A 254,651-nucleotide genomic window follows, 5' to 3' on the forward strand; every position below is an offset into this window, starting at 1 on the left:
GAGCGTGGGATCAACAGGAGAGAAATTGAGAAGAAAAATACAATTGCTGAAAAATGTAGAAAATTCGGGTTTTCGTTTTTTGGCTGTATTTTTTGATCCGTTGATAGCAGCCTATTGAGACTGCGCCCAATCGATTTCTCTCGCAAAATTACGTCGGACTAGTGCCAGAAAGAAATTATCTCAGAACTTTTCAAAAATCGCGAAAATTTTCGCCAAAAATACAAAGGGGTCAACCTTCCTTTTTTTTTGACCGAAGAATCTTCCGTCTAGGAATTGATTTGTATGACCCTTTCCTGACCAATTGGACCCCCAGGAACTCAGAGAACGCAGCAAAAAGAGCGTGGGACCAACAGGAGAGAAATGGCGAGCAAAAAAGCACCGGCTGAAAAATGTCGAAAACACAGGTTCTCGTTTTTTGGCTGTAACTTTTGATCCGTTGATCGCAGCCTATTGGGACTGTGCCCAATCGATTTCTCTCGCAAAATTACGTCGGACTAGTGCCAGAAAGAATTTATTCCAGCACTTTTTAATATCGCGAAAATTTTCGACAAAAATACAAAGGGGTCAACCTTTCTTTTTTTTTGACCGAAAAATCTTCCGTCTAAGAATTGATTTGTATGACCCTTTCCCGACCTATTGGACCCCCAGGAACTCAGAAAACACAGCGAAAAGAGCGTGGGACCAACAAGAGAGATGGCGAGCGAAAAAGCACCAGCTGAAAAATGTCGAAAACACAGGTTCTCGTTTTTTGGCTGTATTTTTTGATCCGTTGATCGCAGCCTATTGGAACTGCGCCCAATCGATTTCTCTCGCAAAATTACGTCGGACTAGTGCCAGAAAGAATTTATTCCAGCACTTTTTAATATCGCGAAAATTTTCGACAAAAATACAAAGGGGTTAACCTTCCTTTTTTTTTGACCGAAAAATCTTCCGTCTAAGAATTGATTTGTATGACCCTTTCCCGACCAATTGGACCCCCAGGAACTCAGAAAACGCAGCGAAAAGAGCGTGGGATCAACAGGAGAGAAATTGAGAAGAAAAATACACCTGCTGAAGAATGTCGAAAATTCAGGTTTTCGTTTTTTGGCTGTAACTTTTGTTGCGTTGATCGCAGCATATTGGGACTGCGCCCAATCGATTTCTCTCGCAAAATTACGTCGGACTAGTGCCAGAAAGAATTTATCTCAGAACTTTTCAAAAACCGCGAAAATTTTCGCCAAAAATACAAAGGGGTTAACCTTCCTTTTTATTTGACCAAAAAATCTTTCGTCTCAGAATTGATTTGTATGACCCTTTCCAGACCAATTAAACCCCCAGGAACTCAGAAAACGCAGCGAAAAGAGCGTGGGACCAACAGGAGAGAAATGGCGAGCGAAAAAGCACCAGCTGAATAATGTCGAAAACACAGGTTCTCGTTTTTTAGCTGTATTTTTTGATCCGTTGATCGCAGCCTATTGCGACTGCGCCCAATCGATTTCTCTCGCAAAATTACGTCGGACTAGTGCCAGAAAGAATTTATCTCAGAACTTTTCAAAAACCGCGAAAATTTTCGCCAAAAATACAAAGGGGTTAACCTTCCTTTTTATTTGACCAAAAAATCTTTCGTCTCAGAATTGATTTGTATGACCCTTTCCAGACCAATTAAACCCCCAGGAACTCAGAAAACGCAGCGAAAAGAGCGTGGGACCAACAGGAGAGAAATGGCGAGCGAAAAAGCACCAGCTGAATAATGTCGAAAACACAGGTTCTCGTTTTTTGGCTGTAACTTTTGATCCGTTGATCGAAGCCTATTGGGACCGCGCCCAATCAATTTCTCTCACAAAATTACGTCGGACTAGTGCCAGAAAGAATTTATTCCAGCACTTTTTAATATCGCGAAAATTTTCGACAAAAATACAAAGGGGTTAACCTTCCTTTTTTTTTGACCGAAAAATTTTCCGTCTAAGAATTGATTTGTATGACCCTTTCCCGACCAATTGGACCCCCAGGAACTCAGAAAACTCAGCGAAAAGAGCGTGGGACCAACAGGAGAGAAATGGCGAGCGAAAAAGCACCAGCTGAATAATGTCGAAAACACAGGTTCTCGTTTTTTGGCTGTAACTTTTGATCCGTTGATCGCAGCCTATTGGGACTGCGCCCAATCGATTTCTCTCGCAAATTTACGTCGGACTAGTGCCAGGAAGAATTTATCTCAGAACTTTTCAAAAACCGCGAAAATTTTCGCCAAAAATACAAAGGGGTTAACCTTCCTTTTTATTTGACCAAAAAATCTTTCGTCTCAGAATTGATTTGTATGACCCTTTCCAGACCAATTAAACCCCCAGGAACTCAGAAAACGCAGCGAAAAGAGCGTGGGACCAACAGGAGAGAAATGGCGAGCGAAAAAGCACCAGCTGAATAATGTCGAAAACACAGGTTCTCGTTTTTTGGCTGTAACTTTTGATCCGTTGATCGAAGCCTATTGGGACCGCGCCCAATCAATTTCTCTCACAAAATTACGTCGGACTAGTGCCAGAAAGAATTTATTCCAGCACTTTTTAATATCGCGAAAATTTTCGACAAAAATACAAAGGGGTTAACCTTCCTTTTTTTTTGACCGAAAAATTTTCCGTCTAAGAATTGATTTGTATGACCCTTTCCCGACCAATTGGACCCCCAGGAACTCAGAAAACTCAGCGAAAAGAGCGTGGGACCAACAGGAGAGAAATGGCGAGCGAAAAAGCACCAGCTGAATAATGTCGAAAACACAGGTTCTCGTTTTTTGGCTGTAACTTTTGATCCGTTGATCGCAGCCTATTGGGACTGCGCTCAATCGATTTCTCTCGCAAAATTACGTCGGAATAGTGCCAGAGAGAATTTATTACAGCACTTTTCAAAATCACTAAAATTTTCGCCAAAATTACAAAGGGGTTAGCCTTACTTTTTCTTCGATTTTGGAGCCGAAAGTTTTTGGTCCCAGATTCGATTCGAATGACCCTTACCTGACTCATTGGACCCTCAGGAACTCGGAAAACGCAGCGAAAAGAGCGTGGGATCAACAGGAGAGAAATTGAGAAGAAAAATACACCTGCTGAAGAATGTCGAAAATTCAGGTTTTCGTTTTTTGGCTGTAACTTTTGATGCGTTGATCGCAGCGTATTGGGACTGCGCCCAATCGATTCCTCTCGCAAAATTCCGTCGGAATAGTGCCTGAAAGAATTGATTCCAGCACTTTTCAAAATCGCAAAAATTTTCGCCAAAAATACAAAGGGGTTAACCTTCCTTTTTTTTTTACCAAAAAATTTTTCGTCTCAGAATTGATTCGTATGACGCTTTCCCGACTCTTTGGACCCCAAGGAACTCGGGAAACGCAGCGAAAAGAGCGTGGGATCAACAGGAGAGAAATTGAGAAGAAAAATACAATTGCTGAAAAATGTAGAAAATTCGGGTTTTCGTTTTTTGGCTGTATTTTTTGATCCGTTGATAGCAGCCTATTGAGACTGCGCCCAATCGATTTCTCTCGCAAAATTACGTCGGACTAGTGCCAGAAAGAAATTATCTCAGAACTTTTCAAAAATCGCGAAAATTTTCGCCAAAAATACAAAGGGGTCAACCTTCCTTTTTTTTTGACCGAAGAATCTTCCGTCTAGGAATTGATTTGTATGACCCTTTCCTGACCAATTGGACCCCCAGGAACTCAGAGAACGCAGCAAAAAGAGCGTGGGACCAACAGGAGAGAAATGGCGAGAAAAAAAGCACCGGCTGAAAAATGTCGAAAACACAGGTTCTCGTTTTTTGGCTGTAACTTTTGATCCGTTGATCGCAGCCTATTGGGACTGTGCCCAATCGATTTCTCTCGCAAAATTACGTCGGACTAGTGCCAGAAAGAATTTATTCCAGCACTTTTTAATATCGCGAAAATTTTCGACAAAAATACAAAGGGGTCAACCTTTCTTTTTTTTTGACCGAAAAATCTTCCGTCTAAGAATTGATTTGTATGACCCTTTCCCGACCTATTGGACCCCCAGGAACTCAGAAAACACAGCGAAAAGAGCGTGGGACCAACAAGAGAGATGGCGAGCGAAAAAGCACCAGCTGAAAAATGTCGAAAACACAGGTTCTCGTTTTTTGGCTGTATTTTTTGATCCGTTGATCGCAGCCTATTGGAACTGCGCCCAATCGATTTCTCTCGCAAAATTACGTCGGACTAGTGCCAGAAAGAATTTATTCCAGCACTTTTTAATATCGCGAAAATTTTCGACAAAAATACAAAGGGGTTAACCTTCCTTTTTTTTTGACCGAAAAATCTTCCGTCTAAGAATTGATTTGTATGACCCTTTCCCGACCAATTGGACCCCCAGGAACTCAGAAAACGCAGCGAAAAGAGCGTGGGATCAACAGGAGAGAAATTGAGAAGAAAAATACACCTGCTGAAGAATGTCGAAAATTCAGGTTTTCGTTTTTTGGCTGTAACTTTTGTTGCGTTGATCGCAGCATATTGGGACTGCGCCCAATCGATTTCTCTCGCAAAATTACGTCGGACTAGTGCCAGAAAGAATTTATCTCAGAACTTTTCGAAAACCGCGAAAATTTTCGCCAAAAATACAAAGGGGTTAACCTTCCTTTTTATTTGACCAAAAAATCTTTCGTCTCAGAATTGATTTGTATGACCCTTTCCAGACCAATTAAACCCCCAGGAACTCAGAAAACGCAGCGAAAAGAGCGTGGGACCAACAGGAGAGAAATGGCGAGCGAAAAAGCACCAGCTGAATAATGTCGAAAACACAGGTTCTCGTTTTTTAGCTGTATTTTTTGATCCGTTGATCGCAGCCTATTGCGACTGCGCCCAATCGATTTCTCTCGCAAAATTACGTCGGACTAGTGCCAGAAAGAATTTATCTCAGAACTTTTCAAAAACCGCGAAAATTTTCGCCAAAAATACAAAGGGGTTAACCTTCCTTTTTATTTGACCAAAAAATCTTTCGTCTCAGAATTGATTTGTATGACCCTTTCCAGACCAATTAAACCCCCAGGAACTCAGAAAACGCAGCGAAAAGAGCGTGGGACCAACAGGAGAGAAATGGCGAGCGAAAAAGCACCAGCTGAATAATGTCGAAAACACAGGTTCTCGTTTTTTGGCTGTAACTTTTGATCCGTTGATCGAAGCCTATTGGGACCGCGCCCAATCAATTTCTCTCACAAAATTACGTCGGACTAGTGCCAGAAAGAATTTATTCCAGCACTTTTTAATATCGCGAAAATTTTCGACAAAAATACAAAGGGGTTAACCTTCCTTTTTTTTTGACCGAAAAATTTTCCGTCTAAGAATTGATTTGTATGACCCTTTCCCGACCAATTGGACCCCCAGGAACTCAGAAAACTCAGCGAAAAGAGCGTGGGACCAACAGGAGAGAAATGGCGAGCGAAAAAGCACCAGCTGAATAATGTCGAAAACACAGGTTCTCGTTTTTTGGCTGTAACTTTTGATCCGTTGATCGCAGCCTATTGGGACTGCGCCCAATCGATTTCTCTCGCAAATTTACGTCGGACTAGTGCCAGGAAGAATTTATCTCAGAACTTTTCAAAAACCGCGAAAATTTTCGCCAAAAATACAAAGGGGTTAACCTTCCTTTTTATTTGACCAAAAAATCTTTCGTCTCAGAATTGATTTGTATGACCCTTTCCAGACCAATTAAACCCCCAGGAACTCAGAAAACGCAGCGAAAAGAGCGTGGGACCAACAGGAGAGAAATGGCGAGCGAAAAAGCACCAGCTGAATAATGTCGAAAACACAGGTTCTCGTTTTTTGGCTGTAACTTTTGATCCGTTGATCGAAGCCTATTGGGACCGCGCCCAATCAATTTCTCTCACAAAATTACGTCGGACTAGTGCCAGAAAGAATTTATTCCAGCACTTTTTAATATCGCGAAAATTTTCGACAAAAATACAAAGGGGTTAACCTTCCTTTTTTTTTGACCGAAAAATTTTCCGTCTAAGAATTGATTTGTATGACCCTTTCCCGACCAATTGGACCCCCAGGAACTCAGAAAACTCAGCGAAAAGAGCGTGGGACCAACAGGAGAGAAATGGCGAGCGAAAAAGCACCAGCTGAATAATGTCGAAAACACAGGTTCTCGTTTTTTGGCTGTAACTTTTGATCCGTTGATCGCAGCCTATTGGGACTGCGCTCAATCGATTTCTCTCGCAAAATTACGTCGGAATAGTGCCAGAGAGAATTTATTACAGCACTTTTCAAAATCACTAAAATTTTCGCCAAAATTACAAAGGGGTTAGCCTTACTTTTTCTTCGATTTTGGAGCCGAAAGTTTTTGGTCCCAGATTCGATTCGAATGACCCTTACCTGACTCATTGGACCCTCAGGAACTCGGAAAACGCAGCGAAAAGAGCGTGGGATCAACAGGAGAGAAATTGAGAAGAAAAATACACCTGCTGAAGAATGTCGAAAACACAGGTTCTCGTTTTTTAGCTGTATTTTTTGATCCGTTGATCGCAGCCTATTGCGACTGCGCCCAATCGATTTCTCTCGCAAAATTACGTCGGACTAGTGCCAGAAAGAATTTATCTCAGAACTTTTCAAAAACCGCGAAAATTTTCGCCAAAAATACAAAGGGGTTAACCTTCCTTTTTATTTGACCAAAAAATCTTTCGTCTCAGAATTGATTTGTATGACCCTTTCCCGACCAATTGGACCCCCAGGAACTCAGAAAACGCAGCGAAAAGAGCGTGGGACCAACAGGAGAGAAATTGAGAAGAAAAATACACCTGCTGAAGAATGTCGAAAATTCAGGTTTTCGTTTTTTGGCTGTAACTTTTGATGCGTTGATCGCAGCGTATTGGGACTGCGCCCAATCGATTCCTTTCGCAAAATTCCGTCGGAATAGTGCCAGAAAGAATTTATTCCAGCACTTTTTAATATCGCGAAAATTTTCGACAAAAATACAAAGGGGTTAACCTTCCTTTTTTTTTGACCGAAAAATCTTCCGTCTAAGAATTGATTTGTATGACCCTTTCCCGACCAATTGGACCCCCAGGAACTCAGAAAACGCAGCGAAAAGAGCGTGGGACCAACAGGAGAGAAATGGCGAGCGAAAAAGCACCAGCTGAATAATGTCGAAAACACAGGTTCTCGTTTTTTGGCTGTATTTTTTGATCCGTTGATCGCAGCCTATTGGGACTGCGCCCAATCGATTTCTCTCGCAAAATTACGTCGGACTAGTGCCAGAAAGAAATTATCTCAGAACTTTTCAAAAATCGCGAAAATTTTCGCCAAAAATACAAAGGGGTTAACCTTCCTTTTTTTTTGACCGAAAAATCTTCCGTCTAAGAATTGATTTGTATGACCCTTTCCCGACCAATTGGACCCCCAGGAACTCAGAAAACGCAGCGAAAAGAGCGTGGGATCAACAGGAGAGAAATTGAGAAGAAAAATACACCTGCTGAAGAATGTCGAAAATTCAGGTTTTCGTTTTTTGGCTGTAACTTTTGTTGCGTTGATCGCAGCATATTGGGACTGCGCCCAATCGATTTCTCTCGCAAAATTCCGTCAGAATGGTGCCAGAGAGAATTTATTACAGCACTTTTCAAAATCACTAAAATTTTCGCCAAAATTACAAAAGGGGTTAGCCTTACTTTTTCTTCGATAACGGAGCCAAAAGTTTTTGGTCCCAGATTCGATTCGAATGACCCTTACCTGACTAATTGGACCCTCAGGAACTCGGAAAACGCAGCGAAAAGAGCGTGGGATCAACAAGAGAGAAAGTGAGAAGAAAAATACACCTGCTGAAGAATGTCGAAAATTCAGGTTTTCGTTTTTTGGCTGTAACTTTTGATGCGTTGATTGCAGCGTATTGGGACTGCGCCCAATCGATTCCTCTCGCAAAATTCCGTCGGAATAGTGCCTGAAAGAATTGATTCCAGCACTTTTCAAAATCGCAAAAATTTTCGCCAAAAATACAAAGGGGTTAACCTTCCTTTTTTTTTTACCAAAAAATTTTTCGTCTCAGAATTGATTCGTATGACGCTTTCCCGACTCTTTGGACCCCAAGGAACTCGGGAAACGCAGCGAAAAGAGCGTGGGATCAACAGGAGAGAAATTGAGAAGAAAAATACAATTGCTGAAAAATGTAGAATCCGGGTTTTCGTTTTTTGGCTGTAACTTTTGATGCGTCGATCGCAGCGAATTGGGACTGCGCCCAATCGATTTCTCTCGCAAAATTCCGTCAGAATAGTGCCTGGAAGAATTGATTCCAGCACTTTTCTGAATCGCAAAAATTTTCGCCAAAAATACAAAGGGGTTAACCTTCCTTTTTTTTTTACCAAAAAATTTTTCGTCTCAGAATTGATTCGTATGACGCTTTTCCGACTCTTTGGACCCCAAGGAACTCGGGAAACGCAGCGAAAAGAGCGTGGGATCAACAGGAGAGAAATTGAGAAGAAAAATACAATTGCTGAAAAATGTAGAAAATTCAGGTTTTCGTTTTTTGGCTGTATTTTTTGATCCGTTGATCGCAGCCTATTGGGACTGCGCCCAATCGATTTCTCTCGCAAAATTACGTCGGACTAGTGCCAGAAAGAAATTATCTTAGAACTTTTCAAAAATCGCGAAAATTTTCGCCAAAAATACAAAGGGGTCAACCTTCCTTTTTTTTTGACCGAAAAATCTTTCGTCTAGGAATTGATTTGTATGACCCTTTCCTGACCAATTGGACCCCCAGGAACTCAGAAAACGCAGCGAAAAGAGCGTGGGACCAACAGGAGAGAAATGGCGAGCGAAAAAGCACCAGCTGAAAAATGTCGAAAACACAGGAGCTCGTTTTTTGGCTGTATTTTTTAATCCGTTGATCGCAGCCTATTGGAACTGCGCCCAATCGATTTCTCTCGCAAAATTACGTCGGACTAGTGCCACAAAGAATTTATTCCAGCACTTTTTAATATCGCGAAAATTTTCGACAAAAATACAAAGGGGTTAACCTTCCTTTTTTTTTGACCGAAAAATCTTCCGTCTAAGAATTGATTTGTATGACCCTTTCCCGACCAATTGGACCCCCAGGAACTCAGAAAACGCAGCGAAAAGAGCGTGGGATCAACAGGAGAGAAATTGAGAAGAAAAATACACCTGCTGAAGAATGTCGAAAATTCAGGTTTTCGTTTTTTGGCTGTAACTTTTGTTGCGTTGATCGCAGCATATTGGGACTGCGCCCAATCGATTTCTCTCGCAAAATTCCGTCGGAATAGTGCCAGAGAGAATTTATTACAGCACTTTTCAAAATCACTAAAATTTTCGCCAAAATTACAAAAGGGGTTAGCCTTACTTTTTCTTCGATAACGGAGCCGAAAGTTTTTGGTCCCAGATTCGATTCGAATGACCCTTACCTGACTAATTGGACCCTCAGGAACTCGGAAAACGCAGCGAAAAGAGCGTGGGATCAACAGGAGAGAAAGTGAGAAGAAAAATACACCTGCTGAAGAATGTCGAAAATTCAGGTTTTCGTTTTTTGGCTGTAACTTTTGATGCGTTGATCGCAGCGTATTGGGACTGCGCCCAATCGATTCCTCTCGCAAAATTCCGTCGGAATAGTGCCTGAAAGAATTGATTCCAGCACTTTTCAAAATCGCAAAAATTTTCGCCAAAAATACAAAGGGGTTAACCTTCCTTTTTTTTTTACCAAAAAATTTTTCGTCTCAGAATTGATTCGTATGACGCTTTCCCGACTCTTTGGACCCCAAGGAACTCGGGAAACGCAGCGAAAAGAGCGTGGGATCAACAGGAGAGAAATTGAGAAGAAAAATACAATTGCTGAAAAATGTAGAAAATTCGGGTTTTCGTTTTTTGGCTGTAACTTTTGATGCGTCGATCGCAGCGAATTGGGACTGCGCCCAATCGATTTCTCTCGCAAAATTCCGTCAGAATAGTGCCTGGAAGAATTGATTCCAGCACTTTTCTAAATCGCGGAAATTATCGCCAATAATACAAAGGGGTTAACCTTCCTTTTTTTTTTACCAAAAGATTTTTCGTCTTAGAATTGATTCGTATGACTCTTTCCCGACCAATTGGACCCTCGGCAACTCAGAAAACGCAGCGACAAGAGAGTGCGATCAACAGGAGAGAAATTGAGAAGAAAAATATACCTGCTGAAAAATGTCGAAAACACACGATCTCGTTTTTCGGCTGTAACTTTATATGCGTTGATCGCAGCGAATGGGGGTTTGCCCAATCGATTTCTAACGCAAAATTCCGTCGGAATAGTGCCAGAGAGAATTTATTACAGCACTTTTCAAAATCACTAAAATTTTCGCCAAAATTACAAAGGGGTTAGCCTTACTTTTTCTTCGATTTTGGAGCCGAAAGTTTTTGGTCCCAGATTCGATTCGAATGACCCTTACCTGACTAATTGGACCCTCAGGAACTCGGAAAACGCAGCGAAAAGAGCGTGGGATCAACAGGAGAGAAATTGAGAAGAAAAATACACCTGCTGAAAAATGTAGAAAATTCGGGTTTTCGTTTTTTGGCTGTAACTTTTGATGCGTTGATCGCAGCGTATTGGGACTGCGCCCAATCGATTTCTCACGCAAAATTACGTCGGAATAGTGCCTGAGAGAATTTATTCCAGCACTTTTAAACATCCCGAAAATTAAAGCCAAAAATACAAAGGGGTTAACCTTCCTTTTTTTTTTACTAAAAAAGTTTTCGTCTCAGAATTGATTCGTGTGACTCTGTCCCGACCAATTGGAACCCAAGGAACTCAGGAAACGCAGCGAAAAGAGAGTGGGATCAACAGGAGAGAAATTGAGAGGAAAAACACACTTGCTGAAAAATGTCGAAAATTCAGGTTTTCGTTTTTTGGCTGTAACTTTTGATGCGTTGATCGCAGTGTTACGTGGGGGTGAGGGTGTACTGAGCGGTGGTAATTAATGATTAATTGAATAATCAAGCTCCCACGTAACGACAATGAATAATCATTGAAACTAAGAGAAGACCTACCTTTCGATAAGCCGGTAATTTGTAGGATCGTGTCGCTATAGTCCTGTACAGGTCTGTGAGGTTTGTTTAAATTGTTGAGGCAATTTTATAATAAAGAAAGTGGGAAAAAGGTCGTTCTAAATAAATGGTTTAATATGATTTAACTGGTAAAAGATGAAATATATTCTGTTTCGATTTGGTTATTGAAATGTCTGGTAACAATCAATGGTGATAATGATGTATTAGCCGAAAGTAACAATTTATAAAGTGTTCAAGTTTATAAAAATCGTGTGTTGTACTATTCTAAAGGATATTATTATTTGGTACCAGGAACATCTACTCTGAACGATGGTTAACTAGCTGGTCGTGATTATTGTATTGTATCTCTCTTTTTAGATTATCTTGAATCAATTATATATATTATGGTTAAGTCTTATTCGTTAATTCTTGGAAACAATAAGTACGATTTAATTGGGGGTAGTGAAGCTAGCCACCAATTCTAGACTTGATTTTGAATGAAAATTACTGAAGTAGATTTTGATTATAAAGGTGAAACAAGAATTCGTTTAATTTCGAAGATTAACACTCGGATTGACTTAGCTTTAGGTGAATCGGTCGACGAGATTGAGAGCCGTCGGATCGTGTCGGTCTGCGTCGGTAGAATGCTGGACCAGGGGGCCTCACCTCAAATTTGGAAGAGTTGATCAATCGAACGGTGTTGAACGTCGGTCACTTAGTCTTTGTAGATTTAGAATTATATCTTGTTATCGAAAGTTATAGTTGAAGGTGTCAATTTTCTGATTTTAATATATGATGAATTGATTGCAACGATTTATTTATTAAAAACGATAGTGTAATTATTATTATTATTACTTAAGATCACCTGATTCGGTTGAATCAGGGCCGAACTCAGTTTAATTATGGAAAATGGAACTGCATAAAAAATTTCTATTCGCGAAATGATGAGATTTAGTAAAGAACAGAAAAGATGGAAACGTAGAAAATAGTGAGTCTTTTGCAGCTAACAGAATAACTGAATGCTCGAATTTGACGAATTAGCGCGAGACTTTAGGTCGGTCACAACTAAGATTTTCCAAACGCTACTCTTGCTCGGGAGGGCTAATCCGGGTTTACGTCCACGCACTTCGCGACTTGACAGACGAAAGACGCGGCTTCTTGGGCCCGAGGGTCCAAGGAGCTGCAGTTGTAATTAGTTACAACGGTAATTAGCCAATGAGGTGCGAGGGCGTCCTCCTGGCGCCCAAATCCACGTGGTCAGCGTTACTTCTCGCTCTTCGACGGTGTTCCGACGATTCTCAATCTCGTCGGTGACACATTGAAGATATGAACAAAATATATTTACATGCAATGTTCACACATTCATTCATACATCCTAATGAGTAATCTATTTTAATTTGGTGGTTCTAAAGGTAGTGGTTTATCCTAGTTATTGATTGTAGTTTTAACTTAAAAAGAGGGATAATTCCAGGCTGAGCGCTACTGATGCTAATTCAGCAGTCTCCTATCTGAGTTCTTGGTACCAGTTAAATAGAAGAAAGTTGAACCTTATACTAGGGATCATTGTTGGTCTCTACGTGACTTTTGCCAGGAGGGGTGAAACTCGCCGTTATTAGAATATGAGATTTTGATAAAATGATATCTGTGCAGTGAAGAAATTAAAGAAATGAAATGAAATGGAATTTTGAAAAAGGTACGCCAAGGCGGTACGTCGGGGCGTAACAGCAGCATATTGGGACTGCGCCCAATCGATTTCTCTCGCAAAATTCCGTCGGAATAGTGCCTGAAAGAATTGATTCCAGCACTTTTCAAAATCGCAAAAATTTTCGCCAAAAATACAAAGGGGTTAACCTTACTTTTTTTTTTACCAAAAAATTTTTCGTCTCAGAATTGATTTGTATGACTCTTTCCCGACCAATTGGACCCCAAGGAACTCAGAAAACGCAGCGACAAGAGAGTGGGATCAACAGGAGAGAAATTGAGAAGAAAAATATACTTGCTGAAAAATGTCGAAAATTCAGGTTTTCGTTTTTTGACTGTAACTTTTGATGCGTTGATCGCAGCATATTGGGACTGCGCCCAATCGATTTCTCTCGCAAAATTCCGTCTGAATAGTGCCTGAAAGAATTGATTCCAGCGCTTTTCAAAATCGCAAAAATTTTCGCCAAAAATACAAAGGGGTTAACCTTCCTTTTTTTTTTACCAAAAAATTTTTCGTCCCAGAATTGATTCGTATGACGCTTTTCCGACCATTTGGACCCCAAGAAACTCGGAAAACGCAGCGAAAAGAGCGTGGGATCAACAGGAGAGAAATTGAGAGGAAAAATACACTTGCTGAAAAATGTCGAAAATTCAGGTTTTCGTTTTTTGACTGTAACTTTTGATGCGTTGATCGCAGCGTATTGGGACTGCGCCCAATCGATTTCTCACGCAAAATTACGTCGGAATAGTGCCAGAGAGAATTTATTACAGCACTTTTCAAAATCACTAAAATTTTCGCCAAAATTACAAAGGGCCTTACTTTTTCTTCAATTTTGGAGCCGAAAGTTTTTGGTCCCAGATTCGATTCGAATGACCCTTACCTGACTAATTGGACCCTCAGGAACTCAGAAAACGCAGCGAAAAGAGCGTGGGATCAACAGGAGAGAAATTGAGAAGAAAAATACACCTGCTGAAGAATGTCGAAAATTCAGGTTTTCGTTTTTTGGCTGTAACTTTTGATGCGTTGATCGCAGCATATTGGGACTGCGCCCAATAGATTTCTCTCGCAAAATTCCGTCGGAATAGTGCCTGAAAGAATTGATTCCAGCACTTTTCAAAATCGCAAAAATTTTCGCCAAAAATACAAAGGGGTTAACCTTCCTTTTTTTTTACCAAAAAATTTTTTGTCTCAGAATTGATTCGTATGACGCTTTCCCGACCATTTGGACCCCATGGAACTCGGAAAACGCAGCGAAAAGAGCGTGGGATCAACAGGAGAGAAATTGAGAAGAAAAATATACCTGCTGCAAAATGTCGAAAATTCAGGTTTTCGTTTTTTGGCTGTAACTTTTGATGCGTTGATCACAGCGTATTAGGACTGCGCCTAATCGATTTCTCTCGCAAAATTACGTCGGAATAGTGCCTAAAAGAATTGATTTCAGCACTTTTCAAAATCGCGAAAATTTTCGCCAAAAATAGAAACGGGTTAAGCTTCCTTTTTTTTCACCCAAAAATTTTTCGTCTCAGAATTGATTCGTGTGACTCTTTCCCGACCAATTGGACCCCAAGGAACTCAGAAAACGCAGCGACAAGAGAGTGCGATCAACAGGAGAGAAATTGAGAAGAAAAATATACCTGCTGAAAAATGTCGAAAACACACGATCTCGTTTTTCGGCTGTAACTTCAGATGCGTTGATCGCAGCGTATTAGGACTGCGCCCAATGGATTTCGCTTCCAAGATGACGTTGGAATAGTGCATGAAAGATTTCGTGCCCACCCTACCCGACCCTACCCTGCCCTGCCCTACCCAACCCCGCCCTTTTTTTTTTTGATTTTAGGCTGAAGTTCTACTGCCGAGTTGGAGTACCCCAGCTCGGGGGCAAGAAAACCGCTTTCCGGCATACTATCTTGCACCCGATCCAGTAAGCGCGACGCGGCACCATAGCGCGCCCCCCCGAAGGAGGCACGCCCGGGCGACCGCACCTCGCTTCCCGGGGGTAGTCGGCTTGGGTCAGAAAGTAGGCTCAGTTAGGGCCGTCTACTTTTCTCAACCGGGCTTCGGACCGGCTATGGCAGTCGCCCCTGGTCGGGAGCCCCACCCCGTGGGGACGCGCGATAGCCCCCTCCCAAGGGATGTTTTTCGCTCAGGAGTTCGCTCTTGTATCATGCTATTGGCTCCAAGGCCCCCTCTATCTTCTACACTCTTTCATCATCTATGTGGTTGAGAGAAGAAAACCCTCTAGTTCAATCCCGAAATCTATCCCGAGTATCTATAATGGCCAATTTACCACTGTTCTTCAATAAATAAATAAGTAAATAAATATATGTAAAGAAAATCACGACACGCGTGTACTTCTGTCGTGCTTCTCTCAAGTTTTGAATCTGCCGCGTTACCGACGAAGGCCACCGACCGATGGCGCGGTAGAGCACGGGCTTGGGGAGACGACCAGTAAATTTTGAGAGAAAAAAATTCAAAAAGAAAATATTCAACAAGGTTGAACGAAGGAGATAGCGGTTATCACGAGACCTTTATATAGAATTAAAATATAGGAATTAGAAGCTTTAAATGTTGTTTCTCTTACTTTTACAGGTAAGAACTAAGATTATTAGTGAGTTTTGTACATAGTGTAAATACATAGTGTAAATAAATCTCTTACTTTTACAGAAACGCAATTGAGTTTTTGATTCTAACCTAAACTGGACGCGGAAAGACTTATTACATATATATATAAATAAATAAATAAATAAATAGATAGATGCGTGAGGTAATTAAAACGTGGTGTCCAATAGATAAGATAAGAAACGGTAGGTCAGTACGATAAAAGTATGTCAATAGACTAAAGTGTAAATATCCACATTCCATTATATAAGTGAGTGTGTAAAACTTAAAAATTAAAAATTTTTAAACTCAAAAGATGGTCTTTTTTGTCAGAAGCCCTTATTCCTATCGTCCTTATCTTTGGTTGAGATGATCTCATAGATTATTGCAGCAATCTCCTTCCACCTTATCTTGCTGGAGAGCGACTCCTCGACAATGTTGTCCGGGCTTGGTGGTTCCCCTGTCCTCGTCTGCCAGGATTGACTTCGTACTGTATCCCAATTTGGGCACCTAAAAATTGTGTGCTCGACGCTGTCTGTGGCCGCAGTACAGAGCCACATCCTGCCGCTGTTCGCTTCCGGAATCTGTACAGGTATTCGTTGAAGGTCCCGTGTCCGGTAAGCATCTGCGCCGGATGGTAATTTATCTCCCCATGCGTCCTGTCCAACCATTTGTTCGGGTCATTCATGAGTCTCCTAGTCTAATTACTCGTGTTGCGGTGGTCCCTTCACCTGTTGCACCACTCTTGTCTCGCCCAGGACGTCGCCTACCCTACCCCACCCTGCCCTACCCTACCCTACCATACCCTACCGTACGCTTCCCTACCCTACCACTGCTCTCACTCCTACTCCAAATCCTTCTATAACTCCTAACACTCCTACGTCTACTGCTATTCTTACTTCCATTTCTACTTCAACTCCTACTACAATTTCTAACATTTCTGCTACAACTCCTAACACTCCTACTCCTACTCCCGCTACTTCTGCCTACCACTTCCTACAACCTTTGACCACTTCGGTCCTTCTCGTCCACCTGGTCCTCCTCCTTGATTTTGTCCTCGTCCTCTTCATCCTCCTCTTTCGCCTCCTTCTTCTCCAGCCACCTTTCATCACCGCTAATCACCTCCGACCACCGGCGATCACCGCCAACCACCTTCAACGACCACCGGTAATCACCTGAGGTTATACGTTGAATAGTAATTATTATTTTAGGATAAGAACGCATAAAAAATATTGTGTAAGGATCTATATAATTAATTAATCAATCCATAATATAATAAATTCTATTAGCGCATTTACAGCCACTGAATTTGTGCTTGCGAGAAAAATGAATGGAAATAATTCATTGTTAATGTGACAAGCTTGATCAATTTGAGATAAAATATAATTACAATTGCCATTGAATATTATGAAAATGTAAAACTCACCAAGCACGAATTCTCGTCCTCCTCCTCCACCTTGTTCTCCTTGTCTTCCTCGTCCTCCTCCTCGTCCACCTTCAACCACCTCCAACCACCTCCAACAACCACCGATAACCACATCGGGTTATACCGTGAATAGTAATAAATATTTTCACTATAAGAACAGATCAAAAATATTGTGCAAGTGTCAATGTAATTTTTGTATCGACACATTCTACCGAGAAAATTATGATAAAATTACAAAATATTATGTATTACATTCGCAATGCATATCGCATTGATAGCACAAAACATGACGTTTTCAATAATCATACTTGTAAGCTTGAAAATTAGTCTGGAGGGTCAAAAGTCACCAGGTCAAGGACCTGGACAGCCAGAACTACGGAACGCTTGTTCTGGAAGTCGAGTTTCACCAGGTAGCGGACCTGGAGCATAGAAACTACAGTCGCTTGTCCTGGAAGTCGAGTTCCTCCAGGTAGTGGACCTGGAGCGCAGAAACTACGGAGTGCTTGTCCTGGAACTCGAGTTGCACCAGGAAGCCGGCCCGGAGCGCAGGATCCAGAAGGTAGAGAACCCGGTAAGCGAAATCTGCGGAGCGCGATTCTCATCCGTCCGCTCTACTGCGCAGTTGTTTCCAGACTGAGGAATTCGGCTAGCTGATTAGTATAGATCGATGACGTCAAGAGAAAAAAAATTTGGTGTGACGTCACTTTTTGATCATCTGAACATCCAAACATCCAAACTTTGGTTTCGAACTTTAATACTATGTATGAGTATGATGTATGATGTATGACGTATGATATATGATGATATGATATGATGTATAATGATTTCAGTTTTTACATTTCAGACAAGAAATACGTACGTTATCTTTCCTGCCGATTCTAGACTCAAGCGGCTAGGCCCTCTGATGGTCAGCCGTTGACTAAAGATATATTCTTCAGTTAACGGGTTAGCTAATAACGCTGCCGTTCTGCGACAGTTGGATGATAAAAATTTTTGCCCGTACCTTTCAAATGTATGTCTAAATACACTCGAAGTTTTAAGAAGCCATCTTTCCGTGGCAATAAACAAAAGAATCGTCGTCAATCACCTTTTTAGGTCATTAAATCAGGTCACTGCGTTAAATACTGTCTCATATACGGAGCATCCATTTCATCTCGATCAAAATTAGCGCATCCGTGATGTATTACAGTTACTCTGAATTTTTTTCCATACGATCACTTTTCGAAAAACAATTCTGCTTCTCCACCCAACGTAGATAGTTCACTTGCGACTAGTTAAAACAGCGTTTCGATTCTATGCCTACGAAAATTCAAGCTCGAGAGAGCAAATGAAAAGTCGTTGGAATAATTATGAATATTAATGTTATAGAATACGTGGAAGAGCAGGGGGACGAGGAGGACAAAGGAGGTCGGAGGTGGTTGGAGGTGTTCGGATATGGTAGGTGGTGGTTGACGGTGGTTGGAGGTGGACGCGGTTACGCGTCTTCTCACGATGATGATCGAACTGATTGATAGACATTTCTAAGTCGCAGTCAAAAAGTAGTCTCACATACTCGCTTTGTACCGACTCAATCTGAAGCTTCCATACCGACACTACTTTGGCTGCTACGAATGTCGGTGCGAGCTCGTTAGGTAGAGTCGATAGAGCGGAACCCTCCTACGTTCCCCGGCCCACTGGACCCACTTGCCCGCCGTCAACTAGTCACAAAAATTTACCCAGGGATATCCGGCTTTATATTCTTCAGTCAACGGTAGTTATCAATCCTTTCGAAATAATAAGGAGAAAAATAATCAGGAAACAGCAACAGTGAGTTTTAAATAATGGATGAGGTTTACGGATTCTACAACAAGACCAGTTCTGAGACGCTGGACTTGGCAAAATACTTCAAAGAATACAACGATCTAACTAATCTCAAAAGTTTGGCAGAACTAAGGTCAAATAGAAATGAAAAAGCTGGGATTCTCGAAATAATGCAGATGGATGTAAACGATGAAGACTTCGCAGTTTTATCCGAATATTGCAGGTAATCAAACGCAATTTGAATGGTTAGAATCCTTAAATGTAACATGCCCTAATCTTGTTCAAAATTTACTCCCAACACTAATCCACTGAAATTTTATAGAGTTCAGTGCACTAATCTAACCCAATGTAAGATCCAACTTGATTCTAACTTATCCCGATTCGAAAATTAACCCAATTCTAACCTAACGTGATACAACATCTTACCCCTAACTAACCTGAACTAATATTAAATTTAACTTCAGAGCAATTTAGTTTCCTTGATTAATCAAGAAATTATTGAATAGCTTGAATAAAATTGTAATGAAATTTTTCGATAGTAAACATCATTTAGTGACAACAGTATTGTTTACATTGTCTCTGCTGTTGTACTGTAAAAAAAATTATATATATTCAAGTTTCTGAGACGTGTGAAAACCTAATTGGATTATATTAAATTATCAAATAGTTCAAGTATTTACTACAAATTAAAATGCAATTCAACTAAATGAAACATGAATCCCGAGTCAAACTCATTTGTTTCTCAATTTTTTCACCTTTTAAAAAACTTCTCTACAACAAATTGAACATGACCTGAAACTCTTGGCAATTTAAATATCTGCAGAGAATCAATAAAAGCTTTTTGGCAAGTTTTAACTTTACAGGTATTGCACATAAAAATTATACTCTATCCGGTGAGAGATCATCATAGCCGTGTGCAGGTTTGGGCGTAATGGGAGATAGCGGAGCTCGCTACTTAGTATCGTACCTATAATTTCGTACGTTCATGTCCTGCACCAAAGATCTATGCTCTATAACAGTGATCTCATTGCACTTGAAATTTCACAAATCCGAACTCAGTCGCTACTTTGTAACGACTGGCCCTCGACGGTTTGAAATAAACCATTCGGTTTGAAATTAATCATTGGGTTCGAGTAGCAGGGTTACTCTTGTCGGCTGTAGTCGCGTTTGGCCAGCTGAGACCGGTTCGGTAACCTGGAGTGGGTATAATGAGCAGCGCATTGGGTGGGATCTGATCAAACTGGCTTTGAATTTGGCTTTGTAAGTGTGTTGATCTGTTACCGGACAGAGTATACAAGCCTTGCGTACAGACTGAAATTTTGCATTACAATTATCGAATTGATGTCTTAAGAACTCTAGAAGTTCTGACAAGTTGAATACATGAAAATAATCACCTCGATCAGCTTCAGAGCTATTGAACAGTTCTCTCACCTTCACACAATATTGTATTAAAAGCTTACTGTATGACCAATTTATTCCAAACACTCCTGAGAGTGTTTAAACGCTTGCTATAAGAAAATAAACTTTTCTATCAAGTCTTCCCGATAAACAGCATGATTTCTAAATTCTTAGAAATTGCATTTCGCACAACATTTTGTCAGTTTTAGATGAGAAGAGAATGTAAAATCGTAAGCTTTCGAATATGTGACCAAGATTTGAGCGTGAATTTTTTGCAGCATTGAAAATTTGACAATACCTGGTGAAAGTTTTGAGAAATACGATGACACAAGGTTGGGCAATCGCAAAGGGACGTATGAAGTGAAAGAGATACCGAAAGACGTTAATCTCGAAACACTGACGAAACTCAAAGAGAGAATAGGATTGCCTCAGCGACCATTTGTCCACAATTTAAAATATAGAAGCGAGATATGCATAGTGAGTCAATCGATATCCTTTTATCGAAAATTCAAAATTCTTTTACTATAACTTAGAAAATGTTAAGTTTCTTGTTTGCTTTAAAATGCTCTTCTTGTAATGCAATTATTTACAGGAACCAGAAAAAGTTGAGACGTTCAAATGCAACTCTTTAATGGAGCCGGGAAACGAGATGCTTGTCTTTGTGCGAATTTATGCACCTTTCGTGCATCAGCATCGACTGAGCAGTGTCTACGTGTCCAAAATATTCACCACTCACATTGTAGCTATCCTTGGATCGCAAACGTTGGCTGAACTCAGGGACATCATATCGTGCACATCGGATTTATCCATAGCTAAAGAAGTTAGTGCTAACCCAGATGCTGGGGCAAGACAGCCACAGGCTAAAGTGAGCAGTTATTGCTTAACTATGAATCAAAACTTGGGAGATAAGAAAAAACGATTTGAGAAAATTATTTTACAATTAGCATCTTCAAAATGCATAATCTGGTATTTTTGATCCAATTCTAATGTTCCTTGTTCTCATTTTATCAAACATAGAAATCTTCAATATAACATTCTCAAATCGATCGTTTTCTATCCATCGTACAATATTTTTGTACCTTTATTTCCAGGAAGTTTATAAATCCGGATTTTTCTACATCGAAAGCACATTTTACAACGATTTTCGTGACCCAAGTAACATGGACAACAGCGAAGTGATCAGAGAATGGGCGAAGAAACGGAATTTGGGACCGTTCAAAACTGCATCAATGGAAAGCGTCACCATCAATTCACTCTCTGTGAAATTTGGCTACCCTTGGGTCTACCAGCATCAAGGAACCTGTGAGCATTTGCTTGTGTTTTCTGACGCCAGGTGAATTGGAAATTGCAATTTTCATTAGCTCTATGAATTCACTTTGATGTGTGGAGAAAAAGAAGTATCATCTACTTTTTTCTATGTCATTCGATGAATAGCACATCAATTTATTTTTGAAGACAATACTTGTTGTTAACTTTATTACGAGATGATTGTAAATTGAGTATTTACCAAATTATTGCATTAGTAAGGTGAGATCTGTTTATGATGTAAGAATGAAAAAAAAATTACACATCAATGCTGCACTTCAAATCACTTCAATATTGTTAAAAATCTAGTAAATTCGTTCGATTTCACTTTACGATGGCTCGTTTTATTCAGAAGATTATTATTTTATACAAGTGACGAAAGTACTGTTTTTTTTTTTTTTTTTCATCTTGTAGGTATTGTTAAATATTGAATTATACGTTGATCAACAAATTGCAATATTTGAATCAACCGTTCAAAAAAAGAAAATCCAATCTGTTTCAGTGAATTTGAAGAAAACAATTTTCTGAATGAAAACAAGCCATCATGAAGTGAACTTGAACAAATTTACTACACTATTATCACTTTTAAAATATTGATTTTGGGCCTTCAGTTTTCCTCAATCACATTTAGTTACCCAAGTTCTGGTTTCTCCATTATTGCAAAGTTCTTTTCAAACAGCTTCGTTCTTTGAAACGTTCTCATCGAAAATCAATCTTTTCATTCCATTTTTCATATCCTTAGGCTGATCGGCCCATCGGACAATTTGACCATATCCAGCTACCCAAGGATCCACAGAATGCGAGCGAGTTCGACGAAGTATTGCATGGTCTGCGGAGTGTTCGCAGCATCCTGGATAACGACGCACAACGACAGGCTGCCGCACGATCCTTGTTACTTTTGCACAACTTGTTTTCACTCCTTCAATTACATCGACGGTAAAAAGATAGAAAATTTCTTGGCTTATCCTGTGCCTTTCGGCGACGTTGCTCAGGACTGAAGAGAAATCCTGCTACCATGTTCTCGAAGTATATAACTATTTGGGTAAGCTTGCATTCATTTATTTTTGCTCGAGGCAATCTTTGAGACAAAAAGCGAAGTTGAAGATCGTGAAATTTATATAACTAAGGATTTTTTGAAAAAAATCAGTATTTCGAAACTATCATTAATCTGGAATTTATGAAACAGTGATATAGTGAGTCGTTCTCACAGTTTGGTAACTTGACTCCGTCAAATTAATTAAAAAATCTTTTAACAATCATTTCCATTTGACGTTTAGTTACTAATTTCAGCCTTGTCAAAAATTGAGTTTTTAAATCAACACAATAACCCAAATCGCGTAAATTTGCTTTTATTTACGTCTAATACATCGTTTCAATAAATAAAAAAATCATCCGATTCTTAGCTTCTTCAAGTTATCTCTTGCGCTTTGCAAATTGGGATTTATTCCTAAGGCTTTTGTGTACATTCTTTCCGCTTTCTGGTGCTTGTTCCATCGGTGGTAAAGGACACCTGATTGAAAATTGAATCAGGCCTCATTATCTTTCTGTTTTTGGTAATTTTTCTGTTGTATTTATTTATTCCGCACAAATCACTCACCCAAATTTGTGTAGAAGTTTGGATTTGACGAATCCCGCGAAATTGCGTGATTAAATTGCTTCTCTGCTTCCTCGAACTTGCCCGCCTTACCAAGTATGTTACCGATATTGAAATATATCGAAGCCTCTTCTGGCAGATACTTCAACGCTTTATTACCAACTGATAACGCTTTATCTCCATATCCTGAGTAAGTAGAATATTGAAAGAAAATGTAATCTGTGACAAATATTTATACACAATATAATTCCGATTTTTTTTATCCATATCTCTTTTCTCTATACTTTTGTGTTCAATTCTTGCCTAAATCGTCCAGCAATAGAATCATGTTCGTCCATGCGCGTTTATGATTTGGTTTTTGTCTAGTCGCATTTTCCCAGGCCATCAAGGCCTTGTCATATTGTCTTTGTTCCAAATACTGAAAACAAACAATCATTTATCCAGATGATACATTGGATAACTTCATTGATTCGAGCGGTAATCAAATTAGTCTAATTTAAACAGAATTTTAAGTACAACTTCCGGCTAAATAAAATTTCTACTTATTAAAAAACTTTTCTCAAGAAAATAATTCTGACATTTCTTGAATAATATGAGTTTTTTTTTTTTTTTTTAGGGAAATTTTCGTAAGAATAATCGAAAACTGTTCAAATACTCCTGGGAAAAAAAAATTGATTATGAATAGAGAAAAAATCGTGTGTATAATAAAAGTGCGTAAATAATTTTCTTGAAATTTCGGTCACTCAAAGCTTTGAAAAAAAAAGGAAAAGATGTTTGAACAATTGCTAAAACATTCTTACCAAGACCCCAAGATTGTAATAGCAATCTGGGTATTTCGATCTGTGAGAAAGAGCAGTTAAATAACTTTTCTCCGATTCCTCAGGTTTCTTTAACGCTGCCAATACGATTCCGTAATTCATCCAAGCCGCCGCGAAATCTGATCTGAAATTTATAATCAGTCAAAGACGTTAATTCCGTCGAAAGATTTCACTTCTGTTCTTTTTTTTTTTTTTTTCCTACTGTATTTCTACGGCTCTCTTGAGTAGTTTTTCCGCTTCATAATATCTCTGTCGATCCTTGAGCAAATTACCCAAATTATTCATAGCTTGAGCATATTCAGGATGAAGTCTGAAAAACAAAAAATTGCGCCGTCGCGTAACCGGTTTAAGAGTATTTACGAGAATCGGAATAGTTTTTTCTCAAAACTTCAAATCGATTCAACGTTTTTCATAAAATGATCTTGATAATGTCAGAAAGTGTGCTCTGATCAGCTAGAGCTGAATAACTATCGTACAGACTTTTAATTTATTTATTTCTGTACAATACGGGCTTTGAGGTCGTGTTTTGCAAATTATTCAATTATCATTTATCGGTGCTAGCCTTAGAGCATATACTTTACCGGAAGTAGCTACCCATCCCGTCAACCTCGTGAAAACTGCAGCCAAAGTGATGAGACAGATATATATTCGAGCTGCTCCGTCTCTCTCACTCGATCAGGTGTAGAGCGAGACAGATTATAACCGACATATACCTCTCTCTCTCCTCCGCTACACTTTCTGGTCACGCGAAGCTACCTCCAGTAGCATGTGCTCTAAGGTCCTAGCTGACAACAGCGCACTTCCTAACATTAGAACGATTACATCACAAATAATTTCAATTCGAATCGATGTTTTACGAAAAACTGGAATCATTGTAAGTATTCTTAAATGGGTCAAGAACCCGAGTTTAAAACAGTTTGAAGATCTTTGCTTTAAAATTTTTGAATTGCTCCTGTCTTTCGAATAGAATACTTCATAACAAATCGAATCACACCTTAGAGCCTCATTGTACTCAATTTCAGCATGAGCCGAATCGCCCTTGTCCGCGGCATTCTTGGCGACATTGTAGTGAACCTTTGCATTTAACGGACAGACGTTCAGAGCTGATCGGAATAACGTTTTTTCAGTTTTCCACTCGGCGCTTCTGATCCAGGAACGTGCAAAGAAGACTGCCAGCAGAACGAAATACAGCGACAAAAGTGTTCTGCTACAGCCATTGCATTGCTCTATCAGACGCTGAAAACCGATCGCAAATAGCAGGCAGAAACCTGCCGAAGGTATGTACAGCGTCCTTTCCGCAAGAACGAAACCCACCTTGAAAAACAAGTTTGTCGCTGGGAGGAACGGGATCATCAGTAAAGCTAGTCCCATTATAGTGGGGCTGAAAAACAAGAAGAGGATTGATCCTGTGAACTCTGACGTTGGGAGATAAATTTGTTTGTAATTGTTTACGCATCGCGAAGGATAGATTATTAAAAATCAGTGTTAATTAGTTTTTGGAGACAAATTTGCAATCAGTTCCTTTGTCATTCGCAGGTTATTTTGTCCCGAAAACGAATGAACCTTCATAATTGAGATGTGACAAATTGTTTTTAAGATATTTTAAACTATATCAGAAAGTCAACGTCTTTGAATCGGATATTCCGTAATTGTAATATGATGGTTTGATTCTGAAAGTCAATTTGATTTTGACTGTGTTGTTGAATTACATTGTATATTGTTTTTAAAAATGGCATTTTTTCGTGTCAAAAATAGAGTCTAAGCCTGCGTGATTATTCAACTAATCACCAAACGAACTGGTTTAAAAATACAATAAATCGGTTTATCGGAGAATCTAATTAACCGCAAGGTCGATTATCCAATCAAATGAAAAAACTCAATTAAAAGAGTCGATTAATTGAAAAGACCAATTAAACGATTAATCGAATGCACGAGTATTTGAAACGATCAATTAATTGAAAGAACGATCAATCGAAAAGGCTGATTAATCAATTACTTGAAAAAGAGTATCTTCCCAACTTTGCGAGTTGAGAAGGGAGAAAAAATTGTATCTGGCAAAAATTGTTATTCAATAAAGTCGTGAATACATTGAGTGAGTGTAGAGGATAAAAACAAGTGTACCTTAACTGTCCGCTATGTTTTTCGGACGAAACATAGTAACAGAAAGATCCGAGAACGATCCACAAAGCTAAAACAGCAAGGATCCTCACGTCCAAACCATGAATTAGTGGAACGCAGCCCATCGCCCAGTCAAAAGAGAGCCATTCAGGACAGAGGAGTAACCATGCATTCAGGCTATATATATAATTGAAGTTAAGTACCTTTTGAAAAATTATCATAATGTTATTTTACGAGCATTTGCATCGTTATTATTGCAATAAAGTTGTGTGACGCAGATACTCACGCGCATTGGTAATGGTTCGACGAAAGAAGCAGGGTTATCAACTAGCTGAAAACGCGGCGGGGAAAATCCCATTATACTGAATCTTAGTAAGAGCAGGAAAAATCCGGCTATCGATAGCGTCTTAATGCGCCCGACCAGAGCCCCGTAATTTACTGCCAAAGACTCTTTTGTCTCGTCTGAACACATCTGTCTGAGACACCTCACCATATCGATTGGTAATAACTTATTGACGACGACTAGATCGTAAACACAGCATATGCCCTTAAATCAGAAAACGAAGTTGGAAATTAAACGTTCTAAACCGTATTGTTGACAAACAGAAGAAGCAGTCTTTTAGTCTTTAAAAACGAATTTCTTGTACTGTTCAGCAAGAAACTAAACCACATCTCTACTATATGATCTCAACCATCATCGGCATGAATATCACTATTAGACAGTTTTTAAACAGTTTTTTCTATGTTCCTAACTTTCGATTTAAACAAAATGACCAATTCATTCTTATTAAGGTATCGTAAAGAGTGCAATCACACTTACAATCGCAGTTATCCCAGTTTCTTTGCAAAGCATCGACATCATTATACATAACATACTGAGAGTCATGTTCATCCATTTGGTGAACGATCCTGCAACGAATATAGACTTGCGGTATAACAAAATTGATATCCACATGAACAGTGCGCAAAGCATGTCTGCTCTTCCGACGATACCTGCTACCTGAAAATATCTCAGCTGTGAGAAAAGCTTAGCGTAATTCAAAAAAGGAGCAAACCATACTTCATTTTTTAATCACATCTGCTGTGCTCTTATTTCAACTATTGCCATTAACTGAATATCATATTAATATCGAAGCTTGATCTCATTTAATTCTGGACTAATTTGAAATCGTGGATTAGGTAGAAAAACTTGATGAAATTTTGAGTGGATAGCTAGAAAAATCAGACATGTCAACTAAATGTGAATAGCACTTTTTGTTGCAATTTGTAGCACAATATTGTTTCGAAACATGGTGGAAAATATTGAGAAACGGCTTACCGCCTCTGCGTGAACAGGATGCACAGCAAACAACATCGCAGCATAGAAAGCTACATTTCCAGAACTCTCACCGAGCAATATGTTGTATAGGAATAAAGTGAGAACAGAAACCAGAATGTGGAGTATCACATTTACTGTATGAAAGTCTCTGGGATCTAAATATCCTCTGACGAGATAATGAAGCCTGAAAAATCAGAATTTAACAGTTTGATTTCAGCTCTTCTTGGTGTCTCGAATAGAAACATAATAGCGTACATTTTCGAATGTAAAAAAATAAGACAAAAATATAGACGTTTCATCAAATTGTGGGTAATATTAATTCAAACAAATTATTTGTTCTAATCCATCTACGCAATGATGTTTTTAAAAGTTTCTATGAAATTTCAATGTGTATTATTACTTCAAATAACACTTTTTTCAATAGGGATCATTGAATCTATCGTAACTGAAACACTCATCATGAATTTCTTCATCCTCAATTTGTTGATTTTACATTAATATTTCATTGCCGAAAAATCAGCAGACTTTCTTACATCTTGTAATTTTAATTAAAAAACAAAAAAACGCCGCGTAGAAAAGAGACAAAATTATGCAAGATTAAAATAATAAAAGCATGCCTAAATGTGAGTATCGTCAGAGGGCGATAGGATTTGTGACTCTGTTTGTGTGACAACTTTGTCCCCCAGAAATCATTCTCAAATATTTTGTACATCGGAGCATCCTTGACGTCTTCATTTGTCACTATGGCTTCAGAATCGTCGAATACAAATTCACCGTCGTACGAATTTGCAAAACACAGAGAAGCAGCGATCACCAGAATTATCGCAGTTGGAAGAGAAATGTCTAAAAGAATAAAGTACAATTTTGTAATGCATTTGTAATGAGTAATTGAATTATGGTTGGTGTTACTGTTATTTTTTGTTTGAAAAATTGATAATGTTACAAGTATAATACATTCAACATTATATGTAAGATCATTTTTGTATTATCTAGTAAGTTTATGGAATTACCTTGAAATCCTTTGAGATCCTTCTTCTGTTTTGTCATAATTCGAATCGTTTTTGTTCTTTCTTTTTTATCGACTATTTATTTCTCATTAAATTGCTACAGCTATTTTCATTTGCGTATTGATATTGAATCGGTGTGTTTAAATTTTTTTGCAATCAGCCAGTAGAACACGCTTACTGCTACAAGTGAGTAAATTATACTTCGTTTTATGTCGCATAGCGCTTGCCGATTATCTTTTAAGGACTGTTTTGAATCTCTTTATTATACCATATATTTGACTCAATTTTAACTATTTTTTCGCGCACACATCTCACAGGTGCCTCTTACGTTACTCGGTTCAAAGATGTAAAGGAGATTCTGCTCCTACTATCGACATCTGTTATCGTGGCTCTTGCGCAGCTTTAGCAGTTTCAACTGTAATAAGAGATACAAGGTTAGATACCACATGCCAAAGCGCAAGTGCACGGATGCCATGGAATAGGTCTTTGATTCTGCATACGGCTTACGGAATATTCGGTGACATCCTTTTTTTTTTTTTTTACTTTTATTGAAGATTCCAAGTCCCTTTCCAAAAACGTTGGTTCTTGAGATCTTTATTTAAGGGCATGAAATAGTTCTACTCTTATCCACCTGGTTATTTATACTATTGCGCAAAAATGCGTATGAAAAAAATTAAAAATGAGCAATTGATAAAGTTCATGGACCAAGACACTATTGCAAACTCTTAAGACAATGACCTCGCAACAACAGAACTCAAAACTCCGTCTTGACCGACCGAAGCTGTAATAATCATTGCAGTTCTTCAAATTATTTCTCAACTCATCTTACTTGTTTTAGATAGTTTTTAAAATGTAGAATAATTACGGAACGTCAAGATATTCCCACACATCGACACAACAAAACAATTCCTTCTGTCAAAATGCCTGCTTTTTAATTCTCCGAAGATTATTAATTAGCTTGCACATAATGCGCCCAACTTAATTTAGGCTTGAATACAACCGACAATTCAATTTTCAGATATGCTCATTCTTAAACATTTACGTAAATGGTGATGAAATTTGTGCTTTGTATTTTCTATTAGATGCTTAAAATTGCGAAAAACTGGGTTTTTCCTTCTGTTATTGTCACCAGGCTTAAAAATAAGCAAAATATATCAATTTTTATACAGACTATCAAAAGAATAGCCGCCTTGTTTCATCACAATTAAACACGAAAAAAATGTCATGTAGATTTCACGTCCGCTGTGTTGCATATATGGACAGCACTTTCTTGGGGTCAAATCTACATCAATTGTGGTAAATCTACCTAAGCATATTGTAACTATTACTATTGGTTTGTAACTCTTATTATCAGATTTGTAGATCTTGTCATGATCGCTGTAGATTTAACTTCAAAACAATGATGTACATATATTTACCACGCATGTAAAATGAGCATACCCTCAATTTCACCAATTACCTCATCTGCATTCGGCACTGTTTTCATCTCTTGAATGAAGAACATTTCAAACAATTATAGTATACGTAACTTTTGTCGGTCAAGAAGCAGTAGGACTGTAGAGACCAATGTTTTCATCTCAGAATATAGCTTTGGGCATTTAAAATGGCCACCACTGACCTTTGATATACCTGAACACAGTTAGCTTTCGCTAAGAGAGCTCTCGTTGAGGGAGCGGATATCGTCTACCATTTGTTTGCGGACATATATAGTGTAGTATTTTCGTTATTTACCTCTTACCATCAGATCTGATGATCTGAACCAAGCAGTATAGTGTTGCAGTGATGGACTGCGACGGTAATTCAACCAAACGAAAATTGAACAATTTTACACTGAAGCAGAAGATTGACATATTGAACAACATCAAATGTGGGAACAAATCGAGGTACGCCATTTGCCAAGAATATAATATCGGCGAAAGTACCTTGAGAAAATGGATACACGATGAAGACAAGTTGAGGGAATTTTGGAGCAAGAATAACACGTGTTCAAGCCATAAAAAAATACGCACCGAAGACAACCCGCATTTGGGAGAGGCATTATTCATTTGGTACAATGAAAATAGGATATTAGGAATTCCTATTACTGGGCCTGTTTTGAAAGGTGAACATTTTCTTCCACGTATTTGATCTATTATTTTTTTTTTTTATCTTCAGCACAATTGCGTGACACAAAATTCCCAAAAATCACAAAATAATATCGGTACAGCGACTTTTGTCTCCTCAAAACTAAGAAATCTGTTAGATTATTAAGTTTCTGTAAATCTCTTGATTTTTGTGCTTTTAGTATTTTTGTCTACATAAAAGTTTCAAAATTTCCAACTATCCATATAACCGAGAGTTTTACCGGATTTTTATTATTGTATTACTGTTATATTACTACATAATTATTATATTATTATATTATATTACATTCAGCAAAAGCCCGAATCGTGAACAGACTATTGGATGGTAAAAAGAAGTTTTCGGCGAGCAATGGATGGTTAAGTAAGTGGAAGAAAAGATACAACATTCGAGAGCTGTCGATAAGTGGAGAAAAGAAACCGTCAGACGCGAACTTAGTTGAACAATACATAACCGAACTATCGGAGATAATAAACAGAAAATCGTTATCAAGATGCCAGATATTCAACTGTGACGAGACCATTTTAAATTATAAAATGCTGCCGGATCGAATAATCGCGGAAAAAATTGAGGAACAGCAATGGTTGGAAAAAATCAACAATGAACATGTGACGGTTATGGCTTGCAGTAATTCCGACGGCAGTTTAAAGCTGCCGCTGGCGGTGATTGGAAGATCGGAAAAACCGAGCTCTCTCAAAAATATCCAGTCGAGTAATCTCCCGGTATTTTATGCAAGCCAGCAAAAAGCCAGGTTGAATCGTAAGATTTTCAACGAATGGTTCGAAAAAGAATTCGTCACACGCGTAGCCGGATTTTTAACGGAAAGAAACTTACCTATGACAGCGATACTGATCGTCGATAACGCGTCTTCCCATTTGGCCATCAAAGCATCCTTCGGCGATATAAAAACACATTTTCTGCCGGTAAGTGCGGCTGCTACTTCACTCCTGCAGCCGATGGAACAGGGAATTTTTCAGACCCTAAAAATCCACTTCAAGCATACACTGGTTACTTCCGTCCTCAATGCTCGGGAGGATGGAATAGATGTGATCAGATATTTGAGGTCAGTCAATTTACGCGAGGTCATTCACTGGGTCAATGACGCGTGGGAAGAAATCCGTCCAAGTAGCATCAGTAGGTGCTGGGAAAAACTCCTGCCGGTAATTCGGGAGAATCAAAATGTGCGGAACGCTTCATCCCAGACAATAACTTCATCCGAAATTCTCTGCGCTCTGCACCGAATTGATGAGTTCAAAAATTTGACTGAGAATCAAGTCGATGAATGGATTGCTTATGAAAATACGGAAGCTACATCGTCGACAATAATGACCGACGATGAAATCATTCAAATGGTTTTATGCCAGCGAAACGAGGATGAAACTAACGGTAATAAGCTCTTTTTAAAAACATTTTATGGAAAACTTTCAAAACTCAAAATACTTTAGATTTTTATATGTACTGTGCATTTTTTAGATGAGGAAATTAACTGTGAAGATGAAAACGAAGTCACGGGTACCGATGCAATCAACGCCATAAATCGAGTGATACACTACTTTAAGAAATCGAACTGTATGACCGGGCTAGAAATGTGCAATTTATACAGACTGAAGGGAAGAGCTCTGACAATAAAAATGAAGTCGTAGTTCCGCGATGTGTATAATTTATTCTTTGTTTAAGTTATGTTGTTGATCATCATAAAGCTTAATACAGATTTGATAATTCAAAACCGAAAAGAAAACAGTAACAATAATTCATCGATTACATTCATTTATAGTCATTCCATATTTTTCGTACATTTATGGTCATTGGAATTATTTAGAACTATAAAATTATTCAGAAACAATTTGGACCTTTTTTCAATTGGCATAGATGACAGTTGGTGAATAAAAATTAACGCAGTGATAAATTTTCTCAAATCCTGTTGTTCGATCAACGTCAAATCAAAGTTGAAATATTAAAAAAAATATCATTAAAACTGCGTTTCTTACCAATCGATGTTTCCCATACATCTTATAATCAAGTATAGATCTTCTGAAATATAAAAAAATGAGTTTGAAATTCATTTCGTTCGTCGTAACGATTTTACGATTTTTTCGTTTTCGTACAGACAAGCAATATGGCGTCGCACTGTATTATCAGCTGATCTCTTATGAATAAATTATATATTTATAAAATCTAGTGCAAGTAGTTATCCTTCCATTTTGTAACATGAAGTTGATACGTAGTACAAAATTAGACAGAAAGTAACTTGAAAATGACTACGAATGATGAGTATTATATTTCTACCGTCAGATAACGTCTACCGATATGTTAGACCCCTCTATCGCATCTTTGACGTAATTTTCGCCGGATTCTGCACCGAATCGCAATTTCCCTCGGCGACAGTAGGCCCAAGGCATTCTGGGCGCAGAAAAAGCGACGCCAAATTCTCCGTCACAATCCAAGGCGACGATTCCAACTGATTTTTTGAATCGCCTGGTGGCGGCTTCGACGGCATTCTTAACCGCCAGCATTGCCAACTGCCCGGATTTTGCCTGGAGCGACATTTGATCGACAAGATTGAAGCAGAGGCAGGACTGCATTATGGATTCTCCGTGTCCGGTAGCGACGCAGCCGCCAATCGACGAATCGGCGTAAAAACCGGCACCGGCTATCGCCGAGGAACCGACTCTTCCCGCCATCTTGCCACTTCCGCCACCGGAAGAAGATCCGGCGGTGCATCGTCCCTCGGCGTCAATAGCGACCACACCAACAGTGCAAGATTCCGGATTTCCGGTATCCCATCGATCTCTTGATTGCAGGTGGAAATTCACGAGGCTGCCGCGAAAAAGCTTCGGAACTTTTAATCCCGCCGCAAATTTTCGCGCCCCCTTGCCAACCAGTAACGAATGCTCGGTCAACTCCATCACGTACTTCGCAAGGGTTATCGGATGATCAACGTCCTTAATCGCACCGACGGAACCGACCTTAAATATTGTTTTTTGCAAATTTGCATGAATGATTACCGCATTGCAAGCAATTATTGTCATGGTGAGATGAATTTTGCAGTCCATGAAAACGAACGCGAAACGATCACCCTGCAGGTCGACACTAGATCGTAATAAAGATGGTTCATAAGCCGTCAATAACATTGATATTTCAGTTTTTCGAATTTATAGAATAAGAAATGAACATCTCAGATGTTCTACATTTTGAATGAAGAAAACGTAACTGTAAACAATATACTTGAAATAATTTTTCGGCGAAACAATCAATTGATGATTGACGCTTTTGTACGAAAAAATCTGTACAAAAAAAGTATATTTGAACAAGGCTAATTGATACTCATTTATTGTTTGAGTAAAAAAATTACGAGTTTATTACGATTCGAATATGCCGTACGACTAGGTAGGTGAAAATACTTACGATGTATTGGTATTTGCTGTCGCAGAAACATGAATTGAATACTGACTATGGGACATACTTTATTCAATATAATGCAGATCATTAGGATCCTATTTTGCCCTTAGGATACCAAAGAACTGAAATGTAGCTATATAGCCAGCACGTAATGACTGTAATGACAGGACCATCTTTTAACAGATGAGAAAATTGTTGCGTTTTTAGCTGCAATTATATCCGCCAATCGAAAGGTTCGCTTTCTAGCACTCGTTACTCGTGTAGTTGATTTTATTATTGTTGAAAATCAGTCACGATTCCGGTAAGAATGTGAAACGAGGTTTGCCTCAGCAGCTTGAACCTTTTAGAGTCTAGAAACTTTTTGTCCTACAATCAATTTCAAAGTGCTTTGCACAAATAATTGGATGCCCAGAAGCTCAAAGACGTCATCCAGAACAATGGAGGATTGACTCCTGAATGACGACGGTAATATTTTCCATTTTGCAACTGTACCAAATTGATTCTAACAATTTTACAGAAAGATTACATTTTTCTAGTGCTTGACATGATTCGCCACGTATTGCAAAAATAAATTCACAAGAGGAGTTGGCCATCTTTTTCCGCGATACTTGAAAGACAGTATGCATTTGTCTCCGAATCAATTTATAGGCGTTTCCTACAAGTTTGATCCTAAGAGAACAGGAAAAGATATCCAAAACATAATATATTAAAAATTGCGAAAGTACTAACGAATCTCACGTTCTTCGACAGATACTTTTGATTCATTTTTTACAGCGACTTGAGTCTACGCACCTATCATCAAAACTGAACAAACTCCGAACGACGACTATTGTGTTTCATCCCGTTAATCTCAAGGGAATGATTCAAATTTCTAGTAGTTTAACTTATTGAAGGGATAAAACTTCGAATTATTCTAACTAGCAACGAAACATTTGTAACAGCAATTAAGATGGTGTAGTTCATTCTTTCCTGAAATTTCGACGTTGATAATCATTCGAAATATTCACCACTTGGAAATTCAACAATTCAGATTTTCGATCTTTTGAGAATTGACAACTGAAACACACTACTAACTGGTTATATATGTAAAGTAAACTATTAGCTTTACAGACACTTATTATTGTATCTTTCTAAATTAGTCAACTTCATTTTCCCGCAGTATAATGAGTCAAATATGAGTCAATTAGGCGTTCATAATTGGAACGTTACCCCACAATTCATGATCACTTCATCGACGTCAAACCGCCGTCTTTTTTTCAAAATTGAACTTTCAATGAATGAATTACGCCACCGACAACATTCAGAGAGCTCACTCTGACTTACCTTCAGGGTTGTGCCGTTCATCATTCCCGCGTCAAGTTCGACCTCACCATCAGCGTTGAAAACTGATCCGTAGCCAGCATTGAAGTGTTGATCATCTTCCAGGATACTTATCGTCATTTCAACCGCCTCGACTGACGGTTTTCCGTTACAAATTGCGGCGTATCCCTGAACAACCGCGTTGTTTAGTGCGACTTGTTTACGGCTAGTCGATGATCCAGAATGCAGAAATTCTATTCCGCCATGCGCTATTATGACTGGATCCATTTTAACGCAACGCTTCAAAAACTAAGCATCAGCAGTCAGGGTAAATACTGCCGTTTTTCGGGTGTAATTTTTGTTAATCATAAATTTTAATCACCAACTGCCATATTGAGAATTTAATTATCGCGAAGACTTTGAGGTACGGTGTGAATTTAGGCGATTAGAATCACTTGTACAGTTTGACTCAATTTTTAGTCTTTTGGTTATAGAGTGAATCGATCGAATGAATTTTATTTTACTTCGAAAAATGAAATCGTTAAAATGCGCGCTAAATATAATATTAATAAGTACATACATCTGCTCTGACAGTCGTGTTATTTTCATCTTAATCACATTGTTTTTTCAGTGAGTTCGTTTACTGGAATTGCACTTGTGTCAACCCGATCAACGCATTCGAAGGTCGTGAAATGTGTATAAATTATACGGAATTCCCGATTTGAGCTAATCTTTGAGAAGTTCCTACGGATGTACTTTAACTTATTCTGAGATGAAATTCATCGTCCCCATAGTTTTTTCCTCAATGGTGTTTTGCCAACTCTACTCTGCCGTCCACTGTCAACATGAACCACATAATACAAGTGAGTGTCAAATTTTTACACCGAGAAAAATCATTTAGCTCTATATTTTGATACACTGAAACCAAATCAAATATGACCAAACATACAATTATGGATCCTGATGCTGCGGAAACCACCGCCAAACAGAATAACTGTAAGTGCGAGCAACTAATTTCGTCCGTAATTCTTTTGCCATTCTTTAATATCAACCCAATGCTCATTCCTCATACTTCGGTGCTTTTCAGTGCTTCGACGATATGGACTTTTACCAGTATGCACCTCACCAAGTAAAGAAGGCATCGTTTTTATCAAATGCGCCATCTTCATCCCGATTTAAAAGGCGTTCGACTTGCATCTGATACTATAAATATATTCAATTGTCAAATTAGTCACAGAAACAAGTGTAACTAGAGAAAATATTAAAGAAATCTTCTTAACACTCTCTAATTGTTTATAAATCAAATTCCGCAACAACCAATACTGACCAAATGATTTTAGGCGAATTGATAATTAGAATTTTTCGATGTGGCCACAAATGCAGGCTTAACAAAAAAAAAATTCGAAAAATGACTTTTGGTAAATAAATTCAGAGACGGGAATTGTTACAGAGAAGAAAAGAATCTAGGATGATAAGTGAAATACACTTTTTTGAACAATTTGTTCACAGGGTTTCCATACTGTCTAATATATATAATATATGTATAATAATATATTAATAATACGTTTCTCTATATAATGCTGAATACAGTATAGTACAAATTCTCAACTAATTCTCAATTTTCTCGACATTCATTCTATCATCAATTGCCGCAATTGAACATGCAATGCACACATAATTATCGTATGTAATATATCTCGTAAGTTTTTCAGGTGTCCCATACGTATATGAGACATGTTTAATGGAAAAAAAATTTTGTTTTAATTAAGCAAATGATCGGTCCCTGCATCGCTTCTCATCCGTTCCATCCCCGCAATCATCTATCCCGTTGCATTTCACACTTCTAGTGATGCATCTTCCGTTCCTATATAAATGCATTAAATATAAAAATCAGGTAATCGCGTATGAGTCTTACAGTAGTATAGTACGTCTCTGTTTCTCTTCAAGCCCCATACCAAAATATGATGGAAATATAATGTACAGTTTCAATATCTTTGATAGACTCTCGAGCTCAAAAGAAATTTATAATCACACATACCGACGAGGTTACGTAGATATATTTTATTTTCAAGCGTGCATAAAAATTTTCGTAGAGCATGTCAAATAGAATATATTAGCCAAATACGAGCTCTTAATATTGATATTTAGAACTACTCGTTTTATTTTTCGCATTTTTCATTTAAATAACACGTAAAAAATCGGAAAATTTTTGAATTTATTTGAATCATAAACGGCTTGACTTGTAAACTATTTAAATACAGATTCTTATAGGAAATTTCACGCTCTATAACAAAGTACTGAGAAAGAATTTTCCTAACTCTAACCGATTAAGAGATATTCGCCCATAAACATTGAGACGTCTTAAATCTTTTTTTGGCACACCGTAATGCTATTCAAGGTATCGTAAATATTATCACAGTGAAATAAAATATATACGCTGTCATTTTCAGTCATCTCGAAATCATAGCGACGACCACAAATACATGATATCCTCGGCTTGGAGAGCAAAAATGTTGTTTTTTAATTTTCAAGATTTTTTTTCATAATTTTTAGCTGGCAACACGTGCGGGAAATATGAATTATCAGTTTAATTACATGTAAAAATCGCGTTCAAATAACTATTTAACGTCATTTTGTGTATCAATTAAATTCTTACTCTTCGTCTAATTCATACGATGAAATCGTTGAAATATTCGTGTAATATCACATACCATTTAGGATGTTGCAGCAAATTAGTTAACTTGATCTAATAAATATTATCATATATATATCATTAGTCATGTACATGTTTATATATGTGTATGTATACAGGGTGTCTCATTTAAATTGACACACCAGAATATTTTGTGAGCAACGTATTTGATAGAAAAATGTTTGAAATACAAGTTTCATGATCCTAAGAGGGCAATACATTGTGCCATTATACTTTTTATTCGGTGGACGTTTACGAGGTCATTTGAAGGTTGACGGTACTTTTTTTAATGGGAAAGTGTATTTTCTTTTTTTTTTTTAAAGACTGATACTGCACAGAAAAAAAATGAAAAACTTTTATTTCAAACTGTTTTTCCTACGATATCAAATTTTGAAGATATTTCAAAATTAGCAAAGGTACTCAATGCAACAGTAAATTAAGAAAAAAAAGTTTCTCTCAAACGCGTTGCTCACAAGATATTCTGTTGCGTCAATTTAAATGGGACACCCTGTATATGACCAATGATACAAATAATAAGATAAACAAACCGAGTTAACTAATTTTCTATAACACCCCAAGTCGTATGTGATACGAACATTTCGATGATTCCACCGTATGAATTTGTCGTAGAATAAGAATTTATTAATACACAAAATAAAAGTAAATAGTAATTTGAAAGCGGTTCTTTCACACTGCGAAAAATTTCATTTGTTACAGTAACTAGAAAAATTCAGTAAAACAGGTATCGTTAAAAAAAACTGTTTGAATATTGTTGGAATTGCGAAAAACGAGATACGCGTAACCATTTTGCGCTATCGTCGATCTTTTTTTGGTAATTGCAAAGCAAAATCAGATTGTTCGGTTTACTCTACTTTTTTAGTTAAACAAGTCTTTAACGACGATTTATTGTTGCACAAGCATTAAATTTTCGCAACAGTTACAAGAAAATATAGCAACAGTGATCGTAATGAGAAAGAACAGTAACGGATACTAGACTTTCTATTAACAGCTAGAAAACTAATTTTCATTTTCTACCTAGAGGTATATTTTTCGATTGTGGTAAAAAATGTAAATAGTTAAGGACTAAGCGGCAACCGGAACTAAAACATTCTATCAGTGCGTGTAATAAAACTAAGAAATTCAGGTTTCCCGCATGCGCTGCCAGCGAAAAATTATTTTAAAAAATTACTCGTGAAACATCACTTTTTTCAAGCCGAAGCTGAAACAACAGCTTTTTCACGGCGAAGCTGAAATAACACTTTCTTCTTCCCAGCCGACGATATATTGGCTAAGTTCGTCCTCGAGCTATACTTGAATCTCAAACTACGAAACTTCGAGACTGACAGTTGAGACATCTGTTTGTGAATATGCACCGCGCCCGGCAATACTTGGCACCGATCGCGTGCAACAGTGACGCAATATTGCGCACACCCAATTTCTAAATAAATGTACGCGATTCACAATCAGGTCGAAAAGTTGTTGGGTAAAAAAAAAAACCTGACAACACAATGTCTCGAAAAGTGTAAGAGGGGCCAATCAAGTCTGATGGGTTTGATTTAAAAAAAAAAACCTCGTGTAGATGAAAAACTGTCAAAGCATTGTGTTTTGTCTGTAAACAACATTATTATCGACAATATCGGAAGAATAACATTAGATGTAATGTTTTCGACGTGTTTATAAATGAAACAAACAATGAATTGTCGAATAATGGGATTTCTCTGATGTTGAGAATTCATTTAAAGGTTTTTAAAGTTGAGATTTAGTGTTTTAGATTTTTATGTTCAATCGCAAGGACGTGTTTGAACATTAATTGAACTTTTTAACCCTTAGTTTTCCTCTTATGTTTTGATCTCAGCACATTTTCGAAATGGCCATGTACGTCCCTAAAATGGAGAAAGCATGATGTCGTATATTTACCCGCAAGTGAATTCGTGTTTGTTGCACCGTCCCTGGCATCCATGAGGCTCGTCGGATCCGTCGTCACAGTCAGCGAGTCCGTCACAGAACCGCATCTTCGATATACACTGACCGTTGTTGCAGGTGAATTCGCTCTCCAGTGGACAAGCTGAAATAACCGATCCGTTTTGCTTACTCACAGAGTTCACGACACAGATGAATAAGTTTGGAATTATCAGAAATACACAAAGCGTCTCGCATTCATTTGGAACGAAACGGAACAGTGTGACATTAAAAAAACGGCGAAATCATTTTTACAACAGTACCCCGATTTTTATACCGATAGCCCCACTTTTCATGCACGACGCACGTGTGATAAGAATTTTTTTAATCCCAATCTCGTAAAATCACGGTTGAGACAAAGCTTTTCTATTTCATTAAAAAATAATAATAATAACAACAACAATAATAATAATAATAATAATAATCTTTCATCGTCCAAACAATGAGAAACAAATCCGGACACAAAATCTAAAACGTCTGAAACGATTCAAAATTGTCTTATTTATCTCCCTCTGATGTTTGAACGATGTGACTCTTAAACCTTAATTTTTGTTTGTACCCTATTCCATTGAGTAATTGCATTTAAACGATCGTTCATGGTCAAGTTACTAATTAACTGAGACGGTCTAATAATTGAAGGGAATTATATAACTCCGCTTCTAAACATTGTCACGGAAACGAGCCTCTTATATGCGGCTGTGGTTCTCTGTGCTTTTTGAATGTACTCATTTCACCGATTTCATTAAATCACGATCGCGCACCGATGCCTCTTACCTACGGTACAGTTGATTTCGTCTGAAGTATCCCAGCAGTTAATGACACCGTCACATCTTTTCTCGAGCGGCAAACACGACGTTTCATTTCCGCACCGGAAGTGCGTCTCGAGGTCGCAGGCTGAAAATAGATCATTCAAATACATAAGGAGCTGACTTGAAATAGGCTCTCTTACGTTAGAAAATAAATTGGCATCAAGGCAGTTCGGTCGGTGCTATATGTATAAACGACACGTTCAAAATAGTGTCACTTCTTTTTCCCTCATTTTTCTAGCAATATCATATCGTTTCAAAATATACCGATTTTTCAATCATGACAGTGACAGTAAACGAAACGTTAGCTCAACGACGCATCAAAATAATTGACATCGCGAGTCTTCGAACATGGCGTCGTGAAGTTCGAGTGAGAAAGCTTCTTTTGCATTTCAGAACCGTACGACTGTTACAAAGTAAAAATTATGAGCTGATTTCTCCTCTATCAGTAATCGGAAAAGTTGAGAAAACTGATATTTTAGAGAACTTGAAGGTTAGACGGCAGCAAACGTAATGCAAAGTTGCGAGGTGGAGCTGTGGACGCCATATTCAATTCAGACTATAGGCCTGCTACTGCATTTTCAACAACAATACAATGGATTTTGACAAGATTTCCGGCCGTTGCACTTCTTTTTTATTCGAACAAACAGTTTCTTTCGCGCTTTGAACAGTATTATTTGGTTCGATTAACTATATCAATGGTTACTCTTCTCAGATAATTTCTGATATCTCGAAGCAACCTTAAATGATTTCTAACACTTTAAACATCTATTAACAACGAAATTGGCGCAATACCACAAGAATTGAATGGGAAGTTTTAATAATGACTTGACTGTGAAATGTTTTTGTGTGAAGTTTCCTTAGATTCTAACATCACATCTCAACCGTTGCGTAACGTTTCATGGAATGATAGTCGGAATACCTTGTTTCCGTAATGATTTTTTACCTAAATAAAACACTTTGAAGTTTCGAACTGGCACCGTAAAAATCCTAGGAACAAAGAGAACGAACAATATAATTCGACGACAAGAGGCGAAGCGAGCAGTTCTGTCAATTCAACTCGGGAACGTTCACGCGCCATGGACAAACACATCTATACACACAATTTAATGCGCATACCGGACCGAAGCCAAAGAAATCCGATAGTAAAGCGGAAAGCCAATAATAGAAAAATAACTCGGGCTCCTTGATCATGTGACTCAACACGTGTGCACGCGTTATTCTCGCTTTCTACAAATACTGAGCACACAGTGCGCTTTCCTTACACTGCACGGCACTGCGTTATATCTTCGTGTCGATGCATGCTTCATTTGTGCTTGTGAGTCGCACGGCTTCCCAGAACCCCGTATGAAAGGGTCGCAGTGTTCTCTTATAATCAAGCCTAGCTTCAACGAGCTGAAGAAAAATGTTCGCTAGACGATCACCCAAGATTCTGCGAAATATCCCAAATTCTTTTTCCACTCTATGGCCAACTGAATATTTATTTCACAATCCGCAGGTCCAATTTTTTGGCCACTGACTCTTCATCGAACCAATGAAACCTTGAATATTTGGTCCTATGGATACATGGGTATTGAACATTCAAGTAATTCGGTTCAGTCAGTCGTTAGATTCTCAGTTGATATGGATGTGTTATTTATATAAAATTTTATAATCATCCAATCATCATTTACCTACCTAATAGTGAATTTATGATGGTCAAAAAATTAATGGTACGTTTACGGGTATGATTTTGAACTAGTGAAGTAACTTTTTACTTTACTTTTCAGATGCGCATGACGGTAAATGAAATTGGGAAATAATTTGCCATCCCATTTGACAGCGTGAGATTTATTTTTGATGCTTACCGCATTTGTATTCGTCCGAATGATCGTAGCAATTCATGTGGCCGTCGCAGTGTTTTACTTCAGGTATGCACAAACCGTTGGAACAAGTCCATTCGCCCACCAGACAATGATGATGGAGGTTTGTACACCTGAGGACGAGTCAAACGATGCTCAGAAAAATGTTTTTTGCAAGTTTATAAATCAAAAAATTTGACAACGCGTTGTCGAGTAAATTTACACGTCTATATATCAATGGGATTTTGAAAGATTTTACCGAATTTCGAGAGGTTTTTTTTTTCGTGAATTCCGATGATTTCTTGTAATTTCAGATGATTCGAAAAATTTCGTCAAGTTTATGAAACTTCAGAGTACTTTCGAAGATTTTATCGGATTTCAAAAGATATCACTAACAATAAGATCCAGAAAATTTTACGTATCATTTTTAGCTTGTCTTTAAATAAAATTCTAAATATATTCTATTATAAATAATAGAATTTAGAGAATCTCTGAAAAATTTTACGCGAATCCGAAGTATTATACCCGATTCGCTTCATCGAATTCCGAAAAATCCAAAATCATTCTCTGGTATTTTGTAAAGAATTCACATAATTTGGAAATCCTTTAAAAGTGATTTACAAACACTTTGCACCATTTCAGAGTAATTTGAAACGATTTGGTTGGCTTGCACGGTATTTGAAACATGGTCAATCCCTCGTTACAGAGTTATAATTAATGCTTTGAACCGAAGACCGGGAATTAGGAACCAAATTAATTGGGGCCAAAGACACTCGTTTGTCGTTAAATAAATCTATAATTTCGGGACGATTTGTTATACTTTTATACTCTTTGTACAGGAATACAAAAAACTTCAGTTGAATAAAGTTTGTGTCAGCTGATAAGATTGTGTCAGTTTCATTAGTCCTAAAATAGAAGTGTACAACAAGCTTCTCGAGATTACGTGCCACCCTGTTTTACACGCTAATGAATATTAAACGCAGAGGTCTAAATTTGTCTCAAGTGGATCCAACTGCGAACGTAATTAACAACTCCAACATTAAATTTCTCTGAATTAAATAATTCAAGTGGCAAAAGTAGTCAAGTTTAGACTAAAGCAGATAGTAACAATTCAACTCGTTCGAATAAACTGGAAACTTTAAAACCGTGAAAAACAAAGACTCGTGTATCCCATAACCAGAGAAAAAAATAATTGGAAAATAAAAAGTGTTCTTAAACTCGCGATTTAAAAATCTTTGGTTTTTATATAATTCAGAAGTAAGATTTGTTCGGAAATTTGTTATCCGAAATACTCGTATTCATTTTTAACCCGTGTGTAATTCATGGAATTTTTTATTAATTTATTAATTATCAAAACTTCGTGACCTGCAGAGAAGCGTAATTAGGGACTTGAAAAATATCGGAAAAAATTACTATTTTTTTCGCGAATTCGGGCCGAACGTTTATTAAATTTTGGAAGATCGGTAATTAAGTTTCAGAAATCCAACCTGAAGGCATCGACGTCCAGCCGATGGCAGCGCTGCGTGTTTATGAGGCAGAGACCAGCGCATCCCGTGGGATCCCGGGGATCGGGACCAGTCCTGCAAAACGGAACCTCATCGCCGACGAGAGCGACGCAAACCTCGCCGACAAAACAGTCGTCGCAATATCTGGTCACGTTCGACGCTGGAAAAAAATGGTTGTCAGAAACTTTGCGAGAATCATTTGCCCAAAAGTTGATACTTTTTGTCAATTGCGTTACGACATAGTCGAACATTCGGTATTTATGAGATTATCATATTCTTGAGTTACAAAGATCTGTATAACAAAAAAAAAAAAAAATCGGAAAATTGAGCATACCAAAAATACACGTACACAAAACCTTGGATATTCATGTGTCGTTTAAAATCGTTTCAAAATCGTTAAAAATCAAGCAGATTACTTCAATTTCACTCTACGATGGCCCATTTTATTGGCAAGAATATTTCAAATTCACTGTAATACTTCCTATTTCGCCAAGTTGGCATCGTTGAAGTTTTAATTTCAACACGTTGCATCGGTATTGATTATGATTTACAAATAGCAATATTGACCGAGCGAATTCGTGTAAGTTCAACTTGCGTAAGTTGGAGTATAATTCTGCATATAAATACGTGCAAGTCATGTTTAATTCAGACCGCAGAGAGAGAGAGAGAAAAAAAAGAAACAATAATTTATAAGAAAAATGTGTAATAAAATCTTAGATAATACAAGAAATTGTATTATTATGAATTGCAAAAACGTAAACCAAAGTTATTCTCTAGCAAAAATGTGCTGTTTGTTGGAGTAAATGTTTTCAAAAATTTTTCATTTTTCTATGTGTACAGAGATCTTTGTAACTTACGAACATAACAATTCGAAGTATCCTCAATTTACGACTGTCTTCTGATAAAATTAACAAATAGCGTCGATTTTCGTCCAGCCAAATTTCTTAAAAACTCTAAGCTGTTCAGATTTACATTTAATTTTTGCTCTCGAACTCGGCTCGCTCAAAATTGATCGGAAGCTTGAACATTAGAACTTTTTCTCATTTAAATAGTAGGTAAACAGAGCCGCAAAACAGCGTGAAAATTTCTTTCTAGAAACTGTACAAGATTTATTGAAATCTCTCAGACATTATTGAGTGTATTGCAGTTCAAACTTTTCTGCGCCGAAGTGACATAGAATTTTTATCGAAACTTTCCGAAAACAATTAACGAACGTGCTTACATTTCTAAAAAATAATTAATATAAAAACACAAACATTCGTGACAAATTTTCGAAGACTTACCAGGTGAAGGCGATTGACTCGTCGTCGACGTTGTGCTTTCTTTGATTGTTTCCGATTCCGGCACGTTGATCGTGCTCGTTTCCGGATACCAGATAATACTCGGAGTTACCGTTGTCGTCTCCAAATGAACGCTGCTCGGGTTTGTCGTGTTGTTGAAATCGTCGAGACGAGTTCTCACCGTTGTGCACGTATCGCAAAATTCCGTGGTTCCGTTCGGTGCCGACGCCATCAAGTATTGCTGTATCACTTGCAGCTTCTGAGGTTCTAAAATGTTGTACAGAAATAAACGAACTGAAAACAGTGTTTTTTTTTTTTTTTGTTTTTTTGTTTTTTTTTTTTTTTTAGTCAAAAATCAAACAAAAACTATATTTATTCTCCCGTTGTATCTCATTGTTCGAATAATCCGAGTTCGGAAAAAGTTCAGAAACAAAGTTCGAGAAAATTATCCGTAAGAACAAGTTTTGCTAATTCTTCAGCTGCGAAGGTGAATCTGAATCCTCGAAGGAGGAAAAATTTTCCAATACTTTTGCGCTTGCTGCTAATTATTATTTAGATAGTAAACTGTATTGACATTATTTTTTTAATACTGTACAGTGTATGATTATGAGATTGAAGTTCGAAGCGTTGAAGCAACAAAATATGAACATAAATGATTCAGGGGAAAGATGGCGATAAGAAAAAAAGTGAACAACGATGAATACGAATTTGATGTTTCTTATCCAACAACTTAGTTAAATTACAGCTATTACACTGTTAGAAAAACAATGTGTAAACTTTTTTTTTCCAACCAAAAATTCGGCAGACTGTTATTTCTGATCCTCTAGTTGGGTCTTGCAAAGTCAGTATCACTTTGAACGAATCCGAGCAATTCATTTTTTAATTCAAATCTTCAAATTGAAGTAAAAAATTCAAGAGAAACTGTACAAATCCTAATTTACATTGTCTTTAATATAAAATTTTTTTTTACATTCTTGAGTGCGGTTTCATTTGTGAAGAAGGTTACTGTTTTTAAAATATGTCACGAGTTTTAGAATTGAATTTCTATAGTTTCTGAACTTTCATTTCGAAATCGCAGAAGTAACTGAGATTCAAATAATTCGAGATGACGAGAAAAAAAAACGCTACAGATTTTTTTTTTTTACATCGAATTATGAATAAAAAATATCTGATTCGATTCAATTACCGATATCCGTGTGTTTCCTAGTATCGATCTAACGAACTTTCAAAGATGATGAAAGAATGAAATTTGAATCTTATTCGCAAATTGAGATAACCCTCAGAAACATAAGCTCGTAAGTCTCATGCACAGAATATTGAGAGAAAAAAATCTGTACATTCTCACCGTTCTTTGGAGTCGAAAACGGCAATATTCCAACTACGGCTTAAACGAGAGTTGGAGAAAACCGATGAATTCGCAAGCGCATTTTCACAACGATGAATGAATGGTGATAATAAGAAGAACAAACACAGAAGCATTAAAACTGGAGCACGCATCTTCCCACGCATCGTATATGCGCGGGGGTTTTATCGTCCATGAATCTCATGTACTCGCTGAAGAGATTTGATTAAAGAGAAGAAACGTACGTACGAGAACGTGCTTGCGGTTAAGGCCGTGAAACGAGCTGTTGTTGCTGAATCAATTGACATTTGGCACCGGACTTAATGAAATGGTTATTCAGTCAATCAAGAGTTAATTAACAGCCGTATCAAAATCCGCCCGCCTATTTCATTTCACTCTTTTTACTTCTTTTCATTTCACTTATGCATACAACGTGCTTCTCGAGCGCAGCTTCTTTCTTTCCTTTCTTTTTTCACTGTAATTGACAAGCTCTGTTTAACGCTAATTGAAACAGACGCAAATTGCAAGTGACACGTCTCCTCGTCAACAATTATTTTTAATAAAATCTTCGCCTATATCAATCTCTAGGGGCCTTCGATGTTGATTAGGCTACGCTTTTCACTCTGCGTATATATTTAATGCTGCTATAATTATGGATCGTAGTTACGAGACTTGAGAAATGGAGGGGGAAAAAAAAAACTGTTTTAGCAAACAGTTTTCAAACTTTTTTTCAACGTACAGTTTTCGTTACTTGACACGTCACTTGAAAATTAATAATCTCAGCATTTTTTTACATTTCGGTATAATAGAAGTGTTGCAAAATTTCGTTTGTAATTCGATAGCACTTTGGAAAATCTAATCGTCAAATTAATTTATCATCGAATCAATTTTCACGTAACCAGATAAATTTTATATAAAAAAAAAAACGAGCTCCTGTTCGAGCCAATTTTTTTTTTTTTTTTCTCTCGAGCATTTGTTTCAAATAAGAAAGTAAAAATATCAGGACTAACGCAATTCTAAGAACGTCATATTTATTTTTCATGCCATAGGAGAAAAATTGAAAACTCGTGAAACAAAAACTTGTTATGGAGGTTTTTCATATGAAAAAGTAATGAGTTTTAGTTACATCAGTCAAACATTGAGTATTTGTTATATTTATTATGCATTCCTAAGGTACGATGATTTTCCTAAAAATGCGAGAACAATAGAAATAATGAAATTATGAACAGTGTCTTGAGATTGGAGAAGTATAGAATAGTTATTCGACTCTGCGATTAAGTGCACATTTTATTCAAAAAACTATTCCGCTCAATTCGAGACATTTTTTTTTTTTAATCATATTTATATCGCTATAAATACACATTCGATGTTCCAAAATTGTATTTACATCGATTCTGTTCAATAAAAAATAACATCGAACTTACTTTCATCGGACAGAAAACAATCTGTTCAACGATCCTTTATACTTTCTAGCAACTATTGCGACAATTTCACGTTCTTACGACGCCCTAAATTGATGTCGACAGCCCTTATTTAACTTCAAAAAAAAAAAAAAAAATAAAAATAAAAAAAATATAGTAAACCGAAAAAACCTTAAATCGACTTTAAAAAATTAAATTCTCTTACCAAAGGAAATCATTTCTTTCGCTGTATTTGACTCCGATATTTGATGCAATTATTGTTTGTTTGTTTTTGTTTCCTATTTTTCACGGAAAATGGGCCCAACAATGAATACTAACCGAAAAGAATGTAGAGAGCTGTGCAGCCGACTCCGAGAAGAAGTAAAATGACCGCAATCAGTACGACGATGGATTTGGTGAATCCTCCGCTGCGCAGCGGGCTCACAAAATGCAGCGTCCATCCTCTTCGGTGTTTGTCTAGTTTTGCCGGACGCGGAGGCGGCTCGCCTCTCACGCTTCGACGCAGGTTGACACGATTCTGGGAGGAAGGTGTCTGACTCCGACTGGGCAGGGAATATGCCCTCTGAAACACGAAACGACAGTGAATTATTATCGGAAGAGAAAAGGAAAGAAAATTAAACCGTGGAGAGATTCGTGTGATATTCGTACGGAAAACAAAGTGTTTCAAATTTTTTTTTCCGGCATTCTTTCACGCTGTCTTCGGTATCAGGACATTTGTTTATGCATTAACAGAAGCAAATATCAATCGGGACAAAAAAAAAACTGTCACGATCTTACGTGAGTAATTCGAATAATGTTGTAAACAACTGCGAAGAAATTCAATCGCACGCAATTTCGCGTAGTTCGTTACAGCGTTTCTGGAGTTGTTTGAAAAAAAAAAAGAACTATGCATATATAATTAATAATTGCATTGCTAATTTCATTGTTTTATAATACCGAAAACTTTGTAGTCGTACATGGAATTCTGTGTTGAATTTTATTATATACGAATCAATTGCCTCGTGATAAATTTTTTCCGTATTGTCTCCTCGGTTGACTGCAATCAAAACGTTGTACACGAAATAATTTGGTAAGTTTAAGTGACAAATTATTGTGCTTCGTCGAGAAACATGTTTTAATTTTACTCAAAATTCATTTCAGATTGATTTTATGATTTTTCAGTAAGATTTTTACACAAGGAAGCAAAACATGCAAGAATAATATGTGCATGAGGATATTTTAGAATTATTTCTATCCTGTTAGATTTATTTATTAGCATCTGCGGTTTTTATCATTTTCTTGCATGGTAAGAAGAGATTCATCGGTATAAAACTTCGATTCTAGGTTTTTGCAATACGATTCAGTATAAAAACTAAAAGCGATAAATTATAAACGTTCTTTATTCGATCTCGCAGGTATTCTAATTATTTTTTCAATACGAAGACGGTCTTTTTTTTCAACAAAATTCAACTCAATAAAGTTGAGCTCTATTTTTTTAACCCTGATTGTGTTGTTTTAATAAAATTCAACAGATTGCTGACAAACCTGTAAATCAGCCATGGGTGTGTCATTATCTGTAGAAAAAAATTGAGCAAAAGTAAAAAAAAAAAAAAAAGGAAAACAAAATAAAACACAAAAAAGAATCACAGCACTGGTTTTTTTCCTCTGAGGGTAAAATCAGCAAAATTATCCTAATTCACTCTGATTAACCTGCGCCCTCCATAAATGCTCGCAATAATTAATTCACGATACGTTTGCGTCATTCGGTGCACAATTGTTTGCATCCACCACTAATTATTATCACATCCAAACGTCGTTGAATTTGAAGAAAAAATATTTTAAAAAATTCACACCGAGCTGAACACTTGTTAACGTTCCGAAATTTGGAAAATTCATCGGAATTTAAAGACGTTGGAATCACCGCACCCAGCGCTCGGCGTCTCGCAGCTTAAAATAAAGTTTAGCTAGTCGGTGCGCGATGATAAGATAAGATATAAAATTGACGGTTATTTTCAGGGTTATCGCGTTTCATTCGCGAGTGAAACGATTGAGCTTCGCGGCTCGTCGAGATCTCGCAATCGAGCTTTGCGGAGAAAATAAGCCGGGCGGACTGTTTGAAAGGTGGTAAACGATTGCGGCGAGAGGATGTCAGCTGGCGGTTTCCGAAGCTTGCGGAGCTTCCTCACTTGGCTAGAACCCGGATCCAACCGGCGACTTGGCACCGAGACAGGAACAGCTACCGATGATCTTAGTGCGCTTCTGCAACTTTAATACCTCAGACTGTTGCCCCAACAGAGAGCTTTCCTCTGCACGTGTTTCTACGTGACATAATTCCAACATTAGATATTGTACGCCGTGTTCCGTCGGCCGACTAATAACATAACACCGTCGACGAGCCAAGAAATCTTGGACATGATCTCTTAACTTGCCCTCGTAAAGGGATTTTTTTTTTTTTTTTTTTTTTTTTAACACCGTTTTTGTCCGCACGACGAGATTAATTTCTACCTAGTTATGCAATTTAATGTAATACAGGGTATTCAACTATCTGCATTTTTCAGCATACACAAAATATATAGTTTGGGACACAAAATGAACGTCAGTTTTTTTTAGCTACGAACAAAAAAATTCTATTACGTTCAGTTACTATTTTTTTTTTTATAATTATTTCTTTCGAATATTCGAAAATTCCAGGTTGATATAATTATAAATTTATGTTAAGGACTTACTCGGTTGAAAAAATGTAGTATCGACGATAAATATCAGACCAAATAGTTGCAACTGGAAATCAAACGATGCTAAATTTTTTAATTTTTTTTTTTTGTTAACGCTACAATCGGATAGTAAAGAAAATCAATATTTTTTGGGAAAGAGAAAATTTCGAGCTTGCAACCTTGCAAATCAATCATTCATTCTCATCACTTTTGGATTAATTTTATCTGTATATACGATCCATTTTAATTTCTACGGTCATTCGAGAACGGATTGATCAATTCAGATGAATATCTTCTAGTCAAGATTGAGTGAATTTTTGGTAAAATTTTTCGAACCGTTCTAAATTCAGTGGTAAAAATTAATACTCATTTCTGTCTGTTGAAAAGTCAAAAGCGAATGGACAAATTTAGATGAAACTCCGTCCACCGGTTGAACTTTTTCTTCTTTTCTGTACTCGCGATTAGCTTTTGAGTGAAATTTACCGAGAAATTCCAAAGTCCTTTACAAAAATGGAAATCTTTGGTCAGGCCCGTCGTCTATTCCTGCTTTAACATTGAAAGATAAACTCCGGGATGAACGATTTGTAAAAAAAATCACTTGTGAAAAAAATGGCTACGTACACTTCACAAAAAGTAAACAACCAACTCGTAAGAAATTGCGATCAAGTTTTGCGTTCACAGTAAAATATTTTTGTGTCCGTCAAATACCCTCAACTTTATTGTTTCACATTTTTTTTTGCCTCGACATTTTTTTGGTCCAATATATCTACAGCATTGAGATGACTAGCGATCTTTTCTGCTCCGAAGATAAAACTTTCATTTCTGTTGCGTTATTCACCAGGTTTCACGTGTATCGAACCACGCGGTACAATATCGTTTATAAATAAAAAAGTAACTCGAAGCGATGAGAGTGTAAAATATTATATGTGGCATTACAACTGCATAAAGATTTTCAAAATATTTTGTAAAAAACAATATCTTTCAAATATCTCGAAAAATTATCCATCTCTTGCAATGTTTTGAGATATTTTAGAAGCAGGTCGTCAACATCACGTAAATACTTTTACCGATATCCATTCGATGTTTTAAAAATATTTTTAATACATTGGGACAAATTTTTTAAGCATTTCGTAAGATAATTTCGATGTAAAAATATTTGAAACATCTAATTAGCTGTGCCAATTGATGGGAAAAAAATTTTCGGAAAATAAACAGAAGCCAGAGGTGAAAAAATATAACCGATCAAGCCTTCGACCGCGGGGGATAAATTATGCACTGGACGACTTTGAGAGCTTTATACGGTGTCTATAGCGATGTTATTATTTTCGTTGGTTAGTCGCGTCAAACGTATGGATGCCAGGTGGCAGATGTTATAGCCGAGCATTCAGAATCGGCATCGGCGTCGTCGGCGTCTCCGCAAGTTAGTCTCACAATCTATTTTTGCGTCAAAACGTTGTGGTTTCAACTTCTCAAGACTGTTTAGACAAATTATGGCAGGAAGTTTGTGTGTCGGTGCATTTCTTCATCGTTCTTTGGTAAATTTATAACATCTTTCGCCGTGCGGTGAGAATTTCTCTATTTAAAAAGAAAAAAAAAAAAAAACAAGGAAAAAACTTTGAAATCCAGTAATTGTTCTACGCTGTGAAATTTTTGGCCAATTCATTCATCGTATTTTCTCATTTTTATTCTCTGGCGATAGTCAATTTTCAAACAATATTTCGAGAATTATTTTTATCACTTCGAATAATAATTTATTCGATCAAAAAATTGCTCAGAATACAATCAACTTCCGGAATTCATTTTGTTCACTAAATTTTTTCTAATATTTGTCATCTAATTTTGAATCGAATCGAGAGAAATCAATTTTTTGGCAAAAACATGTATATTTCTATAGCCCTTACAATTAGTGCGGATGATTAATTGATTGGAGAAAAAAAGCACTCGCTTGATACACCGAAAAATAAGTTGATATTCGAGTAAATGCCTCCGACTGTAGTTGAATATATAATCATTTTGGATTATTTATAAAATTTAATTTACGACAGTTTTGTATACACGTTATCTTTTATAGTATTATAAAAACTTGGGCGATGAGTGTTCCGAATAATTCACCCTCTCGGAAATTAATGCGGACGTTTGCGTGGCTTGAAGATTATGTACATAAATTCCGCTGAATATATACCATTCTCAAATATAATCTCAAGCGTTTTCTCATACGCATTAAAAATGACGAATGAGGTCGAAAAAGAGGTTTATAATACATGTCAAAATGAACGAACAACTAATCACGGCGCCCGTCTACATTCATACCTAAATATATACATATATGTATAATACATCAAATTGAAGATAAACAGGCATGCAGGTACAAGCGTGAAACGCATCATTCATAAACATGAAGGGGAAAACTATGTTTACGCGGTGAAAAACCAATTTTAGACACAAGAAACTGTCGCGTGTGGGGAAATCGAAAGAGAGCGCAAAGTAGAACGTTACGATACAATTTATTTGTAGTGATTATTGCTGAAACCCTACGAGGCGCAAGTTTCCCGGGATCACTAATTTGCCCAGGAATTGGAGCGTTGAGTAATATCGGTACACTTGCCAGCCAAACAATTATTTCAGTTCCAAACCGTTGCGTTTTTTCAGAAATTACATAAGAAGAAATTTAAGAAATCCCATCCTGGGGCTTTTTATTTCTCTGATGCACTGCTGATTGTGACAACTATGAAATTAAGTATCGAATTATCGGCGGAAAATATGCAGAGAATAATTATTAGAAGCGCAAAACTACGACTGGGAACTTTTGGAAAATAGATCGATATTAATTTCGAATAGCTTATACAAGTTCCTCACATTCGGATCAGAGTTTACTTCGATACCACAATAGTTTGAGTTTTCGAGTCCCAAACGTACAAAACTGAAATTGAAAATTTAGGTACTCAGTAATAATATTTGCCACAATAAAAAAGGAATGACGACTCTGTATTGAAATACTGAGTATAAAAACACAAAATGCTGACAGATTAAGGTGGAGCTTCAGGCGCAATCTCGAAAAAACGTTTTTGGTCGATATCTCGGAAACTATGCACTTTAGGGCAAAAGTCGTAGAGACCATTATTGTAGAGAGTAACATTTTGCATCTTTTGTTTCTTGGAAATTTTTTTGTAAAACTTGCCGTTTACGATTTATGGCTCGTTGAATGAACGAGTTTTTCTATCTCAGCGGTCTCAGCCGATAACTCATATCATTATCGGTTAATAAAGTGCTATTTTTACTGGCCTATTCGTAGTAAACGTATTTCGCGAAAATGATTTGGGAAGTTGACTTTCGTGTGTCCATTTGTTGGGTGCATTCCAAGAAGTTTCAAATGATAAAACTTAGGGGGGCTAACATCATCGTGATAACTATATGATAAACCCTATGATTCCCTAACACTTGTTGGGGAACTACTTTATACTCAACCCGCCCTATTACCTCAACACCTAAGGCTAGATGTGTTCTACATATTTTTCGTAGACTTGAATGTCACGTTTACTTACAGAATATAATGTTTTTCGGTTCCGATTAGAAAGGGACAGCGCGAACGCAGTCCCTACTACCAAAAATAATACGCCCGAGATACCCACATTAGGGGTATTCGCAAGGTTCAGCCCGACCGAAGTGCAATGGAAGAGCCTCGTCTTGGAGGAACCGCCTTGTTGATCACGGTATCCTCTGCGCCAGGTAAGTATGCTTAGGCTCGTGCGGCGCCTGGTTAAGAAGTAGAACCGCCGCATTATTGACGCGAGAAGCACTTCCGCTGAGCGCCGCGCACCGCCGGATCGCCGAACTAATTTTGAACGATTGGCCGAAGCCACCAAACGAAGCTGTTTGATTCTCGCGCGGCGTTTTCGGGTATGTATAACGGGTCTTGAGTGTCAGAGTTCGCCTATTCGATCCAGAATTCGCACGCTACGTAACTGTTATCGGGTAATTTCTAATTCTCTGTATTGTGCTTAAAATGTTAGGCTTGACTCCTGAATACATCTAAATAATCAATAGCAAAACCATATTTTTGGTTACGAATTTACTAACTAGGAATTTTAAAATTGAAGTGTTATAATTCCTTTACTACTTTTCGCAGTTTACCGTGAAGCCATATGCTCGAAAGAAAATTTAATCTTAAGAACTGTGCATTCAAACGCCATATTTAAATATATCAACTACAACTGCGCTATTCGAGTAGACATTAAAGTATTTAAAATAAGGGAAACACGAATTTACATGTCACATATTTTTAAGGATTTTCAAATACTGTAAAATTCATTAGTCATTTCGTGCAAAATTGATGCATAGAATTATCTTACTCACACAGCTCCTCGGGCTCCACATGTTTACTAGGCAAACAAGCGTTGACGGTGTGAGTTTAAAGTATAAAACATAAGTTACGATCTAGTTTTGAATTGAAGGAAATCTATGTGTCACTATAATAACCGACGTTCCTCTTGAACTTAGTATTTTAGCATTTAAAATTTTTAGAAAAGCTAATCAATCGGGCAATGAAAAGGAGGCGGAGAGGGCGAAAGTAGGGTGGTCCCTCCTTCCACGGCCATTTCCTAACTACCAAACGTCACTATATGCAAATTTTCACATCCGTAAAATGATAAAAAAAATAACGATGTAGTGAACAAACGAAAGAAAAAGGCTCCTCGAGCAAATGGAAGAATTCGGATATGGACATTAAAAGGTTTTGTGTGAGATTTCCCGTTCCGAGAGCAACATTCTAACCGTGTATATCTATATATATGTGTCGGTGGAAGTGAAGCTTGAACAAACGATAACACACCTCGCAGTCAGAGTTGACAATGGGAGAAAGTCTGTGCGGCGTATTCCGTACACGGGATGCGAACCTCAAAAACTTGTGTCTTTTTTTTTTTTATGTCTTTCTCTGAAAGCGAGGTGAATTTTTTTCAACAATACAGTCGAACAAATCAAGCAGCATTTTGATATCATCACTCATTTGCTCGTCGGACGTATTTTTCACTGTATTGCGAGAATAATATTCACTTGAAACGATCTGTTTTTTATCATGGGAAATTTGTGAGAATTAGAAAAAAAACGAGGGGATCCAGTCTGAATTGTGCAAGTTTCACAAGAAAGACGTGTTATTCGAATCTTTGAAACAGTGTTGAAAATCACGATGCATCTACAGTAGCGTTCAAAAGTATTTTTACACCATGAATTATTAAGTTATTACTTCGATCCACCATTTTTCTTATTTTGTTTTATCTTCACTATATTTTCTAGCGAACGAGAGTTAATTTTCGACAATTTCAATAACAAATATTATCGATCTTTGTATTTTGTATTTGTTTGTAATTAATTCAATTACTGTCTTTTTCAAATACTTTAGAGCGCTACTGTACACGAAATAATGAATATTAGTTAAACTTTTAATCGTGAAAACACAAAATCTTGATCATCTGCCGATAAAATTATGACAATAATTTGATCGAATTATTGTTTTACTTGAACGGTTAAAAATGTAGTGACTATAATTTTCATTGTATATATTTTTCATAATTTGTAAAGAGTTATCAAGTCATGTATTTTAAAATTAGACTCGAATGTATGTCAGAAACAAATTTCACATATTTCTAGGAGTAAAATTTTCCATGACTTTGTGTTATGTATTGCGTAGCAGGTAAAATACCCTGAAATTGGTCCCGTTGTTTCTTATTCGTAACTATCTGATAGGAATAGAAACCGTTTACCTTACAAAGAAACCGCAAAGTACCTTTGAAACTTCTTTTACACGATATATATTTTACTAGCAGCAGTTGAACTGGCTACTAATGAGGAATAAGGAACGACCCATTAGTATTTCATTTTCCCCTTGGTCATTGCGCTTTTTTGTCATCAGGAATTTTGCGAGTCGTTTCTACTTTCTCTAAATTGAGTCAGTTTCGTAAATTGTTCGTTTTAACTAAAATACATGCGGCATTCCGAGAAGTTAGAGGATCTAAAGCCAAGTCAAACATGTTTCGAAACAAGAAAACGGCAAATCAGAGATTTAAAAGCTGCAACTTTAGTTGATCAAGGTAAATCCAATTTAGAAAGTACCGCTGGTTTAATGAAAAAAATTTGAACGCTTAATTTTAAGTGTAAAAATCTTCTCATCAACAAAGTTAGAGAATTCATACTGTTCCGTTTTATTTTTTCACCTAAAAATCCCTGCAATAAAATGCGTTCAATGAGAGTGAAAAATAACTCATTTCATTCGTAAACGAAATTGTCTGCAAATCGCTTTACGGGACAAGATATTATCTTGAACTCGTCAGTTGGTAAAAATAATACACCTGTATGTGAAATCGTCATAATTCACAGGTAACAAAATTTTTATGACTTAATGAGAAACGCATTATCATTATCCACGAACAAAATGAGCTGTTTTTTATCAGAATGTGATAAGCTATGTGGTTTTTCCCGCGAAAAAATAGTAAAGTTGGTAAATAAGGTACAGTTGGAATTAGAATTTTTTTTTTTCTTAATTTACTGTTATCATCGAGACTTGCTCTGGTAAAATTTTTTAAATCTTTTTCCATAAAGATTTTGATACAAAAATGTTAACATCAAACTGGAGTACCCAATAATATCATAATCAATTCTTAATTATCGGTGAAATTCAATTGCCGTTCTAAATCACTATTTTCATTTTTCATGAATAATAAATAATACCACCTCATTATTTGGTGTTTCCATGATTTCACAGGCATACAAAAAATGTACTATTAGTTTTTTCCGCGCATGTACCCAGTTGTAGAATTCTCATTCGAAAGCTGAGAATTTTTTCGTAAATACCTCGGAAAATTTTTCGTTCGAATTTGTTCAAAACAGACAGGTTCTCAATCAAATACGAACCTATTGAATAATAATTTACTTGGAGTAAGCAAGAAGAAAATTTGATTTCATCAGTTTCAAATTTATTCCAACCTAATAAATTTTTGGTATCAAGCAACAAAAATTTTCTAATACATACAACATCGTATTCGAATGGATATTTTTTCTGGATAATGATTCCGCTGATTCAAGACAAAAAGAAAAAAAAACAAAAAAAGAAATATTCAACCAAAGTGAAATTAACGCTAAAGTACGAACCTGAAAATGCTCGTGTTCCTTAACGTCGGTAAAAAAAATCGGAGCCTCCTTAGCGGCCCACTGATCCTGGGAGTAAATTGAGTTGACTTTCATGGTGGCCCGATTTTTTTGCGGCGTGTTAATGAGCGCCTTGAAGTCGGTATGATCGTGTGAGCTTTCAACATGGCCGCCAAGTCTGTCTTGAATCTCGTTCTTGTCATAATTAAGGGATTTAATGGGGTTCAGGTGCCAAATCGCGGAATTGTTCGTCGGCGCGAAAACCGTCTGCGGACTTCCGGTCGCCGGTTGGAAGTTCGGGAGCCTTCCGACAGGCAGCGCTAAAATCGGCTCCGTACTCGCGGCGAGCTTCGACTCGGTCCCGCGGCTCTTGCAGCGCTTACAGTCCTTCTTCTTCCGCCTGTGTCGCGCGCGTCCGACTTCCGGTTCCTTCTCGCTTCCGGTCACGCGCACCGACCGGCTTACATCGCGATTCCGACCCTCCGGGAGCCGCTTCAAAGGCATCGTCAGGGTTCGCTGGAGCCTTGAGATCACGTCGCCCGGATTCGACACGCCGCCCTCCGATTTTTCCAAGGCTCCGGGTTTCCAAACGCTTCCCAGGCTCTCCGGGATCGCCGAGAAACCCGGATTGTCCTTGCAGAACGATCCGATTTCTTCTTCTTCTTCTTCCTCTTCTTCGCCTTCTTCTGCCTCTTCCTCTTCCAGGAACATCGGACCGGGAATTATATCCTCGTAGACGTGCGGCAAGTCCTGAACCTTGTCCCGTGTATTCCTCGGTGATGATTCTCCACGCGGAATTTTTCCATTATCATCTGTCACCCTCGACGAGAAATTATCGGTGTCATCTGTGATTACCATCGATTTTCCAAAGTCCTCTTCGAATCCGTGGTTCTCCATCTGAAAGCAAATTATTCGAGACTTTAGATCTTTAACTCGAGTCAAAGAATTCTTCGGGACTATTTAAGATATCAATTTACTTGGGTGGAAAATTGCAGATGAAACTTTTTTTTTTTTTTTTTGTATCATGCATGGTTCCGTTTTTTTCTTAAACGTATTTTCCCCTTCAAATCGGTGAACATTTTGTGGGAACCTAGATTGAATCGATCAATGAGGCTCGAGTCAGTAACGTTAACGTAACGAAACGTCGGAGAAAAAATCATTACTACGCAATTTTAGAATGACTTTGAAAGAGTTGGCTTTTTAACATAAGAGTATATTTTTTTTTTTATTGTGGATTAATAAATTTCAGATATTCCTAAAAGTGCAAAGTAACGATCATTCCATCGTTACAGTAACGTTACCAACTTCACCCTCGTATCATTCTCCTAAACATTTCGAAAATGAGAAATTACTGTTAGATTTCTTCCCATCCCCACCTCTTCTTTTTTCTTGTTGTTGTTGTTGTAAGGTTTTGTTTTTTCCTATACTGTTACAGAAAAGCTGTGTTAATTGTAACCCCGAAAATATTTAATAAAAATTAAGTAAGACCATTTAATGCTGTGTTCAACGCTATTTGGTGTCAAGACTATCTCTTTTTTTTTTTTTTTTTGTTCGAAACGGTGAAAATTTATCGAATGTATAACCTAAATATTTGAAAATCCAATGATTAATAAATATTGTCGATAAATTCTCATAGAATTTGATACTTATAACCTTCTAAATTACCACCGTCATTTTTGAACGTATTCTATGTCAATATATTCAGTGAAGATGTGCGATAAAAATCGTTCGAATTTTCAATAAATAAAGAGAGAATACGTGAAAATTCCATAGACTGTGTACAAGTCCATTGAATATACTATTCAAAACTACTTTGTTGATATCTGAATTTGGTTCAGAATTTATCATCCACAAAACTGAAAATAGCGAAGAAATGAAAAGTTCAGAGAAAATTGCACAAGGATGTACATGAAAAAGACGAATACAGAATAATTTGCGAGAAAAAAAATATCATTGCCGTTTCATATTATGGATCAATGCTCGGAAAATTAGTGTTTTTAAGAGAAAACAAATGAGCCCATAGCAAAAAAAAACTCAAAAATTTCGTAGTAATTGCTCCTGGGTTACATACTTATGCATGACTTTGAATTCGTACGCTTTTTCGAAAAATAAAACACACGTAAAAATTTCATAGAAAATTATTTGGACAGAGTTTATAACTCTTGACGGTTGCTTTCATCGATTTCATCGATAACAGATGTTAAAATGTAATGAAGTTACACTCATTGTACGAATACGCGACGATGCAGCGAAAAATTTGACTTCCGATTGGTCACAGTTCAGCTACACGAAATAAAAAAATTGAATAATAATAAATTAAAAGATAGGAGCGAAAAAAGGATAACGAGAAAAAGTGGAACTCGACTAAATCGGCGTTAAATGGATCGGTAGGCATGAATGAGTGAGAAACTTGGGAAACTTTACATTCAAAATGATTAAAAAAAAAAAAAATTTCTTCCACCATTTCAATTGTGCTTAAATTCGATATCCATTGCAGTTAAATCGCGTTCATACAAATATGTATATAATATGTTTCAAAGAGATTTCATTCGGTTTTGTTATAACAATCATTTCAGGTGTATCGATACAGAATGATTATATGGTTGATTTCATTTTCGCAAGTTTAATGTACGTTATAATTTATACATCTTACAATTATCAAATCAAACATAGAAAAAAAGAACTTTCTCTTTCGTTCACACAATTTTCGTACAATGGATTTCTCGCGATTTATTTGTGTACCCGTAAAAGGTGAAGAACATCTTCAATTTCAACACGAAGAGTAGAATTTTATTGCTGTGCTTTCACTTTATTTCGGTGTTTTCTTTCTTCCAAATCTACCAGGATAATGATTTAAAGAAAGGAGAAAAAAAACAATTACAAAACAATCAAGTTTTTATTGCATTTGTGCAGATCTGTAAAAAATTCTCAAGGTAATTCTGATGCAAATTAAAAAAAAAAGAAAAAAAAAGGAAGAATTTAATCAAATTTGCTATGTTTTCGAAAAAATTTGTCAGATTAGGTAAACTTTTTTATTTTCCCTGAGAAACATTGTGACTCACATTGGTATTTCACATTTCATAACTCTGCATGAAATAATTCATTCAAATGTATCTTGTAATATTTTGTAAATTTGTTGTAAAATGAAATAGATTTTTTTTTTCTGTATAAAATTCGCGTCAACTGCTGTAGTTTTTAAAATCAAACCGAAACATGTCAGGGCATCGATCGTCAAGATCAATTCGTTTGTGTGGGTAAAATTATACACATTGTGCAGTGATCATCGAGGCATGATGAAACCTGATCATCCAGCATTACATTACCAGCAGCGGCGGGAAGTTTCATTGAGCTTCTATATCTACCTGTCATTGTTCGATTTTCAAACCGATGATCAGTTGTGTGGATACACAATTTACCACTTGTCTCATTCAGTATTACCCGCTAAATTTATACGCCGTTTTCCACTTTATTCACTCGGTTGTCAGGTGAAAAAGAAAGTCAAAGATAAAATTTTAAAAACTGATTATCCTTTCTCCCTCTTTCTCTTTCTTCTTCGCAGCGTGTAAATTAAAGAGGGAAAAAACTCGGACGCAGCCAAGAAATTTATGCTCGGATTCGCCTATTTTTTTCATGCGAACTGTTACAATGCAGGGTTGCCTCGATGGCAGATGAGACTTGGAATTTTTTATCACCGAGATGCAAGTGACCGTGGGAAAATGATTCGGTGTTTAATCAACCGAAAAATCACCGTACAAGGTATGTTAAAAGATAATATTAGAAATGCCGTTACAGGAAAATGGGATGGGAAAAATTTGTAAACTTTTTATACATATTTCAATGCTAAGGGTATTTTCATTCGTCTCTTCAAGTCACTCGCAAAATTATCGAATAAATTTCAATTCACGTACATTTTTTATATGATTTTCAAATGCATAATTTGGTCTACCGTTCTTTTTCCGATCTCATAATCGAATGAAGCCAATTTATCGAACATATTATCTTGTATCGTCCATGGAATATCGATATTTATGAAAATTTGTATAATTTCGGAACTGTTGTTCAATCCAAATTTTTTTTTACTCAAACATTTTTCACAACACAGTCAAGTTTCTTTTTTTTTTCTTGCGGCAGTTTCCACAATTCAGATTTCCGTCTAGACTATCAAATTTCCAAAACTACTCCGTTGAAAAAATATCATCTCAACGACTTCGAAAACAATAAAGATTTCGTAAAAAAAAAAACAAGATGTGATCTTTCAACTGTTGTTACATATCCTGCAAAAATTACATCACCAGTAAATCAATCGTTTTTTTCGTGTTCCAGTTTTTGTTCTACCTCCGGAATATTCAGAAAACTTGACTTTTTCATGATTTTATGAATTCTATTCGCATTAATTAATGTTGAACGAAATGATATCATAAATTATAAAAATTAACTCCCATGCATTAGACAAATCGGTAAATTCACCAGCAATTGTCATTGTGATTTTGCAATCTTACGTGAAATTTCGACGGTTATTTACTCTGTAATTCATACAGCTTTTAGTGAAAAGTAAAATAATCAAATCAATTCTGGCAATATATTTTCAAAAACTGCTGAAATTTATACACTCTTTTCTCCCAAAATCCGTTGTTTCCCTCATATTCCAAACAAATTAAAAATTCTGTTCACACTTTCACCGAAAACCCTGATATTTTTTCGAAATGAATATCGATAACGAAAGATATAAACCTGATTTGCGAGTTTTGTTTTTATTTCAAGACTTATTAGGAGGTATATCGATCAACAAATATCACAAAATAATACATATTTGAACACGTTAAAAAAAAAAACAAAAAATAGTTTGGAAAAACAGGACTTCAAACGAATGAAAAGAAATTTTAAAAAAATCCAAAACTTAACTGAACCTCGATAATTGGCGCTCGAACGCAATTTCGACTATAAAAAAATCTTCTAATCAGTGGAAAATCCCCAGCTTCCAGACCCCTTCGAACTGCAGGGTCCCCAATTGGGTTACAGTTTATATATATATATATATATATATATATATATACAATATATACGTTGCTTATGTCCATAGTTATACATAAGTGTATGCCTAGTTAAAATCTTGGAACGAACCTTCAATCGAACGTCAACGCTCGGGTCACGTCCTGCTCCAGATGACATCGTCACGTTTCAAAACAAAACGAGAAACCACGGCACAAAACTTTTTTTTTATAGACGAAGCGAGTGGAAAAAAAACACTCTAGAATACCTCGAAACTCAACGAGTCGAGGGAACTGCAGGAGTTTAAAATCAACAGACCGTTACTGTATAGTTTAATTTTACTTCCAATTAATACCGGCACAGTATTCACACAAGCACAAATATTTTCAAACGCATGTTTTGGCTGTGACAGAATTATTTACCGTGAAATGAAAAAAAAAAAAAAAAAAAAAACACTAAACGCCGACACACGGACCGCAGTAAAGAGAAGCACAAGAATATATATATTGTTATAATCCGGTGACTGCACGATGACACTTTTCAAATTACGTAAAATAAAACAATCCGTACGACGAAGCAAAAGTTTCGTAAATACGAAATATCTAATAACACATTTCAAACTAACCACGGTGGGAAAGTAAACTTTTTACGCGGGAGTTTCGAACTCACTTTCAAATTCAAATTTGAATCGAGATTGTTTCCCGCCACTTTTCGTCCGTTATTCGTTTGTTCGAGGAAAAAGCTTCGCGTTCCGAGTTCAAACGGTCGAGGAAAATATCGAATTCGAATTTTCAAATTCTCAACAACCCTCGCCGCGTCGATTCGCCACCGAGGGGCGCTTCATTTCCGGAATGGCGAATCGTCGTCGCTCCGACTCATCTCATTCAACGCACGTTCGCAGGTTTCTGGTACAGCTCTGATTCCACCGCGCGTTTCAAACATCGACGTCCGCTCGGCGCTCCCGACGCCAACCGACTGTCACGTTCATGATTCCGAGACGTTTAACGGCGCCGCTCGCCCGTCACGCCTCTCACAATGAGTGTTGCCGGGCCTCAGGAGCTCGAGTTTTACTCAGCGCGACTCTCGGATCTTTATGTTGCGCCTTTACTCGCTTACTCGTGGTGTACACTGTACACGTACCCATAAAATCTGCATACACGATTGAACTTCCTTTGATTGGGAGGGGAGGAGGTATGTGCGTGTCGGTCACGTCGTGTGAGGGGAAATTTTAGGTGTAAGGCAATAATTGATTTATGTCTATATTTGTGTGTTGTAGAACCAACGCTGCTACTTTTTTCAATTAGGTGTATATTCACTCACCATAAATCGAAGCCGAAAATATCAGTTGAACGGAGACTGGAGTGGAAAATTTTTACAATGCAATTGGCTAGCTCTCTGTACCTCAATAGTGAGAATTTAATTACTTGCACCGTCAAACCTGATTAGTATTTTCGTAGTTCTTCTTTTTTTCGTATCCAAAGAGTTTTGATTTTCGTGTATTTGATTGCAAAAGAATAAAGAATAATAATAATAATTTTGCAATGGTAAATTATCAATTATTACGTAGTATTGATTGTTGATGTATTCAAATTTATACGTACTCAACATCGTTACCTTACAATTCGATACAAAATAGGCAATAACTACTTTTAGCTAATTCTTTCTTTGTAAATTCTGTATTTCGCGCTTCGGCGTACGCTAATAAGGTACTTGGTCGACAACGACCCCGACCGTCGAGGGACCGATAGCCACCGTTTTTAGCTCTCGACGACTTCGTACTATACTGGCTACCCGGGTGCACTTGTCTTGCTACCGGGGTAGCATCCACCCGAGCCTTCCGCATCGCCTCGACTGCCGGCGAACAGGGAGATAAAAATCCTCCCGACGGCCGACGGCACCGCTCCTCAAGGAGGAACCAGCCGCCCGCTTTATCGGACGCCGTAAGGATGGCATGAAGGGCAGACCGTAGCCTGCCGTCTTCCGACCCCAAACCACTACGTCCAGATTGATAAAGCCATCGTTCCGAGGATCGACGCAGCCTTCCTGTCGGCAAGAACTAATCACGCGAATCATGGTCCACGGTTTTGAGTTGCGTTAAGCCGCCGTATGACTGCATGATCTCCTTGAAGAAGTCCCCAATGATAGGCAACCTGGACAGTAAACTAAAGCAGCTATTAAATCGTACGAATTGGTGTCAATGACGAAATCACGAGCAGCACTTTACGCCACATCTAGCGGTAATCTTCAAAAACGCATGAGGTCAACCAACCAATCAAAGGGAAGAAGAATCACCTCACGGCAGCGAATCCGAATTTCCGAATCCTTCCGATATAAGCTCTCGATACTTCTCCTCTACCGCTACCGTTTCTATCGTACTACCGTCTTTCATCCCGCTACCGTTTCATTATTACTATCGTTTTGCTCTACTGTTAGATTCATTCCTGTAAATTTAGGTTCTTTCCGTCCTTCCTGTTTTCCCTTGTTCAATATAATAAGTTTTATTTAAATTAGACTCAGTATTGTGTGCTTGAGATCGTCTGTTAAGGTAAGGTTTTTGCCTTTGTATTGTATCGTTACGAAGCTGCTCATAATTTCTATTCTTTTCCTATGGTATTTATCGACTTTGTGTGATTCATGGTCAACGGCTTTGAGTTGCGTTAAGCCGCCGTGTGACTACATGATTTCAGTAATTAATAATTTCCGTGTCTGAGCGACCTCGTAACTGCCGAATAATTAATTCTCTTGTATTTATGAATTTCTATTAGTCTGCTTCTGTAGTCTCTATCGTATTTTGAGCCCTGTTGGCTTTACCTTTCGTCTCATAATTATTTGTAACAGTAGCGTGCCTTATATTTTATTTCTGTTATTGCTTGTTATATTTTTATTTATTTCCTGCCAATCGTATCGTATATCGAGTTCCTTGGAGTATAACCGAGCGTAGAATCAGCCTATAAATATTACCGCAACTTTTTCTATTGCTATTTGCAATTTTATATTATTTTTGCCTGTTATTCCTTTCTCTGTATCTTGTCAAGTTAAGTTCTGCGTATTATTCTTGATCATTTTGTACTGCGGTGTATTTGGTGTATTTCTTTATTTTGTGAACTCTCCGAAATTCTCACTCTCTCATAATTTTGTACTTTGTATTGTCTCGAAAGTTATGTTTAGGAATTCATCGTTTAATTCCTCCGATCCGTAATTATTGTAAATTATTGATTCCATCGATTGTGAATAACTCTACCGAAAATTATCTAATCGATCGTTTACGCTACCGATTGTGTAAATTGTTAATGAATGTCAATCTTTCGTACTGGTTATAATCTATGGTAAATTCGTCGTATTATCTACCGAGCTATCGTTACTTCGTTTTCTACCGATTGTAGTAAAGTTCTCACTCTCGTTTTTAATTGACAGAATAATAATTACCCTAGCGTCGTTTGCAACTTGGGTAATATCACGTCGCCCAGTTACGAGTAGTTTTAAGTAAATTCTTACATTTTATCGCTTCTCCCGACCTACGTTCATTTTTCTCTGTTAACTGCCGTCTCTCGTTTCAAAGCTACCGTTTAATTCTATTCTACCGAAATTATTGTGAACAACGATTGCTTATTTTATTAACTACCGCTATCGATACCATTTCATTTGCCTGTCTCAACCCTGTAACCTTATCGACAATACATGATCGATTGACCTGTTCATTTTTTCTGACTTGAGTTCATTCTTCATTTCATTATTTTCTTTAATTCTGTAATTATTGTTGTTGAATGCCGCCACTCTGCCAGTTCGTGTGAGTACCTGAGCCTAGCCAGCCGTACAACGGGTTCTCTATTTATTTTTCGTACGGTTTCGTGTTATCTTTGTTAATTCGTATTATTGTTTGAAAATCGACGCTAACGCGTCTGGCGCCCAACGTGATTGATTTTGTTATAGTTTAATGTTCTGAATAAGTGGAGAATCGCGCCAAAGTGTCAACGGTAAGTCCTCATCTGAGGGTAATAGAATTTAGCGTTACAACCTCCACAAAAACGTCGTCTAGGTTACTTGGTACGTAAAGCTTCCATTTCGTCAATTTCAATGTTCGTTTATTACTCCTTCTCTCTTGAATTCGGTAATTGTGATTTGGGGGACAGAATATTTACGTTTAATGCGGAAAAAGAACATTGAAAAAAGAAACTTTTCATACGCAAGAATTTAATTTACTCAAACATCTGACATGGTGCTCAAGTTTTGACAATTTGACGTTTCTTTCTATACAATTATTTCTTTTATAAAAATTTGAATAATTATCAAATCGTATCAGCAGACTAATGGGTTATACAGTATTATTGTTATTATATTCATCGCGAAAAGTAAGACAAAATCAGATCAAATCGCATGAATCAACATGTCGAACATGTCGATAGAAGCCTCTCGATATTTCGACAGGATGAAGTTTCAGTCTTTTACATGTACGTTTCTTTTTTGCTTCCCTTTGCATTTTATTTACATGTTTACTTGATTGTCTTTTCTTTAAATATTACGACGGTGCGAAAATTTGTAAAAATTCCCTTTCAGCAATAATAGCATCAATTTAAACTGCAGATTTCTTGTCCAGGGATAAAATTTAATTCGTTAGTTTGTCGCATGTGCAGCAAAAGTGTCGCGGATGAGTCGCGGCGAACAAGTTATCATGAGAAATTATTGTTTTTCTTCAAGATCTCAAGGCCTCCGACAATCCTCCGTATACACATATTTACAATACGTAGCTGTCAACGGTGGATTATAGTATAGTATGTGGATTGTTGTAATGATTTCTTGCTGCGATTCCAGATCATCGTTTGTGTCTCGTGACTTACAACTGCACAATTTATTACCGGTATTGAAAGAATGTTGCGGACCTCGATTTACAAAGAAAAACAAGTTTTCATTGAGCTCAATCAGCCTAATCAATGATCGTTTCGATTCGCGGCGGTATAGAATGTGATACTAATGAGTTTCCATTTCTGAGAAACCTGCCTTAGGTGTATGATCGTTAAAAACGCTACGAAGCTTTTCAGGCAGAAAGAAAATTTGTACCGATCTAATTGCCGGATTTTTTTAAGTAGAATTTTCATTCCTGTCAAGGGAATCTGCAACGGTAATCGGCTGAAAAGGTAGCAAGTAAATTTCGAAAAAAATGTCCACTTTTGTTCAATTTCACGAAAAATCTGACGTTACGCATCTTGTTTTATCTTAAAAAATACGAAAACGAAGATCTTTATTCGTTGCCAGTTTTTAACGATCACTTCCATATCACTTGTCATAAACTTTGAAACTGCAGCCATGTTGACTCGTCATGGGAGACGGACTCGAAAAATTTACCCGATACAATGCCTACGCCCGAATCCCCGTTGAGTTACAAAAAAGGCTTCTCCTCAGGTGTGTCAAATATAATTTTCATCACCGCTGCAGGAGATGAGACAACCGTCTATTCACGCTAATTATAAACCAGTCAATACATTGCTTATATTTGCTTGGAATGAATAATGAAAGTTGATTCAGAATTTCTCTGCGGAATGTGAAACATGTTTGTTCAGTAAGTATTTTATTTTTATCCTACTATTAAACGCTAATTTAAAGCGGTTAACATACGTACGGCTTCAAGAGCATTTTTATCAAGCCGATTCACAGTTTGAGAAACTTGATGTCATTGTAATATTAATCTTGTTAATTTGGTATAAGATTTTCGTTTAATTTTTTTGTTTCAACCTTGCATTTCTGTTCAATATAAATAATAATCGAACTTCGGGTAGAATAGAAGAAATGTAGTTTCGTTATTGTTTCTCTCCGAACGATTATAATCATTTTCAAGTATTTTCTTACTTATTTTATGAATTTAATTTGCGGCATCGATCCCCTTCACTAATTACGGTGCAAGTGTAATTGATCGCAAACGATCATTAAACGCGTTCAACATTTTACTCGGATTTTCGCAACAAACCTAATTATTTATATATTTATATTTATGTAACAGACTCGCGAGAGCAGAATTTTATACAGAGTAATCGCGATATTCAGGGGAAAAAAACCATATTTCGTAATTCGCTGTAAACTCAAGGATATTTGATCCCATGGGAACCTCACGCATTCCAGCGGGATGCGCCATGATGTGAAAGTGAAACAAGAAAGTATAAAAATGCTCAACGCGCAGAGAAAAAAATGCGGTTGGAAAGAAACCAAATTTGAACGAATAGATTCATTCGCCATGGGACACCGATTGCATGTTCGATCACAGAAAACGTCGGTTATTTCGATTGTGTTACCGCCGTTGACGCGGTTCACTGCGCCTTCGAAACAACCGCAGCCATTTAAGCTTAAGTGCGTTTTCTTGCGTGCACGTTTCTCTGTCTCCATTTTATTTTATATCGATTGAATTTTATCACCAGAAAAATCATTATCCGCAGATGGGTAGCTATAATTAAACGAATCAACGACCAGTCTTGAACTAACGGTGGATTTGAAACTAACCCATGATTAACACAGTAGAGAGAAAAAACCGCGCGAATGAAAAAAAAAAACCTTTTCATATCAAATATTTGATGTAAAAAAATATTCGTCGAATTCGCTGGATAAATGTTGATTTTTCAGGCCTGCATTCATCGAAAGTGCAACACCAAAGCATACCAATGATTCTTGCCATCTTTTTCCGTCGGATAAAATCGTCTTCGACGAATTTTTAGTACGAAAAACGATTCTGTTGACAAAATAAAATTGCAAGTGAGCCGCGCAACGGTTCTCACGCTGGTTTCGTTCCAGCGTTCCTAATTCAATTCCACCCTTCCAATGTTCTACTTTATTCAATTGTTTACTCAATTTTCAACAAATCTACGTTATTTGAACAATCAAAATCCACAAATCGTTTCTGTTCAAGAAATTTCCCCCAATAATTTCACATTGGTGAATTTTCATTGAGTAAAGCTTGTTCGTGAAACTAAAAACAAAAAGTCTAGCAATATAAATAAGCGAATGAAAAATCGATCTATCGGTCGATTTCAAACCTGCACGTATTACGAATACCGGGAATTATAAAGAGGCGAATTTCGCACGGTTATCTTCAGTTACCTACCGACGCGATGAAAGATCAGCGCGGTGACTGATTCGGCAGATGGAACGGCTCGTTCTTTCCTCCTCCTACTCCTCGGTTTTTGTTTTTTATCGTGTATCTTTTGTTACGCTCGGAGCACTGAAACGTATACGTATATATTGCAGAATGTAAAAACTATCCTCCGCTCTTACAGCCAATCATCGTTTCCCCGATTGTCATTCTTTCTTCATTCTCTCTTCGTATCCGTTTTTCTTGATACATTTCTTTCAATTTCTTAATTATTCCAATTTACATTTTCCGTTTTTTTCTTCGTTATAACGGAAATTAGGCGTCTCACTGTTCAGGTTAAAAACAAATTAAAAATTTAGAACACTCATAATTATAATATAATCAATCTATTTCAAAAACCAAATTAATATCCGCATATATAATCCATTCAAACTTTATGTAGCAAGAAAGGAAGAATTTTTCTTCATCTATTTTGTATCTCGTACAAGATGAATTAAAAAATTTCGAAGTTAGCAACTAGTCAAAGAAATATATTTTTAGCAAGATCGTGACAGCTGCAAAAAATAAGCAACACAAGTTTGACAATATTTCCCAGCTTTGAAAATGCCTATAGTCTTACAATAATAACGAAATTATATTAATTAATCAAGAAATAAATGAAAGAAATGAAAGAATCGCTGATCATTGTCACCTGATTAATATAATAAATCATTTTCTTCAAACCAAACTTGAGAGAATGGAAAAATTGTCTCTTGGCAATTGTCGAAAATATGTTACAAACTTCGGTTCGAAACGAGCTAATGAACAACGAATTGGCATGACGTGAAGTAAAACTTAAAACTCAAAAACACCAGCATCGAAAGAACAGTCTATTATCGTACGAGAAGTTTTTGTAAAACTTGGATTTTCCAAATAAATTATTCACCATACATTTTTAACTTAATTTCTACTTGAAAAACAATAAAAAATGCATCCTTTTTCCAGAGCGATTCATCGTATGTTTCACATCCGTAAATTGCATTTAGAAGATAGCCAGAGTGAAAAAATGAAATTCTATGTAACGTATTCTGATGAGCAATGGCCGGAAGTCCACGCGGCATACGTATACATATTCGCATACACATAGATACTTGTGAGAATTCAGTTCATTCATTTCGTTCACCATAAAAGTTCAATCGCCTTATTGTGAAAGGCCTCAGAACGTTGATCAACTCCCTAGGAATTGGTATGGCGCGCGTCTTAATCGAGACTCGTGATTGCGACAATTGCCGGGAGTTGACTCTGCGATTGAACTCAGCAGGAACGAAGTGACGTCACTGCGTGAACCGTATGCAAGAAGCAGGCGTGGCAAACGCGAACGGAATACGTCTGTACATAAAGAACTAGGAAATATACGCCTGCGGCAAATAAATAAATATGCGAACGAAAGCCTCAATTTTCACACTTGCTAAAATCGATTAAAATCATCAATACTTAGCTGAATGTGTTAATAAATCGTCTGTTCCATTTTTATAGGAATCAGTTTGTCAACTAGACCGTAATGTTTTTCATCGGACATTTTTTATGGTCATGTATAATTATGCATCTCAGATTTACCTTGGTAAAATAGTACATATAATTGCATACATTTCAACATGTTTATCCGACATCTTTTTACACATATGTCAATTGGAACTGGTGATGAAATCTGGTTTAAAGATACCGAAACATATATCAATAAATTTAACGAAACTGAAAATTCCTCAAATAAATAGCATTTGGATGTTAAATGGCGTGTCCGAAGTCTTTTTATACGTCTACTTCCGGTCACGAATCAGCCTGGAGTAAATAAGATATGTACGCGGAAGATAGTCCGTATTTGATTATACGGGGCTGGAAAGAGGCCGCGATACTCGGTGGAGTTAGTCAAGTGAACTGACATGAGCAACGAGTAATTAGCTCTTACTTTTTGAAGGGCTGCGTCGGTGTCTCCTTACGCGATGTCGAAGGTGTTTACCCATCGGAACGGTGAAAAGTCAATTTAACGACGAATTGAACGACGCGGGATGACCTCAAAAACGACCAAAATAAGGTTTCCAGAAATTCAAAACGGCTCGTTGATCAAGCAAGTTGAAAAGATGGGTTGAATCACGCAACGCTAACAGCGAAGTACTCGAAGATTCTATGAAAGGTAGAAAGAATTTAAATTAATTGACATAGTTTCAAATTACGCAATTCTTTTGTTCGCGATTACTTCGTTAGACTTCGAAAATTTCAAAAATCGACTCTGTGAGTCTAAAAAAAAATCAAATTTACTAGACAGATGTTGAAAAAAACAACGTCGAATATTACATTCAATTGCTTAAAGCAAATTGAAAGGGCTTCGAAAAACGTGAAGAAACTAATTTACTAGTTTCGAAAAAACTCCATGTTATTAAAGTCCAAACACGGTGAAGGATTCAAGACTACCTCTGGCGATTGGAAAAAACCACTTCAAGTAACTCGAAAAGAATCTGAAAGTTTGCAAGGAAATAGAAATAATCTCAATTCGTGATTCCAAAGACGTTCAGAAATTTTGAATACTCTCAAGCGACTTTGAAAAATCTCGAAAAGAGTTTCGAATCCTAAAAAAATTGTTATCAAATGCTCTAGTGTTCAATTCTGTTCAAAAATATCTGTTTTAAATTGCATAAAATTCCGAGTACAGATTTTCAACAAGAAACAATACAACTGTATTTTGGTAAAAGTGAAGGATAATTGCATGTCAGAATTTGTTTCAAAAAAAAAAAAAAAAAAATCACAAGGAATTTCAGCCGATTGTGAGTTTTACAAACAAACATTTTTACGGATTCCAAAAACTCTCTCTCTCTCTCTTCTCGCTAATTTTTGCTGTTCTACCATCGATGTACGAATCAATGTAGACAAGTGATTCGTGAAATACGGCAATAATCTCCATATCGGAAAGTGAATAGAACTTAAAATAAGAGAACGTTCGCGGTTGACCGCCGTCTTCTAAAATTGCGGTGAGTTAACAGCTGCTGTCTTTAGAGGCATTAGCGTCGCCGTTCGTGAGTTTGACAATGCCGGGATTTATTTCTCATGAGCTGCGTTTGTTGGCAGGATAGAAATTCACCTACCCGCCATACCTGAACGTACATTGCGGTATTTCTTGAAAATAAATTTGTGACCAGGCGTTTTAGAGTACCGATTTGCCCAATTGTACATTGACACTTCTTTGTCATCTGCAGAGCTAATTTTCTGGTTTGTGACGACGCCATCCGGTGGTAAAGATACTCAACACCAAATCGGGTGTACTTATAAACGCAATTTTCTATCGGATATTACACTTCAGATTTCACTAAAGTTTTCCGTGCCTTGATATTTATCAAATTGGACAGTTTAAGCGATCAGCTGTTACTATTTACGCCGCCATATTGTCGTAAGAATATCTGGAACGTACGGTTGGGTCAAAGTTGCTCAAAAACATGACGAAACAAAGAATCAAAAAAAGTAACTGTAGCTAGTCAAGTTAAATCTCGTTTGAAGAAGTTCATAATCTAATCCAGAAAAGATTTAAAAACACTGAATTCAATTATATAAACATCTTGCTATTAACATCGTTGGAGGAATCGTGCACTATTCTACTATTTTTTCATCAAAACGTTGATAGAGTTTGTCTGATTCTAATGAAAATTGGTAGCTTATTTTGTTAATAAACAATTCCTATACAAAACTCGACATAAGCAAATTTTTTTTTTTCGAACTGGTGAGTTGATAAATTGTTGGTTTCCGGTGCGAATATCATAGAATAACGTGATTTCCGTGACTTTTTCAATACAATCAAGTGTTCGCGTGTTATATTTTGTGTTTGAATATTTTTTGTCATGTTGCAAGGACTATTTTAGTCAGATAAAATTAGACGCTACATCCATGCTAGTTTTTAAACCATTTTACACCTGTCACATATTTGTTCCAACACTTTTCCAACCCGCCTGATGTATGTTTTTATTTGCCTCGGATCTGACAAATCGTACAAAAAACTAGTAATAACAATAAAAATGTAAAAGGCGAACTAAAAAAGTGGCCAAAATTACACATTCAATACACAATATCATTTGAATCGCAAAGAACCGCGCCTATATTCTGCAAGCGGACTGCCAGTGAATACAAAACAGGCAAAATAGGCATTCTAGCCTCTCCTTATATCCTCACTTCTCAGTATCAGCTGCGAGCCGTTTCGGCACCGTGTATTATAATCGGTGTTTATTCTCCGTAGGCACTCACGTACTCAAGAGGCGTACCTATGCGGTTTGACGCGTCATTCTTGTAGACGCTGCATGTACGGTATGACTCGATAAAAGACGTGCAACTAGTCGCGAGTGAGTCTTGCCTTCTGGAACGCGACTGAATCACTGCTGAATTGCAGCTCCTTACGCAAATCGACCCCTTCTATTATCCGCACAATATTCACGCCGAGGAAAATTTCATCCGGCCTTCTTTTATGTACGCGATCTCGTATTTTTTATTTTACATATTACGTCACAGCTCGTCTTAAACTTCCGCTGCGAAATGTCTTCGGTACTCTTCAATAATAATTCTTTTCTTTTCTTGTTCATAACTTTCTCGTAAGTACCGTGTCTTCGGCTCTAAATTCCATCTTTTTTTTTTTTTGTCCCCTTTTGAAGGAATCGCAGGATGTCGAGAGCTTTTTAAGGGTCGAACCGTCAAAATACGGGATATTATGGTGTTGAGTGCAACGTTTCGTCACCGAATCCGGGCTCTGGATGGAATCGGAAAGGAGAAAAATTGCCTCAATTTCCGAGCACTCAGCTGCTGTAGTCGTATTGGGAAAGCTGTATAACTAATTAGTATTTGTCAGAAAAGCGGATGTAAACTTAGAGTGGAAAAACGTAATACGAAGACCGAATAATAACAAGACCCGGGCAGAGAAATTGTCTCGATATTCACCGCGGTTATTCCTTCTTCGGTTATCAGTATTGACTGAATTCGCTATTGAATTTCTTTTATCCTTGGTTTTTATTGCAATATTTGATCCTTCTTCGTTTATGCATTTTAATCTTTCTGCCATTGCGTCGTGAAATATTTTTTAAAAATGAATGATATTCCAAGCAAATTCCCAATACAGGATTTTCATTTCTTTTTTTTTTTTTTCGCTTTCAACGTGTTGCTATAACGCTGCATATTATTAATAAATGTATTTTCAGAAGCCTGGTTCGCGTTCGCGATTGCTGGTTATCTTAACTTGTGTACATACATATAGTACGCATTCGTATCCTAAGTACATGCAGCTTGACTGGATCATCTTAACTCCAGCTACTACAAAAATACGCGCACATATTTACTTGTGCATAGATATATGTACTCGTATGAAGCACTTGTATACAGTAAATATGGGCGCATTCAACCGGGGAAAGAAATTTCTCCGAAATATAAAGAACAAACGACACAAAAAGCTCGTTGTCCGAACTACTATATTCCATGCACTGAGGATAAATTATTCTTGATATGAACACGGCGTGTGAACGCTCATAGAAAAAAATCTCGACGCTATATCACAGTTTACTTCGCATGAAAATTGTACGTCAGGAATCTAACTTTCTTCTCATTACTAATCGGGTATTATTTTTTTTCATTAGAAATGACTTTTCTAACCTCCGATGAATCTCTATAGTTCGCTGAATTGTACATGAGAAATTTTCCAAACATATATATATATATATATACTTTTTCGAATTTTTGCTGCAAACTTTAGAGGAATACTGGAAAACAGATCTAATGTTTGTACATTTTTCAAGGTTAACAAAACAAAGTTTTCACTAGTAGTAGTTTCAATAATGATCGGACTCAGATAGTTTTGTTTTCATTGGCATTTCGTATTGTCAATCTGATTCTATACAGTGTTCTATAAAGTGATTAGCTGTATATGAAGACGGCAAAAATCGTGATTATTAAAATTACTACGTTTATCGGATTCGACAAAATTATTCTTGTACAATATTTACAGTACACGCCGCTTATCGAATAATCGACGCAAATATACCAAGAGTATAATATAAAACTATTCCGATAAATTTTAGATTCGCAAGACTGTTTTTCAAAATACTTGTAAGCAACATAATATAATACGTTATAGTCGATATTCTTCAAGTCGGAAATATAATAGTCAACCTGAATTTTTCTGTAACGTAACTTTAACGAAGAGTAGAATAATAATGAAGAATTTCATAACCTCAAAACGATGCAAGGAAAAACAGCTGAAACCGAAGTCATTCCGTCAGCTGACTTTTAGTCGACCCTGGCATCGAAATTAACCGGATGTAAAAGTGGATGCGATGAATTAATTAATTATACCAACGAAGACAATGACGAGTGTCTGGGATCGGTATTTTTCATTCTTTTTTTTTCTCTAGCGGCAATCGGACGTCCGTGACTGACGCGATGAATCAATGCGGATGCAGCAGGGCGTGTAACCTATGCTATAATATACACACTTTAACTCGGATGACATGGTCGTCAAGTCCATTACGAATTCCTGAAATTGATTTGTCAATTCGTCCGCACTCAACGTCAACGATCAAAGTCTCCGTCACTGTTCAATTTCCAAGACGTTATAAATAGTTTCCGCAGTTCATTTATTGTATTGCAAAATCGGTTACCTGCTTTAAAAAAATATAATACCCCCTCATAGAAGAAGAACTTTTTTTTCTTGTGCAACCGATCATCAGTCGTTGTTCCAATTTCCCGATTATTGATAGGTTAGGATATTCAACTATACGGAAGAAAAGCCTTAATAATTTTTTAATTAGTAGTTCAAAGGACATCTAAGCAATACTCTTTTCCTCACTGTACGCGTTATTATCCTATGATAATCGCATTCAAATTTCCTTGCAATGGAAGCTTTTTTTTGTGAAAAGTTGGACATCGTAACAACAAAAAAGCAGTCCGAAGATTAATTTGGATCTTTGCAGCTTCCGAAAAATTTTTTCCTGAAAAATTCTCATTTTTCATACTTATTTACACCACAGAGAGTTACAATAAACTTTGAAACTGACATATTTTACTGACTGCGTTCGACTTGTTGGGTGAATAAGGTGCAAAATATGACTGTGCAATTAGTTTGGTAATTAAATGCACCAAATTTTCTTTGCATATTATATGGAACGTAAGATTCTGACAAGGAAAGTGAAACACAATTGCTTACTTATTGCAAAAATATAAATTTACTCGAGTTATGAACTGTTGCAGCGTTGTCTGAGAAGCAAATATTTACACAGCATATATTTGCGCGACAATCATACTTCTGTTATATACACTTCGAACATACATGATATGCAAATATACGTATAATGCTATTCTCTCTTGTTGTCAATGTTGCTGTGGGATGTAAAAAAAATTGCTATTCATTTAAATATAAATTCTACAATTCGTGGAACAATATATCTTATTGCATCTTTTTTTTTAATGAAATTACAATCATACTTAAAATATTTAAAAATTATCAACCTTCGACAATACGACCGACAAATCATAAGGATACAATCACGAAACAGCTGTTAAAACTACAATTCTCATAATCGTTCTCTTACAATTTTCATGAACACAATCGGAGCTATTTCAAAATGTTTACGCTATTAACTATATATATTTGAAATCACGCTACCAATTATCTATTCTATCAATTATACACGAAATTGTGATATTTGAAGGATTGAACATACAAAATCACCATTTTTTAAGACAAATTTTCAAAATGTTAATAGTGATTATTCTAGGCATTTATTTTCCGATAAAAAGGTTTCGCGAGCAGTGAATTTGTCAGTTCGAATATTGATGGCAGGATAAGTATATGTGTATGTAGCTATTTTCAAACTGAAGGAAAAAAGATTGGAGATGCCGGGGATTGAACCCGGGGCCTTTCACATGCAAAGCGAACGCTCTACCACTGAGCTACATCCCCGCACGTTATAACGATGCAAACCTGTTGGGCATCGAATTTGTCGTTCAAAGAATTTCGAAAACTACATGGAAGAAGAAAAAAACTAAAGATGCCGGGGATTGAACTCGAGGCCTTTCACATGCAAAGCGAACGCTCTACCACTGAGCTACATCCCCGCACGTGATAAAGATGCAAACGTGTTGGGCATCGATCTTATCGTTCAGAGAATTTCGAAAACTACATAGAGAAAGAAAAAAAACTGGAGATGCCGGGGATCGAACCCGGGGCCTTTCACATGCAAAGCGAACGCTCTACCACTGAGCTACATCCCCGCACGTGATAACGATGCAAACCTGTTGGGCATTGATTTTGTCGTTCTGCGAATTTCGAAAACTACATGGAAGAAGAAAAAAACTGGAGATGCCGGGGATCGAACCCGGGGCCTTTCACATGCAAAGCGAACGCTCTACCACTGAGCTACATCCCCGCACGTGATAACGATGCAAACGTGTTGGGCATCGATCTTATCGTTCAGAGAATTTCGAAAACTACATAGAGAGAGAAAAAAAACTGGAGATGCCGGGGATCGAACCCGGGACCTTTCACATGCAAAGCGAACGCTCTACCACTGAGCTACATCCCCGCACGTGATAACGATGCAAACCTGTTGGGCATCGATTTTGTCGTTCTGCGAATTTCGAAAACTACATGGAAGAAGAAAAAAACTGGAGATGCCGGGGATCGAACCCGGGGCCTTTCACATGCAAAGCGAACGCTCTACCACTGAGCTACATCCCCGCACGTGATAACGATGCAAACCTGTTGGGCTTCGAATTTGTCGTTCAAAGAATTTCGAAAACTACATTGAAGAAGAAAAAAACTGGAGATGCCGGGGATCGAACCCGGGGCCTTTCACATGCAAAGCGAACGCTCTACCACTGAGCTACATCCCCGCACGTGATAACGATGCAAACCTGTTGGGCTTCGAATTTGTCGTTCAAAGAATTTCGAAAACTACATTGAAGAAGAAAAAAACTGGAGATGCCGGGGATTGAACCCGGGGCCTTTCACATGCGAAGCAAACGCTCTACCACTGAGCTACATCCCCGCACGTGATAACGATGCAAACGTGTTGGGCATCGATCTTATCGTTCAGAGAATTTCGAAAACTACATAGAGAAAGAAAAAAAACTGGAGATGCCGGGGATCGAACCCGGGGCCTTTCACATGCAAAGCGAACGCTCTACCACTGAGCTACATCCCCGCACGTGATAACGATGCAAACCTGTTGGGCATCGATTTTGTCGTTCTGCGAATTTCGAAAACTACATGGAAGAAGAAAAAAACTGGAGATGCCGGGGATCGAACCCGGGGCCTTTCACATGCAAAGCGAACGCTCTACCACTGAGCTACATCCCCGCACGTGATAACGATGCAAACCTGTTGGGCTTCGAATTTGTCGTTCAAAGAATTTCGAAAACTACATTGAAGAAGAAAAAAACTGGAGATGCCGGGGATCGAACCCGGGGCCTTTCACATGCAAAGCGAACGCTCTACCACTGAGCTACATCCCCGCACGTGATAACGATGCAAACCTGTTGGGCTTCGAATTTGTCGTTCAAAGAATTTCGAAAACTACATTGAAGAAGAAAAAAACTGGAGATGCCGGGGATTGAACCCGGGGCCTTTCACATGCGAAGCAAACGCTCTACCACTGAGCTACATCCCCGCACGTGATAACGATGCAAACGTGTTGGGCATCGATCTTATCGTTCAGAGAATTTCGAAAACTACATAGAGAAAGAAAAAAAACTGGAGATGCCGGGGATCGAACCCGGGGCCTTTCACATGCAAAGCGAACGCTCTACCACTGAGCTACATCCCCGCACGTGATAACGATGCAAACCTGTTGGGCTTCGAATTTGTCGTTCAAAGAATTTCGAAAACTACATTGAAGAAGAAAAAAACTGGAGATGCCGGGGATCGAACCCGGGGCCTTTCACATGCAAAGCGAACGCTCTACCACTGAGCTACATCCCCGCACGTGATAACGATGCAAACCTGTTGGGCTTCGAATTTGTCGTTCAAAGAATTTCGAAAACTACATTGAAGAAGAAAAAAACTGGAGATGCCGGGGATTGAACCCGGGGCCTTTCACATGCGAAGCAAACGCTCTACCACTGAGCTACATCCCCGCACGTGATAACGATGCAAACGTGTTGGGCATCGATCTTATCGTTCAAAGAATTTCGAAAACTACATTGAAGAAGAAAAAAACTGGAGATGCCGGGGATCGAACCCGGGGCCTTTCACATGCAAAGCGAACGCTCTACCACTGAGCTACATCCCCGCACGTGATAACGATGTAAACCTGTTGGGCTTCGAATTTGTCGTTCAAAGAATTTCGAAAACTACATAGAGAAAGAAAAAAAACTGGAGATGCCGGGGATCGAACCCGGGGCCTTTCACATGCAAAGCGAACGCTCTACCACTGAGCTACATCCCCGCGCTTGATAACGGTGAAAAATGTTTCGAGTTCTCAATGAACCGATTTATGGATCCGTTTTAGCTTCGTAAAATCGACGCGACTGCATTCAGTTAGGGCTAAGGAGATACCAGGTTGGACAAAAATTGGTATTTTTGTTAGTTTTGTCAGGAGATAGTCGTACATTGTGTGTTCATCAAATTATTAAATAATAAATTATTACACACAAAGTGCAAATAATACTCATATTTTAAAGAACAGCCTGGATATTGATACTACTTGATTTCGAATGGCTTCAAGATGGTTAAAAATTTATTAGGTGATCTGTTCGTCTGATTTCACTCTACGATGCCCCATTTTGCTCAGCAGACTATTTTCTACAAAATCACTGCAACACATTTTTTCAGTCTCAAATTCAATATTTCCACTACGATTAGACATAATCAATATCAGTGTAATGTAAAGACTAAATATTTAACGATACAAATATGATTTTAAAAAAGTGGTTCAGCGCAGATTTTATGGGCTACAGTCTTTCGAATCAAACTAGACATCGTCAAGTAAAACAGACTAATCAAATAGAATTTTAACAATTTAACAAAGAGATTCGAAATGAAGCATCACTGCTGATATAAACATTTGATAAATACTCAATGTACAACTATCTCATAATAAAATAGTTACAAGTATTCATTTTTGTTGAACCATAACTTCCTTAAGAATAATTTGGTCACACAATCGAATGAAAAATTAACAAAATAACTTCATATTTAAAATACACGATCAGTATTGAAAGTATGAAACTATGAAGTTGATTGATTTGTAGTTCGTGAACAGAATCAATGTGGAATAAAACAAAAAAATCGTAAATCCGAACAAAGAATTCAAGATGTTATCAACTTAAAAACAACTTCTGAAATGGATTCTCTATAACTGCAAGTAATGCATTCTTCAACAGTAAAATCGGTGTTTAGTTCTTTTTTCTCTATTAAAAACTTTCAATTGTTGAAAGTGTACTTGAAGAATTGGAACTTGCGCATTCCATCTCATCCATTCATGTGCGATCAAGAGACGGTTGGATTAATTTACTAAGGCTCACGTGATGGATCGTTGAAAAAGGAAGGTTTTTCGTGACTTCAAAATGAATTTTCACGAGTTGGGTGGCAAAAAATGAGAATATTTTGATTCCTGACGGTTTACTGAATTTCAGAGAATCTTATAAAGTTGAAAAATTAGGTCAATGGCGTTGTACACTAATTCAATGTTTTTGGTGACTCAGATGAATGAATATTTACTTTCGAAAGCGCGTGTTTTAGGTATTTTTGAGGTCGAGGAATCCGATTATGATCATAAAAAATTATTTTTTCCGCACATTCATACAGTTTTGGGCCGTCGAAATTGACGAATTTTACAATCATTTTCTCAAATGGTGTCATAGAACAAACATCCGGCTAACCAGCTAACTATTTTGACCGGCTAATTGTTTTAGCCAGCTAACTTTCAGCTAATTAGCCCAGTTAACCTTCTTGATCAGCTAATTGTAAGCCGGATAAATCGTACAGCACTAGTTTTATAATTCTTATTGTGTGGTGTGCATTTAACTTTTTGCAATGCATATATTCTGGTTAAAGAATTGAACCACACCTCTCAACTTCTTAGCTCTTTCTAACGACAGTCTTTCTTCTTGCAGTTTCATTATTATTATTGAACTATGCAATACCAACTCACGAGCAAGAAAAATACTAAAGTATAATTAGGTTGACGTTACATTGCTACCAACATATCAACAATTCCAGTTTCAGTTTATCTAACCAGAACAAAATTCAAGCTTACAATACAATACATATGAAAAGTACTTGGTACTATTAAACTTGTAGATTCCACAGAGTCAAATATAGTTGACTGTGCATGGGGATGGCCATACCATAGAAACTAACAAACTAATACATGCAAAAGATACAAATAGTACAGTATATAAAGATTTTAGAACGATTTAACTAATATATGTAATAAAGTACTGTCGTATGGATCATTTTGTGTTATCCACTCTGCCAATTTTTTTTTTTTTTTTTTTGTGATTTTTTAAACTATCTTCTAAAGTTTACCGTTCGAGAAATAATTGATCGAAGACCTTAGTAGCAATTATTCTACAAATTTTTTGTGTTAAGGTTTCTTTAATTATCGGAAAAACTATTCGGCTTGTTGTTTTACTAGTAGACGTCATAAACTCATCATTTAAAACGTTATAATTATCAAAAAGTGCTTCTGAGATATAAAATTGTTTAATTTTTAAATGGTGTGTCACGGTTTCAGATTTTCTGCGTATAATTTTCATTAACCTAACTTGAAGTTTTTGAATATGACACAATGTGTTATCGTAAGCTGTTTTCCAAGCAATGATACCGTACGTTCCAATATTATGGAAAAAATCATAATGCACAGTCAGGAGTGTTTGTGCATTCATGAATTTAGATAATTTTGCAAACAAGAAAATTAGGTATTTGGTTATTTTCTCTTACCAATTGGTTAACGTGTTCATTCTACTTTAATCTGCTGTTTAATATTATGTCTACTGAATAATTACCGAATTCTGCTCTTTTTATTTGCTACCACTTATAATTATATTAAAATCTGTTTGGTACGCTATCTACATAGAAACCAAATGCAATAAAAACCATCGTAGAGATATTTAAAGACAACCGATTGGCGATTAGCCATTTGTTAACTATTTCTAAATAATCATTAATTTATTCCGGTGCTAAGAATCATCTACCATCGGCACTCATGACTATTGTATCATCGGCATACGAAGAAACTACTCAGTAAATTATTTATGTAAATAACAAATAGCAAGGGACCGAGAATATTACCTTGAGGAACTACCTTGTTGTCACAGAAATTGAGTTACTATACTGATTTTTAATTTTTACCGTTTACTTTCTATTCACTAAATAATTTTTAAATAATTTATGTGCCTTTCCTCCGATCCCATATCTGTACAATTTGTGTAACAAAACTTCGTGATTTACTATATCGAATACATTTTTCAGATCAATGAAAGTTTTAATTACTTTCTTGTTTTTATCAAGGTTATTTTACCCAAATATTAATTTGTTCGACATAACATCACGTTTGATTAAAAAGTCATACAGTTTTATATGAATCAATTTTTCAAAAACTTTGGCAACATTAGAAGTAAGTCAAGACCTCTTACTTTACAGGCGTACAGGATTAAGAAACGTAGCTATGCAGGTTTCTAATTCTCAAAGCAGAGACAATAGTACAATTGAAACGAAGAAGTAGAAAACAAACGGGTGGAGAGTAAAAAAATCGTGAGTATAGAAAAAAAGATAGCAGGAAAAATAAACAATAATGATAATACAAACCTTAGCGACCTCGAACTCTCTCATCACGTGACCTTGCGCTTCGAGTTGAACAATGTGTATGTACATGCAATAATGAACGAGTGAAAGACACAGTTTTGCGGTGGGGAAAGAACACGATCATGCTGCAACGGAAGTAGTCGAAATACCGATGTAAACGACCGTAACAGCTGTCAAGGCTTGTGAGGTAACACGCGTGTACTTTCTGCCGCAGGCTCATTTCGACCAATAAATAACTGCAATTTCGCATCGAGACGAAATAATTCATCCATCGCCATTGTGTAATTGTTTGGTCCTGACAGAATTATTGCAGAAATTGCGTGATTTAATTTTAACGAAAGTCCAAAGGATACAACTGAAGCGAATCCTGTGGAATTTTGAATTAAAAAATGGTATACCTGCTTTTTTGAAATCACTAGTTGCGTTTTCTTTTCTCTTTGTTCTATCCCCTTAAAACAAAATTCGATTCATAAACTCATAGTTGCTCATTTCATTTTCATAAACAAATTTTTAATAAGTACCGTTTAATTAAGGTGACTTCCGCAGAAAACAAGAACAGTTTATCCACCATCCAAGAATAGTGAAGGTTTCACTATTGACGACGAAATGAGCTACAATGTCAATTTTTTCGACTATTGGATGTATCCCATTCTATAAAAATTCTACAATATTAAAATCGAAATTATGGAATAAAAGTTTGTTTTCATTTTCAAACGATCTCATATTGATCAAATCAACCTTAAAAATTTATTGCACTATCGAACATAAGATTTTTATTCACATTTTACCGTCTTGACAAGCTTTTCCTCAGACCATTCGCCGGAAATTTGTTCTTATTGTCCACCGTAGGTACAAATTTTGTAAAATGATTCCCCACTGGAATTCAAAACATACTAAGAAATTTTTAATTTTTTTTTTTTATAGCTACTAGAGAATTCTAGGCAAATGAATGCTGTTACAATTTTTTTAGAATCAAAAGAAATTGTGGCACAAGTAACTATTTAGTAGTAATTATAGCTGTCGATACTATATTTTTTGGTTATTGCAACATTAGATCTGTTATTTTTTTTTTTTTTTTTTTTAGATTACTACATTTTCTCAGTTACATGAGGTCTCGGTATAAATTTATTGTTTCACGACGGTCAAATCATGGCAATAGTCGCAAGAAGATTTAACACAAGTGACTAAAATGAAAAAGCATGTCAATACGTACTAGATATCCCAGCCATAGATACAAAAATACTTTCCAGTTTGTACACGAAACTGTATTCTTCGATTACGGTAAAAAAAGAATATAACCAAGGACTGTGTAGTTGATCTTCTTGCGGCAGTGTCCTGATTTAAAGGCCTAGTAAAAGTGATTTTCGTAAAGTTTTTTTTTTTTTGACAGGGAGAAAAACAACGAAGCTTCTTAAAATTTTGAGTATATTTTAAGACACATGTGAAAAGTTCAAGACAAAAGTTTTACATATAATTTCACTATCGGTGAACTAAAAGCATTGATAAAAAAGTCATTTTATACCATTTTTATTGCACGAATAAAGAAATTTCTTTTGTAAAAATCGTCACCTTTTCAGTCAGTATCGAAAATTAATATGATTTCACGATTTGTAATGTTCTTTTTTTCAGGTCATCGATAGTGAAAATATAAGTCAATTAAAAAAAATTTAAGTATACTTACGTTTCAGATAAAAATGGCGCACTCCGTCTTTCCCGCCAATTCGAGACTCCAGCGGCGATACACCATACATATATAGTCAGTTAATAATCAGCAAAATACACTCAAAACATTAGGAAGCCAAAAAACTCCTTTTTTAGATTTCTAAATCAGGGCACTGCCTTAACTAGAAATTTTTCTCCGTGCAGTCGAATAGTCGGCGATATTTGTCTTCTACCAGAATTAGTCACCCCCAGCATCTGGATGCATGAAGGTAAAACGTAAATGTGTCCGTCTTACTGCACTTTAAGCGACTCCAGGCGCCGCCGCTGTCGTATTTTTGGCACTGAGCGTCTGGTCTTGAAGGGTTTTTTAAAGCTAGATAAGGAAACTTTACATGCCTCGGGATGCTGCACGCAAAGCTGAGCAAATGATCGCCGGAATTTTTTTTAAACTTACACAGCATTCATTCGTTTGGATGTCGCATCAGCAAAAAAAAAAAAAAAGACACACGGCAAAGGTTTACTTTACGATATTTATTTTTCCAAGCCAAATATGGCCATTAATATGGCTAAATAAATGTTTACTATTTATTTGTGTTTTTCATTTCGTTCAAATCACTCACGTTTTGGAGAATGGTCATTATTTCAGATTCAGGGAATTTAACTGTAAGTAAGAATACTCGAGGAAAATAATTTCTGTAAATAAATGTTATGATGATTTAATTGGTACATTAATTTAATACACCGTGTGGTGAATATTCAACTTGTTTCATCTAAATTCCTATTTCCCCACCAAGAATAATGAAATCTGAGCCTCCAAATATATCTAAATAATAACTCTGCCTTCATCTTCATAATGCCACGTTTGAAATTCCACTATTAATGAATTATAAAATCTTATGCAATGATAGAATAATTTTACAATCAAATATGTAATCATATGCATGATATTTTATACAGTGGTAGCAAACTTGTATCACTCAATTCTTCATTACATCTATTTGTACTGTTGTAATATTGTATTGAACTGCACGAGCATAAAGAAGCTATCTTTCAAGATTATTCGAAATCCTGAGATTCCTGAACGACAATTTTGACAATATCGTAAATGAAAAAGACGCATCTTCGATCAATATCTGAAATCCATGATAATCAATTATTTCCAATTTCTTTGCAATTCTCATTTCTTTGAGGTCACATTTCTTATTCTCACAGCTATTCTCACTATTAGAATTAAATTGTGTATCGCTAGTTTTTTCATCGTCAAAGCTGAAGCCAAATAATTTTTTCGGAAATAAATGAGGGTATGCAATAAAGTTACAGATTTCCGAAAAGCTTCGATAAATCGATAAACGTCACGCTTTAAAAAAAAAATCAGAGAATATATTTTTATAAAACGCGAGCATGTTTGATCCATTTTTCCATGTGTGTTTCCCGTGCACAAAGTACCCGTTTCTACGATGGACGAGTAAGTCTGCAAACACGCACGCGCAGAGTACTGAAAAGACCACTTTTAAGTCCTAGGAGTTAAAACTGGTAATGTCAGTACTCCGCGCATGCGCGTTGGCGAACAAATCTGACGTTACACGACCCTAACCTCAATTTCGTGCTTGGCGAAAAAACGCGTAACATATTCTAGTTACGTAAAGAATCGTGCGCAATATTCGTCTTCGACTACGATTCATATTGCAAACTTACGCTCGGCGCGAAAAGACCGAGTTTAACCTCCTTGTTACGCAATATACTATTTTTCAAACAAAATTCACGTTTAAAAATTACATCTTTGAATTTCGGAATCGAAACGACAGATCGAAACAGATTGAAAAACTGTTTTTTTTTTTTTTTAACACCATAACAATGTGTAACGCGTTGAATGAGAATTCGTCGATAGTTTTGAATAAAAAAAATTGAATTTTCGTGAGGCGGTTTCGGGTTTCGCTCTTTCACCGCCTCGTGAAACGGTTCGCAATGCTCGAGTGCGTTGGGCAGGTGCCCAACAGCCCAACGTCCGGTCCGTGCCACGTGTATGCCGGTACCTGGCGTTTGTTCCTCGTGGTTCTACACGTTTGGTGTTAGTATATAGGGCATTCCCCGCCAATTCCACGTCCCGCCTATCCGCGATCTGACCTTGCATATTATTCACACTCGTCTCGAAACTCGAATAAACGTACTGACAGTTTTTAAGATGATTATTTGAAATCAATTTAACTTGTTTACTTTTTTGTTTCGTTTTTTCTTAGTATCGCTGAAACGCATTCATGTTGAAATAATTTCACTCTTAAGAAAGGCCCAAAAGTTTTTTTTTTTTTCGTCCGGTTTACCTGTATGGTTTCGAAAATTTGCATACCGGATCAAAGAATACGGACGAGTTTTTTTTTTTTTTCTTCTATTTATCCAACCAATTTCGCGTAATTCTTTTTGTCACGGTATTATTAACGTATCGGTTAATTTAAATTAAAATATGCGTATTTATTAAAATTTGTCGGAGGGAAAAAAGGGGTTTGAGGTTTTCGTGAATCAAATTTTTCTTATTTCTCTGTTCACTTTTTTCGGCTATTTCTTTTAAAACGAATTTATCCATTTCCGACGATTTTGAATAACAAAAGTACAGTTGGAAGATTTCTCAGAATTTAAGAAAACGGAAACTGAAAGTTTGTATGTTTTTATTTTTTGGTAATCGTGAATCTTAAAAACAGGGTTGCGCAAAGAAAAGAAAAAAAAAAGAAAAGAAAAAGAAAAACGCTCAATCAAGTTGGTACACGGAATGCTTCGTACGTAATGTCAAAATGCTGTGTAAGTCTAGCCCCTGCAGTATATACATATATATACGTGTGTGTGTGTGTACAAATAGAAGGGAGCCTCGTTGAATATTATTTTATACGTGTGGGCGATATTTCTTCGATGTATAAATTATCACGCATACGTAATTTGTGTGGCAATTCTAGTCACAAGCGGATATAATATCTTCAAAAGAATGCAGCACACACGTAACGATCCACCGTTCTTGTATTGTATCGCGGCCGCGGGTAAAACGAAATGACTAACTCTTTTGGCATCCACGTCGCCGCTCACGTGTATCAGCTAAGCCCGGCCTCTCGGGCCTAAAGAGTAATCTTGTGCATAACAACGAAGAATGAACAGAAAAGTAATGGAAAAACATAAAACCATAACAATAATGACCATAACAATTAACGGGGTGCAGGGATTCTGACGACGAGTCATTCGTATTTATTTATTTACTTTATTTTTTTTTTCAACATTTTGGAACAAACCGAATTCTTTTTCGCGCTTATTCCGGGAATAGTAAAATTCGTGCAACTGTTGTAAATAAATGTGGAATAACAAAAAAGAACGAGATCTAACGATTTTCAAATTTTCAACGCACGTTGAGTAAAATTGAGTCAGGAATATTACCTACAATCAGAATATTTTTATTTGTCACGGTTGCTTGATAATTTTGGTAAAATGGACATGATCGTTGCAATAACAAACTAAATGTTATTATAGTTGCACCGGAATGTGGTTCAGTTGGTAAATAATTATTGTAATCGTAATATTCTACACTGTTTTCATGCAAAAGGTTCGGTTTCGTGCCGAATTCAAGGTTCGGATACGAAGTGAGATGATTTCGTTACGACGATTCTCAACAGCTTTGATTAAAAATGTGACTGTTAACTTCGTCTTAAGGATCGCGAAGACTTGGGAGTAAAAAGATTTCTGAAAATCAGTCAGCATAATTGTACTCTTTCAGATTAACTGAGAAATCCAAAGACCAACGTAACAGTTAACGAATTTCAGTTACGAGAAAAAATGTTCGTTTGAGGTTTCCCATCTTCTTTATATAATAACATCACAGCTCCAAATTCATGTCAGATGAAAGCCTAATAGTTGAAATCGTAATATTGTGACTACTTTAAAAGCATGAACATAAAATCTCGAATACAAATTACAAATTGTAATTTTAACTGCTGCTATATTTATTCCGGTCTTATAGCTACAGCCACGCGATGTTGAGAGTCCTTTACCTAGTTTTCATGTTGTTTTATCAATAATACTGTACAACATGATAGTGTGTTGCACCCTAGGAAATGCACGCCATTAATCATCGCACGATAATTTTACAAGCTACAGCAATGTCGTCGATGTACGAAATTCTGATTACATATTTTTTTCGTGTTTTTTTTTTTATCGATTCATTCACAAAGAAGAGCATCCAAGAATAATAGCGACGTATTGCACCTATTCAAAACGCAAAAAAGGAAACAGTTATAGAAAAACATCGTGAATGAAAAAATTAAACCAATGTTGGAAAAATTACTATGATTGTATTAAGTGAAAGGTCAAAAAATTTTGAATGCATAAATTATTCAACTGTCATCTGGAAAGCAATACTTACACTTGTGAGGGAAATTTTTAGTTCCCGTTACCGTTCAGTCCTTAACTGTTTTCATTTTTTACCACAATCGAAAAATATAGTTCTAGGTAAAAAATGAAAATTAGTTTTCTAGCTGTTACCGCAAAGTCTAGTATCCGTTACTATTCTTTCTCATTACGATGACTGTTGCTATATTTTCTTGTAATTGTTGCGAAAATTTAATGCTTGTGCAAGAATAAATTGACGTTGAAGCCTTGTTTAACTAAAAAAGTATAGTAAACCGAACAAACTGATTTTGCATTGCAATTACCAAAAAAAGATCGACGATAGAGCAAAATGGTTACGCGTACCTCGTTTTTCGTGATTCCAACAATAATCGAGCAGTTTTTTTTAACAATACCTGTTTTCCTGAATTTTGGGAGTTACTATAACAAATGAAATTCTTCTCTGTACAAAAAATCTCCATTTGGATCAACTGAATAACGGAATTTATTCTGACGCAATATGCAATCACATTATCGGTAGGATAATTCTCAACTAATGACAAACCTTCAATTTTTTACAGTTTTCCGGATTTTTACTAAAAGTTTTCAGTTAAAACGTGCGCTTGGTACAGTTTTGATCAAATATTATTGTGAGTCCATAATAATGAGCCGTAATAAGATAATTTTAACTATCAAACAATCGGTAACCGCTTACTCGACAAACTTGACATAACTTAAAACAATTATCAACTTACAGAGTGTTGCGTCGTTTAGCTATAACTCGCACTTTAGTTGCACGAGTAAGTTTCTTAAACGTGAAACCTTACAGTCATTGACAGGTTATATCACCTTTATTGAGTAGTGTTTTTTGTATTTTAACCAAAGCTTTCTGTCAAAATAAAAAGTCTGAGACTGGTAATTATTATCGACCAAACACTTATATTAGGTGCTTAATTAATGTAATTGGGAAATTCATAGTCCGCTAAACAGTCAATATCGATTTACTAATTGAGCGTGCAACTTCAGATTGCAGGTTTTTAAACACCGGTTTGGATCGTCGTCATACATTCCTTATTCCGTACTCATGGCAGAAATCGTAACTGATACTAGTAATAGTGGTCATAAAAAAACAAAAAAAAATAAATAAAACAACGAAACGAAGATGACGAATCGTTAAAGAAAAATTCGCACAACGATCGTTAATTATACGGTGATTAAAAATTCCAAACGCAACATTCACACAGTTAAAATATCATAATATAAATTACCTTGCGTTGCAGCTGCTTTCCATGGATCACCAGTGATCGTTTTATGTAATGAACTCGATTCGAGCGCGTATCATCGTCAATATTTGGATTCGCACTATCGTATCTCTACACCTGACACTTCAAATTTGCACAGTACTAGATTTCTTGACCTGATCCATTCGAGTCGCCGTCGCGTTCGCGTGATCGGTTTACGAGCTTGTGATCGGAGCGAAAAAATGTGAGTTTACTCAAATGTAAAAGCCCCGAAAAAATTCCCCACCATTTTTCATCGATCTTCGCGACGCAGTTGTTCTTCTTTTGGTTTTTTTTCACTATCTTGGACAAGTTACGAGTAAATAAAATAAACGAACAACCGGAGCGTAGGTTTATTGTAAGGGAACCTGGACCTGCTTGCCTCGTGTCACGCGCACTGCACACACCGGGTGGCTTCGGTCTTCACTTCCTTACGAGCCGTATTATACCGGCACCGTTGTCATGTAAACAACCCTTGGCGACCAATCGCGTGCTTTCACAACTAAACCTGATGTTAATACACGCCTACATCAGGCCAATTTATACGGGGCGGGAAAAAGCGTTTAATCCACGCAAGCTTGACTTACTATCTTCTGATAATCGTCATCCAGTGTTTGAACGCGAAGAAGATTAGCAAATCAGTTATTAGTTACTCCAAAATTATCTTTTCCTTCATCAAATTCCGCTTCGTTAACTTCGATCACAGTTTTTGAACCTTCATAAAATAATTCGTCCATTTTTTTTATTCGACAAACATTTTTTTTGAACACTCCTTGGTTTTCGAACACTTTTTGTTAGGGCATGTACGATCAGTTCATACATCAGGAGAAACAAATGATTGTGAATTATAAGTAGCGTATTACCGTAAGCCGGTAAGATACCAACAGTAGGTACGTACCGGCGAACGGTAAGCGAGTCATCGTCAACAGTCGGTAAGTGACGGCTCTTACCTATAAAATGAGCACGAGCGATAAACGTCGAGGTCTTATCCGACTCGCCAACGAGTCATTTGCGTCAAACAAAATTCATTTAAACTTAAAGTCAACTATCTTCACATCCAATCTGACATATAAATACTTTGAATTATATTAATTCGTATCTCCATCTCATTGTAGACAAATTCTCTTTCGCTGAATTCAATTAATACAAACAGCAAAGAGCTAACAATGGAAAATTGTTTTCTTTAACAACAACCAGCTGCATTATCTCGACTCAACTAAACGAGTGTTTCGTTTAAGAAAAAAAGTTTACTTCAATCCGCCCAATTTATTGACATCAATGTATCCATAACTCTATTGGACATATTTTTATTTTCCACGAGCTACAAATGTCTACAAATTATTAAAAAAATTTACGTTCTAGTACTCATTTGGTTACACTTGAATATACACTTGCAAATAAATCGAATAGAAAGCTGATCGTACGTGACACTCGGAAGTCAAATAAAGCTGTGTTAAAATTGTTAAATTATAATTTTATGTAACACTGCGATTCTACTTTAAACAATTATTTCGAAAAATTTTACAACCGTATATTTTAGTAATGAATTATCTACTCATATATTTACAAGTTGAACTGACGTTTTCGAGTACAACACATCGACTCCTCGATTCGCGCTCTTGAAGAATCTTTAAAAGCGATAATATATAAAAAAATTAAAAATGCGCGCTACTCACCAACCGTCCAAGCAATATAATCAAATCAATGAATTGAAAGGAGCCGGAGAAATTGAACCGGGAAGCTCAACGAAGCTCGAGCAGCTCAAGCGCGTGTGGAATGAAAGCTGTACCTTTAAGAATTTATTATAGTCAGTGCGGTCTGAGCCGTCCACGTGGACAGTCGGGTACAAAGAGAACATCGCGACTCGCTCTCTTCTCTAAACGCGCTGCAGCTTATCGCGCCAGAAAAAAGCTCGCGATAGGATTTAGCAAACAAAAAGTTCTTTGTCATAATTATTCTGCGAATTAATTTTTTTTTTTCTACACATACTTGCGGTTAATTATTCTCCTCGTGATTAAAAAAATAATTAAATTCTACGACTAACGATTTTTAAGAAGTTTTACAATTTTTAATAATCACATTATTCCAACGCAATCTTTCAGTAACGAATCTCAATCGGTTGATGCATAATAGTTTAATAGAATAACAAATTCAAACAAGTAATTCGATTGTTTTTTCGTTTCTTCCGTGCGCATTTTTTACTGTGATCTACATTTTGAAATTGTCAGCACCTGCGGTTGTTGAAGTGAAAATCAAATATAAAAATTGACGTGTAATAAATTGGAGATTATAAAAAAAAAAAATTCAACACGATTGAATAAAAAAATTTATAAAAAAAGAAACAGTGCTCGTGAAGTTTATTTTTAATCAAAGTTTCTGATCTACAAAAATATACACATGCAACACACATTTTACGTGACATAATATAAGTGAAAAAACAGTTTGGGCCAAGATTCTGTTCGTTATACACAGAATCGTTTTATAATTAGTGAGTATATATTATATACCATAATTTATACAGATAGTAATTTTATAACACATGGATGTGAAATACCAGAAAGAAAGAGCAAAACAAAATTTTTAAGTTATTATCGCTGCGAAAGTTATCTCGCGTTGTATAATACGAGCTGTTTCAGAATGTGTTGAAGTTAGTAATGAATTAGGGAGCCTGTCAACGTTCGAGACACGTTATATTAAATACGTTGATATTACTCGTTTTTTTTTGATGAGCCGCGGTCACGCGCTTATCATTAGCGGTTAAAGCTAGCGCGTAAAAAAAATTATTTTCAGCGGTAAATCCTAAAATGTACGCTGCGTAATTACGAAATTTTTGCAATAAAAATCAAAAACTTATCGTTCAACTGCAAAACACAAAAATGACATAATTTAATGGCATCGTTAAAACGATCAATTATACAATCTACCAATTGTTGATTCTGTAGCAATTGTCTAACGAGTAATAATGTCTCTGTCTAAGAAAATCTCTCGCTGTTGGTGATCTACACTACAAGCATGCGATCCTGGTGAATTTTCACGTAATTGCCATTGGAGTGCACCACGTGTTGCTAATTAAAATGTTATGCTATAATTGTTTCAATCGCCAATATTGCGAGGAGGAAAAAAAGTCGAGAATCGGAAAGAAACATAAATAATGACATACACATTGGCATAAGGAGGGTGAAGTTGGTAATGTTACTGGAAATCGATACTTTGCACGTTTAGGAATTTATGAAATTTAGTAAACCATGATAAATAAAACATACTCTCATTTTGAAAAGCTAACTCTTTCAAAGTCATTCTAAAATTGGGAAATAATGATTTTTTCCTTGATGTTTCGTTACGTTGACGTTACTAACCTCAGCCTCATTTGACACAATCGTTGACAATCCATATTACAATTCATAACCTGTCGTTGCATATCAATGGCTAACTATCATATTGACGGATCAATAATAAACTACCAAGTTTTTTTCTTTTTATTCAAATTTGAGCTTGAGTTTTAAGGTAAACGGTAACGAATTTCGTAGATATATTTGTAAAACATTGCGTAGTTTTTTTCAACTAAACTTTTTCCTGACCTACTTGGATTTTTACCGTATCCGCATTTTGAGGCTAGTAGTTTGATCCATTTTTCGTATGACGATACCTGAAGAACTAATGAAAGGTGAGGATTTTGGTCGCAGTCGATGCGATTATTTTCTCAGAGTAAAACTGATTTTCGTTACGGTAGACCGAAAACGGGATTTTACGCCTACGCAGGGCAAAAGATATTGTTCACATCACGAGCGTAACACTTTACACCCTTGGTATGAAAATAACGATTATAGATTTTGAGTAAAATCAAATAAACGATCTCTGAATTATTTTTCAAAATAAATGACTCTTTCTGTGCTTTCAAGCCTCTTGATAAACTAAAGTTACATATTTTTAACCTACGTTTTATTCATTTATTTTTTTTTTTTTTTTTATTATTGTTACGAATCTCATTTTTATGTTCCACATGTACCAAAATCCTGTTAAATGTACGGAATTTATCACCTTAATTACCTTCAGTTGTAAATAGTTACTTGTACGAAATTTTCTTATAATTCAAATAATATTTAAATCACTATAATTGCAAGGATGCCAATTTCACTAGAATTTCCTTGTAATTGCAGTGAGCGAAATTCTTTTTAGTCAAGATTTATAATTTGTTCACGACTCTGCGACTAATCGTAAAACGTCCAACCGCACGACCTGCAACCTGCATTCATCTTTTTGTGCCATCGTCCCAACTGTAAAACGTAGTGATATTTTTTACCCAGAATCCCAGTGTATTTATCCTCAATCCGTTATATCTACTTATGAGTCTCTTAATGAATTTTTATTAGCTGAAGAATCCACACCTCTTTGAAATTTTTCGCGGAATTCAAATCTCTGAAACTTCCGACACTCATCGGTGACCACAACTTCTGAAGGCGTTTCTAAAAGTAGAATAAAATTTTTATTTTTTGCGAATAAAAAGCGAATTATTCAACTGGTTTAGTGACAGGCGTTTTTTTTTTTTTGTGTAGTGTACAGACAAGTCCGAGTAATAAATGAAATTCGTAAAAATGTCGGCTTCTGTGGTTGGCAAAAAAAAAAAAGCATAGATACAATTTTCTGCGCGAAATGAGAACAAACATTTTTCGACGGCTTCGAAGTTCGTTGGAATATATTGTTTACCGACGATTCGTGTGAATTGAGAAAAATTTAAACAACACTACCCAAAATCGTTGAAACGATTTTAGTAAAGAAGATAGAAATATTTGTTCTAGTTTTGAAAATGGTAAAAATTATCGTCCAGCAATGAAGAATGGTCCGGACCTTGTACTGTAATAAGAAAAAATCATGACAAAGCAGAGATGATATTGTTAAAGGTGAGTTGAGAGAAATGTTTCACAGAATTTGATAGCGATTTTGACTTTGAATTAAAAAAACAGACAAAACGAAAAAATATATCTATTCTCCATGAACGCACCTCGTGTATGAAGTGTCAGTCATTGTTACGAAAATTTCACAAAACAACATATAGGAAGACTGGATATTACGTGACTTCCGGTAGAGCGCAGGCTAGTTAAACTAATTATCGAAATGGTGGGATCGAATGAAACCGAATCAAAACAGGCTACACTTGCATTAGACACAATGTAAACAGTATGAAATGAAACATAATGATAAGAATAAGGAAACTTGAATTTGTTATAATTTGGATTTAATTAGCGTCAAGTTATTCATTTATTTTTCTTAAAGTGAATTTCTTTTTATTACGGTAATGACCATTTTTTGGGAGGTCATTTTTCAGAATTGCTTTTGGTTCTATGCCAGCGAATATTATCACACGATTCAAGATTAAATGCGCGTTTTTCGATCACTCTAATCGTTTCTTTATGTAAATTTAACTGAACTTCATACCATTACAGTTGAAGCTGTGCTTGAATTAGTGAATATTAAACTGTCTAACGTGCTTAATTTACATGTACAATGTCTTGTTCACTTTTTATGCTAGTATTATCACGTTGACCGATAAAATCTGCGCGTTTTATTGCGTCTGATGTGCAGGAGAAAATTTTGATTCACATCCAAAACTGGTGCGATTCGGGTCACGCCGTTATTCAACCTAGCCCCTTGGTTATTGATGGAATCAGGAGATCAGCTTTTTGTTCCAGGTGAGACGTTTAAAGTGCAAGTTATAGCACAAAAATAAAAAGTGTACAATATTTTTATTCAAGTCCTCTGAAGGAAGAAGCAAAAAACAAAATTATTGTCACAGCAATATCGTTTTGATAACATTAAGAAAAAACAAATGAAATCTCGAGCGTAAAATATAATATTGTTTGTAATAATCAATAATCTTGAAACCACGTTTATTGTTTTTTTTTTTGTTTTTTTTTAGTGAAGTAAAGAGAATATATTTTTAATAAATTACACATTATTGAGAGGAAGTCATGGGATGTTAATTTTTTGGCATTCAAATGATTTTTGAATGTGACATTCACATGACTTGTACGAAGTACTGATTCAGAAAGAAAAGAAAATTCTTATAGAAAATCGTGGATTTTGAAAAATCTTAAAAAAATGATAACGAAATATTTTTTCAACTGGGAAAAAACGATTATGAAGAAAACAAAAAAAGATTAGGAGAAATTGCATTCCAATGATCGGAGCGAAATAAATGGCAAATTTGAAAAAAAAAACTCCCAAAAATACAACGTGCAGATTGTTTACATGGCGGGTAATCGAATGAATCACAACTTTTATTTTATCTACTGCTGGACCCGGACGATGAGTCAGCCACGTGCATCGCTCTTCAAATCTCACTTCCGTTCACATTGTGTGGAATATCCTGTACATGTGGTATTGCTAGCCGGTTTGAATTGACACGGAACTAGAATACGAGGTGGGTTTATTCGGAAAGTAGTAACGAAGGAAAATACATACCAGACGGGATTTTTCAGCCGACGCGTTTCGGGTAAAAAAATTTGCGAACTCAAAATTGTCGAATTTTACAAACGAATTCTTAATTTGCCAAAGTTTTGTACAATGGACTAATCTTGACGACTTATTACATCCAGTTTTGATGAGTTGAACGGGTAGTTTTGTCGTGATTTTTCCTGTCGGTTAGAAAATGGCGATTTTCACTTATCCCCGAAAAAGAAATGTCTTTGTCAGTTGTAAAATATTGCAAATAAATTTCTTCTGGCGTGATATCTCAATATTGTACCCTTCGTACTCTTCTTACGAAATAAAACATGTTTCTCCGAGTTGCAACATGTTGTTAAATTATTTTCTCATAACCAAAGTTCTTCTAAACTTCAACGTGTCGATAGAATAGTTTTCATAAAAATACATGTTCACCTTTTTTTTTTCATCCAACATGTTTGTTTCAAAGTGAAATATGATTCTCTCAAACGTAGCATGTCCGGAAAAAATGTCCGATAAGAATTCAGAGTTTTCCCTGTTTCATTTGAACACCATTTTCAAAGTTGATATTTTTTTTGTTTCGAATGCAGCACATGGCAACAAGATTTCTCTCAAAGCGAAAAATGTTCTACTGAATTGCGACATGCTGCAACTGTATGTCCAATTTCCTTTCATGTTACACATTTCTTTCATATTGTAACAAAAAATCTCATCGACTAAAACATGTTTCAACTATATTCCTTGTGAATTAATTCTCAACATCCTGTACTTGACTGTAAAAATAACCGATAAAAATAATTTTCGCGCTAGAACTTATTGCGTAAAAGAAAGTGGTAAAATTCTGCAAATAGATGGATCGACCTTCACGATCCGAGCACATCGTCGGGAATTATCGCAAGGTGTAAACTCGGCTCAGTAACCGTGAGCACAAGTTCACCTCGGCGTAACTCGCGGTGGTTAATTGAGTAACGAAATTGCGATAACAGCGAACCTTGGGAAGGATAATTTAATCCATGTCCGGCACGACATGGCATTGGGTATGAAATAGCGTCGCTGATGCCTCCACAGGTTCTGTTCCTGGTCAAGTCAATGCCTGGCTACCGTAGTAGAGTTAGAATGATGACGTCAAGGAGAGAGCCACCTTGGCGGTGTAAGTAGGTTGAGAATTATTCGTTACATATAAATCGACAGAATACACGTAGATCCTTAGTAAGTTGTACTCGAAGATGTCATACCGTGAGTAATCTTCGACTGAGCAGGCCGAGAATATAACCGAAGAGAGAAAAGATTCTCGTTGAGAAAGGGAAAAAAAACTTTGGTTATAAGGTAAGTGTACCAGTTATTGACACGCTTAGACCCAATTATTGTGCCTTATATTTTTCAAAATTATAAATTCACGGCAAATATTATGAATTTCTTGATGACCAGAACCAACTGCTAGATGATTAGACACTGTGAATTTATTTTTCGGTAATTTTAGAACTAAATATCGAATAGATACGAACGAAAGAGATCAGTAATTGGAACAGGGTCAAGAACTGGGACACTTACTTTTAGCGACGCATCATTAACTGGATGGGGTTTTGAAGTAGCCAAGAACACAAGGAGAATATCGACTTTCTGAAGTTGAAAGCGGTATTTTATGGGCGAAAATACTTCGCCGAAGATAAAACACTCGTGTGAAATATTACTCTGTAAAACAGGTATCGTTAAAAAAAACTGTTTGAATATTGTTGGAATTACGAAAAACGAGGTACGCGTAACCACTTTGCGGTATCGTCGATCCTTTTTTGGTAGTTGCAACGCAAAATCAGTTTCTTCGGTTTACTCTACTTCTTTAGTTAAATAAGGCTTCAACGTCAATTTATTGTTGCACGAGCGTTAAATTTTCGCAACAGTTACGAGAAAATCTAGTAACAGTGATCGTAATGAGAAAGAATAGTAACGGATACTAGACTTTCTGGTAACAGCTAGAAAACTAATTTTCATTTTCTATCTAGAACGATATTTTTCAATTATGGTAAAAAATGAAAATAGTTAAGAACTGAGCGGTAACCGGAACTAAAAATTTCTCTCATTGTCAGTGTACTGCTGCGGTATATTATGTTAACCGTATTATTGGTATTGAGTTCCCGAAATTATCGAGAGTAGGAAAAGAAATTTGGCAATGGTGCGAAGTCCGGGAACTGTGGATTTTCGCATCGTAAAATAGTTCTAGCGATAATAAGAAATCTGACGAAGAATCAAGAGTTGGACAGAATGAAACCGATTAGGAGTTAGCCAAATGGGCATATGAGGCCGTAGATTTGTCCTTTGGGATTTTCGACACTGATTTGTTTGCAGCAAACGTAAATGCAAAATCTAGCAAATTTATCTCCCGGCAGAATTCGATCGCTCGAAACTGATCTTCTACGACACGAACGTGACGTTTCTCGCAGATAACGCTCACCGGTCCCGTTCCATCGTAACTTCGAGATGAGAAATCTCTTTTTCGATTTCCCGGTTTTGAGAAGTTCCGATTAGAACGTGACGTTCATCCGTGAATAACATTCCTGAAAAGTCACTTAATCATGCTTGACACGGTCTCCAACGATCCCGACGCTAATGGCCGTTGATGGTACGCGATCGTTTCTACTCATCTTCCAGACGACGTAATTAGTCCAGAAACGTATCCGCCATGATTCTCTGCGTGACGAACCCATTATGCATTTTGCAAATGTCGAAGAACTCTGAAAGAATATTTTTCACGACAACTTATTTATCACGAAAAACACAACTGTCACGGATGGCACAGAAGAACGTTATAACGTTTTTGGGCATCGACCTTGTCCCTAGGGATGAAGGCGCATTTGGTTTAAAATTTTTGAAAATCTGCGGCGGATTGAGCAACTGGCTTTACTACTCGTTGATGTAGAGAACAGGATGACTCGGCGTGGTTTATCATTCGTGTAATATTATTTCTTCGTTTGATTTCTGTAATGTGATTATAAAATTTGAGAACGAAAAAAGATGAAGGAATAAAAATGCTTGAGAAATTGTATTTTAACTTTTTGAATACTTCTAATCATCAGACTTTTGCGAAAATTTTAAAATATCGTAGAAAAGTCAGAAGGAAAAAATATAGAAAAATACGTAACTCCATTTACGAATATAGCTGTGCAAAGAAATCAAAGCGTCATATTCACCACGGATATCGTACCGTAATTAATTTAGCTGCTGATGTATGTGTGCAATTCAAGTTGCGCGACCGTTTACGGTTAATTGTTATAATAATACTATTGAGCAACAATATATAAATATGTCGAGGATGACGAAATAATGAAGTTGCCGTCCGTCGCTGTCTTCTATTCTTCCAAAGGGATATATATATAAGAATATATATATATATATATATATATATATATATATATATATATATATATATATATTGTAACGTGGCGTTACAGAGTCGCCCGTCACAAGGGCACACAACCGTTATTTATCTTTAGGAAACGCGTCCTCAGCGGGGTACTCCAACCGAACTCGATACAAAATAGGCAATAACTACTTTTAGCTAATTCTTTCTTTGTAAATTCTGTATTTCGCGCTTCGGCGTACGCTAATAAGGTACTTGGTCGACAACGACCCCGACCGTCGAGGGACCGATAGCCACCGTTTTTAGCTCTCGACGACTTCGTACTATACTGGCTACCCGGGTGCACTTGTCTTGCTACCGGGGTAGCATCCACCCGAGCCTTCCGCATCGCCTCGACTGCCGGCGAACAGGGAGATAAAAATCCTCCCGACGGCCGACGGCACCGCTCCTCAAGGAGGAACCAGCCGCCCGCTTTATCGGACGCCGTAAGGATGGCATGAAGGGCAGACCGTAGCCTGCCGTCTTCCGACCCCAAACCACTACGTCCAGATTGATAAAGCCATCGTTCCGAGGATCGACGCAGCCTTCCTGTCGGCAAGAACTAATCACGCGAATCATGGTCCACGGTTTTGAGTTGCGTTAAGCCGCCGTATGACTGCATGATCTCCTTGAAGAAGTCCCCAATAATAGGCAACCTGGACAGTAAACTGAAGCAGCTATTAAATCGTACGAGTTGGTGTCAATGACGAAATCACGAGCAGCACTTTACGCCACATCTAGCGGTAATCTTCAAAAACGCATGAGGTCAACCAACCAATCAAAGGGAAGAAGAATCACCTCACGGCAGCGACGAGATCGGCGAGCCGAACTCCGACCTCCGTCTGTTCTACGCTTGACCCGCCGACCGACAGCTGTCTCAATCCGTATTCTCTCTATTCTCCCATTTTTGAGCTACCGATCCTTCCTCCTTTACCGCTATCGTTTCTATCGTTGACCATCCCGCTACCGTTTCTTCTATCGTTAGATTTCTCCTGTAAATTCGTTTCATCCTTCCTTCCTTCCTTTCCGTTTTGCTAATTCTAAGTTGTTATTAAAAATAAATTCAGTGTTGTGTGCCTGAAGTCACCGATTAAGGTAAAGCTTCTGCCTTGTATTGTATCGTTACGAAGTTGCTCATAATTTCGATTCTTTCTTATGGTATTTATCGATTTTGTGTGAATTATGGTCCACGGCTTAGAGTTGCGTTAGAGTAGAGTCGCCGTGTGACTGCACGATTTCAGTAATTAATAATTTCCGTGTCTGAGCGACCTCGTAACTGCCGAATAATTAATTCTCTTGTATTTATGAATTTCTATTAGTCTGCTTCTGTAGTCTCTATCGTATTTTGAGCCCTGTTGGCTTTACCTTTCGTCTCATAATTATTTGTAACAGTAGCGTGCCTTATATTTTATTTCTGTTATTGCTTGTTATATTTTTATTTATTTCCTGCCAATCGTATCGTATATCGAGTTCCTTGGAGTATAACCGAGCGTAGAATCAGCCTCTAAATATTACCGCACCTTTTTCTATTGCTATTTGCAATTTTATATTATTTTTGCCTGTTATTCCTTTCTCTGTATCTTGTCAAGTTAAGTTCTGCGTATTATTCTTGATCCTTTTGTACTGCGGTGTATTTAGTGTATTTCTTTATTTTGTGAACTCTCCGCAATTCTCACTCTCTCCTAATTCTGTACTTTGTATTCTCTCGAAAGTTATGTTTAGGAATCCATTGTTTAATTCCTCCGATCCGTAATTATTGTAAATTATTGATTCCATCGATTGTGAATAACTCTACCGAAAATTATCTAATCGATCGTTTACGCTACCGATTGTGTAAATTGTTAATGAATGTCAATCTTTCGTACTGGTTATAATCTATGGTAAATTCGTCGTATTATCTACCGAGCTATCGTTACTTCGTTTTCTACCGATTAACCGATTGTAGTAAAGTTCTCACTCTCGTTTTTAATTGACAGAATAATAATTACCCTAGCGTCGTTTGCAACTTGGGTAAGATCACGTCGCCCAGTGACGAATAGTTTTAAGTAAATTCTTACATTTTATCGCTTCTCCCGACCTACGTTCATTTTTCTCTGTTAACTGCCGTCTCTCGTTTCAAAGCTACCGTTTAATTCTATTCTACCGAAATTATTGTGAACAACGATTGCTTATTTTATTAACTACCGCTATCGATACCATTTCATTTGCCTGTCTCAACCCTGTAACCTTATCGACAATATATGATCGATTGACCTGTTCATTTTTCCTGACTTGAGTTCATTCTTCATTTCATTACTTTCTTTAATTCTGTAATTATTGTTGTTGAATGCCGCCACTCTACCAGTTCGTGTGAGTACCTGAGCCTAGCCAGCCGTACAACGGGTTCTCTGTTTATTTTTCGTACGGTTTCGTGTTATTTTTGTTGATTCGTATTATTGTTTGAAAATCGACGCTAACGCGTCTGGCGCCCAACGTGATTGATTTTGTTATAGTTTAATGTTCTGAATAAGTGGAGAGTCGCGCCAAAGTGTCAACGGTAAGTCCTCATCCGAGGGTAACAGAATTTAGCGTTACAATATATATTGTAACGTTTTAAGAGGTTGCGAAATAAATATGGGTTCGCGAGGTTATTTAAACAATCAATTAAAGGCGCCAATAAAATGTTATGGAAAAGCTTTAATAGCAGAAAACGTGTTTTCAGTTTAAAGTCTGACACAAGACTGTTTTTACAATAATGTTAGTTGACGCAACAAACTTATTCTTTTTAAAGACATAAGAGGTTTATAAACTTGTTTTATCTATGATGACACTACTAGATCATTAAAAAGGGGGTAAGACAGGTGATTTCACCCTTTGTAACAATATATATATATATATACATAAATCAGAGTAACTTGTAGATCGTATTAGTTTATATTTGCATAAGCTTCACAACTGTATAAAAAAAAAAAAAAACTCTGGATATAAAGCTGCAAACTTATAACATATCAGTTTATAATATTTTTCACGCATTGACGAATTTCTAGTTGATTGTTTTAAATCGATATCTGCATCGTTTTTTTCTTTTCTTGTTTTTCCTTCTCTCGAGGAACGAATGCCGAGATGAAGAGAGAGAGAGAGAGAGAGAGAGAGAAAGAGCAACGCGATACAGTTGACAATAATTATCAGCTGGACAATGAACAAAAATATCAATTGATCATTGAACAAGCAAACTCAAGTAAATAAATAATCAGATACATGATATAATATACAAACTTGCAGAGAGAACCTTGATCGTCAAATGATTCCGTCATGTAGGCCACATTCCTCACTTAAACTCTGACGAGACGAGACGACTGAGTCTCTCTCTCTCTCTCTCTCTCTCTCTCTCTCTCTCTCTCTCTCTCTCTCTCTCTCTCTCTCTCTCTCTCTCTCTCTCTCTCTCTCTCTCTCTCTCTCTCTCTCTCTCTCTCTCTCTCTCTCTCTCTCTCTCTCTCTCTCTCTCTCTCTCTCTCTCTCTCTCTCTCTCTCTCTCTCTCTCTCTCTCTCTCTCTCTCTCTCTCTCTCTCTCTCTCTCTCTCTCTCTCTCTTTCTTTCCAACAGCAGCTGCTCGCACACCGAAGAAAGGTTCAGCATTTTTGTACTCGCAATCGCATGTTGATTCAACTTTTGTTTTAATCGCGGTTTCATGTATAGATATATATATATGAGTAAGTGTATAAACATTTACATTAGATATATGCTCGTAGTACACGCCATTCGATGAAAGTTTGTATATGAGGATAAAATTAATCGCAGCCAGTTTAATATGTGTGGATCTGACACTGAACTGACTTCGCTACATTTTTCAGCCGTCCTATTTACATTGAATTCCTATACACCATATTGTATTAAGATTTTGTGCAATCTCGCTGCAAAAAATTTGCCACCGGCACGCAAAATTCCCTAAGGGTATTATTTTTACTGTATAAAAAAATGCCACAGCTTCTTTCAAATTATTAGTGATAGAAACGGGAACACGATACAAACAAACATGAAGAAACGTGAGTATAACTATAGAACCTGCGTAGTTATAGAAAAGTGTAAGACGAATAAGACGGTTTGAAAATTTTTTAAGTATCGTACGAAAAAAGGAGACGAGTATAAAAGTAAATTTGCTTGGTGCTTTTTTGGTTTGAAGTTCACAATAAAAGAACTGGAAAGTTCTTGATGAATATTTATGTAAACTATTTTGTGGGAAAATTTTTCATTAAAATACATTTGTTTTCAAGATATCAAGAAAAAATTGGTCTCCAAGAGCCTAAAAATTTATTTTATAACGATATAACAGGAAAAATACTGCGTTTCATGCGTAAACTTTACGTAATATATATTATTAGCTTATCTGTACGAAAGTTCATCGATTCGGGTGAACAGTGTTGAATAAAAAAAAAAAAAGGAAAAGAAGTAGAGAATCGAAAAAACTTTTAGAGTTGAGGCATTCATTGACGTTGGTTTTTACAAAATTGAGTAATCAATCTCGTTGTCTTGCACAAAATCAGTGCGATGATTTATACAAAATGATTTTCAAACCAAGGTTGCAAAAAATATGATTCACCTACGAATTGCCATTGAATTCCTTATCATATACAGTATAATTGCTGGATTAAGTTGCGTATCATTAGCTGTCTTATTTTTTTCTTTTATTTTTATTTCTCTTATTCGCATATAATGATACGGTTTACTTACATGACATTTGACCAAACAGCGGTATCGCGGTAAATTCAATGACCAGCTACATAACTCAGTGGTCGTCGACGTATTGTTTATAAAACTCAGATTGATCTAAAAAAAAACGATATATTTAACGCAATAATGTTTGTGACATAAATTCTAAACACAATAACTTTGCTGATTTCCTCCGTTTAAATGATTGATTATAATTCAAAATTACTATACTGAATGTATACATCGTAAATTTAATTCCAAAACATTCATTTTCTGTCAAGGTCAGAAACAAATGAATCGTTTCTAACAAAAATTTTGCATAAAAATATCAACATCTAAGAATAATTCTCAGATATTCAGATTTTCTGAATTCTAGGTAAAATTTCGAATTCCTACGATAAAATCTGAAATACTATTTTTGAACCACCGCTAGATGTCGCAACTCTCTCGCAAGCAATACATACTGAAGATTAGTCGATTACCTTCAGATAATAGATCTGCAAGCAGCGACTCATCTCACAGTTTAAGTTTAACCGCGACCGATTCAAAAATCTCATCGAATCACTTTGAACTCATTTCGAGAGGCGAGTCGCATTAGAAACAAAGAACAGTAGTTATTTTTCTAAACCAGGAATCCTGTGAATTTTCCCAAAAATTAACATTCATTCAAAGTATTGATACACGAAAAACGATCTGGATGTATCGACCATCGTTAACGGGACCCGGTGGTCTAGAATTTTCGAAAAATCGATTTTTTTTTTCAATATTTCGAAAATATAGTATCTTAAGAATATACTGTGAAAATTTGGCAACGATATTCACAGTATTTCAAGTTTTACAGCCCATTGAAGGTCGGCGCGAAAGTAAGTAGAAAGGTCGGTCCGCTCAGTGAATAGTTCTATCGTTCGTAGAAAAGCAGCTGCTACCTGAGTTGTCTACCTGAGTCGTAGTGAAAATATGAGAGAAGAGTATGGGAAGACTGAAGGGATATTGTATGGCGCGGAAATTGCAGATTACTGTAAGTGCACGTTTAAATCTAATTTTTTTGAGAAAATACTTATTTGAAATTTTAAATTAATAAAAAATAAAAAAATTATTCAACCGAATCACTTGAAATTTGGATATGTTGTTCACAACATGTATGGCTATCGTCGGAACTGGAATCATAATTTTATTTAAATAATTTCCTATTGTTTACACTAAAAAACTAGTGAAAAAGACACGATTTTACGAACTTTTTTTTCAAAAACGCGCCATTTTGTCAATTTTTAATTTTTTCGATTTGTTCTAGTTCCGACCGTAACTGCACTCTTTCTGATTAAGAATCTTCTTGAATTTTGTTTTTCAGATGCGCAGAAGTCTCGAAATCACCTACGCCGTCCGGGTCCGATTTTTCGAGAGGGTCATCTTCAGCGGCATTTTTATAATAATAAATATTGTTTTTAAAAAGAAAAAAAAAATTTTTTTGTACGCTCAATAAACTTAGTAATAAGCCCAAAAAGTTGAAACATCGTTTTTTAAATTTTTAATGGCAAAAAAAAATCGTGAAAATAGATGAATTTTTCGTGCTCTAGACCACCGAGTCCCCTTAATCGACACAATTTGATTATATTCTTAGTCATTCCGACGATTCCATATTTATGACTTACCCTGCTTTTGACCTATCTAATTATTGAATTTTACATACTTCAGCTTTCTACGTTGTGTAAATATTATAAAATAGATTTTCGCATCTCGGAAATCTCGATATTGTGACCGTTCTATTTTCTCATCTCTTTCTACGCTTTCATACTCCCACCTTAAAAATCAAGATCGCAATCCGGATACTCCGAAGAGAACCGTACAGATTTTCGTAAGAAATGACAAGAGTTTATTCGACTAGTCGCTGAAACTCGATTTTGTTCCACGAATCTGAGAACGTACTATACATAATTTGACGTGTACATGCGAGGTAACGTAAATCCGTGCCGGAAGAAAGTTGCGTCTACTTTCATCAATAACCGCACTGCGTTAGCAGGCATCGAAGCAGCAACAGCACCGACACGTCTGACAAACAGATAAAAATACTTTTCGTCTACCTGCCGCTCGACAAAAGATAGAAAAAAAAAAAAAAACCAAACGAACAAGGGAAATGAAAAAAACAAGATTCCGAACCCACGTGGAAGGAAAGGTCGATCACCGCAGCATTCAGGTACACAAGGTTTCAGCGATTGCGAGTGATGGTGCGTTTACACCCGCACAAAAATGCCTCTACAGTCACGCCTGCAATTCATCCGCATACTTAAGGGTCATGTAGTAGTCCTACCCTTACCGACCGAGAAAATTCGCCCGTTTTCTTCATCTGTTAAATGAACAAACGAACGGAAAGTGTTCATATTTCTACGGTGCATCGCTGTTTCTAGCGAAATTCAAGAAAGCTACTCGTATCCCGAAAATCGTAATCAAAATTTGTGGTTTTTTGACACGCGTTGCTATTTACTCATTTCCCGCATTTCAGGGGCCAAAAAGTGTCTAGTTGTGATAATTCGCGCAATGCCGGAAACAATGAGTAGTGAAATGAGCCACCGTTAGACTGTTTTCACGCAATATTGAGGTCGCTAGACGAGAACTAGGAATTAAAATAATCTCGTAAGTAAAAGATGATCTCACCATCAGCTGGACGCACGATCGAACGTTCCTTGGTTCGTTCCTTTTTGACGATTTTCGGGATATGAGCAACTTGCCTGAATACCGCTACAAAAGAGCGATGCACCCGATTGCTCGGTCGGTAAGAGTAGGAGTATCACGTGACCGTAAACATACGTTCGTATTCATTCCGGTCAGCAACTGATTTCAATATGTATATGTTTATACGGGTGGCGTCAGAAAAGAAAAAAATTCAAGAACATGATATTTATACAAGAAGCGTGTTCGTTGTTCCAGACCGCGAACGAAGGTACGCAGACTCGTGGATATTATAGGTATGAACGTGAAGACGGCAACGGTGAAAGAAAAGAATTTCTTCGAATTAGCAGCTCGCAGATCCGGGTGAAAATTCGTGGTGTTCTTTTTCTCCTTCTTCTTTATGCCTCGATAGATATGTAAAGTTATTCACTCGGTGTCAGAGAAACGGTACTTTTGTTTTTGTCGTTTTTCAATAGCCATGTGCAACTTGTCGGAATTTCGAGTGCGAATTTACTTGCACTTTATTGTTTGAGAATTTGGTTTCGACGCTACGTATAACCGATAGTAAAATTATTAACAAATATTTTGAACGGATAACCTGAATAAAAAAATTATCTCTCTATTGTAGCAAAAAATTCTTCATTTCAATTTCTTTGTGTGAACATTTTTTGCCAGAAACACTGATTTCGTTCTCAAAGTTTCTTGAAAAACTTTATAACCAGTATTACAGTTTCACTTTTCAGAATTTTGGGAATAATTGTGATTTCAGAAAATTAAATAGCTATGTATAATTGAGGTTTATTTCAACATTCGTATACCTTTGATTTTGCTGAGCACAATTGCATTTGAAAAAAGGAGCAGAAAATCTTTGAATAAGCTCCGATCAAATTAACTGTATTATTTTTTTCTTTAACAAATTGAAGAAAAAATCAGATATTACAATTTTTTCTCAAGATAACGTTCGACTTTCTTTTCTCAAAAATGTTTACGCAACTTGCTCTAAAACTGCTTTTATTGGAATTCTGTTCAAGTATACACGAGTTTCAGAAAAATAACAGGTAAATCCATTAAGAACAAAATTAAATAAGAGTTTTATTTTCGATTTTAGATGAGCTACTGTTTTTTTAAATCATTTCTTCCTCGTTTCTGATACCCGCGAAGTATTTGACGATCAATCTTCGAGTGATAATTATTCTTCAAAAACCCTCGATATTCTGGGCAATGCTGAAAACTGATTTCTTAAAATGTTGCGTGCAACAATTAGTTTTTGAGAGAACCAAAAAAAATCTGTTCTGCAAAAGTATCGTCTCTGAGAACTTATCGGGCATTTTTTTATTAATCACATTATACGCATCGTGGTTTGATTATGCTGAAGTAAAATTCTGCAAATCGCTAAAAGAGTATATTAAATAACTGTCGCGTAAAAGTCTTGGGTATAAAATGTAGGGATCCGATGAATTTTGTAAACGTCTGACGAAATTGGAAAGTGAAAATCAGTCGTTGCAATCGTTGGTAAATGTACGCTGTTGGAAATGTCTGCAGTGATCGTTCATTTAAGTTGACTCGTCGTGATTTGAAATACACGATAAATCGTCACGCGGTGTACGAATCAGGCATTCAACGTTCGTTTCGATCCAATAGATAATATTGCAGACTACACGTTCAATGGTTCATCTTCAAAATAGACGAACTTGAGAAAACACGCGCATACATTATCTAATCTTGAAAAACCTTAAAAGCTTTATTTTCAGACTGATTGTTTTGCACGAAATTATCGACATGTGTAAATTATAGCGCAAAGTATAAGTTGTTAATCAGAGATTTATTCACTTAATACAGACATACATTTTTTCAAAAACGTTGAAAAACAAAGTGAATCTGATAACGCCTGAGGTATGAATTCGACCGCCGAAAATTCTTCAAATAGATTTAATATTAATAGAATAGGTGTTCACGATTTTTCCTATACATCGGCCACAGCAGATGATTTTAAAAATTTCTCAACATATAATTAGTTGATCAACGGTTTAATCAATACTAATTTAAATGCAAAATGGTGATTCGGATTTTGTATGAAATAACTATAATTATACGATTAAGAATTATGTATATGATATCAAAAATTCTTTGTGCACAAACGCGAGTGTGAGTCATTGCTTTTCACATGCTGCTACTAATATTATTGAAAGATGCATTGCGTGAAAACCTTAAAAGAAATCGTGAAGGACATATCATTCGATTTTCTGTTATTGAACGGTTCATGGCTTTTTATAATCCGGATTAATCATTTTTCGAAAAAAACACCAATATGGTTAGAAATGAAACAAAGAACATAAAAACATCTAAATGTGAGTCGGAAATATTGAGAAAGAATTCTCGATTGCTTCTTTTTTTTTTTTGTGTTTTGCTACAAATAAATTGAAATATTAATGATAGTTTTTTTTTTTTTTTTTTTGTTAATAATGACAATTTTAATGCCTGTAGAAATTGGAATTTTTTTACCGAAATCTAAAACACAACGTCTGATTTTGTTATGAGTGTCCAACGATGCCTTTGGAATAATTGAATATTGATCGATATCAAATGAAAATGTTATTTTTGCCCCCTGTCACTTTTTTTTACGATCGTTGCAGATGTTGAACACCTTTGTCTTGGATATACATAAATTATGTACAATTTTTGCCACAGCTGTAACTTGTTGCGACTCACAGCAATGCTATGTAATTACAGTCACCAATTTTCAAGAATCGAATGATCGATCACTTATTACTTTGCGCGTTGTCTATCAACAAAGAATATCGATGACCAAAGAAAAAATTCACTCGCAAGTATCACAACTGAGTCCAGGTGGCTCGACACAAGCATGATACAGAATTTCTAGGCAATCGGTAACTATGACCATAATTAGAAGCTTCGATATGTAACAGCTCGATATTTCACATAGAGTTCGTAATCATTTCTCGAGGAATTGAATATCCAGGGATTCAATGATCTCAGGATTTCAAGCTACCGAAGCCACTTGTACAAAAAAAAAAAAAAAAAAAAAACTTCACGTGAAGACGTAAGCCAATAAATTTGCACAAATTCAAGTGAACTCATACAGATTTATGTCATTTGAAATGATTGAAGTAAATTTAAGTGACTTTAAATGGATTCACGCGAGTTAAGGGATTTTAAAACTACTTAAAATAATTTCGCGTAAGTTAACAGATCTTCAAATTATTTGAAGTATCTTCAAAAAACTTCAAGTTGCATATTAAGTTACTTTTTAAGTTACTTCAGGTTATCATACAAAATTTCAACTAACTTCTCGCGAATTCACACGATTTCTAGTTCGTTTTCAAATTACTTCTCAAGTTAGTTGAAACGATTTCACGAAACTTGAAGTAAGTTTTGAAGAACTTAAGTAAACGTACATCGAATCGAAGTTACTTCCGGAGTTAGTTGCCGTAGTTTTACGAGCCTCGAAGTAACTTGTCGCGAATTTGAGTCGATCCACGTGACTTGAAGTAAATTCAAGTCAATTCACACGGTTTCAAGCAAGTTGAAGAAAATTAATAAGACTTGAAGCTACTGCTGAAGTTAGCTGTCGTGACATTGCGTAAATTGAATAGTAACTTCAGGTGAATTGAAATAACTTCAAACAACGCAAAGCACATGTAAATAACTAAAAATAAGTCCCTACTTCCGTCGTGACTTGCTGTCAATTCACCCAAGTGCAAAGTGACTTCAACGACTTTAATTCATTCCAAATTATGAAACTGATTCGGTGACTTGAACGACACGCTATTGAGACTATCGAAGCTAAACAACCAACAACTCTACCAAATATTAACGTACAACAAAGAATACATTATACATGGAGGATTAAAATTCTCGACCTCGTAGATAATGTATTGGTAAATCTTGGTAGCAGCACATCAGCTTGAATAGGTTATTTACTAAACACAATGTCAAGTTTGTAGGAAAAAACTCAAAAGATTTACAAATTGTCTTTGATTCGGGAAAAGATGGGATCCCCTCACTCTGGGTCACATTTGATTCTCCCAGCAGTTGTCGTTTACCAGTTGGTTCAAACGGTTTAGTAAAATTGTTTTAGACATGGAGAATAGGGAGATAATGGCACCATTATTGTTGTGTCAACATCGTTTTAACTATTTTAACTATCCCAAACCCTTTTTTTTAACCTTTTCAATCTTTTGACTTATACATTGTGAATATATTTAGTTATTTTATTTATCAACTTTCAATTCTTATACACCTACACTTTCTAACAATTGGAGAAGACGCCAATGTCTATTGTCAACGAAGACGATTTTTTCTTGACCTTGATGACTTGTTGACTAATGTTATTCTTGGATATGAAGGTCACAACTCAAAACACTTTTTTATAGTGTTAACGTTTCAGCCCTGATGGGGGCCCTCCTCAGAACCAATTTATTTAAACCATCTGTCACGAACAAAAATAATAAAATAATGTACAACTCCTTTTTTAACCTATTTAACGTCTATTGTCAACCTATTCGAAGAACCATCGCTCTCCAATATGTATTTTATGATTCTGACCAGTGTCTTAATCCTCTTTCTCATACAATGTAAATTACTCCTCAAGTTCTACATACTTTTTTAATCACAACCGATATACGATTTGTTCGCTCTAATCTACAATAAATAATAACTTTCAATAGTATTATATCCATAGAAGTTTATGTCTTACTGAGGAAATTTATGTTCTTGACAGTCAAATAAAAAATCGATCGTTCTGAGGGGGGCCCCTATCCGGGCCGAAACGTTAACGAAAATATACGTTTTACATTCAATGACCGCTCACCAAGATTTACCAATACAACACATTATACAACTACTGAATGGGTCGGAGTTTCAAGCATGCTATCACAATTTGCGTAGACTATACGCAGTGCAACGTAACCCGCACATTTGATTCGCGAATCAGGTCAGGCCTTCTTAATGCTACACTCGTGTCTACCGGCATCGTGTATATATAACGTACATATATTCGCGAAACGCGATGAACACGAAAGCCACGTTTCTCTGCCCGCAATTCTTCTTGCATTCTCCTTCGATTAGTCTGCGGGAATTACAATCGCGTAGGCCAATCACGTTTGCACATTCATCTGTCAGGCATGTATCATTGATGTGTCGAATTTCAGGCGTCTTATTCTTTATTCCGCGCACTCGACTTTGAGAATTTAAAAAAAAATCAATGATCGGTATGTGGAAGATGTCATGAAGAATATAAAGAGAGAATGTAAAGGGGAAGAAAATTAGAAATAATAAATGCTGAATTTACCGTGTGAAAAAAACTCGTTGATAAATTATTCAACTTTTTTTTTCTTCTCTTCGTTTTACGTATTCGAAATAAATGGACGTAAAAGGCACTTGAAGACCTCCAAAAATTATAACGTATTGCATATACTACGACAAAAATTATATATAAATTTTGTAATTCGGACTTTGTATTTTTACTTGTTGATACAAGTTCTCAAACACCTGTTGAATCTTACCGTCCAAGTATAATAAACCAATCGCAAACGACGAGGCTAAGCAAATAGATACGAAATACAAGTAGCGAAGAAATTACGTGAGAGAGTTTATGTCAACACAGTGACGGTCACGATGATCTAGAAATTGTACAAACATATGACCCAAGAATTCCCGCTCGACCTTTAAGCTGTTCACCATTTTATTTCGTAATATAGTGTAAACCCGCACAAACAAAATGCTTAAACGCAACTAAATTTTAGTTGTATAATTCATGAAATTGGTAGAAAGTTTATCTGCTCTACATAAATATTTACTCGAATGAACGAAGTTGTTTTTATCATTTCGTTGACAAAATTGACAATTATAATCGAATTTGTCCGAAGTGAAAATTTCCTCCAAAATAAATTGAAAATGTATAATCATTTTCTGTGTTCCTGAATTATTTTTAGTCGACTTGTATGTTACATTCAACTAATAATTTTGTTGCACCTTGCAGTCCATTTTTCTAGGTGTAACATATGTTAAGAAGTGCTGCAGTGTTCAAGTTTAGATTTGAAAATATTCCGTATAATAAATCGCGATAAAGAGTTTATATTCCGAAACAGAAAGCTAATAAACGAAACGTATACTAATTACGTTGTATTATCATGTGACGAAAGACAAATTCGGTGGAATTCTGATCAACAGATAATATGTGAAGCCTGCGTTATGAAATTTATGCAGGTACCGATTGCGACAAAATCTAACGTGAAAGTCTATTTGAAATAACATGTTATTTCCGATAGCACGGCAGTCGAATGAAAGGTATTTATAAATTTCAAAATCGGTGAAAAACAAAAATCTATGGTAGAACCGGGAATATTCAGAACACAAATTTTCAAACGAGCTAACCAAAAATTATTTTAATACCGAAAAAGTTCAACTCTCCACTCGTCCATTTGATTGATTCAACGGTCATGAGTTATGTTATGTTTATTAAGATTGAGTTTGTTTCGCGCTCGGCCGACAGTGGCGCTGTAGGTTTCTCTGTGTTGCCAACATAACTGTATAGTGTGAAAAATGAGCTGTCTCGGATTCATTGTCTCCAAGTGTACGTCAATATGTTCGTCGTACCGAGTTAGAAATACGGGAATGAAAATGTTTAAAGTAAATTTTTTGGGGAATGATCAATTCGTTTTAACGATCTTATTTATACCGGATAGTCTCACATCGAGTATTTATCAAATTATTTTAATCCTAGGCTTCGGAAATCTGTTTAAAAATAAATCATAGGACCACGGAAAATAGAATACATCAAAAAAATGATATATACCGATGCTTCTTTTCAAATCGCTTAGAATGATTTTCAAAAAACTAGTAGCTTCGTTTGATATTACTTGAGGATTATTCAATTGATTCAGAAGACTATTTTCTACGGAGTAACTAGAACGGATCATCTTTTTTTTTTCTCAGTAGTTATTTCGACACCGCCATTTATTGCCCACAAATAATATCGGTGGTATGTTGTACAATTTAATATTTAACACTGCCAATATAATAAGAATAAAATTTATTTGGCAAATTTCTCGAAAATGTAATCTTCTGAATAAAACGTGCGATCGCAGAGTGAAATCGAACGAATCTACTAGATCTTCAACGATTTTGCAGCGATTAGAAAACGAAGCATCGATGGCCAAGCTTCTGTTAAATACTTTTTGTATTTTCCATTTTTTGTTTAAGACAAACGATTAACGCTTCAACGCTTCGTAAAAATCGTTCAGAATTTTTTTGACGAAAATTTAAGTGTCACGCGAAGTCAGTTAAAGTCATTCTAAAGACGTGAAATGTTATAATAATTATCAGGTATATTCCACGTATCTGTTGTCTAGGAAACGATACCTGTAATATACATTTATATTCCGCATGCCAATTATGTGCATGCCGTGTAATTCTTGAAATAATTGCACACGCGTGGCTTTTTCGTTTGTGTAGGTACAGTGATAGTGATCCATCTACGCATCGCCGTAACCTAAAAAAATATCGACGAAGATATATGGGGGGAATACAGTACGATCGGCGAAAGTTGTAGTGTTGTACATAATATAGTACACGGTTCGCATCTACGCGTGTATAAACGTTTTAGATGTTACAGTCCATACATTATACACCTTTTAAACGATTTCTGGAATGATCTGTGTAAACTGCAAATCGAAATTATGGATTTCAACATTATACGTAAAACCGGGCAGAAGAATATTACATATTCATGCATCGTATTGAAAAGTAAATTGGAAATGAAACAAAGTGGATAAGAAACGAAGAAAAGAACGCGAAAACTCTGCAAAGGAAATATCTTCTTTCAATATTATTGAAGAACAGTATACGAAAATCGGGCAAAATGAAATAAAACTTTGAAAAATATTCACTATTTACAGTAAGGCTGAAAAAATTCGAGTTGTAGTTTTAAAAAAAATCACATTTAAAGAAAAGAAACTTTTTGTGCAAAGTGGTGTTCAAATCGCGTCCGAAATAAACTCATTATTTTCTTCTAGCAAACCCGCAAATATTACGAACCTGAACTTGATGCGTCATCGAACTTTTTCAATTCTACTTTCCTACTCCGCTTTTGCATCACATAACTTGTCTGCATCGCGGTATGTTTAAAGTTGCTATATGTGTATATAATAGTATTGTAAACGTGTTAGGCTACTTATTGAGATGTGCAATTAATTACCCATGCGTATTATCCACAATCACGTGACTCTGCTGAGATACACGAGATGCCGTGAAAGATGGAGGCACCTTATATTCAGAAAAGGCACCACCAGCAGTAGGATAAAGACCGCGTGGTATCGCGCCTGTGGGTCACATAACGGTGTGTATCACTTGCCGTCGTTTCCGTCTCAGTTTCGCCTGTTTTCAATGCCATCGTATCCTTTTGTGTCCATCCCATCGTGATGATCGGCCCTCCTTTATTCCTCCTTTCCAGTTCCGATTTTTTTTTTTTTTTCCTGCAACTCAAACACTTTTTTCCAAGGGAGCAAGAAGTTTTTCCAACGTCTATGTTAAAGTATTACGTTGTTTAGAATTAGCCAAAGAACGTTGTTTTTTAAAATAATTATTCTACAATTTTTTTTTATCTGCTTCCGACAATGTTGTGACTCAAAATGTAATCGCATGTCAATTGAAAACAAAGAAGTAACAACCGACAAAATCGAAGTAAAAATAGTAACACCTACAGAAATCGATTTCGTTGTCACATCACAGTAACGATAGTTTTTTTAGATTATACCCTAAGAAAATGGAGCGATCAGTTTTCTGACAGGAATCAACAGAAAGCGTGAGAAAATTGTACTTATAACATATAATTGGTAATTAAAATTTGTTAATGAGGCCGATCGGCTCAAAAGTAACAAAATTTACAACACAGCTGCGAATCCGAAACGCTGATAGATAAGAACCAATATGGCCGCCATTGACCCGCTTGGAATTATATTTTGGCACTAAGATCGTATGCATTACGCGATATTCATCGAACGCTGTTTTACGCGACATAATGTGATAGCAAATTTAGTTAGGCCACGATTTCACCTCCGAAATATTCCTTAAAACTGGATATCAAGCTAGTGGAATTTTTCTGTCGAGAGGTTAGGCATAAATTTCGCACCAGCGTATGAGGTTCACTCTTGATCTAAAATAAGTTCGTCTAATTTTTATGCGAGTGGGTTCGGGGAATCAGCACCGTTATACGTTCGTGTTGAACCGCGAGAACACAAACATGGCACATGTGTTTGGACTATAATTTAGTATAACAAGTATCTACAGTGCGGTGTAACTAGAATTGAGTTTAGTGTGTGCAATATGACGCAGTACGTCGCCGTAATCAACCGAACAAGGTAGCCTGCACAATCAATAATTCAAGAACACACGGAAATATTTTATACACATTAAACTGCACATAATGTCAAATCGTTATGCAACGTGTCGAATACGTTGTGTACGTTTCGCAACCTTTCGCTGCAATCAGCATATCACGATAACGTAAAAGCATGTGAAATACTTGTTACGCGTGAACGTGTACAATAACATGTTGTAAACAATAGGAGAAACGTCGATGATACGTTACATTAGACTAGCGAGAAATTCGAGTACGGTGGATGCCACCTGGTGGAAAATTGTTTCACCATGACCATGTGAAATGTTTAATAGAACATTTTCAATTGTACGCTGTAAGTTGTGATACCGAATGAAACTCCAGCAACGAACCTGAACGTTTCAAACGTCCGCATATCAACGTTTTAATGTCAATGCCGAGTCACGGTTTGTATGTTGCGTATGCAGTGATGGTGTGATACTGGATAAGCGTATAAAACTACCGATGCAGCACGCCACTGCCATCAAGTTCATTCATTCAATTGCCAACTTGTGTTTACGCAGCTTGCTTTGCGTTCGATGGTAGTTGCGGACGGTTCATGAACTGAATTCGTCCAGTTCGTCTCTATACTGTTATAAGAAGTTACTTTCGAATTTACAATTTATTCAACATTCATGCCTTCGTCGCTACAATAGTGCTGAATTTCAGTAGATCACAACCTTGAATTACGCACGGATGAAAGGAAAAAAATCACAATTTCAACTGGTACGTAATATCCAATTTTGATGAGAAAAGCATCGTTCATTCTACCAAACCATACCTATCTACATTTTTTTCACTAACAAAAGGTTTCTTACACTGTAGCTATTTATTAATTAAGACAAAGGATTTCTTTTGACTCCAAAGACGTTGCTGTGATTGAATTCAAATCAATCTACGACTTAATTGAAGATACGAAAATCCTTGAAAACACCTTCGGAAAGACGGGATAAATTTTTGGATAATTTGGTGAATCTGTTTTCTGACGTTTCTTCGTGGATAGAATGATTTTTTATCGATCAGTACCGGTTCAACGATTAAATCGGAAACACTGCATAAATTTGTGAAATCTCGATAGATTCGATAACCGTTGAACGTGTTCCGAAATCGCGCCTGCTGTTCTGTATAAACCGAATTGACCGCTTTTTAGTGACCCACATACGTGGCGCTGCAGGTCATCGATGGCACCTAAGAGGTACCAACTTGCAGGTGCAAAACCGTTGATCGTCTCGGCTCGCCGTTCGAAATTTAAAGTGCCTTCTTATGCCAGTGACACATATATCGGCACTCGAATTAAAGTGGTAACATAAGGTAGCTCAGATCGCCAACTACTGGCCGTCGAGGAGGTCAGTTCCGTTTCGATTTCAATCGCTCTGACACCAAACGACGTGATTTACCAGTCATTCAACGTAGTAGAAAATGAACTGCTTAATTAAAAGACGAAAAAATGTATTAAATACGGACATCTCAATTTTTCAACTCTTCTTTCAGACGTTTTTTAGAGGTAAAATCACCAGAGATTTGAATACCAGTTCCCGACATCCTTAAGATTTAATTTTTTCATTTCATTTGTCTGTCATACGAAGGACGGATAAATTTTCACCCTGACTATGAAACACCCTTCATACGACTGTAAAAAAAAAACTTTCCAGCTTTTGCTGAAACACGCCCAAATTGTGTATGACATAAATGCAACAGCCGTAAAACTCCCAATGCGTCTGTAATTTTTATTTCTACATGTAAAATTCGAGTATGTGTCAGATATTTAAGACGTCAATGAAAGAAGGCTTGAGTTTTGAAATTTATATAAGTACCTGAAGCATGTTTCTTATATTTATATGGTAATCGATAACAACACAGCATTCTTTTACGGGTATTATAACTTCATTGAGTTTCAGGTTTTTCACTCATATACCATGTGCACTTTGAATTTAGCACGTGCAGGTATCCGCAAGACTTATGAAAGGTATCAAAAATTTTTTAACACGCGTGTATCAATTTTGGGCAGCGCTTAACAGATATTTTAATATATTCAAGAAGACATTTAAGAGTTGACTAACAGGTTTAAACCGTTTGTATGAAATTTCAAAACTTGTGAGTAATGCTTGAAAGAAATCTACAAATTTTTAGACTCATGATACAATTTTCGAGACACTTAAAAGACTTAAAAATTTTTAAAACATGCTGTAGCTATTCAATCTCGACACCGATTACTGAAAGACCTGAAAGATATTCACGACGTCTAGGTCTTTGGGAATTTCAGGGACATTCACAAGGCACTCAAAGAACGAAAAACATTCATGAAGACGGCTGTGAAATTTTTAAAGATATCCTTAAGATGCCTGAAGAACGACTAAAATTTTGATCGTATCTTTTGACTCTGTTTTATTTGATTTTTCACACAACACATGTACAGCATTTATTACAAAATGAAATACAGAACCAAACATCCTACTCAGAGGGAACTCCCCATTTTTTCCTTGTGGCAGACGCGAAATGCTACCAACTATAATAACTCTGGATTTTGACTCACATCGCGGAATTCCCATGTTCGGATCTACGCTCTGAAGTTAGATCAGACAGCAGGATCTTGATAATCACGGAATTGAATTTGATAACGAGGAACGGGAAATGGAATAAGCTGCGGGAATTACCCAGCATCTCATCAGTCGTAAACGAGTTTTTTTGCTTTCCGTTCCCGAACTTGTTCTGACGCACGAGGGAATTTCGTAGTTCAATTTTCCCAGCAAAACAAAACTCAGGCAAGAGGATGATTGTTCCTTTTAAAATTCAAAATTCTCTACAAAACCAATTTATACTCGACGCAAACAATTTAAAAAAACAAAAACAAAGTCGAATCTACGGTACGATAAGTCAAAGTTATTGCTGTGTTCTAGATTTTTTCAACAAGTCAAAAGAAGCACTGACTTAACAATTAAAACTTGCGTTAATAAATACCTGTTTGGGGTAAATATTAGAAGACAAGAATGTGACACTTCAATTTTTGTCTTCGAGATTGAATATCCTCAATACTTCACATTATAAGTGGAATACCGGTTCTTATGTTTCTAATTGAAATTTTTCATATTCTGTGTAACGTATGAATCTCGATTCATTTTCGGTAGAAATTTGAAACATTTAAGTACAAAAATTATTATTTAATCACAGCACTTCAGAAATCCAATTTCGAATTTCAAAGTTTTTGTTCATTTTTTTTAAATAACGTTCACTTTACTACAAACGGTCTTAATTATAGTGAGGATACAAATTTTGAAACAGTTATCTGCTGTTTATTCGATTCAGTCGATAACCACAACCTTGTAATTTCGTGCATATAATATGAAATTAGGAGTGACGAATCCAAGTCGTTCGAAGATCAAGACGTTTTATTTACCGTAAATCCATTTCCTGAACGTATCTGCAGCTTGACTAACGCTCTGTCCGTCTTCTATCCGAAGTTCTCGCGATCTTCTCGCCTGGCTGGTTACCGACAATTGATGCAATGCCCGGTGGGTAAGGGCTTCGCGTTTCGTCAACGACAGATCATGCGCCCGAAATTCCTTTCACTTTACTAGTAGCGAAAAAAAAAAAAACCGTAAGAAATCCCTGGCCTTGCCACGATTGATCGCAAACCGAAAAATCCATGTTCATAGGCAGATAAGTAATGAAACTGATTTACCAACCGCGCCCAAGCTGGGTTCGCAGAGTTCTTGTTGAATGGTCGTTACTGACGAAAGATGCAGAAAATTGTTCCATGCTGCCATCGCGATTCGATGAATTAAAAAGGAATACAATAATAAATCTAATTGTTTTCAAAACGATTGTTTTAAAATATTCTGATAACACTGTCAGGCTCTGAGACTAAAATATTATGAAAAGTTTTCACATGTTGGCATATCGAGTTTCAAAAAAACTTCCAGGAAAATTGTAACTTTTGTAATGTTTCAGAACGTAGTTTTCACATGATGTGTTAAAATCTTTTCACAAAATCTCTTAATTGTGTATAATATTTTCTATGGGCTGTTGATTGATTTTCAAGAAAATGTGCAAGATTTTTAAAAATCAATTTCTTCATACAATTCATATTCAATGTTAATTCGGTGATTGAAACTTTGACATAATGCAACAACGTTCTATGAAATACCTAAATACTTGTTACTTGTAGTCTTTCGATAATCTATCAATTATTGATATAAGAAAAGGCCGATTTTTCCGTCCTTTGAAATCAAACCTTTATTTTGTTTTATCGAGTCAACTTTTCGCAGTTTTTTAATACGTTAAAAATGTTGTCCTCTATTTTCATACGTAAGAATCAGGTTCCCGATTGTCAATATCCAGTTCAGCAAGTCAACCCAAATAAAATGTCGGTCAGCAGCATTCGCTGGTTCCGCAAGATCCGCGTGTTCACATAACTGGTAAACTGATCGTAATATATTGCAGATTTCCTCCGGATTTATTGAACGATCCCTCATTAAATGCTTGAATCATAATGAAGAATGAGTTCGAGTCGTATACTTCACGGTGAATTTTTTTTTCTATCATCAGATTTTGCGCAGCTACAATATCTTGAAAAATCTACACAAATTTTTCACATTATTATCCCGCAAATTGTTCTGTATATACAATAATATTTGGCACATTTTTTGAATAAATGACATCGAATTGAAAAATACTTGATCATTTTAGATTATCAGAATAACCATTTATTTCAAATTTTAAATCATTTATTCACTGTTCTATTTATGTGAGATATTATTTATGTTGTTTTCTTTCTGTTTCAGATTATAAATAAATACCAAAGATTACAAAAATAGCATGCCAAATCAAATATGGATGTTCAGAAGCGGCTTGATCCTCTTCTGTTTAGCCGCCATCCAATGGCTGGCACTTGGTAAGCGGTGAAATAATTTAAGTTACACATTACAAATTCAAAAATTTCGAATCCTCGAATCAGTTCCGTCAATAAAAAATCACATTCGTCACGGAACTCAGCATTGATCACTATAATTCTTATTGTTAATTCGATTTTGACAAATTTTGAGCACCGAAATTCTTTCCAATAATACTGTAGGTAATATCTAGATTGAAAATTCAAAATACAAACTTAAGAATTACATAGGAAACAAAATGAGAGAAAAAATTTACAGAATAACTAAATCTTCGTTGTTTTTCGAATTGATTTTTACTCCATGTTTCTGATCGCAGGAAGTCCTGTAAGAGAAAGAATGAAGAGGGAAACGGAAATAGCGAACACAAACTGGACGAGCCTTGCTGATGAGTGGTTACTTGCTAAAGAAAGAATTGCACGGAGAATGAGTGTTCCGCTTCTACCTAACAGCAGCGTTATACGCGAATTTCAGGACGTACAAGTCGTCATTAACAGAACATCTCCCGAACAAATGTTAAGAGTGAGGAACTTGGATCACGCCTATCTATTTATTACTTGATAAATATTCATAGCGTAAATAACTGGGTGAAAAGGATTTCAGTTCACTAGACGCATATTTGAAATGCTTTGTCTTGCAGAAATTTTCCTATAGCCGTTGGATTAAAATGTTTTTATGTTATATTTGATAGTGGGTAAATTATTGAACAATTTAAAAAAAATTTAATCGCATTTGTACGAATAATTCGAAGAATTTTAATGAGAAAACTTTCTCATACTCACTGCTAGTTATTTTTTGAAAAATACATTACAGAAATTTACAAATATTTAAAATTAACGTTTTCTAAAAATTATTAAAGAAAGATTGAGACGACAATTTGAATGTTACTTTTGTCTAGAAAACTCTTGGCAATTCCAATCACAAATAAAGTTGAGTCCACATAAACGACTATCTAAATCAGTATTAACAAATAGAAATTGATTGAATAACGTTGACTTTTAAAAAACTATAATAATCAATATTCTAGAATAACTGAATTTCCCAGAAAATAAATATTTTAAATTCTGAGTAAACTAAAAATGAAACATTTATAAACAATCGTGAAATGAATTTTTTAACTTCTTCGGTAAAATTATTTTCCTACCAAATATCTGAAATGTCACTGAGAAGTATCAAATTTGCTGTAAAATCTAACATGAATGCATAAATACATTACATTATCGTGAGACGTGACTTGACTTGAGGAAGAAGCGCATAAATTTGTTTAGTATAACAAATATCGATAAAGTCTTCGGAATGTCAACCGGGGATTGCACAAACTGTTGTACCGGGCCTAAACGTGAAAGCAAGCCATTTCGGCATCTACAGATAGACAACCTGGCGTTTCAATTTCATTCCTGACATGGTAAATTGTAACTCCAGTTACCTATCTGTAGGCAACAGAGTGGCTTATTACCACATTTAGGCCCAGTAAAAGCAAGCTTAAACAAGATATGTATTAAAGTTTCTCGTAAAACGGATTATGTGTACAAACATGCGACGACATGCGCCCTTATTAATATAACGAACACAGAACTGCAAGTATTTGAAATATTCGCCACGCAAAAACGTGATTATATATTAATTATTTGTATTTTATACATATATCAAAAACTATGCGAATACCTAAAATGAAAATTGATCTAATTTTTATTTATATGGATCAAACGTCGGTTAGAAAATACAAAAATTATTCCGTAATAAAATTTAATAAATTTAATAGACGACGGGGCTTTCAATATTCCGGAATCATTAACTAATCGTGAGTTCTGTGCCGTGATTCCTTGCAATATATACCGGAAACCCGTTGCTAGATACTTCGTATTTCCGTTACAGTGCGCAATATTGAACGAATGAATCTGACGTGAAAATTTTCCAGTAGTAGAAATGATGAGTCATGAGAAAAGTGGTGTATTATGTTGTGCAGCACTGCAATGAAAATGGAAATAATCTCATCGAAAATTAGCGACGAAGAGTAAGAGGAAGAGAAAAGAAAGCTGTCTGCGATGCTTTGAACAAATCAACTTTCACGTATGACAGATGCTGCTGTGTAACGCGAGCGTATGCATATATATCTATGTAAAGGTTCCTTCCTTACTTCCGTTGCTCTTTTTTTTTACTCCTGCACAAGATCATACAGGCACTCTCACTTTTGGTATCAAAATATACTTTCTCCACGACTATGTATAGTGAACCAGTCCATGCGTAAATGCCGCATTAACAACTCTGCCTGATCGCCCATTAAATGCGCAGCAAGTACCGCACTGTATGCGTTGCAATTTCGATACACATTGGCTGGAAGTAAATTTAAGAGTAAATTATCCGGACTTTTCACGTAACTCGGAAGAAATATATTCGCGTTCCGACAAATTGGCTCTCTCGTTTATCGAGGAGAAAAAAGTATATTCTTATATATACGAATTTAAAATTAACCTCACTTATCTGAACCCAATAATTCAAAATTTTCAAATGATTGAGTGCATAATATCACGGATCAACTTCAAGATGAATCAAATCCATGCAAGCCCGTCTGAAGAATATTCCGACGAACGCGTTGAAACCAATATGGCCGCCGTTTGCTCACTTGCGATTATAATTCGGCTGTAAAACAATTTTCATTGATTGTTAGCCATCAAGAACCATGTCACGAGCAACAAAATGGTGGTAGAGTAGTTTGTGCTCTGAGTTCACCGTCTACGACAGTCTAGGAACTGAGAGTTTTCAGGGCTAGGTTGGATCTGAGAAACCTACAGAAATTCGCCATAAACGCAACTTGGAAGACACTTCATCGATTTTTCTAAAAATCAAAGGCTATTAGGTTTTGAAGATGGTCTTTTAAAAGCATTGATTGAAATTACACAAGCCCAATTAAACGTGAATCTGTTTATTTTCCAACTGTTATATAAATGGCCTAACACTCTATTCGCCAAGTTGGATTCAATTTTAAAAATCTTAAAATGTAGAGGTTAATTCGTATGATTATTGGGCCCAATAAACATTTTGTTCACGACCAACTTGTGAAACACCACTAACTTCGGCGCTGACCAACGCGCAGACCCGCAAACTCATGTGTTCGCTCCTGAGTCCACTTTCCAGTCGCGCGCGCCACTAACGCCACCCACGCAGCCACGCGCGCGTCCCGCAATCGGCTTGCCAAGTTTCCCGCTGTCGAATTTGAGCCGCGGCTGGGATATGAAACCAACGATCTCATCACGTGATACGGCTAGCAAATCAGTCCTACAGCTACGCTGTGATATCAGAAGGAGGTTTTGATCAACTGCATCATCGAGACCTCTACCCTGGCTCCTGCATGCGTAGTCCAAGGGACCTGTACCACTATCCACCAGCTCACTGGGTTCTGCAGCAGATCGACTCCTCGCCAAGGCCTCTCACAAGGCGACTCAGCGTGCTGCTGTCACTCTGGGACGTAAGAAGAGCTAGGCTCACCTCGCCACGGTATAATCGCAGCACTCCATCACTGCTATCACCTCTGAAGGCATCACAACTGCTCGTCTCAGCTGCCTCCTCCACCGCTAATACAGTGGACCACCGCTAAACCCGCTATTTGATGGAAACCAAATCATGACTAAACCTTTTGTATACATGTAAATAAATAAATGATAAGGTACACATCAAACATAAACCATTAAAAGTCTCGTCTTTGATTCAGCAGCGATTACTCCCCTCCATGCGGCTCGGTCACAACGCTAGCGACATCTAGCACAATTTTGAAATGATCTTTTTGCTGTAAAAATGAACAGCTTGGCTGTAGAAGTAGGTGAAAATAATAGAAAAATCGTTTTAATTGATTAATTGCAAACCAGATTGTCAATATTGCGAAATTGCCTTAACGCAAGATTACGGTTTTCTTAGCAAAATGACTTTACTGTGATCAAATAAATACCCTATAAAAAGATACGCTGTTTACTAATGTAAGAAATGTTTTAAACTTTGTTTCACGATCTCATTTTCTGTTTTTTTCGGTCATCTTCAACCCGTCAATTAGCTGAACTATTCGAGAACACTTTGGGATCTGGAGTCTTCGCAAAAAAGTGGCCACCTATCTGGTTTCGTCGACAAGGCACTGAAGCTACTGGATCTTCGAAAAGTCATGATGGAGGTGGAGACCTCGGTGATGTCAAAGGTCTCCTGTACTGCCTGCAAGGTCGGCGCCGGCCTCTTGCAGCACTACATCAAGAGCGGAAAAACTGACGAGGAGATCATGGCCAGCATTTACCAGTTTTGCATTTCCCTCAAAATTCAAAGCGCTCGAGTCTGCCAAGGCGTCACGCTGCTGTTCGGAGTGAGTACTTTCTGATTATTCAATCACTTAATTCGGTTTTTCCTCACGCAAAACTCCATCTATAGAGCATTTTTGCAATTGGAAAGCGATAGTGACTGATAAAAAATATAAGGTTATTACTTATAGATTCCAAGTATATTAAGTATGATTTTTAAAAACGGTGGAAAAAGTTTCTACAGGTTGCCATATGAAATGAGTGAGAATATCATCTGAAATTCACTACCGCGAACTCTGTCAAAGTACCGTTAGTGAAAACTTTTCAGTTGTTGGATAAAAAATACCATCTAAGAGCATTCAGATGGTACAACAAAATACCTACATAAATATTAAAGCACGATACGATAGTCCGAGTATTTCACAAAATATCGATCATACCTAGTTTTCCAAAACCTTCGGCAATTGATTTATACTTAAATCCTTTTTTGCCAAAGAATGAAAACAAAGACTGCCCAATGTGATAAAACTTTTCCTGAAATATTGAACGTTAAATTTCTTCCGTGAAATTTGTTACGAAAATTCTTGGTACTTTTAATGCATTGTCAGACCTTCTCAAACCCGAATTTCACCATCAGGGCGAAGTGATCTACGTTCTGAAGCAAATCAGCTTGGGCCCTTCCCAGATATGCAGTTTTGTGATTGGGGACGCCTGCGATGACGCATACAACCCTCAACACGAATGGGAAGTGGCTTTTCCCCCGGTGAACAAGCCGCCAATCCAACCACCGATCCCTCCAACGGAAGGGGCACCGACCTTCAAGGTCCTTCACATATCGGACACTCATTACGACCCCTATTACCAGGAGGGCGCAAATGCTGACTGCAACGAGCCGTTGTGCTGTCGTCTGACCAATGGAGCGCCTCTTACCGCTTCCGGAGCCGCAGGAAGATGGGGCGATTACAGGAAGTGCGATACTCCCAAGAGGACTGTCGATCATATGCTGAAACACATTACGGAAACTCACTCGGTAAATTTACTTCCTGATTTTCAATTATTGTGACAAAGATGCAGAGGCCTTTTGAGAGTGCAGTGAAACTTGCGGGGGTTTATTTTGGCAGGTTTAATACCAGCAGTTTCTCATTCAACCCTTATTCCATATTTAAAGTCTGCAGATGTACTCGTGACGATATCAATTGAATCGACTTCTAGTCACATTAGGTCTTTTGAACAAGCTTCTGGTAGTCATGCAGCTACTTGAGGTCACTTGGAGTCACTTCAAGCCATATGAATTAATCTGGATTTACTTTTTTCGTCTCTTCACCGCTCTCTACGTCTATCAACTGAAGAACCGTTCTTTGTCGTTATGACCCACAGGACATAGACTACATATTGTGGACGGGAGACCTGCCGCCTCACGACGTATGGAACCAAACAAGGGAAGAAAATCTGAAAATTCTACGTGACACTGTGTCGCAAATGGTAGAAATGTTTCCTGGAGTGCCGATATTCCCTGCGCTTGGTAATCACGAAAGTGCTCCAGTCAACAGGTTACACAATTTGAAATAACGTTAAACATTTCGAAATAGTAAAACAAGATGTTGCAAGACTTTGAAAAACCATCGAAATTTCTTACCTCCCAAATACCGTGAAATTGTTTTGAAACCATACAAGGTCCTTAAAAATACCTTGAAAGTCAACGAAATAACGAAATAATCTTGTTGGTACAAAGTTTGTCGAGGTTGCCTAAAAATCTTGTACAATTCTCTTCAGTTTTCCCCCGCCATTCGTTCCGGGAGAGAACAGCATATCATGGCTGTACGACGAGCTGGATAAGGAATGGAGAAGATGGCTGCCAGCTGGAGTATCGCACACGGTTCGTCGTGGAGCATTTTACTCTGTATTGGTCAGACCGGGTTTCAGAATTCTATCGGTCAACATGAACTATTGCAACAACAAGAATTGGTGGCTGTTGATAAACAGCACGGACCCAGTCAGCGAACTCCAGTGGCTGATTTACGAACTTCAAGGGGCGGAAATTAACGGAGAAAAGGTGCACATCATCGGCCACATTCCGCCGGGACATTCCGACTGCCTTAAAGTCTGGTCCAGGAATTATTACCACATCATTAATCGGTGAGTGCAATTTACGGATTTTCATGCTGTCCCAAGACTAATTGGAAATTTTTTCCTGTATAATGAGGTTTTGGAAAGTTGGAATTGCCTCATTTGCTACAGTTTTTCAAGTTTTTAGTATCAAAATGCACTATACTTACTCCATTTGTTACGTCCGGCGTACCGCCACACGTCTTCCTCATCTTCTTCGACCACCTATTGCCTCTGCTTGCTAACTCTTGGACATTCCATATAGTAACGTAATAGTCTTCATCTTGACCTCCTATTTCCATCCAGCCTCACGCCACTTGTTATTCTATTCCCCATTGTTCTGAATTCTCGCACCTTTCCTAGGTTCACACTCGTTGTATAAAACTCACCTCTGAGGCGTTCTCCACCAACTCGGCCTCTTCCATGATATACGGGTTAAAAAAAAAACACCATTACCGAAACGAGTAAATTAACAAATCTAAAAAATTCACAGAGAGTACCTTTAAGTATTACTAGTATATAACCAATTACGGGACAGATCTAAGAGGATAAGAAAAGGCAGTCGACTTGGTGGAGAACCCCTCTTCTGTTTCGTCTTCCGTCAAATATACTTCTAACCCATCTCTCATCAAGAATACTTTCCACCCATTTCCAACAAGTCAACGCCTATTCCATTCATCAAATAAGAAACGATCAACGCCAATTCCTAAATGGAAATTACGAATAAAGTAATCAAATTTTCACCAATCTCATCTAATTCGGAGAAACTATTACTTAGAAAGTTCTCAGAGATACGTAATTAGAATTGCTCACATCTTTGCAATTAACATTAGAAATCGGGTGAAATTTTGAATAATATCTACAGAAACGAATAAGAATTTCAGAGATCTTGTATATACCAATTATTATTTTACCATTGATAATGACTGTGAATTTTTCTGAATGCTGATCCAACGAAATATTTCAAGATGTCGTAAATTTTTGACAAAGGATTCGATGAATCTGTAAGAATTTTGCGAATTGCGTATTCCTGCAGTCGGTTAATTGCTTATAACTCCATTGATTTAACCAATTCCAGTTACGAATCAACGATCACGGCTCAATTTTTCGGCCATACTCACTACGACGAGTTTCAACTATTCTACGACACGACGGATCTCGGTAGAGCTTTAGGAATAGCTTACGTCGGGCCGTCTGTTTCCCCATACATCGATCTCAATCCGGGGTACCGGATATACTACGTCGACGGGGATCACGCTAAAACTACCAGGGTGAGCGAGAAAACCACTTGAGGTTTCATAGAATTTTACTTCTTGAAGTTCCCCTGAATAAATGACGAATTCAAATAATATAAACATTCCATTAAGTACAAGAGGACCTTGAAAAATCAATCACAAGGATGAAGTTGTTATTTACTGTTCGGGTTAGGTTAAGGAAAGAGGTTATATGTATAACAAGGAAAGGTTCGTCTCTAAATTCGTTTATCGTCGCGATACATTTAGTACCGAAGTTCTCTGTATACAGACGCTCTGGCTCCAGCGCGATAATTTATACGGTCAGAACCCCCTCCCCCCCCCCTTCCATCACCAAGCGCGGAGAGGGGAGGGGTGCGCAGGCAACTGATAATGCTCGACATCCCGAGAATCTCTCTCTCTCTCTCTCTCTCTCTCTCATTCCCATGCTCGCGACTCCAAAATCGGCCTCAGATTAACACACGGTTTACCTGTGCACGAGTGAATGATCCAACAAATCTCGGAAGCAACTTCCGCGAGAGATCTAACGCACACCCAGGGCTATTCCAAAGGACGCCCTGGGCCGTATGGCTTATCAGTTTAGGGGTCCCATGTCTCCCCGTACCTTTCGAGATTTCTAGGCGACGAGAGAGAGAGATTAATATTCTTCGCAGTCAAATATTATTTTATTATTCCTGCGCAACCGTTCACAAATTTTCATTCTCAATGAAAAACCACATCGTCCGAAGCTTATCGCATTTATGATTGATCGTTCTCTCAGAATAAAACAATTTTAAAACTCTCACCCAGGGACATTTCATTCGGAAAGGCAAACAAATTCTGAACAAGACCTTCTGCGCGCAACAGATTTCCTGCGATACCGCGATCGGAATTTATTGATTGCTTGTTTTGTGAAAATCAGGTCGTGACGACCAATCAGTTCACGTTTCTACATACCGAATTATTTCCACCAAAGGAAAACATCAATAGCGAAAACTCAAGTATAAATGCCTTACGCATCATTTTCATAACTTGAATTTAATTTTTATTTTCATATGACAACAAATGAAATCCGATATTCGAGACAAAGCAATGACAATAACTAAAACGGAAACGCTAATAATCAAGTAATAGTAATTGGAACATATTAATTTGAATGGAAACAGTTATAATAGTTAAATAATAACAACTAAACAGCACCATTTACCATCTTACAAAAACAGCAAATCCAGTTTCACTTCTACAAGATCACATCAAAATATCGCGGGGACAGTTGGTGTTTGGAAATTGTACCGCGGAAAATCTGGGGAAGGGTGAATTAGTTGGGAGAGGTGCGTGGTCAAAGAAAAATCCTGAACACCCGTTCATTGCCAAATGAAGACGAGAGCTCGTTGAAACATCAGCTAAGCCTTATTTGTTGAAGCGCTGACTAGAGTTATAGTCAGTGTAGAAGATTTTCCGGAAAGAAACGAATATGTGAAACGCAGACCATGCGTATCGATCGCGCGGAAGATGGCCGAAGAGCTGACAGCTCACAGCGCGTTGCCGCGTGTTTTACACGCAATCGAGACTTATCGATTGCGCGGAAGATGACCGAAGAGCTGACCGCTCAGAAGAAAGCCGAACGAAAGAAGAAGTTGCAGATTCGAAGCCGAACAGAAATTTGACACGAGATTGCGCGAATATTCGCGTGATCGTAAGGCGCTTGTAGATCGGGTCGAACACTTCACTTGAGAGATACCGAAGCTGAGAACAAGACTCAAGAGAAAAACAGACCGCTGACCGCGAAGGCTAGTCGACGAATGAATTGGCAAGGGCGACGCAGGCCGGAACAATAGAGAAAAAAAAAGATGGGGGAGAAGCAAGCCGGCCGGCGAGTCTGGTCTAACGTCCGAGTTGACGAGCGACCGAGCACGCCGGTTAAATTCCCCCCATCCGCGGTAATTTCACTTGAGACTTTCCTGAACATACTCCCCGCCTTCGCCAACGGAAGTTGACGAAGAGTCCATTGGAAGAACGCTGAGTTTCGAAATTGGCCGGGTGAAAGTAGAAGTCGAAGTCCGAAGAGTGACGACCCGAGTAAGGCCGTCGGCACCAGGGTGAAGCGTAACCACACTAGCGAGAGGCTATCGTGAAGGTGGAAGTCTTTCGTCCGTGATGAGCACGAGTGAGCCCACTTGAAGCTCGTGCGAAAGATGATGCCATTTAGAGATTGAAAGATTTCGATGGAGGTACTCAGAAGACCATCTCTTCCAGAAGTGCTCGAGTTTGGACTGAAGTAATTGCCAACGAGAGAGCCGAGATTCCGAAATTGAAGCGAGAGATGCTTCCGGCACGGTATTGAGCGCCTCGCCGATGAGGAAGTAACCAGGAGTGAGAGCGAGTGTGTCCTCTGAATCGTCCGACAAAGGGCAAAGTGGTCGTGAATTGAGGACAGCTTCGACTTGCGCAAGAAGAGTCGTAAATTCTTCGCCCATATGAGGAGCCGATGGTGGATTGATTGACCACTTTGTCCCGAAGTTGGTTAGTGCCGCCATGGTATCGTTGAGTTCTACTGAACCCGCCTTGAAGAGTACCTGAAGACATGCCTCTGCCCCGATGAAGTTAGTTCCACAATTGCTGTAAAGAGTGTGGCAGAGCCCCCGACGTCCCGAAAACCGCCGGTATGCCGCCATAAAGGCTTCCGAAGTATAGTCTGTCACGAGTTCGAGGTGCACAGCTGAAGTCGAGAAGCAGACGAAAACTGCGAGATAGCCGTTGTACGTTTTCGCCGCTCGTCCACGCCATGTTTTGATCGTGAAGGGTCCAGCGTAATCGATGCCAGTATGAAGAAAGGCTCGTGACGGAGTGACTCGCGAAGAAGAAAGCTGTCCCATGAGTTGCTGAGCGTGGGGCCCGCGGAGCCGTGCGCAAGTAACACAGTGAAGAATGTGCGACCAAATGGGGGATCGACCACCGAGGATCCAGTACGATCGACGGAGATATGCCAATGTAACTTGAGTACCACCGTGAAGAGTCTTGAAGTGAGCGTCTGAAACAACCAAGGTGGTGAAGACAGAATTTCGAGGCAAGATAGGAGGATGCCGAGTTTCCGGATCGAGCTGCGAATGTTTCAGACGCCGGCCAACCCGAAGAGTTCTGATTGATCGAGGAAGGGTGTGAGGGCGGCCAATGAGTTGCTTCTTGGCAGAGACGCTCCGCTTGCAATGATTCAAAGTTCCGCAACAAAGTAGGCCGATTGAATAAGACTGAAGGCCGACTTGCGTTTGTGAGAAGTGAAGAGACCGGTGATCGAGCGCCTACCGACGAGAGGGCCGTCGAAGTTGACTCGGTAGCATGAAGAGGACTAGGTAAAGTGCTTCCGTGCAGTGTAGAAGAGTTGCCGCTAGGGTTGTCACGTGATAGTCATTGTGACTGCTCGGCGACGATCTCGCGTCGTTCTTGCGGGCTTTTGCTCCGAAACTGTGAGCAGGAGCCGATGTAATGGTTACCGGAACAGAGGTGGCAGCATTGCATGGCAGACTTTACCGCAGGAAGGGAGTCGGAGGTGCTTGGCGTGGAAGCAACGTAAGCGCGAGCCGATGACTTCGAAGTTTTGATCGCCGAAGAGACCGAGTAGGTAGCGGAAGAGGCTCACCTAGTTGAAGGTTTCCCCGAGGAGCTCGAACCGATGCTCTTAAACGCTCGTGCGCGAGAAACGAGAAATTCGTGAAGCGTCTGCATGGTGGCGGGAGAGGTTGAAGCGCCAAGTTTGACCTTCCACTGCTCACGGAGGTGATAATCGAGACGAGACACGAGAGAGTGCACGAGAATAATATCCCACGATTTAACAGGAACTTCTAGTGCTAGGAGAGCATTTAACACTTCCATGGTGGTATTGATGAGGGTGTTAATGTCCTTTGCGGGGCGTGAAGCGATGCCTTTGATTGCGAAAAACCGATCGAGTTGAGCAGAAATGACGAGCCGCTTGTTTTCGTAGCGAGCGACGAGTAGTTCCCACGCCGTGGAGAACGAATCAGAAGAGACCGGGAGATTGCCAATGAGCTGAGCCGCATCACCGCGAAGCGAAGTTTTCAGATAGTGCATTTTTTCCACGGCCGTGATATCCGCGTTTTGGCCGACCATTGAAACGAAAAGGTCGTGGAATGGTCGCCAATCGTGAAATTCACCCTCGAATGTCGGAAGTTGGATGTCCGGAAGTGATCGACGAAGGGAGGCTGAAGAGACCGAAGCTGAGACGTCCGCGAGAATAGCACCGGTTGGTTCGACGCGGTCGTAATGTTCTTTGACAATGATCAAGGCAACCTTCGCTTTTTCGTAAGCTTGTTGACAGGTAGCCGGAAGATTAGACGTGAAATAATCGTGGGTGGCCAAGTTTTCGCACTTCGTTTCGAGGAGAAGAGCGTGTTCCGCTTGAAAACGTTCCCAATTCTTTTCCGAAAGCTCGAGACGCGTGTTGGCTAACGGCAGAGAGATCGATTGAGGAGAGAAGGTGTCGCTATGGTCGGAGACACATTTAATGCACTCGAGAGTGCTGAAGAGTCCGGTGATGCGCTGCTCAACCTTAGCCGCGTTGGCTGCCATGATAACGAAGAATTGGCCCGAAACAAACGAGAGAATCGAAGGAGAATCGCAAAGTATTAGTGAGACGAGACTCGACGCCGAAAAAAACCAAACAAAATCACTCGAAGTTGATTGGATAGAATCACGAGAACAGAGCTCGAAAAATATCGCGAAAAGTCCCGAATATGTCCAGAGTGGCCGAAGCACGGACCGCGACGAGAGATATGACGAACGTAATTCGAGACTTACCGGAGAGAGTCACAAAGTCGTAATTGAGACCGAACCCGAAATGTCACGGAATTAAGGTTGCGCTGGTATCAGAAACGCAAAAAAGGGAAAAATAAAGAGTCACTGGAGTTCAACGTAGCTCCGAGAGACCACCGGGAAACTGTTGCGTGAATAAGCAAGTCGAAAATGCGAACACTTGCATGAAAGCCGGGAGCAGCCCGAGTGTCACACTAGTTGAACAGAGAACGAGTAATGCCCGAATGAGGGAGGGAGAGAGACCACGTATGCCTCGCGCGGTTAAACGAGGGTCCGAACAAAGACGAGATCGATTGACAAGAAAACAAACGAAAAAAAAACCCAAACAAAGACAGTGCATGAAAGCCGAGAGCAGCCAGAGAGTCACACGAACGTAACAGAGAACGAGTAATGCCCGAATGAGGGAGGGGGAGAGACCACGTAAGCCTCGTGCGGTTAAGCGAATCTCCAACAAAGAGGAGACCGATCGACAAGAAATGGCGCCCACTGAGCTCCACGCGTCACGTCAGGGACGTGAGGCGAAGCGACCGAGAGAGAGGGAGAGCGCGCGTGGCGGGGGCACACTTGTATGCGATAGAGGGATTGAAACCAAGATGGCGCGCTCTGAGCGCCGCGCGGCGCGTGGGTAGCGTTGAACGAGGAGACCGAGAGAGAGCGCGCCTGCCCGAAATGTTCTCGGAGCCGCGCACAATGGAATCGCACCGTGAAATTTCACAATTAATTCACCACATGTCCGGCTCGAAGGACCATGTTTGGAAATTGTACCGCGGAAAATCTGGGGAAGGGTGAATTAGTTGGGAGAGGTGCGTGGTCAAAGAAAAATCCTGAATACCCGTTCATTGCCAAATGAAGACGAGAGCTCGTTGAAACATCAGCTAAGCCTTATTTGTTGAAGCGCTGACTAGAGTTATAGTCAGTGTAGAAGATTTTCCGGAAAGAAACGAATATGTGAAACGCAGACCATGCGTATCGATCGCGCGGAAGATGGCCGAAGAGCTGACCGCTCACAGCGCGTTGCCGCGTTTTATACACGCAATCGAGGATTGTCGACTGCGCGGACGAAGACCGAAGAGCTGACCGCTCAGAAGAAAGCCGAACGAAAGAAGAAGTTGCCGATTCGAAGCCGAACAGAAAGTTGACACGAGATTGCGCGAATATTCGCGCGATCATAAGGTGCTTGTAGATCGGAGCGAACACTTCACTTGAGAGATACCGAAGCTGAGAACAAGACTCAAGAGAATAACAGACCGCTGACCGCGAAGGCTAGTCGACGAATGAATTGGCAAGGGCGACGCAAGCCGGAACAGTAGAGAAAAAAAAGGAGGGGGGAGAAGCAAGCCGGCCGGCGAGTCTGGTCTAACGTCCGAGTTGACGAGCGACCGAGCACGCCGGTTAAATTCCCCCCATCCGCGGTAATTTCACTTGAGACTTTCCTGAACAGTTGGTGTTAAACAAAACAAAATCGTTCTTTGAATTTTTGCAGAAAGGATAGGAAAAATAATTCAAAAAAAATTTTCTCAAAAATACAATGAAATACTTGAGCACAAAAGTATTGAAGTGAACACCATTCGCAATGTTTTGATTCAACTTCGTTGTCTAAGTTTCTCGATTCGATCTATGTTAAATTTCAGATGGTAGTAGAGCACGAGTCCTGGGTGATGAACTTGAAGGAAGCAAATCTTTACGACTACCCAATTTGGCAGAAAATGTACACAGCTAAACAGGCGTACCAAATGGCATCCCTGTTACCCCGAGACTGGGACTCTCTGATAGACAAAATGACGAATGAACCGTCACTCTTCGATCTTTACTACAAGTAAGCGGACAATTCAACTGTAAAAAAATTCGATCACACGTATATTAGGTTCATTTGCATAACGTTGAATATTTTTTTTTCACATTCGTGTTTCTTTCAAGCCTATGATTTTTACTGCATCGGTTCAATTTTTTTCCTCCTACTGAACAATGCAGTTACCGTTTCTATATATCATTATGATAGTGAGCCTATCATTTTCGTAAAAACCTGCTATTGATATTCTTGACACCCCTTTCAAATTACCAAAACCGTATGGAAAATCCACCACAATCCCGGATCACAGAAATGTCTGACCACACGGAATTCCCATATAAATTCCACACAAGAGTTCTTGAAACCCCATGAGAATTCGAAAAACCCCGTGAAACCTCCGTCCAATTTCTTTGAACAACCCCATGAAAATTTCAAGAACCATGGGAACTTTGGACACTCCATAAAATCTCCTGTAATCTAAACCCCCCCCCCCCCCCCGTAAGAATTGCTACTCCCTCACACGGGAAGCAGAATCTTTGAAACGCTTCAAAATCCTTCAAGTATTGCAAAATATCTCGTTTTACTTTGAAGCCCAGATAAATCCTGAAAATGCAGTTGTCAGTTTTATTTTTTAATCCTTTAAAATCTAATGAATGTGCTTGATCAGTGTTGTACAATTTGAAAGCTTGAATATGTGACAATCTAAATTGTCCATCTTCGCAGGCATTATTACAAAAATTCACCGGTGAGGCCGGCCTGCAACGACGAATGCCGCAAAAGGCTGCTGTGCGATTTGCGAAGCGGTAGAAGCCACGATAGAAAAGCACTCTGCCAAAGCTTAGAGTCGAGAATAGACGGGGAAACCAGAACGGGATGGCGAGCCTGGATCTACAATGGCTTAGCTTTGTCGTACGTACCAGATTGGTTCTTCGGACCTTACCAAGCTCCTGATGTTATCACTAACGAAATAGACGTGTAACATCTGGTAGATGGACTTGTTGAATCATCAAGCTTACTAGCTTTTTTTATCACTATACTGTAGAACCATTTTTATGGGTAGTTGGTATACGGTATAAACAATTTTTACTGCATTTTAATACTACTCATAATTAATACTTTATTCATCATCGTTTTTAAGCTTGTATAATGTGACAATATTGTTAGCAATCCATTCACCGACGATCAGAATGCAAATGTATCAGTTTAATCATCGAGTATAAAATTGCAGAGTAATTGAAATTTGATTCCTGGATTATCGGCTCGCAATTGTTGAAAATACGATATTGTACACTATGCACTACATACATACAGTATATAAATGTTCCAACTGTACATAAGATACATTAGTCGATATTAACGATTTCTTTTATACCCAGTTATTAGCCTTTGTTTCAATAACCGACAATTTTCAAGATTAAAGCACCTGTCACTGGAGTTATTGAAAAAATAAATAAATAAAATCAACGAGAACTTGAAGTTTGATTGTGAGTTGCAGGCTTTCTTTCGGCAGAAAATAGAAGTTGACTTTCGAAAAGAGGAGAAGGACTGATACATGAAAAGACTTGTCATAAATCTGTTTGGGAAACAATATAAAATTGCGAAGACATTTTTTTGCGATTCTGGGTTTCTTGTGGCAATGTGCTACGTGGACAAAGATCTTTATCATACTTTGTCTAAAAAAAAATCCTGCCTTTACTATGGTGGATGATATAATATATGGTGGCGGGTTTTAAAATAGTTAAGAGCTGTACATAACTCACGACTTAAATGATGTAATGATGCTTCAACCTAGATTCTTCCTTACAGAGTAACTCATTATACACCTTTTATATATATATATATATATCATTCAATTGTCACGCGTTCTACACTCAAATACTCAAATAATAATCAATTATACAGACGTTAATTCCGTTTCAGTTTTGTTCGAAATTCTATCCTTGTAAAACTAACCACTTTTTTGTTAGCCACATGAATTTTGTCCTTTCGTAAAATATGGCATAATTTGCAAGTGAAATAAATTTTTATAAATAAAAAAGTTACGTACAAATGACTGTACAAAATTTTAATGTCTGCTCCAATCAATGTAATAATAAATTATTTTTCAAAAACTTGCACACACCTTTAGATCGCGAAATTATTCCGAGAAGCATTCGAAATTTTTTTAAAATCTTTGAGTGAGGTGAAATCTTCACCAGTTGAAGAATACACACGGAATTTATCATTTAAACACTTCACTTCACGACTGCAGAAGTTTGCAAATATCCAACATTCGGTAAAAATTTCCATTCTGTTCAACTTCACCGTACGCGTAAAATTAAAAATTTGATATACTCGAATATACATATTCAAGTACAAGAAAATAATTCGGATAGGGCCGAATGAAAAAAAAATGTACATACAATTAACAGATACGATAATGAACGTAATTAAGGCGGTGATGGAAATTCAATGCGTTTCACACCAAATTTAACGGTGATGGTAGAGGAATATCTCATCGCAATATCTACGCACGTAATCACAATAAGTGAGTACTATAAACAGATTTGTACACACAAATATATAAGTGAATGTATTTACAATCCAAACCCCACTGAAAAAAAAACCTTCATGATAATTTCGTTTTTCCGCATTTCAGGATGTCAGTCGTCATGGCGATTCCAAGATTCGCATACAATTTACCAAAGTATGTATTGGGCTTGGGTTAAAATCACCAAAAGTATCTGGACAAGCGATCAATTGCAATACATCCGGCATCGACGTAATTTATTGAAAGATGTTGTTCGATTGTTTTACGTGGAAAACTCTTTTCCTCTTTCCTTTTGTTGTGAAAAAATTTTTTGCGGTCAATTTATATGAAATAAACAATGTCCAACATTATTTAGTAACGATATAGTATTTATAACGATAATATAGTTATTTCAAGAAAATCAAATATTATATATAATTGATTCGAATTTTTAATCCGATCAGCTGGCGTGAAAAAATCATTTACTGTATGTGAACACGGAATAAAAAAGTTGCGAAAACGATGAATAAAGAAAAAGGAATGGGTTAAGGAATCTAGAAAACAATTATTAAATTAATTTACCAATTCATTATGTACGACGTGACAAGTCTTTACGAAAAATCATTGAATGATTATTTTTCTAATTTCCACGTATGGGTATGTGCTGAGTATATTTGTATTATAAACATTAAAAAACTTGGATCTTGTCTTGTGAATAAATGAAAAGAATAAAAATATATATATATATATACATATATAAGTGATATTATATTATACGTATAAAATATATAATGTAGCAATTCAGTTGATTAGTGATAAGAATGATAAAAAAACAATGAAGATAATAATTTTATATTCATACAACGTAAAGAGATTCGGAAAAACTGACCTCGCTCATTGTTTCCCGTGCATATAAACTACATGGGCATATAGCCGATTAATATGAAATATGTTATATGGTGCGGATTACAAAAAATTCAAATCATTATGACAAGTAATGTGTAAAAAATATTACGAAATGTAGTTAATGGTACAAGTACTTCTGATAGAAATATAACGAATTATACGTTTTAGGGATACAATATACTAGTTGTATAGTTGACATAGTATTTAAGCGTATCAGTTAATTTTTTATCACAGCCATCATACATATAAATGAATAATAAACATAACCAATTAGTAGGTTGTATGTTAGACAATAAAAATGTGTATATTATATACATATATATACATATCAGCGTGGTCTTTAATGGGGTAGTTTTCAAATTTTTATGCTCCCAGGGGCTTAAACAAATATTCGAATTAATAAAAAATAATTCCTCAAGAATTTGAGCTCTCTGTATCAATTCTAAGATAGTCCGCTTTCTGATCGAAGTGTCTTATGGAAATAATTTTTGTTCTCAGTGTTTATTTCATTGTTACAGTAATATTGTTCAAAAAAATTTTAACTGCAAGGTTTTAGTGCTACTATCTGGAACGAAATACACATCATCGTACCCAGGAAATTTAGACGAATTGCACACCCTCGAAATAAAGAAAAAGTCAGATTTTGAGAGTTGCAGCAATTGGTCGAGATTACACGGTATGATTATGTTTATTTATTTTTTTTCAGATAGTAGCACCAATGCCCACTAAAACCTTGCAGTTATAGATTTTTTGAACATTATTACTCTTGCAGTACAATATAAACTAGTTAAAAAAAGTTTATCGCATGTTATTTCCATAAGATAATTCGATCACAAAGCGGACTATCTTAGAGTTGACATAGAAAGCTCAAATTTTCAGGGAATATTTTCCCATTAATTTGAAATAAGCCCCTGGGAGTATAAAAATTCAAAAACAACCCTATTAAGGACTACCCTACTATATATTTTATATAAATATATAATATAGATATATACGTAGATTTCGGTCTTTGAATACGCGAACAATTGATACAAAAGGAATTAACGAGTTTCTCGTTAGCTGAATTTTAGTTTTATCAAGATTAGTTTCGCTTCTGTCACTCGATGTGATTCGGCAAGCGCAAATTGTAAAAAAAAGGTTCGAAAAACGGTAGAAAAAAACTTCAACCGATGTATTATCAACGATCAAAGAGAAAAATTATATGGTATAAGTCCTGATGAACACGACGATATAAAAATGTACTGAAAAAGTTACAATAATCAGTAACCTATGTGTAGTAATTTATATGAATAAAATATTGACCAACATAAAAAAAAATTCCATGACAACCGACGAGATTCATTTCTACTGGTTTGATATTTATTTATCTTCATCGGGGTTTTTATTTTCATAAGTTGAAAATGATGAGTATAGTGATATATTCGTATACTTTTACAACAATAAAAATACGAGGTTCTGAAATTCATTCGCATTCGTATGAATGTCAATACCTATTTTTTTTTTTTTTCGTATGTGGTATAGTTGTCAAGTTATTGGCTTCTAAAGAATTGACTTAATTTAATTATAGATTTTTCGCGAACAGTTTTTCGAATTAAACAAATTTGCAATAAAATATCAAACATGGTGGTTTATATAGGAAATTTACTGTTCTTTTGTGATTATGAAATAAAATTCGAAATTTGATTTTTTTTTTTTCTTGTACAAAATTGGAATAAAGATTTCAAACCAGAACTTTAATCACTATTTCTTTCGACTATTTCTTATTTTACATGTCGCACTGAGCGTGCTAAATGCATCGATACGCTGCGTAATTAAAATGTATTAACCAGTTTAAGCGTATTTAGTCTCTAACAAGGGCGTAGTTTCAAAATGTCCTTAGTTTACTCTTCTTGTGTCGGTATGGATTATTGTTTTAATTATGTATAAACTTACCTATATGGATGTTTTCCGAATATTCACTCGAAGATTGACTTCACTCAACAAGATCTTCATTAGCCACTGAAAGTGTTTTATCTAGAACTCACTTACTGGAGGATGCACACACGTAAACATCTGACAAGCATCACAACTTTTCAGCTTTTCGGCTGAAAAAATCCAAAGGCGTTAGCCTTGCTTTTTTTGCAATTTTCATAGCTCGGAAACTTTTCGTCTAAGAATCGTTCTGCATGACTCTTTTTCCACTAATTGGACGCTCGGGAATCCGAAAATGACATCAAAAAGAGCGTGGGACCGACAACAGAGGAATTACACGCGAAATTTTTCATTTTACTGCTTCAACTCTTGGTCCGTTACTCGCCGCGTATTCGGACTGCGCGCGATCGATTTCTCTCGCAAAATCACGTTGATATAGTGCATCGAAGAATTAATTTAATAGCGAGAAGATACGATCTCCATTTTCGGCGAGAGCTTGATTTTATCTATTATTGAATCTTGGTGATCGGTCAATTATGTAAACGTATTTTTTGTTAACGTTTCGGCCCGGATATGGACCCTCCTCAGAACGATTTATTTATTTAACTGTCAAGAACAACAAAAATTTTTTACAAGAAAAGTGCAATCAGACATTAAATACAGTAGATGTCCCATCCCATATGTATCTGGTATCTTTGAGTCATTGAACCGTCTATTTACCAAACATAATGTCAAGTTTGTGGGAAAAAATTCAAAAGACTTACAAATAGTCTTTGACACTGGAAAAGATAGGATTCCCAAGGGCAAACGATCCAATGTTGTGTATAAAATACCTTGCAATGATTGCAACCAAGTTTATATCGGACAAACTGGCCGCCATCTAAACACCAGAATCAAAGAACATCAACGCAATGTACATGAGATTGAAGAACGTCACACTGCTCTAACGAAACATATGACCAATAAACAACATACTTTTAGCTACGACAATACAAACATCCTCTGCGAAGAACCCAATTATTATAAAAGGCTGTTACTAGAAATGTGCAATATTGTAGGACACACTAATTCCGTTAATCTTAGACAAGACGTTGAACATTCAAGTAATATTTACAAACCGCTAATCTCCGCCCACACACCACATATTGTTTAACCTTAACTAGACACATAAAATTAGTATCCCCATAGCACAGTTTTTTTACATAGTTTTTTTTACATAATAATTTTTTTTGATTTTTCTTTTTGCTTTTTCGTATATATGTTTATATTTGGTTCACCTTCACACTGGATCATAATTGTTTCTCCCATCAGTCGTTATTCACCAGTTGAACCAATCGGTTCAACCAAGAAAATAAATTTTTGTTAGACATGGAGAGCATAGTCATAAAGATCCCAGCTCCACTTTCTCGGACATTGTGCAAACTAATTTTACTGCTAAAAAAAACTTCTTTAAAACCTTTTAATACAGTGACATATAGACTGTGAAGATACATAGTTTTTTAATCTTTTTAATTAATGACCTCCAACTTGTAACTCCTACACGTTAAACAACCAGAGGAGCCGACATTGACTACCGTTATTCAAAGAACAGTGTCTCCACAAATTGTAAATTATGAATTCGACTGTATCTTAGTCCGCTTACTATAAAAAGGTAAATAACTCTCTAAGTCTATCTTTTTTTCAATTAATCAATATTGTACTCATTAACCTATAATATATAATAGCCCTAAGAGTATTACATCTACTGTATTTAATGTCTGATTGTACTTTTCTTATAAAAAATTTTTGTTGTTCTTGACAGTTGAATAAATAAATCGTTCTGAGGAGGGCACATATCCGGGCCGAAACGTTAACAAAAAATACGTTTACATAATTGACCGATCACCAAGATTCAATAATAGATTATATACGAGGTCGAGAATTCCTACTCTTAAGCTTGATTTTATCACATTAGAACAGTTCTTAGATAATACTGATGTAAAATTATCAGTAAGTTCGAGGATGTGTATTTGCAAAGGAAAAGGGACTCATGCGAAGTAAAAGAAGTTCAAGATTTTCATATTTATTCAGATTCTTTCGATTAGTCAATAATTGTAATTCTAATACACCGACAATAAACTTTATATACTTATTTCAATATCGCTAGACGCTTGAAATGTGAGCTATTCAAATATATGTCCACAGCTGGCAATGAGAGAAGGGCGATTACTTTTATGATAATAATAATAATAATAATAATAATTTTAACAAAATGAAACTGACATTTTACAATACAATAACGTATTATAATATAATAACGTATGCGTGGATATTGTGTAATACGTAATATAATGGGTTGCATTGAATTCGGTTTTCCGAACGTTTCATAATTGAAAATTTGACTGAATTTTATAATTAGACGATGCAAAAAGCTCTCGTTTGGATCCCATGTCTTTTTTTTGTCTACTGTTTTTTATACTCCGTTGGCAATGCTATCACACAGTTATAAGTTAAATTTAGGTTAATATTGAAATTTTTATATTGAAATATATATATATATATATATATATATATATATATATGTGTGTAAATATATACATATATTTTAATGATACCGTATGAACATCACTCATAGTGACTTTATATTATCATTATTATTCATAATAGCTTTCGATTGTTATTGTTATTGTTATTATTATTATTGTATTTGTTGCAGTTGCTACAAATATAACAACCGATCACTCGCAAATTACAAGTATAATAAGATTTGTGTTCATTATTATTACTTATATACAACAATGAGAGAAGCGTAAGTAATTAGTATAGTATTACAATATAGGATAATAAATTATATTCAACGATAAATCGAGTTACACAGCGTAGATCATCGAAAGAAATTAAACCTTTCCTACGTAGCAATTGTTGCGATTTGTGAATATTCAAGATCATTTGATTCATTGTCAATACTGTATGTATAACAATTAACTGTATAATACAGCAATAATGACCATATAAATACGGGTGTATTCACGTGATAACGTGAACGGGAGAAAACTTCATATAATCATAGATTCTCGTGAAACCGTTTCGTGGAATTACATTTAAACAGAAATTATGGAGTTTTCTTTATAGTTTACATTTTCACGCGAGATACCTACACCGATATCTATATGCAATGCAATGCGATGACGACAATTGCCTAAGCGTATAAACTAAAAATATTCAATTCATGTGTTATCCATTTTTTGGAATCTATTTTATAATTATATTAAGGATTTCTCTCTTATAACTTATTTTACCCGCTCTTATTATACATATATACACATCTATATGTGTGTATATATGTATACAATTGTATATTTATATTTATAATACACCTATATCATATATATAATATGCATAATATGGATGTGTTATATACTCGTACTTTCAATCGCTTTTGCGAATAATATTTAAAAGCGTTTGTTTTATAGATTAATCCTCGGTATACTACTTTCATTTTATATTGTTTCAGGATTCATGTTTTTTTTTTTTTTTTCTTTTTATCACTGTCTATCGCTAATTATTGTTCTTACAAATTGATCGCTTCTTGGTTGGCCCTATTACGCACACCGAGGTCAATTTCAACATGGAAACAAACATGGCGCCGTGAATAACTTTGTAACACCGATCACGGTTCTTATGCTGTTCAAAATCATACCGCGTAAACTTTTTCCTGTCGTGCCACCACCGGGTGAACTGCAAACGCCTTTACTTTTACAATTTTATCGATTAGCTGGGAGATATCGATAGTCAAAGTCGCGAGGTGGGCAGAACGACGGTTCTCATACAATAGACAAATTTCGATTCTTTTCTTCGCCGAATACAACGGAAACGTTTGTTTGTACGTTTAATCTTGAAAAATAATACATTCACGTTAAAATCGATTCTTGACTGCTCGATTGTTTATTTAAATTCTCGATTGATCAAGTTTGGTGTAAAAAATACGTGATGGTGAATTTGTCCCGACATGAAAACTGCACAATCATTTTTTACATAATTACTTATCAATGAAATCTATGGACTTAGTTGAATCATAATCACCGAAAATGAACGCGATTCTAATATAACTTCCTTCAATTATTTTTTCGGACAATTCATCAATTATGACTTTTACTCACTACAGGTACATTCATTTTACTTAACTAGAACTCGTTTTCGGGGTAGCGGGTAATAATTGAAACGTCGTTTTAAAATTTCATTACAATTATAAATATAATATACTCGTATATTCGTGTGTGTGGGTGTGTGATGTGTTTATATACAAACTTGTCGCTACTTATTTCTTTAATTACTCCGTTGTTGTCGTAACATTCATCGTGAAACGTTGAATTGCATTTACATATAAGAGAGATACTTGACCTGTACATATAATCTATATTTCATCGAACACGACAGCAATTCAAGTACCTACATATGCACAATATACATACGATTCGGTCTGAACTAATTCCTTTATTTTCCCCAGTTATCTCACTATCGAGTTACCAACGTGAAAACAACGTTTTCCATTATATCGTGAACGAACAAAATTTAAATATGGAACGTATAATGTGCATTTTACAATGCAGGCACCGATTATACAGATCAATTTGACTAAATTGAACGAACATGATCACGATATAAATATATATCGTTATAAATTGGTATTGTATATTTGTATAATTAAATTGTTTCAAGATTACCAGATAAACTTCTATTGCGATTAGAGTATAGATGTGTGACTTGACCTAACACGGTTCGATCACATTAATTATTACTACTGATTATTAGCGTTACCGTTACATCAGTTTTCATTTCTGTTCTATTTCTGGCTTGTTTTTTTTTTTTTTTTTCGTTTTTCTTTTTTCTCCAGAGAATACTCAATTATCAACCATACATATACACCACACATACATGTATTATGTATGACAATATAGCTTAAAATAATCTACGATTCATATAATATTTACAATTTATTCATCGTAATATTTGTTATAAATACCTTTCTTAAAAACTATTCAATAAAAAAATTTTCCCGGCATATTTTTGTTAATCAGGTTTTCCTTCAGTTTCTTTCCTTCTTCTTTCCCTTATTCATTAATTCTTTCCTTCTTTGATAATATAATTATAATAGAAGGTAATAATAAAAATCTAACAAACATAATTATTAAGTTACTTTCAACGTGCAGCCCAGATTTAAATGAATGTTATTTCTATTATTACGACAATTAGTAGATGTATTGTCGATATATGAAACGACACGATTATCGTATAGTTATCTTTATTATCGCAATCTTTTTGTCTTCATCTTTCCTACTAAAACTTTGCAATGCGTATTTTTATGATGTTAGGATCGTGTACTTTTATACCTAACTTTTATCGTATTACCCGTTAAAATTTTTCAATTTGGTTTTTTGTTTACCTTTTTTTTTCCCGCTTGTCCTTCTTTACACGTTTATTTATTACATACACATTTTTAATATTTTTTTTCTCACGCTCTCGAATAATAGATAATAATTATAATATTGTATATCATGTATACGTGCATTATTGTTTTCTTAGGTACAATTCTTTTTTCTGTCTTTTATTAGACTTTTATACTCTTTTCTCTTTTTATATATACTCGATCATGACGATATTCAATATACATACGATTATTTGGAATTTTCAAATATACAACACACTATCGAGTTTATGGCATATATTATTATAGTGAAATTAATTGGTGTGCATTTTTTTAGTGTTTCAGTATGAGTAGAGGGAGGTATTATTGCATTGCAAATACGTCTCTTTTTTCCAATAAAATCGTGTTTGGATTCAAAAACCTTTCAAAAGTAACGATGGAAAACAAAGAAATTGGAAAAACAAATGCAATTAAAAAATGTAATTAAAATATATTTAACAAGTTTTTATTCTAATAATTTATTGATTCAATTTCAAGTTGCTTAATTTTTTTTTTTTTTTTTCTTTATTCTCTTTTACTACCCGATGTAATATTAACTTTTGTTTTTTATTGTCGTAAAGTATATTTTCGAGTTGTTTGAGTTTATTGATTGATTTTTCTTTCTTGCAATTTTAATCCCCCGCTGTGGGTTACAACATACAATCTCTACGATCAAAGCTTCTGTAGACTCATATTTATTTTGTTTGAAATGTTCCTTCGGTTATTATCCAATTTTCAATATTTGCTTCCTCATATATACACAATATATAGGTGGGTGTATTCATTAAACAAAATAAGTAATACAATTTGATCGATCGATCGATCAAAACTTGCCGGAGTGCATTGTGTAATGTACGCGTGTGTGTGTCGATAATTATTATTGAACAATTTAATAAAGTAATTATTAATCAATTGTTGGACATTCACCGCACAATAATTCACGATTCGTTACACAACATACATATACCTACTATAATATATATAGCGTATAATATACACACATTTCATGATAAATATGTTACATATGTACGCCTTGGTACAATTATTGTATTATCCATCTATAAGGTATTTAATTACTGATTATTATTGTTATTATTATTATTAAAGCTGATACACTTTTAAATTACATTGTTTTTTTTTTTTTTTTGTTTTTTTTTCTTCTTATTATTAACCCTCACCCTGTCATACGGGGTCCTATGTGCTCGCGCGAATTGTTGTTATGTTTATATTTTGTAAAGTAGAAGGAGCGCGGCTTTCCCCCAAATGAATAATAAAGCGAACAAACTTTTGGATCTTCAACCAGAAGACAGGATAAGGGTTAATATATGTTTAATTTACATTTTTCTGACTCTTTTTATTCCTTTTCGCCTATTTTCTAAAATTTTTTGTTCACTTCTTCCACAATTGTAGGTACGACAAAAAATTTCTCTCTCTCTCTATGAATATACATTATAAATAATTAATTTCTTAGACTTATCATACCCGTAGATACTATACAGCTCTTAATGCACACTTATTATACCTATTCTAATGTATATATCTGAAGCTAACGAATGAACGATCAACAAAACCGTTAAAAAAAATAATAATATAGTAATAATAATGATAACAATAACAATAACAATAACAACAATAGCAATGATTTCGAAAATATTTGTTAAAAATTAGATTTAAAAAAATTGACAGTGTACGTGACGAAATATTATGAAACATTATATGTGAATCATTAATTTTTCTTATAACTCTACATTTTGTAAATTATTGTTTTTCGTTCATTTATTAGTGGAATAATTAGGTTTGCGCTGTATATTAGATGCATGAATAATTTCGAGGTATCAGATATACACGAGTTATTATTTAATTGAGCCTGCTGGTTTTTCCTTGCTTTTCAAGCTGTTTTGAGGTGGAGAGAGAAATTTTTCAATTGCAAGATTCGAATCTATCTTGTCATGTATGAAGAAAAAAAAAAAGAAAAAAACTGCAGATTATTTAGAATCGTCGATGACATTGATTTACACATGATTAGATACATTTTTGCTACGTTTAACGTTTTCATAAGTACCCCAATAAGTATACAAACACTACGATACATTGGCAAATCAATTCAAAAATAGAAAATATATTCCTTTTCACCTAATCGATAATACGAGCCGATTGCAAGACGTTTTAATGATAGTAACGTTTTTTTCTTTTTTTTTCTTGCAAATTTGGATCAATTCACGCCCAAAATATACCAATAATTTTTTCATACAACCTGAAGCGATCTACAGTTTCGGCGTACATCGATCAATTTTATAATAATCATTGCATATATTACGGAAACAATTATTCGAATATTCCTATAAAATTCGAGGAAGATGTAAAATTTCCATGGTCAATATTTTTCTAATATGTTTATCATCAGATTTTTTTCACATCCGTAACTTGTTTTATACTCAAGTTCTTAAAAAATTGCCATGAATCAGACGCCTATTATTATTATTATTATTATTATTATTTTTATACCTGTTGATAGGCTTTGACAGATATTTTTAAATTCAGTTTAGAACTTTACGCGAGTTTGATAGACCAAAATTATTTCACACAAAATGTCAGAACAGATATAAAAACTACTATGATATTTTAATCTTCTTTTTCTCCTGTTTCTACAAATTTATGAGAGACATTTTTTTATCACAAAACTGAAAATTTTCAAATTCATTTGGAAATCTATGTATAATTTTATAAATAAGAATAATGATATTCATCGAACAAAAAGGAGCATGCCTTTTTTTTTTTCTTCCTTTTCATGCGCTTTTCACATCGCTTTAGTACTCTAATGCAATATAGATATTATAATCATACAAAATACACCCGTCATACACACGTGCGCGAATAGATGCAATTTTAAGTGCGTCGATTTAAAATAAATTTTTTAAATATTTTTTATAAATTATCTCTCCATTTATTCAATTCATTTTATTTAATTGAATTTTTTGCTGGTAATATTGTTGTTATTTTAGAAGAAGAAACACCATTTTATGCATCATACTTATGGAATATATATGATGTATAATATTAGTCGGGGAATACTTAAAACCTATATAATAGATCTGTATGGCCTCGTTAATAAATTTAATTTAGCGTTATTAAGGATTCGTGTTGCATTATCATTGTTATTGTTACTATATTATTATTATTATTATTATTATTATTGTTGTTGTTAATTGTTATTATTATTATTAATTATTATTAATTATCAAAGTAAATAATACCTATTAATTACTAGGTATGCTCATTCACCTTATACGTAAGTAGTGTAAACAATGTACACCGCTCTGACCTATCCATTAACAGGCATTTATATTTCAAATTTATTCACACCTCTCTTTAAATATGCATTTTGGTTCCATTTCATCGCAATTTACACAAATTATTGTTATCATCATTATCGTCATCAACGTTATAATTATAATTGTTTTTATCATTACAACAAAGACGATAATGTCACGTGATTTTAAATTATATTAATTATTTATCTGCCTAGTATTCTTTTTGCTATTGTTGATGGTATTTTATTATTATCATTATCATTATCATTATCATCATCATTATTATAATAATTATATTGTTGTTGTCGTTATTATCATAATCATTGTTGTCGTAACTATTATTACTATCACACCCAAATAAATATATATAAATACGCGTACGTAATTTATTGGTGTGTCAATCGTGTATATTATTTTTAAGATTATTATTATTATTGTTGTTGTTGTTGCTGGTATTGTTGCTGTTGTTATTATTATTTTGAAAGACTTACACCTAATAACACGACGATGTTTCACTGCTGGTGTACGTATTATATTTACACGTACATATTATTAATTTATTCAATTTTTATTCTGCTGTTGATAATCATTGCAACATTTCATCACTACTTGTTCGTCAATAATAATACATACGTATTATTTATTAATTTCTTTTTTTTTTTTTTTTTCCATCGCTCATTTCTTGACCGTTGAAATTTGTTGTATTGTTTATGTCCTGTTGTTTTTGACATACCTTATCGTTATTGTTATTAATCATTCGTGTTGCGAGACTTATTATTTGCAAATTTCTGTTATAAAACCGTACGATTTTACGGAAATCAGCATACCATATTTTATCTTTGTTCAAGTGTCGTTATAGTAATTTTCCGTTTCTTACTGCATTCTTGTTTACACTATACATACATGTAATTTATAGAGAAATTTAGAGAAGAAACGAATCAACAGAAATGCAATAGTTTTCACGGAGCCAGACACTAAGTATTATAAAGATTATCATCAAGCAAAGACGACATCTTTTTTTCCACCATTTCTCTACCCTGATACGCGATTATATTTTGAACATGCTTATTATTAGTAACAATTTTCTTATCATTTGTCAATATTTCATATCTATCGTAAAGGTAAAAATGCTGGATACTTGCCCTTATTTTTTGTTACTAAATTGATAGTTCTGATATTATTATTACTATTATTATAATTATTGTTGTTGTTGTTGCTATCGTTATTATTATAATTTTTTTTTACTTCACGTTACTACTGCATTCACTTTCAGTGAATACAAGATTTCGTGAAGTATTCATGCTAATATTAATAATGTCATTGTTACATACTGTTAGTACAACGAGAAACTTAGAATAAAACTGAAACCGATGTATAGAAAAAAAAAAAAAAAATCAGCTACTTTATACCGAAGTGTGGTAAACGATTCTAAGTATTATTCATTTCAGTTCCGTTCTACTGGATGTGAAATAAAAAAAAAACATCCACAATAAAAAGAGAATGTATGTGTAAATCAATTTCATAGTTTTGAGTTTCGACAACTTTTTCATCCTTCATTAATTGAGAATAAATAATTTTTGTTTTCTGTAATTACAAATACAATTTCAGATGAAGAAAAAACTGTAAAATGAGATAGTGGCATTTCAAAAACCAGATTTGTTGAGTAAATTCATTTTAAAAAGAGAAATAAGTAATGCTAACTGTCCGTAATACCGCCATGTTATATTTCCACGTTCCTAAATATGGAGATTCAGTTTTACGTTTGCGACAACCTTATGGTACAACGAAATTTACGTAAATTGTACAGATTTGTGGCGGAGTTTCCCTATTTCGCACAGAATACGATTCGATTTCATTGTGCCCGAATGAATGGGCGAAATGTATTGAAATGAGTGCCGAAACGCGAATCTTCGTTCGCATGATGGTCGATAAGCGGCGACATCTGGTAGCAGATGTTACGATTTCTACTCAAAGCGATATAACTAGTATTCAATTATAAAAATAGTTTTTACTGCAATATATTGCAACTTGACACAATAAAATAGAAGACTGTCACATTGCATAACTTTTCAAGCCCTAAAAAATTCACATTAACTGTTTGCCCGGTAATGATCAGCTGATCGTTTTTTTCGCCGCCATATTGATGACTGTCTTACTAATACATCGCTTGTGAATTTCAACTCAAAATGAAATAACGAGAATCAAAATACAAACTTAAAACCTACAGGTATAACGGTAAAAGATAGACGGACAGACGGACAGACGGACAGACAGACACCGACAGACAGACAGACAGACAGACAGACACATACAGACAGACAGACAGACAGACAGACAGACAGACACATACAGACAGACAGACAGACAGACAGACAGACAGAGAGAGAGAAAGAGAGAGAAAGAGAGAGAGAGAGAGAAAGAGAAGCAGAAGTATTAAAAATTAGAGCGCCAAGGAGAAAGATACTCTAATTGTTGAATGTACATTAAAATCCTCCCGAGAATCAAGAAACGAATGAACATCTTCCCAGAATCATTCAATTGCGGTGAACAACCCTTTTCTGCCAAATATAATATCATCGCATTTAAGACAGCTACAATTTATTTGTCCGCTTCAATTATTTAAATAACGTTTTTATTTTTTCCTCACAAAATTCTAAACGAAACGAAAAAATTGATTAACACAACTAGGTTGAAGAAATTCGGCGTGATTGTAAAAAGATGAGCTGCAATGAAATGAACTAGACCACCATTAAATCGAAAAGGTAAGCAAATTTTTCAAAATTATGTACATTGTTTTTTCATTCATCTTTTCCTTGACCAACAAGAAAAGTACATGATCTGAAAAGTCGGCAAAAATTTCATTGGGCAGAAAAGGGTTAACTGCATCGAAGCGTCATTATTATCATTAATATTATTGTTATTCATTATATTATACAATTATTGGTATATAATACATCATATGTATGTATACATATATTTAAATATATGTTGTGTATGAATTCATAATTGTCACGATTATTCCGCTCTTTCGTATCCATCTAGAGACGGTTAAAATAGTGCGATGAGACAATTACTATCATCATTATTATTATTATTTTTATTGTTGTTTTTATCATCATACAGATCATTCGTGCGGTTATTTGAAGTATGTGTACACGGGCAGTTCTTCTTTGCATTGGTATTTTGTACGAATGATTTTTTTTTTTTTTTTTTTACTTTTGTAATCATATACACGCATTCACAAGTGTTCGTTTAATTTTATGATTTTCATTGTTGTTGCTATTCTTGACGTTGCCGGTGTTATCATGCATTAATGATACGTATGCATGGATGCACAAACAATTCGAACAAACATTCGGTACATTAAAATTATTCTATTTGTCGGGACATAACTATTATCATTATTATTGTTATTGTTATCATTATCATCATCATCATTATCATCATCGTTATTACTATTATTAAAATTAACGCACGTGTATAAATTATTAAATATAGTAAATATAATAGTATATACGGGCTGCTGCCGCTTTTTACGCTGCCGCGCAATTATTCCTATTGATATTGTTATTGTTGTTGTTGTTGTTTTGTTGTTCTTGTCGCCGTCATCGTCATCATTATTATTACTATTACTTTTATTAGCGTTACCGTTATATATAGTGGAGATTTGTTATTGTTAATTTCTTTTTCTTTTGTTGTCGTTTCACTCATTATTATATCTCATTATTGTACAGGCTAATTGATTTGATAGTACATATAAGAAATTCCAATCAACAATCGTGACATGATTTTAGTATTTTATATTCCTACGATATATTCCTATATGCATTATACTAGTTATTATTTTTTATTGTTTAAATAGGTATGTGTGTACCAATTGATATTTACGTCTCTCATCATCCATATTACTATTATTGTTATCATTACTCTTATAAAATATATGTATAATACATGATACGTGCATACGTATAGATCAATATTCTACACCAAACCTATTTATATTATACATATGTAGAACGTTTCAAGAAATTACTATAGATATGAAAAAATACTAGCAGAAATCAGAATTTGCTTCAACTCTTTTCTGATTTTTGTAGGATGTTTTTTTTCACTGCTACCCTTGTTCAATGATTTATCGCTGTTGTTGTTATTGCTTTTAACTTCTCTACCAATTTTATCGAATGATTGAATTTTATTTCAACATTACTGATTACTAATTCCTAACAAGTATTTAGAATGGATTTTTACATTCACTTTTTTCATCCTAATCTTTTGACGGTTGTAATTCATTTTGGACACATGATTTCACTATCATTATTATCACTGTTATTTTTTTGTAGTAATTTTGCATTGTTGCGGCTCCTATCATTGGTACACCACTAAGTTTACGATGGTGAAAATGATTGATTTCATTTGTGTGCTAGCAAAAACCAAATATTAGATTCAATGAACCGACGGAAGTTGTCGTATATTTTTTTTAATGGATGTACGTATACATATCTTTTCTACTTCACTTTCGTATTTTTAGAAATATCGTGCAAGCAATTTGCGGAAAGTTAAAATTCTTGTTTGGTTCAGTACAGTATTTATTAAAATAATAATGATAATTATTAATATGACACATCGGTGATTCACCACCGATTGTAAATCGCAAATCGACTGCATTTAATATTGTAGAAATGTGTCTATCGCCGTTTTTTTTCACGATTGTTGTATAAAAATCTGATATTTACTCAAATTGAATAATATGTCAAATATACATTGCCGGAAGGTTCTAACGATTTTTTGTTTGCGTGCGAGTGCGTATTTAAAAAAAAATTCCTAATCCTTTGATCCTAATCCTGTTGAGATTTCATATCCGATCGTTTATTCTGATTTGTTTTTTTTCTTTTTTTTTCGAGTTCTTTCCGTTCTTTTGATCGGTAACTTGCTCAAAGCTTAAGATTATTAATCTCCTTGCGAAAAAGGGAAGGGAGAAAAAAGGACGTACCTACGGGTGAAAAAAACCAGTTCCGACAATAACGGGAAAAAAATTAACGATTTTGGAAACATTGAAGAAAAGAAAGAAGAAAATCAAAAACAAAACAGACAACACACGTCATTGGTACTCTTCCAAAAAAATTTGCTATATTATTATTAATATCATAGCTAGATATAATTATACCTATCGTAATTACAATTTTCATTTTTTTTTTTTTTTCTTTCTTTCTTTCCAATTATTTTTGCGGCATAATTTTTGGAGCATTTCTAAATTTCATCAGAAATACGATATCGTTCTGGCGTACGATTTACAGGATTTCAAGTTACCATTGTCACGATTATCTCTACCCTACTTAACGTTAGAATACATTTGCAGTAGTACTCTATGGTACAAAAATTAATTTCGAGACGAATTACACTGTTTATGTATAATTTCTTGCTAGTTTTGTCGCTTTTGAGAGTATTAGGAAATTCATTATAATTATTAATTAATCTGCTCGCCTTTATCCCAGCGACTGATCGACTTATTGATTAATTGATTAGGCGATTAAAAGATTTAATGCCAATGACAATAATGACCTTGATGATAATGTTGTTGTTTTTGTTAATAATAACAATAACAATAACGGTAATAACCACAATAACGATAATCAATATGAATATGCACATGAATAATAATAATAATAATAATAATAATGATAATAATAATAATAATAATAATAATAATAATAATAATAATAATAATAATAATAAACCATTTCGTTATAAAATAAGCGTAAGTTTGCTTTTTTGCAGCCAAAAATAGAGAAAAGATAAATTCGTACATATATAATATAATCTCATAGAGGGGACGAAGTTCGCAAAAGACCAACTTGAAGAGGTTTTCACGATATCTCAGGCATACCCACATGAACAATTCAATTTAACTTTACATGAAACCCTATTCTTTCTTTTTTTGTGTAGTTACCCCTTGTTTAAAAAAATACCTTGTAACAACAATGCGGCGATAACAAAAAAAAAAAAAAATAAAAATATCATGAAAATCGTCGACTCTGCGTTCGTATAATAACATTTCTGCGAAATTATTTAACGGCAAATAAAATATGTTTGAACTTTGAAACCACGTGCTAAGTTTTAGAGCTTGAAAAATTTTTTTGACAAGTTACTGTTTAACAGGAAAATTTAAAATTCCAACACCGATGTAAAATTATATACAGTGCAACCTCTCAATAGTGCCGCTTCCACTAATCCGAGATCGGGTGCATCCCCCACTACCAATTTTTCGCATTCTCTCTCAACAATACAGCGAGAACGAGCATGTGTGGTCAAGTGTGGGGGAACCGAAATTCTCATAAATTCATTCCACTCACAGCCCGTGAGCGGCCCTATCAAGAGGTCGCACCGTATTCGACAGTTAGACTTAGACATTTGGTAAAGCTCGCATGGAATGCCCCATTGATTGGAACAGATGTGGGCAATATAAAACACGATGCAAAAAAAATGTTTAAAACATGATTAAAAACGTGAGGAAAGAAAAAAAAAAACGTCGTACTTCGCATTATTCAAATTTGGTTGAAAATAGTTTTTCTGCCCAGTTTACAGTTTCGAATCGTGATTGATTGTTCCTATTATTATTTACTTTCCATATTTCCACTTTCACATGAACTGTGCGTCATTAATATAGACGCGCATCTCTTACTTATCATTTAATTATTTAATCATTTATCTTCATTTATTTGTGTATTTTCTTTTTCATTCCTTTCTTCATTCATTCATTTGATTATTTATTTATTATTCCCGTTATTTTCACAAGAAATTTGGTTTTTCTTTGTTTTCCCGGCGGTTGTTGCTCTTCTTAATCGTCGAATTAATTTAATCATTATTTATTTACTTGTATATTTTAATCGTCGTTTACTTTGTATCTCTTTCGATTTTTCTCTCCGTCTCATGTTATAGGAAGAAAGAAAAAATAAAAAAAAATACATCATTGACAAAAAGCCTAAACAGCACCTTTGCGAGAGAATTTTTAAATTCAGATACATTGAAATTGCAATTTACAAATTTAGCTTTCTTCGTCTCTTTTACTTTTGTTTCTTTTACCCTCGCTACAATTATTCCTTCAATACAAAATTGTCTCGCCTCGCCATTTGTTGCGAATGAAAATCCAAAAATCGTTACTACCCTCGTTATTCTTATTTTTATCACTACTACTACCACTACCATTTCTACTACTACAACTCCTACTTTTATTATTATAATCGTTATTTATCATTATTACTATTACGATTGTAACCGTTACTTTTATTTAGTGTTACGTTAAAGAAGATTTTATCACTCGCCTGTCGTAAAATCTATCTCTATTTTTTCCTTTTGTACATCTGTATCTATTGTGTCGACTTTCGAGTGTTTTCTTCGTGTTCGATGGATGTTTGTTGGTCCTTTTTTCAAGTGATACTTTTTAATTCTTTTATACTTCTTGTCCTTCTATAATTTTGTTTTATACGGGCGCACGAGTAAGCGAGAAAAAAAAAAGGATGAAAAGCCAAACTGACAGGCAGAGTGAAAATACGAGCACGTTGAAAAAAAATCTAAAATAAAGAAAAATACAGCGAGATAAAAGCATTATAATAATACTATTAATCAACAGCGATGGTTACTAAGGCTGTACGGGTGCCACAATTCTTTAAGTCGGGTTGGGTCGGGCAAAGTTTATTAGTTTCGGGTCTGGTTCCCGAGGTTTTCGGAAATCGTCAAAATTTTGCTTTTTCCGACCATTCCGAGACCGCCAAAAACAACCTGATCCGATACAAACCCGTTCCGAACCCGAACTTTTTATCCCAAGATTTTGGGAACTCGCACAGCCCTAATGGTTACGTAACTTAAAAGATGGGTGTGCGTGGAAAAACTGAGAGAAGATATTAAAAAAATGATAAAAACGGCAATAATTTACAAGAATAGTGGTGATAATACTAATAACAACATTAATAATAACGATGATACTATCGACGGAATATTAAAATGAATTAGAATCAAAGCGAAAATGTGTAAAGTAAGAAGAGAATGTAGATAAAAAGCCGAAGAGAACATTATATCACTCAAGCAGGATTGTCAAAAGTAAAGTTGTTCACTAAATTGATTATTTACTTACTTATAGACTCAACTTTAAGTTTGTTTCGTATTTTCTTTTTGCCTTATTTCTCAACTTTTTTTTCGTCAACTTCTAAGTATAGCCTACGTACAGTCATGAGAAAAAAAAAACCGTTTATTCTCGAATTAATTGGTTTTCCAAAACGACATATGTAAAGACATGGCGAAAGCGCGTTATTAAACGGTGAATAATTCAGCATTATTTTATCCCTTTTTATTTGTGCTATCACGCACAGCGTTTTTTCTCTTTTTTGGGTTTGGTTCGGTTTTCTTTTTTTTCTGTTTGTTAGTCCGTTTCCGGCGATATTTTTGGTGTTGTGTGGCGTCGTTTTTGAACTAATTTTTATCAGCTATTCTGCGTACTTTTGCATTATCTTCGTGCATTATACTCCTATTTCTTTGTTGATTTAATTGGTTTTTTTTACTCTACCATTTTTAATTAGAAATCAACATAACGTGCTATGTATGAAAGGTTCAGTTTCAGAGTAGCCTAACCTACATTGTCGATAGGGCTCATTTTAGTGAGCTTAAGATAGTTACAGTGAGCCTTATCGACAACATAAGTTAGCCTATTCGGTCGCTGAACGCTTCATATAACGTGCGTGTGTATGTATATATTTATAAATAACACAGACCCAAGTTACGCAAAGTACATGACTCGCTTTGTGTCCGCATGCACTGTTATGGCTCTCGCCATTGCTCCCGGCGTTCTATCTTCGCTACAACCAGATTGATGCGATCCTTCGCCACTGAAACACGAAAATAAAAGGTTGCTTGAAAAATTTGTACAAGTCGACGCATCACGTTTTTTTAATTCGTAGCTTTTACTTCAAAAATTTGAAGCTGAGAGAGTAGCGAAGTTTCATAAAATGAAACATTGTCAAGCAATTTAGTGAAAAATGAATTTTCAAGCTTCAAGACAATTTGACAGTTTTTTTCTTGAACCCAAACACTTGATCTTTTTTCTTTAACATTGCAATCAACCCGATTCCCACAAGTGATGAATGTGAAGAAAAATTGTTTGGTTTTTTTCTGGTTTTTGAACATTCCTGATAATCTCTAATCTAAATTCTGTTTTCAATTTTTTTTCATCATAACAACACTGTTTTTCCCACATTCAATAATAAAAATACAAAGAAACTCAAGGCGCATATTTTCTTGTTCTCACTTTTAATTTACAAAAAAAAAAAATAATATTTGGTGGAAACTCTCAAGATTGAATCGCTACAAATCGAGTGCATGAAGAGAGTACACGAAAATACCGATTGAGTAAAATTTCATTTATTTTGACTACTATCGAAGCCTACGCATCACTGATGTGAATATACAGCAGTCAACACAATTCTACATACAATGCTGAAATCAAATAGTTTATGCAACAATAATGCCTAAAAATTTATTACTATAATTGAATTACCACTGATTGCAAGAATGCATTTCCTGGTGTTATTTTCGCACGATAGCCAAAAAGCTTTTGGACAGTTTTGTTTGGCATTGCATGTACTATGTAGAATTGCGCTAGCTGCACCATTTTCACATCTGTGCTGCGTAGGCTTTGATATTAGTCAAAATAAGCAAAATTTAACTCAACCGGTATAGACTAACTATAGTATCTTTTTAAGTCAATATTCTTTCACCTAAATTCAAGTCGATTAATTTCAGTTGCACCTTCAAGCCTTCATTACGTTATATTTCTGTCTTTAAAGCTCTTTGACTCGACGTTTGATACGACCTTAATCCTGGAACACATACACGCAGCATCAAGCGCAAGGTGACCGCGCTTAACCAATAAAAGGACGGCAAAATCACCTCTTATTGGTTGAGCGCGCCGTTGCGTACATGTGAACCCAGGGTTAATTCCACTTGGCCAACTGAAAAACCGTAGATAAGGATGGATGTTCCTTGAGTGCCTATCTCTCTTGCATTAAGCCACGTGTTACGAAAACAATGGCACTGCCCATGAAGACTAGAGGTAAGGAGGCCGAACCAGACTTATAAAGATAGACTGAGCGCTCTCACGAGCCGCTTGAAGCAAACATTTAAAGGACAGAAATATGCTGGTAGTACTCCTTTCTCTCTCTGAGGATATTTGTGGCGGGGATCGAGGCGGTAGAGGAGAATGAGGCGAAATTATGCGCCTATATCTCTAGCTATTCCACTTCCACTGCTGCGTTGTATCCCACCATGACGCCGATTGAAAAGAGAGAGCAGTCTCCCGATATATCTCTGTCCTTTATATATAATTGTCAGTGCCTCTTATAGGAGCGCTCAGTCTATCTTTATAAGTCTATGGGTCGAACGCATTTGGCTGAATCGTCGAAAAGTGGATCGTGAGTGATGAAAGATCTTGTAGTTCGGGATGTATCGGCAAGCGATACCAGCGCCTGGTTACGAATAAGATACATACGTGAGAATCGGTTTTGGTAGCGCCGCCAGGCGGGTAAAATCCGCGGATCGTTCATTTTCACAGTCCATTTTGCCAGCATTGCGTTCAGCCTCCCTACCTCTAGTCTCCATGGCACTGCCCGTTCTAGTAGGTTAGGTACAGTTCAGTACTATCAACGGATTGTTTTCGGCGAATTACATGAATACAAAAGTACAGACAACTCGATGCAAGTTGTGAGGCCATGGTTTTTTCGCACGGAATCAAAATACTCAAAGAAATACGACGAAAGAGGTGTTTTAAAATTAAATGTGACCAACCGCCATGTTAGATTTTAGTTTCCATTATTCCGTTGGTGCGAAATCTGAATTAGCACATCTACTAACCTATCGTGTTCCTTTTCTACTAGATGGTATCTGGCCCTGAATGCGACCAGATGAGCGTAGTAAGCAGGCGCAGGAATACTGACTGATCTCGTACACCTAACGTAAGTGTGACAAAGCTGATACGTAAGGCACTGGAGTTCGTCACTCTCGAAGTGATTGTCATCCCACAAAACGTGGTAGTGCGACGGCCTTGACGTGCCCTGCAATTAACAAAAATCGATTATGATTGGGCGAATACGAGTTTTAGATTAATGAAAGACTGCAAAGTCGTTTTGTTTGGTTCAATAAGTTTGGGTGTTGGTCGTTACAGTAATGATAGAACACTTACAAGGGGAGTGTCAAACTTGGGAATCACAGATTTCCATCACTTTTATATATATTGTAGGGCAGGGTCCCCTCAATAAATATATAAAGCGGCAAGACGCCATTCGTTTTTATTATTGAGAAATTTCAACTCAAAGTTCTATATGTAACTTAAGTAGAAGGAACCTTTTTACCGGTTGCAGCAATAGTTCCGTGGCGTAGCGGTAACGCTCTTGCTTACTGAGGGACCGAACGGCTGTTCAAGTTCCGTTAGAGTTACTTTTTTTTTTTTTTTTTTATAAATTATTTAATACAAAAATAAATAATTAATAATTAATATTTCTATAAATTATTTTTTTATTTTTAAGTTAGGAAAAAATACAAAAAATGATAAAAAATAGGATTTGTAATAATTATAATAACAAAGTAATCAATATTATCAAAAATAAAGTCGCTCAGTAAGCAAGAGCGTTACCGCTACGCCACGGAACTATTGCTGCAACCGGTAAAAAGGTTCCTTCTACTTAAGTTACATATAGAACTTTGAGTTGAAATTTCTCAATAATAAAAACGAATGGCGTCTTGCCGCTTTATATATTTATTGAGGGGACCCTGCCCTACAATATATATAAAAGTGATGGAAATCTGTGATTCCCAAGTTTGACACTCCCCTTGTTAAAGAAAATGTCAAAATATTTGATGATTTGGAGTCAGAATTTCAGTTCAGATGCAAAACACAGGTTTCCAAAAGCTTATATGTGTAAAAATTTAAGTGTTTAGGTGCTTCTTGGAATTCTTTACACAAGATTTTACAAATATTGTGTGCTTTGCCGTGTTTTAGAGTTTAAGTTAGTCGGAGAGTCATAAAATTTATACAGAGTATTTCCTTTTTTCTAACTTCGGTTTTCTTATTTCTTATTTCTACCGTTCCTTGTACGAAATCTCGATATTATTAATAATATGTACGATTTTTAGATGTTCTAAAATTTTTCATAAATATTGCTGTGAATTTTCGAAATACCTGGATAGGATTCTAAATATTTCCCCAGGAATTTCAGTTCTTCAACAAAAATGACAACATTTATGAACTAATTGTCATTTCGATATATTTTTAAGTATTTTTCACTTGTTATACTAAAGTTCAAATTCTGTGTTCCAAATTATGATTTTCGACCATCTCCGACAGAGCATATTGTGAAGAAAAAAGAAAACATTTCCAATATCGAAAACTCATCAATACTCAATGTAAATACACGTAATATTTACCTGTATGAAGATATAAATTTGATAAATTTGAAAAACTGGTAAATTCGAAAAATTAACGGCGGAGCCAGGAATCGAACCTGGTATCTAGAGATGCTTTACCGGAGCCTTACTCCACTAGATCACCTAGCCGCCCTGACTCTGATGTCGTTAATTCCTCTCATCACCAGTTAGTTCAAATTTGTTTTCTTGTGCTTTTGTATGTGTGAATAGAAAGTGTTCTTTCTCTTGAGCACAACTGTAGGAATGTCTGTAAGTGTGTTTACATTTTGGAATCTTACGCTTCTGATGCGAAGCCCGTAAGACAGTCAATGACCGTCTAATAATTGAAATGCGGATATGCATTATCATTAATCACGAGGACTTTTCATTGTTGAAGATATAAATTTACCAGTTTTTCAAATTTATCAAATTTATATATAAATAATTGAAATGCGGATATGCATTATCATTAATCACGAGGACTTTTCATTGTTGAAGATATAAATTTACCAGTTTTTCAAATTTATCAAATTTATATCTTCAACAATGAAAAGTCCTCGTGATTAATGATAATACATATCCGCATTTCAATTATTAGACGGTCATTGACTGTCTTACGGGCTTCGCATCAGAAGCGTAAGATTCCAAAATGTAAACACACTTACAGACATTCTTACAGTTGTGCTCAAGAGAAAGAACACTTTCTATTCACACATACAAAAGCACAAGAAAACAAATTTGAACTAACTGGTGATGAGAGGAATTAACGACATCAGAGTCAGGGCGGCTAGGTGGTCTAGTGGAGTAAGGCTCCGGTAAAGCATCTCTAGATACCAGGTTCGATTCCTGGCTCCGCCCTTAATTTTTCGAATTTACCAGTTTTTCAAATTTATCAAATTTATATCTTCAACAATGAAAAGTCCTCGTGATTCATGATAATGCATATCCGCATTTCAATTTCTTCATCATTCAATTCAATTTCTGGTATCTAGAGATGCTTTACCGGAGCCTTACTCCACTAGACCACCTAGCCGCCCTGACTCTGATGTCGTTAATTCCTCTCATCACCAGTTAGTTCAAATTTGTTTTCTTGTGCTTTTGTATGTGTGAATAGATAGTGTTCTTTCTCTTGAGCACAACTGTAAGAATGTCTGTAAGTGTGTTTACATTTTGGATCTTACGCTTCTGATGCGAAGCCCGTAAGACAGTCAATGACCGTCTAATAATTGAAATGCGGATATGCATTATCATTAATCACGAGGACTTTTCATTGTTGAAGATATAAATTTACCAGTTTTTCAAATTTATCAAATTTCCTAGTTTTTCAAATTTATCAAATTTCCTAGTTTTTCAAATTTATCAAATTTCCTAGTTTTTCAAATTTATCAAATTTATATCTTCAACAATGAAAAGTCCTCGTGATTAATGATAATGCATATCCGCATTTCAATTATTAGACGGTCATTGACTGTCTTACGGGCTTCGCATCAGAAGTGTAAGATTCCAAAATGTAAACACACTTACAGACATTCTTACAGTTGTGCTCAAGAGGAAGAACACTTTCTATTCACATTTACCTGTATGCCTTGGTGGCTGCATAAATAAAAGTCGAATTCAGTGGGATGCGTGATGCAAACATCGACAGTAGTCCCAGCAGGAATGTTTCCGCTCTTGCCGCTCTGTTCCTTTTTATCAGCACAAAACAGCCTCGTGTGGTGTCGTTTTTGCACGACGATAAAGGTGATGCCGGGTTTGTACTCACTCTCCAATTTAATACAAGCTTCTCTAATAGCCGTCAGTTCATGCTGAAGTACATGCAAAAATTGCCCCTCTGACACTCCATCGCGGTACAATATTATCCTGTGAGGTTTGTAACCACCCGTACTTTTGTAAAACATAATAAGCAGCTCTCTGAAATTATTAAGGAAATCCAAAATTATTCGAGAAATAAATCATGTGCATAAACACTGGACTGTTTCAAATTTTAGTTTTTTGTTTTAGTTTTCAAGGCAGACAAATTATTTTATTTTCCAACATCAAACTCTAGGAAAAAGACAAAAGTTATTTAAGATGGCCTAAAAGTCATCTCCTGATGTTTTAATAGAGTAAAATGTGAAATTAGTTCGAATAGATAATTTTTGGTTGATGTTTTATGCTCACCTGACCATGGAGCTTAATTCCTGGATGATTTCCTGCCTGTGCTGCTGAACTCTCACCGTCGCTGCGTACCTTGAAGGATGAGCATCCATGCTTCCGACAACAGCAGCAATGCTTGGTTTCTTGTTATCGCCAGCTGGCGGATGAGTGACATCAGCACCGAGGAATATAACAGGCTCGTTAAATACCTTCGGTCTGATACTCGGAACTAAAATGCTGTTTATGCCGCCCAGTTTGACGTTTATCTTTAGGCACAGGTTAGACAGCGTCTGCGGCGACGTTTTGTTGACGTTCTTTGCCTGCACACACTGCGTCGCCATGCCCAGCAAAGTGTCGCCGACTCTCTTTACCTCCGCTGTAAGAAATAAGGAAAGTTAATACGTGATTCGTTAAGAAATTTACGAAATTGAACGACAATTTTCAACAAATAAGAAAATTTCTGCGACTTTTGCACAGTATTTTCGATGCTAGTTCTAAACGTAGCCACAAACAATCCTAGAATTATCATTCAATTATTTCCACTCGCAGATTAACTTTTTTTAAAGCAAAGTTGTTCAGCAACTCATTTATCTGAAATGCAGTTAAAAAAATAGAGATTTGCTTTAAAAGTAATCAGAAAGTGATTGGACCTGTAAAAGCTATTCACAAATTGGTTCGAAGTTTCGAATTATTTTAATAATTTGATCAGTAAAGATTATGCGAATTCTCCATCTTCCTTATCCTGCTTCAGAAGTACTTACCGTGGAATGATGGTTGTGACTGTAAATATTATTTTGGACATAAAATGAAGTTTAACTTGATGAAATTAATATTATTTTGCCAGTATATAATATAATAATAGACAATTCGCGGTTCCAACGTAACGATTCCACAAATTCAAATTATCCAAACTCGATTCGAATGATTCATGATTTCGAATTATTTGCATACCCCAAATAAGAAACTATGTAATATCAGTTCCAGGTATGAATTAATTAACTTAAAATATTAGATTGCGCCAATTGATCATTAATTCTATCAATAAAAGATGACGAGGAAAATTTTAAGTTCAAAGTTGAAACTGGGTGATACCAAAGAAGAAAAATCCAAGCTGCCTCACCGTAGACGGGAGTTTTTCCCGGTAGAACAACGCAGACGAGCTGCAAAGCCTGGAATGTTGTCTTTAGGTATCTAAACATGGGTTCAACTTGGTCGGGTCCGTTGGCGTATTTGCAAAAGCAGGGTTGTCCAATGATCGGCATTCCCGCATCGTTGCTTATCTTCTGCAGCTGCGTCGTGAAAGTTCGCAAGGCGTCCTCGCGCACAGTTCTTTGCGGTGCGAAACAGGCTATAGCCCAAACTCGGATTTCGACTCCAGTGAAAAATTGCTTCCCTCTCATGTCCCACACACCTTGATTCGGCAGTGCCTGCTGTTTTGTCTATTGAAAATGAAAACAAAATAAATTTATAGGATTCTTAGTTCAAAAAATTACACGATTCCGGTAAAAATTTACTCAATTCTATATTAAGTTTGATTAAAATTGGTCCATATGTTTTTGAGTTATTTTCGGACAAAGGAATTTTCATTTTCGCAAATAACCCAGAAATGGTACGACCGATTTTGCTTAAAATCCAATCAGTTCTAAATAAAATGAAACTGAATCAATCGAAGAAATTCAATTTGAATAGGTCCACCCATTTTCGAGTTATTTAAGTGAAACACTTTTTTTGTCACGCTAGTATCGTTGAATATTTAATTTTACTTCTTTGCAACACATATGGACTGTAATCAACAAATGACAAATATTAAATCAGCTACTGGAAAAATAGAAGATTTATATCAGAGACTGTGTCCGAAATAGTCTTTAGTCTTCTGAATAAAATAAGCAACCGCAGAGTGAAATCGACCAAATCTATTAGGTTTTCAACAATTTTTAAACAAATCGAAATGTAGCATCGATATCCAATCTTGTGTTTACCAAACAGATTTTCGTAATTTAAGGATACAAAAATACTCGATGTACCATAACACGGCATTAAAATTGATACAAAGCATCGATTTCTGGGAAACCAGGCTACTTAGCAAAAAGACACTTGGTTCCCTTACCTGTCCACTGAGTGAACTAACACGCCCTCCGTACTGTAATTTTGGTGGCGGTAACACACGACCTCTGACTTCCATCATGTTGTTCGATATTGTGAGACCGAATTCTTGTACGTAGGAGTCATTATTAAAGTCTGCACGTCTGACTAGGTTGTTTATCTCGCGCTCACGATCTGGTGCCGAGCGTGCTGTCGCTTTGATCATCGTTGACGTTTGCATGTCAGTTAATTTCTTTATACAACGTTGTCCCGCCACTATGTTGCATACCTGGAAATAATCACACAGATCGATCGATTCGTTGATTCATTTATGATTGTCAATCAACTTCAACAAGATATTGAAAAATTTTCATAATTTACCTCAAGCGGCAAGTAAGTGTGTTTGTGTTCTTGGCCGACCTGAAGACATGGAAGATGCGGATACCTTAGCTTCATTTTATATTTGTCTAAAAAGTATTTGGCAACTGTACATTCCACTGTTTGTCCGTTTTCTAATTGCAGAGGAAATCTGGAACATTGGAAAGTATGAAAATAAAATTATTTTTACTATGGGCTGTCCACAAACCAAGCAGCTAGTTTGGGAGGGTGAAAGGTCCGGCTAGGGTACATGAGGGAGGGGGGAGGTCTTAGTATACGATAAGTCGTTTTATAATTGATACATTCTAAGTCATATTTCCGCACGCAATATTATCTCTTTTGCAGTCACAGGTTTCAACGACGTGCCTTTGTAATAGGTACACTTAAAACACAGCTTGATTATCACGAAAGAAAGCTGAGAACAATTCTTTACCTGTTAATAATGATTTGCATGCATGGTTAATCTTGTCATTTCTTCCTTGGGCTGTCTTAGAATAATAAAAATTGAAAAAAAAAAAAAAAAGACTCCTTTAACAGTTTTTTAATGTAATGGAGCTGCCCAAAATACAGCTATGTAGTTTATAGACAGCCCCTTAGTTCAAAGGTATAGCTAAACAGCAGTTCATCAAAAACTTTCACAATCAATACTTAAAAACTGTCCTTGTATGTTTTGCCTTAAAAAAAACTATTTGCGAATCAAAAGATTATGAAAAGTTCGACTTTTAAGTGATATATGGTTGTGCAACTTGGTGTGTGGTATTTTTTACTCACGATTGCATTTGTGCAGGCTTTCTGGTGACGTTACATACTCTGTATTTCCGTCTCATCGTCCCACAATGTGTTATTTCAATTTTAAGGCCCTTTATTTCTTTAGTAAACTTCACCCTCTGAGAGTCAGTGAGTGGTTTACGCTGATCGTTGATATCTCGTATATCAAGTACCTCACACATGAATTCTATTACGGGTTGCGCCTTGTAGAACGCCGTTGCAGAAACTGCAAAAGAAAAGGAGAATGGTATTGGAAAACTTACGAAATTCAGTGTAAAACTTTTGCAAAGTTAAAGCGATGTGAATCAGTCGTATTCCAGTATACAAATGTGAAAAATTTGTTAAATTTGATTGACATCGGCTTTAATATTTATAGTGCGAAGTAGATCAGCAATTTTAAAAATTTGAAGCGCGACTTGAGCCTGACCGTCAATATTGAGCATCATTTTCCACTGCGAGGGCCTGACGGACTGATGAAAACCGAACCAAACTTCTCTGCCGCCGCCGAGCGGATGATAGTAGCCATCCGGACTGCTGAAAAATGACCTGCCGACGGGAGTGTAAGTCATGGATGGTAGGTGCCGCATTACAACGTCCAGAGCAAGAATAGCGTCGTAGGGAATTTGCCTGGTCCGTCCTTCCAGAGCCTCTTCCAACGCAAAGAGAGACACCTGAGCCACCCACTTTATAACTACTCGAAACACTCTGTCTTTGCCTTCACCAGGCAGAGTCACCTGCAATTTCAAGGAATTCTTCGTTATCCACTGTATTTTAAATTAGGAGTGTGCAAATTATTTGGAATCTCGAATAATTGCTGAGTAATATTCGAATCGAATAATCTGAATAATTCGAGTCTTGGAATAATTTTGATATTACAAATGATTTGAGTCTAGAAATAGTTAGAATAATTCAAGTCTTGAAGTAATTTGAATAATTCGATTTTTAGTAGAATATTGGTCTGCTTAACCGATATTTAAATTGTAATCAGCCTATTCGTGCTATCGCGTTTAGATTGTCCAACAACCAAATAATTTGAATAATTCAAAGCATTACAGTTATTCAAACCATTAGAAATATGTATTTGAAAAATCCCAACTATTTGAACAAGTTGGAATTATTCGAATACTCGAATATTCGATTCGATTTTCGTGGGTAAAATACTTTCTCCTATTTTATTTCTTGATCATAAAAGAATAATTCTGATAAGCAATCGGGACACTGTTTACAATTCGAGTAAACTAATCTTCAAGTATTTATAAATAATAGTTCATACCAACGATTCTTAACAAAAAAAAAAAAAAAGTCAATAATGAGCGTTGTTAGAAACTTCCATTTTGGATCTATATTCTGACCTCTTCCAGGTGAGAACAGATTTAAGTGTTTAATATAACACTTTGAAAGCTCTATCAAATATATACAACTATTTTTAAAATAATGCAAGTTTAATCATTGAATAAAAATAAAAATAAGTTGCAATACTATGTTGTAAATCACAGACGTTCAATCTAATTTCCTGACTTCTATCGATTTATGAAATTTTTAATTACACTGTGTGCAACGTCGATGAATTATTTTACTTTCGACTAAAGTAAAACTTTTGATATTTTGTCAAGCATTGCAGCTGAAAAATTACTCGATTTGTCAATCCAATTTCATATAAATAAAGCCAATTCTCCCGAAATTGTAGAATTTCCGTTGGAAATATTTTCCATTGTGTTTCTTTTTAATCGCAATCAATATCTCTGAATTTCATATTCAATTCGTTAAACAAATTAGGACTCACCTCAAGTTCTATCCTGTCATTGCCAATAGGCAACGGGTCTCTAGTGTAAAGATTATTTCTACCATCGAAAACGGGTTTTAGAGTGCCGAATATCTTGCTGTAAGCGTGGACCATAGTCTCAATGATTTCCCTGTTCACTTTTCTGGGGCATTTGTCTGGTTGTATGTTGATATCATAATGATGGACAAACCCTCTCGGCATCGTTATTTGAAAATGATTAGCTCTCAGGCTTATCGGCCTGCCCTCTCTTCCGATGTTCGGTCTTCTTGGGCATGAAAACACTGGAATGGTTTGTTGCTCATCAGAATCATCGTCTTTCTCTTCTGTTGATTCGCATTTCAATATTTAAACTACATTTAAATATACCGTTATTGTTTAATTTTTTTTTTTTTTCAATTTATTTTACTTCTCATTTGTTTTTGTACTTACGTATTCAAAATACTTATTCTCAAACTATTATTTTATTTCTACTATATTTTATCAGAGTTGCCCTTTTCAAGGGCCAGAGACAATATAATACCGTGCAGAATCTGTGTACACAAAAAAATTTTGTAGGAAATCCAGCTCCAATTAATACCAAAATGACTGATATATTCAATTATTTATTTATCTGCTCTTCGTTAAAGTACAGAACTTTCTACGACTATCCTAACAATTTTGCACAGTTAGCACGATACTCTGATTCTATTCTACAAGGTTGATATTCGTAACATTAACTTAGACAATCAGTACTTAAAACCCTTAAAATGGGTAAAAACTCATAAAACAGTAAACGATAGTACAATAGAAGCAAAGTCACTCTATTTTGTGAGTGTAACTAATTTTATAAACTAATCTTAAAGTTGAGCAATAGTTATTTTCTTCGCCATGTACACAGGTTCACCCTAAACAATTTGTCTTCATGAATATAAGAAAATCGAAGCTATAATAACGTTAATATACCGAAACATCGAATGAAAAATCACTATATTCCAACTTAAGAATATCTTGAAAAGAAGGAAGTTACAAAATATGAGTAACTTGTGGTTGATTAAAGTTGACTGAATTCCAGGCAATCCTAAAGTTGCGAAATAACGCGTTTTCCGAAAAATACGTTAAACTGTTGCATCAATGTTACGAAATTCATAATTACGAGTTTTTAAATTCTAAGAAAAGCCTTGCTTTTGGCGGTGTTTTTTACACCGACATACTTACTGGGTAGGTCAGGCGGCTGAGGAGGTGTGTGTGTCTGTTGTGCGGGAACCAAACCCAAGGAGCTCGAGGCTACGACGTTGCTCCCTGATGCCCCACCACTTCCTACAGAGGAGCTGGACGTTGGCCCAGGTGGCGGAGCTGCAAGTAACATTCGATCAGTGAAAAATGCAAGCTTTACACATTTTAGGGGGAAATGCTCTGCAAAATAAATCTATTGCAGAATAACAATTGTTTTAAACAGAATAACGAACAGATTTGAAGAATAAGATCGTACAAGTGTTGTGAAAAACCTTCTTCTGGCTAACAAATCCAAAGTGTCGATCAAAAAATAAATTCCAAGAAGTGAGATAGTTCTGGATTTTACTTTGCTGATGTGTTACTTAAACGACCACGGATTGTCCAAGTTTGAAAACGAATGACACAGCTGAGAATATCTTTATCAAGTCATCTATTACAACGAAGTGCAGCGAGTATTTTGGAAAATTATATTTAATAACAACTCACGATGAAAATAATGTAGGAAACGAAGGGAAAAAACTTTCTTGAATATTGCCCAATCATTTACAACATTGATAAAAATTAAAAACAAGACGGAAGAAAGAGCAAAATTGCAAAGAGAATGTCAGAAAGCCTAAAATTTTACTCTCAATTTGGTCAAAGAATAATTGAAGAATAGAAGAAGTAGAAAAAGAATATTGAGAGAAATATATGTTGCCGCAATATATTTTATAATTATTGTTTAATAAAAAGGAAAAAGTAAATTGAAAATATCCTTAAATTAAATTCATGAATTCAGGGCTTGCAGCGACTAAAGTTCCGAAATATAGTTGTATTAGTGCTATCAACCATAAAAAATACTTGCTAAAATAGTGGCATTTTGAACCAATCTTGAGCTCATTTCTCAACGATTAACAAATATTGGGGTGACAAAAATGCATTATAGGACAGTTCCATCACATATCCTCCGGTAAAATCAGGACAAAAAATTCAAACAACTTGTAAAAAATCGATATGATACTTTGGCAAAGTTGAAGGACTCCATATTGTCATTTTACTCTAAAAAACTTGGTGTAAAAATGTGACTATTTTTACCTTCATTCAGCAAATTTGGAGTTAAGAAAGATCGATCCCAAATTGCCGGAGTTACTCAGTGTAATATAGAACACTGCGAAAAAATTCAAATAAAAGTACCAACTTTTCACACAAGTTTCGTTAGCGAGCAAATTCTTTGAAAGGAGATATGAATTTTTCAATATTACGAATTTTCGATGTGTTCGAATAGCTTATATTTTCTACAATATGCAAATTATTTTCTCTATGTCGCTACATTGTTTCTTTCTGCGCAATACATGTATAAAAGCAACTAAGTAATTATGGAAAGTATGAAAAATACATTGGAAGACTATATCATCATTAAAATAATTGAATATTATAACAATAAACATGAATACCCCATACACAATTATTCAAGAGTTTAGACATACTTCTGTTTGAATCATCGCGCACATTGACAATTCATTCAAATCGTTCTTCCTTATTGCAGTGAAAATGCGGTTCATTTCTACTTCCTTTTTCCAGACGTGAGTCTTTTGTATTCCTTTCATAGTGTTAATATTTCTTCATTCTGTTATCTTACTCTCGCAAATTTTTTTAGAGAATAATGATAGAATATGGGTCTCCTCGAATTTGCCAAAGAATCGTGCATGTTTTTTACAAGTCTTCTCAATTTTCCGTCTTGACCTATTCTGGGTTATTTTAAATGGAACCAGCCACGTACAAAGGCATCCTGGCATTTAGAGGGGCACGTTGACGCAGAGAGCAAAGTTTGTACTTTCTTCTTATCAAAGACATGTAAATAGAGGTAAATAATAATAGGTGTGAAAAATAGTGGAAAAATAGAGTGATTAGTTGCACACTGGAAATTCTGTGAACTTCTCACCTCTGCGTACGTATATTTATGTAAGCTCTAATTTGATGTTGAGATTTGGTGATAAATTGAGCCAGATTAATATCGAAGAAGAGAATGACTGTATTGTAAGACATAAATGAGCAACAACCTATAGTCTCTGATAAAAATATGTCGATACTAATATTGTGTGTACGAGATAAATTAGTTATTAGAATCATAATTAATTAGAATTTAAAGTATGTAAATACATGAATAGCTATAAATTAACACAGAGTGAAATTCTAGGACTAAATTTTGTAAAAATTGATATTGGAGTCTGTGTTGCTATTTCTTGGGAATCTACTTTGGTGATACAATAAAACTGTATTCAATTTTCTTATTCTCATTGATTGTTGAACCAAAAAGAAGAATTAGTCATAACGCTTAAAGCTTAGAGTCGAACTTTGAGAAGAATGAGATAGAGAGTTCAAAGAACTAAAAAAAATGATTTGATCTTGTTTTCAAATAACTAAATCAAATGTCCATTGCTGAAATGTGATTTTCCGATAATCTTTCTGCTTCAAACTAAATTTGTGTTATTAGAACCAATTGATTATTTCACGCCAATTGTTAGTTAAATAAATCTCGAAAAGATTCGATGCGATTGTCGAACAGCTCAAATTTTTTTTAAACAGCTTGACTACATGTTATTAAAATAGCAACAGATGTTGCAACCGCGAACAGAATGACATTTGGTTACAACCTAGCAATTATTATTCTATACCACTATATTCGAAGGAATAGAAAATCTGAGAATGATTAAACCAAAATAGCCCTTTAGTTATTTCGTATCGATCAGTAAGTAAACGTACAATATGAACAGAATTCCAATTACATGACAATGAGGTATGCATTGGTGGGCAATACCATTTGTCTTTTTGTCAAAAGCATTTGAATACAAGTTCTCCGAAATCATCTCTGATAATATTGATTATGTACAATGCTTTTGATCGTGAGGTTATCGGATTTCATGTTTCTGAGTTATTTGCATGCCCCTTCCCACAGCCATTATTGGATCGAGATGGACTCATAGATATAATGAATTGGTTTCGCTGTTTTTGATAGTCCGTCAGTCAATGCGGTAACCACACAATTGATTCATTCAAATTTATACTGCTTGAACTTCATTGATACACCAAAGCAGCTGGACAATAAAATTGCTAGAATTTCCATAGAGGAAATTATTGATTTATTGTATTTCATTACGCGTGGAAGGAGATGAAAGGAAGGAAAACGAAACAATTGAGCCCCGCCATTTGTGTTCAAGATTTGTGTATGTGTGTGTGTCTGTATTTGTTATTAACTTGTGTCTATCACATATAATATTTATGTAACTCAGCAGCTTTTATAAGGTAGTAATAATAACTGCATGGATAATCAACATGGTTATCAGGTCTTTTATTACTGAAAAGTATTGTAGTACAGGGTTAAAACGTACAAGTTTGAAGTTAGCAAGGTTAACGTAACGAATCAAAACGAAAAAGCTCTATCCTGGAGTTTCAGAATATAACTTCACAGCAGTTGAATTTTCAAAACATCAGTTTCATCGCAGTTTTTATGAAATCGCACAAGTATATTCATAGAATTTATACCATTCCTTTATTTCTGCATCAAATAGAAATGTATGATACGTCGTCTTTTATATTTGGAGATATATATGTCACGTCAAAATCGACCAGAGCACCCCTTAAATTTTCGTCCAGTCGCTTGGAAAATAAAGCGGAACCGTTCCACGCTGACCGAAAAGATTTGCAGATTAAGCATAACTGTTCTATAAGTGTTTCCCTTGGTTTGACCGTGACGCAGCTAGGCAAACGTTAAACAAGCGACGATCGAACGAAGAAACAAGCAGCTAGGTAGCCTATGGAGAGGTATTCGCCCGCGTGTCGAAACATAGAAGAGTTAGAACCTCGGGTTCATTCGAGGTCACGCGAAACGGCGTGTAATATGCGACAGGGAATTATCGATGCCGAGTGTCTGAAAACCGTCGAAATGAAATGAAGCCGTAAATCATTCTCAGCTACGTCGAGCCGAGGAAACGCCAGGAGCTGTGAACAAAGAGGCTCGAGGTGAATCGACTAGTTACGAAGAACCGTACATATTCTCCAATCACTTGATGAGTCGTCGTCCAGTTTCACGGACGCCGTTCGCTCTCTAGGAAGTTTGGATACTCAGTGATATTAATCCTGGCGATTTTTTCCGCTATCTCTCTCTCTCTCTCTCCCTATTTTAATTATCCTTGATATTGTACGTACGCGCCTATTCAGTTTTTAATAAGCTGTGACCTATTTTCGTTAGTTGGAAGACGTGGGCAGGGGGAGGGGGGGGCGAGTACGTGCGTACGAACGACGAACGGACGGACGAGCGTGCGTGCATGCGTGCGTGCCTCTAACGCTGCGTGCCCTGTAAGCGTGTGTAACAAACGAATAGCGTTGTTTCTTTTTGTTATTGTTTTTGTTCTGCCTTAGTTTTACTCTCTGTTGATTCTTTTGTTTCTCATTTTCAGTTTCTCTGTTTCTTTTTTGCTCCCTTTCACAGTCTTCCGTTTTCGTCTTGCTCTCTTTTCACTAACGTTAAATGTAAATATACTCACGCTGGCCTACAGGATACATTTTTGGACGATGATATTCGGGTACGCGAAATGACGATTATCACTAATAAATTAAGTATAAAAAAAAGTTGTTTTTTGGTTTTTCACAACACAAAACCCACTTGGCCACACGACACTACTTCCCCCAGCCCAACACCACACTGCTCGGAGGCCAGGCGAGCCAGATAGTCCCTACCTTACTTTAGCAATGGCTGACACCAGCCAGCACCTTATTGGTCACTATTATATCAATTGTCTAGTGCCACCAGGCTGTAAACCTGACAGATACAAAATACGAATATTGCTGCAACCTCTTGCCGCTTAATATGCACCAAGGTATATACATGAAAAGGTATTTCAACTAATGCAAAATTGATTATTGTAATTCACATTTCAACAGTATGTTAACTTCTCAGTCAATGAATAACTAAACGAACTTTTGGTCAGTCATTTCAACGATTATTATGTACAGTTTCTGTCAAGATGTATTAAATACGCGTTTTTTTTTCTTTTTTTTTCAATTTTTGTACGTAAAGTAATGGTAAAACAGAATTTGAACTAAAAGAACAATAAGGAAACAAACAATGAACATCGAGCTTGAATGCTACAGTAATGATTTTAATAAGAAAAAGTAAACTATCGGTAACTGTGTATATGAACACAAATTGGGTTCGGCTTATCATGGAAAGTGGTTATTTTTCGCACTTGACATTGGCAGCTCTGATTATGGTGGTTGCGTGGAAAATACTGATGGAATAACTGAACATAGGGCGCTTTCCTTTTACGTCAATTTTCTGACTCAACACGACACAAAGTGATTTCATTGGCCTATTTCGTTGGATCTGACCAATTAAATCACTTGGTGTCGATTTGTGTCAAAAAATTGATGTAAAAGTAAAGCGCACCAAAGTGGTGAGGGTAGCGTAGAGAGAGATAGCTCAAAGGTCTAGTGACCACCTGTTTTTTTCTATTAGCTACTGCGCATGGTTGCACTGTCGAATCAAAAATGTTATCCGCCGTGATATTCGCTGAACGACAAGGCGATCGAGTCGTGTTACTTTTTTGATGGCTGTACATGGAGCGAGCGAGAGAGGTCACCTTTCTTGCTTCACTCTCGGTGCGCCGAAGGCTTTTACTTCAGCTAGGATACCGATGCGCATTCCAGTTATATATATTTCAGTGGTTGCAAAGAGAATTCCAGTGTTACCAACGTAATACAATTGATAAGAACGTAATACTAGATGGCAGCAGCTGTTGGTTAGAGCTGTGAAAAATTCGCCGTTGACAAGAAGCTACGGTAGGGGTGGGCAACTTCTCGCCGTTCCCGCTGCGCCAAATTTGAGTGGTCCATTAAGCTTTTTACCCGAGTCAAGAGAAGATCGGCTGTTTTTTTTGTTTGATTGCCAGTGAAAAAGTACGGTTTATTGTTCGGCAAAGTTTGAAATTCGTTACTACAAGAATTATTCGACGCAGGACTTTATATTTTTCTATTTGCGTCGAGTACACGAGGATTCTGTTGTTCCTTAGGACTGGACCGATCATGATCTAGGCTACGGTTACCAAGGGAATAAGAATTGTTGGTAATGTCAGTAATCTCAATTACAGCTGTAAAGCAAATTTTAAGCAATATGTCAAATCATTTATTCTACTTGAACTTCTAAACCAAGAACGAAAACAGGATTTTAACCGCAATTTTTCTTTCGAAAAAAGTGGCTTTAAAATTGTCAAGAAAATCTTACAATTTGGACTAGGATTGAGGGATTCATTGGAAAATTATAATTTTTGCCATGCAACACGTGGTTGAGTTCAATCTATGACATATTGCACGTACGAACGGATGAATTTGAAAGTTTGAAAATGAAACAAGATTTCTTGAATAAAGTTCTAAAACCTGGCGAATTGTCAGGAGTATCAAACAGTGTGAAAAATATACATGTAGGCCATTTTATACATTTCGTACATACTAAATGTAATAAATGTAAAAAGTAAAAGACATTTTGTTCGAATATGTTTGCAGAACTGTTTTTCCTACATTCCTGACCGTAACGAATTAAAATTTACCGCGAATTCTTATAGACGGTGCCACGAACATGGTCGCTTTGCAGTCGATACTCGAAAGATTGAAGTAGTCATATATAGTACGATAAGGTACGAGTCGGAAAGTCGTCTGCGAGTAGGGGTTCGAGACTGTTGTTTTTCGTTTGGTTAACGAATATAAGGACGACTCATAATCAAGCAACATGTCGATCCCGCTGAGCGGTACGGTGAAGCGATCGGCCGGTGTCTACAGTGCGTTGAGCAAACAGTTGAGGGGGGTAAATTTGAAGCCTGTAAAGAAGATCTCCATCTCGTTTGACCCTTTCGGCAGCAAAACCGGACCGACGAGGTTAGTTGCCGACGATATTTAAGATCTGGATGGCATAGCCTGACGCGCATGTGTAATGTGCTTGGCACGTGACCAGCGACGTGACGTCAGTACGTGACGTTTAATTGACGCCGCCATCTTGAAACGCATGCGCATTGACATCATCACTGTAGCAGACGACGGTATACCGATTTACGTTATACGAAACAATTCTAAACCCGACATAGATGCGCTGCGTATAAAAAAAAAGAAAAGAGAGGGAAGGCGGCGTTATTTTAACACCGGTATTGCAATATAGGCAGTGATCGAAGTGTTTTAGTATTTTCTCTAATCCGATGAACGGTAGTACGTAGACGTCCGGAGTTGATTGGTGTAACTCGACTAGTTTCAATTTCTGAAAATTAACCACGGAAATCGAAATTTCACGAAATATACCTTCAGGTATTACGATTTCCGACTAATTTTCACCGCACGTATCTAACACCTATTTTCACTCGCTGAAAACGAATCTTATTTATTTTTTTCATCCCGTTTCTTACACCGCCCCATCAATTTCTAGTGCAGACAATTAAATCCGGACTTGGTTGTAAACTATTTTCAAATTTCGAATCCTTTATTTTGGAACAAAATATTGCAGTGACGTCACTGTGTTCATACTTGAAAATCGAACGTCCGTATCGTTTCAATATTTCGGTGTTCACACAGGAATTGAAGTATTACAAGTAAAGTTGTAGAACATATAATCAGTAGCTATCAATTTTGATACTGAATGAACATGTTTCTTTTTAGAGATTACTCAATTATGAGAGTATAATTTGTGCTGAGCATGATGGGGTTTAGAAACTGCAGTTTTGGGCAGAGTTTCGATTGAGGTGTTTGGAAATTTTTCGTTGCTGCATCAATTGTGATAAACACTAGAAATCGAACAGAAATTTTTTTTCGAGTCAGATTCAAAAATAGAATAAAAACGAACAAATGGTTCCTCAGTTCTACAGAAACATTGTTATACTTCTCTTCGAGTCTTCCACATTATTTTAATCCATGTTAACTTATATCGTTTTGTCAATTTTCTTTATTTTTCTTTATGTACTTTTAGTTTCTGTTCAAATCATATATATAAATACTTTACTCTTGTTTATACTTTATTACATATGCACCTTTATGTTCTGTATTTAAATATCGATTAAATGTTTATCTACACCTCTGTATTATAAAGAAACATGTGAATCAACAAAGAAATAAATTATTTTAAAGCTTAATTACCGCTTGATATTTTTTCATTAGCAAAACACATCTAGCATTTCTGATAACTCAATCGTTACTAAATTTTTAGTAAGTACATTACTTGAATAAAAAACCAATTCCAAGGATTAGAATTGGTCAAAAGAAAATAAAAACTTTGTGATGATGATCATGATGAAAATTGTTTAGCATCAGATACGACAATTTTTTGCATCATGGTATTCTTAGCCCCGTGAAAGGTGATCAGAGTTTCAGATTTGCAGAAAAAAAATTAGATTTTCTTTGAAGAGTAAAAGAGAAAAGTAAATAATTTTTCAACTCACCGCTGCATTGACCACATCCGTAAGCCTTTCCTAGCATCGAGACTGCGGTTGTAATCCGTAGGGTGCTTAAGTCCGGCACCTGTATCGGTAGCTGCTGTTCCATTTGTGCCATTTTGTCTGTAACAAAATTTGAGAAAATGAGCATTTTATATTATTTTTATTTACATACAACAATCACGCATACATACAAATTGCTTTTCTATACATCCTTCAATCTTTTCTTCGAAATTTTTATCGGAGATGAAATGCAAATTGTAAAGTTTATACCTCTTTTTTGTTTCATACAGATCGTTAATGTATTACCTGACTGGGCCAAAAATCGCAAACACTAATCCAAACTGTCGTGTGAAAGCTCAAGTACTATGCGATCGCTCTGAACCGTCTGTCACCTTCAATCTGAGTGAGTAGCGTGTCTTGTTTATTAATTTTTATTCCAGAAAAGATAAAGAAGATGAAATTATGATTCTGAAATTTGCCCAATCCTCAAACTATCACCTTCGATGATTATCAATTTTTCATTCTTGGTTACAGACAGCGGAGAGAACATCATTTTCAAAACTTCGAATCTGACGATTTTGGAGCTCCTGCAGCTCTTCAACAAATACATAAGCAGTCAGGCGCCAGTCGAAGAACCGGTCGTTGAATTGAAAACTAAATCAGAAAAGAAGCGGCGATAGATAGACCTATCGTTATAATAATTGCCGTCTGTATCTGATCCGATTCTTTCTCTTCTTGTTCATACATAGAACGTAATTATTATATGTAAATAGAAAGTTAGAAAATATTATAATATTACAAAGTAAACGTGTGGACAAGAAAAAACAAACAAACTAAAAACAGAACAGAAAATATTCATTTGTAAGTAAAAAAAAATCCCTATTTCGTTTTCCACACGATCCGATATTTTTCTTCTTCTTCATCTACTTGTTTCTTCAAGTTTTGCAAATTTACGCTGTCAAATCCAGGAGTGGTGTAAATTACAGTTTGAATCGTTTCGAGTGTTCTCGAATTTTCAATTTTCAATTTTTGTACCACCCAAAGTGAAACAAACGCTGGTCAAAATGGCCGGACGTTCAGGGAGTAACAACAAAGACTACAACATGAAACTTATCGACACGTTGTACAATCAGGTTCCTGCATTTACAGATGTTTTTGACGAGGAAACTTGGTACATATTTGTCGCATGTTTTGTTACCGGTACCTTGGTACTCGCCTTTATTTTGTCCAGATTCATTACTCTGAAACCGGTCGAATAAGTTTGCCTTCATCGTAACTGGCTTTTCACTAATTTTTAATGCTTAAGAAGTGACTTGATTGATGAAAATAATACTATACACCAAAATTTTTATTCGTGTCGTCAGGCTGGTAATTGAAAAAATTATACTTCAATTCCCGAAATTTCACAGATTTTTCAGAACTTTCAATCAATTTTTATCCACCTAATATTCCATCCTATAAAAACATCCATGGCGATGTTTGTGGGAAATTACAAAAATTTTAATCGTCTTCCTCCAGTTTACGAAATGATTAAGTTCTAATTTCTTCATGTCTCAAAAAATGTTGCATCCTCTACAAGTTTTCCGACAATTTAATTACTATTGTTCATTATTGTCATTCTGACTCACAATCAGTTGTTTTTCGATATTTTTCGATTTTATTTTTTGCTTTACGATGAAATGAAATAACACTGAATTCCACAAATTGATGCTATGAAAAAGTTTTGCCACGTAATTGTTTATCTATGAGAAATGATTTCGAATAAAATAAAAGGTATTGAAAACTTGTACTTATTTTCGAAAAAGTAGGGCTTTGCAGTCTCATAAAAAATAAAACAATCGAAGTCACTTTGACTAACTTTAGTGAAAAGAGTGTCATTTCGATATGCATATATTTATATTATTTATACCTCTTGTGATTGGTAACTCTGTTTATATTTGAGTTACACCGTGATTCTCAAACATTATTCTAGTCCTAAATTTAAAAAATTAAATAACACACTACATGATTTATTGGTCCGTACTAAGGTACCGGCGTGAATTGACAGAGCATATATTCAATTTCGCCTTTACGATGCGGCAGAAATTTTTCACCTTCAAACACAAGAATTTCTACTCGCTAACCGACAAATTTCATCCCTTTTCGTCGTTTTAAATGAGTAAGTGATTTAATGACAAACGCATTTCTCTGCAGTAACAACAATATATCAATTTTTCAATTTTCTCGTCCCGATTACCTCTTCATCATTGTGAAAAACTAATCGACATAAAATACCCTTATATTGTGTGGACTCTGTTGTTTTTATTAAATAAATGTTAACTACTATCAATGGATTCGAACAGGTTCATTTATTTCGGTAAATATATAATCGTCATATCTTCCCCTTATCCTCTCCATAATATATCGAGTGCTGTATTTGAATTTAGAATTTTTTATAACCATGTTCACTGATTTCAGAAATTTAAAAAAAATACCACATTATCCAGGTTCCAGAAATTTAGAAAGTAGAAGTGTTTTCGAATCGAATTCGCCCAAGCTTTACCAAGTTGTATTTTATCGTTTTATCCACGGTATTGATTAGAGAAATCTGAAAATCAGGGAACTTGATCGGGGAATTTTTCACATGTCAAAGAAAATTTTAAGCATTTTATCGCTCGTGCATGAATTCAGAAATATATTTCCGACAATCCATAGCACAAAACGCTGACAAACATTTAAAAGCTGTAAAAAAAAAGTTGCAAATGATGATTTTTTCAACATCGAACAAATGTTATACAAAAATATTGCAGTCAGGTTTTTCATACTATTTTCCTACCATCAAAATTGTTGCGTAGAACATTTTTAGACGACATATTTTTTTAAATCAAAATCGCCGGTAAGGAATTTTCAACACTATAAAATGTCTGCAGTGAAGGAATTTTGCTAGCCTTGAAACAGACCGAAATTGCAAAAATTGCGCATTTCACTCACGGTAATATTTGCAGTGGACAGAACCATGATCACTGTGTGACGTATATAAGACTGGTATAACTGGTAAGTCTTCGCAGAGAAATGATTTGAAGTAGCTCAATTTTCGTTTGGAACAAACAGCGACTGATAAAACTAACCGCATTTTCGTGACGGTAAAAAATATCACGACTGTCGTTATCTTTTGGTAAGTGCTATTTTTCACATTACGAATGCAGTGTACTATAAACTCTAAAACTTGAAATAAAACACTAAACAGCAACTCAGCTACATTTTATCGTGAGCACTGCACATATTATAACAGAAGTTCCAAAGAGGTGATGATAGAAGTTTTATTTATGAAAAGAAGAAAACAATAAATAAATTAAAAATTCCGCAGTCAGTTATCGTACGTCAGAATATGCCGTATAATCTGTGTGGTGAACCACGGCAGATTTCCGTACTCGGTGAATTCCGGTTAAATAACTTTTATCGCGTCGATGTACTGCGCGCATATATTATTAAATAAAATCTCGTCTACAATTCACGTTCTCATTTTTTGCTTTATATGTAGATTATTATTTAGGTATTTATATCGTAAATACACATATGTTTACTAAATTGTTCCGCGTCGATGCGGATGAACATGAAGATGATAGTCTCACAATTATGCAGATACGCTGTTGATGATGAAGATGAAGCAGGGTTCGTACGCACAGGGAAAACCCGGAAAACCGGGAAAACTCGGGGAGTTTCTTACAGCAGGGAAAAGTCAGGGAATTTCGAAAATAAGAATGGAATTTTAAGTTTCTTGAGGAAATAAACTCGTTTTTATACGTACATTACTTGCTATTAAACCTCCTTTCGTTTTTTTATCTTACTGACAATCGCTGGCTGTTGTTCGTAAATTAGTAGTCGGACAGTAAATTAATTACTAGGTAATATTGAAGGTATTAGTATTAATATGCAAAAAAAATTGTCATTAATCAGCGGAATATTTCTTGGAAGGTTACTGAAAAAAATCCTATTTTCAGGCTGGAACACCTGGAAAAGTCAGGGAATTTCGGGTTCCAAAAAACGTGCGAACCCTGTGAAGAGAACCTCGGAGATGTGGATGAGCAGTGTGTAAAGATGAGGATGAATCTTCCATGATATGCTGATACAGAGACACTGATGATGATGAAGAAGATGATGTAAATCTCGGAAATGTCGCGTTGCTCAAGTTATGAAGTGATCTGTGAATCTGTGCATACACCACTGTTGATAAAAATACATCGTTTTCAGTAATTTTCCATTATCCTTCAAGGTGTAATAATAGACCGGAAACCGTACGTTGTATAATTTGTCCGTACCTTAGCACGATGTTAAAATTGATAGTGCTTTGCGCAATATCTTGCGACTAAAGTAGGTAAGAAAATATCTTATCGTATTTAACCTACGTTACAGTTGCACCGATCAAAATGGTGATTGAAACACGTCAACGTAACTGCCATTCATACGTTTCGAATCCTAATTCGGCTGTATCATAATTCGAAGTGTTCACCAAGTACCAAGCAATATTTTAGGCCAATCTGACTGGCGGCAAGAATATTTTAACTATCATTCCACTTTCGATGCGGGCACAAGAACGAAAAAAATGGAGAATTCAGTAATTGAGATTGAATCCTAGGTTAAGTACAGTTGTAAAAAAAGTTCCTAATTTACCTAGTGTTGAATATTGAAAGGTCTTATTCGGCTCCAGAATCGTATACCATATAAATATAAGTATAACAATTAATACTTGAGCAATTTTGATATCAATGAGAAGCTCCGCTTATAGAAAGAGGGAGGGGGGGGAGGGGGGGGAGGGGGGGAGGGGGCGAGCCGTAAAGGTGATTGGAAAACTTTTGTAAGCATACCATCTTCCGGTGATTTAAAAAAATGAAACGAGAGAGCAATCGAAAAAATTTTCGTAATAATAATTACGTCACACATTCTTTGGTGTTACCTGTATTTATTTTAATTCATTTTCTCTCCGCAGTATTGGTGCAAATTTATTAATAACAAAAAATTGTCTTCTCATGGGGACATATATGAATGAAATGTACTAAAATAAATGCTAGTTTATTCTGGGCGAAGAGCCGCTCCTTGGTGGCGTAAATTATAGCACCATATATATATAATATTTAAAAAACGTGCACATAAGATATCGATACTAGTTCGTTCAGTACGAATTTATTTATTTATAACATAGAAATATCTCAAAAGATTGCATATCACAATAATTTTATTTATATCGAATCGATACTGAACGAACTAGTATCGATATCTTATGTGTACATTTTTTAAATATTATGTTTTGATTGATTATGTTTGATTTTGATGTGATTAAAAACGTTCAACAGCAGCTAAATCGAATTATTGTTTCAAAATAATAGGATGGTAGAACTGAACTTTCATCAAATCTAGTATGGAGGACCCTATTATTTCACCTGTATATTGAATACCAATAAACAATAGCTTCGGAAAGTTAAGTAAAAAATGGACTCATAAACTAGATTTAAAAGATCAAAATTTCTCCAATGATGAAAAAAAATTGATAATTAAATTTAAGTTCATGCTTACAGCCACGTCTTCCTCTTAACGGGCATAGCTGGGACTTCGCGTAGATTTTTTTTTATCATTTGGAAACGTTTTGGAGGGCGGCGCGATCAATTTTTTTTTTTGACCCATACTACGGGCCACCCTAATATACATATATATTAACGTACTTGTACGGTGATTTACGTTTTCGCAGTATTGTTCAGGCAATTGAAGAGATTTACGTCACGTCTGCACCGCGATATCTATCATTCGTACGTTAAAAAAATTACCTCTCAATCGTTCAGTACGATCGATAACATATCTTGTTTACGAAATAAAGTATATGTTGATATCCACGTAATGTACATAATATATAATGTAACGGGAAATTACGCACCCTTTCAATTATCATTATCCAAACCCTCATCCATCGTGTTCTAAAATGTTAATGGAACAACTTATCACGGTTGCAATAATTTTGATACTGCAGTTGCTGATCATTAACAAAGTAATTGACTGACAGTGAAAAAGATTGACTTCTCATGGTGTTATCATCCAACTAACAATTGAGGATTTCATGATTTTAAATTTGATATCAAATCTTTGTTACAGTGCGAATGCGAGTTTGCTTCGAATGTCTTTATCGGAACTATTCTTTTTCTTTTCCATGAAAACGATCATAATCTGTTGGTCTGATCTACACCATACGTCTAATACTATCTTTCGAGCAGTGAGCGTAGCGTTGAACCGTTTCATAAAATCCATCGACACTCGCGTGACTATCATACTACAATTTTGCATGGTGTGCAAAAATAACCTACGTAAGTGATGTCAAGGAACTTTAGTGAATTATAGTAACACTGAGATACCAGATTTACCTTGAACTCTTCGGTAGCGTTTTCCGTATCGAAGTCTTGAGCACGTATAATTAGTGTTTACTAGTTACTGCAGGCATCTCATTTTACACGCTATCGGTGACTGAATCATCCTCAGAGTGAGACGCAAACATTGAACATATTACTTTACGAGAAATGGCATATGTATTTTGAAACGAAGACTAATAAATACGTCATTGCATTGGTTAGAGAATATTAATCACACTTTATATGTATTACATACCGGTATCAGCGATGAAATCATTTTCTTCAGTATATGGCATTGCTGCACTGTCATAGTAATATTTATATAAAATATACTGTTAAGATTTAAACATCACGCAAAATGATCATCATTTCATTTAACTTCATATTATGTACTCCAATAATTATTTACCCCTCCCAATTCAACAAACTTTCTAATTTCACTTCTTACACTAGCGAGGTTCGGCACACGACTAGAGGATGCCGATATTTCGCTATTAAAGGTTACACGTCATTGTTTCTAAAAGTCTAAATCGAGAATTTTGAATAAACGGATTTCACCTTAAATCCTGAATCAACTTTCCGGCCCAATAACAAATGCTTCCCAAACCTTTCCGAGTCACTAACTCAATTATTTGAGATTGTAACCCCGAAAATTCGTGTCAACTACATCGCCGCCAAAAACAGTTTGACAGCGGAAAATTCGGGATGGCCAGCATTCACAAACAGCCGTTAAAGTTCGCGCATGCGCAGTTGACTTTCAATTTTCCAAGAGATTGTCGGTATATAACTATATATATACGGTACAAGGGTAATTTTCCCAGAATAGTCAAATAACGGAAAATTCATCTAACGGTAAATATGATTGTTTATCGGAGTTCAAGGCATGTATAACACTAATTATCCTTTTCGGGTCAAATACTACGTTAAAATTGATATGAATGTTTATTTTCAGAACTGCCTATATAAGAGAACTGTGAAGTATGCCTCAATTTTCTACAAACATTTGCATTATGTATGTGATCAGCTTATCTAGATGACACATTTGATATCGTAGTCCAACATCTGTACAATCTACTTATCTGCGCAAGATATTGTACATACATTCGATTGATTGCGAACAGATAGAGAGACGTTAAATCGACTGTGATATTTGTCACGATATTCGAATTCAACTGTTTACATGAAATTACAAACGTTGTTTGTTACGCATACTTTTTCAATCATTCTATAAACTGTAATAATAGTTTTCTTAGGGAGAAATAAATCAAACAATGATAATGATAACAAATAGTATTGACCCCACAAATAAAATATACCGCGAGCATTTCTACACCAACTCAACCACTTTTTTTTCTATACTCTCGGATCTGTTTCATAATTGGTTATATGCGGTAGTACTACTCAAAGGTAGCTCTGTGAATTTTTTCATGGATATATCATGGAAAGTTGAAGTGTGACAAAAAAAATGTTAATATAAAAAAGCTATGTTTTTCCATGAACTATTTCATGCAATATATATCATACTTTTGATGGTATCAAAGAGGCTATTTTAACGAAAACAACGGAAATATTTTTTTTCTTTCAATGCGAAACCTTTGATTTCGCTATAAATTTTACAGGGTATTTTTGGCAGTGTATTGGAAACGTAGAATAACTGGGATCGTGGAACTCGCTATTCTTCTCGAGTAGAATAAATATTTTACCGAGAAAGGTAAATTAAGGGGGGAAACCAGTTTAGACCGATCGAAAAATCGTCTGTTTTTTTATTGCATGAATCGTTAGTATAACTATTCAAGAATATGTGGTCAAAATTTCAAAGCAAAATTCCCATTAGTTCGAATGCAATGAGCACTTAAGTGACCGCCCTTCGGTTCTGTGAAGAAGCGCAGGGTAAATATAACGGAGCGGTCGCCCAGGCCCTTCTTTTCCAACTACCTGCCTCAATACCGCTGTGCTATTGAATAATAGAATGACGCATATGAGCAAGAAGAGGGATTGCTATATGGTGCTGGAATAGCTGATTAACTGGTGAGCATTTTTTATAATTAATTACTGCCTTGAATTTCTCGTTTTCGCTACATTTTATTTCAAACGCGTTTTTCTCGAAACGACTTTTTTTCGACTAGCGTACATTCTAGCTCAAAAAGTTATTGATCAATCGTTCTGAAATTTGGTGTAGATATTCTTTATTCAATTCCACGTAACATGAATCAAATTCGGGGATTATATTGTTATTAAAAATATATGTTTTTATGCAAGAGAGATGAAAAAATATAGTATAAAAACATGACATTGTGTTCAAACACCTCAAAAACACGCAATTTTCAATTTGTTTGATCAAAATTAGGTTCATATTCTTAGAAAATATGTTTTTAATGAAAAAAAAAATCCTGATGATTACAGATAAAAATTGCGACGTCAGGGATGTACGCCAGCCAAATGCTCGGATGGCAATCGCCCATGGACTGCACGCGGTAACTCCACTATTTCCGGCGGAAATCGTTTGAAAAAATTTTAAAGTGTACTTGAAAACATAAATAAAATATCCTCCAAGTTTAAACAATTTGTGATTATTCCTTCCTGGTTAAAAAAAATCATAAAAAACAGCAAAGTTTCGACCTCATAAACCGGTTTCCCCCCTTAAGGTACATTTGACTTCTTCTTTTCCATGAACTATTTAGCAATAAAACTACCGAGGTAAAATGTAACATGAAATAGAAATCTTTAAATGAAATTGTAAAACCAGTTTAATACAGCAAAAATAAAATTCATTATATTAGTCATCACATCATTGCGGAAAAAACATATAACATGAAGTAGGAATTTTGAAAATGAAATTGTAGAACCAGTCATTTTTACTGATCTGGTAGTTCTAGTGTTAATGCGACATATGTTACATTGGCATGAAATCAAAAATGTAACATATATCGCGTTAAATAGTTCATGGAAAATTGGAACTCACATGTACCTTAATTCACCTTTCTCGGGTCAAATATTTTTTCTACTCGGCAAAAATGTCGAGCTCCACGATGCCAATTGTTTTATACGTTGCCAATACACTGCCAAATACCCTGTCAAATTTATGGCGAAATCAAAGGCGTCGCATTAGAAGAAAAGAAAATGATGTAATTTTTTTAGCTGAAAATTGCCTTTTTGAAAATAGCCATCAATAATATAACATATACTTCAATTTTCCGTGATATACGGGTTTAAAAAAAAAAAAAAACATTTCCGAAACGAGTAATTTAAAAAATCTGAAAAAATTTACAAGGAGTACCTTTAAGTAGTACTATTATACTATATAATCAATTATGAAACAGACCGGAGAGGATAAAAAAAATGGCCGAGTTGGTGGAGAACGCCTCATACGTGCTGTACGCATGTTAACTGCTGCATAGATCTGCCCACATGTGAAAAAATTTATCTGCACGTACAATTACGTACATACATCGCTATCGCAGTACAGAAATAAATGTATAATGTACAAACATTGAGTACACATAATAATAATGAGCGAGAGATAAACAGTTACTCACCCCTTTCCTATACGTTTTCAACTGTATATGGTATTTCAAACGTAATAGCTGCAGTATAGTAACGGTGGTCGTATAGCGATGGTACTATCGTATCGTATCACAGGACGATGGGACTCCTGCCAAATAATTATTATGTAATTGCTGATTCACGAGTACGAGAAAAGAGTTCGGACAATTAACTACGAGTCGGTCGGCGGGGGGTTCGAATGGATGGAATGAGAGGTAGAACGAGTTATTGCAGCATTGTTGCTGATCCCCCGTTATCACTTCCAACTTTCATTCGCAATGTGCAGGGTATATTGTATAAATGAATTATATATGTATACATTGTAATACAACTGTTGCCCGGTGATAATTATATATTTATACAGTGTATTACGTATAAATGCTGTGACTACAAATAGAAGATTGCAGTGTATTTATAATTTTCATTTTGGTCCTTGGGTATAACGAATCCCGCGAGTATAATGATAAAACGACATCCTCACATAGCGTATAATACAACGTTTTTCTTAAATATGCAATGCGGATTGTATGATTTATCGCTGCGGTGGTATGTAGATCTCGGTGACAAATAATTCATTATTGAATTATCACTGATACGAACAGAAAGTAAATTCCCGGGGTTCGAAGGTTCTTCGTGACGTTTTAAAAGACGGTTGTACGTTGGAACCCAACAAAACGACTCTAGGTCGTTATAAAAGTATCACATGACAGAACAAAAATATCAGCTTGGTATCCAAAAGACGGTGTAAAGGCGTTTAATGAAGACAACTTACGTTAGTCGTCTAAAGGACATCACATGCAGCAAGCCAAAAGACCTCGTAATGCCAATTTTTTAACGACGGCGTATTTCTTTTCACTTGGTATCGAAGGGTGATGGGATTCGTTGTTATGGACAGGACGACTTTCGATCACGTACATATTAAAATATCGAACTTAGCAAATGAAAGATGTCGAATTAATGATCGCTTAAAAGACATGAAAAGTGATTTTCGATTCTTGGAATCGGTAAAACGGTAGAACAGAGAGGAAGAAAAAGCACAAGAAAAAAAAATCCAGGATCCCAAAACCCTCTGATGTTTATAAATAAATGTATTTACACAAATATACAATACGTGTACAGGCACAAAATGAGCGGATAGAGCCGTTGCATTCCACCGACTCGCGTTAATGCAGAAGCCAATTGGAAATGCTTGTCAAGATTGTGTGTGAAATGGTATAGATATTATATCATGCACATTGTACATGTATGCATAATCTACATGCAATAAGTCGTTGGATTGCGGCGATTCGTGCCTTCTCTCCTGCTTCGTTCCGCAAGCACGACAAAACCTCTTGCTGGAAGATAGAGGAGGTATGTTATATGGGAAGATATACATACGCGCGGGGACTACTTTCTCCGTGTTCATACGCTGCGTGTGTGGGTGAACATTTCGGTACGTAAAATAAAATAGTGCCTTCGGCATCTGGATGTTGGAAACAAGTATTAACCGCGGTGTATACTCGGTTGATTTTTCCCTGCGGATTTTGTGCCTGCGGCCCGGCTTAAACGAAACTCTCGGCAAAGAAGAGTGGGGAAGGCGCGCATCGGCGTGTAATCTTAACCTAACCTAAGCATGCATGTACGTACAGTAATGTTCGTTAATGCCTTGGGATTCCGGCTAACTTGTTTTTGGTACGAAACAAAATGCGAGCTCGACTCTATACGACTTGTGTGATAATGACTGGCGATGCAGCCGACGTGAGAAATTGGGAGCCATTGTCACATGCGTAACTCGTATAGAATAGAACTCGCATTTTGTTTCGGACCGAAAACAATTTAGCCGGAAGCCCAAGGCACTAATGAACATTACTGTACGCGTATATGTACGCATTTGCATTTTGCATGTGGGCGCACAAAGATAGCAGGATTGGATGTGAAGTATATATACTTGTTTCTTGTAATATCTATTTACGTTCTGTGTTGTACATACGTATGCTTGTAAAAATGATTAAAGGTGCTATTTTTGCATTTGCTTATTGTCGTTTATTTATATAATGAACCAGATATACCGTGTGAGGACGATTACGCTGATACTGATCTTGATGCCGATGCTATAGTATTATGAAATGTCGATGATTACAGAGAAAGCGTAGACCATAAAACACGGAAGTAGAGTTATACTTGCCGAATTATGACACTGAGATCTCGAAAAAGTTTTATGGCTTAACTCAATACTGCATATAAGACGCCTTCGGAACCAAACTTCATTTTTTATGTCATCTGGGATTGAACAAAGGAAGAACGAATAAAATGATTGAAATCAACGTGGATAAAATTTACAATGAATACTAAATTACATGTTGATTTCGGTCGTAACATCTTAATATTTATCAGATGTACATTTTCGACAGGGTATTGCAAAAAACGGCTTAACAGCCCCATTCTATACGCAATTCTAAACAAAAACATGCGAACTCATCATCATTTCACACAGATATAAGCATTTTCGCGTTTGAGATGTGTGGGCTTCGATATTTGGCGATATATACTCCACCGTCGAAATCGACCAGGGCACCCCTTAACCGTATATATGTATGTACTGTCTTTTCTTTGTATTCATTCCATTGTGTAATCCAAGCACCTAATTTTTGACTGCTTACTTGTTCAGAGGCATGTATTACGAAAATAGAATTTCTTTCGACATTCAAAATTGACTTCACTTTACTCTTTAGTTTTCTGATGAGTAATAATGAAAGGCAAAATAACAATAATAATGTTATTCTAATGTACAACCGATGTAGTTGCAACAGCTGCGGTAAAAAGTACGAATACATAATGACCTGCATTGAAACGCCTGTTGTATGTTGTATGTTTAAATTTTATGTACGTAATCTACACACCGTGTCTGCAATATGCGAAAAGAATTTTAGGCATTGAAATGATCACGTACTTTTGATGCAATTATTGAAATTCAATGCGATTATTGGGATCCACATTACACAAATCTATGAATTTTCTTGCTTTCTGAATTGTTGATTATAATACATCATAACTACTTGAAAATTGGATTTGGAAATTTTTAAGATCTCGGATTCATTGAATAAAAAGAAGTCGTTTGGTGTGAAAAATACGTCAGCCTTATACTCGATCTTTGTATATTGGTTTTTTCACTTGTTCGAAACGGATCGCTCAATTTTTAATTTTATTGACGTTAGATTCGAGGGAAAGAATTTCTTCCACTGCGAAATCGAGACTATTTTGCTTTTTACATTCGTCTCCTCGCTTGTTCGAAGTAAGCAGTCAACTTTTAAAATCATGTATTCGGGATCATGGCAGGAAGAGGATTTGTCTTGAATTAGTAATTAATCAAATTGACTCAATTTTATGTTTATTCGAAATGTATTGATCGATTCGAAATTTGCCAGACTTCAAAACAGAAAAACGATGATTACTTTCTATCCCTGGTAAAAATGGCCAATCGTTAAATACGATTCTATTTGTATTTTTTTGGACTTACATTTGTGTAATTGTACAATAACATTCCGGATACATTTCGAATACAACAAAAACCGTTCACATCCCCGAAAAAGACAGTCTGTATTAATTTTTCCTACATTTTTACAAGGATACGCCATCCATAATACTGCCTTTTTATGTCGTTTTTTCACTCATTCGGAACGAACCGCGGGTCAGTTTCAAAGTTTGCATAGTTGAAATCACTAGGAAGTAATGACAGTTGATATGCAATATCAATTTCGCTAATTAAGTCACAAATTTTACAGTTTTTCGATAGGGCAGAAAAAAACTTTTTCTCTTAAATTGCACAATTTCAAATCGCACGAAGATAATACATTTTTATGCAAAATCAAGCACATTCAACACTTTTTAACGCGTGTCTATCACTCTTCCAAAACCCACTGATTGATTCGAAATCTCAAATATGTCGGATGACATGAACGAGAAGAATACGCCGTGTGATAGGTAATTTTCGTTCATTTGTTATCAAATCCGAACTGTTCAGAAGTGGAACGGGCTACATTTGATCCACGATTTTATTAATCACCAACATCATCACTGTGATTCGACACGAAACGAGCCGACTCAGTTTCATTGGGCTCTACAATTACACGCATAATTCCTTGTCGCGATTTTCACATAGGTATGTATAATAACCATGATATGAATCTACGCACATATCGTTGAAATTATCATTGTTATTATCATCATTGCTGTCATCATTGCGATCATCGCCATCGCATATCGTCTGCATTACACGTATAAGGAAATTTATCGTTAACGGAGGAACAATTCAAGGTCAATGCCAAAATGCTTGATTTTGTCCAAGGTGAAGTTGCCCTTGATTTGTTGCAGGAGGAGGGGGAGGGGGGAAGTTAGGTTAGGTTAGGGGTGGAGGAAGGGTTGAGAACGAGCAAGAAATAGCGAGCGAGAGTGAGAGAGAGAGAGAAAGAGAAATAAAGATTAAGAAAAGGAAAAAAATCTGAAATAGAGACGCTACCATCCATTGGGATAATCGTGATTATATCGGTGATGATGAACACTGAAGGTAATTATTATTTCATAACGAATATTCTTCAGTAATGGGAGGTAAAACGAGAACGTACGAAAAATACTTGGCGCGGGCTCTACTGAGTCTCTTGTATATATATATATATATATATATGTATATAAGATTTAAATATATATACACATATAAGTATAAGTATAAATATATATATATATATATATATATTGGATGAAGTGATGTTTTACCGTGTCATAACTATTTGCTGTATTATATAAATAATCCTGATGATTTTTTTCTGCTTATAAGCTCTATTCAATTTTTTGATTCATGGCCGTTTTTTTTTTTTTTTTTTAATCTTGGTTTTTCAGTTTAATTTGTATTTAATCCGATGACACATCAGGTGTTTTTTTCTATTGTCAGGGTATAAGAATGAGGAGAAAAGAAAACGAACGGGGGGTAGGATTTGGGGTGAAACGAGTCTAAATACAGGGATACCCCACCAGCCGCCAAAAAGCGACAACCGCCGCCGACTAACCCAAGTGTCAAGGTTGCCATTTTTACTAACACTCACGTTGCTGTCATAACAATGATATTACGATCCAGTGCCGTCGATCCCGCCGCACTCGATAAACAATGACACGTAGTTTATTTTCTTGAGTACTTGTTCATCACTGTTTTAGTGATAATTAAAATGTTACGTACGATTTATACTTTTACGGTTTTTGATTAGCAGGAAAAACATACGATCTCGATGTAAACGTCTCGCGGTTTCTCGTGGTTTTTGTTGTTGTTGTTGATCCTGATGGTTTGTTGCCGTATTTCTTTCCCCCCCCTCTCACCCTATTTTCGGGGAGGTACAGCCACAACAGCGTATTATATTATATATTGTACAACCGCCAGCAAGTAGATACGTTCCCGGTTAACAAGTTTGTAAGAGCTTTCGCGACATTCGCAATGCATTCTTTCAGGCGGTCAGGCTTAATCCCCACTACTTGTTCGATTCTGATCCGAGATGCGCATGACCAAGTCGCGCGCGGCCATCGCAAACCTCAGGGACGGCAAAATAAACAGGGGCAATGGGCAATAACGCGCTATTAACCGTTACTCTTCTTCTACATTTTCATTTGAAAATGTAACCGTTTCCGCACCGCTATTCTGCCCCTCTAGTTTCACCTTTTTCATCGCTTTCGACTCCCGCTCCAATTTATTCGAATTTTGAACCAACGGTTGTCTTTTTCGCGCCTTCGAATCGTTTGATTTACCAAACGATCATTGGGATCGTTTTCTAACCTATTTTTCCCCGCGCAGAGAAAAAACAGAATGAAAAATTAGTTGCCGCGTTTTTCTGTTCGATTTCGAAACGGTAATTTGGCTCGTTAACCGTTCACGGCTTCGTTGCATAATTAACAAATCACGAGTCTACCCGATTTTCACTCGTTCCTGAACGATGTATATAATCTGTCGGCCAATCAGAATCGGTTGTAAATTAACCAGGCAAACTTCACCTGACACCGTTTCGCTCTTCTCCCCTTGCAATTGCACCGAGGCTAGTAACATACCGTCACTGTTTTGCAGTCTTATATATAGGCCGTTTAGTTTTTCTTCACTTTCTGTGTTACTGAAATCGTTTGATCTGCAAATTTCATCATCATAACCTCTTCCGATCGCGGTGTAATTCGCGTGAAATTTACGTTATCGGGGAAGTATTGAAACGGCAATAAACGTGTCAACCCGCGAGAGGGAACGTTGAAATACGCTACTTTCTTCTTGCTAGCACATCAACGTTCTATATCGATTACTGTGATATCCTATCAGGCGCTAGTGCGCCGCAAAATCTGTCCTCCCATTGGTTACAAATTTTCCCGCCGGTTACGGCCGGTCTTTCTAATTCATGTCAACATCTCACTGTACTCTCAGGTGATTCTAGTCGGCGCTATGATTTTAAGTTACAAATAAAATGAAATGAAAAAAGGGCGAATGACATAGTTTTAATATCGAATGTAAAATTTAACACATTGCTAACGTTACGCAGCGTATGACACTGAGCTTAAGCGGTGTTGACTGCAGATGTATAAACACGGCTAGTTCTGGGTTATTTTTCGTAACGATTTGTCGGATCTGGTGGTATTAGCAGTTCAATGTATTATCAACCCAGTAGCTGACTACGCCGGTAAAACTTCATAACCAACAACTATCTGAACAAATATTCTGAAACATTTTTCACTTTGCGGATAATAAGTTGAAGACATGTTAAAATTGAAAATTTCAAACAGTTACGTACCTGGATTTCAATCAATGGAAATTATCCAAGTGCCTAAAGAAATAGATGAATGAATAATGAAATATATAATTAGATTTGTTGCAAAATACTTGAAATGAAAACTATAATTTTTGTGAATTTATTTGAAATTTTGATAAGGTATTAACATTGTTTTTAAGCAATACAACTTTTTAGAGCAAAATAGATTAAATAAATTATTTCACTTTCTGCACAATATTGACGTACTTACCAGAGTAAATTATTTATCTCAATTTTTGAAATGGTGAAATTTGAAATTTTATTATTATCAATTCAAATTTTCTCAAAGAGCCAAAAAGTTAGCAAAAAAATCCTTTCATCACGGGAATAATTTTGAAATGTTACGAATATAAATGACATAGTCGAAAAGTCCACGCTTGTTATTAAATAACTGATTTTCAAAGAAAATGATTCGCTGGCTTTCCGATCATTACATCCTGTTTCTACAGGTATTCGACATTATCCGTAACGTCAATTTTTATCCTGTCGGTTGTACGTACTACCATTTTCAAAAGATCTCATAGTTATAATTATGTGACATTCCTTGCGCTTTTGCACATTTATTTAATTTCAAGAACTTTGAGTATACTGTTACATGTCCAAAAGAATAGAGTTGAAGGAGTTGAAGAAGTTGTTGAAAGAAAGGTGTGTGGCTGATAGCCATGTGAAATGAGATATAAGATCTTCATATAGCTGCTGGAAATGAAAAAACAAATACCGACCACGAGTGATTGTGACGATTATGTCGTATAAACATTACACACGTATGTTGTATAGATATAACGGGAAATAAATGAGTTGAAGTAATAAGACACAAATTTTTACTAAATATTTTAGCTGAAAATCTGTAGATCATTGATAATGAGCGAGGATGTGTTATACATATGCAAAGTGATGTTTTCATTATGCTAAATATGTTACAACATGGCAAGGAATTGATTTTACTTACCCACCTTTGCGATGATAAATTCTTAGTTAAAGCGTTGACTGAGATAAAGATGATTTATGAAAAACCTCCCATACTTTCTTTTCATTTGGAAACTATATAAATTGTGAGATAAATTATATCAAACATCGACACTTACCTGGATAGAATAAAAAATTAAATAGTCATTAGATTAAATGAAAAGAAAAGGATAAGTACAGGAAAAACTTACGTTAATTTGAATGAAGAAGAGAAAATCGTTGATTTGTATTAAATTTATACAATAATTATTTCATCATTTATTTTTTTTCATTCCTTATATTATCGGCGAGGAATTTTGCCGAGTTGTAAGTATTATATTATTACATGTATACAGTATTGAATAGATTATACCGTATGCAAAAGGTAAGTTTGTAAGCTAAATGGGATGATCATGGAAATACTTGAAAATAGTTACACTTACTAGAAAAGACAGCAAAATAAAAATTACTCAATCGATGCGATACAAACGAGTAATGGAAATAAAACGAGAAAATAATGAAATTTATCCAGTTCGTCGACATGGCTGAAAAATGAAATATTCTAGTTAATTTTTGCATTTTCATGCAAGTCACATGACAGAAAATAATTAATAATTACAATCGAGCACCGTTATTTGAATTGATGCTGATACGAGCCGTAAAAAAATGTATTGAGAATCGTTGTTTCCAAAAATTGAAAGCTGAATTTTATTGAATTTGAGTTGCACATTGAGACAATTCAGAGACATTCAACTTCGATGAATCTATAAATGGTAAGAATTAAGTCTGAGAAGTTAGAAAAGAGAAAAACAGACTTTTCACTTAGCTGACGCATTGAATAGCGAGAAAAATTGGAAAGACGCCAAAAAAAAAAAAAAAAAAAAAACCAACAACAACAACAACAACAAAAAATTATTTGAACAAGTTTTTTCTCGTATAAATGAATTTCGATATCCTCGCCGGGTATTTTATTAATCAATTAATGATTCGATCACCATAATAACAACAAGTACACGATGATGTATAATTCCGTTTGGCGATGGCGATGTGAAAACGAGAGAAAAGAGGATGAAGTTAAATTTATCGACGAGAAGAAAATTTTAATCTAGCGCCATTCCTTCGTCGTCATCGTCATCGTCCTTCTTGCCCGAGGAATTGCCTCCGCCGCCTTGCGGTGGCTGTTTTTTGCTCTTGTCGTCCTGCTTCTGCTGCTGTTGGGTTTGGCCTGTGGTTTTTGCTTCAGTTTCGAGGGCAGTGACAAACTCTTCCAAGTTTCCGGTTGCTGCAGCTGCGACAGCCTCGTTGCCCAGGCCAAACTGACGGACGACAGGGCCGGCCTGACCTGACTGCAAAGCAGACCAGAACATTGATAGCGCCTGGGAGAACTGAGGGGAAGATAGCGTCGTGCACAAGCTGTCCCCAACCGGCAAGTGAGCGCTCATCTCACTCTCCAATTTATCCGTCGGAGCTATCGCACCAGGGATGGAACTCGTCAGCTCGCTCGCTACGCCCCTCTGCCGGATAATAAGCTGCGCTGTAGCTGACCGAGAACAACATATCAACCCTTGCCCGCTGGCCCAACTGCTCAACAACCTTAGCGCTTCCGTCAGCCAGCCAGTTTTCAGGCTTCGAAGGTCACCGCACAACCAGAAAAACATGCCGCAGCTCAAGTGTTCAACGTTTCTTAATTTTTAACTAGCAGCGATCGATCACTGTGTTTTTAATTATTCTTTAAAGAATTTATTTCAGAGTTTTTGAGTTCAGTGTTCTGCGTTTAGTCTGTTTTTCTTCAATTGGACTTTAAATGAACGAAAAAAATTTTTTTTTTCTTATTATTCTTGAAATCGACTTGCCTTGTGCGCTGTGAGCATGGTATCGAAGGAATCTTTTCTAGAAAAACAACAGGTTTTTTCTATTGATACTTGTTGCTATAGGTTGGCTACTCAATTTTATTTTGAAAACTGTTCCTGACTGCAATCATAGTTTTCGCACATTACGGTTCACAATTTGCAACACCTCCACATGGTAGTTTTCAAAAACACTGGATACTTGAGTACTTCATCGATAAGAACAAAGAAGAAAAAAACAGAATGTCGTGAGAACTGTTAGGTATGATGTTTAGTTTTTAAGCGCACATATTCACATTGTTATTACTACCATCATTGTCATCTTTGAAAATAAATACTGATGATAAAGAAAGCGCAGCATATGAAACAAGAATTCAACAAACATTCGAGCGAGCGTAGCGAGACTGAAAAATTATGAACAGCTGGTACATTATTATCACTGATTGAAAAGTTTACGAGATCGCATTGAACACAGTATTTTGCGGAATTTCTAAGAACAACAGCTAGTATTCGCTAAAACTCTCCAACTGATTTTCAGGTTTTCCAGACGAGTGCCTGCTCTGTTTTGAATAATAAGCAAAAGAATAATACAGATTTGTGTTGTTGAATTGATTATATTGATTTTTAAAACCTTATTAAGCTGTTTCTGAAAGTACGAATAAAAGGGAGAGGAATAATAAGACACACGTTAACATGGTAATTCTGTCGGTCACGTGATTCAGGGATTATAATCGTCTGGCCGATGTCTGTCAGCGAGGCTTTAAGGTGTTTAGCTTCTAAGAAACGCTACAGACATTAATATTCAACTGTTTACAAAGTTTTTTATGCGAAACCACCAAGTAGCCATTCAATTCTTTGCCACATCAACAAGGAGAGTATCAGATCTTCAGGAGCGCGGGTTTTATTGAAACTTCTAGAAGTGTTAGAACTAAATGAATAGAACTTCTGATGTTCATTTCCATCCATTGGGCTTTCTTTCACTCAATTTACAATATATCAGGTTCTCGGAAACTCGCTTGTTTGAACTTGACTATGGCGCGAAAATAATATTGCATCCGTTTAGACTAGAATCTATACGAGCTTCTTGTTGAAACTAAAGTAAAGAACAATGAAAGTTAATATTGAGGAAGAAAATACACAACAGATTTTGTTTATTACTACGTTTTACTCATCACACTGCCAATTTTAACTGAAGTGAAAAGCCCAATGGATAGAACTATGCACCAGAAGCTTTATATTTTGGGCCAAAGAAACACTCCCAAAAGTTTTAGCAGAACCCGTGATCTGGAGGACGAAACATAAACAGAAAGCGTCCAAAGCTGAAAAGAAACAACGGCTTTAGGTCGGCCATGAGCCAGCCTTCAAACCTCCTGTCCTCACCCTGCAGGTTCCAAATTCACAGAAAAAATATAATATCCAATTAGAATTTCGAACTACAAATTCAGATTCGCGAATAACGATTTAAAAGCCTTCAGATTCCATATACATGAATATATGACGATTTTTCTTATTTTGAACTATTATAATGGATCCGCCGTTACAGATTTCAGAAGTTTGACTGTGGATTTATTCTCAGTAACTCATAAACCCTGTGCCTACTAATTTCGATCAAAATCCGAATATTTTTAGATTTTTTCCCACCCTACTAGATTTACGAGACCAAAATTATTGAAATCTGGTAGCCCGTTCTCAGGATATGTGTCGGACACAACAGTTGATCACACATATGTTTACATGCATACACACAATCGTCCATCTGAAAATGATCGGAGGTGATTCTCTACATCTGGAAGCGTCGAAATGTCGAGATTTAGCGAAAATTAAACTCCTTATCTTCAGGTTAATTACAATAACTTCCTTTTTGTCTATGGAAACAGAAAAACGGGAAGTTAAACAAGTACCTGAAATCAGATTTTTGTGAAATTTAACATAACTTTCAAAACAGAAAGTCACTGAATCACGATTATTCTTTAATCGGTTAATTACCCACGATAAACTTGATTGATTCGATTTCGACTTAAATGAAGAATCATTGTCCTTTGTCGAAAACATCTTTTGCAGTTATCAGGCTGAAATTTGCTCTCAAATTAACTAAATTTTTCACAGTTAAATGATATTTTAGATGGTAGAATCGCCTTTAAAGATTATACCGGCCGTGCAGACTGTTCAAAAACGTATTGAAAGGAAAAAGATGAAATAACAATTTGATAAAGGTAATCTTAGTCGGTCAAGTTCGATTCTGTCATAAAAAATCCGCTTATCAAGAACTTCAGAGAGATTATAATTGTTTTAAAATATGTTCAATGCCGATGAAGATGAAGAGTGAATATGAATGGAACATGCATGTAAAAAGTTATAAACTAAACGATCTGTAATTGGTTTAATTGCTGTTATTAATTCTTGGCATTACGTAATTTCAAATTTAATTTTTCTGGTATTCATTTTTCCAACTTACGTGATGAATCGTGGCTTCTTGCTTATATATAATATCAGAAATCAATAATTGCTTTTAATAAAAATTTTTCTCAGTTCATTGAAATGTATACTAATATTATCAAAACTTCAACCAAGACAATTTCCAGAGAAATAATTTATCAACATACGATTATGATATTAATGAAAAGTTTAGGACAGTGACAAGCTGTTTTAAATTATCATATTCAGCTCAACTCTGTATAGTTTTTAGACTTCGAATATTAGTTTCACAATTTTTCAGTCTTGAATCTCTGCAGATCTTATCTTATTACGAAGACAAAGAGTCGAAACAAAAATCAGGGTAGGTCTTTACCAAACAAGATTAATCCAGGTAAAAACTGTTCCAGGTTTGTTTTTGTTACAACCGAGACATATATTAATTTTTGGAGACACTATCAAAGAGAAACTTGGTTTATAAATCCTCGTTTGGAATGTTGTAGATTTTTTTTTCTATCATTTAAAATTAAACCACGTATTTGTCACTGTTGTGGAAAAATAAAAATCTTCATCTTGAGTTAATAATCACAGCGTGCAAGGCGAGTCGTTTAAGTCGAGGAAACGTTTACAATGAAATGAGAATAAGTGAGTCGTTGCGAGAATTATAGGTAAATATCAGTATCAGTACAGCTTCGTTACACTGATGTTTTGTCTTCGCTGTTGTCCAACGTGATAAGAAAAGTTGCTGATGGCGGTGGCATGTTTTTCTTAAACTCGTAAAGCGATTCTATGAAATTGGTTTGCAGCTTCAATGAGTAAGAAGAAGATATCGTATCGCCTTAATCTAATGTCTATTAACTATGGTTGGATCTTATCAATGTATCCTTAGCAAGTATTACGAATTCACTTGTTATCATACATTGACAAAACGAAAAAAAAAAAATTATGTCAATTATAGAACCTGTATTGAAAACTAAAGCAGACGACGAGCGAGAGAGTGACAGAAAAATAGAGAGAGATTTAGTAACTGCTGATAAAGGGGACAGAGGTAATCTAATGAAAACTTTTATGTTTCATCACCAACTCAATATTGATAAGTGATTCAGAATGAAGACAAGACTTGTAACTCATCTCTACCTATTTCTAACAATAAGTGCTGTATTTTGGCAATTTTTTGTTCCCTTGTTCCTAAAAGATTGTCTTTTGGGTGTTATTTTATCATTTGGTAGATTAATGATTGAATTTTTTAGAGAATTTTCAAGTTGTACCATGTTATTAATAACTTTTAGAAAATTTTAGAAACTTTTATATGTGGAAAAAATATGAACTATCACGAGTAGAGGAAATATCGTTGATTGTTTTTCAAACATCAATCTTCCTATTTATGAGAGCATAAAATACATATAAAACCGGCTCTTCTTCATATAATTATACATGAGCAGTAATGGGGATGATCGAATTTAAGGAGATTATCGAGAAATTCTGAATTATTGCTTATTCATAAATTTCTTAGCAGATTCTCCAAATGTCATGTTTTTCAATTTTGAACATTAGTTATGTTTTTTTGATTCGGGTTTTTATAGGCTATCTTTATTGTTCAGAAAGACGGTTAGTTAAAGTTTAAAGTAAAAATCAAATCTGAATAGATAAATTGTCTGCAGTTTTTCACGGATAAAAAAACAATTGAAATAACATTTTCTAAAAATATTGATGCACAAACAAAGTATGTTGAAAAACTGCTGAAACACCTGATTAGTTACACAAGCAGAGTAAGGATTTATCAATTGGTATCTTGCAATTTTCAAGTGGAATTGTACTAATTTTTGATAGAAGTGTCTTACAGAGAAATAAGTTTTGTAAAACTATTGCTGCTGTTTTGATTCGTTTTCATATTCGTTTAAATGAACACACGCAACTCAAAGGAGATTAATAATACAATCTGAGTGGTATATTTTTAGTAAGAAACGTAATCACCATAATAAAAATAACCGACTTTCTTTGACCTCTGATGTTGCTAGATACATTTTTTGCATGATTGCCCAAAAACTGGTCGTAATAATATATTCAGGGGCCAAGATTTGTCAAAGTGATAATAAACTAGATTGATGTTGATCTAAACATTGACACTTTACAAAAAATTGAAACAAAAACCATTAATTTGAAATTTTAAAACAAATTTAAGGAAGTGGAGTTTCCAAAATATGACTAGTTTTTCAATTTTTCTGATTTACTTAATTCCGGGCGATTCTAGAGTTGCAAAATAACGGTTTTTCCTTAAAAGTTCGTGGTTACATTAACGACACATATTTCAATCTCTCGATAATAATACAGATATGAAAAAGTAATTCTGATAATTAAAAAAATAACTACAGAGTCAAATCTGATGTAAGGAAATTGATATTACCTGAACTACTGGAGGCTCGGTTCCTGCTGGTGTAGGTATTCCGGAGAGAAAACTCTGCAGATCACTGAGCTGGATTGGATTATTTGGAGTCGATCCTACCGCAGGTGTGGATGCAGGTGCTGTTCTTGTCGAAGACCTGCTATTGCCTGCAATGAATAAAGTCGAACTTTGAATTGGTTCTTTGCATAAGAAAAGAAAAAGATTCAATTCATATACGTGTATAAGCTGCAGAGAAATGTGAAATAATCAGCTGGTCCTATTGTTTTTGGAACCAATAAAAGATGTAATCGCAAATTAACGCACACTGAGAAAAATTTTACTTCTTACAGTAACTAGAAATCATAATAAAATATTGTTGGGATTACAAAAAATTGTGGTAAAAGTAACTATTAAATGTGATTACGGTTATGAGTACTAAGTTTTCTGGTTATTGCAGCATTAAATCTATTTGTTTAGTTAGCTACTATTTTTCTTATTGCTACACAGATATAAAATTATCACAAAAGTTAAAAGAAAATATACTATGATTGACCATAATCAAAAAGAATAGTAATATACTACATTTTTTCATTACAGCAAAAAATATAATTTTCATTTTTAGAACCCTGTTAGTGCAAGGAATTGAACTTCAGCATTTTGCAATGTGTAGATAATATATTTGATTAGTTTTCAATCAGTTGTATTTGCTTTGAATTCTGATCAATCGAAGAATAAAACCTAACGAAGAATAAAAATATAACGAGAATGAAGTTAGTAACGTTAATATGACGAAACACTGAAACAAAAATTACCATTTGGCAATATTTATATGGCTTTGAAGAAGTTTGAGTTTTCAAACTACAAACTTGGTATGTTTACTTCTGTGTGATTTAATCAATTTCAGATAATCCCAAGATTGCGTAACAACAATAATTTTATTTCCTAAAAATGCTTTGTTACATTAACGTTGCAAATTTCAATCGCATAAAAAACGACCTAATTATTTTTCATTTCTCTGCTTTAAAACGTAAAAAATATTTTCGCCTTTCCAAAAACTCAAGCCCTCTTAAAAGGCTAAACATTTCTCACTCGACGGTCTCGGAGTTTCTGTGATTGCAGCAGGTGCAGGTGTTTGAGCAGCTGGAGGTCGCGTCGCGCTTGTCGTCATGGGAGTGGAAGACGAATTCGTTGAAGCTCTGGTGCTACTCTGACCGGTCGATGGCCTGGTCATCGTACCAAGAAGGCTGCTCAGTCCCCCAATTTGCCCGACACCTCCAAAAAGTTGCATCAACTGCTGCTGAGACATGTTGTTCAACAGGTTTTGAAGATCTCCATCCGGAGTTCCTCCTCCGATACGTGGTGTCGGCGGCGTTGGAGGATTGTTCAGTACCTCGTTGATCTTTCTTGAATATTCTTCGTCCTTGTCCGTTTTAAGATCCTTTATATGATAAGGAGAATAAGATTATACAATAAAATTTAACAAGGGCAGCTTAATAATTTTTTTCACGACTCGCAGTATTATTTTTCAGATTCATGGTCGGTGAAAATCCAACGAAAAGAATGTTTCACTTAAAGTATCGACTCAATGAATCACAGAAGATTAATATAAATTGGACAATGATTGAAAAAATCTCACAATCACACAAATGTCAAGTAAAGGTTGTTAAACAGGTGTTCAACATTATTGGAATGTGTGAAGTATTTTTTCTCGGTGTTTGCGAATCGATGAATCAATTATCAATTAGTTTTTCGGTGTAAATTTCTAATGAAAAAAGTTTGTTATAATCGAAGAGGTTAATGAAATCTCTGCATATTTCTATTAACCTGGAGCCAGAAAAGGAATTTCCTGCTGGACGATTTGAAGCGAAGATGATACACTCTGCCTGTCTTGCACTGGGGTACATGTTTGAACTCGCAGTCATCTGGAAAGATGATCAAGTCCTAAAAAAAAGTGAAAAACATAACAAATTTGAGACGACGCATCTAAACAAGGTATAAATTTTTAGACATATATTTAGATATATTATAGATACTTTTTTCTCAGATTTTGTATTTAGATCTTGTTTTTGAAACGGAATGTCTGACTGAATGTTTCTAGAGTTGAATAAAATGTTGCATTATAAAAGGAAAATAATAAAAATGATGAAAGAAAACTAGGCAATAATAATATCAAAAGTTGTTGTCATGCTGAGAGAGCACATTTGGCAATGTCTAACATCATCCATTATGTGCAGATCTAAATATACCTATGCAACTATATTTATCAAATATGAAAAAGTATAGACATTATTTTCCTCCATATTTTAATTTGTATTTACAACACCGCAATTACACAATCTAGTAAATATTCATCTGCTTGTTGAATTATTCATATTCATGTCAATTAAATAAACTTCTGAATTGATGTAGAAAAGTGGAACGACAATGATAAAAAAGCTAACAAAAATATTCATTTATTTAGAATTAAATACTCACCTAGTGCAAATTATTTGTTACGTTGCGCAGAGCGCAATTTTTATTATAAAATATTAAATGAAAACTTGAAATTGTTACAATAATTTGAAATGACTGGGAATCTGTGTAACAGTTTGAAGGGTGCAGTAAATCGATCCATAAATCATAGCTAAAACAAAGCTTGCTATGAGCATAGGTTAAAAAGACCTTTTAGGAAATCATTGTGTAAAACAGATCTATGAAGATTGATCAGCACTTAAAAAGGGTTATGTCAGCTCTGAGAAAATCGCTGCGCTTCGTAAGCCAGGGATGAAGAAGAAAATGACAGAATGAAGCATCCAACTGATTAATATTTAGTAGCCAATTAACCTTTTAACGGTATGGAAATATGAGTTCCAATCAACCTTTTCTTCGATGCAAAATTAGTTAATAAGTTTAATGAATTTCTTATTAGAAGTCCCCAACGTGACTACTGGTTGATACATCGACCGGCCCTGCCGTCAACAGGTTAATAAAAGATCTGCCTTGAAAAACAAACCCGATGTCCAGGCATACAAGTGATTCGTGGCAGTTGAGGTTGTGAGTATATGAGCAAGTGCAAGACCGACTTCCAATATCGAGCAATAAGTATCGAAAGAATACAATTTGAGGTGTGATGATGTTGGGATTGATACTAACGAGTTTGAAATTCGCAGCATGACGTGACGATGGATTTTGAGGGAATTAATCGTTGAGTATTTCTCAATTATAGGATGGTCTAAAACTCAATACACCATAATAAGGAGAACCATATCTGACATTCTGAAAACTGGAAGAACTTTTCTCAGAGTCATTGTCTGAAATTCTAAATTGGTGATGTTTATTATCGGTGTGTCGTCAGGTAAACGTTATTGAATTCAACCTCGTTATATACTCACGTCCTCGACGACTCCGGAGGTTCTGTCCTTCCAGCAAAAATGCATCAGGGAATCGTCTGACTGAAAGACGTAGAGAAGACCCTTGCGAGTGTCTGGATAAACCATTTTGCCCTTGACGGTCATTTTGCCGGCTTTAAATTCTACCAGATTTTTGCTCGCGCCGCGTGTCGCGTTGCTACCGAATAGGGCACCGCTCGACATGCTTATTATCACGTTTTTACCACTTGGATTTATGATAAATTACAATAAAGCCACTGGTCTAGCGTATCTGGATTCTACGGGCAACAGCACGACACTATACGCAAAGATAAACTCGATGACAATGCATTTTGTTGTGGCTGCACTGATTAATCAAGCCTGCCATATCTCAAAAAGGATGCGCAGTCTGGTTCCTTCGGTGGACTGTTGTAGGGAATTTACGGGCTGCATCGTCGCACGGAGAAGTCTCGTGTTTTTCACGTGTTTTTCATGTCCCCCACTATAAAATGGGATTTCATGGGCAGCAAAAGGCAGCAGCAGTTTAGTAACCTACTAGATGTTACTAACATCTGTATAGTGATTTGATGCAGCAGCAGCGCTGCTCTTAAAATGTCTTGCGTTTGCTACTACGGACAAAGAGTATAAATGGACTTCAAGGAGAAAAACTTTTGCCAGAAGTGCTAGGAGCTTTCAGAGAATTAGTGCTATTGCTGCTATGTTTTGCTGTTCATAAAATTCCAACGTTCTGAAAATAGCTGGTGGCGCTAAAAACTGCCCAGGACAGAGGCAGAGCTACACACGAACTCGAAACCGCAAAAGAAATAAAAGATCATAGACAGTACTGACGACAATGAGAACTAATTTCGGAACGCACCTTTAGTAATATCAAAGAGACACGAATTAGATTTTTGAAACTAACTTTCGAGTGAGTGATATAATGTGGGCGAGCGCTCTATATTTACTATATTTATTGACAGTGGATTATACTAAGAGCATATACTACTGGTGGTAGCTTCGCGTGTACATAAAGTATAGCGGAGAAGTGAGAGTGAAAGGTATGTGTCGGTTATAATTTGTCTCGCTATACACCTGATTGAGTGACAGAGCGAAGCAACCAGAATATATATATATATATATATGTATATATATATCTCATCACTTTGGCTGCAGTTTTCGATGTTTCGCGAGGTTGATGAAATGGGTAGCCTACCTCCAGTTCGAAACGATTACACCACTGATACACGCTATGACGGTATCGATACGCTACCGACATGCTCCGTGCTCCATAATCAGTTCTGAAAACTTGCCTCAAGCGGCGCTGCTGCGGCGCTACTTTCGGGACACTCACAATCAGGGAATTCTGGGACGTCTGACGCCGTAGAGTTCGAACGTACATACATAATCGAGTCGCATTTGCGTCATGAATTTGTGCAAATTTCTGCTGAATTTAATACTTTTTCTTAATGAACTCGATCCGTGGTGCTGGCCTTGGTAAGTGATCTTCAAATGAACAGTTCAAAATTCACCCTAAGTTTCATTTCAGGCGGTGTGCCTGCGAGTGTGTTTTTTTTTAAAGATAAACAAATGACGCTTACGATTAGACCTTTACGTATTTACACCGAGACTAAATCACTGAACTAAATTCGAAAATATCTCGCTCTATTCGACGAGAAACCATGTTGAACATGCTATTAACTATAGTACGTTTCGTTTTTATTTTCACCAAGTGATTTGCCCATGATTTCATTTATAAATGGAAGGTGGTACTATTTTCATGGATGCGATTTCGCCGTACTGCATTGCAAGCCTCTTGCGCCTTCTCGATTTTTGAAAAACTGATAATTTGGTCTTAACCTTGACCCTACAGCTTTGATAGTGTGTAGGTTCTTGAGGCCGCGAAATTTTGAGAACCACTAACGATAGTTTTTATATCAAGTGCATGAAAGACGTAGGGCTTTGTGTGGTAGTTTTGCGGGACCCCAGTCGTTAATTTCTTCTTCCTATGAACGGAAGTCATCTTCCAAGGCAGGACAGAGAAGCAATTGTTATGATACAATTTTAATCATGCGGCCATGTGTTTCGTAATGAAATTCGAAATAAAAATTCATCGGAAAACATTGCAAAAATTTGGTACAGTTGTGGAACAACATTCCATGATTTTAATCAGTATGCCATTTTATTTTCATACAATTTATGGTAACGTATTATGTATATACATGAAATTGGTATATCGTTTGATACCGTACGGTATACTGTACCGTGAGGTCGAATACTGGGGATCTCAAAGCTTTGATCATTTACCCCTGAATTGGCATTCTGGTCTGATGCACTGCACCTGCTTAAGCCGTGCAAATCCTCCTCTACCAGCGTCATGTATGCTAAGCAACGGGTTGACTAATGACGTGTGCTGGCTGGATCGAGGGTGCTTCCGTGGAAAAACTCTCTCATTGTGACCGGCTTGCTGATTCATGGAGCACATTGGCCGTAGTGTGGTTATCATCCCAGACCAGCTCGTGAAAATCTCGGATTGGCGACGGTTCGAGTGTTGTTTGTACTTGTTTTCTCTCTGATGTATGTATGTATATATATGATTATATGGTATATCGATCATTTTCTTTCGATGCTTACATCTTGACTTTGGTTCCTCAAATCAAACTGTAAAATGAGGTAGGGCTTGATCGTTACGTTAGACTTAAGTTAAATTCAAGTTTGGGGCCGTCTACGTTCGTATGGTACCTCGCGGCATGTAGACTTGATAGTCATTTTATTGAAATCCACTTCTGACGTTCCGTCTGCAATAGGTTAGCATTTTTTTGAATATCACTCTTTTCAATAACATTGTATAGCATATGACTGACTATGGTACAACAACAGTCGAGTAGGTAGGTCGTCGTTTTGGGATCCATCGCACTGTTTAAGCATGTGCGTGTGAGTGTCTCTTTTCGCAAAATTTCCGCTCGGGGGTTTCGATGGGAATCAGGCAAGGGCAAGGAAATCGCGATGTTTTACGATATTACTAGCTTGTGTTATCTACAAAGTCAAACGATCACCGAGATTTTCCCGATTAAACACACAAAAGCCCTGGCATACAAATGCCTAGACCATTTGTAAACTTTTAAATTTAAAGTTTAATTCCAAATGTTCGTTGGTTTTGCAAACATTTTCAAGATTTTCTATTTCAACTAGGTTCATTGTTCCTCACTTTGTCACTCTGCAACAGTTTTTTAGTTGTTTTTGAATTTAAGAATCCCGTTATAACCTATCCTTAGTTAATTTTTCCAATTGTTATCTTTGACCGTTATACGAGTCGAAATGTTTATCTTTGTAATTTATCCAAATCAAAATATTAATACGAATGGCGAATGCGGAGGTTGCAGGTGTTTTCTACTCAAGAACAAGCGTCCTAGTCAGATATTGCGTGCCCGATTGAAGCATCCTACTGATTACCGACGAATCCGATTGAATCCATCCCCCTGATTTGGAGCCGATCCATACGTGCGCCATCTTAAATTTAATCAATTTGCGCGTGTGAAACAAAAATAATCACACTTCGTAGATAATGAAAACAATCATCTTTCATAGGTCATTAAAAGAACAATCCTTCATCAATAATAAACCATCCTCGAATTATATAAATTAAAAAATTGCGAAAAAACTGCGTGCACATACGAATAGAAATTTATTGCGAACAAAAGCATGTAGAAATGTTCAAAAATTAATAGATTGGTATGGCAACTCCTCCGTGGAATAAGTTCACTGGAAATACCACGTTTAAAAAACGCGCTGAATGCTCTACCACTTGCGGTAGTGTGGAAACGAGCATATGTAACTTATAAAAATTCAATAAATATATTAACAATGAAGAATTGTCTTCATTTTCTTATGCATTTTATTGATTTTGTGTATACAGGTGCCATACGTAGGATTTTGTGTACATTCGCTTAAAATGCGTTTATTCATCGATGAAACGCCACTGAGCATCATTTTATACTAACTTGACTGTCAACGATTAACTTACTCGAATCTCAAAATATCAGTCTTGTGCTAAACGAATCGTTCATTTAACTTCATTTCACACATGAACTACTAGTTTTCATTTAATCGGCGTCTTCGAAATTGAGTACCCCTGTATATTCTTTTTGATTTTCACCCTCCACAAGCGTTGTTTGAATTCCGCCGAGATGTATTTTGTGGAACCCCCTCTGAAATTGACTACTTCTCGAGACGATAGGATAATAGCTGCCTAGTGTATTGAATTTTGATAGCAAAGAAACCCAAGCTAACTGATTTTCGGAGAGCGTTCTATTATAAGATATGCTTTGTTAACATCATAGTAAAAGTTAAGATTTCTCCAACAGGGGGCTTAAAAGTTGTAGCGAAATCTCCACTGAAATTAAGCATTTCTTAAGACGATAGGCCGATAGCAGCCTAACGTCTTGATTTTTTTTACATGATCAGCCGAAGCCAAATTGATTTTTGGAGAGCATTTTCGGATTGATCTTTTGAATGAGCATATCGTGAGAAACGCTTAAATAGTCATCGATGACGGATAGAAACCGGTAATCTGACCTACTCTGTATGGTATCGAACCATTTCTATTCATTCGTTCTTTTTTTATTTCTGCTGCCGGGTTGTCGTGTATCTTTACTAAACAATGACTATGCCTCCACGTTCGTACCCATAAAGCTCAATATGGTATTGGCACATTATTGTGCTAAACTGATGCGATTGGTTTATCCATTTCGTAAATCCAGATCCTGCTTTGCAATGGAGGTGCGCTAGTAAATAATGAACAAGGCTTCGCAGTAAATTTTAAGCTGCGGAAGTCTTATAATTATGTATTCGTACTGCAACATCAATTGTCAATGATTGTGATTTGTTTGGGTCTGACCACTACAGCCCCAGTACACTATGGTAAGCAAGCTCTCATGCATGCTCCGTATTATCCACTGCTGCTGAGACGGTAACCGATATACAGTTACCATCCAGTTTGTAGAAAACTAGTTTAAAATAACCTATTTCAAGCCAGAGGGCACTACCAACGAAAGCTCACAAAAATGCGAGCAAAGGCTAGTTCAGGTTATTCTTTGCCTCTCAAGAAGGTATGTGCCATGTTGAATGTCAATATCGTTTGATTAATTCACATAATATGATATATTTGCCACAACAGTTCGTGAAAATGATTGGAGATAGCGCTCCCACTTCGGCCGATCTGCAGTGTCGCTGATGACGATATCAGAAGCTTTTATCATAGTGAGCGAGTGAATGCAACTGAATGCGAAACATTAAAATTTGAAATTTGCACCTGTAACAGCGTAATTCTTCATTGTGGAATTTGGAATTATAAAGCATCAAATTTTGTGAAAGAAACCTAGAGATATTTAAATGAATAAATCTTCAATGAACCTATCCAATAATTTGACGAAAGAAACATAGCTTGAAGCTACTTACCACGAAAAACATAAGCCTGATTTTGGCAAAAATATTTTTTGTTTTCGAGACACTAAATTTGACTAGTCCTTAATATTCTTGAGGCTGAATCGGCGACAAATGAAGGTTAAAAAGACAACAGTCAACAAACTTTTATGCAACAAGGATAAGGTTTCCAAATTTTTAGTTACATGTGAATTGGTTTTCACTCGTTTGAATTATTTTCTCATCGCTGCATCGCATACAGAGTGATTATGTAACGACCGAGCGGTCTGTCGTTTGTTACAACGTAATACGCATGCGCTAAAATTCTAGAGCAGTTGCTTGTCAGGGTAACCAACTGACGTAAATTCAGATGAAAGTTTGCCGCGATGCATGTAACCATAACTGTCAGTAACAACTTTTGACGTTACGTTCGTGACGGTTAGTCATCCTGACAAAAAACTGCTCTCGGATTTTAGCGCATGCACATTACATTGTAGCAGCAGACTGACAATTCGGCCGCAAGATAATCACTCTGTACAGTCGACTCTCTCAACAGTTTGTAACTAGCGTTAAGATATTATTATAATCTCGATCAGAAACTAAAATTATAACTAGCATTAAGTAATTATTTTTATCCTTATTTGATCAATGTTTGTCTAAAGGTCATACCAAGGCATAAATGCACGATCGATTAATCAATAGGGCCGGCATGGGGGTGTAGGGGACAATATTTTTCTAAGAATTAGCATAACCCCACCAACAAGCTTGCCGTGCATTTATAGCGCTTTGAACTGAGACTCTCGCAATAGGGCCACCACAACAGCTACGCTATTTTCTTCCAACATTTCACTTTGTTACCAGCTGTAATGCGAGAGTATCTGGCAAAATTGCGGCTACGGTTAGTTCAACTGGAGTACTGGGGGAAACGGCCCTATTGAGAGCGCCGACTGTATATCCGAATTTCGGTAAAAACTCAACATCAAAACGAAGAAAATTTAAGTTACTGAGATTCTCATCTGTCAATTTTTGATTAGTGTAATATTTTAAATATTATATTAGTTAGATAACTTTATGAAGAATTTAGGAATTTTGGACGAATGATTAATCAATCACAGCAAATGCATAAGATTATGCAAGGAATCTCCATATGAATTAGAAATTTATTGATAAAGCAAATAGGCGTTGAAATCATTGAATCGATAGAACCTGTGTAGAATATATTTTCAGTCTTATGAAGTGACAAGTTATGCATCATTTCATATAAATGAAAAATTCAATAAGAACCCGTTTGGTAAATCGGTGTACCGCGATCAAACCTTTAAAAAAATTATGCCGAATACTAGGAAAGGAAAATCACAATTGTATATCCATTGGTCGATCGATGTACAAGATAAAAATTCATGCGCATTGGATTGGAATACCGTAGAGCACTGCATGTCGAATGATCTAACAATAAACTAATTCCGTACCTACTGACGATAACAAAAGCGTGAGAAACATGAAGGCGAACCGTGCGTCGAGTTTTTTTCAGAAGCCAAAGATTCCCTCGCGATTTGGTTCGGACGGAGGAGAAATATACGAAGTTAGAAGTACAAGGTGGTATAAAGAGCTGGAAATGGTTGGACCGCCGAAACGGAAGACGCAGCTGTTTTTTGCCCCCTCCCCCCGCCCCCCTCGCTCTTCCTCCTTCACGAATTCACCGTGGACAGCCAGCCTTGCGTCTCATCCCGCGGTGGTAGCGACGGTCTTTTGTTGGGCACCATCTTTGATGTGTTCTCAGAATTAGCGAAGGTGGAAGTGAGCCGTGCAGAGGCGACGAGAAAGGAGCGATGGGCAAGCAGAGGGTGGTGGTAGAATCAAAAATTGAGGGAGCCAAACAGACCAAAAAAGACCGTTTAAACTTCCATTTAATCGTTTTCGCGGAGACCTGGGCTCGACATACCTAAGGATCGGTTTTTTCGTCCAAACCAGAAAAATTTAGTTTCCAGTTTGATTCCGGCGAGCAAAGCATTATTCACGCAATTTTTCATAGTTAGTTTTATCGATTTCTTCGATTATGCAGTTTATTCCCAGGACATACTTGGGGTCAATGAGTTATTGGTATCTTCAGGTGACTGAAAATCTGACAGCTGGTGAGGTCTGTGTGACAGTTTTTAGGTTTTTTTTTACGTTATCAACAAGCCATAAACCGTCCTTTTGTAATTTTCCAAATCACGGCTGAAAAAGTACGGAAACCAACATGTGCGCCATTCCCCGTTGACTGCAAGTTTTCGATTGAGTTTCGGCTGTCAAATAATTATCAGAACTCCCAAGTTATCGAAAGATATCTCATGCAAAATAAAATGACGACAAAAATGGTTTAGTGTTAACCTCACTTTTGATTGGTGTCCGAAAACTAAAAATTCTCTGAGTTTAATTCATGGCATGTATCACGAACTATGCCGTATGATGTATTCGTAGATAGAAAACTTACGTGGCATTGTTTCTCTGCTCTTTATTGAAAGATATTCTATAGACGCACGCGAGTCTGGCTTCCGTCTTCCGGTTGTTCGCAATGCACATTGCACAATCAGTTGCAGCCTGGGTCAGTGAGACGTTATTTATAAACTAGTGCCGTACAACAACACGCACAATCTAATGTACAAGTTCCACGTTACTGGTTATGCAATACCTGCAGATCATTGAATTATTCACAAGGTGAATTTATACAAACGTATTTATCTTTGTGACGATGGCTGACATGTTACACCTCTAACAAGAGAGACGTAGCGCGTTGTGCGTCCTCACTTTGAACGTTGAAACGAGTATCGCGACATCAATAACAATTGCATTAACTCATACCTGAGTTCATGTGATGGTACTCTACCGATCTGCAAGTTTGCCGGAATATTGACGTGTTCGTACACTAAAATCAGAAAATGCCATCTGGTGACAGTAAATATAATCATCACTAACTGCAGGAACGTATCTAATTATAAAAGTATTATTTCATCGCTGATTTTACTTTGCATTGACTTCATATTACAAAATGAAAGTTGAACTGTTTACATAAAGTCTTTCAACTTTTATTTTTAAGAAAAAAAAAATTAAATCGATCAGCTGATTGTCCACGTCGACGCCATATTGTCCCAGCCATGGTCATAATAAGGATCCTAATCACTGAATTTCAAATACACCTGGAACGCGAATTGTAGTGGTGGGAGTTCCGAAGACAGAGATAGCTCAAACTGGACTACCTGTCTCTTTCTATTAGCTACTGCGCATGCGCTGCACAGTCGAAGCAAAAATGTTATCCTACCGCGACATCCACGGAATGACTAAGGTGGTCGAGTCGGCTTACTTTTTGAAAGACTGTTTCCGGTTTTCCACTAGGACGTTTTTGAGATTATCGCGGAAGTTTCTCGGACAGACCGACAGACTCGTCCCTTTTCATAGTGATGAAACATATTGCGAAAAAACTTGTTCCGGCTCTTTATTTTCTGCTGCCAAAAAATGTTTTAAAGGGGTCAAAACAACTCCTAAAGATGGGCAACCACCGAGGTGATATGTTGTTGCGCTTGTTGTATTCGAATGAAACCAAGGCTCAAATGTTTCATTCATAAATAAAAAAATTTTAGCGGTCGTTTCATTCAAATAGATTACGCGCTTCTATTCGAAACTGAGAAATCACCTCATTTGGTACGTATCTTTGGAAATCATTTTTACTCCTTCAAACAGTTTTTCCGTCGACAAAAAGAATACGTATCTTTTAGTTTTGGATGTTCTGCAACATACCTATATGAATTGCAGCGAAATCGGAGAGAGACACCAAACTGATGTTCTTTGTGAGTTTATCAGAATTTTCATTAAATTCTTTTGATTCATTTCGATACAACGTGACTCTGAGATAATCGCGATTTCACCTAACATTATTAATTTATTCTACTACAAGATGATTCTAACTTTACTGATTATCGTTTTATAGAAGAATCGTATTTCAAACACATAAAATGAATAGGAAGTTATCAAAGTATTGAGTGTAAAGATTCTCAGTCTTTCTGTATCAACGATTTAATATTGGTATCAAAATTTTTTCATGGTATGTTTCAATATACGGACGTATCACATGCCCGTGTAACCGTTTCTCTTTATCTGTATGTGTATAATAGCAATTTAAAAATTACTGAATCCTCGCGTTACAATTATGGCGCTATAACGTTTGATCGATTCCAGTAAAAGGATTTGTATTACAGTTCTTACTAATTTCGTTAACATTATTATTGTTATTGTAGTATCGTTTTTCTTATCTTATGGTGCAAAGTACTTTATGTAATAAGAATTCTACTACTGATCTCCGGTTAAATCGGCGAAGCTGCGACAGGATCAACCAGAATGTCGTACGTAGAGATAGACATGTACAGATATGCATTATACCTCCATCTGTAAAAGATTATTTATACAGCAAAAAATACAATAAAGCGCCATGTGATTTGGATCCCCGCGGTTCAAGCGTTTCCAGGTACAATTAGGAGAAACCCTCGATGCTACCGTTAGCGTTCTTTCCACGAAACCTAGATGGACGGGCATCAATTCTGAAAAAAAATAAGACGGTGAAGGGAAAAAGAAAACGACCAAAAATGAAAGGGATTCAAATAAAAGTACGTCGAAAATCGTGCTCTGCAGGCGGCACGTGCGCCATAGTTGAGACAATAATTCCTAAACCAAACCTTACTACGTTCATGGTGTAAATACATGTATAATATGGTATATATATAACCTTTACCTATTTCTCCAAATCAATTATTCATTATATTATACCCGATAACATGGTCGATCAACGATAATTAATCGAATGGCTTTCAGGTAATTTGTTATATTAGGATTGGACTTGATGCCTTAATGAGAAAAAAAAACTGCACTAGAGCAGATTCGAACCGAAACATCACCTTTATGAAGATGAAACCATAAACAATATGTGTAGAGCGGATTTTGCAATAAAAATTTATGATTACCTGATTTTCGTCGATAGTAAATGGATGATTAAACTATTCTTGCCATCAGCTCATTAGGCATATAAGATGTTCGATGAATGCTCAGTTCACAAAAGTGATGATATAACCGAAATAGAAATTTGAAGCGTGCCGCAACGGAAGCCATATTGAAACTATTCTAATGTTTCAACTCGTCCGTCAAATACTTTATTTGAAATTTTTTTCTTTCATCTCTGATAACGTCAAATTTATAATTGACGATCTGCAAAGTCCTTTCAAATACTTGATGATCATTGTACCGAAATAGATTCTCTCAAAATAACGTATAATCAGAGTTTTTCTCAAAGTGATAATAACATAACGATGATAATTAAATGTTTTAAATTTTACCAAGCAGGTTGAAGTAATCGTCAATATTATCAACCTCGCGAAACTTCTTCACAGAAAGGAGACAAAAACTTCGTTACTCGATAAACGAATTATTCTTTATGCCTCATGACATATTTCCAAGACCAAGTCACGATGAAAGTATAAAATTGCAGAACTAGGATCAGCGCTAATTTTTCTACCACAGAAAACATCGAATCGAGTAATTCCGCGTTATCGCTATGAGGGAGCAGTTTTTCGAAGTGGCAACGCAAAGGCAGCGACATTAACGCCGCGTCATTACTCGTAACTAACTCGCGATAGCAGCTGCCGAGTTTCTGCGCGATGAGAAACACGAGCCAAACTTTGGGGAACAATGAAATGGCACAACATGGCAGCCAAGCAACCATTCACATAATACACAATTGTTTGACTGCGGTTAATCCTTAAGGCATACCGGAAATAATGAGATCCGAGAATGAGTCAGGAGCGCTGGACTTCTAAGTCCAGGAGAGCGTTTGTTCTCTTTTTTCCTCAGCTCCGCAGCTCATCGACATCGCTTTACCATTTCCGAGAAACTCGAGGTTATTTCTCCAGCTCGCAAATTCCGTTTAATCAGAATCTTACATTCTGTGAACTTGAAACCGAATTACTTTCTTTTATCCACTGTACGAGTTTCCGGAAAATAGGATGAAAAGATCACAGCCAATGTTACATGTTCATGCTGTTACGAGGAACTTGAATAATACCGCCAGGTGAATGAGATATCTATAACAATTACAATACAATTTCTGGTATCACGTAAGTGAATAATCAGATTGATACGGAGAATACGGAGTATTCGAGTGTTTCTTATTCTTTCTATTATATCGTTATATCTCCCTTCCATACACCGCGGGGGGGGGGGGGGGGGGGGGGGGGGGCGGGGGAATAAACAGATATAATTACAGTGCCACCTCGTTATGTCGCGGTCTCGAGGGCTGTAGAAGGGGAGAACTGTGATGTAAATAGTTCCCCTACTTCGCGCTGCACTGCCGCCGAAAGTTCATCCACTGCGCAAGCGCTCAAGCGGGTGGTGGGGGAATGAGCTTCGAGGAGAAACTTACCAACCGTGATATATATCGAGGCGCGATATAATGAGCTGACATTCTATGTTATATTCAAATGTTGCCTCTATCTAATCTGATCCAAATATACGTAAATATATATTGTGAGATCAGATAAGACTGAGAAAAAAATTCGGATCCGATTAGATCTAATCATTTTCCCCCGGAATACTTGTAATCGATCATGAACAAAAAAAGCACGGGAACTTTGAATCATTTTTACTCAACCTTTTCTCCATTACTCGATTGAGTTTGTGAAATATTTACAATGACAAAAAGTATCGCATAGATGTCACATAATTTTTCAAGTATTTTTCCTCTTTTTTTTCACACGTACTTTCCTGTTTTCATTGTAACTCATTCAAGCCTGAAACAATATTAGTTTACTTATCATTACATTAACAGTAACCCGAATTCATCGCCACGAGATATATATGCAAAATTTCCATTCTCCGTAATCGTTCCTAGTTATTAACTCTGTTGAAATTTGAACAAAATTAGCCGATGTGAAACAAACAAACTTCTGACTTCCTGACATGTGAGACTCGTACAGTGCCAATTGGGTTGAAGTTGACATAACTTTTCGCTTTGTTTATTTCCTTTACATTTCTTCTTTTTTTACTCCGAACCGTGGGCGAAATTTATGTCATAGTTTCAGCGTCGCGCTATCGTTAAGAATATGTGGGGACTTGTAACGTTCATCTCGAGTTGTGTTACAGTAATAGCAATAATAATAAGAAAAGTTTAATTTCGCGTGACAGCATCGTCCAAACTATCCAAATTATGCTGGTGGTCGGTAAATGAAGTATATAACCTACTATACGTACACATATATGTACCTTACATCATCACAAATATTCGGACACGGAATTGCTGCAACGCGGTATCTTTTTTTTTAGTTAATCTCTCTCGTCGCGTTTTGCCCCTCTATAAAACCGCCTCTATATTTCATCAGCGTAGGTTTGAACCACGTTGAATGGTGGTCAATTAATTTTAAGAAGAATCTCGTAGGAATTTTCACTTAATTTATGGCTGCAGAAGCCACACAGAGGTACGTGAACTGCCTTCGCAAGTCGCAACCAATCGGTGGGATGAATTTTTACTTAATGGTATACTCAAGAATTTATCATTTATAAGTGCACGTGTTGATTTAAAGAATCACTGAACATTTTCGCAATCCCAGAAGTACCGAAAATCGTTAAATATACCGAATGTTGTTGCTATTCTAAAAATATATGATATAATATGAATATGATTCTAAATATTAGAAACTACAGGCACGCGATATTATATGAATTAACGAAAAGTATTTAGTAATATAATGAATCGTCAGAAATTGTTAATGGAAAAAATAGATATTGTACTTGATTGAGGCTGTAAATTTTTACCAAAAATGGCCAAAGACAGTCAAAACAAGTTGAAAAAATAGCGGTGAAGAATATTCAAGACAGTAAAAGGTGGTTGAAAAATATTGTGCAACACGGTTTCGGCGACTTTTGTTAATACCGGAAGTCTTGTTAAAAAATAGTACGAATTTGCCCTAATTGAAATCAATTACCCGAGGATAGTCGTCTCGAGTTTCGATAGAAAAACTTCGGTCCCTCTAGAGCCGTATGCAGGATCTCATGTAAAAAAGTTAGAACGACCCTGTATACAAACAGAGATAAATTTTCTCGTTCTCTGAGCGAGATGATAAATTTTCTTTAATTGTTTTCCTGGCACGCAGCCATTCCCAGTTTCGCAATTATTACGGCACATTCAACTAACTAGTCTTCTGAACGCATGTGGAGAGTACCTATGTAATATATACGTATGCATATGTATTCAGATACAGCTACACGTTTTATTTTTGGGGGTTAACAAGTTGCAGGCCAGGCAGATACCAGAATACCGGAAACTTCCTGGACGCAGTCAGTTCATCGGTCCTATGGCTGCTTTCCTGGTGGTTTGGGCGAATTGCTGGCCTGTAAACAAAGAACTGTTGATCAAGCAAGCATACATTGTACGAATGTCCAGCAAACGAACGAATTATTATCTATGGCCTACGCAGTGATTGATCAAAGAAAAGGTTCGGTAGAATATTGAAAGCATTATGAAGTTTTCACGGCATATTTGGTATGACTTGAATTTCAATTACGAACGTCAACAAACCAGAATTTTTAGAGATCCAAACTACAATTTTATAGAAATTAACTCGCCAGTAGTTTAGATTTGAGTAATGATTCTACACATGGTATTAAATCATCAAGCATTTCGAAAACGTAAACTGAAGATCTACCGTACGCCATAGATCACCAGAATTCGATCTCATGAGAGGACATAATTTCGAAAACATAACAAATTTTACAGTTATTTGTCTTTTCTTGTTTATTTTTTTTCCATGCAAACACTCCAAAGTTCACAATCTAATTTTGCACCAATTAATCAAATGTGTTCGAAACGGAAAATGCCGGAGTGAATAAATTCGCAAAATTCTCTATGGAATGATTATTATTCCAAAACAGGAGCAAAAATTCTTGGACTCTATAGTTTGTTCAAAATCATAGGTCGTTGATTATTGAAAAACTTCGAGTGCTTCAGTTCGTCCAAAGTAACGAGGTTTTTATTACCCGAGAATAGCTAGATCCCAGTTTTTCCAAAATGATGGATTTTTGATTACTGAAAGAATCATCCAGATCCCCGTTTCTCCAAGCTGTAAGGATTTTGGTTAGTTGAAAATTGTCCAAATCTCGGCTTGTGCGTAATGATGGATTTTCGATTACCTATCGCAATCCTCCAAATCCCAATACGACCAAAATGATGGATTCTTTACTACACTTTAATTACTGTCAGCATCGAAACCGTCAAGTGTACGTATTCGCACGCTTCGTTCATGACGTTTTCGGTGCTGTACGTCTTTCGACTTGATCGTCAAGGGCTGGCGGAGGGGAAACGTGGCGTCGGGCTGTCGGCTCTCCCAAAATCCACCGCGTTCCTCTTAGCCCTCTCCGAACTCCTTCTCTCTCGATCAGCGGCGATAATCCAACGTTCCTACGCACGCAGATCCGTCCTTCGACTTGATTTTGTCTTCCACGATGACAAGGGTAATTTATTGCCGGAATACAAGTGTCTAGTACTTTCTAATAAGAAATTCACGAAGCATCCGAGCTATTACATATTTTTAAAACACTAATTTAGTTAGGTATTTTGGTTATTTCATTTGACCGATTACACTTGCACTGACGAATTTTTTTCGATCTATCAACAACGGATGAACAGCATGACGTCATGAAAAGTGATCAAATGACTGTCGTTTTAGGTAAATTTTGCAAATATCTTAATCTGCACGGTTGTATATGTTATAATAGCGTCAAATTACGCTTACGTATCCTAACGTGTTCAAAGAAACAACTTTTGTCACTAAATGAGTTTTACAGGCTGGTTAAAAGTCACAAAAACGCCGCAGAGTCCGAGCTACAAGTTGGTGAAACAGTTTGCGAATAAATTCTGCCAGTACCGGCAAGAAGAATTTGCTAAAGATCCAATTGACGTTGCGAAGTTTGGAAATCGGTTTGGCTAGTTGACAAGGAGTTACGGTATAATACGTCTGGTATAATTGAATCACGTAGCCTCGCCGGCAACTACAGCATTAGTGGAACATTTCCACGGTATTTTGACCGCCCACATATAAAGAAGATTGCCGTGTACGCAATGAGTAACGAAACGTGTCTTATACGTCGAATGTTAATTCTCTTCCCTGCAGTTCCTTGATCGATACGTTCTCTCTGTACAACTAGACAAGTTGATTTTTTATTCTTATCCACGATTCAAAGTTTAAATTATCTAGTTACATTAAAATTCCACAGCGGAACAGGCATACGTGGGAGTTCGTTCGTTGCTCAACGAATTGTGGGTTAGCCGTGCTCCGCTGCATTCATCAGTGTTCTACTTTACTCAGTCCGGCGCCATTCGGACGCTTCCTAATACGAGAAGGAAAGCACGTATTTAGGCGCAAGGTTTTATTGGGATGAAACAAGGTAGACGATGTGTCTATATTCCCTGAACCTGATGCTCTCTTAATTACTATACACATAATATAGATTAGAGTACTTAAAAAAACAACCGGTGTTTTTTTTATCGACCACTTGATGAAGCCATACGTAATTACATGATATCGAACCTTCTTAAAGGGAAACACCGTGCGATATTTTTTAGAGGTCGTGCATCGACTTTTTTTAACTCACCCTTTGAATAATCACGTAAGAATTCCAATTCCGCGACGGTTGAATGGAGATTATCATTTCTTTGTGCAACGGACGGAACTTTTTATGGTAGCGTACGACAATTTATTCTGTTTTCTTTAAATCGAGACTTCGTAGAACATTTCAGGTCCTACGATCTTTGAGATATTGAACATTGTGTAAAACGTAGTTTTTTACCTTCCGGAAAATCGGCACTTGGGTTTAAACTCCGTTCCGTGTATTTGACGAGTATTATTCAACATTCAGTCGGGAGTTTATCCTACGTTCCGATGGATGGATAAGAACCTTCCAAGAATCTTGTTTTCAGTACGTTTCATGGAATGTTCCACTGGTGATTTTGCTCAGATGTAATAACAAATCCGCAAAGAGAGTTATGAATGAAATACGATCAAAAAAGTAAACACAAATCTAGAATCTCTGCGGCTTAGCATTGCCATCCTAAAAGCGTTTTATGCAAAGAGGCATCGGACAGTTCTTCATTGTGCGAATTACAACCTTTGGCAAATATCCAGAAGACCCCGAATACGAAACGGAAAATGTCGTTCAAGAAACGTTCATCTTTCATTCCACAGTGTATGACCGCACCAAGTCTTTCTAAAAAATAAAGTAAATATTCTCGTTGGAAGTAGAGAGACTATTTTCAATACCTCGGAGTTGACAGTCGGCATGATTAATGAGTTTGATATTACACGTGTAAATTATATCATAGAAATAAGAGAAGCAAATTATTTTTAACCTAGATAAAAGATGATAAAAATTTTTCATTTCACGATATCGCCCACTTTCTACCACTCAAGTGTATTCACAACAATTTTATAAAATCGATGATTTTATTTTACAGAGAATCATTCGTGATATGGATTTGATGATCTTCGAAATCCACAAAAGAGGTGAAAAATAAATGAATTAATTTGCTGAGCGGTGGCAGAAAAAAAAAAAAAAAAAAAAAAACCCGAAAAAATGACGCTCGATAATTCCTTCACCCGTGCTCAACGATAAAATTTTGTTTTATTTATTTACTTTTCCTGTCTGTCCGCCGCCGCGCCGATGCCAAGGGCCCACGGGTGTCGGTGACGACGGCGTTGACAGAAGTTTGAAACCCCGAAATAGAATCGCGGGTTGTACCAGCGTGGCAGTCGGCAACCCGGAGAGCTTGCAAGCTTACGCTTTTATTGCCGGCTGCAGCAGCGGGGCTCGGGAGGACACTGGGGAAGCCCTCTCCGCATTGGAGGCGGACGAAGCTATTCGCGGCTATCCCGGGATCCAGGAATAACCTCCGATCCCTCTCTCTCTCTCTCTTTCTCCCTCCGTCGACACTAGAATACACATAGATGTCGATCTATTACGTATAGGTTACTGTATAATGCCTGCCACGCGTACGATCAGAGAAAGACTGCTATTTTGTAGGAAATTTTCTCGTGGGTACCTACATAATGTTTTTTGTTGCAGTTAACAAAGCTGGTCAATTAATTGTTTGATAGTTGTTAATATATTCAATAGAACAAAATACACCTATGAATACGACATCTCGATTTAAATTCAGTAAATTCGATGAAATAATACCTTTTTCATGACATTTTCAAAATATCGAAGCACCCTCTGGTAGATTCAACTAAGTTGCTTCGTACAGTTTAATAAATGCATTTGGTGGATACAGTTAGTCAAATCTACTATATCATGAGAGATACTAACTTATTAACGCAATCAAATGATATGCGACATCTCAATGTGACGCGTAAAAAATCCTTTCTTGCAAGAGAAGTAAGATGAGCAGTTATTAGAAGGTGGTCCACTGCATTTTTCTAGTAAAATCAGTAGAACTAAATCATTCGTGATCTGATATTATTGAAGCAGTCTGCCAATTCATAATTCATATTCACCGATCTAGACCGTAGAGCGCCGGTATCGTCGCATCCGTCATGACTATCAAAGATCACTGTCGGTAAAACAGAATAACAGAATTCCTCGTATACTTCGAGGAATTTTTACTGAGTTCTACCGATTCAATGATTTCAAGAGTTGAGTCTTCCTTCTGAGCTAAGAAAGAAAAACATAACTATTGGCATTAAAACGTGTTTTTTAAAATGTACAAAGATCGTTGGACCTCTGCCGGTAAAAAAGGACGACAGTCAGCCTAACCTAACTTAGTTTAGTCAAACTCAAGTTCGGATGCTACAATTGTTACTCGGGAACGCCCTGTAGATGCCTTAAATGTGTAAAAGACTTGAGTTTATAACGTGTATACGTGCATACGTATTACCAGAGGTACAGAGGCGAGATGGACTTGGAGAGGCAGTTTTTATTGGTTTTTATCTCTAAGAGGCAGCCGTGGGTGACGGTTTGTTTCTATGTGTGAGTAGAGGCCGCGTGGCGACCTTTCGACTCCGCCTATGTTATTAGGGCGCGATTACGACCCCGGGAATTTCGTACAGTTAAAGTGGAGTTAGCCCAATTCGATGTCAAAGTTTAACAGCCTCATGCTGTGTGGAAATGCATGGTCTGTTCGATTCGAATTCAATCAGCCGTCAGTGGCAAGTGTAATTTAGTCTGAAAACATCGACACTTTTATTTCGAAACATGCAATCCTTGCATTTTGAAACAGCCTAGCCGAATTATCAAAGATACTAGTCTCTAAAGTCTTATAAAATGTTGTAGAAAAAACATTCGGGAATCTTCCGGTAGACATGTTTTATATTTTGGACGTTTCGATCAACGGCAGAATGTTACTCTGCTTGTATTAGAAATTTCCTGGAAATAATAAACGACCTTTGTATTTTTCCCATATCCGGCATTAGCGCAGTGCGCTGGTTTATTCGACGTTCCTGTAATCAGACTCATTAGAGGAAAACTTATTATGCAAGCTCAACTGTCAGTCTCCACGCAAAAATCATCGCTGAATTATTTTCGCCAAGATTATTTCAACAGGCACAAAATAACGATGGCAGTAACTATTAAATGCTGGAAATAGCGCATGCGTGCCAATTCGGCTATATTGGTTTTGGAACAGCGTTGAAATTTTTTTGTTCAGTATTTCACCATCATTTTTTCTTTCTTCCAGTGATTTTAGCCGAATTTGCAGATGACTAATGTAATTTTGAGTGATCAAGTTCTAATGAATCTAAGTAAAAATACGTTTTTGAAAGACCAATCAAATTTCTTGGGACGCATTTCTGGAACGACAATCCAACATAACGATTTGGTATCTTCGAACTTTCTGAGAACAGCTGATGGGCGTCACTATCCATTAAATATTCATCGTATTGTACCAAACACTGATTTCAATTATACTAATGACGAAACCAATGATTTTCACAGGAACTTGTGGCATTGTTCAGATGCATCCCGCCAGCTCTATCAAGACTTCCGTGTACCAGAAAAAATTGAACAATACTTCAAAATTTGTTGACCAGACTTTTGGTGAGAAGAGTAATGATATAAATGAACATGTCGTATGCCATATTTTTGACATGTCTTTTTCCGAATATTGTTATCACCCGACGTGGTGAATGTAGATGATAAATCAACGCGCCAGAGTTACCGAGACGAAGATTGACCAGTGATTTTGTAATGAGTAAATTTCCACTCTTGATAAGCTGCTGACGAAAGATTATCGTGTCAAGTTTCGTGATGACTGGGTCACAGATACTCAAAACGAACTTGGAAAATCGACTATTGGATATAAAACTGATCCCGAAAGTAGAATTTGAGTTTCAACTAAAAAAAAAGAACTTTCCACAGACTTAATTTGCCGGAAAAAAGTTTCAGACTTCTTTTCGACTTGGGATTTATTTTCCATCAATTTTACGGAATACTTTGCTAGAAAACGTCAGAATTTCGGTATTATACATTACAGGTGTAGTTAACTCGGTTATTTCTTTTTCTGAAAATTCGGCCACACCTTAAATTGTAACATATTCGCAATTTTGCTTTTACCTATTTTCATTTGCGAGTGACCGAATAAATCGGATCAAGTGTACAAGTCCAATCCTATCGGGCAAAGAGGCGGACGATCGACTTTAAGCTTCGACGTCAGCTTCGGCCGAGCATCGCGTGACAACGGTTTCGATAACGCGTAATAAATAATTTTAATCATATCACTGCATACGCGTTTATAACTTATCGTTAGCTCTGCGTATGCGTGTATCTGAAGACACCCCAGATAAGAGTATGGCCTGTAAAACGTCTCGAAGCTATCCTGAATTATCACCAAAGTCCTTATTTTTCTTCCAACAGACGTTCTATTCCATCCTTCGTCCATGGATAATATGAGAAATAAAAAATTTCGAATTACCTTGAGTAATAAAGAAATTTTGAGTGTAAACCTTGTAGTTTGATGCAAATAAATCTCGAACTTTGTAATCTTAGCGTATTTCATTCTGGTAAAAATAATCAAAAATCGAAAATTTTTATCTCTGTTGCACATTTGACAAGGCAAATTAAATTATATATACTCAATCTGCGTAGGAGTACGAAATTGGTATTTTAATATCAAGAGAAAGTTCGTAAGAAGATTTCTTCGAGTTTTCAAGCTGTAGCAATTGATCTAGAAAATATCTTTCAAACTACATAATTAATCGTAATTTTGAAATTTTCTCCAATTGTAATTTAGGTCGCTTATGAAAGAAATGAGGCCATTACGAGATACTATTATAAATAAATAACCTGAATATCACATACTGTATGGATGATGCGTGGATATTGCTGAAGCTATATTACTTTCACGAGGACGAGGGCGCAGGTGCATCGGCGAGATTTTGAGATATGCGAACGTCCTCTTTTGGTACCTGAGTCAGCCATACAATTTTTTCGAACTCATGTATATCGATATGCCCATCCTGTAGCACACCTGTTCGTATCAAACATAGATATAATAGAACCATTATTAAACAGGATGTGAAACGGCTGGAGGATGATTAAGGATTCCATTGGAATTCCCCGATCACAGGTTTTCCTATACGCAACAGGATGCCTCGCTTTCCACAAACAAGCACACTCAGAAAAATTTCATTTGTTATAGTAACTAGAAAAATTGAGTAAAACAAGTATCGTTAAAAAAAACTGTTTGAATATTGTTGGAATTGCGAAAAACGAAGTACACGTAACCATTTTGCGCTATTGTCGGACCTGTTTTGGTAATTGCAACGCAAAATCAGTTTGTTCGGTTTACTCTACTTTTTTAGTTAAACAAGGCTTCAACGTTAATTTATTATCGCACAAGCATTAAATTTTCGCAACAGTTACGAGAAAATATAGTAACAGTAATCGTAATGAGAAAGAATAGTAACGGATACTAGACTTTCTGGTAACAGCTAGAAAACTAATTTTCATTTTCTACCTAGAACTATATTTTTCGATTGTGGTAAGAAATGAAAATAGTTAAGGACTGAGCGATAACCGCAACTAAAAATTTCTCTCGGTGTAAAAACGCAGAGTTAGTTTTTCTTTCACTGCGGAAGGATAAAGAAAAAGAAATTTATGATGAAATAAACCAGATAAGATTCAAATGGACGTAAATTGAGTTTGGCGAAGGCAATTGCTTCTTCTTCCAAATTTGGACAGCCGAGCATAATCCGTTCACACGGAATTTTCAATTTGTACTTCCTGCTTTTGCTAAATATGTCCGCCGTTTCTCTGAAACAGACGAGTGTATATTTTACGTGTACACGTATAATTGCAAGGACGGTTCTATCGATTACCAAATCAGTAAATGAAATGTTTTTCACAGTTTCAGTACTTATTGTTTCGTCTTACGTTGAATTACCGACAGATATATTGATGTCTTCAAAAGAAACGGAAGTAATGGAATATTCCACAATAATATTGGCAAATTGTAAAAAACCGTGAGACTACAAAATACTGAAGAAAAGCATTCGATATGGATGTTTATAAAATATATCCTGTGTATAACTACTCATTAGCTACAACCACCAATTTCCTACTATTTAAGTTTTAGAACCGAAGACAATTAATCTAACAATTATTATTACCCAAATTATTGTCAAGTTATGTATAACAATTCTAAAAATATTCTCATCTATCACTGTTTCGCCCGAAGCTGGAGAATCAATGACGTTGGGACCGCATTTTCGAGGCGCACCTTGCCGTGAGTCCAAAGTGTAGCAGATGTTCTGCAGATGCCTACGTTTTCTGTCGTACTTCATGTTTTGATCGCGTCGTTTCATTGTACCATTCGACAGCGAATCCGGCGTTAATTCATCTGGCAAACAAATATAATCACTGCGCAAATCGTTGAAAACTTGATACTTTCGTTCTGCTAGTTTCCAACCTTTGCACACTCCTTGTGTTTCCAAAGCGAAGACATATCCGGGTGTTTTGCAGTCTTTTGAAATCATGTGGAATGTTTTTAATCGGAAACGAGTTATTGTAGAAGAATCAAATTACATCGACACTAGCGAATCGTTCCGAGTCCTCTGAAATTAGTCGAAGCCGTACGATAAATGGTCTTTGAATTTTTTTGAAGTTAGACAAAGTCGTTTTAAGTCATTTAAAATCCGCTGAAGTCCTATAAAGTTATTTCAAGTCTCTCGAAGTCCTTTGAAGCGACTCGCAGAAATCCAAACCCATACAGAAAGTGTTTTCAAGTAACATTGCATCATTTTGATGTAATTTCAAATCTCCACCCTACGATTTGGACATTAAACAAAGTTCTGTTTGAATGAAACGTTTCTATGACTTCAGGCTTAATCGTATCGTTCTGAATTCCGAGTTCTCGTATATAAGACGATGAAGTCCTTCGATTTCATTTCAGGAATTGCTCAGTCTTGACGCAACGACGGCTAGTGAAATTGAAGGTTATGTCGATGTATCGTCGCGCGTGCGGCGGGGAATCCGCCGTCTCTGTAAGCCGATTGCTCTCCCGGCAGGTGCGTTTCGAGTCTTGGAACAAAGGCGAAGGCCAAGAAGGCCCGGGGATCTGATGCACCATTAGTTCTCACGCAAGTTGCATGTATGTAAGCGTCTACTTCATCGCTGGTGCTGTCCCGGTCCCGTAAGATGGCGGCGGCGGCGGAGCCGGTGGAGTAGACGATTTACAAAGAGAGATGTGCGGCGGAAAGAAGAGGAGAAATGACGGGTTGTCGACTTTCGTATGGCTGTTTCATTCTCTCTCCTCTTCTAGTACACATAGTCATACGTACGTATTTCTATGTACTGCATACGCAATACGGTCGACTAAACGAGACCCAGGACCAACTAGAGTCTCCCCACCTTCGAGATAGCGGACAGGAAATCATCGCTGTTTGAAATATTCTTTTTTTTCTTCCATATCTATCGACACTGAATCACACCAGTATTTTCCATCTGTCATATTTTCATAACAATTAGTAAGATTTGAATTTGCGCCATTCTTACGCAAAGTAAGGTTAGGTACACTGAATGGTAACGTAATGAAAATGGCGCGAAATGAGAGACCGTTTCAAATACATCCGAGTTCTAAAACATCTTACGTAAATTATACGAGCTGTTACAATAATGCTATAGTCTTTTTCAATATCATTATTTGTTATGGTGCAAGGAGTGTTTCAAATCTCCGGATCACTGATTCTACTGAAACTCCCAGAGGTGTTTTTTTGCCCCAAAATAGGGAGCTTTTGATGCGTAGTTCCTTGATTACAATTAAAATTGATTATAGTAGCAGTTAATTAATGAAATGCCGCAATAAAAGAAACGTATTGTGTATTTTTTCCTGATATATTAATTTTCATTGCCCTTGCTTCAAGTTTCGTTGATTGATAAGTTCTCATAGATTCAAGTGTAAACTGATATATTATTATATCAAAGGCATGGTAAAGTATAAACTGCGAATTTCCAACAACCTGATGTATTGTAAATCGAACGAAGGAAGGTTCAATGGATGGAACTACACATCATAAGCTTCATATATTGGGCTAAAGAATTACCCCTAGAAGTTTCAGTAGAATCTGTGGTCCGGAGGCCTAATACCCTCCTTGTGAGTTATCGTTTAAAACCCTAACAAAAATTTCGTACGAAACCCAAATCCACGTACAGCCTGCAGCAGAATCAAACTTTTTTATGTCATTTTATTTGAAGAAAAACTGAATATTCAGATTCAAATTTTGGTTGATGTAACAAACGATTCGACGATTCGAATTCCAAGTGAAATCTTACACAGAAAGTTGTATCTGAAGTATAAACAGACATGATCCGAAGATTAATTCGAGTCTCAAAAAAGGAATAAATTTTACGCCGTAAAAACTCGAAGGTAGTAAAATACAGTGATCGCCTCGACTTTGAAGGATAATGGCTGGCGAGAATATTACCGCTGTATAAATAATTCCGGGAATTTATCAAACTTTGCGGTCGCTTAGCTTCCGGGATAGCGGTTAATTAGAGATATGTAAAAAAAAAAAAAACAGGACTGTTGGCGGTAAAAGGATACATAGTGATCGGCAGCGATAAGCAAAAATATTGCTAACCGCATTCTGAGAATTTTGCTAATCATCGGGAAATTCCAAGTACCTTTGCGATTGTTTTGACCGCAAATTATCATACAGAGACGAGAACGGGAAAATTAACGTCATTAATTACCCAGAAGACGGAGAATGTCTTGATCAAATTTAAAATATGCCATAAGGACATTCATTTATTAGAAATAAATATTATAAACAAAATTCTGAAAAATTTCGACCGAAGAAATTGTGATGCAGTTCTCATATTATTATTCTCTGTAATTTTTTGGCTGAAGTTCTCCGACGTGTGAAACGCTCACTTTTAATGTGAAATGCGACACCAATATTCAAGGATAACACTTCTATATTCTCGAAAGGAAAGTTTGCAATACACTCACAATCAGTTAGAAGTCTCCAATTGAACCAAAGTCGTATTATGAAGTCATCTGAAATCAATTGAAGTGAATGAAGACCAATATAACCCGCCGAAGTCACTTAAAGTCATTTGAACGCACGTTTCGAGTTGTATAACTTGTGTAAAGTTACCACTGATTCATGTGTATTCATTAAACAAAGTCACGTAATCTCTGGTATTCATAAAAAAATACTCGAAGTAACTTCAAATCACTCGGAGTTACATCCTGTCATTTCAAGTCATGCGTATATTTACTCAGTCATTTGAATTCACCTCAAGTCAAATTGTCACTCGAATCAAATCGAATACGTAACTGTTTGAAATCTCTACTCAAACGTAATGTGAATACGCCATTGTGGCCATATATTTTTTTTGAACATTTCCCTCAAAATTATATTGGATCAAGGAGTACAAATCACTTTGAATAATTACTACACAAACATATAATTCATGCGATTTCACGGGTTTCGTGACAAAATTTTAAAGACTTCTTTACAGGTACAATAAGACTGCGAGTTACACTGTAAGAAAAATTTCGATGCGAACTTCTATGTAGACAGTATCTTTCGGTGTCAATCCAAGACTATGTGATGCTAAATTTTCAAACTTGTATTTGTAGTAGTCCTCATCGGTCAGTTTTTAATATCTGCATATTCAGTGTTGACAAAATTCAACATAAACATTTCACAAGACCTGAAAGACAGTTCATTGCAGGTCTATTGAACGGGATTTGAAGATTCGTTACAAAATCATTTCACCGAGATAAGCCGCTTTTGCCGTGTCCTGTGAAATCAGATTGCGATACGGGAAGTGGACTCCCAGTTCCAGAAAGGCTGTGTCCGGGAATTGGAACCACGTCGTAACGTCGCCTCGTGTCGCTTTGATCCATCAAGTTCTCGTTCACTTCAGCCCCCGCATGAGAAGGTACGCTTACATTCCTGGAACCCGAACCTTCCCCTCGTGTTTTCTCCGCTGAGAGAAGAGTCCCTTTCATCGGAGAAGGCTCATGTCCGTCTATGTATATGTACATACATACACCTATGTGTTCAAGGAATAATGGTCCGCGTGGGAGAGTTCTCCAAATTCCTCCACCTCTTTCCTCTCCTCTTCTTTCCTCGTACAGCGGATCAGCGGCATCCATGCGCGACGGGTAGCTAATTGTGATCCCTCTGCATGATGGCTCAATTCCGCGAAGCCAAAAGGTAGGCGAACCACGAAAACATAACAAAAAAGCGGTCTGAACCAAATGAGAAAAGGCCTCGGATCCTCGGTTACGTCTTACCAGAACGTGACACATGCCTACGGAGTGTATTTCTAAACACCTCGGACTCTTTTCGAGTCAGGCGCAGGGTTTCTTGTTCCCAGCTAATGTGTAATAATGAATCGGCAAAAAAAACTCCTTTCGGTTGTACCGCTCGCATCTCGGCTGCTTCTTGTGTCCACAATCACTCAGCAGGATCTCGTTCAAGATCCATTATTGGGGACGCTTCGCGTTCTTTATTCATTCGTCACGAGGGCACCCTCATTTTTCGTACTTTCGAAATCAAAATTTTTGAAACGAAACTCGTCTGAGCAAATCTATATGGAGTCCGGATTCGTAATTTAAGACACATACAACATCCGAAACTAATGAAAAGAATCCTCAACCTAGATGCTAATTCGCAGTCTACACTTTTTCCTCGCGACAATTCAACTTATTCTTCGAGCTGAGGGCGCGAATTTACACACAGGCTGAGGATTTTTTTTCCTTTGAGCATTTTGCTTTACGGTATAAAGCCACGTATATCTGACACGTCTATTTCGACATGATAATTAGGCCATTTAAGGGGCTAAAACAGCTTTTAAGGTTTACCTTTGAAAAACAAGAAATACGGCCTCTAGACTTGAAAAAAAACATGTAAATTACATTGTACAATGGGTTGATTAAGAAAAAAATTTACATAATTATTAAACAATTCTAAAAAATCGATATCTAGGCAGAAACTTTGAAGGATTTTTCGCCCCTTTAAACGACTGAATTGGTACATGAAAAAATTCATGTCCTGTGCTTATTGATTTACTGAATCATATCTCAAAAAGAATTAAGAAAATCGGTGAAATACACCTCGGGTACTTTCCTTATCAGTATAACCGAAACACACCTCAAAATTTAATGCTTATAGAATACCACATTTCACATATTTGCAGTTTCGAAAATTTGAATTTTGTCTCAATTACTTGAATATCAACGATGCTGCAAGATCACTTGGACGATGTGGCTATAATCCATATTCAGCTGCAGAATTAGATCCTGACCATCTGATAAACGAATCCATCAACTACAGAAAAGCAACTTTCGGTACATGAAAGTGAAACGGAAGTGTACTTTGTACAGAGTAGACTGAAAAGTTTACCGTTGTTATTTTACGTTAGTCCAAATTAACCCCCCCCCCCACGCCTACATTTAGCTCCATACCTCGGAAATATACATTTCACAGCGCATGGTAGCTTCGGTACTTCCAACAAGGAGGGCGTTGAGCGGTAAGTTTCACAGAAATCTCCCGGTACGTACGGAATAGAAATTCTTATTGCTAATTCAGATGAAACGTCGGTAAGCATACTCCTTCCGCCAGCCACTCCCCTGTTTCCCATCTGCTGTCGATTTTTTTCCTTATCGAATTTACCCCGTGTAATAAAGCTGCAGAGCTTTGCCGAGCCGAGATCCCGAGGACCCGGGCGACCTGGGTGCGGGATTCGACGTTTGAGGTCGGTGCACCGCTCAGGGTGCGAGGATGGCCGTTTTACCAGGTTTTACGACACTTCGTGCACCGGCACAGCATGGCTGCGGATTTACACCGTTGCTGCTGTACGCCGCTCGCCTCGTTTCGCGTTATATTATACTCTATACGGGCGTTTAACGTTCGCGATATTACGCGATGTGTTATGTCCTCGTATAACTTCGTCCAGCTGAGACGTAAGCTTGGTTTATATGGGAATCGAAGATCCTCGTTCCCTGTTGCTACTTACGACGATGCCGGTGCTGCTGTCGCTGGATATGTTCAATCAGTCACCAAAAAACAGACGTCCGCCAAATTTTTGCGGAAACTAATTAAGGAGTCGGTGTATCTCTGCTTAAAAGGTATTAGTATAAAATAGGATTTAATCGACCACGATTTGGTTTTAGAAAATATCATTGAACAGGGTTCAAAAACGAGCTACAAAATCACGAATCTGTTGACCTTGTGACTCTCATACTTTTATATGCTTATCAGAAACTTTCATGTTCTGTCGAACTTTTTCAGCAGGCACTTATTAGGTACTGTTAGACTCAAATTATTACCGATGTAATTCACTTACCGAAAGTAACTGTACATATTATCTATTAATTTTTAATTATTCCTTGTTGGTATCTTTGAATTCAGGAGACGCCATCTTGGGTAAGTCCATACTCTCAGCTAACTGGCTCGCATTTAATTATCAAAGTGGATTTTCATCGCGTATTTCACGTTACATCGACTCAATGTCACAAAATAATTGTCCAACGGCTTGCACGATGTTTTCTATGCCTTGATGCCCGCTTAATGGGCCTAAAACGATCAGCTGATTACCCAGTTTCGACTCTGTTTCATCCTAAGCACGCAAGGATCAAGGATTCGATAGTGAAAAGTACAGAATTTTAGTCGAAATTATTAACCTATAAACTTCTGCAATTATATTCGAAGGAATTGGGCGAAGAGTATAATAACGAGTATCTAATGCTAACACAAGAAGTTTTCAAGTAAAAAAAATCTATCTCAACGTAAGTCATTAAGGATTAACGCCTTATACTAATTATAGAAACTATTCATTTCCCCTAAATATAAGTATTGTAATACAGTTGCGGTATAATACGAAGAAAAACTACACTCAGATCGAAGTCAAGGGATCTTGATGCCGAAACAGTAAATCCAACTCGAAAAATACAGAAATATGCAGAATAGCTGAAAGAATTTCGTCAAAATGTGACCAAATGTGGAAATTACTTCAAAAGAAAAATAAATACAGAAACCGATCAGCAAAAGTATCTTAGAACCGTATTGCAACAATTCTTTACTTTTGTTTCACTCGGTTTTCTAAATCAGTTGTAATATTTAGAATGAATGTTTGTCTGTCGACTATGCTTCGAAACAAACTGACAAAATAGAATAACAATTTATACACTGTAAGAAATTTTTAGTTACGGTCACCGCTCAGTCCATAACTATTTTCATTTCTTACCACAATCGAAAAATATAGTTCTAGGTAGAAAATGAAAATTAGTTTTGTAGCTGTTACCAGAAAGTCTAGTATCCGTTACTATTCTTTCTCGTTACGATCACTGTTACTATATTGTCTTCTAACTGTTGCGAAAATTTAATGCTTGTACAAGAACAAATTGACATTAAAGCTTTGTTTAACTAAAAAAGTACAGTAAACCGAACAAATCGATTTTGCGTTGCAATTATTATACCAAAAAAGGATCGCCAATAGCGCAAAATGGTTACGTGAACCTCGTTTTTCGTAATTCCAACAATATTCAAACAGTTTTTTTTTTGACGATACCTGTTTTACTGAATTATTCTAGTTACTATAACAAATGAAATTTTTCTCAGTGTAGATCCTTCATCTAACGACTCGCGTTGTGTCTAAATATAACATACATATTCAGCCATTCCTCGAGAATTTTCACCCCTCTTCCGTCGAAAGGCAAGTTTTCCGATACACGTTGGTAGTATTCGGATCCCCACGTAATCCTGCGTCTGTGGCTGAACCCACGAGCACCTTCGACGCTCCTGCGACCCCTCGAGCTTGCGCATTGAATAACTTCGCAACGTCGTCACGGGCAGTAGAGATTCTGGCAAAGGAAGCTCCTAGATGATGGACTCCTGGTAAGAAACCGCGCGTTTCTAGCCTCGAATTCCTGGAGGGATGAAACACCCTGCAACAAGATTTGGCTTATCGTTAGCTACGTCTGAATCAAAGATCTCACGTCTATTTAGGCGTCTCGCAGCCGTTTCAAAAGCTACACGGAAAAAAGTAATTCGCTAAACCAGCAACTTTTAACATTGATATCGGATACGGCAAGAATTTCAGATTTTAGTGTGAGATTTTTCACAATAACAAAGATTTTGCAATTATCGCCGGGTGGATTTCCAAATGTAACAAACCTGTTAGTTAAGCTTTAAAAATTGTTGCTGTTGCAACAAATTCTTTTACCGTCTCTATATCAACAATTAAATTTACTGGTCTGGCGAATTATATCTTTTTTATGCAAATCTTGTGCAAATTGGGTGGTAAGTTCCGATCGTCTTGGATAATAGAAAACTGGAATGAATGTAAGAATGCAGAAAACGGTTTAAGAATTATTGATTGTTGTCTAAAAGTAGAAATTATAATCTGCTTCGTTCGTACCGAAATGATATTTCCTTTTTAGATCGAGTATCTTGCAAGAGTAAAATTGCTAATAACTTCTTACATACGAAAAAAAGAGAAATTGTTACCTATTCCGTAGAGAACTATACGTGTAATTTTACGTATGCATTCTGTTCTTTCAAATTGATATTTTTATCCTTCAAACAGAATGTAGGTACTAAATTAAAGAAAAGCTGCTTATAGCCAGGAATACCATGCTGCAAATAATTATTAAATAAATAATTATTAAATAAATTTCCTTCCAAAATTCCACAAATCTGATTTACCTTATACATGTATAATTTACTAGATTTTTATCAATTAAATACCGCCTTGCAATATATTTATTGTTACAACGATATCAATTTGTCGCAACATTTCCGAGAAAAAAAACAAAAAAAAAATAACATATTACATCTTTTCTGCGGTTACACCTGTAAAACTTGATTTTCATTTCGTACCAATAACCATAATATATGTATTCTTCGATTAAGGTATAAAATGAATGCAAGACAGTAAGAATAATTATATAAATTTTTTCTGGCTACATTTTCAATTGGAAATTGTCTTCGGTCGAATTGTGAGAACCCCGTAATATTTCCGCAACGATTTGGAAGCCTGTATGGTTTACCTCTTCTCATTTTGTTCCCCTGTTAACCACCCGCGCTTTCCCTTTCTCCGTCACAGGGTGAACATTCCTTCAGGATCTGTAGTTGTTTTCGTGTCCCCCACCAATCCCCTGCCTCTAGTCCAAAAGGAAAGAAACCACCTGGCCTCTGTCATGTTACCCTGGTTTAAAAGTCCCGGATTTTCGGGCAAATTGAAATTTTTTTTCCATTCTCCCGTTCCTCCTCCCCCCCCCCGTTTTCCTTCAACGCTGTCCCGATTTTCTCTCCTGCTTCTTCGCGTCGAACTTTGAGTACAGTAAGCCGCCCGATTCCTTCGCCCGTTCTCAGAAATTCCCGGGAGAAAATCCGGGACCTCGTGACATGACATCGATTGAGTCAAACTTTTCGAAATTCGATTATATTCTCTTTTGGTTTTTCATTCCCAGCGACTCGAGGTAAAAGAATCCCATTGTCATTGAAAAAAGATAATTTGTGCGATGAAAATCTAATGGAAAAACATTCTTAAGCAGGAATAGTAATTCCGTTTTTACTGCATTGGACAATTTTTTTGAGTAAATATTTATACATAGAAAATGGAAGAATTAGAGAATGGGTTTCACTCTTCGAATATAAATTTCATATATAAAAATAAAAAGGATTTTCTAGATATATAACGTGATCTTCGAAAAATATTAAAGTGGAATTACGAAAAGATGGTCATATTTCAGAAACATTATACCGACAGTTAAAACAAGAACGGATTTTGAAAATGTTATGGTAAGGAAGAAATAAGTAAAGTATGGAGTAGCGATTTGGGAAAAGAATAAAAGATCCCCCGATAATCAGGGTGGTATGAAAAAATGAAGCTCTACTTTCTGCAGTCCTGCTAAATCACGCCGCTTATAAATAATTCTGACTAGTTTTAAAATTAGGAGTAAAACAACTAAATCTAACAATAAAACTGATCGAAGGAAATCTATTTCTCGTAACTCAGTGGTACAAAAATTCCAAGAATTTTTACATTGCTTGATTCTGCAAAATTTTGACCACAACTTTTTTGTTTCTAACCATACAGAATTTTTGAGGAAGTTGAAAGAATGTTGAAATCTACGGATGATCATTTTGAGAATACCTCAAAGCATCTACATCATACTATGTTTGTTTGAATTTTGTTTTCGCACTGCCGATATCTTACTGATAGTGAAAAGGAGATCGATAAAATAGGAATCTGTATGACAGCCAATTTGTTCAATCCGCAACTTTCCCTTTGAATCAGCCTGTAAGCTGCATTCTAAATGTGCAGATTAAGCTGAGAGGGAAGACTGGGAAGAATAATGGGCAGAAGAGTGGAGAATATATAAGGAAACATGAAAAAAATCAGAGATTCACGTTTGAGTTGCAGAGTCTTCGCGAAAATACAATACGGACAGAGAAAAGCGTGTAAAGTAAACTCATTTATCCGCGAAATGTACGGAATTAGAGAAAATTTGAAAACCTTTTGGTTAGGAATCCAGGAAACTAGAGGGGGTGAAAATTGCGGAATTTTCTCAGGAGGTTAAGCACCTGGAGAGGAAGGTAAATTCCCGAGGGAATTTTCCCGGTCGATGAACCGAGACGGACTGCAAAGGGTTGGTGCAGAGACGGAGGATAGGAAAATTCGTTGCTGCGGTGCATGCGGATTTCTGAAACTTTCATCAGGATTCCAGGACAATGTAATATCCCTCGGGAATCCATATCGCCGTTACCTCTTGACCCGATAATAACAGGGACGTATCTTTCTTGACACAATTTTAGCACAAATTGGTGGGTAAAGTAAAAAAAAAATTATACAGAACATCCACAGTGATTCTTCCAATAACCTAAAATCAATCTATCGTCAAAGTTTCAGGATAAAAATCAATTCACTTTATTTGCAGTCTGTGAAACAGTTGTGAGTCTTTATTATTGATCGTCAGTTTGTGGAACATTATTGTAAGCTTAGCATCGATTTTTCAAATTATTCGTTAGTGCGCTGGACGTAGAAAATGAGATTCAGACTTATTCAATTTACCAAATTTTACGTTTAACAAATATTTTATATTTTGTTTCCGATTGTTTGATGATAAAAATCCTACGTGAAGCGTGAACTTCGATACGGTCAAGTTTCGCAAAGCTTAATTTCAGACCACTCTAATTTGGTGAATAATATTTTCCTTGACCTCAGCCAGATTTATGTAATACTTTTCCTGTAACTTCATCATCATTGAGCCAAATTTTTGCTAACTGTAATCCAGGATTTCGAAATTTCAAAAGTTTTAAAAAGAAATTGACACACACTTGACTTTGTCGAACTCTTGCATCTGCAGCTCAGCTTTCATAAAACGACAACTATCGTTCTCATGCTCCTGATACGCGGGGTTAAACCTGGAGTAGGGTCCCTAGGGATGAGGGTTTCGCTACTCGGCTTCTGGTCGCACATGGCCTCCTAATGGTTAGGGAAATTCGTTCCCATTTCGATTTTCAGGGAGTAACATTTTGAGGGGTGCAAATTGAGCAGAGCGCAAGATATTCATGACCAAGGAAAATAGGTCAACCCCTCCGTTGTCCTTTCAAAAATTGTCCATCTGTATCGAAATTCCCGTAAGAAAATTGTATCCGACTAATATAGGTATCAAATTCAACGGTTTCGCGGAACTTTTTGGATTATGGGATCGATTACGAATCCAGTCGTAGCAAATACCTGTAAAACCTGAATGCCAATAATGCAGATTTGAAATTGTGTAGAGAACGTTATAATTAACCAAAAGCTGGTTCTAATTTTTAGACCTACAATAACTTTCATCTCGTGAAGATATTGGAAAAAGTATTTCAGTTATCATGTTACATACTAATTATCTAACTTAACACATTTTTCAGATGCCAGCGAAGAATGAAAAAGAAACGGTAAAAGAACCGTTGAAGGGCTGAAAATTGAACTAACCTTCACACGTTAGCTCGTCATTTTGAATTTTCAATCAGCGATTCAAAAAGACATCCAGGATGTGCATTAGGGTGTTGAACCAAAAAATAATTTTTTCGTGAATTTCTGTCCTGGCTTTTTAGGAAAATCGAATGAGCACCATCTTAAACGTAACGTAGAACGCTCATCTTTGGAGAGAATCTTTCTTTCAACCCAAATAAACTTTTCAGAGGGTGCCGCGATGGAAATTTGTAAATTATTTTTTCGAACAACACTCTGATATACCTGTTATACGAATATATCGAAAGAAATTTCGTGTTAGTAGGCCTGCATTTCGTATCTTTTACATTACTTACAATTAATTACGCATATTTGACACGAGACTTCAAATCTACAACACCGTAATCATAATCATATCAAGCTTGATTAAAACACTTTACACCGTTGTGTATTCGATCGGAACTGTACGTAATAATCAGTTGCATTAGAAGAGGCAGAGAGAGAGAGTGAAAAAGAAGAGAAAAAATAATTTTACCCACGGCCTCACAATTTTGTTCATTTTGTTTTAGGTATTCAATACCGTATAATTTGACCCTCGATTCCCGGAAATAAGATAATTCCTGAAGGATACGGTAGCTGTCCAGCCGTTTCTGACCGCCTGCTACCCTCGACAAAATTTTTGGGTTGAATCGGAGTTTCCAGGGAAGGTATGAGGGTACCTATAAGTATACCTGCACAGGCAATTTATGCTTCGAGGGTTCCAACAGACAGGCTCACCTTTTACACGCAAACTGTGCCTACGCGTTTTCAGTTTCTGTCGATCGCTTTCACGCTTGGTTTATTCTCCTGATATTCGAGGAAAGGTTTTCCGAGAAAATTCCAAATTCCTGGAAAGCTCTATCGCTCATTATACGATAGCTTATGACGAATCTTGGCTCGACTAAAAACCGAACGAAACAAAACGGAAAAGAGAGAAAATTTTAGTGGCTTTCTTACAGGCATTCAATTCTTAATTCATTTTTTATCCAGTCAACATCGATATGAAGAATAATACGTTAACGCTAATTGACATTTTCTGTTGAAATGTTTACGTGGAATTGATAACACGCTTCGAAATATCGTTCAGTATTTTGGAAAAAAAAAAATAGTTTCAAAGATATTTTATAACACAGCATAACGAAAACAAAAACATTGAAGGGAAAATCGAAAATCTCTGGGGTAATAAACATTCTGCGATGAAGAATAAAAGCCCAAGGAGGGACGAAACGGCAAAAAAAAAAAAGTCGGAAACTGTAAAGTTAAAGAAAAAACATATTGTTTCAGGATCAAATGCTCGAATCACTAAATTACTCAGATCCGAATTTTGGATAAGGAGAGGCTTTGTACAGGGTTAAGAAATTTGATGGAATGAAAATCGATACTTCGTGTAGTTAATTTTATTGAGAGATAGTCGCGCCGTGAGTATTTATCAAAAGATTATTTTTTTAAGGTAAGATAAAGTATCGATTTTTGGCCGACCAACTTCGTTATTAATTGTAAGAATTTTGAGGTTTCCCCAGATCGCGTCGTCTGGGTCTGGAAAAGCGAATCGTTATTGTGAGCATGTACCTACTGATCCTTCGGGGAACGGAGTCCCCGGCGCCATTCATCGGCGCTGCATGCACTCCTGGTAGTATTGCCCGGAATTTTCGGGATGGTGGAAAATTTTGGTGCTACGCCACCCGGCGGAAATCACCTCCGACAGTTGCCGAGCCCCCTGATTAGTTGGGTGTCTGGGATTAGTCTCCATGGGGATGCGACCCACGTCGGGTAAAATCTGTAAAATGTGAAATATAATATGGCGACTTTGATCCGTCAAGCTTTGTACATTTTTGGCAATTTTCCGTGCCGCGATACGGTCGAGAAAATTTTTTGTCACTGATTTCGATTTTTTTTTTTTCATCAAAACTGTGACCTTATTTATAATGCACTACAAAACAGATATGAAAAATTGAATTCTTTGTGCGTCTGGGTTATATTATTTTTACTGTGGATTCGGATGAATTTTCGAAAAAATACGCAAGTCTCGTTGGAAAATTGGTACAAGAGAGATCAACGTTAAATTGCTGAGAAACAGACAAAAAAACTTGACAAGTGGTAATGGTAATTCTGATACTTTCAAAATCAGGGTATGAAATTCTTGCTTATAGCGGAGAAAATTATTAGGAAAAGCTCATTGGAAAACCCGCTTAAGCGGCAATGCGACGTACCTGTTTAGTCTTAATATTTTTTCAGATTTCCTATATATTTTTGCACTTTTTATATGCCCTTAAACACTTTTTCGCCTATTGGATGCCCAAGTAATTAAAATTTCACGCGAAGTTGTAATAATTTATTTATTTATAAGTTTGTTATGAACAATTAACGTAAAAACCCTCGTTTTTTTTTCTAATTTTGTTTACGTATTCTCCGCACACAGTTTGCTAATATAAATTTTTTTTCAAAATTTTCCGCGCGTTAGTTTTCTCAAAAATAATGTGGAAATTTCGGAAAATTGCCGCCATTCTGAATTTCATAATTTTGACATCAAAATCCTAATCAGCGACTCCGAAAACTAATAGCTCGCCTATAATTTTCTAAATTTGTTCAGTAGGAAAATGTACCCCTGAAAGGGTTAAAGTAAATGATTTTTTACGAAGTAGCAACGTTGTTTATTTATTACAACGAAAAAAAAAATCTAACAGCTCTTGAATTGTTATGACAATTATGTCACAAAAAAGATACGGCATATTTGTCTTCAACAAGTTTCTCAAAAATAAAAATTTTCTCGAAAATGTACAAATGTGGTTGAATAGGAGGAAGGATCACTATACGCGGAAGAATGTCGTATGACGTCTCATATTCCACTGCGCGGAAATGACAATTATGTATAGATATGTGTATGGGTGTAACATGAATTGCGACGAGGTTGTGCGAAATTAATTTCAAAGCTAAATGAAATTTCTGGAAAAATGTCTCCGCGTTCACCATCAACATGCATAAGATCTCCGATGTCAGTAAGAATTATTTACGTTTCGTTATAAATTTTTTTTTAACAACATCCCGAAATGAGACAACAATACAACAACTTTCTTCGCCAAAGGCAAGTGTCAATTAATTCTAACAGTAGGATTGGAATAACAGTCGGAAATTCCGGGATAATTACGTGTACGGTAAGACATCGAAAATAAAATCGTTAGTAATTTGTGAAATGTTGAATAGTAATTTCCAGTTATTCGGACAAACTGTCGTCATCTAAAAAAAGAATTTTGGACAATATTCTAAAGTTTAAGACTGACGATAAAGGTTCTGCGAAATAACGAGAAATTCTGACGAAAAGTCTGAAAAATTTGATGCTATATAATAAATTAATCACGATCATCGCAAGAAATTTCTACGAGACGGAAATAAAATCGCACCCGGAGTCCTTCCCAGTTCTTTGTATTAATTATTACGGACGTTCTCATCGTTGAGATTGAAAATATTGATCCCTTTTCCGCGAAGCGGAAGAGATCATTCTTATAATACACTGGGAATTTGACCTGAAAATATCAGAGAATTATATAATATAAGTCACGTATCTAGCAATAAATGTGCAACAATACCGATCCATTACTGATAATTTTACCGATCTGAAAATCAACCAGAAAATTTACGATTCAAAAAGTGCGGCTCAAAAAGGGCAGAAACGTCGATCAAAAAAGTAGACTGGAAAAAAGTTTCATCATTTTTTCAGTGATCTGATCTCAGTTGAAAAATTAGATCCGAAGAACGAATAAACGAAGAAAAAAAGGTACGTCCAGGTTATAAATTTGAGAGAAGCGTTACCACTCAATCTGCAGTAACGCAGTAGTTGAAAGATAATATGTGAGCGGTACACGAGTAAACAAGAACAAGGCTCCTAAAGTTCGACATGGAGAGAGCCTAAAATAGAAAAGAGAGGACTAACTAAAAAGTTAAGTGATTGGGGTTTTTTTCTCCGCGCAATCGAGTTCCTGGACATCGGTTTCCAGTCAGAGTGGACCAGGTCCAATTGAAGTGCCGACGAAGTAATGCAGGCGCGGTGAGCCTGCGGAACCACTTTATACGTTTTCAGAGTGGGTTTCCGATCCTCTGAGAATCGGAACGATGAAGCGTTTGAAGAAATATAGTACGCGAGGTGATGATTAGAGTAGAAATTCGACAGAGGGCTCTGGAAAACTCTGATTGGATAGAGGATTTGAGAATATGAAGTGGATATCTACGAGTAGACCGTTGAAAGAGTGGAACAATTTTGGCAATTATTACTTCGACAAGCAATTATTCGATTTGGTGATTTCTTTAAAAACTTTTCATCGCCTTTGGTGATGTAAGCAAAGTATTGGTTTCCGTAGAAAATCATGTTTTCTAATTTGAACAAATCTTTACGTTACGAACCTGTAGAATCCGAAAAACAGATTTTTAAAGAAATGTCGGTCTGTCAGTTTGTCCGACAAACTCCCGCGATGATCTTGACAACAATATTTGTAAACGGCTAATCTGATTTTCTTCAAATTTGAACGTAGTATTTTTTTATAGCTTATCCCTTATTTTAATCATCATAGTTCTTTGGTGTTTGACTAGAAAAGTCATACATTTTTTACGAAAAATAGAACACCTCGGATCGTCGGTATTTTGTTTAAAAATTGAAAGAATAAAATTTCGGATTGCGGAAGAGAGAATCAACCATCCAAGAATACTGGATTCAAATTTGAAGTGCATCGTTTGTGTCGTTTTTGAGGTATTGTAGTCACTAAAAAACACGTCATCGAGTGAAATGATTCATGCTTTAACAATGCTTCCTATTAATTGGCTAGAATAAAAAGAAGACGACATGGAAACTCTGTAAAGAAAACGGACAACGAAATGTTTGAGGAGAAGCAGACAAATATTGCACAGAAATTGCGATTGCGAGCTCTGACCATATTTTTCACACATATCGAAGTAAAGGATCGAGTTTCATACCTAACGACAAGACAATACATGTAAAGAACAAAGTTCTCAGAAAAGCCCACAACGTTCCATAATTACTGTTCAAATCACGTTCGATACCTCTTCCGATTTACTTACAATTGTCGAAGTCTGTTTACTAATATAAGAAGTTTCATGACGTAGCTTCACGGAATAATTACGCAGATTCACAAAACTGGAAATAAACTTGATGAGAAATACGATACGAGCATGTCATGGTGTAGAAGTATAGTCTAAGAATGAGTAATCAGGACAAACAATTCTCTCTCAGAATGGTAGGAATGCCATTGTTGATTCATAATAATCGTTTCTGTTACCCTCTCGTTCTTTTTGTTCGAGTTTGATTACGAGTGTTGCTTTCACCGATTTTGCGTCCCAGATTATGTTGGCCTATGTTCCGTTATTTCATTGTATCTGGGACTAAACAATCATTCAAAGAATACGCGAAAAAATTCCTATTGGCTTTCGCAAATTCATTAAACGTCACCTCGTGGCAGTATAGTACTTTGTGTACTGGTGCAAGAAGACTTTTGACGAAGGTTACGAATACAAGTGCTGCCTGCTCCACAACTTTCGTCAAGAGTCCGCTTCTTCGCACGAGTGACATGTACTTTTTGTCAAGAGTGCAGAAAAGGTCCTTTTTATGGTATTTGTGAAGCACGTCCAAAAGTAACTAATTGTAAAGTGTTCGAATAGCGTGCGAAAAAGTAACTAGTGGGTATCATAGAGACTATAAACGATCTACGCATGCGCAGCCCATACCCTTGTGAAAAGAGCCACTTCTCACACGATTCGCAAGCACCAAAGAGGGACTTTGGTGCACGTGTTACAATATTTATTTTCGTGGCAAGTGCGCATACAATGGAAATTTCTTGACGAGTGTAAAGCGTGAAACTCACACGAGTGAAGGAGTGACTATATGCGCACATACTACAAATTCTACTTTTCGTGCCACCTCGTGTCAAAAACTACAAAATAGTCGAGTCGTTGAATAGTTGAGAATATGCTTTATATTTATAATTAGTTTATACTTAATAATAAAAGCGATTTTTTGTTTCACATTTTACTCGGTAATGCTGACCATGTGTGACAAAATGCAGACCGGAAAGTTTCCACTTGCTTTCCGTGTCTTGATGTTTGTAAAATAGACCCGAGCTGATCAGTGGTTGTTTACTTCCGACGACACACTGCCACAACCACGCCCACATCAAGGATCTCAATTATCTTTTCCTAACCATCTGCATCACGCGCGCGTTATCGATAGCATTTTATCAGAAATTTGTACTGACAATTCTTTACTGACTTTTCGAAGTAGACCTTAGATGATATAGACATGGAGGAAGCCTGGTGTACCCTTTCCTGTCAATGGAAATCGGCACAGAGAGGGAAGTAGTAAGACTAGTTTTTTTCTTTGTCTAACGCACTCGTAGAAAGATAGTAGAAAGAGAGGGCATCTAATTTACTACGTCTCTCCCTCTCTCTCTCTCTCTCTCTCTCTCTCTCTCTCTCTCTCTCTCTCTCTCTCTCTCTCTCTCTCTCGCCGGCTCGAACACTTTTTCGGCATCGATGCTTCCTTCGTGTTTATATGCTCTAAAAAGTGGACAATATACAAGTTAGATTAGGTTACGTCAGCTTCTTTTTGCGGGAAAGCAATAAAACGTCACCAGCTACTCCGGTGACTGTCGAATGGGCCCGGCGCCACTGGCTATCAATAATTATGTACACATTTTGCTCATCGGTTATATTTAATTGCGGGTATAAGCGTATACAATTTATGTATATTTATGGGTGACGAGCACGCATTGAAATTCCGATTCCAAGAATCGTAGATAGACAGCTGTGAGAGATCGCGCCTTGATCGCTGCCTTTCTCCCTTGCCCCTCTCTTTCTTTTTCTCTTTTTCACCGTGGTACGCCTCTCGTCGAACGCCGGTTGGCCGAAGCTTGAGGCCCATAGCCGACTAGAATGACGTAGCGAGGTCGCACAAGGCGAGCAACCTGGCTAACTCACACTATCGGGCATTAATTACAGAGCGAGAGAGAGAAAGAGATAGGCGTGCGTAACACGAGTTCAGGTATATCCTGCTGCCTATAACGCGTATTTATTTAGTTACAAAACCGGTATGCCAAGGCGCTCGGGGCGCTGCCGCGCCCGATTTACGCCCTGCAAGCGGTTACGGTTTTTCACATTATTATTCATCGCCCTCGAGTTGTTCTCACGAGATCCACGTGGTGGCGTCTCCGGGAAACACCTTACGTACACCTATCGCCGTGGCTGCAGCGATTGCAGCGGAAGAGGAGAAAAGGGCGGCACGATGGCGGCAGGGGGGTGGGGGGGGAGGGAGGCTGCTGCACCGGGGAAGCTGCGGCTATGCGTGACCGGTATTAATCCCGGCTCTGCTAGAATCGGAATAGAAAAAAGCTGACTCTCTGTAGGCATGCATGAGACCAAGTTTAGAAAGGTGTTTAGGCGGCTACTCCCAGATTCTCAGAAACAGCTGCTCGTTAATTGTAATCAAGACCGACGTCGAACTTTGAATATACTGTGTATGCTGAAAACCCCTACCATTTAGCCAAACTTCAGATGTAAGTTCGAATAACTTTGAATTCTATGTGGATGATAAACTGGGATCCCGAATTCTAGACTCTATAATCTTCAGGTATTTAGTTGCGCAGAGGATATCCGGAGGAACAAAATTTTTTAGAGTCGACTGAAAGATATTTCTATGACTTTGAGATCTCAAATTCAATTAATGCTTGCATCGCATCGTTATACTAGATAAGAATTGCGACTTGCACTTAAAAACCTTGAATGATATTCCGCAATACAAGGCATGCGGTATACGTACTACCGCATAGATACATACATGGAAGCCAATCAGTGGAGAAAGCAGAAATATTGATTGTGGTATATCTGGCTCTGAAAGCACTCACGGCTTTTCATTATAGAAACGAGAGAAATTTCGGGCTAGTTACACCGAGCGGATTCTTATCCTCTTGGGTAATTCCACACCATCGAGATTCCTGGAATGAAAAAGTCTCAACGTTTTTTATACGTTTAGTTTGCAAACCATTGCAATTAATCAACTGCATGGCAAAATATTCTATCCCAATCTGAATATGTAAGATATACATAATAGTCTTGAACAATCTGAATGAATGCAACTTTCTGTATGCATGCATTCATGTGAAAAGATAAAGCGTAGAGAAATGTAAGAGGTTGACGTCTGATTGTGATTTATACGACATCGGCTACCTGTAGGGAAGACTGTACAATGAGAACGGCACGCGAGGAACTAGATTAGATTATTCCCATTCATTACTTATCCCTTTTGTGCATTGCACCTGGAATACTGTGTTAGCAGTTATCTAACTCAGTAAGTGATTATGCAAAACTATGCTATTTATCAGCGAAAAAATTTCTCTGGAGGTTTCTCAAATAATCGGAAGAATCCCAATTTCTTGACGCAACTGTGCCAAAGTCCTGCGATAATTCGCTGACATTTTGACGATTACCAATAAGTCTGACAGAAATTTTCAATTGACGGGTATTCCCAAAACTGTCCTGAAATATTTTGAAAACCATTCTGTGATTCGGTAAAAATTTCTTCTGAGAGTTTCGAAGGAGACCGGTTTGTGAGAGTTTTCGAACTTGCTTGAGATAATTTGGAGAGAATTTCAGGAAATCTTCTATCACGAACCCAGATGCAATTTCTTGTAACGTAAATATCATCCATTGTGCGAATTATGTCACTTAAATATGTACTAATGGTTCACGGAGTAATTTAAACGAGTTATCGTGTTATGATACTTTAATGCTTAGCGTTTTATTATGGTGTTATGAACGCTGGCAATTCCTAAAGTAAATAAATCGACCAATAACATTGCAGCCTTCACACGGGCACCGATTTGAACAGGAGACGACATCAACATCGCAAACACGGTTCATTGTCAGTTCAGATCGGAACGTTGTTGCGTCAACAGTGACTGAGCGCCGCTGTCTCGCGCGCATGCGGGCTCAAACGAGTTGATCGTGCGCATACGCCGAACATTAATAAACGCCTCAGCAAGCAATTCCGCGCACTCAAATCGAGTAGTCCCAAGCCTGCAGCCATGGCTAGAGGCTTGGGACCGTTCATGGAATTTGCTACATTGAACTTACGTGACGGCCAGGACGCTGCATGTGTCGAATAAATTCAATTCAAAGCACATTGACAAACAATGGGCAATTTGTTTCCTTTATTTCTCATTACCCGTTGTCATAGCTTATCTCTCACGTTGTAACAGTATCAGCTGATTTTTTTTTTACCCTTCTCTAGCAGAACTTGTAATTCTTGCATCCATTGTCCTGCGGCGTGTAACGATTGGTTAAAAATAATCGAATTGAAAAAACATACTCAATATCTTTTGTAATTTTGGTGTGTTGTTTTGACGAAAAAATTTGGCAGGAGGGATTCCCAGTACATAGTCGACCTCCTCAATAAGAAGGCTCTGAATAAGATCGCTCTCCTGAATCCATGACCGAGAAAAACCACACTACCGTGTTGGTTTTGAATGCGATCAGATTCATTTCTAACTCTCAGTAAGAGCGTTCGCTGAAATTATAGCGCTTTTATTGAAAGAGCTGCGTTCTTTTCCACTGAGCGAGCGTTTCGGTAGAGAGTGCGGGTACTCCGTTTTTTCAGTATTCCTTCCCGTACAGCTCCGAAGCGCACTTATTGAGAAGATCGACTGTATTTGTTCTTGTTGTCTACAAAAGGGTTTAGAACAAATTTCAACGTCACAATTTTTAGAAAATTCAGTCCCAATAATTTTTGCATCAATAGCGTGACTGTAGAAAATGTTCTATGTTGAAATACTCGTTTTCAACAAAGGTAATAAAATATACTATACTTATACATATGATTGAAATTCGACATAGAGCCAAAGCTGAGCAACATGACACCGCGGAAAGGAATGAGCTGATTATCGTTTACAATAAAGTACACAAATATCAAGGCACAGAAAAATAAACGCAACTTATTTTTCATCTTGAGTTGATGCAGAACTATAAATACAATTAAAAACTCCGTCTCTAATTAAACACGAGACTTCCGGAACGAAATATTGCTTTTTCTGCCAACAGATGATATACTTGTTTGTGAAATTTGTACAAAGATCCATGTCTTCACTATGCATGGGATTGAAGGATACAGTAGGATATAAAATTAATGATATTTAAAAAATGTGAGTACTTATTGCTTTCATATTTTCGCCGATTACCTAAGATTTTTTTCTACTCACAATTATATGTAGCATACAAGTGTGCAATTTGTTATCGCTGGTTCGCAATGATCATAAAATATAGAAATAAACAAACAAAATAAAAAACAATCTGTTCATTCTTGCGAAATCGTTTACGCACGAGGTTATCGCTAGGGTCAAGACATTCTGTTCGAGGAGATACCGGGCGCCAGGTTGCGCGCGCATTCGCAAGCTACTTAGCAGAGCCGCAAAAATATACGTTACATCGAATACACACATGCGGGCGAGTGTGCGTAGATTTAACGTTTCATTTTTCAGCGAATAGGAAACTCCCCAGGCAAAATACCGCGGCGATGACTGGGCGCGAACCCGAATCCCGACCGCGTTCCAACGCACACGGCTTAATAATACACACGCACACACATATATATATATATATACAACTGTGGATACGAGTTAAATATATGCGAGTAGTTGGAAAGAGAGAGGGCGGGAGGGAGGGAGGGAGGGAGGGAGAGAGAGAGAGAGAGAGAGAGAGAGAGACAGCGATACTATGGGCGAGGAAAATGGTAGTAGGCGAGGGGCGCAGGGGGGGATCAAAGATAGAGAGGCGTTACTTGGAATGCCACTCTGTAGGACGCGGCTGAAATAGACCGTCAACCCACTCATTCCTACAGGTATGGATATGTATGATATATGTAATATGTATATGCACATACCAACGTATTATATTTATGTATGTACGAGGCGGCGAGGCGAGGCGATGCGAATCTAATGCCTTTTTGTATAGTTGATCCGTGTATGTGGAGGTTTTTATCATGGATGGTGAACGGATAGTTAAGTTAACTATACCAGTATGGTCGTTATTTATGGTGTTTACGTGCCGAAAGCACTACTATAAACGACGACTTCGATGACGACACGATTTCAAGTTACCAATAGTTAATGTAATTCCGTTGCGGTGGTGAAATGAACGGGAAAAGGTAGAGGGAAATGAGTACGCAACAAAATCCAGAGTGGAAATAGTTGTTGAGGAATTCAACGATCGTTATTTTAATTTTCAATTCGTTCTGGTTGTAACTGTATTAAAAAGAGTATTCAATATATTCTAGAATAATAATATTTAATCTATAGTTAACGGTTTTCCTGGAACTGTTTTTTTTTTTTAATTCTACAATTATTTGTGTGGTTGCAACTATTTCCACTTTTTTTCAAAGAGAAATTTGCAAGTTGGAGATCAAATTTGGTTTTTCTGCGAGAGTGCACAATCATTGTGCAACTATTTTCTAAAATTCCTGCGAAGTTTCTGTAAATTTAAATGTATTTTATACTGTAATAGAAAGCTGAGGGTGATATTCTTAAATCAATAAATTTGTACGTGCGAATGTATATTTATTTTCCTGAACACACTGTCAAATAATTTCGAATATTTGTGGTAATGTCCAATTAGTGTTCTATTATTATATCTGGTAATTATGGTAGAAAATTATACGGAGTAGGCTCTATAAGAATAACCGCACGAGTAGATAAATCTTCCATTTAGCTGTCGAAATATAGTTGCAACTATTTTCGCTGTAACGGAAAAGCACTCTAATACTAGTGTATTTAATACGGTGAATGGGAATTAATTACCAGAAGTTTTTCTCAAGAATAACTAAATTCTGAACCTTCTGCCTCGGAATAGTTGAAATTATACAAATAACTCAACAATTCAGTGTACAACGTTCAGAATGATTGTGAATTTACAACACATTTAGGGTACAAAAGAGTGGTCAATTTACGAAATCAGGGTGCAAATTTACAAATTCGGTGCAGCGACGTAAATTACTACGTGTTGGTCTTAAATTTAAAATGAAAATTTTTGATTCTACTAAAATTTATAGGAAAAACACAGAAAAATCATTTGAATATAATAAATTCTGTGGTAAATTTATTGCATTTGTAAATTGAATAAGTAGAAAATATATATAGTGAATTTACTGTATCCGAATAAAACTTCCAATACAATGTAGGAAGTTCTATAGAGAAATTTTTAACAGTGTACTGCACGTCATGCTACAGCATATCACAAAAAAAATATTGAAGATGAAGTTTGTCGAAATTCCGGTCAGGAAGAAGAAAGTTTAATACTTTGAAAGACGTGAGAATAAAAATCGACGTTTCGGCCGGGCCCTGCCGACCATCCTCAGGAATAATTTAAAAAATGACGACCAGTACATGCTTGGGTGTTGTTAGTAGTACAGCATTTCGGATGGAAGTGAACTTCCATCACTTCCACTCTTGGTCACGAACTTCTTTCCTAAAAAAAAAAAAAAAAAAAAAAAAAAAAAAAAAAAAAAAATTGGCAAGATTCGACGTTTTTTTCTCATTGAGAAATAGTTGTCCAATAGTACCAGGATTGTTCCGAATGCGAGCACCTAGAAAATTGATTCTAGCTAACTGTAAAGAAGAATTTTTTCCAAATTAAAGAAATCAACCTCCGGAAGATAATGAAACAGTAATTCAGATCGTTCTGAGTCAATTTTATACTAATGTGATTCTGAAAATATTTTTGTGGAAAAAAAATAAAAAAATCATTCCGTATCTTGACTTTCATATGTGATTTACAAAATTAGTATGTTAGAATCGGTGCTCCAATTTACGAATCATCCACCTGTTCCAAACTATAACGGTTTCATACATTTGTTTTGTATTATAAATACCGTATAGATCGGCATCTGTACGTACAATACGAGTATGTCTTGAGCGGGTTTTTAAACGTATATATATGTAATATACGATTTAAAAATATGTACAGATTACGGACTGCGCGTTATATGTCCGATCTACGTGACTCACTGTATAATTAATCGTCGGAGTCTGCACTGTGTGTAGTGACTCATAATTAATACATGCGATACGGCACGTGAAAGCCTCGATCGACCGATAATTGTTATCGTCCATAACTATAAAATCGGCAAGATACGAGGCTGCGATGGAAAGATAAGTTAAGAAATATCCGATTATATCGGCTAAAAGTTCTTATTTATATGCACATATGGAACGACTAGCGATATAGAGAGTGAAAATAAGAAAAAAAATATTCTGGTATATCGAAAAAGTAA

The 254,651-nt window shown here is 36.4% G+C and overlaps 10 protein-coding genes, 4 long non-coding RNA genes and 18 other non-coding genes across 49 annotated transcripts; 7 read left to right on the top strand and 25 right to left on the bottom strand.

The window, feature by feature from the left end:
* Positions 1 to 16,101: 16,101 nt before the first annotated feature.
* LOC138190950 (uncharacterized) lies at positions 16,102 to 17,695 on the bottom strand. The gene is made up of 4 exons (XR_011177087.1): positions 17,564 to 17,695; positions 17,013 to 17,337; positions 16,705 to 16,852; positions 16,102 to 16,453 (listed from the first exon to the last, which is right to left on the bottom strand). It is a non-coding gene; the product is annotated as an uncharacterized lncRNA (long non-coding RNA).
* A 664-nt stretch (positions 17,696 to 18,359) lies between these two features.
* Pbp49 (proximal sequence element A Pbp49) lies at positions 18,360 to 25,711 on the top strand. Of its 2 annotated transcripts, none has more exons than XM_046625259.2 (6): positions 18,360 to 18,727; positions 20,181 to 20,379; positions 20,495 to 20,722; positions 20,994 to 21,235; positions 21,950 to 22,249; positions 24,747 to 25,711. In XM_046625259.2, exons 1-5 carry the CDS (start codon positions 18,525 to 18,527, stop codon positions 22,203 to 22,205), a joined length of 1,128 nt encoding a protein of 375 aa, XP_046481215.1. In that variant the 5' UTR covers positions 18,360 to 18,524; the 3' UTR covers positions 22,206 to 22,249; positions 24,747 to 25,711. The 2 variants fall into 2 exon arrangements, with proteins under 2 accessions (XP_046481215.1, XP_046481213.1); XM_046625257.2 differs by having other exon boundaries at positions 18,362 to 18,727; positions 20,495 to 20,767.
* Positions 22,251 to 28,348, bottom strand: LOC124218625 (Transmembrane O-mannosyltransferase targeting cadherins 4). Of its 2 annotated transcripts, XM_046625252.2 has the most exons (12): positions 28,066 to 28,348; positions 27,673 to 27,898; positions 27,056 to 27,239; positions 26,558 to 26,737; positions 26,024 to 26,284; positions 25,741 to 25,940; positions 24,614 to 25,000; positions 23,822 to 23,929; positions 23,602 to 23,743; positions 23,105 to 23,219; positions 22,805 to 22,987; positions 22,251 to 22,717 (listed from the first exon to the last, which is right to left on the bottom strand). In XM_046625252.2, the coding sequence occupies exons 1-12, from the start codon at positions 28,100 to 28,102 to the stop codon at positions 22,596 to 22,598; spliced, it is 2,145 nt and encodes a 714-aa protein (XP_046481208.1). In that variant the 5' UTR covers positions 28,103 to 28,348; the 3' UTR covers positions 22,251 to 22,595. The 2 variants fall into 2 exon arrangements, with proteins under 2 accessions (XP_046481208.1, XP_046481209.1); XM_046625253.2 differs by lacking the exon at positions 22,251 to 22,717 and having other exon boundaries at positions 22,848 to 22,987; positions 23,086 to 23,219.
* A 17-nt stretch (positions 28,349 to 28,365) lies between these two features.
* Positions 28,366 to 32,316, top strand: LOC124218627 (jerky protein homolog-like). Its single transcript, XM_046625256.2, has 4 exons — positions 28,366 to 28,496; positions 29,835 to 30,163; positions 30,478 to 31,569; positions 31,657 to 32,316. The coding sequence occupies exons 2-4, from the start codon at positions 29,845 to 29,847 to the stop codon at positions 31,824 to 31,826; spliced, it is 1,581 nt and encodes a 526-aa protein (XP_046481212.1). The 5' UTR covers positions 28,366 to 28,496; positions 29,835 to 29,844; the 3' UTR covers positions 31,827 to 32,316.
* Positions 31,276 to 35,625, bottom strand: LOC124218629 (isoaspartyl peptidase/L-asparaginase). The gene is made up of 3 exons (XM_046625260.2): positions 34,906 to 35,625; positions 32,470 to 33,149; positions 31,276 to 31,337 (listed from the first exon to the last, which is right to left on the bottom strand). The coding sequence occupies exons 1-2, from the start codon at positions 35,167 to 35,169 to the stop codon at positions 32,472 to 32,474; spliced, it is 942 nt and encodes a 313-aa protein (XP_046481216.1). The 5' UTR covers positions 35,170 to 35,625; the 3' UTR covers positions 31,276 to 31,337; positions 32,470 to 32,471.
* On the top strand, positions 35,626 to 36,160 carry LOC124218630 (uncharacterized). Of its 2 annotated transcripts, none has more exons than XR_006883130.1 (2): positions 35,626 to 35,744; positions 35,969 to 36,160. It is a non-coding gene; the product is annotated as an uncharacterized lncRNA (long non-coding RNA). The 2 variants fall into 2 exon arrangements; XR_011177088.1 differs by lacking the exon at positions 35,626 to 35,744 and adding an exon at positions 35,745 to 35,877.
* A 190-nt stretch (positions 36,161 to 36,350) lies between these two features.
* On the bottom strand, positions 36,351 to 91,110 carry LOC124218626 (uncharacterized). 2 transcript variants are annotated; one of them, XM_046625255.2, is made up of 9 exons: positions 90,706 to 91,110; positions 57,558 to 58,451; positions 48,046 to 48,289; positions 44,968 to 45,231; positions 43,667 to 43,844; positions 42,186 to 42,313; positions 40,307 to 40,426; positions 39,491 to 39,638; positions 36,351 to 36,745 (listed from the first exon to the last, which is right to left on the bottom strand). In XM_046625255.2, exons 2-9 carry the CDS (start codon positions 58,449 to 58,451, stop codon positions 36,646 to 36,648), a joined length of 2,076 nt encoding a protein of 691 aa, XP_046481211.1. In that variant the 5' UTR covers positions 90,706 to 91,110; the 3' UTR covers positions 36,351 to 36,645. The 2 variants fall into 2 exon arrangements, with proteins under 2 accessions (XP_046481211.1, XP_046481210.1); XM_046625254.2 differs by lacking the exon at positions 90,706 to 91,110 and adding an exon at positions 62,676 to 62,970.
* LOC124220754 (U1 spliceosomal RNA) lies at positions 53,990 to 54,151 on the bottom strand. Its single transcript, XR_006883671.1, has one exon. It is a non-coding gene; the product is annotated as a U1 spliceosomal RNA (small nuclear RNA).
* Positions 77,501 to 77,572, bottom strand: TRNAA-UGC (transfer RNA alanine (anticodon UGC)). Its single transcript has one exon. It is a non-coding gene; the product is annotated as a tRNA-Ala (tRNA).
* Positions 77,656 to 77,727, bottom strand: TRNAA-UGC (transfer RNA alanine (anticodon UGC)). Its single transcript has one exon. It is a non-coding gene; the product is annotated as a tRNA-Ala (tRNA).
* TRNAA-UGC (transfer RNA alanine (anticodon UGC)) lies at positions 77,812 to 77,883 on the bottom strand. Its single transcript has one exon. It is a non-coding gene; the product is annotated as a tRNA-Ala (tRNA).
* On the bottom strand, positions 77,967 to 78,038 carry TRNAA-UGC (transfer RNA alanine (anticodon UGC)). Its single transcript has one exon. It is a non-coding gene; the product is annotated as a tRNA-Ala (tRNA).
* Positions 78,123 to 78,194, bottom strand: TRNAA-UGC (transfer RNA alanine (anticodon UGC)). The gene has a single exon. It is a non-coding gene; the product is annotated as a tRNA-Ala (tRNA).
* On the bottom strand, positions 78,278 to 78,349 carry TRNAA-UGC (transfer RNA alanine (anticodon UGC)). Its single transcript has one exon. It is a non-coding gene; the product is annotated as a tRNA-Ala (tRNA).
* TRNAA-UGC (transfer RNA alanine (anticodon UGC)) lies at positions 78,433 to 78,504 on the bottom strand. Its single transcript has one exon. It is a non-coding gene; the product is annotated as a tRNA-Ala (tRNA).
* Positions 78,588 to 78,659, bottom strand: TRNAA-CGC (transfer RNA alanine (anticodon CGC)). Its single transcript has one exon. It is a non-coding gene; the product is annotated as a tRNA-Ala (tRNA).
* Positions 78,744 to 78,815, bottom strand: TRNAA-UGC (transfer RNA alanine (anticodon UGC)). The gene has a single exon. It is a non-coding gene; the product is annotated as a tRNA-Ala (tRNA).
* On the bottom strand, positions 78,899 to 78,970 carry TRNAA-UGC (transfer RNA alanine (anticodon UGC)). Its single transcript has one exon. It is a non-coding gene; the product is annotated as a tRNA-Ala (tRNA).
* Positions 79,054 to 79,125, bottom strand: TRNAA-UGC (transfer RNA alanine (anticodon UGC)). Its single transcript has one exon. It is a non-coding gene; the product is annotated as a tRNA-Ala (tRNA).
* TRNAA-CGC (transfer RNA alanine (anticodon CGC)) lies at positions 79,209 to 79,280 on the bottom strand. Its single transcript has one exon. It is a non-coding gene; the product is annotated as a tRNA-Ala (tRNA).
* On the bottom strand, positions 79,365 to 79,436 carry TRNAA-UGC (transfer RNA alanine (anticodon UGC)). The gene has a single exon. It is a non-coding gene; the product is annotated as a tRNA-Ala (tRNA).
* Positions 79,520 to 79,591, bottom strand: TRNAA-UGC (transfer RNA alanine (anticodon UGC)). The gene has a single exon. It is a non-coding gene; the product is annotated as a tRNA-Ala (tRNA).
* Positions 79,675 to 79,746, bottom strand: TRNAA-CGC (transfer RNA alanine (anticodon CGC)). The gene has a single exon. It is a non-coding gene; the product is annotated as a tRNA-Ala (tRNA).
* TRNAA-UGC (transfer RNA alanine (anticodon UGC)) lies at positions 79,830 to 79,901 on the bottom strand. Its single transcript has one exon. It is a non-coding gene; the product is annotated as a tRNA-Ala (tRNA).
* Positions 79,986 to 80,057, bottom strand: TRNAA-UGC (transfer RNA alanine (anticodon UGC)). Its single transcript has one exon. It is a non-coding gene; the product is annotated as a tRNA-Ala (tRNA).
* A 1,433-nt stretch (positions 91,111 to 92,543) lies between the features above and the next one.
* On the top strand, positions 92,544 to 141,468 carry LOC124220258 (sphingomyelin phosphodiesterase). 5 transcript variants are annotated; one of them, XR_006883547.2, is made up of 12 exons: positions 92,544 to 93,205; positions 122,081 to 122,190; positions 122,505 to 122,707; positions 126,231 to 126,527; positions 127,100 to 127,492; positions 127,840 to 128,012; positions 128,236 to 128,598; positions 129,647 to 129,839; positions 136,259 to 136,443; positions 137,140 to 137,325; positions 138,828 to 138,943; positions 139,055 to 141,468. XR_006883547.2 is itself a non-coding variant. In XM_069136464.1 (12 exons), the coding sequence occupies exons 3-12, from the start codon at positions 122,115 to 122,117 to the stop codon at positions 139,122 to 139,124; spliced, it is 2,139 nt and encodes a 712-aa protein (XP_068992565.1). In that variant the 5' UTR covers positions 115,989 to 116,261; positions 117,972 to 118,025; positions 122,081 to 122,114; the 3' UTR covers positions 139,125 to 141,467. The 5 variants fall into 5 exon arrangements, 4 of the variants coding, with proteins under 4 accessions (XP_046484834.1, XP_068992565.1, XP_046484836.1 ...); XM_069136464.1 differs by lacking the exons at positions 92,544 to 93,205; positions 138,828 to 138,943 and adding exons at positions 115,989 to 116,261; positions 117,972 to 118,025 and having other exon boundaries at positions 139,055 to 141,467; XM_046628878.2 differs by lacking the exon at positions 138,828 to 138,943 and having other exon boundaries at positions 139,055 to 141,467.
* A 1,554-nt stretch (positions 141,469 to 143,022) lies between these two features.
* Positions 143,023 to 145,690, top strand: LOC124220261 (uncharacterized). Its single transcript, XR_011177269.1, has 2 exons — positions 143,023 to 143,393; positions 143,544 to 145,690. It is a non-coding gene; the product is annotated as an uncharacterized lncRNA (long non-coding RNA).
* Positions 145,691 to 146,575: 885 nt separating this feature from the next.
* AGO1 (protein argonaute-2) lies at positions 146,576 to 195,154 on the bottom strand. 8 transcript variants are annotated; one of them, XM_046628869.2, is made up of 15 exons: positions 194,736 to 195,154; positions 189,654 to 189,769; positions 179,750 to 179,866; positions 171,282 to 171,419; positions 170,088 to 170,410; positions 168,732 to 169,038; positions 168,308 to 168,530; positions 167,540 to 167,687; positions 167,184 to 167,447; positions 166,197 to 166,515; positions 165,101 to 165,452; positions 164,518 to 164,851; positions 161,393 to 161,592; positions 161,031 to 161,153; positions 146,576 to 159,372 (listed from the first exon to the last, which is right to left on the bottom strand). In XM_046628869.2, exons 3-15 carry the CDS (start codon positions 179,859 to 179,861, stop codon positions 159,264 to 159,266), a joined length of 2,952 nt encoding a protein of 983 aa, XP_046484825.1. In that variant the 5' UTR covers positions 179,862 to 179,866; positions 189,654 to 189,769; positions 194,736 to 195,154; the 3' UTR covers positions 146,576 to 159,263. The 8 variants fall into 8 exon arrangements, with proteins under 8 accessions (XP_046484825.1, XP_046484826.1, XP_046484830.1 ...); XM_046628870.2 differs by having other exon boundaries at positions 194,730 to 195,154; XM_046628874.2 differs by having other exon boundaries at positions 170,088 to 170,368; positions 194,736 to 195,153.
* Positions 177,954 to 180,426, top strand: mRpL53 (mitochondrial ribosomal protein L53). Its single transcript, XM_046628883.2, has 3 exons — positions 177,954 to 178,205; positions 180,037 to 180,149; positions 180,281 to 180,426. The coding sequence occupies exons 1-3, from the start codon at positions 178,060 to 178,062 to the stop codon at positions 180,424 to 180,426; spliced, it is 405 nt and encodes a 134-aa protein (XP_046484839.1). The 5' UTR covers positions 177,954 to 178,059.
* On the top strand, positions 180,811 to 182,079 carry LOC124220260 (uncharacterized). Its single transcript, XM_046628884.1, has one exon. It carries the CDS (start codon positions 180,811 to 180,813, stop codon positions 181,003 to 181,005), a length of 195 nt encoding a protein of 64 aa, XP_046484840.1. The 3' UTR covers positions 181,006 to 182,079.
* Positions 195,155 to 197,660: 2,506 nt separating the features above from the next.
* Rpn13 (regulatory particle non-ATPase 13) lies at positions 197,661 to 207,810 on the bottom strand. Of its 2 annotated transcripts, none has more exons than XM_046626053.2 (5): positions 207,422 to 207,810; positions 205,875 to 205,991; positions 205,140 to 205,488; positions 204,072 to 204,217; positions 197,661 to 198,922 (listed from the first exon to the last, which is right to left on the bottom strand). In XM_046626053.2, the coding sequence occupies exons 1-5, from the start codon at positions 207,620 to 207,622 to the stop codon at positions 198,509 to 198,511; spliced, it is 1,227 nt and encodes a 408-aa protein (XP_046482009.1). In that variant the 5' UTR covers positions 207,623 to 207,810; the 3' UTR covers positions 197,661 to 198,508. The 2 variants fall into 2 exon arrangements, with proteins under 2 accessions (XP_046482009.1, XP_046482010.1); XM_046626054.2 differs by having other exon boundaries at positions 197,662 to 198,754; positions 207,422 to 207,791.
* Positions 207,811 to 216,886: 9,076 nt separating this feature from the next.
* LOC124219010 (uncharacterized) lies at positions 216,887 to 224,000 on the bottom strand. 2 transcript variants are annotated; one of them, XR_006883298.2, is made up of 5 exons: positions 223,676 to 224,000; positions 222,020 to 222,287; positions 221,867 to 221,949; positions 221,053 to 221,221; positions 216,887 to 217,386 (listed from the first exon to the last, which is right to left on the bottom strand). It is a non-coding gene; the product is annotated as an uncharacterized lncRNA (long non-coding RNA). The 2 variants fall into 2 exon arrangements; XR_006883297.2 differs by lacking the exon at positions 223,676 to 224,000 and having other exon boundaries at positions 222,020 to 223,042.
* Between the last annotated feature and the right edge of the window lie 30,651 nt (positions 224,001 to 254,651).

The sequence above is a fragment of the Neodiprion pinetum genome, chromosome 5, assembly GCF_021155775.2.
Source record: "Neodiprion pinetum isolate iyNeoPine1 chromosome 5, iyNeoPine1.2, whole genome shotgun sequence".
In the NCBI taxonomy this organism is placed as follows: Eukaryota; Metazoa; Arthropoda; class Insecta; order Hymenoptera; family Diprionidae; genus Neodiprion; species Neodiprion pinetum.

What these genes read in the sequence shown, in the direction of transcription:
- LOC124218625 (XM_046625252.2), bottom strand. Translation starts at nt 28,102, where the DNA reads ATGACAAAACAGAAGAAGGATCTCAAAGGATTTCAAG. An exon ending in CTGACGATACTCACATTTAG is followed by an intron (nt 27,240 to 27,672) that starts GCATGCTTTTAT and finishes CTGATTTTTCAG; the next exon opens with GCTTCATTATCTCGTCAGAG. An exon ending in AAACTTCTACACAAATTTGG is followed by an intron (nt 22,718 to 22,804) that starts GTGAGTGATTTG and finishes ATTTTCAATCAG; the next exon opens with GTGTCCTTTACCACCGATGG.
- Rpn13 (XM_046626053.2), bottom strand. Translation starts at nt 207,622, where the DNA reads ATGTCGAGCGGTGCCCTATTCGGTAGCAACGCGACACGCGGCGCGAGC. An exon ending in CCTCCGGAGTCGTCGAGGAC is followed by an intron (nt 205,992 to 207,421) that starts GTGAGTATATAA and finishes ACTTTTTTTTAG; the next exon opens with GACTTGATCATCTTTCCAGA. An exon ending in AATTCCTTTTCTGGCTCCAG is followed by an intron (nt 205,489 to 205,874) that starts GTTAATAGAAAT and finishes TATCATATAAAG; the next exon opens with GATCTTAAAACGGACAAGGA.
- LOC124218627 (XM_046625256.2), top strand. Translation starts at nt 29,845, where the DNA reads ATGGACTGCGACGGTAATTCAACCAAACGAAAATTGAACAATTTTACA. An exon ending in TACTGGGCCTGTTTTGAAAG is followed by an intron (nt 30,164 to 30,477) that starts GTGAACATTTTC and finishes TATTACATTCAG; the next exon opens with CAAAAGCCCGAATCGTGAAC. An exon ending in AAACGAGGATGAAACTAACG is followed by an intron (nt 31,570 to 31,656) that starts GTAATAAGCTCT and finishes TGCATTTTTTAG; the next exon opens with ATGAGGAAATTAACTGTGAA.
- LOC124218629 (XM_046625260.2), bottom strand. Translation starts at nt 35,169, where the DNA reads ATGGATCCAGTCATAATAGCGCATGGCGGAATAGAATTTCTGCATTCT. An exon ending in TGAACGGCACAACCCTGAAG is followed by an intron (nt 33,150 to 34,905) that starts GTAAGTCAGAGT and finishes ACAATATTTAAG; the next exon opens with GTCGGTTCCGTCGGTGCGAT.
- Pbp49 (XM_046625257.2), top strand. Translation starts at nt 18,525, where the DNA reads ATGGATGAGGTTTACGGATTCTACAACAAGACCAGTTCTGAGACGCTG. An exon ending in ATAGAAGCGAGATATGCATA is followed by an intron (nt 20,380 to 20,494) that starts GTGAGTCAATCG and finishes AATTATTTACAG; the next exon opens with GAACCAGAAAAAGTTGAGAC. An exon ending in CAAGACAGCCACAGGCTAAA is followed by an intron (nt 20,768 to 20,993) that starts GTGAGCAGTTAT and finishes CTTTATTTCCAG; the next exon opens with GAAGTTTATAAATCCGGATT.
- LOC124220258 (XM_046628878.2), top strand. Translation starts at nt 122,115, where the DNA reads ATGCCAAATCAAATATGGATGTTCAGAAGCGGCTTGATCCTCTTCTGT. An exon ending in CTCCCGAACAAATGTTAAGA is followed by an intron (nt 122,708 to 126,230) that starts GTGAGGAACTTG and finishes CCCGTCAATTAG; the next exon opens with CTGAACTATTCGAGAACACT. An exon ending in GCGTCACGCTGCTGTTCGGA is followed by an intron (nt 126,528 to 127,099) that starts GTGAGTACTTTC and finishes TTTCACCATCAG; the next exon opens with GGCGAAGTGATCTACGTTCT.
- LOC124218626 (XM_046625254.2), bottom strand. Translation starts at nt 62,723, where the DNA reads ATGTCATCTGGAGCAGGACGTGACCCGAGCGTTGACGTTCGATTGAAG. An exon ending in CTGGACGTCGATGCCTTCAG is followed by an intron (nt 42,314 to 43,666) that starts GTTGGATTTCTG and finishes ACTCGTCCTCAG; the next exon opens with GTGTACAAACCTCCATCATC. An exon ending in AAACACGAATTCACTTGCGG is followed by an intron (nt 36,746 to 39,490) that starts GTAAATATACGA and finishes GCATTTATATAG; the next exon opens with GAACGGAAGATGCATCACTA.
- AGO1 (XM_046628873.2), bottom strand. Translation starts at nt 179,861, where the DNA reads ATGGCACAAATGGAACAGCAGCTACCGATACAGGTGCCGGACTTAAGC. An exon ending in ACACTTACTTGCCGCTTGAG is followed by an intron (nt 167,448 to 167,539) that starts GTAAATTATGAA and finishes GATTATTTCCAG; the next exon opens with GTATGCAACATAGTGGCGGG. An exon ending in CTACCAAAACCGATTCTCAC is followed by an intron (nt 159,373 to 161,030) that starts GTATGTATCTTA and finishes TTCGTGTTTCAG; the next exon opens with TGGCGAAGGATCGCATCAAT.
- mRpL53 (XM_046628883.2), top strand. Translation starts at nt 178,060, where the DNA reads ATGTCGATCCCGCTGAGCGGTACGGTGAAGCGATCGGCCGGTGTCTAC. An exon ending in AGCAAAACCGGACCGACGAG is followed by an intron (nt 178,206 to 180,036) that starts GTTAGTTGCCGA and finishes TGTTTCATACAG; the next exon opens with ATCGTTAATGTATTACCTGA. An exon ending in GTCTGTCACCTTCAATCTGA is followed by an intron (nt 180,150 to 180,280) that starts GTGAGTAGCGTG and finishes TCTTGGTTACAG; the next exon opens with ACAGCGGAGAGAACATCATT.
- LOC124220260 (XM_046628884.1), top strand. Translation starts at nt 180,811, where the DNA reads ATGGCCGGACGTTCAGGGAGTAACAACAAAGACTACAACATGAAACTT.